We start from the raw sequence: 244995 nt of genomic DNA on the forward strand, positions 1-244995 counted from the left end.
TACCATTCTACTGCTGACAGGTTTTCAGGTTATTCACAGTTCTGACTATTACAGATGCTGCTGAGAACATCGCTGTACCTTCTTCCTGGTGAACATGCTGGGTTTACATGTACGAGTGAGACTCTTCAGTCACAGAGTACAAATACATTTGGTCTCAATTTACATTTCTATTAACTGTGTCTGGTAATTAATTACTCTATGTTTTTATCAACATTCAATTTTTTCTTCTGTCCTTAGTTTTGACAGTTCACACACAAAATAAAATAAATAAAAGGCTGACAGAAAAATTCATTTTCCAGAAACAGAACCAATATCAAAATTAATAAAAATGAGGGACATTCCTGGTGGTCCAGTGGTTAAGACTTCACGCTACCCATGCAGGGGGCACAGGTTTGATCGCTGGTCAGGACACTAAGATCCTGAACACTTCATGGCACAACCAAAAAATAAAATAAAGATGCCTTTTTAAAAATAATCAGAAAAACATTTGATATGATGCCATGAAATAAGGTTGTTCAGAGAAAACTCTACCTTAACAAGCTTTTCTATGAAAAAGCCTAGGGGTTTTCACTAATAACAAGTTCAAACCTGAATGCATTTAAAGTGGCCATACAAAAAATGTCTTAATGACCCAGATAATCATGATGGTGTTGTCACTAACCTAAAACCAGACATCCTGGAGTGGAAGTCAAATGGGCCTTAGGAAGCATCACTATGAAAAAAGATAGTGGAGGTGATAGGATTCCAGCTGTTATTTCAAATCCTAAAAGATGATGTTTGTTAAAGTGCTGCACTTGATACGTTTGCAAATTTGGAAAACTCGGCAGTAGCCACAGAACTAGAAAAGACCAGTTTTCATTTCAATCCCCAAAAAAGGCAATGTCAAAGATGTTCAAACTACTGTATAGTTGCACTCATTTCACTTGCCAGCAAGATTATGCTCAAAATCCTCCAGGTTGGGCTTCAGCAGTACGTGAACCAAGAACTTCCAGATGTATAAGCCGGGTTTCAAACAGGCAGAAGAACCAAAGATCAAATTGCTTACATCGGATGGATCATAGAAAAAGCAAGACAATTCCAGAAAACATTGACTTCTGCTTCACTGATTACTTGAAAGCGTTTGATTGTGTGGATCACAACAAATTATGGAAAATTCTTAAAGAGATGAGAATATCAGACTATCACATCTATCTCCTGAGAAACCTGTATGCAGGTCAAGAAGCAAAAATTAGAACCAGACATGGAATAGTACACTGGTTCAAAACTGGGAAAGGAGTATGACAAGGCTGTATATTGTCACTCTGTATTTAACTTATATGCAGAGTACATCATGAGAAATGTTGGGCTGGATGAAGCACAAACTAGAATCAAGATTGCCGGGAAAAATATGAACAACCTCAGATTTGCAGATGACACCTCTCTAATGGCAGAAAGCGAAGAGCCTCTTGATGATGGTGAAAAAGAAGAATGAAAAAGCTGGCTTGAAACTCAACATTCAGAAAACTAAGATCATGGCATCTGGTCCCATCACTTCATGGTAAATAGAAGGGGAAAAAGTGGAAGCAGTAACAAATTTTACTTTCTTTGGCTCTAAAATCACTGAAGCCATGAAATTAAAAGACGCTTGCTCCTTGGAAGGAAAGCTATGGCAAACCTTGACAGCATATTAAAAAGCAGAGACATCACTTAGCTGACAAAGGTCTGTAAAGTTGAAGCTATGGCTTTTCCAGTAGTCACGTACAGACGTGAGAGTGGTCCATACAGAAGGATGAATGCCGAAGGACTGATGTTTTCGAACTGGGGTGCTGAAGAAGACTCTTGATTCCCTTGGACTGCAAGGAGAGCAAATATATCACTCCTAAAGGAAATCAACCCTGAATATTCATTGCAAGGACTCTTGCTGAAGCTAAAGTTCCAATACTTTGGCCACCTGACGCGAAGAAGTGACTCACTGGAAAAGATACTGATGCTGGGGAAGACTAAAGGCAAAACGAGAAGGTGGTGGCAGAGAATAAGATGGTTAGATAGCATCACCAATTCAATGGACATGAATTTGAGCAAAATCCGGGAAATAGCAGAGCATGGAGGAGCCTGGAGTCCCCGAGGTCGAAAAGAGTTGGACACAACTTAGCAACAGAACAACACCACTTTGAGAAGGCTAATGAGTTTCAGGTCACTAGAAACACTGAGTACAGATAAGAACACAATGGCTCTCCTGCTGCACGTGTGATTATAGGAAGTCCAAATGAGAAGTTCCCTGTTTAGTTACAGGGTTACCACATGTAAGAAAACACAACATCAAACCAGAGTATTCAAAGAACAGCAGAGGGAACCGTTAGCAAATCTGGAAACAGTTTTCCATGAGGAATGACTGAGTACTGAGATGCAACAGACTGGAAAAGAGAAAACTCACAGGAAAACAATTTTTAATTAGGGTAAGTTTCTGAACATTATAGCAAAACAGACTAACTTAATGTAATAAACAACTTTCTAACATTCAGAAATCATGAAAAGGGTGCTTTAAAAAACAGTGAGCTCAACAGAAGGCGGAATATAGGGAAAAATTCCTCTTGACGTTTTGACTAAACAAACCCCAAAGTTCTCTCCATTATGACAACTTAATGCCAAGCAATACTCCTAAAACAACTGCCTGTGAGGCATTGTGGATGCGTTAAAATATAAAACTATCCATATTACCTAACCATAAATAAAGGGATCAACCACTTCTACCACATGATATCAGTAAAACAGTAACATTTAAAATCTCTCTACACAGATGTCTATATTAAAATACAGGACTGAAAAAATATACACAGGACTTAGAAAATCTAAAAAAAGGAATTAAAAAATCAATTCTAATCACTTTAAAAACTGCTTCCATCACTCAATAGTTACTTCATTTCTGTCTTAAGTTAGCTTTATTTCTACTGCCACTCCTCAGTGGAAATGAAGACAGGAGGCAGGAACTAAATTGATTGCTGAAACTTAGGAAAGTGGAGAATTTTCAAGTAAAATAAAAAAACTTTTCTCAAGGTAGCAAACCCTACCTACGGAAGGGAAAGAAACAGGGAGGAGATGCGTCAGCCACTGTAGGCTACTCATGCACAGAAACAATCTCTGGTAATAATCTGCATCTTCCTTTTCTAAGAAGAAAGGAATGCAGCTAACAAAAACAAAGAAAACGCCACCAAAGAGACACAGCGTCTATGGAAGCAAACTGCATCTACAATGTAAGATTCAAATATCAAATATACTTGGAGAAACTTCCAGTGCTTATTTTCCTGGCAGACAATAAGCCAGAGAGAGACAGAGAGGGAGAAGTCTTATATATGTTACATCACCAACAGGGTTTCTAATTGCTAGGGCAGGTAACTTAACAAGTCAGCTAACGTTCACTTGGGTAAAATAGGAAGAAATGCCTTTGAATCTCTTGTCTAAATGTTTCCCTCCCTTATATTCCCCCTGCAGTTCAAAGGTGCTAAATCTCAACCGAGGTAGGCATGCTCTTGCCATCAAAAATATGAGGGTCTGGCACCTTAACTGTAAAACAAATAAGAAGAAAATGTGATGAAGTAGCATGTTACTTCTTTGAACGTTAGGACATTCCAGTATGTACCCAAGATCAAATTTAACCGAATTTTAAGTTTAATTTTCAATTTCAAATCTACTATTTAATTTCGGCTTCAGCTTTAGTAGAAATTTTATTGCTTCATTCAACAATGAGAGTTACTCTGGAAACAAGAAAGGTGGTATAAGTATCTAGGGACATGCTGAAGATCTTAACTACCTGTCCTTCCCAAAGTCTTCTTTAAAAATAAATAACATCATCACAAGAGATCATTTTCACACCTTAACTACCTGTGAACAAAGTCTTCTTTAAAAATAAATATCATCATCACAGAGGTCATTTTCACATCTTAACTGCTAAACAGTATTTCTTCTGAACCATTGGTACGCTTCTGTCTTGTGTTTTAGGAATCTTTCAAACAATAGCATTTCCCTCTTTCATATGGTAACCAGAAATCTCAAAACCAAACCTACAGTTTTCCTCTAGTAACTTAGTGTGATCACACCATCCTATACTTTTTTCACTCTTGATGCCAACTTCATTAGCTACTTTAAAAAACTATTGTCCAATAAAATTCTAAAACCAATCTCAAACCCTCTTTTGAACAAATCAGATAATAAACAAACACCAACAAAAACAACTGGCATCTCTCTTAAAAAGTAAACAGGATTCTAGAGCCAGGCAGAAAAGCAGGGGTTGTCCTGAGTACTTATTAAGTGACCATGGCTAAAACGTGGTGGTGCTACTGAAAAGACAAGTTTAAATATATTCCATCCTTTCCACTTTCCCAACTTAACCTTCGAAAACACTCTCCTTTATGACTCCCTTTTCTTTCTTTGTAATACTAAAAGTGATGAGACATATTCCCTATCACTGGAGAAAAGTTTTAGGGGATATCATCACCTCAAAATTAACCAAGTAAAGCTTGCTTCCTCAACAGATTTGGAGTCCAGTGTTCCTATCACTGCACTGTCAGATTTTCTTCTTTGAAACCTGAGCACCTGGAACAACTGGTAAAGCGGCTGTGCGAACACTGTGTTTTGTGACCAGCAGATGGAGACGCTTCTTACCCCTGTCATCAGAGAGGCCTAAACTCTACTCAGTACTCTGTAACAGCCTACACGGGGAGAGAAGCTCCAAGAGTGGATACATGTATAACAGATTCACCCTGCTGTACACCTAAAACACAACCCTGCACGCCAACTCTAGGAGCCCGCTCTTCCTGTGGAGATGATGCAGAGAGCATCTCACGGGAGGGGGCCTGCTTCAGTGACCTCCGATGCTCTCCCAGTCCTAACGTTCTTTAAGAACCCTGGTTAGATGGGAGGACAGGAGACCTGGGACCTTGGTCTGCATCCGGTCTGCATCCCTGGGGCAATTCATTCATTCCTTCACTCATACAAATCCCTGTTGAATGCCAGGTGATGTGCCAGCCTCTGAGGAAACAGCAATGCACAAGGCAGGTCTGAAATCTGATCCTTATTCTCGTGGAGCTCACTGGAAAGCAGGGAATTCAGACAATTTAACTGGTAACTGGCACAGACTGTCACTGACGTCATGATGGGAAAAGCACAGGATGACGCTCAGGCTCCTAGCTGGTCAATTAGAAGGATACAATGAGGCCTTTCTACTTCACAAGGGGTGATGAGTATCACACGGGACAATGGGTTTGGGGAAGCTGTGCAACACCGTACGAGGTGTAAAGAAACTTAACACACGGATGCTCAACACCTCTAGACTAGTTAGAATAGCACCGTGACTAAAAAGAGTTTATAACTTACTAAAAAACAAGAAAAGAGTTTATAGTTTAGGGCACTCTACCCCCAAATACTGAGAATCAAAGAGACGATATAATGCAATGTATCAATGCATGCTATCAAAACTTTGAAAAAACAACTGCCTTCAAATGTACTTGACAGTATTTAAATCAGCACAAATGTTACTGGGGCACAATCAAGTAAAATGTTTAAAAGAGCCATAAGAATAATAAGCAATCCTATTTTCCTAAGGAAATAATTCAAAGTAAAAGAAAAAAAAAATCTAGAATATAATCAGACAATCCACGGTATGCTGAGTAAATGGAATATTGCCTGACCATAAAAATAATAACAAAGTGAAAACAAAGTATTTAAATGAAAAATGTAGAACATAAAGTTGATCATTAAAAATATGTGTTTACTGATAGAATCAGAAGTAGCCTAGACAGATGCAGTATTTAAAGTGAAGGAATAAGGTATTTCAGACTATTTTTATATTTTATAAAGCTGTCAAGTATTTCATAGAATAGAGTAGTTTCTGCTCTACAGATTACAGTATCCCCTAATTCACTGAAGATCATATTAACATCTTAAAAACAAAAGTAGAAAACTGGCTAAGAAAATTTATTTAAAGTTCTCTGATAAAGGAAACTTAATAACTTACTAAGTTTGACCAGAGCCAGTAAAATTTCTTGAATCAAATGGGCAAAGTGGCAGAAGCAACAGAAGTTATACAATTACAGAAAATAAATTGGGAACCAGAGTCTAATAATAATCTAAGAAAAATATGATGACAATATTAATCCAATCAATGAAAAAAATTAAGAAATATCAACTTTTACAAGTGTGTAACTTACTGTTTCGATTCACTGTGACAAACTTCCAAGGTTGGATCATTATAAATAAAGGCAGCTTCTAAATCATTGATCCTCACTCGGTATATTCTACACTGTTTGCTGTTCAACTTGATTCTATTTAAGTTTGCGACTGTGGGAAATATAGTCAGTTCCACAAATCCCTGTAAAGATAAGGAATAATAATTTCATTATGATTAATACTGGTATACTTTACAACATATTTCTTTGATTTCTACTGCTTGTACACATACTACACTCCAGAGACAGAATCTCAAATAGCTACACACATACAAGTGCTCCCCAGGTAACTTCACCTCAAGTATGGTTGTCCGAGTGACTAAAAGGGTATGAATTCTGTACACTTTATCATTCTGGTGTTTCACATTCACTATCAGTGAAAATTAAACCAGATGCTAGAAAAAAAAGTAAAATGACTCAAATATAAAAATTTCATATACAAAATTCTCAAATATAAGAATTTATAGACAGACTGGAGCCCAAATAGCCAGGAAGGAGAAAAAAATCCAAGAGCAAAAAGAGAATCAAAACCAGTTCAGGGAGTAAAAGAAAACTGCACCTGGGGACCTCCCTGGTGGTGCGGAGGTTGAGAATCCACCTCCCACTGCAGGGGACTCAGGCTCAGGCCCTGGCCGGGGAACTAAGATCCCACACGCCACAGGACAACAAGGTCCGAGAGTGCCAACGACTGACCCCACACACAGCAAGGAGCCCCAGCACCACAAAGACAGATCCCGTGTGCCCTAAGACCAGACGCGCCAAAAATAAATATGTTTCTAAAAAAAGAAAGAAAACTGTCCCTCAAAACAGGGTAAACACTATACCACCAAAGCTAACCAGTATGCACCTCTGCTCATGGGAGGTAAATCAGGACACGTGAAGTAGCAAGAGTTACAAGAAACACTCAGGCAAGGAGGGAAAAATCTACTGCAGCCTCCAAGAACAGCAAACACATCTAAGTGCTGGATGATTTTCTACCAAGCAGTCCCAAAGGCCATGCCTCAGCCTGGTGGTGAGCAAGCTATCTGAAGCATGGACCAAAGACACAAGAGACAGTTACATCCACTGCCCACTACCCTCTTGCTCTGAATCAAATGGGACAGACAGGTCAGTGAAACATGGAACGTATGCCCAGCGAGTTTAATATTCTGGGCCGAAAACACAAAATATGGGAGGGCATGAAACAGTAATATTTCAAGGGTTGAAACAGGAATATCTAAAATAAAACTCAGACAATAACCATAGAGAACAACATTACAACAATTTTAAGGGCTATTATTAAGCACTACTATATGTTACACATTACACTAGATACTTTTGTATATTTTAATCCCATTAACAACTTCAAGAGATAAGTATTACTTTATACAGATTAAGAATTAAGAAAATCAAATCATTACTAAGTGGAGAACTGAGTCAAACCCACATCTACATGATCACAACCGATCCCCACTATGCCACAATGTCTCGCAGTGCAATGCTTTTCAATAATATGCAAGAATTTTTTTTTTAGATAACATTCAGCCCAACCTCTCAAAAGCCCATCTAGAGCCCCCTTCCCCCCAACTGACAAATAACAGAGTCATACATCTTTAAATTAGACCATCTGAACAGATCTATTTGCCTGGAAGCAGGTAAGAACAAAAAAAGCAGAAGCGAAAACACTGATGAAGTCTGAGTTGAAAGGTGTTAAACTGTGAGCAATTGTAGAAAGACCTAAATTCCCTTAACTAGCACATCAGCAATCCAATGACCCATCGACACAGATGATCCTGGATCAGCCGAAAGACTGTAAGCAAAACTAAGATAACATCAAAAGTGAACCAGAAAAGTTTATGGAAACTGCTGTCAAGAAGTAGTTACATGAGCAGAAGAATAAGCTTTGGCTTTCTAAACTAAGGGCAACAGTAATAAAACAGTGAATGCAGTATACCGCATCACGACAGGGAAAGCCCAGCCTCCTTGAACCATCAGGTCTCTGACACCACCGAGAGCCCTAACCTACACCTGCCTGCCAGGCGCAGACCCGACTTGCCTCCAACCACAGGTCCAGCACGTCAGCCACAGCTGGAGCAGGACGCAGCCCCCAGGGCTCCTAACTGCTCCCTCTTCCTGCTCCCGCTCCCGCCCCAGCACCTGAGCCTGACCGTGCTCCTAGAGTCCCTCCTAGAGTCCCTCTGCTAGTCAACCTTTTTTAAAGCTCCTTTACTTCCCAGCCTCAGATGAAACATCTCTTGATTCCTCTTTGAAAAGAAGCTCTACATTCTTTTATTCAGTATAAATTAGAGGAGGGGAAAACAGGAAACCACCCTCTTTCCGCTCTTTCTAGGCCTTTTTCAGGCCTTTGCAGGGCACAGGCTATGAGAGCAAGGGCAGAACAGTGTCCTCGTGTTCTTAAGGTCCCAGCTCCACTTCTCAGTAGGTGTATGAGCTTGCGCTAAGTTACTCTAGTTCTCTATACCTCGGGTTGTGGTGGTGGTGTTGGTGATGTACTTAGTCATGTCCGACTCTGCAACCCCATGGACTATACAGCCTGCCAGGCTCGTCTGTCCATGGAATTTTCCAGGCAAGAATACTGCAGTGGGTCTCCACGTCCTACTACACGGGACCTTCCTGACCCAGGGGCTGAGCCTGTGTCTCAATCCTGCTCTTTTGTCTCCTGCATTGACAGGAGGATTCTGTACTATTGAGCTACCTGGGAAGTCCATACCTCAGTTTCCTCATCTGCAAAGCAAGAACAGCAACACTCCCTACCTTTTGGTATTATTGTAACTGAGCAATTTAAAACATGGAAAGCACTTAAAATCATAGCTGGCATCCAGTAGAAGTTTTTGTTATTATTCTTAGATTCCACTTATTTTCCTATGCGTTCATGCCACACAGAACACCATCCTCTGTTCCTTTCATTAATATCTCCCAAATTCCCCAATATGCGTTGAAAGTTCCTACTTTCCCTTTCTAACCCATCACGCTGGGACATGAACATGGACCCAGCTGATCCAGGCGGTAAGTTCCTGCATTTCAGTTCCTACCATCTTCACAGCTGTTCCAGGACAGCAATCACGATTGCACTCCGAGAGACACTCCATCAGTGCTCAGCGCTGCCCCGACGCGGACGTTTTACACCTAAATGTCCGCAAGCCTGTGCTTCCCTACCAGACCTCCCACTCAACCGCACAGCACTCCCCCGTTCCTGGCCTGCTCCAGTTTCTCTCTACAGTCCTCCCCGCTATTCTCAGGGCTATCTTCCTTGTCCATCTAAGATCCTTACCTTGAACCACTCTTCTGTCAACTATCAGCTCTCTTGCCCTTCTGCTACACACGCCTATCTTCTCCTCCTGTTTTGAAAAGTTCCTTCCATTCCTCTACTAGAGACCATCCTCTGTAGTGCTCTCAGAAATCATGGTCTATTAATCACCTTCTCCTATAACTACAACCTCTCCTCTCACAGGACTTTCCCCCACACTTACAAACATGTTCAACTCTCTCTTCTTTTAAATCTTAACTTCTATGTCACCTCAAATAAATTATTTTTTGCCCTTTTCCTTGAGTTACTATATTTTGGTTCAGAACTGACACTAATCCCTGGAGTCCCAGAACATTACAACAGTCCACTGGGCAGACTGGAAGTCGGGGTGTGTGTGTGTGTGTGTGTGTGTGTGTATGTATCTTAGTTGTGTGTGTGTGTGTGTATCTTAGTTGTGTGTGTGTGTGTGTTTATGTATCTTAGTTCCCTGACCAGGGGTGTGTGTGTGTGTGTGTGTGTGTATGTATCTTAGTTGTGTGTGTGAGTGTGTGTGTATCTTAGTTGTGTGTGTGTGTGTGTTTATGTATCTTAGTTCCCTGACCAGGGGTGTGTGTGTGTGTGTATCTTAGTTGTGTGTGTGAGTGTGTGTGTGTGTGTGTTTATGTATCTTAGTTCCCTGACCAGGGGTGTGTGTGTGTGTGTATCTTAGTTGTGTGTGTGAGTGTGTGTGTGTGTATGTGTGTGTGTGTTTATGTATCTTAGTTCCCTGACCAGGGGTGTGTGTGTGTGTGTGTGTGTGTATGTATCTTAGTTGTGTGTGTGAGTGTGTGTGTATCTTAGTTGTGTGTGTGTGTGTTTATGTATCTTAGTTCCCTGACCAGGGGGGTGTGTGTGTGTGTATCTTAGTTGTGTGTGTGAGTGTGTGTGTGTGTGTTTATGTATCTTAGTTCCCTGACCAGGGGTGTGTGTGTGTGTGTATCTTAGTTGTGTGTGTGAGTGTGCGTGTGTGTGTGTGTTTATGTATCTTAGTTCCCTGACCAGGGGTGTGTGTGTGTGTGTGTGTGTGTATGTATCTTAGTTGTGTGTGTGTATCTTAGTTGTGTGTGTGTGTGTTTATGTATCTTAGTTCCCTGACCAGGGGTGTGTGTGTGTGAGTGTGTGTGTGTGTGTTTATGTATCTTAGTTCCCTGACCAGGGGTGTGTGTGTGTGTGTATCTTAGTTGTGTGTGTGAGTGTGCGTGTGTGTTTATGTATCTTAGTTCCCTGACCAGGGGTGTGTGTGTGTGTGTGTGTGTGTATGTATCTTAGTTGTGTGTGTGTATCTTAGTTGTGTGTGTGTGTGTTTATGTATCTTAGTTCCCTGACCAGGGGTGTGTGTGTGTGAGTGTGTGTGTGTGTGTGTGTTTATGTATCTTAGTTCCCTGACCAGGGGGGTGTGTGTGTGTGTGTATGTATCTTAGTTGTGTGTGTGTATCTTAGTTGTGTGTGTGTGTGTTTATGTATCTTAGTTCCCTGACCAGGGGTGTGTGTGTGTGTGTATCTTAGTTGTGTGTGTGAGTGTGTGTGTGTGTGTGTTTATGTATCTTAGTTCCCTGACCAGGGGTGTGTGTGTGTGTGTGTGTGTGTGTGTGTATGTATCTTAGTTCCCTGACCAGGGTGTGTGTGTGTGTGTGTGTGTGTGTGTGTATGTATCTTAGTTCCCTGACCGGGGGTGTGTGTGTGTGTGTGTGTGTGTGTGTATGTATCTTAGTTCCCTGACCGGGGGTGTGTGTGTGTGTGTGTGTGTGTGTGTGTGTGTGTGTGTGTGTGTGTTTATGTATCTTAGTTCCCTGACCAGGGGTGTGTGTGTGTGTGTGTGTGTGTATGTATCTTAGTTGTGTGTGTGTATCTTAGTTGTGTGTGTGTGTGTTTATGTATCTTAGTTCCCTGACCAGGGGTGTGTGTGTGTGAGTGTGTGTGTGTGTGTGTGTTTATGTATCTTAGTTCCCTGACCAGGGGTGTGTGTGTGTGTGTGTATGTATCTTAGTTGTGTGTGTGTATCTTAGTTGTGTGTGTGTGTGTTTATGTATCTTAGTTCCCTGACCAGGGGTGTGTGTGTGTGTGTATCTTAGTTGTGTGTGTGAGTGTGTGTGTGTGTGTGTTTATGTATCTTAGTTCCCTGACCAGGGGTGTGTGTGTGTGTGTGTGTGTGTGTGTGTATGTATCTTAGTTCCCTGACCAGGGTGTGTGTGTGTGTGTGTGTGTGTGTATGTATCTTAGTTCCCTGACCGGGGGTGTGTGTGTGTGTGTGTGTGTGTATGTATCTTAGTTCCCTGACCGGGGGGGGGGTGTGTGTGTGTGTGTGTGTGTGTGTGTGTGTGTGTGTGTGTGTGTGTGTGTGTGTGTGTGTGTTTATGTATCTTAGTTCCCTGACCGGGTGTGTGTGTGTGTGTGTGTGTGTGTGTGTGTATGTATCTTAGTTGTGTGTGTGTTTATGTATCTTAGTTCCCTGACCAGGGGTGTGTGTGTGTGTGTGTGTGTGTATGTATCTTAGTTCCCTGACCAGGGTGTGTGTGTGTGTGTGTGTGTGTGTATGTATCTTAGTTCCCTGACCGGGGGTGTGTGTGTGTGTGTGTGTGTTTATGTATCTCAGTTCCCTGACCGGGGTGTGTGTGTGTGTGTGTGTGTGTGTGTGTGTGTTTATGTATCTCAGTTCCCTGACCGGGGTGTGTGTGTGTGTGTGTGTGTGTGTGTGTGTGTGTGTGTGTGTGTGTGTGTGTGTGTGTGTGTGTGTGTGTGTGTTTATGTATCTTAGTTCCCGGGGTGTGTGTGTGTGTGTGTGTGTGTGTGTGTGTGTTTATGTATCTTAGTTCCCTGACCGGGTGTGTGTGTGTGTGTGTGTGTGTGTGTGTGTGTGTGTGTGTGTGTGTGTGTGTGTGTGTGTGTTTATGTATCTTAGTTCCCTGACCGGGGGGGTGGGTGGGTGGGTGTGTGTGTGTGTGTGTGTGTGTGTGTGTGTTTATGTATCTTAGTTCCCTGACCGGGTGTGTGTGTGTGTGTGTGTATGTATCTTAGTTGTGTGTGTGTTTATGTATCTTAGTTCCCTGACCAGGGTGTGTGTGTGTGTGTGTGTGTTTATGTATCTCAGTTCCCTGACCGGGGTGTGTGTGTGTGTGTGTGTGTGTGTGTGTGTGTTTATGTATCTCAGTTCCCTGACCGGGGTGTGTGTGTGTGTGTGTGTGTGTGTGTGTGTGTGTGTGTGTGTGTGTGTGTGTGTGTGTGTGTGTGTGTGTGTGTGTGTGTGTATCTTAGTTCCGTGTGTGTGTGTGTGTGTGTGTGTGTGTGTGTTTATGTATCTTAGTTCCCTGACCAGGGGTGTGTGTGTGTGTGTGTGTGTGTATGTATCTTAGTTGTGTGTGTGTGTATATCTTAGTTGTGTGTGTGTGTGTGTGTGTGTGTGTGTGTGTTTATGTATCTTAGTTCCCTGACCAGGGATTGAACCTGGGCCCTTGGCAGCGACAATGCAGTCCTAACCATTGAACTGCTAGGGAATTCCCCAGCCTGGTGACCTCTGGAGGTCAAGTAATAAAGGGGTTTAAGGGGTTTCCACATCTATCTCAGGGTAGGCCTGGTGTTTATTACCCAGTCCAAACATACAGGATACGTTTTAGTAACTGGCAAACCCTCACAGTCATTCTCTGATCTCTCTGAGTGAGGTCTATGGAGGAAGGACTGAGAGGTCACCAACGGGCCACCTTTCCCCCTTCTCCAAGCGTAAATCAACACAACCCGACACCTCTGGGGAATGGCAGAGATCAGCGCCCCCAGAGACGCGGACGACGCCTACTCCACCTTCGTTTAACTCAGCTATTTGGCCAGTGCAAAAGCCAAGTAGGTCTTGCAGAATGATCGTGAACTATCACAAACTTGCCAACCACAACCACAGAAGTGATACTCTGACTGCAGCAAATCAGCACAGCTCCTGGTAGCAAATACTGCCATGAATTATCAAGCAATTTTCCCCCCTCAATTCCCATCAGGAAAAAAAAAACAGAAGCAGGTTGTCTTCTAGACATAAGAACCCCATCACTATCATCTAGTAACTAATAACTCTATCAATTCTCTGTTCAGTCAAAACAAAGTTCAAAAGTCTCCTGACTGCAGGACAGCCCAAACTGAATTACACTCGTATGTTACACTGACAACACTACACCATCTGGACCTGGTGAGGAAGGAAAAGCAAGTTCTCGATAATGCCTTACTAGAAAACACACGGATGGCAGAGGCTGAGTTAAATCTCATGGACATTCAGGGGACTGTCACATCAGTAGAGTTTCTAAGGTACCAGTGGTCTGAGGCATACAAAAATAAACCTAAAGCGAAAGTTCTTGCACTTGGCACTTCCCACCAAGAGGGGAAGAAAAAGAAGGCAGAAAATTGGTAGGCTTCTTTGCATTCAGAAAGTAATCTATCCATTCAGGCATATCGCTTACTAGGCAATCATTAAGACTGTCCTTTTCAGGAAGAGGTCCAGAACAAGAAAGGGCTCTGCAGCGGGTCCGGGTTGTGGTCCAAGCGGGCCCCCCTCGGGCCATGTGACTCAGCAGAGCCGCCAGCACAGGGCCGTGCCCAGCAGACAAGGATGCTGCACTGACTCTGGCTTTCTCCAACAGGATGACACCGCACTGCCATTCTGGGGTTTCAGAGGAAACCCGTGACCTCTTCTGCCAACAACTATTTTCTATGTGCAAAGCAACTACTGCTTTGCTACTAGACCCTGCAGGAGAGAGCGAACACACAACCATGGGACTTCCAACAGTTTCAGGGAGTTTCTGTTAACCTGGAATGGCCATCACAAACTGACTGCGTGCAGCTTCCACCTTTTAACGGAAGCGACACCCCCAGACCAGGCCCAGCAGGCTCCCAAGGCACAAAAAGCAAACAGGTGACCACTGACTCAGCCCAAAGAGACCTGCTCCCATCCAATCTCCACTCCCCCTTCAATCCACACCCAGGACCTCATGGGGAGTTCCCCAAGTTTAACAATAGTACAAAGCACAAGCCTGAATTATGAATAAGTCTGTAAAGCATGCTAGCACAGTTGAACATGGATGGCAGCTGCCATCAGAACTCACTGAAGTGTAGTCCTGAAACACAGTGGAAGAAAACCCCCCTGTGGGCTGGGCGCCGGCACACAGAACAGGTGGTACAGCGTCTACAGACATAGGAATGACCCAAGACACTTCTGCACTGATCCAGGGGCAGTTGCTAGGTTGGCCAGCTGGTTAGGAATGTGTAAAGAACAAGACTAAAAGACTGAAAATAAGAGGGTGATGGGAAAAGTGTACATATGAATTTCTCAGAGTAGGTATAATATGAAAATATTATCATGTAAATGACTAACAGAAGCATCCTCAGAGACTGCAGAGGGGGCCCTCCAAAATCAACTCACAAGATCATCTATCCAGCAGATGTGCCCAGACTCTTTCCCCCACCCTGCTAATACACAAAGTGATCATGGTGGCAAGAATGGAGGCTACACACGAACCCAACACTGTGCTCTGCCTCAGCAAAGCCTGATCTGGCCATCATCAATGCTGAGTGCCCACCTCCCCCAGCAGAGGATCAAAGCTTCTAACAAGGGGTCCTCCCAGGAAGGATGAGTTAGTCACTCAGCAGTAAAATGACTACATTAGACAGCTGGTACCGTAGAGGGGAGATAGGAATTTACCCTTATAAAAACAGACACAGTCTAGATTTTCCTTCCCTATTAATACAACTTACTTACGAAAAGTCATCCGTGTCAATATACTATCCCACACACACTTCCATGTATATAGAAAAGTGTGGCAGAATTTACACACAAATTTTACATGCAAAATTAATTTTGTCCTCTCATCCACAAGTGGCCAACATGATCAACTAATGAAGGCTCAGCTACAGCACCACCGAGACCTCCAAGAAGAGGCCACCCTAAACCAGTGAGCGACATTATAACATCAGGTCACCTCTCCATAGCCAAACAGACCTGGGAGCCAAGGGGCAAAAGCTGGAGTGACTATGTTCACTACTGCTTCAAAAAGCCACTGAAAGAATTTTGCTTCCTGTCTTGAAGCCCTCAGGTTTGGGGCGTTCAGAAGCCTAGTGGCCAAAGGAGGAACACATCCACCAGGGCACAGAGCCACGGCTTTATTAAATTGGAAGCTGAGACTAAACCACTTCGGGCTCCTCATGCCATTGAACCAACAGGCACAGTAAGGGGTCACTGTCCTGGCTGAGAGACTAGCAGCAACTGAGATTCTGTTACACAACAGAAGCAAGAATTCCGTTTGCAGTTCAGGGGGTTCAATGGAAGGCCTCTGAGGTCCTCTTGACAAATAGTCCTAATTAATGGAAAACTGCAACAACCCCAATGAAGTCGAAACCAGCAAGGATGCAAAATGAAGGTCTACGACAGACCAAAAGAAATGCTGTCAAAAAGAAAGAGAAAAATGGAATAGGTAGAAGAATAAGAAAGCTGTGTACATCAACTTTGACCTTGATATCAACCAAAGAAAGCAAAGGCTATAGTAACTAATTTTCACATTCTTTTACCCATATTTCTTCCACTACAGGCAATAGCTAGTATTTCAGGTGGGAAAAATGCTGAAACTGCCATTTCTTCACACAAATGGATTACTTCAGGGATCAGCAAACTTTTTCTTAAAGGGCCAGAGACTAAATAGATATTACAGGCCTCACAGTTTCACAGCTATTCCACTTTGCCATTGTAGCTCCAAAGCAGCTTTAGACAGTTTATAAATAAATGGGTGTAGCTGTGTTCAAATAAAACTTTACTTACAAAAACAAGTAGTTAGCTAATGCCACACGTAACTAATGCTACAATAGCTGATGGGACTTCTTTAAGCTGGGAACACTGTCATCTAAACAGAAGTGTTGAGAGGATGATCTGGAGGCAAAAGGGATTAGACTGTTGTAGATATCTTCCTTTTGCCCTTCCTAATCTGCCCCCTACCCTACTCTGTATCCAAGAAGATGCATTAACTGGGCACTAGCCTTCCAGCTGCTGGTCAGGGTGGTCAAATGAGAGGCACAAAGAGGATACGGAAAATAGAAGAAACGGGAGCTCTGCAGATTCATAACCCTGGGTCTTAGGCTATCAACGGGGTTCCTAGAATGAATATATCCATATGGATATTTAGATAGAGATCATATATGCATATGTATATGCATGTACATCAATCCATGTGGATACAACAATCTATACATCTAAATTGGGGGGAGGGCAATTACTAGGTTTCAAACACCTTTATATAGAACTTTACTACAAAGCAATGCCAGGGAAACAAGGTCAGGCAAAAATCAGAAAACAAAAGCAGCCTCTGAACAGTCAAGTTAGTAAGTTAGTGTGTGTATCAACCTTAATTTTTTCACAGAAAAAAATCTCACTGTGGATTTATTCTTGTTTCATACACAATTCTAAAATGTTTGGTAATGTAGACTTTCATATTCCACAACATATTCAAAGAAATAAATTTTAATCCGAAAACAGGAAAAAGGGAAAGGAAGAATTGAGGTGTTGGCCAGTATAGTAGTAAGGCCATGGCTCTTAAAGTCATACACGTTTGAATTCTAATTCGTATCTATTCTCAAAACCCACGACCTGGAGCGGAAAGTTTCTACCTACTGTGAAGCATGGTGTTGTTATTGCTTATAATTGCTAAGAATATACTTACCACAACAGATTTTCTCTGGAAGTTTATGTTGTTGATGCAGACGACCTGATGGGTTGTACATTAAAGAATAAAGAAAATACTTCAATTATTAAACAATGCATAATTCAATCCCAGTGTAAACAAGAACTGTGTTCTAAGCAGCTCAAAATCATACTTATTTTTCATGTTAAAACCCTAGAAATTAGGGTAACTTGTTCATTTAAAATTCAGCAACAGCCAAGAAAATAAAATTTTTTGGACAAAAATGCAATTTAAGAAAAAGGTACGTTAAACTGCAAGGGGCAGTAAATTTGTTGAAATTACCTTGTCATTCAAAACATTTTCGCCCTACAAAACTGTGGGCAGTTTCGTTTCCCACTAGGCTTTCCAGGCCCACTAAGTCAGTTTCAAGCGATCACTGAAACTAATTAATTTTAACTAATGAAAACCAAACCTAGAAGAAGTGTTAGTCGCTCAGCCGCGTCCATTCTGTGACCCCATGGACTGTAGCCCGCCACGCTCCTCTGTCCATGGGATGCTCCAGATAAGAAAACTGGAGTGGGTAGCCTTCCCCTCCTCCAGGGCATCTTCCCGACCCAGGGATCGAACCCAGGTCTCCCGCATTGCAGGCGTATTCTTAACCGTCTGAGCCACCCGGGAAGCCCCAGAAGGGAGATGCAGAAAAAAATACTTATAATTTATACGGCCTTGGGCTTTCAAAGCCCTTGTCTCCTTTCTTCCTGTTCATTCTGGCGGGGTCAGAGCCAGTCGGCGGCATGAAGGGGCCCCGCGGAGCTCGACTTCCCGGCCTCCGGGCGGCGGTGGGGCATCACCGGCCTTGGGCACCCGACGCTCCCCGTTCCTGCACGCTCCCAACAGTCACGCCCCAGCGGGGGCGCCCTCGGCTCCACCCCCGGCCCTGCCCGATCCGCCGCGGCCGCCCTTCACACTCGCTCGGGGGACGGCTCGTCCGTCGTCTCCGCCGAGCGCCTGTCACGGAGACGCTCCCCACAGCAGCGCCCAACGGCGTCCGCCAGTCGACATCTTTTTCGTCGCCTCTGACCCCCTGACGTCAGCGGAAGTAGGGCAGCGCTAAGGCGGCAGCCGGAAGTCTTGTTGGCCGTGGGCGGGGCTTGGCGAGCCGCGGGCTTTACGTTTGCCTTTTAAAGTGCAGACGGCGCCTGAGAACCGTTGAAGCTGAGGAAACTTGACAGTTATTTTGTGGATGACGCGGGCACAGCAGGACGGAAAGGCGAAACATTAAATTTTAGAAGAATAAAGATGTAGCGCAAAGAATGAAAAGCACGGGGACGAGGTTTTCAAAGTGCCAGGGGCCGGGACGTAGGAAACCAGGAGGCGTCCCTCCTGCTGTGTAAAAAGAACCCTTAACTCACCGGAGCTGTGACGTAGGCTGGAAAAGACGAGATTACACCTCAAGGAGTCTAACTCGAACTCGAGTCCTCACTAGGCATTGCTGCCTCGGTATTTATTGAAAAATTAATTAAATAAGTGGATTATACAGATGTAGAAGAATTACTGAAACACCGGACTGTTTTGAAGTCATCTGCATTTCATGTGCATGAGAATAAAACGGTTGTAAATTCCAGTGATAGTTAAATCTTTGTTAATTGTGGATTATCCATTAACTTTTTTTTTTAACTTTGGACCAGGTTTAACCCTTCAAACTATCCTGATGACAAGTTCATTAGCTAAAATTAGTTTGAACTTTGGTCTAAAGGAAAACACACTAGGAAAATAAAGATGTAAAATAACTTTATCAAGCATTCTAAAACCAGAAATTACTTGTAGTTTTTGAGTATTACCTGTGTCAGTATCCTTCATTATAGGATTATAAACTATTAGTATTCTTCACAGGGGATTAGTATTGAAAGGGTCTTCTTGAATTACATACAACCTTTTTAATACCATTTTGCATGGAAGATGGAGAATATTTAGCAAGATAGATGCAATGGGTTAAAAAGAGGTCACTGGGTTAAGGAAAGAATGGGAGGCAAATAAGCAGTGAAGTAGTACACAGACTTTCATCCCAAAAAGCGTATCTGAGGTAGGAGGTAGACAGGCCCCTGGGCTGGGCAGCTGGTGTCTGTCAAGTGTAGAAAAACTGAAGCTTTGTCTTCCCCACACTCCAAGGACAAAGCTAGTTGCAGAAGCTGAGCTCTGCTGGAACAGAGATAAGACGACCATTTCTGAGGTCAAGGAAACTTCCTGACTGCACAGGTGCAAAGAGCCTCCTTGGAGGTAAACACAGGAGGCAGGGCACTGATACTCCACTAGTCTCGTGGTGCAATCCATCTTTAGCAAAAAGTTGCGCTTGGACCTTAGAGCACCTCATCTCTGGAGAACAGACCGGATGTGGGGAAAGAAGAAGACGGGCCAAAGGAAAACAAAGACCAGGAAGAACTGTCCTATAGAAGTGATTTAAGGCACCTTTACTGTGCTCCTGCCCATTAGGGAGGACAGCCACACCCTTTCTTTCTGTGTGTATTTCTGCCTTCCTCTGTCTTAAACTGTCTCTGTGCTCCCCCACTTGTTATGCTGTATCTCTGAAAGTAAACTTTGTACCTGTATTTAGTTTTTGCTTCCTCAAAACATTTTTGTTCTCAAAGGAGGCCACAGCCAGGGGGCACTTCACTTCTTGCCTCTGGCCCCTGGTGCTTCCCCTGCGGCTCAAACAGTGAAGAATCTGCTTGCAATGCCAGCGACCTGAGTTCAGTCCCTGGGGTGGGAAGATCCCCTAGAGACGGAAATGGCAACCCACTCCAGTGTTCTTGCCTGGAGAGTCCCATGCACTGAGGAGCCTGGAGGGGCTCAAGTCCCGGGGTTCGCAGAGTCAGATACGACTAAATGACTAACACTTTCCATTTCACTTTCTAGCCCCTGGTGGACTAGCAGCTTGGATTCTGGGTTTTTTATTCAGGCTGCCCAGATTTGATTCCGGGGCAGGGAACCAAGATGTCTCAGGACCACTCACTGTTGTCTTTCTGAGATCATATCTACGGCAGCCAGGGGATCAGGAGCCATTGGCATCAACACAAACAACAACCTTAAATAACTGAGAGCATCATGTGATTTCCTGTTTTGGTGGAAGGTCAAAAGTAGAGGGGAACTCACTTGGGAAATGGTATTTAAGTAAATAAATCTCTTCTAGGAAACTATTCATATTTAGTTCTCTGAAAACTTTAAAATTTATTAATGACTAGAATGTCAAATCCTAATTAAAGAAATGCAATTTCCAATATAAAAAACCAAACCTGTTACTCTATAAATGAACTCATATAGACTGCCAAGATATACTAAATGTAGAAAGTAACACTTTTGTCCTTGTTTACACTGTGTACATGAAACAAACATATCCTGAAAGACATAAAATATCCTATCACCTTTAAGAAAAAAGAGCAGTAGTTTTAAAATACTTAAGATGAGGCGAAAAGGCCTCAAAGCATTAGGTTTTCAAAGTCTGCTATCCAAATACTTAAAAAAACACTTTCTTATATCCAGCAACTTTAGTCCCAAAGAAAAAACTTGTTCTTTTTAAGAAATGGGTCTTCTTGAGTTATAAACTTTGACACCATTTTGCATTGAAGATCGAGCATATTTTGTGAGTAGTGCACCAATGGTTAGCTTCTCTCCACACAAATCTCTGTGGGAATGATAAAAAAATTAATGAACAAAATAAAAAAAATGAACATCACAAATAGTCTAGGGAGCATAACATGATATTCACAGCACTAGTTCTTTATATCTTTCTCCCCTAAGTCCACCTTTCCAACAAACATAAGGGTATGTATTTGTGGGAGAGATAGGTGTAAAGAGAGGTTACTAAGCCATAACTGAACTAGATATATTACACATATATACTATCAACAACCTTCATGGTAAGAGTATGAGTCATGTATTACTTAACCCCATGTTAGATATAAGAAAACTGAGGCTGGGTAAAGAGAAGAGAGAGGCCCCAAGAGGCCCAGTGAGGAAGTGGTAGGGTTTGTTAGTGGATTTTGGGTCAGTCTGGCAAGCAGTGACTTCAGGGTGACCTTCTTAGGAATTCTGACTTTTCCCAAAATGTTTTAAACTTAGGCAGCAGGAAAGAAAGAAGGTGGCCATCAGAGAGGAATGCTTGCCTTACAGTCACAGGAGGGATCACAGCACACTGACCCTTTGAGTGCTGCAGTGTGCAAGAAGAGCAGAGAAGTGATTCTAGACACAGCAGAAAGGAAGAGAGATGACACATACCCTGCCAACCAGATCAGTACTCAGGCAGAATGACAAGAGAAAGGGTCAGCCAGAACTTGAGAAAGCTGGGAAGGAAGCAGTCATCAGGGAAGACTCAAAACAAAACAGAACTGAAACCCTAGCTACCTGCTAGAAAAAGAACAATCCTCAAAATCCATCTGTAATAAATTACTTACTGAATATATGGAGCAATATCTTCTTCTGTCCACTTCTCTCTCAAAGAGAACAGACTATTGAAACGTTCCTGATCCCCCTCAGGTAAGTCTTCTGCTTTCAACAGAAATATGACTTCCGGTCTTGACTGTCTATCCACCAAGGCCAAACCCTGTAAGAAATGAGAAAAAGGAGAGTTCAAGTAATGGTCTAATGTTAAAAAAAAAAAAAAAGACTCATTCTTTTACCTTATGTTGAGCTTAACCCGAGGTATTTAAAACCTCAGCATCGTGAAGCTGAGCAGCTTACCTTTTTCATAAAGAGAGCACCTCTGAGCAGTCACTTCCCTTCCCTTCTAGAATCTGCCTTTTACCACCACCAGCCTAGTGAAAAGGCTCTAGTTCTAAAGCTCACTGTGAGCTGTCATTGCCGAGCCCATGGGCCCTTTATTGGATTCCTCTCACTAGCCCCCTTTACTTCATTAGTATTGATCACCTCTTCCTCTTTAAGCCTGCATCACAATTTCATACCTTTTCTCCTGACCTGATGTTTTAATTCCCTGGGACCCTAGACCACCCCTCTAACTGTTTCACTGGCACTACCCTGGGTAACCGCCTCTAAACCTGTGACTCCATCCACCACTCACTTACTTGCTAATGACTGTAATATTTGAACTCCACCTCAAATCCTTCGTCCAAGCACCAGACCTCTTCAGCTGAACTTATATACGAACTCATTGTGCCTGCTGCCCAAACCTGCTCTAAGTTCCACTATCCCAGGAAGCCTAGGAAGTGAAAGTTCCAGTCGTGTCCGACTCTGCGACGCCATGGACTATACAGTCCACGGAATTCTTCAGGCCAGAACCCCGGAGTGTGTAGCCATTCCCTTCTCCAGGGGATCTTCCCAACCCAGGGACTGAACCCAGGTTTCCCGCATTGCAGGTGGATTCTTTACCAGCTGAGCCACAAGGGAAGCCCAAGGGAAACCTAGTCACAAGGGAAACCTAGGCATCAACCTAACTGTAAATGGGCCCAAAAGATCTTACTGAGGTGACAAATGTTCTAAAACTAGACTGTGGTGGCTGGAAACTCATTAAATTTACTACAAATCCTTTACAAACGGGCGGACTGTGATATGTAAATTATACTTCAATTAAGTGGGGTTTGTGGGTTTTTTGCTTTGTTTTTTTAAAGGATTTTTGTGATGGATTGAATGTGGAGTGCACTCCTAAGGTAGGGAAATAAATTGTCTCCATATTCGGTTCCAACACAGGCTTCCTTTCACCTCGTAACCTGCGGAGTCATGGAGGGAGTCACGTCGCCCCCTACCTTCAGCTGATCCAGTCTGGTCGTCATTCCTTCGGGAACACTCTGTTGCCATACTTCGTGAAACTCGGCAAGATTGAATTTCACTGCGTTCTGAAGTAGCATCTGTGCTGTAGCTCTGCATATCTTATCTGCACTCAGTTCAAAATAAACTTCACCTAAGGACAGGGCAGCAGACGGCGTCACACTGTCTTCTGAGCTGTACCACCGTCCCCTTTCCCTCGTTGCAAATTCCCAGAAGGAATCACACACAACTCATCTCCCAGTCCCCCGTGTGATTTGAGTTTTAACAGGAAGACATTTCAAAAGGCATGCCAAGTTTTACACACCAAGTTAAAACACCCATTAAAATACTCTCCCAATCTCACCTTCCTCTGTGTATCTCTTTCCATAACATTTAAGACAGTGTTCAATCATTTCCCTGAAAAATTTTAAACGCTTATTTGAAAAGTTTTCACAATTTTATGCATTAACTTTCAAACACTATTGCTAACTATAAACTAAGATATAAATCTGAAATACTGGGACTTCCCTGGAGCACAGGTTTGATTCCTGGTCAGGAAACTAAGATCCGGCATACTAAGTGGTATAGCCAAGGAACTTTAAAAAATAAAAACTAAAATACACTGGAAAGCTACGATGTGCCAGGCCCCATGTTAAACGTTTTTATACAAATCATGTGAGCATACATTTATTATAAAATAACATATATAATTATTTATTTATATTTTTAATGGCAGGAAAAAAAGTGACACATTTATTCACTCCAGTGACCCAAATTCCCAAGTCCTTTTTAGTTGTATATTTTTTAGATTTCTATGCGATATTAATATATAAAGAGTTTATGCCCTGGGTTTGGTCCTACCCTGGATAATAATTTTCTTTCCCTTTAAGAAAATCTGGAAGGATGGGGAATAAATACTTACTCTGGCTCCAATGGTCCAAGTTCCTGAAGGCATGTATTCAAAGGAACTTTGCTAAAAGACCAAGATTCGGAATCCACAAGCTGAGTTATATGATTCAGAAGTTTCATCTCATAATCAAATTCGAGAATCCTCCAATAACCTATAAATTCCCAAAGTTACATTTACCAAAGAACATTCATTTTAATTTAAACATACTTAATTTAAACAAATGAACTGACTGATAAGACTGATACAGTAGCAGTATACTCTTGCCCACTGCAAAAAAGAGACATGGTAAGCCTTAGCTTTCTTTATAAACAATGCTTCTGTTTCAGCTTTTCTCCCAATCGTGGCAAACTCTGTCAAGGGAGGTCAGGTGGTTTTTAAAGGGTACTTTCCACATGACCAACATTTTGACTTTTTTTTCAAGTGCTTTAATCTTCAATTATCTCATAATAATCTTGTTCTAAATGGAAATGGGGAAACTGGCAGCTGGTACGGCCATTTTCTCAGAAGGTCACACAAATGAGTTGAAGGTCTTGGGCCGGATATTCCACACGGTGACTTCTGCAGCAGGGACTGGCATGGTTACACCCTCCCGCCAGCCACCTTGGAGAGGCGGTCTCGTGCTCATGAAGAAGTCCAGTTCAAGGACTTCCCTGGTGGTCCAGTTGTCAGGAATATGCCGTGCAATGCAGGGGATGTGGGCTGGATCACTGGTCGGGGAACTAAGACCCCGCATGCCGAGAAGCAACTAAGCCTGCACGCCACGAGAGAGCCTGTGTGCGCCGACTGCTGAAGGCCGAGCAGCACAGCTGGAAAATCTGCCCCACAGCGAAGGATCCCGTTAAGAGGCAGTGAAGACCCACACGCCGCAAGCAACTAAGGCGCCAGGCAGCCAAATGGAAGAACAAATATATTTTTAAAAAGGAAGTCTAGTTCATTCACGAGATAACAGACTCAGATACGATGTGGACCAGCAGCAAAACAGAGGCTGGGTGTCCAGATATATTTCCCAATTCCTATGAAAGATGACGAAATGCCACCTTATGACTGAAGGCACTGCCAACACCCCTGGAGAAACGAATCAAGTGCACACCCGTCATTCCCAAGGGAGAATGCTCCTACTCTTATTCTGAATAAACATGGAACATTCCATGCTAAAACACGATATTTTTAACAAAAGCAAAATTCCAAAGTTTTGCTTTGTTTCTTTGAAATGTGCTTGTTCCGAAGCAAAATTGAAAAAGAAAACTAGGAAACAAATCTATGCATCCCCCCACCCCATGCACACACCAAAATACTATCCATTCCCATGCAATAAACAAAAAATGCAGAGGGCTGCATTAAATCCATTTTTCTATTCTTAACCTTAATATTCATGGTATCCCTATACCATAGTAATTAGAAGCAGGCATCCACAATTAAAAACTCAAGGAACCACAACAAAGAACTAAGTGCTTCCAGTTAGTTCTAAAGTTACGTGCAGCTGCTTTACTCAGCCGAATTGACCACAGAAGCTAATCTCGCTTGGAATATTGTGAGTAAATTGAAAAGCGCATCCACCAAACAAAGCCAATTTCCTCCTTCCTAACACATGGGTGCAGAATTAAGCTGCTTCGCTGGGCAAGTTTGAGAGGGGTGAGAAATGCACACAAACATCTCCTCAAGTATTAATGCAGGCCCAGACGTGGGGGGTGGGGAGGGGAGGGGCTGGGGGGGCTCCCGCTCCACCACTCCGGACCAGAAGAAAGTCAGAACGTTGCAGAAGATTCTGCTGGGCTACTCCATCAATCTCTTGCCGCTACTGCTTTTACACAGCTTTATCGTATAAACTACTTCACACTTAGGCAAAAGCATGTTGAGTGATCACAAGAATAAATGTATCTTCCAAGCAGTTTGGAAATACAATGAGTTAATTCTGAACCAGGAGTTCAAGTACCTGGTTTGATGCCTCATCCTGTCACTATCTCGACATGGAGCCCTGGACCAGTCTGTTTCCCTTCCCAGGCCTTGGTTTCCTCACCTAGTAAAGACAATGAAGGGCACAGACGACCTGATATCTAAGACCTTTCCTGATCAAACGTGGCTCTTCCATTACCACTTAGTCCAAAGGAAAAGGCCTGTAAGGAGCGAATAAAGTCACTGGTCAGAGACTGACATCCTTATTAAAGGTGATCACATGGAGTCTCTGCCCCACACCCCAGAACACAAATATCGTCATCTCTAAGACCAGAAGAGGACTAAATATACAGCATGCAACAGCAGTAAACATAGGGAGATATACAAAACCCCTCTCGTATTATACCCAACTCCACCACTGTTGGTAACAGAAAGTAATGCTACCTCCAATTTCACAGGCATTGAGAACTCGTAACTGAGTCATTATTTCTTCCTCACTTGCCTGAATTTGATCAAGCAAATCTTCAGTCGTATACTGAAACAAACAAACAAACAAACAAAAAACGCATTTTAGGACAAGAATTTTTTTCAAACATTGAATTTTGAGGGAATAAATACATAGGACAGGTAAGGCAATATTTATAGCTTAATTTCTTTAGTTAATATGTAATGATAACTAGACAAAATCAGAGAATATCTTAGAAGAAAACAGCAAATCTTTGTGATGTTGAATGTGGCAATTGTTTTAGATATGATGCTGAAAACACAAGGAATAAAATGTAAACACATTATGTGGACTTCATCAAAATGAAAATCTCTGTACATTTACCACGATTTTTTTTATAAAAAATCAAGAAAGTGAAACAATAACTCATAAAATAGAAGAAAATATTTGCAAATTTTATCTGTCAAAAGAGCTTGTGTTTAGATTACATAAAAAGCCCTCCAACAATTTAATAATAAAGTAATCCACCTGAAAATTGGCAAAGGAGTTTCTGTATAAACATTCTATATAAAGCCCATAGAGAGTGACCACAGGACCCATCAATTTCACTCTTTAGTGTATGTGTGTCTATACATATTCAAGAAAAATTAAAACATAGGTTCACTAGACACTTGAACATGAATGTTCACAGCAGTGTTATTCCTAATAAGCAAGTAATCAACAACAACCAAAAAGCAGAAACTACCCAAATGTTCATCAACTGATGAATGGATGCATAAAATATGGTATATCTATAAGATGGGGTATTATTCAGCAATGAAAAGTAATGGATGAACCTTGAAGACAGCATGCTAGGTTAAAGACGCCTGCCAGAAAAGGCCACTTACCTGATTCTATTCATACAAAATACCCAGAAGAAGGAAATCAAGAGACAGAATGTAGATTACTGGCTGCCTAGGGCTGAGGTGGGAGAGAGAGAGGAGAGAAAGGCGGGACTAAGAGGTCAAGACTGAGGGGGGAGAGAGAGAGAGAAAGGCGGGACTGAGGACTGAGGGGTCAGGGCTGAGGAGAGAGAGAGAGAAAGGCGGGACTGAGAGGTCAGGGCTGAGGGGGGAGAGAAAGGCAGAACTGAGGACTGAGGGGTCAGGGCTGAGGAGAGAGAGAGAGAAAGGCGGGACTGAGGACTGAGGGGTCAGGGCTGAGGAGAGAGAGAGAGAAAGGCGGGACTGAGGGGTAAGGCGGGACTGAGGGGTCAGGTCTGAGGAGAGAAAGAGAAAGGCAGGACTGAGAGGTCAGGGCTGAGGGGGGAGAGAAAGGCAGAACTGAGGACTGAGGGGTCAGGGCTGAGGACAGAGAGAAAGAGAGAGAAAGGCAGGACTGAGGGGTCAGGGCTGAGGGGAGACAGAGAGAGAAAGGCGGGACTGAGGGGTCAGGACTGAGAAGAGAGAGAGAAAGGCAGGACTGAGGACTGAGCAGTCAGGGCTGAGGAGAGAGAGAGAGAAAGGCAGAACTGAGGACTGAGGGATCAGGGCTGAGGAGAGAGAAAGAGAGAGAGAGAAAGGCAGGACTGAGGGGTCAGGGCTGAGGACAGAGAGAAAGAGAGAGAGAGAAAGGCAGGACTGAGGGGTCAGGGCTGAGGGGAGACAGAGAGAGAAAGGCGGGACTGAGGGGTCAGGGCTGAGGGGAGACAGAGAGAGAAAGGCGGGACTGAGGGGTCAGGACTGAGAAGAGAGAGAGAGAGAAAGGAGGGACTGAGGGGTCAGGACTGAGAAGAGAGAGAGAAAGGCAGGACTGAAAGGTCAGGGCTGAGGAGAGAGAGAAAGGCCGAACTGAGGACTGAGCAGTCAGGGCTGAGGAGAGAGAGAGAGAAAGGCAGGACTGAGGACTGAGGGGTCAGGGCTGAGGAGAGAGAAAGAGAGAGAGAGAAAGGCAGGACTGAGGGGTCAGGGCTGAGGACAGAGAGAAAGAGAGAGAAAGAAAGGCAGGACTGAGGGGTCAGGGCTGAGGGGAGACAGAGAGAGAAAGGCGGGACTGAAAGGTCAGGGCTGAGGAGAGAGAGAAAGGCCGAACTGAGGACTGAGGGGTCAGGGCTGAGGAGAGAGAGAGAAAGGCAGGACTGAGAGGTCAGGGCTGAGGGGGCGCAGAGAGAGAGAAAGGTGGGACTGAGGGGTCAGGGCTGAGGAGAGAGAGAAAGGCAGAACTGAGGACTGAGGGGTCAGGGCTGAGGAGAGAGAGAGAGAGAAAGAGAAAGGCAGGACTGAGGGGTCAGGGCTGAGGGGAGAGAGAGAGAGAGAGAAAGGCGGGACTGAGGGGTCAGGGCTGAGGGGAGACAGAGAGAGAAAGGCGGGACTGAGGGGTCAGGGCTGAGGGGAGACAGAGAGAGAAAGGCGGGACTGAGGGGTCAGGACTGAGAAGAGAGAGAGAGAGAAAGGAGGGACTGAGGGGTCAGGACTGAGAAGAGAGAGAGAAAGGCAGGACTGAAAGGTCAGGGCTGAGGAGAGAGAGAAAGGCCGAACTGAGGACTGAGCAGTCAGGGCTGAGGAGAGAGAGAGAGAAAGGCAGGACTGAGGACTGAGGGGTCAGGGCTGAGGAGAGAGAAAGAGAGAGAGAGAAAGGCAGGACTGAGGGGTCAGGGCTGAGGACAGAGAGAAAGAGAGAGAAAGAAAGGCAGGACTGAGGGGTCAGGGCTGAGGGGAGACAGAGAGAGAAAGGCGGGACTGAAAGGTCAGGGCTGAGGAGAGAGAGAAAGGCCGAACTGAGGACTGAGGGGTCAGGGCTGAGGGGAGAGAGAGAAAGGCAGGACTGAGAGGTCAGGGCTGAGGGGGCGCAGAGAGAGAGAAAGGTGGGACTGAGGGGTCAGGGCTGAGGAGAGAGAGAAAGGCAGAACTGAGGACTGAGGGGTCAGGGCTGAGGAGAGAGAGAGAGAGAAAGAGAAAGGCAGGACTGAGGGGTCAGGGCTGAGGGGAGAGAGAGAGAGAGAGAAAGGCGGGACTGAGGGGTCAGGACTGAGAAGAGAGAGAGAAAGTCAGGACTGAGAGGTCAAGGCTGAGGGGGGAGAGAGAGAGAGAGAAAGGCGGGACTGAGGACTGAGGGGTCAGGGCTGAGGAGAGAGAGAAAGAGAGAGAAAGAAAGGCAGGACTGAGGGGTCAGGGCTGAGGGGAGACAGAGAGAGAAAGGCGGGACTGAAAGGTCAGGGCTGAGGAGAGAGAGAAAGGCAGAACTGAGGACTGAGGGGTCAGGACTGAGAAGAGAGAGAGAAAGTCAGGACTGAGAGGTCAAGGCTGAGGGGGGGGAGAGAGAGAGAGAAAGGCGGGACTGAGGACTGAGGGGTCAGGGCTGAGGAGAGAGAAAGAGAGAGAGAGAAAGGCGGGACTGAGGGGTCAGGGCTGAGGAGAGAGAGAGAAAGGCAGGACTGAGAGGTCAGGGCTGAGGGGGCGCAGAGAGAGAGAAAGGTGGGACTGAGGGGTCAGGGCTGAGGAGAGAGAGAAAGGCAGAACTGAGGACTGAGGGGTCAGGGCTGAGGAGAGAGAGAGAGAGAAAGAGAAAGGCAGGACTGAGGGGTCAGGGCTGAGGGGAGAGAGAGAGAGAGAGAAAGGCGGGACTGAGGGGTCAGGACTGAGAAGAGAGAGAGAAAGTCAGGACTGAGAGGTCAAGGCTGAGGGGGGAGAGAGAGAGAGAGAAAGGCGGGACTGAGGACTGAGGGGTCAGGGCTGAGGAGAGAGAGAGAGAAAGGCGGGACTGAGAGGTCAGGGCTGAGGGGAGAGAGAAAGGCAGAACTGAGGACTGAGCAGTCAGGGCTGAGGAGAGAGAGAGAGAAAGGCAGAACTGAGGGGTCAGGGCTGAGGAGAGAGAGAGAGAGAGAAAGGTGGGACTGAGAGGTCAGGGCTGAGGGGAGACAGAGAGAGAAAGGCGGGACTGAGGGGTCAGGACTGAGAGGGGGCAGGAGAGAGAGAGAGAGGCGGGACTGAGAGGTCAGGGCTGAGGGGAGACAGAGAGGCAGGACTAAGGGAACAGCTAAGGGGTAGAGTTTCCTTGGAGGGGTGATAAAAATATTCTAAGCTTCATCAAGTTTATGATCGCACAGCTCTGTGAATGCACTAAAAGTGTTGAATTACACACTTTAAAATAAGCAAATTGCTTGGTATATTAATCAGATCTCAATAAGGCGGTGACAAAGAAAAAATGTCAATCAGTTGAACTTCTAGTACAAATATGGTGGAAGGTGGTAGGGGACACAAGAAATGAGACTGACAAAATATTGATAAATGGTCAACAGAGTCAACTTATCAGTCTTTCTGCTTTGGGGTATGTGTGAAATTTTCATAATATGAACATTAAAAAGAATGTCACCATTAAACAATGTCACTATAGCTCTATTATTAAAATTCCAATTAAAAAATGAAAATAACAGTCTTACTTTTAAGTGACTGGAATCCTTTTCTTTTTCACTGTCAGGTCCTTCATAGGTATTTTCCATCAAAAGTTTCTTTAACTTCTTTAGTTTAGGTCTACATCTTCTTAATTCCCAGTAATTGTTAGTAAAACCAAAGATCTAGAGATTACAAATACATCATAATCTTTCAGGGGCCATCCTAAAAGAAAACTTCATACAAAATTTCATCCAACACCTTTATCCTCCATTATAAGCAAGAAAAGGGAGCCAAGTCATTCTGCTTTCTGCCAAGAAGGTGCTCATCCAGCCGTGTGCTTGAGATGGCTACACATCTGCAGGTCACATCTGTTTAAACCTCAATCAAGAAGACACTGCCAACATAATGAGAATGGATAATTAAGTTTCTTCCATTGTCGTTGTTGTTCAGTGGCCAAGTCACGTCCAACTCTTTGCAACCTCATGGGCTGCAGCACACCAGGCTTCCCTGTCCTTCATGATCTCCCAAAGTTTGCTCAAACGCATGTCCATTGAGTCGGTGATGCCATCCAACCATCTATTCCTGTCACCCCCTCCTCCTGTTTTTCCACATCTCAAGTGTATTCTGGAAACTTAAGAGTGTGCCCAGAAATGAATGACCAGGAAGGTGCCAATTCTGCAAACCAGGTGGAAACAACAGAGAAAGAATATATTTAGGCTGAAAAACAGAAAGTAAAGAAGAGACATTATCATAGTCTTCAAATTATGCATAGATATTAAAGTGAAGAGGGGGCACTCTTGCTCTGTATTGCTCATGATGCTAAAATTAAGCAGATGTTAAAAAAGAAAGACTTCTATTCAATGCAAGAGCTTCCACTGGGTAGAACAGCAACTAATTCCTTACTGGACTTGAGAAACAGTGAGAGGCCTGTCACTCAGATCAAGTGATAGCGGCTAAAGGACAGATAAATTGCTGTTATCCTTCTCTTCAATCTCCAGGATTTGCCCAATCAACATCAGCATGTAGTAGGTGCTCAATAATTGTTTCACATGAAAGAAATGGAAAAAGGCTGAAATGGATTCTCTCTGGGATCCACTGTAGCTCTAAGACGGAAGGGCAGGGGATGCATCCACTCTCAAACCAGTAGAAGCCGTGACTGACGAGACAAGGTTCAGAGCCTGGCGGAGATGCCGCCGGGTCTGAGCAAAGCTCAAGGACCAAAACAGAAAGACCACGGAGCTCGCGCACAGTTCACAAAGAGGCACCCTGCCCGCTGGACCCAGCACACAGATGTTGGTGTGTGCCTTCGTGTTGAGGGAGAAAAGGAAGTTTAGTATGGACTTTTAATTAGCTGCCAACATTGAAAAATAAGGAGATTTTGCCCCCTAAAACCTAAATTTTAAGCTTCACTTGGACAAAAGAAATCAGGTCTGGCAATGCTGGGCGGCTTTCCCACAAGGCCAAGAAGCACCAACCTACCTGCCTGAGGCCTGTGCACCCCAATCTGTCACAGACCCCCATTCCCTATCACCCCCGAGCCTGGGTACCCACTGCCATTTATCAATGCCAGTCTGCTCTGCTCAGGTGCATTCCTTACCGAGCCTTTTTAAGCTGAAGTGCAACCCAAAGATTCTGAAACTCTGGCTAGCAGATCTCTGTTAAGTTTTACTTGGTCCCAGAACACAGAACTCCGGTAAGAAGAGCTCAAAGGTACTCACGGATGTTTCTACCCTCTCCAAAACACCCACAAGACAGGTAAAAATAACATCTTTTCCAAAAGGATGAAAGTCAAAATTTATAGCTCATTACAATCAAAGACATAACTCTACAGAAACCAAAGTACGATATTTACTGGCAGTTTCTCTGTTCTAGCAATATCATATGAACCACTCAAGTGTCCCAGTATTTTCCCTTATTTCTATTCCAATTCTGTTTTTAGGAAGTAGTTGGTTTGAAGTTAATCTAATAGAATTAAGGTGCTTTGACTATATATGTGTAACTATCTAGCCAGGATAGAAACTTTCGTTTGGTATTTGCCATCAGTAGTCTCCAAAGTAATTAAGAATTTCTTATACATGGCCATAGACAGTAAAGAACTAAACCAACTTCAAAGGTGAGAAACACACACTTCCCTCAAAAACATATTTTCTCATTTCCCTACGTCACCTAATGCACTAGCTATAGTTTGAGGGAATCACCTTTCAAAACCTATCCACAGCAAAACTCCCTGAAAATAGGTAAAACTTTTAGAATGAGTCACCTAATAGTAAATTTTCTATATTACAGAAAACGGTCAGCTTATCTGGGACTTAAACATCACATTGGGAAAATAAAGACAACTTTACATGACTCCAAACAAAAATAACGCTGAGAAATTTCCAATTTCATCAGAGAAATTTTCAGATTCTCTGTGATTATACATTTCACACCTCCAGTTTTTTTTTCTTTTTTTTTGGCCTCATTGCATGGGAGATCTTAGTTCCTGAAGCAGGAACCGAACCCACGCCACCTGCATGGGGAGCACAGAGTCTTAACCATGGGACCACCAGGGAAGTCCCATACCCTGAGTTTTCAATTAAAAGCATGTTGTCTTTTTCAAATAAGTCAGGAAATAGAAGACAGTACCTCAGTGTGAATAATGTTACAGTGTGTTTCTTCCATCTTCAGCTGCTCTGGAATTTTACAACCAGGAATAAAAAGCAACATATTGGAAGTGTCTGCTACTTTCAAATCGTACGTTTTGTCTTCACTGCACAGAACAGCCTGCTCATCCTTATCACCACGAATCACCAGACTGCAGGAAAATGGGGGAAAAAAATACATGACTTATTGAGACACTAATGGCCAGCCTCATTACACATAGTTCCAAAACCCTCTAGGTTTCCAGAATTTAAAACAGAGTCTTGAGGCTATGTCTGGCCCCTCCTCTCACAGGGCCCCTCACCCCCACCCCCAATGATGGGCTCCATAGCGTAAGGACTGGGCCAATTGACTCACTAAGGAAAAATAACTTCATACAGGCAAAAAAAAAAAGCCAAATCCAAAGAGGCCAAATGTTACCACATGGCTTCTTTGTGTAAACCGCTGGGAAGAGTATCCGTAACCTGCAGTCAAGATGTCACAGCTTTCTAAAATCCCTAAAGCAATACTTTTCAAACTTATGAGTATGCATGTGAGAGAACCCTATTAAAAAGCAGGTCAGGATGCAATTCGTCTGGGATGGGACATAGGATTCTGCATTACTAATAAGCTCCCTGATGAGGACTATGCTGCTGGCCATGATACCCACCCAAGTGGTCCTTCCTGTTTTGGCCTGAGCAACCCCTCACCATCAAATAAGCACATCCTGGCCTAATCATCACCTACGCTGCAAAGAAACTGGGACCTTGAGAAAAGAAGGCCACAGTGCTGAAAGAAAAATATGCAATGGGTATGTTTACAAACTAGAGTAAACGATGTCTCTGACAAGGGATCACAGGTAGAAAAAAGCAAGAAGAAGGAAGAGGGTAAGGTCAAAAGTGAGAAGGGGGAAGGAGAAAAATAAAGGACGAAGATAATGGAGATGACAAAAACAGAGTTGATTCTAGCAGTCTTCCTTGTCTATATTTAATCCTCCTGTACCAAATTCACTTCTTTTAAATAAGTAATAAAAACTGTGAACTAAAAGACTGAATTAAAAAAAAAAAAAACTAATCCTTCATTTAAGTGAAAATAAAGGGTTTTTTTATTTAAAGCTTCCTGGTGCTAACAACATTCAAGAGTCCCAAGTACCTACTCTTAACATATATGTCCACACTGCACCATCTCTTTCAAATATTTTGTTTAAAACAACAACCCCTTCCCTCACCAAAAAATAAAAAAAAAACTTTTTAATACTCCTTTTCATTCTGGTTTTTGCCAGCTAGATTAACTATAACTGGACAAAGCTGGTGCTCACACCTTAAGTCTTTTCTCAAAGTCCTGCCAACTCAGCTGGGATGAAAACCCACAGTGATGTTTCTCCCTCAGTTCCCTGATAGATCCTTTACTGCTAGCATCTGAAGACTAGCCTATAATAATGTTCGATGAGTAAAGTAAGAAAAGTGAAAGACAGCCTAAAGGCGGCATAATTTAAAAAGAAAACATTTATTTATTTAACTGCACCAGGTCTTAGCCGCAGCATGTGGGATCGAGATCCCTGATCAGGGATTGAACCTCGGCCCCCTGCCTTGGGAGCGCAGAGTCTTAGCCACTGGACCACCAGGGAAGTCCCCCAATTTTCAAAAGCCTACAAGATAACAAAGGTGAGTCAGTCTAGTTGTGTCCGACCCTTTTAGAGTCCATGGTCTGTAGCCCACCAGGCTCCTCTGCGCATGGGATTCTCCAGGCAAGAGTACTGGAGTGGGTTGCCAAGCCCTCCTTCAGGAGATCTTCCCAACCCGGGTCTCCTGCATGGCAGGCAGACTCTTCACCACCTGAGCCACAACTACACAATAAAATACAGGTGTGAGAGGAACAGCAGTGCAGAAGAAAGTTAAACAAGAACCCTAACTCCTCATGCTCAGGGGCTGCACAAAGCTGAGACAGAGAATGGACTTCTCCTGCATGTTTTTTAACCCATGGTCTTGCAGCAAATGTGTAGGGGACCTAGAATTAGAAAACAGCTTTAGATTATCAGTAGTGACCCCAAGCAAGTTGGTTTTTCGTTTGTTTTTTTTTTTTTTTTTGAGGGGCTTCCACAATTACCAAATCTGTTTTAAAAACAGTTTTAAACCTCTCCCCGCAAAGTCCTGGGTAAAATAAACCTAAGGAGAAGGCGAGAGGAACTCTGTAATCTACAATGCTGATACCATCACCGGGCGTCACGGTAAAACGCAGGCGCTCGGCGCAGGGCCTGGGAGCGCGGTTCTGGAACAGCCCCCGACTTCCGCGGACGCCGCTTCCGGACTCGCGCCCGCCCGCAGCCGCCGGCGCAGCGCGGGCTCCTCTCTGCGCCCCCCGCCCCCGGGTCTCTTCTCCGGCCCCCTACTCGCTGTGTCCCCGCCCCGGCCCTGTCCCCCGGCCCCCTCTCTGCACCCCCGTGTCCCCCCACCTGCGCCCGGCGCGCAGCTGCGCGCACAGCGCGGGCTCCAGCTCCAGCAGGCACACGTCGCCGGTGGCCGCGGGCCCGAAGCGCAGACAGTGCGCGGCGGGCAGCAGCTCGGCCGCGTCCAGCTTGGCGGTCTGCAGCGTCGCGTCCACCTCGGCGCGGGTCCTCTCCATCGCCGCCGGGGGCCGGGGGGGACCGAGCCGGGCCCCCGAGTCGGGAAACCGCGCGGGAAAAGCGCGCCGCCGGGAGGAGCGCGGCCTCGGTGGGCGGGCCAGGGACGGGGCGGGGCGGGGCGGTGGCACAGGCGCGCCCGGCGGTCGGGCGTGCCCGGGCGGGGCCGAGACCCCGGGGGCGGGGGGAGACCGCGGTCCGGCCCCTCCGCTGCGCCCCGCGCCCGATTTCCGCGGGGACCCCGCTCTCCTGGCCGTCGGCACAGCGGCGGGCGGGCCTTGACTTACGCGTTTTGCCTGCATCATTGCATGAATCTTTCATCACGTGAAGAGCTTCCTTGGTGGCTCGGCTGGTAAAGAATCCTCGTGCGTTGAGAGAGATGTGGGTTCGATCCCTGGGTTGGAAAGATCCCCTGGAGAAGGGAAAGTCTGCCCACTCCAGTATTCTGGCCTGGAGGATCCCGTGGACTGTGCAGTCGGACACGCCTGAGCGACTCTCGCCGACCTAAGCTTCCCCGCGTGCGCGCTGCCGCCCAGCCGGGCCGGACTGAGTGACCGGTGCCGGGCCCCAGGCCCCTCTGCCCACACTGCTGTGCTGGGCTCAGGTGGGCTCCCGATGCGCTCCTTGAGGACAGCAGACGTGACCTTCTCCGGGATGAAGAATGCGAACATCTTCCGTTGCTTGGGGGTTTCCGTTCTGAAAAGCGCCCAGAGATTCGGTGCTCCCTTGCGGGGGAACCTGGACTCTGCTCCAGGGCTGCGCTGTTGCTTCTTGGCTGTTCTCTTGTCTCTTCATCCGCTCCCATCCCCAGTTAGCACCTGTTGGAAAGGCCTCCCCGCCCAGGAGCTCCACGGAGTCCTGCTCCGTTTCGCTTTCCTTCACCATGGCCTGGTGCCAATGGATTGGCTCTTCTACACGTCAGGCGAGCAGTTCGGTTTGGTAACGAGATCACCCAGCGAGAGTGGGATGTGCAACTGAAGATGCCGCTGCTGCTGCTAAGTCGAGTCAGTCATGTCCGACTCTGTGCGACCCCATAGACGGCAGCCCACGAGGCTCCTCCGTCCCTGGGATTCTCCAGGCAAGAACACTGGAGTGGGCTGCCGTTTCCTTCTCCCGACTGAAGATGAAACCTCACCAAATATTTGTGGTGGAAGCCTTTCAAGATATGCCTCCCTGGAGGAAAGAACTGCACATGGTAGGAGAAACAGAATAAAGCAACGTCTTGCAAAGCACATTACCTTGTGTTTCCTTAAAAATCACTTCAGACAAGGAAGTTCTTATTCATAGCAAGATTTATTTCATTCTATGGGAACTACAGTAGCTTAGATGTTTAACATCACGTCTTTTATTAATTAAACTTTTTAGGCTTTGCTTGCAGAACAGTTCAAATTTTCCCCACTAGGGAGGTAGTGTTTCATGTTACACAGAGTAGCCTGATTTGCCATTTTCTTCTCCTTTGCTTTAGAAAAGAGAAAAAAACATCTATTAAATATTTACTGAGTCAAGCACTTCACTGTGTATCCCATACACATTCCCTTCTACTGTCCTGGAGGAGGGAAAGGCTACGCACTCCAATATTCTGGCCTGGAGAAGTCCATGGACGGTAAAGCCCGTGGGGTCGCAAAGAGTTGGACACGATTGAGCAACTTTCACTTCACTTCACCTACTTCATCCTTGCAATAATCTAAGTCAGATTATGGCATTCTGCTGTTCAAAATCCGCCAATGGATTCTGATCACTTTCAGAATGTGCTGTCGTTGTTCAGTGCTAAGTTATATGCCAAAGCGTTTGACTGTGTGGATCACAATAAACTGTGGAAAATTCTGAAGAAGATGGGAATACCAGACAACCTGACCTGCCTCTTGAGAAACCTGTATGCAGGTCAGGAAGCAACAGTTAGAACTGGACATGGAACAACACACTGGTTCCAAATAGGAAAAGGAGTACGTCAAGGCTGTATATTGTCACCCTGCTTATTTAACTTATATGCAGAGTACATCATGAAAAACACTGGGCTGGATGAAGCACAAGCTGGAATCAAGATTGCTGGGAGATATATCAATAACCTCAGATATGCAGATGACACCACCCTTATGGCAGAAAGTGAAGAAAAACTAAAGAGCCACTTGATGAAAGTGAAAGAGGAGAATGAAGCAGTTGGCTTAAAGCTCACCATTCAGAAAACTAAGATCATGGTATCCGGTCCCATCACTTCATGGCAAATAGATGGGGAAACAGTGAAAACAGTGACAGACTTTATTTTGGGGCTCCAAAATCACTGAAGATGGTGACTGCAGCCATGAAATTAAAAGACGCTTACTCCTTGGAAGGAAAGCTATGACCAACCTGGAGAGCATATTAAAAAGCAGAGACATTACTTTGTCCACAAGGCCCGTCCCATCCAGGCTGTGGTTTTCCCAGTGGTCATCGGCACATCAGGCTCCCCTGCCCTTCACTGTCTCCAGCAGTTTGCTCACATTCATGTCCACTGAGTTGATGAAGCTATCTAAATAAAATAAAGTAAATATCTTAAAAATACACAGTGTGAGAGTTGTGAATTTTAGTTTTATCAGGGTCTTTATGAAGACTAGAGCCTGGGAGGTAACCACTCAACATAAAGGAGGTGGGGGAGAAGCCAGTTTATGTATGATTTTAGGAAATATGTACAGTCAAGCATAGTTAACATTAGCGTTAGCCGCTCAGTCGCGTCCGACTCTTTGTGACCCCGTGGAACATAGCTGCCAGGCTCCTCTGTCCATGGAATTCTCCAGGCAAGAATGGTGGAGTGGGTAGCCATTCTCTTCTCCAGGGAGTCTTCCCAACCCAGGAATCAAACCCGTGTCTCCTGCAGTGTCAGCCAGATTCTGATCCCCCAGGGAAGCCTACAGTCTCGAATACATCTTGTTAAAAGATTCCTGCTTGTGCAATGGCTGCAAACAGCCTCCTTGGTAGTGTATGCAACCTGTTGCCTGTACAGGTAGCCCTAAGGGACCTTGGAGACAACTCTTCCTAGTGGGCATTCATGACTGGCCTGCTGTTTCTCAATCTAGACTCCAGACAGGTATGCGCGGTGCCTTTGGAAAGCCCCAGGGCACAGTGGCCAGGGTCCACATTGGCCAGGTCATAATGTCCATCCGCACCAAGCTGCAGAACAAGGAGCATGTGATTGAAGCCCTCCGCCGGGTCAAGTTCAAGTTCCCTGGCCGTCAGAAGATCCACATCTCCAAGAAGTGGGGATTTACCAAGTTCAATGCAGATGAATTTGAGAACATGGTGGCAGAAAAGCGACTCATCCCGGACGGCTGTGGGGTCAAATACATCCCTAATCGTGGTCCCCTGGACAAATGGCAGGCCCTGCACTCATGAGCATCAGCTCTGTTCCCTCCTTAATCACGCTCATCAATAAATGCTATTTCCTGTCAAAAAAAAAAAAAAAAAAAAAAGATTCCTGCTGATCACAAAGAACAGGTGTATCCAGTAGATGATCTCAGGGCTTTTCTATGTCTGGGGTCACCGACATTCTTCCAAGATGCACATCTGACTATCTAAGGGCCTGCTCATCCAAAGCGTGGATTGCCTCCTCGAGTTTTTTATCCTGAATTCCTTTCAGGTTGCCCTGGCCATGGTCAACTGCAGTGGGTTAAGATTTAACCCATATAGAACAGGATGGTCAGCAATGCTCTTTGTCTTCTAGATCCTGTGTCCACAGCGTCAAAGTCCTTATCAAGGCTCATAACACCCTATACAGTCTCCACCCCTCCCCCAGGTGCTATGCTGTTTCCTAAATTTACAGGAAGCACTGCTGCCTCAAGACTCTTGTTTTTAAATCAACTTTTTGTTAGTCGCTCAGTCATGCCCGACTCTTAGCGACGCCATGGACTGCAGCCCACCAGGCTCCTCGGCCCATGGGATTTTCCAGGCAAGGGTACTGGAGTGGTTTGCCATTTCCTTCTCCAGGGAAATTGACTTTATTGAGATATAATTTAAGTAAAATAAATTGCATCCATTTAAAGTGTATAAATTAAGGATTTGACAAATTTACACACTGGTGAAACACCACTACAATCAAAATGCACAGAACATTCTCAGTACCCCCAGAAGTTTCCTTATGCCCATTGGAAAAAGGACAATAAATATTTATTTAGTTTTAACTTCTAATTACTTTGGGTTTGCTTTGCTCTTCTTTTTCTATCTTCTTATAATTGATTTTAGACTACTTTACTAATATACACAGTTAAAACTATAGATTTTTCTCAAAGCTCTGCTTTAGCTTTAGTACTGTACATATTTTGAAAGGTTAACTCATTATCACACAGTTCAAAATATTTTCTAATTTTCTTTGTAATTACTTCATTGACCTATGAATTATTTAGGAGTGCACTGTATTCCAGATTGTATTTGTATTTGTGATTTTCTAGGTATTTATTCATTTTTAGTTTAATGTTGTATGGTATGGCTTATACATGGAGAATATACTCTATGTGATTTCAATCATTTTATCAGACTTATTTTATGATCCAGCTGTGACCACTATTTTTCACCTCTTTCTTTTCTTCCTTTTCTGTCTTCCTATGGATTTCTTGAAATCTTTAAAAAAGAATCTCATTATAATTTACCTACTGATCTTTTAGCCCTTTCTCTTTGCATTTTTAAAGTAATTGTCGTAGGGATTAAAATATGCATTCTTGAAAAGGGAACCTCTTGTGCTGTTGGTGGGAATGTAACTTGGTGCAGCCCCTATGGCAAACAATATGGAGGTTCCTTAAAAAATTAAAAGTAGAATTTCCCTAATGGTGAGGTGTTGTCTCAAGAAAATGGGAATATTTAGCTTCCCTAGTCCATGTTCACTAAAAGCCAGGAACACTCCCAATAAGGAGACAAACCACCCCCCTCCCCACCTCCACCCAAGTTTCCTAAAGGCCTTCTTGAGTGGCCCTTTTCCTCCAGAGACCCAGTATCATTTCAGTTCACTTCAGTTCAGTCGCCTAGTCAAGTCCGACTCTCTGTGACCCCATGGACTGCAGCACGCCAGGCCTCCCTGTCCATCACCAACTCCCGGAGCTTGCTCAAACTCATGTCCATTGAGTCAGTGATGCCATCCAACCATCTCATCCTCTGTTGTCCCCTTCTCCTCCTAACTTCAATCTTTTCCATCATCAGCGTCTTTTCTGATGAATCAGTTCTTTGCGTCAGCTGGCCAAAGGATTGGAGTTTCAGCTTTGGCACCAGTCCTTCTGTTGCAGAACCAAGCACCACACTCAGAGTTGGAGAACTCAGGGTTATTACGCCTGCGGGCCCAGAGGAGTTAACGCTCCAAGCTCTGACCCCTGAACAAAGGGATTACAGAATTTTTATAGACAGATTGGAGTGGGCAACACTAGCTGTTAACAGGCTGGTTTAAACTGAGGGGTTTCGCTCGCCAGGGAACAGTGGTCAAGATGGGGAGGGGGATGCCTGGCCTGGATAGGCACGATTCAGCAGGTTTGCAGGGGCTGGGTGATTGCAAAGAGCAGGACAAGCCTGAGTGAGATAAACTCCAGTTCCTAGTACTGCAAATCCGCACTTTCTGAGACTACGTGACCTACATGATCCAGACTTTGCAAGGGGAAGGTGAGTTACAGAGGCAGAAGGAGGTAAAATTTTAACTTTTCCTCTTCACTTCCAATGAATATGCAGAACTGATTTCCTTTAGGGTGGACTGGTTGGATCTCCTTGCAGTCCACAGGTCTCTCAAGAGTCTTCTCCAACACCACAGTTCAAAAGCATCAATTCTTCAGTGCTCAGCTTTCTTTATAGTCCAACTCTCACATCCATACATGACTACTGGAAAAACCATAGTTTTGACTAGATGGGCGTTTGCTTGCAAAGTAATGTCTCTGCTTTTTAATATGCTGTCTAGGTTGGTCGTAGCTTTTCTTCCAAAGAGTAAGCGCCTTTTAATTTCATGGCTGCAATGACCATCTTCAGTGATTTTGGAGCCCCAAAAAATAAAGTCTGTCACTGTTTTCACTGTTTCCCCATCTATTTGCCGTGAAGTGAAGGGACCGGATACCATGATCTTAGTTTTCTGAATGTTGATCTTTAAGCCAACTTTTTCACTCTCCTCTTTCACTTTCATCAAGAGGCTCTTTAGCTCTTCTTCGCTTTCTGCCATAAGGGTGGTGTCATCTGCATATCTGAGGTTATTGATATTCCTCCCAGCAATCTTGAAAGTGAAAGAGGAGAATGAAGCAGTTGGCTTAAAGCTCACCATTCAGAAAACTAAGATCATGGTATCCGGTCCCTTCACTTCACGGCAAATAGATGGGGAAACAGTGAAAACAGTGACAGACTTTATTTTTTGGGGCTCCAAAATCACTGAAGATGGTCATTGCAGCCATGAAATTAAAGTGTCATTGCAAAAGAAAATCACGCGGTGGCAGCATATACCAAAGTTAAGTATTTCTGACACACAAGGTCAAGAACTTGGGAATGAGCTGGACTGAGACAGGAGGACCTCAAATTTATTGGTAATGTTTTATTTCTATCGGTACAAAATGGTGGCAAAAATATTGAAGCTAGTGTGAATGATGAACACATCAGATTTTAATTTTCTTCTATTTTTACATTTAACTTTTAAAGACAACTTCCCTTCCTTAAAGGATCAACAGAAAGATCTGGACAGGATATTGTTAAGCCATCAATCTACTTCCATTCCCAGAAAGAGAATAAAAATTGTGGCAGCTGGAGACTCTAGACTTATATTAATGGTTAAGAATAATGTACATCTTTGAATACCAAGAGAATGTGTAGACAGAAGACACGAGACACTTGGGGGAGTGCAAGAAAATGGCACAGAGAAGGTGAGATTCCAGTTCATCTTTAAGATCAAGTGGCAATAATACAAGTGTATACAAAGAGGCAGTAACAGTAATATGTGTGTGTGAGTTGCTCAATCGTGTCCGACACTTTCGCAACCCCATGGACTGTAGCCCGCCAGGCTCGTCTGTCCTTGGAATTCTCCAGGCAAGAATAGTGGAGTGGGTTGCCATTTCCTTCTCCAAACAGTAATGATAGCTAACATGTTATTAAGTTTGTAGTCAACAGTATTTTTTCACAGACTTTATTCATCTTCTCACACTGCTGTTCACCCCTTTTCCGGAACTATTCAAAGTGTGGTCTGCCAGCTGATAACCCTTACCTGTATGGAGAGACACTGTGACTCACAGATATTGAGAGAAATCGTTTAGAAATGTTTATAGCAATTTGACAATTTTCTGTCCATTCGCCAAACAGTAAAAAAATTGGGGCTTCTGCTTTGCATGTGTTTTAAAATTCATCTTTATTGTATTTTGCCAAAGCGCCAGTCTTCAATGGATTAAAAATGCACACACTCATATGCCCGTGCAAGCACACATGTAATCCATATCGACCACAAGTCTGAGGAGCACCGGTCCGAGAGCATGAAAACCACAAGGCATGACGCACGTGAATAGGGAGAGTAGGAGCAGAAGGCTCAGGTTTAATAACTTCTGTCTGTGACAGGTGGGCTCATTCAATTTTATTTAACCCTTCCAACAATCCTGTGGGATTGGTGGTATTATCCTGGTTTTGCAAAGTGAGACGAGTTTTAGAAAAGATAATGAACTTGTCTCAGTGGAGCCAGGAATCAAACCACGATCTACAGGAATTTTCCGTCCTTTGGAGCTCCGGGATGGATCGCCGTGTCCTCGCCTTCTTCTCGTTCAGGGGCACCTGCTCTTCACACGCTGCTCTGGGCCAGCTGTGCTCACAGGTCCTCTGGAGTCAGATCACGAACCTTCCCCTTAGTTAGGAGAAAGGGTCTGTTTTTTAGCCAAGTGGAACATGGTGTGTTTCCTACATGAAAAGAAAGATGAAAACAATAATAGCCCACCGGCATCCCAACTCCTGATCACATCTACACACACAAACACACAGAACCTTCTCATTAAGCATGAAAAGTAAATTCTACACTACCTCTCACTACAGTAGTGGTATCAGGTATACTACTGACTTGATTGCCCCCTGCCCCTTTTGTTAAGGTGTTTTTTAAGTAGTTTTTTTAATCATAAACTTTTATGATAAAAGTTTTTATCATGAAGTTTTAATCACAAACTATTAAACAGGAAAATATTTTACATAATTTTTTTTCATTTTCATTTTTCAGATGAAGAAAGCTATCTGAATTCAAATGAAAACATGACTAGATTTAAAGGGAGAAAAGCCAGAAGACAATCATAATAGTGATATGATTTACAATATGTAGTTAGAGCTTTTGGATGAAACAAAATATTGTGTGAACAACAAATAATTAGGAATAGGTAAATTTTTTTTTCATTTTTACACTTTCAAAAAGCTTAAAACTATTAATCAAAGAGAGATTTAGTGGGGCCAGGTCTGCCTTCTCTTTTCTTTATATTGAAGACCTATTAATAATCAAATATTAATTAGAGATAACTTGAGAAAAATGGATTTGTCTGGAAACAAAAACAATGAAAAGTATCTGGCAAGAATTTCTTCACCTTTTTCTCCTTCTTTGTCTTCTTCTTTTTCATATTAAAAGCAATAGTGAGGGACTTCCCTGGTGGTCCAGTGGTTAAGAATCTACCTGCCAATGCAGGAGACACAGGTTCCATCTCTGCCCCAGAAGATTCTTTGTGCTGCGGAGCAACTAAGCCTGAGCTGAAGCCCACGGACGCTGAAGCCTGGGCTCCACAGTGAGAGCAGCCATCCCAGCAGGAGGCCCAGGCCCTGCAATAGAGTAGCCCCCACTCTCCACAGCCAGAGAAGAGTCCAAGCAGCAACGAAGATCCAGCACAGCCAACAATAAAGAATAAATAAAAGTACTTCAAAAAATAATGATGGTAAAGAGGACAGCTATTGAACACATAGCATATACCTGGGAACTTTACATAATGTTGTTTCACTTAAGTCATACAACATCCCTATAAAGTAGGAATTACTCCTGCTATATTGATAGAAAATGGAGTCTCAGAGAAGTTAAGTAACTAGAATAAGGTTGCAAAGTTAGTAAATGACAGGCTCAAGACAGAAACTGCATGTTTGAAGGTGAAATCCATGCAAGCTCTTGATAGTCTTTGTAGCTATTTTAGAATAAAAACAGGAGCAAAAGCAAGCTGTTTATCTAATTAACCCTGGGCACCATACTTATTTTATACGATTCTCATAGTTTTTTGACAATGAGGCTCAAGTTGCCTCATGTTTCTGGGCCTGCTTCCTGAGTAAAATGAGGGCAATACTCATTTTACCATTTGTTGCCATTAAAGGAGTTAACAATTACCTGAAGCATCTTTAATGCAGCAGATGTCAACAACGTGGAAACCACGATTATTTTTATTTTGTAGAGGAAGAAACTGGGAATTAAGCATATTTAGTTAGGAAATTATAGGAATGCCACTGGATCCCAAGTCCGTCTGATCCCAATCCAGCATTCTTCATTGATTACCCCATGGTGCTGAAGAAAATTCTTGAGAGTCCCTTGGACTGCAAGGCGATCCAACCAGTCCATCCTAAAGGAAATCACTTCTGACTATTCATTGGAAGGATTGGTGCTGAAGCTGAAACTCCAATTGTTTGGCCACCTGATGCGAAGAACTGACTCACCGGCAAAGACCCTGATGCTGGAAAGATTGAAGGCAGGAGAAGAAGGGGGCGACAGAGGATGAGATGGTTGGATGACATCACCGACTCGATGGACATGAGTTTGAGCAAACTCTGGGAGTTGGTGATGGACAGGGAGGCCTGGCGTGCTGCAGTCCATGGGGCCGCGAAGAGTCGGACACGCCTGAACGACTGACAAGCAACAGCAAAGGCAGGTAAGCTGTCTCTGGTGAGAAGGTTGGGCGAGAAGCATGGTTAATTTCTTGAAGCCCTTCAATGACGTGTACACCCTTCCCAGTTCACTGCTTAGGGAAATGATGATTTCTATCCTGGCAGTCGGGGACGTGGACGATATAATAAAAATGCCGGCACCCTTGCGTAGTAGCCTCCCCGGCCGTGCCCAGGACCTCGCAGACCAGCTGTGCGCGTCAAGGAGGGGCCCGCGGACCAGACCCACAGGCTCAGCCAGCGCTCAGAGTCGCCCCGCCGAGTGTTGATGTTTCCCTCTCGGCCCCGCCCCCGGCCACGCGGGGATCGGCCACGCCCCAGGTGGGCGGGCTCGCCGGGCACCGCCCACCGCCTCCCCGCGGCAGCCAATGGCGTGTGAGCTCCGCACCGCCCCCAGCAAACATGGCGGGGGCGGCGTCAGTGCGGGCAGGCAGGGGCTCGGAACCGAGCCCACGGCGGACCGCGGAGACTGAGGGCGCGGCGCGGGCCATGGAGGGGGGCGGCGGCGGCGACGGCGGGGCGCGGCAGCGCGAGCTCGAGCGCATGGCGGAGGTCCTGGTCACCGGCGAGCAGCTGCGGTGAGGCGGGGGGCCGTGCCGCGGCTCGCGGAGCGCCGCCAGCCCGCGCGCCCGCGGCTCCACTGGCCCCGGCTTCGCTGCGGCCGGGCAGGCGCGAGCTCGCGGGGCGCGCGGGGCTCGGGCGGGGGGCGCGCGGGAGGCTCCGGGGTCTTGCCAGCCTGGCCCCCGGGCCGGGGCGAGGGGGCATGGGCAGCCCGCAGCCGGCCTCACCGCAGCCCCGTTCCTGCAGCCCTCCGCTACTCGGACGCGCTGGGGGCGCGCGGGGCGGCGGGGGTCTCGGGAGGCGGGGGCGGTGGGCGCGCGGGAGGCTCCGGGGTCTTGCCAGCCTGGCCCCTGGGCTGGGGCGAGGGGCGCGTGGGCAGCCCTCAGCCGGCCTCACCGCCGCCCGGTTCCTGCAGCCCTCCGCCGCTCGGACGCGCGGGGGGCGCGCGGGGCGGTGGGGAGCTCGGGCGGCGGGAGCGGGGGCCTCGGGAGGTGGGCGCGCGGGAGGCTCCGGGGTCTTGCCAGCCTGGCCCCTGGGCTGGGGCGAGGGGCGCGTAGCAGCCCGCAGCCGGCCCCGCCGCGGCCCCGGTCCTCCGCGGGGAAGCCGCCAGCCCGCGACGCCGTCACTTAAAGTGCAGGTTTCGCGTCGCTGCCCTGAGCCCTGGTGTCATCATCCGTGAAGCGGGGCTGATCACGGCTCCCCCCGAAAGGATTTATGGACCCGAACGGAAGGCTGGAAACCCCGCGCCTGTGCCGGCGTCCGCACGCGCCCGTGGGTCGGCGCCCGGGTCCGCAAGGGGCGTGAAGGCTCGTGTCCCGCCCCGTCCCCGGGCCCGCTCCCAGCGCACGCCTCGGGCGGAGCGCACTGGCCCGGGCCGCTGCGCCCAGACTGCGTCCCCGCGCCGGGCAGCGGCGGGGCCTCGGGCTCAGACCCCATCACTCCTATCCCGTCGCGGTCCTTGGATGCGTCTCTGAGGGTTGTGCTGACGGTCTGACCGGTTCCGCAGCTGCTGGGCTTGTGGTCTCAGATCGGTTTGCCAGGGAAAACAGAACTCCTTGGCTTTAGCGTCAGAGCCACTTGCTTGTGGGCCGCTAGTCCCGTCAGACGGCATGCGCGCCTCTGCCTTCTCCTTATTGGCCTGAGTCTCCAGGTTCGTTTTGGTGTGTGAAACGCTGCTTTCAGAACCCGGAGGAGAGAGACCCTTGCAAAGATCCCTAAAGGTTTGGGAACCACTTTGCTTGCTGCTCTTAGATTGAGGAAGCAAATACTGGAGGTCAGAATTAATTGAGTTAAACGTTACGAAAGGCAAATTGCACTTTATATTCCTTGGTGGTTTTTAATATATAGCCAAAATTCAAGAGAATAAAAGCTTCTTTTCCATCAAGAGATTTTCTAATTGAAAAAAAATCAAAGTAAAACTTTTCTGATTCAATTTGAAACACTAACATTTTAATTTATCAGCTCAATTGAGTGCGTTTCACTTCCTTTTAAGAAATGGTTAAAATGGTATGTTCTAGATTATGTGACTTTTACCACAATAAGAGACATTTAAAAAATACATCACATTATGAAAGATTGTTTTCCAAAGGATACTCGAACTATCATCTCAGTGATTAAAAAAAAAAAAGTAATAGTAAAAAAAGTAAAATATTGCATGGTGCCTCTCCCCAGAAAGCACTTTCTCCTTCAATCACAGGCGTGACTGCCCCATCCTTAGGGGGTCCCCGGAACACTTCCCCTCTTTCCCACTGCACCCCTCTGCACTGAGGCCAGGTTTAGTGTAGGAAGACAGAGGGCTTCCTCTCACTCCGGTTACGTAGACCTGGGTTTGAACTTCTGCGCAGCTACTTTGTTGCCAAGAGTCAACATTAAGTTGTTTTGAGGAAAACTTTAAAGCCCCGTGTATCGGGTTTGCTACTTTTACTGGTGCCGGAGGTCTTGGACAAGTTACTGAACTAGGAAGGAGGGCTGATAATGGAACCTGCCTCGTGGTTGTGATGAGGGTTCAGTAGCTGAGCTGGTGCTTGGAGCAGTACCTGTCCCGCACTCAGCACCATGCCAGCCTTAATGTGACGGTTCTGTGACTTTGGACAAGTGAACTCACTTGTCTGGGCTTGTCTGCTCACCTGTAAAAAGGCAAGATAAGCACCCCACAGGGTTGATGACTTTCCTCTGGGCTTCAGGTATTAAGGAGCATTCAGCTGGGGGTTGTCGTAGTTAATGAGGTTATTGGTCGCCTTGCGTCACCCCACGTGCCTTCCAGCTGAGCCAGATCTAGCAGGAAGGCCTGCTTGCTGGCTAAGGACACCGGTTTAGAACCAGTTTGCTGGGGCTTCTGATTCCGGCTCCACCATGTATTAGTCCTGTGACTTGGGGACAGTTTGCTTAACTTCTTGGTGCCTCAGTTTCCCTTCTCTTGCAGGGATTTTGTGAGGATTGAGTGAGGAGATGCTACCTGTAAGAGGCTTAGTAAATATTAGTTGTTGAATTTTGCTTTGGAACCGTGTCATCGTTGCTTTTTAAAAATCTCTACCATCTTAGCACTGTGCCGAGTACCAAGTACACAGCAGTTCCTCAGCTGTTTGAATGGCTAGTGTATGTAATTAAATATACTACTGTAATGTTCAGAATTGAGGGATTTGAGTGGCCGTGCACGCCAGTGGCTTCTTGGTTACCAGAGGAACCTCCCACAGAGGAGTAGGGATGCAAACCTCCTTGCTGTCATGATCCAACATGTTTTCACATACTGCTGTCTTACAGACTGACTGTGGGGACAGACTGACTGTGGGGACTTTGTGATGTCCAGGCTTCCTGCCTCTGGTTGCTTTACAGACACACACACAGAATTGCTCTCTTCCTTCTCTTTCCTTTCCATTGCTTTCTGGGTCATGAAAGATGAGGCAAATAAAAGTGGTGAGGAAAGGAGGCACTATGATTGGTATTGTAAATGCAGAATTTGGCTTCCAGGTCCAGCTCTGTGAATGCTATTTAACATTTGTTTATGAATGTATATATGGATGTTTCATATATGGATGATGTATTTATTTTTAACTATGTTTACAAGTGAGTTACTCGCTTTGGGCCTCAGTGACTGTGCCTGCAGAATGGGAATATTCTTCCAAGTAAGATTTGTGGTTTTGGATCAAATCGGGCATAACGTGGGAAGGAATTTTGTAAAATAAATCAATAAATCAAGAGTAGTGGTTGCTATGATTATTATAAGCTCCAGATGTGAAACTGGGGGCTGGCTCCACAGTCCTGACACTTTGGTAAGGGCAGCTGATTGCATAAGGGTATGAAATTGAGTAACATTTAAAGACATATCCTGCTTTATTTTCTAGCCTGACTGTGGAATCGTTTTCCTAATCTCTTTGTGCTTTCCCTTGTCCTAAAAGATTTACTTCCTTGCCCAGTGTATTTGCATGTTTTAATATCTTTTTTTTTTTTTTTTTGAGTGACAAAACCTTAACAAGAGCAGGGTTTTGTTTTTTTTTTTATTAATAAAAATTTTTTTTGACATATGTATGTATTTTTGGCTTTGCTAAGTCCTCGTTGCTCTGTGGGCTTTTCTCTAGTTGTGGTGAGCAGGCTTCTCGCTGTGGGGGCTTCTCTTGTTACGGTGCATGGGCTTCGTTGCTCTGCGGCATGTGGGCTCTTCCCTGACCAGTGATCGAACCTGCATCTCCTGCATTAGCAGGAGGATTCTTTACCACCGAACCACCAGGGAAGCGCCATATTTTTGTATCTGAAAAATGTATATGGATACCACTTCATATCCCCAGGATGGCTACGATCAGAAAGACAGATAATAACAAGTGTTGGCGAGGTTTTGGGGAAATTGGCACCCTTAGACACTGCTGGTAGAAAGAGAAAATTATGCAGCCACTTTGGAAATCATTCTGGCACTTCCTTAAAGACACAACATAGAATTACCATGTGACCCAGCAATTTTACTCCTAGGTATATATTCAAAAGAAATGAAAACACATGTCTATATAAAAATTTGTACACAGACTTTTGGAGTGGCATTTTTCCTAGTAGCCAAAACCAGGAACAACTCAAATGTGTGAGAGCTGACGAATGGGTTAATTGTGTGTGATATATCTGTGCAAGAAGTGTTATTCGGCAGTAAGAAGGAGCAGAGTACTGATAAAAGCCGCAGCATGGATGGACTTTGACTCATGCTAAGTGAAGGAAGACACAGAAGGACACATGTCTCTGACCCTCTGACGTGACGCGGCCCAAGCCGGCAGATCCGGGGAGGCAGAAGTGGAGCCGGCGGCAGTCGGGGGAGGGAAGGGTGGTTGCTGGTGGGTGCAGAGCTTCTCCGGGTGATGATGAAATGTTTTCAACTTGACTCTGGTAATGGTAACATGACTGTGTATATGCTTAAAAACCACTGAATTGTGGTCATTCAGTGGGTGAAGTAGGTGATGTGTGAATTATATCTCAGTAAAACTGTTAGACAAATGCATTTGGATGACACGTCAGAGTGATGAACGACAAAACATGAAAACCTTTCAAATAAGCTTTTTGCTCTCGTTTTGGATTGGCCAAAGAATGCAGTGATATTTATTATTAACTTGATAACAGCATGACTGTCACACCAGATGCGATGGGACTGATATTTTACAAATATCTTTTTTTATTAAATTTATTTTTTGGCCACATGGCACATGGGGGGGTCATATTTGCCTGACCAGGAATCAGACTTGTGCCCCTGCATTGGATGTGCAACATCGTAGCCACTGGCCTGCCAGGGAAGTTCCTGCATGTATCTTTTTACAGCATTCTTTTTTTTTTTTTACACTATCACTATTATTTTTGATACAGCACAGAGAAAACATGCCATAAATTGTCTCAGCACATTCTTAATTTGAAGATAATTAACTATATGTAAATCACTCATGATAGTGAGGCTTCATACAATAACTTTTAAAATCATTACTTGTTTTTATATGTTTATGTATAAATCTCTTATCTTGACATTTGCCATGCAGCCGTAATTATGACATTCTAATGACAACATCCAAAATCCACCTTGTTTCTTCTACAGGTTAATTCAGATATACTTAGCAAGAAAGTGGTTTGTACAGGAGCATTTAAAGAATCCCATAGCCTATCCCTGTTCTCTCTGTGGTGATGGTAGGTGTGATAGTAGTTACAATAATACTTGTGTGTGCGTGCTAAGTTGCTTCAGTTGTGTCCAACTCTTTGCGACCCCAGGGACTGTAGCCTGCTGGGCTCCTCTGTCTGTGGGATTCTCCAGGCAAGGATACTGGAGTGGGTTGCCATGCCCTCCTCCAGGGGATCTTCCCAACCCAGGGATCGAACCCGCATCTCTAATATATCATGCATTGGCAGGTGAGTTCCTCACCACTGGTGCCACCTATTTGTATGGCATTTATTGTCTGCCAAAAACTCTTCCAAGTGCTTATATGTATTAGGAATGTATATTAACATGGATTTTATATATATATATATATGCCTTTAACTTTATAGCTACTCTGTGTAGAAGATATGCTTGTTATCCTCATTTTACAGATGGGAGAACTGAGGAGCAGAGTGTGTAAGCTGATTGGCCATAGATTATTCAGCAAGAAAGTGCTGGAGCTGAGAGTTCTTGCTCTTAAGCAAAATGCTAGACCTCAATTTAACGGTATCTCCAATGAGTAATTTAGAGGGTTAGGAAGTGTCAGGATGAGACCAATGCAAAACAGAATCATGTATATAAGACTGTCATATTCTGGTGTGATAACTTTTGCAGACAAGCAAGGAGACAGATGATTTCTCCCTTCTGCTGGGAAAAAGCTAATTAATTTCTAGAAGTGTTTATGTTTTGACAAGATAGAATGGTCACTTTCTTCATTAACTTTTAAACCGGGTATTCCTTGCCATGTGAAAACTTAATTTGAACTCCACTCATTCTGAATTTGTAATCATTTTAATGCGAAGATAAATTACAGTGCACTGTTTTGCCAGCTGTGAGGATGGGCGGGTGGGAAGGAGAATTCAGAATGTAATGAGGAATGCTTAATTAAGAAGGAAAGCGCTTTAAGCTTTTCAGTTATACTCATCTACCTAGACTAATATGCTAATTACCAAAATCTCATCCAATCATTAAAAGCTGGGTCCCTAAAAGCAATTTCCTAGGCAGTGAGCTTTAGCTAAGTTATAGGAAATTGCATTTCTTTCAAACTGTTTGATATAGTTGCCTTTTTTCTACAACAGACTGCCTTTCCAGACTCCTACAGGCTTGCTGTTGCCTTGGTCATAAAAACGTATTAAATCAATATTGAGTAGCTTTTCTGAATTTGCTTTGCCAATGTTAATGCAGTATGCAAACTAAAGGTAAAAAGTCAGCTGGTGGAACCAAAGGCCAATCTACAATGAAGTAAATATGAGATACGAAATTTAGAAATGCAGAATAGAACAAGGAGAAATACAGTTGACCCTTGAACAATGTGGGTGTTAGAGCACCCACCCTCTGCGCAGTCGAAAATCCGAGTGTGACTTTACAGTCAGAGTTTCTCTGTATCCCTGGTTCCCCATCCATAGATTCAACTCACTATGACTTGTGTGGTACTGAAGTATTTACACTGAAAAAAATCGAATAAAACTGGACCTGAGCCGTTCAAAAGGGGTCAACTGTAGTTCATTTTATAGCCCTTTGAACTTAAGGAACTTGAAGATTGGCTTAGAGCAGGGGTCCCCAACCCGGCCATAGACCAGGACCGTCTATGGCCTGTTAGGGACGGGGGTGCCCAGCTGGAGGTGAGCAGTAGCAGAGGAGCATGGCTTCACCTGTGTTTACAGCCACCCCGCCCCTCACAGCGCTGGGACCTGCCTACAGCACAGGAGACGGGAAGATCCCCTGGAGGAAGACATGGCAGCCCACTCCAGTATTCTTGCCTGGAGGATCCCTTGGACAGAGGAGCCTGATGGGCTACAGCCCGTATGGTTGCCAAGAGTCGGACACGGGTGAGCGACTGAACACACACACCCATCACCCATCATGATACACACCCCATCACTTGTGATGCACACCCCATCACTGTTATACACACCCCATCACTTGTGATGCACACCCCATCACTTGTGATACACACCCCATCACTGTGATACACACCCCATCACTCGCGATACACACCCCATCACTGTGATACACACCCCATCACTCGCGATACACACCCCATCACTGTTATACACACCCTATCAGTGTGATGCACACCCCATCACTGTGATGCACACCCCATCACTTGTGATACACACCCCATCACTGTTATACACACCCCATCACTGTGATGCACACCCCATCACTCGCGATACACACCCCATCACTCGCGATACACACCCCATCACTGTGATACACACCCCATCACTCGCGATACACACCCCATCACTCGCGATACACACCCCATCACTCGCGATACACACCCCATCACTGTGATGCACACCCCATCACTGTGATGCACACCCCATCACTCGCGATACACACCCCATCACTCGCGATACACACCCCATCACTCGCGATACACACCCCATCACTGTTATACACACCCCATCACTTGTGATGCACACCCCATCACTTGTGATACACACCCCATCACTGTGACACACACCCCATCACTTGTGACACACACCCCATCACTGTGACACACACCCCATCACTGTGACACACACCCCATCACTTGTGACACACACCCCATCACTCGCGATACACACCCCATCACTCGCGATACACACCCCATCACTGTGACGCACACCCCATCACTCGCGATACACACCCCATCACTGTTATACACACCCTATCAGTGTGATGCACACCCCATAACTGTGATGCACACCCCATCACTTGTGATACACACCCCATCACTGTTATACACACCCCATCACTGTGATACACACCCCATCACTTGTGATACACACCCCATCACTCGCGATACACACCCCATCACTGTGATACACACCCCATCACTCGCGATACACACCCCATCACTCGCGATACACACCCCATCACTGTGATGCACACCCCATCACTGTGATGCACACCCCATCACTCGCGATACACACCCCATCACTCGCGATACACACCCCATCACTCGCGATACACACCCCATCACTGTTATACACACCCCATCACTTGTGATGCACACCCCATCACTTGTGATGCACACCCCATCACTGTGACACACACCCCATCACTTGTGACACACACCCCATCACTGTGACACACACCCCATCACTGTGACACACACCCCATCACTTGCGACACACACCCCATCACTTGCGACACACACCCCATCACTCGCGACACACACCCCATCACTGTGACGCACACCCCATCACTGTGACGCACACCCCATCACTGTGACGCACACCCCATCACTTGTGACGCACACCCCATCACTGTGACGCACACCCCATCACTGTGACGCACACCCCATCACTTGTGACGCACACCCCATCACTGTGATGCACACCCCATCACTGTGACGCACACCCCATCACTTGTGACGCACACCCCATCACTGTGACGCACACCCCATCACTTGTGATACACACCCCATCACTCACATCACTGAGCTCTCCCTCCTGTAGATCAGCAGCAGCGCTAGGTTCTCAAAGGAGCACAATGATTGGAAGGTGCTAGAATCATCCCCAAACCAGCCACCCTCCAGTGCCGCCCTCCCCAGGCCCCAGGGAAACTTACCCTCCACGGAGCCGATCCCTGGTACCAGAAAGGTTGGGGTGTTCTGGCTTAGAGGATGTCTGTCTTTGAGAGTGGCCCCTCTCGGCGTCCATCAGTATGGACACTTAGCTCTCCTAGACGTGGTAACCAAGGGAAGAGCAGGAGAGCTGCTGCCTAGATGCACCTACTGAGATGTAGAGATCCAAACGGAAGGAATATGCCTCTATATTCCTAAACAGCACAGAGGATGTCCTGGCGTCTGGGAAATTACCACCTATTCAGATAAGAAAGGGGGGGGTGCTTCAGAAAATGGAGAGTCGCTCTATTTGGGGTCGAGCGGAGGAGCTGCATGTAGAGCTGAGCTGCCTTTGAGCCAGAGGCTTTTCCCGTTTACAGACCCTGTTCCGTGAGCATCTTTTCCGCTTCGCCCCTTGCATGCAGGGGCAGCTCGCACAGACCCGGCACACAGCAAGCTCAGCAGAAGGTCCCTTTCTTTCCCGGAGAGGGAGCCTGGGAAGGTGCTTTGTCATTTGCAGGAACCCGAGTGCACATGGAAGACAGTGTGTGCTCAGTAAATGAATGTGGAATTATTTCACACTTTTCCGCACTTATGTAAGCCTGTTTCTGAAATGACGGCAGTGTTGCTTATGAATAATATGTTTGTGATGACTTTTCTAAAAGGTCAGCGTTGGTATTTAGATCCTGCTTTCTGACAACTTTGGAATCGGTAAACCCGAAAATAAGTCAAATGCCTCCCCCTCAAAAGAAGAGAATAAGAGGTGGTGGATGACTCTTCTCTCCTGTAATTTCTAGTATTTGTTTGGATCAGGGACTCACATCCCTTTATTAGACAGTGGCTCTTCAATGGTTGGTGTCTCTGAGTTTAGTGATGAGGAGGAGACACGGGGAACAGTATCAAGCCTTCTCATTATGTACTGAGGAGAGAGGTGGGTTCCAGGTCTGGGATCCCTGTCCCAGTGTTACGAGCTTTAGCCACACTTGGAGGCTTAGGTCTGTGACTTTTATGGATTGTGAGACTCTGGGAGGCCCCGGTGGGGCTGGGCTGGTAAACGGCCGTGCCCCACGGCGCCGCCAGCGAGGGCGGCAGGGCCGCTCCCTTCCGGGCTGAGATGGTCCACACTGGACGCGGGGACTTACCGGGTCTGCGTGAAGAGTCCCCGTGCTGTAGCTTTTCAGACGTTTTTAAGGGTGACGAGGAGAGGCGAGACGGAGAACGAACACACGCCGGGGCGCGGGGGACAAGATGGCCTTTCATCCGTGCAGTTTTCTGATAACAGCTGTTGCCGGGATGTAGCGCGAGCGGACGAACGCCGAGGCCTGCAGCCGGAGGAAGCCCATGGCAGCGGCTCAGGGGCGTTGGCAGCCAGCGTCGTCAGAGCAGGGCCCGGCTCTCTCCACTCGGAACCTTTAGCTGTCGCTCATGGCTTTGTTCCTGTTGGTGCATGCGTTATTTGCTCTAACCTTGATGACACTGCCTCCCTGCCATACTCGTACCCACAGATCTCTGATTCTGGGCTTTACCCCGCGGTTCCTCTCGTGGAGGCAGACGGTGCCCAGTGCCCACTCAGGTCCTGGGCCTTCCTCTGGTCGCCCAGCTGTGTGAGCTCTCCCTTGGGTGCTGAAGCTGTTCCAGCTCCACCGAGCTGGGCCTTGGGCTCCGTGGCAGAGCAAGTAGGCTTCTGAAGGATGCTCTTTCAAAATGCTCAGAAGCTTCTCCGGTCACGACTTAAAGTACAAGAAACAAAACGTCAGCGTGAACATCCTCTCACTAAGGTAAAGCCGTGCCCCCTGTTATGCTGTTTTCATTACGGTTACTTTACTGCCTGTGCTTTTATTATATGCGAGGTTTCGCTGTTTTCTAACAAGTTGTAAAATTCTGGAGGAATACACTATGAGTGGTGTGGCCCCAAAAAGAAGAAGAAAAAAAACAAGGAGGAACAGGAAGGGGGTAGTGCGGAGATGTATAATGAATTGCTGGTTTAAGAACAACAAGGGTATAAATGGGGGCTTCCGACTCAATTGGTAAAGAATCCGCCTGCAATGCAGGAAACCCAGGTTCGATCCCTGCATCAGGAAGATCCCCTGGAGAAGGAAATGGCAGCTTACTCCAGTATTCTTGCCTGGAGAACCCCATGGACAAAGGAGCCTGGCGGGCTACAGTCCATGGGGTCACGAGTCGGACACGACTTACCGACTAAACCACCAGGGTGTAAATGTGCAAATTTGCAAAGAAGATATAGTAAGAAAGGGCTGTTTTTCCATCTTAAAAGAAGATTGAGCACATTTTCAGTTGAGGATCCTGGGTTAGTTTTCTATCAAAAAGCAGTTCTATTTATAAGGTTGGTACACTGTTTATAAAGAAAGCTGAGTGCTGAAGAATTGATGCTTTTGAACTGTGGTGTTCGAGAAGACTCTTGAGAGTCCCTTGGACTGCAGAGAGATCCAGCCAGTCCATCCTGAAGGAAATCAGTCCTGAATATTCATTGGAAAGACTGATGTTGAAGCTGAAACTCCAGTACTTTGGCCCCCTGATGCGAAGAGCTGACTCATTTGAAAAGACCCTGATGCTGGGAAAGATTGAGGGCAGGAGGAGGAGGGGATGACAGAGGATGAGATGTTTGGATGGCTTCACCGTCTCAATGGACTTGAGTTTGGGTGAACTCCAGGACTTGGTGATGGACAGGGAGGCCTGGCATCCTGCAGTCCATGGGGTCACAAAGAGTCAGACACGACTGACAGAATGAACTGAACTGACACTGTTTTCAGGCACATATACAGAGTCCAGTAAAGTGTGAGTGTTTTGAATTGTAGAAATCCTGTTTTCCTTCCTGATTCCTTTCCTCTCATAGCTCAGCTGGTAAAGAACCACCTGCAATGCAGGAGACCTGGGTTCGATCCCTGGGTTGGGGAGATCCCCTGGAGGAGGGAAAGGCTACCCACTCCAGGATTCTGGCCTGGAGAATTCCGTGGACTGTATAGTCCATGGGGTGGCAAAGAGTCGGACACAACTGAGCGAGTTTCACTTTCACTTTCACTTTCCTTTCCTCTTCTCCAGGAGGAAAGGCGAATGGGGTAAACTTGCATCCTATTTTCATTGAGTGTTTTTATAGAAATTCTACTTACCTTTGCTCTTTAATGTTTCCATAAATGAAAATGACTTTCACCAAATGTATTCACTGCAAAACCCAGAGGTTTATTCTGTGTGGTGACATAAACTGTTTTACATTGAGATGCCAAGTGCCTCTTATATCATCTTAAGTTAAGCTATAATAAGCTTGATAAAATAAGACTTGACCAAAGCTCCTACTTGTACTATTTTCTTCTTAAAAACACAATAAGACTCAATTTAGAGATAAAGTTTTAAGGCAGTTATCTGATGCATAACTATGATTCATTTTCCTTCACATTTGTTGGAATTTACTTTGTTAATGACTGTATTGTAGACTCTGATAGTCACACCTAACAGTGGGTAAGACCTGTCTCTATGAAAGAGGATGAATAAACCTTGGTTGCCACGATAAAAGACACTTACCCGGCTACTGTACTTGGGAGAGTCAAACGTCATCATGGAGTATTTGTGAAGTCGCTCAGTCGTGTCCGACTCTTTGCGACCTCTTGGACTGCAGCCCACCAGGCTCCTCAGTCCATGCGATTTTCCAGGCAAGGATACTGGAGTGGGTTGCCATTTCCTTCTCCAGGGAATCTTCCCGACCCAGGGATCGAACCCAGGTCTCCTGCACTGCAGGCAGATTCCTTACCGACTGAGCTACAAGGGCGAGTATTTTAAGGACATTCAAATATGAGGAACATGAGTGAATCACAGCTTTTCCCTCCAACGCTTTATTGTGAAAACTTTCAGACATGTAAGTGTAGAGAATTCCACAGTGAATATCCTTGTCTCCTCTGCTCAGATTTCACAGTTAACATTCTGCCGTGTTTGCTTTATCACATGACTATCTTTATATCCATCCTGTCTAGTCATCAACTCATCTTATTTTTTTTAGCATTTCAGAATAAGTTACAGACAATAATACACTTTTTCTAAGCCTTCAACATGGAATTTACTAGCTTGTAGTATTTGTTTATGATTCTCTTTTTTTAATTTGAAAAAGAGTAGGACTTTACTGATTCACTAATTCTTTTTTCATTGAAGTTGATTTGCAGTGTTGTGTTAGTTTTCAGGTGTATAGCGAGTGATTCAGTTGTATTTATGTATATATTCTGTTTTCAGATTCTTTTCCATCACAGGTTATTATAAGATATTGAATATAGTTCCCTGTGCTATACAGTAAGTCCTTGTTTATCTGTTTTATATATAGTAGTGTGCATCTGTTAATTCCTAAACTCCTAATTTATTCCTCTCCCCCACCTTCCCCTTTGGTAGCCATGAGTCTATTTGTATCTGAAGGGTTACAGTCCATGGGATGGCAAAGAGTCAGACAGGACTGAGTGACTAACACTTTCACTTTTCACTCACATGTGTCCATTTGTTTAGATTCCGCATATGAAGTGAAAGGGAAAGTCGCTCAGTCATGTCTGACTCTTTGAGATCCCATGGACTGTACAGTCCGTGGAATTCTCCAGGCAGGAATACTGGAGTTTGTAAACTTTTCCTTCTCCAGCAGATCTTCCTGACCCAGGAGTCAAACCGAGTCTCCTGCATTACAGACGGATTTTTTACCAGCTGAGCATGTAGGTGGTATCATATGATATTTATCTTTCTCTGTCTGACTTACTTCACTTAACTCTAATATTCTCTAGTAACATCCATTCTGATGCAAGATTTTTTTTTTTTTTTGAGATAAAACTTATGTGATGAAATGCATCCTTTGATGAGTGTTGACTAAGACAGACATGTGTGAAACCCAAACCCTTATCCTGATATCTTTGAATGCTTTTGGCGGCAAGAAACAGCAAATCAACTCAGACAGTATGTTGGCCCCATAACTGGGAGTCCAGGAGGCGTGAATAACCAGCCGATGCCATGTGAGTGTGTAACTGTGTGCCTTCTGAAACAATACTGTGTCCTTCGAATTAAGCTGCTCAACTCTAGACTTGTCATCTATGGGGTCCTTACCTCCCTTCCCTTTCCAGAAATGTTCAGCAGAAGGGCGAAGCTGAAGGAAAGGTTAGACTTTACTTTTTGAGCCAAAAGTTGTTTCTGCAGCGGCATGACAGGCTCTGTTATCCTGCCATATCCATGCGGGATCCCTCGCAGTATCTTATCACTAATTCCGTAAATAATTCCCAAACCCCGTCTGGATGTCAGACAGTGGGTTAGGTGCTGGGGACGGGAGGAGGATCTTCATTTCTCAGGCCTCCCTCTGTGATCATTTGCATCTCTCAGCGTTTCTAGCACACTTTTGGCCTCCTATGGATCAGAAACTTTATTTTTCACTTTTATGGTTTATGGTTTCCAATTTGTGAAATACACCAAGTGCAAAATAATAAAAACATGACTCTTAAGATAGCATTTCTGGACTTGCTTCAGGCAAGGGTCCTTTGTTCGTTTGTATTTGTCCTGCAGCAGAATTAATTTCAGGAAGGGGTGGATACCCCAAGGGAGTGGAATCTGCAAGGATGCCAGTGCGGGGGGCGGGGCGGGGGGAAGCACAAGTAGCATATATTACATGAATCTAATGTCTCAGGTGTCTTTGGATAGTAAACTTATTTTAAAACCTGAACACACTATAATTTAATACATTCATATATTTACAATAAATGTAAAAATTGAGAGACACTGAAAATAAATTATTGAAAATCGAAGGATGGGAAGTCTTGAAGATGCTGTCGGGCATTTTGGCAGAGAAGGACACTCAGAAGCGGAAGCCACGCTTGTAGTGTAAGGGACAGACACTGCCCTGGAAACTCCTGCAGGGCAAGAGGGGGCAGCGACCGAAGAGAGACGGAGGCCGGGGGCCTGGGACGCCAGGCGCTGAGAGGTGATGACACCAGGCGACAGGAAGCCTGGTCGTCAAGGCCACGGTTTCCCGGTGGTCACGGATGGAGGTGAGAGCTGGACCATAGAGAAGGCTGAGTGCCGAAGACTTGATGCTTCTGAACTGTGGTGTTGGAGGAGACTCTCGAGAGTCCCCTGGACTGCAGGGAGATCCAACCAGTCCATCCTAAAGGAAGTCGGTCCTGGGTGTTCATTGGAAGGTCTGATGCTGAAGCTGAAACGCCAGTACTTTGGCCACCTGATGGGAAGAGCTGACTCATTTGAAAAGACCCTGATGCTGAGAAAGATTGAGGGCAGGAGGAGAAGGGGACGACAGAGGATGAGATGGTTGGATGGCGTCACTGACTCAATGGGCATGAGTTTGGGTAACTCTGGGAGTTGGTGATGGACAGGGAGGCCTGGCGTGCTGTGGTTCATGGGCTCACAAAGAATCAGACAGGACTGAGCGACTGAACTGAATGGGCTCCTCTTCCCTAACAGGCTGGGGTGGAAGAGTGGTTCAGTACAGACATCTTCTCATAGCGTGTAGGGAAGTTTGATACAAAAGAGTTAGAGATGATGATAGTCATTGTTGAGCAGGGTGATCACAGCGTGTGTTTTTACAGTGAAGAGAGGGAGAGTTGGACAGTTTAGGCGTTCACTAAACAATAACAACGGCACAATATCAGGCCTTGTTCTGTGCATTTGCATGTACTTACACTGTGTTATTGAATCCTGATGATAATTCTGTTATCCCAATTTTTAAATGCAAGAAACTAAGGCATGAGCACTTTGACCCAAATCACATAGGCAGTAGATACAGGAGCTTGTTGTTGAATCCAGGCCCCTTGGGGTTGTTGTTAGATGCAAACAAGTATGGAAATAACTCTGTAAACTATAAGAAGTGAGGCCCGTCGTCTTGCCTTCAAGTCACAGACTAAGCCAGGTGGATAGGGGCATTTTAATAATATGTGGGGGCAGTGTAAGAGGAGTAATGTGTTGGAGTGGTTTAAACAGTGACGGGAATTTCTTGGCTTACGTGATGTTGAATTTCAGAGGTGAGGCGACTTCCCGTGAGAACCCCAGGTCTGTTTCTCTTGACCTCTCTTGATTCTGCCTTTCTCGGTGCTTTTACTTTGCCTTCGTGAAGGCTGCTTCTGTAGCCTCTGGGGGCCGCCAGCGCCAATCCAGATCGAGGAGAGAGGCCTTCCTGAGGGCCCAGGGGGGAGGCTCTGTGCTTCCGCTTTAGGGGTTCAGGTCTGCTCCCTGGCCAGGGAAATTCTGCATGCCACAAGGAGTGGCCAGAAAGAAAGAAAGAAGCCTGAAGAGCGGGTTGCCTGCCGTCAACCATCTATGGAAGTCTCGAGGAGCTGTCGTGTTCTCGAATCATCTTGACTCACAAGATTTAAGACAGAGCAACGTCCTTCGCTGGCTTACCCATCTGCAGTGTTGCAGCAGGAAGGATGGTGTTACTCTGACTGCCTTAAGTTGAACAGGACGCCTGCCCCCCACTTGGGGTTACAGGTGGGGTCACAGCTGCCATACTATGGTGAAGGATTCATTGAGTGTTCGGGGGATAAGCCCAGTGTCCTTCATAAAAGATTATTTAGGCTCAGTGATGAGGAAACACTGGAAAAAAATTGTACAGCGTATGATGTCATTAAGGCCAAATTTTAGGGGAAATAAAGTTGGGAGGTAGGGAGCTTACAGAGAAGAAAAATTGCTCACAGAAAAGCCACAGGAAGATACAATTTGGGAAAGGTTAGGAGACACTGGTGAGGCTTCCCTGGTGGCTCAGTGGTAGAGAATCCACCTGCCAATGCAGGAGGTGGATGTTCGATCCCTGGGCCAGGAAGACCTCCTGGGGAAGGAAATGGCAACCGCTCTAGTATTCTTGCCTGGAGAATTCCATGGACAGAGGAGCCTGGTGGGCTGCAGTCCATGGGGTTGCAAAGAGTTGGACACGACTGAGCATGCACACAGGCAGGAGATGTTGGCATGTATCCTGGACACTAGTGCTTCCAAAGTCCTTTTCCCTCTAAACCTCCCAGTCGTGACGGTCACCTCCTCACCACCCATATGCTCCCGCACTCACCTCCCACCCCTCGCCACTGTCTGAATTGGAAGAGATGCCTCTGGTGTTTGGGTTTTGCTTAGTAATAGAAGTAAAATAGAACTCTCAACAGATGACTAAATTGGAGGTGGCTCAGGTTCAAATTGCAGAGAATGATTGTTGCCTCACTTGGGTTTTGATCTCTTTCCAAGTAACACCTCCACCCAGAAGGACTTCCAGCCAAAGCTGTAGAAAAGTCGTCTCTTTGTTTCAGCACGGCTGCTTTAGGAATAATTAAGTTGCAGGCTTTCTGGGGAAGCTGCAGAAATGTTCTTTACTTACATAACTAAGAAAGGTCTTTCAGTTCTTGCATTTCAGTATGTATTGTTAGTGTTTTCCCTGCCTTCTCCAGGAATTGGAAATAGGAGGTACGTTCAATGATCAAGAAGGCAGGCTTTTTGCCACTGTGAGGAAGATTTAAGAGCTTATATCTCATTGCATGATTGCATTGACTTCACAATAGTGACTTTGGCGTCCATTTTGTACCACATCTTACCATAAAGATAACTAACAAAAATAAATCCAAATTTATTCTTCTGGTTTTATTCTTAGGTAATAACTGCATGAGTTTAGCTTTTTAGTCTTCAGAATGGGTGGCGTGTGCAGCGTTGCAGTAAACCTTTCGCCCTCGAGTCCTGACAAGGAACTGTGATCTAAATTGGAACTTTTACGCCTGTGTTGGCTGCAAAAGAGAGACGCTCCAGAGAAGCGTCCTTGGAATCTAGGAAGCTGGGCTCGGAGCCAGTGAGTTTGCTATGTGTTCACCGTTTGCTGACTTGGCAGGAATCAGGGCTTTAAGCCGAGAAGAGCAGAACGTGATTACTCAGGTCTTTATCATAATTTACAGTTATGCCTCTCAAGTGGAGGTGTAGTGGTTAGGGCCAGGAATTCCTTAGAAACCACGATCCCAACGTACCGGCGGACAAAACCTTCTGATTACTTCCAAGCTTAATGAGCCAGAGGGCTTGCTTCAGTTGTCTTTCTGCAGCGCCACTTTGGGTGGTTATTTTGCTGCTAGATAACTTGATTTAGGGAAGGAGAGGAAGTTGGTCTGGCTCTTTGTCAGCAGTTCTGGAAGAATGTTTACTCAGGGCGGAGTTTGAGCACTGTGAGAATTCGGGATTATCGGAACCTTTTCAGTCCTTTGATGTCGTGCCTACCCAGCAAATGCTCCTTAGCTGACCTCCTGCCCTCTGCCAGAGAAGGCTGCTCATGGCCAGGACTCGGTGTGTGCCTCCCAAGTGTCTAAGTGTGCGGGTGGGGAGGGGTGGACCCCATTAGCGTTGCAATCATACTTATGAAATCTGACATACGTTTGGGGAAATCATTGCAGTCCTTAGTGGTGGCTTATGCGAAAAAAAAAAAAAAAAGATTTTTTGATGAAATTTAGCCTAGCATTCCTTAAAAGAACATCCCCCCAATTTTTTTTTTGTTGTTTTACTCTTTAGTCAAAAATGCTCCTCTTGATAAGAGCAGAGCAGTAGATTTTAAATTATGTAGCTTGGGGCTTTCTGGGAGACAGGCCTTTATGGAGATTATAGTACAATATGTAAACAAGAAAGCACACTGATTTAGAGCTGTTTGGTGGTCTATTCAGAGATGTGTTCAGAGGTTAAATCTGAGATACTCAGTGTGTTGCCTAAAACCGCATGGACTGGAAGGCAGATACTCACTGTTTCCCCGCGAGGCCTTGAGAACAGTGTCTTCTCTGTGGGCCGGGACCGCCAGGAGGATTAGTACCAGCAGGAGGATTAGTACCAGCAGGATTAGTCAAGGCAAGTGTGTTTCTCACGGGGCAGACGTGTTCTTCTCCAGGAGCCTCACGTCCAGTTTGATGGGCCTCCTGGAAGAGGGTCGCGGTGATTGCCTCCCTGCCTCCTCTTCCCCTCAGACTTGGGAATGGAAGGTGTCAGCAAAGGGCGACGCCTTCTCATTTTTTTTTGTGGCCATACCACAGGGCGTGTGGGGTATTAGGTCCCCGATCAGGGATCAGACCCCCTGCACTGGAAGCACAGAGATTTCACCGCTGGACCACCGGAAAAGTCCACCAGCTTCGGGAAGGGAGCGTCCAGCTCTCACTGCCAGCCTGTTCTCGTGACTCAGGAGAATGGGTGTCACGTCAGGCTGTTTGCAACCCTTGCGATGTTTGTCCTCCTTGTGTAGTGAGCGGGGAGAAGGTGAGTCCCGTGGTTTCTGGTGTGGATTAGAGAACCTCTCCTGGGGTGACACGTGGCCCTCCACCCCCTGATTGTTCCGGAGTTGGGCGTGAGCGTGAGGCGGCCTGACGCGCCGCGTGGTTCTGCTCCACAGGAAGGCCCCTGACCCCCGCTTCCCAGCCTCCTGTGACGCAAGCAGCAGCATGGCCTTGTCCCTGGGCTACAAGTGATGTGGACTCGGGCGGCAGGGAGCCAGAGCTGGGGAATACCGGATGCCCTGCCCCGAGGCCTGCAGGGCTGGTTTGGAGTTGCAGCCTCTCCTGCTGGGGAGGACCAGGCTCCGGTCCAGGGCAGCCCCCCTGCCGGCAGGGTGAGTGGGCCTCTTCGGGTGCCGTCCACACACACTGCTGCATCCTTCCGAGGACTCTCTGAGTAACACGTGGCACCTTATTCCTTAGACCAGAACTCCTCTGCCTGAAGTGCAGGAAGAGGCGTTTCAGTGCGCCAAGTGCATTTTGATTTACTCTGAAGTTTTGAAACAAGGGCTTTAAACTTTACCTTGTTTTATAAATGAGGGTATTTAGTTAAAAAGTCAAAGTTGGTCAGGTCTTTTAACCTCTGGCCCTGTTTTTAATTGCTTAATACCCAGCTTCCTTTTGCTGGGACCTTTGAAGTTTGACTTGCCTCTGAATATTCTGTGTTGGGCAGAAATTAAACTTAGATACATATTAATACTTATGTCTACACACATGAAAAAGATGAGGAGCAACATTAATGAACTGAAAATTTTATTAGGAAATAGTTGAAAGCTGAAGGGACTTCCCTGGTGGTCCAGTGGGTAAGGCTCGCTGCTCCAGTGAAGGGACCTGGGTTCCGTGCCTGTTGGGAAACCATCCCTCAGGCTTCAACCAAGAGTTCGCGTGCCCCAGCGAGGATCATGTGAGCTGTGACTACGACCCAGTGCGGCCAAAATAATTTTTTTTTTAAAAGAACATGTAAGAGCTATAAAAGCTTGGGTTAGTCGTGTGACTGCGTGGCTGTTTGCACTGCTGTGTGAGGCTCACTGCCCGGAAGCATCTGATGGGTGCATGTACGTGCCCTGCGTCACGTTAGCTTGTGTGTTTTGCGTGAAGATAGTAGTAAATGTGCTTCACCTGTAAATTAACTAAAAATATTAGAAGTTAATTCTGGAATGTGAGTCTAGCGGGTCGTATTTTGGGCCCTGGAAGGATACTTATTACTTCTCAGCGACATAAAAGTTGCATATCCCCAGATTTGTGTTTTGCACGTGAGAACGAGATTAATAGTAGAATCTCATGCGAGAAACATTAAAAGATGTTCCAAATATTATTCTGGAGCTTTTCAAAGGGATTGCTCAACTTCTCTTTAGAGCTGAAATGAAAATTTACTTAGTTAACTGCAGAGCCTTTAAATAGACTAATACAGAGATTTTGACTCGTCCTCAAAGAGCATACATTGAAACAGCCACATGAGCACTGGGCATTTTGTTCAGGATCCTCTGGTTTCCTTTGCAGGAATGCATGAGGCATTAATGATTATAACTGAATTTTCACACCAAGGCTTTAGATTTGTAGGAAGATCGGTCCTGTGGTTTAGGTGTTGATATTAGGATTAGAAGAATGCAAAACTTTCAGGGCTGGGGAATTTTGGATTCAAGACAGAATAAGTATAAAGATTTTCTAAGCTCTCGGGAAATTTGGGCATAATGCTAGAATTTTCAAGTATCCTGAGAGAAAAAAAGTAAAGACTTTACTTAATTAGCCATATAGAATCCTAAACTATTTGTTTTCTAATTATCTTCCCCATCATGTGTGCCTCAGACCTGTGGCATTGTTATAGAAGATGACATGAATAATGTGTGACTACAGACTTATATTCTCCATGCGCTCTTGCCCAAAAGCCTGTATTCCTTTTGGCAAAAACCATGTCAAGACTGTACATGTTACTGTTTTAACCAAATGTGAAATCCTTACTTTATTTTCTCACATATTTTTTTTTCCTTCATCCAACCCTCTGTCAGCCGCTTTAGATACAAAATAGTGTTATAGTTATAAGGTCATGTTATTATTTAATGTCTCCTTTTCCTGTGATACAACACTTGCTTCATTTTTGTCCTTCATTGAACAGTTGCTTGAGTGTATACATATGTTTTCAGGATTCTTCATAGCACTAAACAGGAAATTACACTAGAAATTGGTTATTACTTATCTGGTTTGCACTTCAACCACTTACAACTCTTCTCACCCCTGTTAATTCTTACTCTTGGTCTCAGGACCTAATCTAGGAACTGGATAAAGAAGGAATTACCTGCTTTTTCTCCATTCATCTCCATGTGTCCTGTTAGTGGGAAAAGTTGTATGTCAGATAGGAAAGAAGGCATATCCATTCATTTAGACACACTTACCATAAACTTAATGAAGTTAATGCTCTACATCTATGCAGAAATCTGTACGTATTTAAATTGTTAGTCAAGAACCTCAATTTGATAAAGTATCTATTTTCAGAGACAAGTCTTTTGTCATCAGCAATTGGAATAGCTTTTGCTTTATAAAACCCTTTTTAAAAAAACCTAACAAATCTGTTATGAAACAACCATTGTCTATATTCTTTGAATCTCTGCACAGCTCAAAGAAACTTGCTAGCCTGTGTCAGGATCTTGCAGGGACTTGCCTGCTGGTCCAGAGGCTGAAGCTCTGGGCTCCCAATGCAGGGGACCCAGGTTTGGTCCCTGGTCAGGGAACCGGATCCCACGTGCTACAAAGAGTTTGCATGAAGCAACTAAAGATCCTGCATGCCACAACTCAGAGTTTGCATGCAGCAGCTAAAGATCCTGCGTACCACAGCGAAGATGGAAGATCCCGCATGGTGCAACCGAGACCCGCGCCTCCAAATAAGTAAATACCTTGCAGTGTCTGTCCATCTCGAAGGTCCTAAACGTCACCTGGAATTTCTTACCTATCTGATTGGAAATCCTTCCAGCAGTTGGCCCTGATCCCTTAGTGAGAGTCTTAGGCATATTCTCAGGGTACTGTATACAGTTCCTGTTTTCTAAGCTTCCTTCTGCAGCCTTCTGCCAGATTGGTAAGAGGCTGTATATCCTTTCAGTAAAATCCCTTTTTGCTTAAATTAGCCAGAATTAGTTTTAGGTTCTCATAACCATCACTGACACAGAGATTAGTACCAGGAATGAGGCATCTAACAGAAATCACAGATATCTACTACATGAATGTATTTTTTTAATTTTCCTTTTTTCTTTTTTCTGTGCTGAAAGCAGAGAGTCAGGGATATTTATATAAAATATTGTTGGTTACAAAGTGTCAACAAAGACTAACTCTACTTGGAATAGAATAATCATCTTACAATCCCTCTGATTTGTTTGAGCTTTACTCATACAAAAAGTGTTTGACTTGTAACCACATTTGTTATGTAGAAGGCTGTATGCGATTCTATTTTTGAAACTCGTGGCATCTCCACTGTTTAGGAATAGGGCAGAATATAAATAAATGCTTGTTGACTGATCCCTTATGGAAAGTGAAATTGCTTTTAGTTTTGAAGTCATGAAATTTCATTTTTTTCTTTCCTTCTTAAAAAATAGGGAAACTGAGATTTTAGGAATTGGACTTCTCTCTGCTTTAGATTTGACATTGAGCATAAGAAGCAGGGTGTCTTATTTAATTCATTTGGTCATGTGCAGTTTTAAATCTCTTTATGGACAAGGACATTTATGCAGTTCTATCGTGAACCAGTTAACATTTTTAGTCTGTTTATATTTTTAGCCTCTCACTTCAGTGTGTTGTTTAAATTGCTAGATATTTGGGTACAAACATAAAATCCCACTTTAGAGTCATGCAACTGCATGCAAGATGACACACAAACATATTAGTATTTTTAGCTTTCACGGATGCTATTACATATGATAAATTACAGCCTTGTGGATCCACAGCACCTATTGATGGTTCAGATGCCTTCAGAAAAAATGGGAGGAAGTCATACTGTGAGCCTTTGGTCTGTAAATTCAGGGTACTTGCTGGGTGAGATGAATATATAAAAAAGTTCCATGATAACAATTCTTTCCTTTATCTGTGTTTATGTGATAAGTATTTGTGATACAAATCACAACTAACATGTAAACAGCATTTTTTTTTAATTTTAGAAAGAGATTTTATATGTGTCATTGTATTGATTCTTAACATTTTCTTGATCCTTAACCTGTGAGTTAGGAGAAATCTGAGTGATTATTCTGATTTAGAAGAAATTTAGAAGCTTTACTGAAGTTCTTGTTCATTGTTATGTCCCCAGAAAGATGGGTTGATGGAAAAAAATTTGCCAAGTGATAAAATAAATGCAGCTCAGGGAGATTAAGTGACTTGGGCCAAGGACACACAGTTATTCAGTGATGGAGGCAGAACTGAGATTTAAAGTTCTTGATTCCAAATCCCACGTGCAGCTTTCTAATGCGGATGCCCCAACAAGGGCACCTGAAGTTGTGTTCAGTGGTAAGAGGTAAGGTGAAGAAATACGTTTGAAAGCTTAGAATGCATCTCTCTTAAGTTGAATGAGGGATTATTTTACAGCTAATACTAAGTTCTGATGCATTCAGATGAAATTTTAAAAAGTCAGTTGGAGAGGTGCTCTTGAGGACCATGTCACTTTGGTGTTCACACTAAATCATCACATTTCAGGGTCTTTAGACATAAAAGTACCATTACGTGATGGGTTTCCTTTGTGGCTCAGCTGGTAAAGAATTTGCCTGCAATGTGGGAGACCTGGGTTAGACCCCTGGGTTGGGAAGATTCCCTGGAGTAAAGAAAAGCTGCCCACTCCAGTATTCTGGTTTGGAGAATTCCACGGACTCTATAGTCCATGGGGTCGCAAAGAGTCGGACACAACTGAGCGACTTTCCCTCTCTCACTCACTCACATAGTGGGGACAAGGAAAGTGAAGTTTGTAGAAGCGCGTGCTCCATGAAGGCGGAGTCCGCATACACCTTGTTTCTTGTTATGTACAGTGCCTGATGCATGTTCTGCTAAAGCTTGTTGACTGGACAAGGTCCAGCAAACACACACAGTTGCTCTCAGTCACAGTTTAGTGAAGGTCTTCCCAAAGGATTGCTCGTAACATGGTTGACTGACACGACATGTCCATGTCATCAGCATGATCAACGGGTTGAATTTTAGGCTGGTGGGACCTTAGTGATAACCTGTCTAGTCAAGCCTTTTAAATGATGGCTGCTTAGCCATCTGACATGGTGTCAGAGTGAGGATGGACTGACCTTGGTTCCTCTCTGCCCCCACTTTCCTCATGTCATCCCTAAAGTTTTTAAAAGGAGTCACGATGATTCCCTCTACTGGAGACCAAGTGGCCCCAAGGTTGTTATGCACCCCAATGTGGTGGCCCAGACGTAGTTAGTGTGTGCAGGGCTACACACCCCAGTTAGTGTGTGTAGGGCTGTGTACCCCAGTTAGTGTGTGCGGGGCCGTGTACCACAGTAGTGTGTGCGGGGCCATGTACCCCAGTTAGTGTGTGCGGGGCTGTGTACCTCAGTGTGTGCGGGGCTGTGTACCACAGTAGTGTGTGCGGGGCCGTGTACCACAGTAATGTGTGTGGGGCTGTGTACCCCAGTTAGTGTGTGCGGGGCTGTGTACCCCAGTTAGTGTGTGTGGGGCTGTGTACCACAGTAGTGTGTGCGGGGCCGTGTACCACAGTAATGTGTGTGGGGCCATGTACCCCAGTTAGTGTGTGCGGGGCTGTGTACCCCAGTTAGTGTGTGTGGGGCTGTGTACCACAGTAGTGTGTGCGGGGCTGTGTACCCCAGTTAGTGTGTGTGGGCCTGTGTACCACAGTAGTGTGTGCGGGGCCGTGTACCACAGTAGTGTGTGTGGGGCCATGCACCCCAGTTGGTGTGTGTGGGGCCGTGTACCCCAGTTGGTGTGTGTGGGGCCGTGTACCCCGGTTAGTGTGTGCGGGGCCGTGTACCACAGTAGTGTGTGTGGGGCCATGCACCCCAGTTGGTGTGTGTGGGGCCATGCACCCCAGTTGGTGTGTGTGGGGCCGTGTACCCCGGTTAGTGTGTGCGGGGCCGTGTACCACAGTAGTGTGTGTGGGGCCGTGTACCACAGTAGTGTGTGCGGGGCCGTGTACCCCAGTTGGTGTGTGTGGGGCCGTGCACCCCGGTTAGTGTGTGTGGGGCCGTGTACCACAGTAGTGTGTGTAGGGCCGTGTACCCCGGTTAGTGTGTGTGGGGCCATGTACCCCGGTTAGTGTGTGTGGGGCCGTGTACCCCGGTTAGTGTGTGCAGGGCCGTGTACCACAGTAGTATGTGCAGTGCCGTGTACCACAGTAGTGTGTGTGGGGCCGTGCACCCCGGTTAGTGTGTGTGGGGCCGTGTACCACAGTAGTGTGTGCGGGGCCGTGTACCACAGTAGTGTGTGCGGGGCCGTGTACCCCGGTTAGTGTGTGTGGGGCCGTGTACCACAGTAGTATGTGCGGGGCCGTGCACCCCGGTTAGTGTGTGCGGGGCTGTGTACCCCAGTTAGTGTGTGTGGGGCTGTGTACCACAGTAGTGTGTGTGGGGCCATGCACCCCAGTTGGTGTGTGTGGGGCCATGCACCCCAGTTGGTGTGTGTGGGGCCGTGTACCCCGGTTAGTGTGTGCGGGGCTGTGTACCCCAGTAGTGTGTGTGGGGCCGTGTACCACAGTAGTGTGTGCGGGGCCGTGTACCCCGGTTAGTGTGTGCGGGGCCGTGTACCACAGTAGTGTGTGCGGGGCGTGTACCACAGTAGTGTGTGCAGGGCCGTGTACCCCGGTTAGTGTGTGCAGGGCCGTGTACCACAGTAGTATGTACGGGGCCGTGCACCCTGGTTAGTGTGTGTGGGGCCATGTACCCCGGTTAGTGTGTGCGGGGCTGTGTACCCCAGTTAGTGTGTGTGGGGCTGTGTACCACAGTAGTGTGTGTGGGGCCATGCACCCCAGTTGGTGTGTGTGGGGCCGTGTACCACAGTAGTGTGTGCGGGGCCGTGTACCCCGGTTAGTGTGTGCAGGGCCGTGTACCACAGTAGTGTGTGCGGGGCCGTGCATCCCGGTTAGTGTGTGCAGGGCTGTGTACCCCGGTTAGTGTGTGCGGGGCCGTGTACCACAGTAGTGTGTGCGGGGCCGTGTACCACAGTAGTGTGTGTGGGGCCATGTACCCCGGTTAGTGTGTGCAGGGCTGTGTACCACAGTAGTGTGTGCGGGGCCGTGTACCACAGTAGTGTGTGCGGGGCTACACACCCCGGTTAGTGTGTGCGGGGCTGTGTACCCCAGTTAGTGTGTGTGGGCCTGTGTACCACAGTAGTGTGTGTGGGGCCGTGTACCACAGTAGTGTGTGTGGGGCCATGCACCCCAGTTGGTGTGTGTGGGGCCGTGTACCCCGGTTAGTGTGTGCAGTGCCGTGTACCACAGTAGTGTGTGCGGGGCCGTGTACCACAGTAGTGTGTGCGGGGCCGTGTACCACAGTAGTATGTGCGGGGCCGTGCACCCTGGTTAGTGTGTGTGGGGCCATGTACCCCGGTTAGTGTGTGCGGGGCTGTGTACCCCAGTTAGTGTGTGTGGGGCTGTGTACCACAGTAGTGTGTGTGGGGCTGTGTACCACAGTAGTGTGTGTGGGGCCGTGTACCCCGGTTAGTGTGTGCGGGGCCGTGTACCACAGTAGTGTGTGCGGGGCCATGTACCCCGGTTAGTGTGTGCGGGGCCGTGTACCACAGTAGTGTGTGTGGGGCTGTGTACCACAGTAGTGTGTGTGGGGCCGTGTACCCCGGTTAGTGTGTGCGGGGCCGTGTACCACAGTAGTGTGTGCGGGGCCATGTACCCCGGTTAGTGTGTGCAGGGCCGTGTACCACAGTAGTATGTGTGGGGCCGTGCGCCCCGGTTAGTGTGTGCGGGGCCGTGTACCACAGTAGTGTGTGCGGGGCCGTGTACCACAGTAGTGTGTGTGGGGCCATGTACCCCGGTTAGTGTGTGCGGGGCTGTGTACCACAGTAGTGTGTGCGGGGCCATGTACCCCGGTTAGTGTGTGCAGGGCCGTGTACCACAGTAGTATGTGTGGGGCCGTGCTCCCCGGTTAGTGTGTGCGGGGCCGTGTACCCCGGTTAGTGTGTGTGGGGCCGTGCACCCCAGTTGGTGTGTGCAGGGCTGTGTACCCCAGTTGGTGTGTGCAGGGCTACACACCCCAGTTAGTGTGTGGGAGGCTGTGTACCCCAGTTAGTGTGTGCGGGGCCGTGTACCCCGGTTAGTGTGTGCGGGGCCGTGCTCCCCGGTTAGTGTGTGGGGGGCCGTGTACCACAGTAGTGTGTGCGGGGCCGTGCTCCCCGGTTAGTGTGTGGGGGGCCGTGTACCACAGTAGTGTGTGCGGGGCCGTGCTCCCCGGTTAGTGTGTGGGGGGCCGTGTACCACAGTAGTATGTGCGGGGCCGTGCACCCCGGTTAGTGTGTGCGGGGCTGTGCTCCCCGGTTAGTGTGTGCAGGGCTGTGTACCACAGTAGTGTGTGTGGGGCCGTGTACCCCGGTTAGTGTGTGTGGGGCCGTGTACCCCGGTTAGTGTTTGCGGGGCCGTGTACCCCGGTTAGCGTGTGTGGGGCCGTGCTCCCCGGTTAGTGTGTGTGGGGCCATGCACTCCGGTTAGTGTGTGTGGGGCCATGCACCCCAGTTGGTGTGTGCGGGGCTGTGTACCCCAGTTGGTGTGTGCGGGGCTGTGTACCCCAGTTGGTGTGTGCAGGGCTGTGTACCCCAGTTGGTGTGTGCAGGGCTACACACCCCGGTTAGTGTGTGGGAGGCTGTGTACCCCAGTTAGTGTGTGCAGGGCCGTGCACCCCGGTTAGTGTGTGCGGGGCCGTGCTCCCCGGTTAGTGTGTGCAGGGCTGTGTACCCTGGTTAGTGTGTGCAGGGCCGTGCTCCCCGGTTAGTGTGTGTGGGGCCGTGCACCCCAGTTGGTGTGTGCGGGGCTACACACCCCAGTAGTGTGTGTGGGGCCGTGCACCCCGGTTAGTGTGTGCGGGGCCGTGTACCCTGGTTAGTGTGTGCGGGGCCGTGTACCACAGTAGTGTGTGCAGGGCCGTGCTCCCCGGTTAGTGTGTGTGGGGCCGTGCACCCCAGTTGGTGTGTGCGGGGCTACACACCCCGGTTAGTGTGTGGGAGGCTGTGTACCCCAGTTAGTGTGTGCAGGGCCGTGCACTCCGGTTAGTGTGTGCGGGGCCGTGTACCCTGGTTAGTGTGTGCGGGGCCGTGTACCACAGTAGTGTGTGTGGGGCCGTGCACCCCAGTTGGTGTGTGCAGGGCTGTGTACCCCAGTTGGTGTGTGCAGGGCTACACACCCCAGTTAGTGTGTGGGAGGCTGTGTACCCCAGTTGGTGTGTGCAGGGCTGTGTACCCCAGTTGGTGTGTGCAGGGCTACACACCCCGGTTAGTGTGTGGGAGGCTGTGTACCCCAGTTAGTGTGTGCAGGGCCGTGCACTCCGGTTAGTGTGTGCGGGGCCGTGCTCCCCGGTTAGTGTGTGTGGGGCCATGTACCCCAGTTAGTGTGTGCGGGGCTGTGTACCCCAGTTGGTGTGTGCAGGGCTACACACCCCAGCATGGTGGCCCCAGCGTAGTTAGTGCATGCAGGGCTGAGACAGAATCTGAGCCTGTGACCCGTCCTGAGTTCGTCTCTTCTCAGCCCCGCAGGCATCCCCGCAGGACTGGTATCTGAACTGTCTGAGCTCAGCGTGTCTCTGCATTTCTGATGTGCTCTTCCCAGGTTTTGCAGTGCTGGGTCTCCATCTTGAAGTCAAGATTGAGGCTGGCCAGCCCTCACTGGTAAGGTTTGAATGTGTCTGAATGGGCCTAGTGACTATCATACAGAGTGCAGTAAGTCAGAAAGATCAAAACAGATAGCGTGTTTTAATGCCAATACATGGAATCTAGAAAAATGGTGTAGATGATCTTGTTGGCAAAGCAGAACTAGAGATCCAGACACAGAGAACAAACACATGGATGCCAGGGGAGCGTGGTGGGTGGGATGACAGAGAGCTGAGCACTGATGTTTATTCACTGTTGATACCACATGATGACGAGTGAGAACCTGCTATGCAGCACAGGGAACGCTCCTCAGCCTTCTGTGGTGACCTCAGTGGGGAGGAAACTCAGAAAAGAGGGGACATGTGTGTGCATATGACTGATTCACTTTGCTGTACAGAAGAAGCTAACGTGGCGTGCTAAAGCGTCTGTGGCCCAATAAAAAGAACATTTAGAAGCATTCTGGAAGCACCACTTTCTCACAGCCTGTGTGTAAGCTTTCTCCTGACCTGGGCTCAGGGGTGCGTCTGAGAGCTGGGTGTGGGGGCTCGCCCGCCCTGCCGCCTCTCTGCAGGTGGACAGAAGAGGAAGGAAAAGATTTTGTTTGATTGCCCGCCTGAAGCATCTGTCTTCAAGGTGACTGCAATTAAAGAGAAAAAAGCTGTGAATAAACTTCTCACGTGCATTGTGAGAGGCCCTTACGTGCCAGGCCTCAGTGATGATCCTGCCCCTGAGAACAAACGGTAAACCAGAGAACTCCTGTCTTCAAGGAGCTCACAGACCAGAGAGTCCAGCCAGCTAGTGCCAGGGGTGGAAATGTAGGTGTCACGGCACAGCAGGATGAGGTCTGGGACAGAGGGGCGTCTGGGGTCCCTCTGGGATCGTGGGAGCCTCAGAGAGGTGTGACGGACTCTGCCTCTGAGGGCCCTCTGAGCTGGGCTTGGACGATGTTTACTCAGGAAGCAGGACCGTGAAGGGAGGAGATGCGTTTTAGATAATAGAGCAGGTAGAAAGACCTGAAGCTGGGACATGTCATAGTGTGTTCAGGAAAGCCCGAGTTGTCCTGCAGTCCAGCGGTTTGCACTTCTTCTTTTCCTATCTGGATTCCTTTTATTTCTTTTTCTGCTCTGATTGCTGTGGCCAAATTTCCAAAACTATGTTGAATAGTAGTGGTGAGAGTGGGCACCCTTGTCTTGTTCCTGATTTTAGGGGAAATGCTTTCAATTTTTCACCATTGAGGATAATGTTTGCTGTGGGTTTGTCATATATAGCTTTTATTATGTTGAGGTATGTTCCTTCTATTCCTGCTTTCTGGAGCGTTTTTATCATAAATGGATGTTGAATTTTGTCAAAGGCTTTTCTGCATCTATTGAGATAATCATATGGTTTTTAAAAATATGGAACGCTTCACGAATTTGCGAGTCATCCTTGCGCAGGGGCCATGCTAATCTTCTCTGTATCGTTCCAATTTTAGTATATGTGCTGCCGAAGCGAGCACAGTCCATCGGGTTTCAAATGTCCTGCTTGCCCGTCCATATCTGTGCAGGTATTTTGAGCACAGATTCCCCCCAACATCAGCATGTTGCCTGTGATACCCATGGACTGCTGTATGGATGCATTATGCATACCATAAACACACCTACAAAATAGAAAAGTAAAAGAATCCTTGTAAAGTGGGATAAATACAGGTGTTCTGCTATTGTCCAGCCACACTCCGAAGGATGGCCTCAGGTTCCTCCTGTGGAAGCCGCTGTCTAGACTCTCAGCCCCACGAGGGAAGTCGGGCTTTAGTCCTTCTCACGGCTGTTCCCCCCGTCTGGCGCTGTTTCTTGCGTTACTAGGCACTTGTTGGGTTGTTGATTTCTCAGTGTCCCTGGAGAGTAAGCCTCCCCGATAGCTTCCTCTGTGGCTCAGCTGGTGAAGAGTCCGCCTGCAGTGCAGGAGACCCCGGTTCGATTCCTGGGTTGGGAAGATCTGCTGGAGAAGGGATAGGCGACCCACTCCAGTGTTCTGGCCTGGAGAACTCCATGGACTGTATAGTCTGTGAGGTCACAAAGAGTCGGACACGACTGAGGGGCCTCCACGTTCACTGGAGTGTAAGCTAAAGTGGTGAACTGGTGACAGATGCCCCCCGGCTTTCCTTAAGGATGACCTTGGATTTTCCCAGGACCGAAGCAGAACACCAGAGCTTCGGGTTCAAGCTCTGACTCCCGCCGTTTATCTTAGGGGGAAAGCCCCTCAGAATTTCTCTGTGCCTCCCGAGGGCATCTGCACTGTTCAACAGGGGTGATGCTGTTCCTCCTGCCCCGTGGCGCTGGCGGTGAGTGGCTAATCAGAGTGGCATTGGAAGCGCGTGGCACCCAGGAAAGGCCTGTCAGAGTGGTAAGCAGCCCTTGTCTGAGCCGGCGGGCAGGGGGAGGGCCACTCTTCTCCCACCAAGTCTCTTGTGGGTAATGACAGCAACATCAAAAGCGTATTTTTCTGTTTTGACTTTCAAGAATAAGGGTCTGATCTTCTCGCCACAGAACTGTCTTTTTTCCACACGGCAGCACCCAAAACAGAATGTTTGTCACAGTCCTTGCAGCTAATAAATGAGTTTAAACAAGACTTAAGGCAGCGTATGAACTTTTTTTTTTTTTTTTTTTTTGCGTATGAACTTTTTAAAAAGCACAGTTAACATTTTATTATGGATTAGTTAAAATTATAGGATAGGGGAGGGATAAATTAGAGTTTTGGATTAGCAGAGACTACTATGTATAGATTAAACAAGGTCCTGCTCTATAGCAGAGGGAACTATATTCAATATTTTGTAATAAACCTTAATGGAAAAGAATGTGAAAAAGAACAGGTATATATATGCATAAGTGAATCACTTTGTAATATACCAGAAACTAATGCAGCCCTGTTAAATCAAGTGTGCCTCAATTTAAAAAAAAAAGATTATATACTTGTGTGTGTATATAGAATACAGATTTCTTCTGCATGTTTCAGAAGAACCTAGATATACCCTTTTTTAAATCTTTTCCTCCCAGAAAAATTTCTTATACACATGCCAGCTGATTGTATTTTATCTTTAGTTAATCAGCCTACAAATATTTATTGAGAGCATGTGGGGCCAGCTTTTGCTTGCATTGGAAAAGATATCAAGAAATAAACAGCACGATTCTTGCACCAAGAAGACAGCTTTTTAGGTAGAGAAGTAGAATAGGACTCCATGAATAAATGGAGGATAATTGAACAAAATATTGTGAAGAACCCTGGGAAATTAAAGCAACAGTTTTAAAAAGAAGAACTCCCCATGACTAGAAAAGGAGGCAGTGGCTTCGTGGGACGAGAGGGGAGATGAGCAGGTTTTGTGGAAGTGGGAGGGTGGAAGACGGATTCCGGGCAGCGGGAAACCATGGTTAAAGAAACCGTGTTTCTTAGCCCAGGACGGCTGAAGACACTGCCTGGGTGGCTGGAATAGGCAGGGAGTCAGTCCTAGAGGTCGGGTGTTCGGGAGGAGGAGCTGGTTTGGCAGGGAAGGTGGTGAGAGAGCGTGTGTGCTGAGGGGTGGCGTGTGCAGGGTGGTAGAGAGAAGGGGGCGCCGTGAAGTGGCTTGTGTCCGGCGTGTCCTGCGTATGCTGGGTTGGGTGGACACCCAGCGGGGGCGCTAGGCTCTGACAGTGCAGGTGGGAATGCAGCAGATGGACACCCCTGTCCTCACGGGGCCCCCTGAACTAGAGTCAAGAGGGATCGGAGGGATCGATGCCGATTCTGGAATCAACTATGAAGTTTGGAAGTACCATGGGATATAAAGTAAGACTGTAGAACATGCACGAAACATGCATATCCTCAGTGCAAATGGCGCTTTGTCATCTGGCTTTGAGTCTCTACTCCTTACTTTTAACCCAGGATGTTCACCGTTCCTTTGGTCACCTCCTGACCTTCAACTCATGTTTTCAACAAACGGCAGAATAAGCATCATATTAAATAAAAGTTCAGTGATCTGCTGTAAGGCTCAAGCGTAGTGGTACATTACAAAGACAAGTGGAACTCATTCTCGGTTCTGATAGCCACACTGCCAGTGTGGTGCCTGGACTTTAGTCACTGGGACACGAGTCATCAGGGCTTTCCAGGTGGCTCAGTGGCAAGGCGTCTCTCTGCCAATGCAAGAGACTCGGGTTTGATCCCTGGGCCGGGGAGATCCCCTGGAAAAGGGAGAGGCAACCCGTTCTAGTATTCTTGCCTGGAAAATCTCATGGACGGAGAGGAGCCTCGTGGGCTTCAGTCCATAGGGCTGCAAAAGAGTTGGACACGACTTAGCGACTAAACAACATGACTCCCTGTGGAAAGTTTCACTGGTTGAGTTTGGTTTGGGTAGGGGCTTATCCTTTCTTTGTCTTAAAAGCTCAGAGAAGATTTACGAAACTAGGTAGCGTGGCCATTGCAGCAAATTAAAAAATAAAAAATAGGAGAAAGACTAGAGGAAACAGGATTCTTTGTTGTGGAGAAGAGTTTTGGACACAGTCACGATCGTCCAAGAAAGGCTGTGAAGTATTGTGTGGCTCTGAACTCAGATGTGTTGTTTAATCTTATGTGTTCAGTAGCTTATGTTCACCAACCATTGTATTAATTACATCCAGACGATTCTTTTTCTATTATTAAACTAACACAAACCCCTATTATTTGGTTTATATTAGATCTCTTTATTAAAATGCATATTTAGGGATTTCCCTGGTGAGTCATGGGTAAGACTGTGTGCTCCCAATGCAAGGGGCCCAGCTTCCATCTCTGGGGGGGAATTCAGATACCAGATACTGCTTCTGAGCATACTCACCACCACCAGAGAAGCTTGTGAGCCCGATGAAGACCCAGCACAGCCAAAATAAATCATAAATTAAAAACAAAACAAAACGCATATTTAATTGTTTAGTCGGAACCCCTCTTATTCTGGGCTGGTTCCACTTTCTGCCTGGGACTCCTCCCTGAAAGCAAGGAATCTGAAAACTTGAGTGGCTGTTGAATCAAATAGCAGTCTAATCAAATTGCTTATTTATCCCATCATTATGTAATCAGTGAGAAAGTTACAAGTCTGATGAACGGGGCTTGGTTTGCAGGACATTGTATGTTTTTTCAAGGACCAAATGAAATAATTTAATGTCTTAGACACTCATAGGACAGACACTGTGATGTAAATAAGTCCCTTCAGAACAGACTCTGGGCTTAAACACATGCCTTCAGTTGGGACTGGCTGGTGGTCCAGTGGTTAAGACCCTGTGCTTCCAACGCAGGGAGGCTCAGCTGTGATCCCTGACTCGGGGAACTGAGATCCCACCTTCCCCTTGGCCAAAATAAATAAACATAAAACCCACTAATTCACAGAGCGCAGGTATCATTTGCTTCTTGGTACCTAGAATGAAATTAAAAGATGCTTACTCCTTGGAAGGAAAGTTATGACCAACCTAGACAGCATATTAAAAAGCAGAGACAAAAAAAAAAAAAAGCAGAGACATTACTTTGTCAACAAAGGTCCGTCTCGTCAAGGCTATGGCTTTGCCAGTGGTCATGTATGGATGTGAGAGTTGGACTATAAAGAAAGCTGAGTACCAAAGAATTGATGCTTTTGAACTGCGGTGTTGGAGAAGACTCTTGAGAGTCCCTTGCACTGCAAGGAGATCCAACCAGTCCATCCTAAAGGAAATCAGTCCTGAAGATTCATTGGAAGGACTGATGCTGAAGCTGAAACTCCAATATTTGGGCCACCTGATGTGAAGAACTGACTCATTTGAAAAGACCCTGATGCTGGGAAAGATTGAGGGCAGGAGGAGAAGGGGGCGACAGAGGATGAGATGGTTGGATGGCATCACCGACTCGATGGACATGAGTTTGGGTGGACTCCGGGAGTTGGTGATGGACAGGGAGGCCTGGCGTGCTGCAGTCCATGGGATCGCAAAGAGTCGGACACGACTGAGCGACTGAACTGAAGTGGACCTAGAACAAGAGTTTGTTCTGTTGGCTTCACTTCCTAGCCTCACGCACACAGTAAACGAACGTTGGGATGGAAAGACGCTAGACACAGGCGCAGTAGCAGAGTGAGTTTAAACTAGGAAAGGCCTTTCAAAGACCTTCTGGAATCTTAATGATGTTCAGAGTCCACTCTGAGCTTCGCTCCCTTGCCTCTGGTCGCCTGATTAGCAGTGTGACTTTTTAGCTGTGGAAATGCCACTGCGGTTCAAGTGACAGGTGTCAGGAGAGTGTGGCTGAGAGCTGGCAAGATCTTTAGGCACCCGGCTATCTTTAGAAGACACTGTCTCTGTGTGATGAGTGCTGTAGTTCACGAGCAGCCACAGGTGTTTGGAACCATGTTAGTATTTGGGGCTCTAAATAGAGTTTGGTAAGGTTTCAGATTCTTTATATAGTCATCAACGGAGTTTAAATACCTGCTCATCCACCAGAGCAAAACAAGGAGTTGGAGAGAAGACGGAGTCTTTGGGGGTACTTACAAAGTAATGGAGGACCCTTGAAAAGCATAAATGTGTGTGTGGGGGAGGGTGGGAGAAGGGCTAGTGAGGGGGTTTGGGATCGACCCTGCTGTGTTTCGGGTGGGGAACCAACAGGTCCCCCTGAAGAGGCAGGGACCTCTGCTAAGTGTGGGTGGCAGCCGGGACAGGAGGGGGTTTGGGGGAGAAGGGACACAGGGATGTGTTTGCTGCCCACCAGAAACAGCCACAAGATTGTTAATCAGCTGTACTCCAATATAGAATAGTTTAAAACAAGAACTAATTTGGATACCAATAAAGTTTGATTAAAGTATATACATGTAAGAAATTAGAGGACGAAAGTAGAGGATTGTTATACCTTCCTTCTCTTCTTCCTTACGACAGGTTTCATAATTCGTGTTTTCCTAAAGTCTGGATGTTTAGACCAGCTTCCCTCACTTACTGTGATGTTGTGTGAGGTGTCTTGTTCTCATTTTTATCTCTTTTGTAATGTGTGTAACTTTGTTTTCTCAGTTTTGTTTTAGTTCATGACTTATGTATTTATTGGCATTTCTAATAAATTACTCCTGAGTTTGTCATTTAAAAAAAGAAAATAGAAACATAAGTATGCAATAACACTACAGATACAGCCACAGATATAACCAGCTACAGCCGTGCAGGAATATTCTTACTAACAAGTGAGGTTAGATGCACTCTACAAGTGTGGTGTCTTGGAGGTGAGGTATTGTAAGGTCTAGATGTGATATGTGGCTTTGCCGCTTGGAAACTCTTAGCGGCCAGTTCCAGCCACCAGAGTGAACCTTCGCCTCGTCTACAGATAGGGAGGGATTCATCACCTCTCCCCCAGCCACCTCCCATGGCTATTTGCAAAATCAAATAAGATGAAGAGTATGGAAGTCACTGATAAGCCATGATGTGCTCGGCATATGGCATTATTATTATGCAGAACCATGTTGGGACTCAGACACGTGGAAAACGTGTATGCTCAAGTCAGCGCCAAGAGCCTGTGTCAGGGGCAGTGTGGTCCCTTCTCGACCACTGACGATGGTCTGCTGCACTTCCACCTGCTTCTCTCTGACCTGCCAACAGTCTGAGTGAGCTGAAACCCAGGTAAGTGTGGGTCTAGGTACATGAGGTTGTACACACCGAAGGTAACACTAACACACCAAGTGTGTTCTGCAGCCAGAGTGGTACACTAGTAGCCTGAAAATTCAGCTGTAGGTGTCGAGTACCCGCAAGGGTCCCTGTCGAGCAAGGCAGTCCCGGGCAGGACACTGGAGTGGGGCGCCACCTCCTCCTCCAGGGGATCTTCCCGACCCGGGGGTGAAGCCCAAGTCTCCTGCATCTCCTGCGTCGGCAGGCGGGTTCTCTACCACTGAGCCACTTGGGAAGCCCAGGAACAGTTAACTCCCTTCCATTGAATGTTTCTCAGCAGCTTTCTTCTGACCTTTTTTTGTCTAATTGTGTGTGTGAAAGTGAAAGTCATCGTGTCTGACTCTTTGCGACCCCATGGACTATATACAGTCATGGAATTCTCCAGGCCAGAATAGTGGAGTGTGTGGCCTTTCCCTCCTCCAGGGGATCTTCCCAACCCAGGGATTGAACCCAGGTCTCCGCATTGTGGGCGGATTCTTTACCAACTGAGCTACCAGGGAAGCGCGCGCATGCGCGTGTGTGTGTTTACATCACTGCATGTGGAACTATCAGGATTCTCTCCCTATATAATACAGGTGTTTTAAAGCAGGGCTGTATCACTTATTTGTTGACGGCCGCTTTCCCCTTCTTCGTGTCTGTGCGTTGTCACCTTTTCCGCATGACAGGCAAAGATGAAACCCCAGCTCGTGCTCTGAGCATCGCTTACCGTTAGCCTTGTCCTAGACACTTTGGGAAATGTGACGGAAGGAGACAGTTTTTTCCTCATTCAATTTGTGCTGTAGTTGGAGAGATAGAAGTCATGCAAGTAAGAGTAAAGTAATAGAAAACAGTGTACGGGTAGACCTGAGCATCCTGGAAAAGATGTCAGAGAGGCGTCAAGGAAAGCAGGTCACATCTAGTGGTGGAGAGAAGACATTACAGAGAAAGACTGAGTTGAGCTAGACTTTAACAGATCCTGAAGAAGGAAGACCATAAATCTAGAGACAGAGGCAGAAAGGAAGGGGATGCATTTGCTAAAACAGGAAACAGATGAAAAGGAAAACCCTGTTGGATAGATTCAGTTTTAACTGGATTGGGAGAATTATGGAGACAGTGACTGGTGTGTGTGTGTGTGTCCTAAGCACATAGGATACAACATTTTCATTTGAAGAAGCAACATCTGTTTCAGTTACGGAAACTAGTCCACGCCAAGCCGTTGTTTAAGCTGTGCCTGGTATGCAGTTGGAGCTCCATAAATGTACATTGATTGAGGAATCTTTCACAAGCCCCTCAGCTGAAAGCTGCCTCCACTATAACCACAGATGTGCCTGACAACACTTTGGAGGGCTCTTGGAATATTTCTGAGGAATCCTCTGCTTTATCTGTTCTCTGTTGTAGACCCCCCCACACACAAAATCTGTAACCCTTGCGCAGCTTCTGTGACTGTCCTGGGAGCTGAAAATAGACGCCGGTAACCCTAGTCGGGGTTTGGGCAGCCTGCTTAGCACAGGATTCGCTCTGATATGTTCATCCTCACTTGGAAGCCGGAAGGAAATGAAATTTGCTGTTTTGTGCTCTTCAGCCTTGTGGTTTGTGGCAGATCCTTTCAGTACAAAATGTGCCCCAAACGGCCTGTTCTATTTTGATCTGGTGAGTGGGGATTTACCCTGGAGGCTCTTCAGAATGTCCATTAAAAAAAAACCAGAGAAGTTAAGAGTCAAAAGGAAGTTTAGAGATAAATCTGGTCGGCTTCCTCCTTTTCCGGATTAGGAAACTGAGGTCCTAAGTTGGTTACAGCTTTCCTCTGGGTCACGTTCAGTTCAGTCCAGTGGCTCAGCGGGGTCCGATTCTCTGCGACCCCATGGACTGCAGCACGCCAGGCCTCCATGTCCATCATGGTCTCCAGGAGTTTACTGAGACTCATGTCCATTGCGCCGGTGATGCCATCCAGCCATCTCGTCCTCTGTGGTCCCCCTCTGTCTAGGTCAGGCTACTGGACGGGAACCACACACAGTAGGGTTCTGGTGGCCTCACACACCCCCGGCGCCAACACGGCACCTGACTTCCGCGGATCCACCCCCGGCTGGACAGAGACGCTGGCGTCTGAGCCCCGCTTGTGCCCTGAGCGCCCTTCTCCCTAGCGGACCAGCCCTTTCCTCCTCTTTCCTTAAAGTCACCTGTCTGCGGGGATCCCTGGCGGTGCAGTGGTTAGGACTTCGCCCTTTTTGCGCCGTGGACCTGGGTCTGATCTCTGGTGGGAGACCTGCGATCCCAGAAGCGGTGCAGTGAGACCAAAGAAAAGCACTGCGCGCCTTCCTTCTTAGACGTCCTGCCCATCGACTCAGGGACGGGCTCACAGCTCTCACTTATACTTGCTGTTCAGCTGGTTACATGTAGCCAGCTTGTTGCCTGTTTCTCAGCCAAAGACCTATCTTTAAAGAAAAAAAGAGACCCGCACACCTTCTTACTGGGTGGAAGACCCTGATCCTCCTCAAACAGGAGCGGGCATCGGCGAGCGGGTGGGGAGGCGTTTAAAGGGAGGGGGCCCTGCAGCTCGGCTCAGCATTCAGGTGTTGACAGGTGCGAGCCCACAGGGTCACAGGTTCCCGACTCTCCGGGGAAGGCACCCCGGGCCTGGAGACGCCCCGACAGTGTGTCCCCCTCTGGCCCCACCCCGCCCGCGCCCCCGGGTCTGGGCTCCGCCGGTGGGCCACGCCCCGCCCCGCCCCCATCACCCTTTCCTCTTATGCCCAGCCTGGTGTTGGTTCTGTTCCCCGCCAACCCAGCGGCTCACGGAGGTGCCCCCTAAAGCCGCATCCACGCCAGCGGACCTTCCGCAGAGAGGCCGCCCCCGCGCTGACCCCCGGACCTGCCGCCTTAGAGGCTCGCAGGTGTGGCCCGGCCTCTTGTGATCCCTCGAGGCCTCCAGGTGACCTTCACGGAGGGTGTCCCTGCCCCGCCCTGCGCGCACCTTCTCTCTCCTGAATCTCTGCCTCCGTCTGCACGCCTCCCGGCTTGTATTTTTTATATTCCAGTGAGGAGCGGGAGTTTGTGGGTGTGTGTGCGCGCGTGTGCACTCAGTCGTGTCTGACTCTCTGCAACCCTGTGGACAATAGCCCGCCAGCTCCTCGATCCACGGGATTTTCCAGCGAGAATTCTGGAGCGTGTTTCCATTTCCTACGCCAGGGGATCTTCCTGACCCAGGGATCGAACCTGCATCTCTTGTATCTCCTCCATTAGCAGGTGGATTGTTTCCCACTGTGCAGCCTGGGAAACCCAGGAATCGTATTTTGAACAATATTTTAGTTATTATGTCATGATCTTTTGTACTTAATTTTTATGTGCATTGTTTTTCCTCAGGGAAGATGTTTCGGTTTGCAACGTTATATATCTTGTTGGGATGCAGTGGTCTGGGTGTTGCAGAGATGACTCGCAGGCTCTTGCAGAGAGGGCCCAGGCCAGCTCTCTCGTCAGTGACAGAAGTGCTCCCTGGGCTTCCCTGGTGGCCCAGTGGAGAGTCTGCCTGCCGAAGCAGGAGGCAGGGGTTCGATCCCTGGTCTGGGAGGATCCCGAGTGCCTGAGAGCAAGGCAGCCCGTGCACCCTGACCCCTGAGACCCCGAGTCCATGCGCCCCGACCCCCGAGCCTTAGAGCCCAGGCCCCAACCCCTGAGCCCCGAGCCCACGCGCCCGGAGCCCCGAGCCCAGGTGCCCCGACTGCTGAGCCCCGAATCCTAGAGCCCACGCCCCGACCCCCGAACCCTAGAGCCCACACCCTGACCCCTGAGCCCTGGAGCCCTAGAGCCCACGCCCCGACCCCCGAACCCTAGAGCCCTAGAGCGGGCTCCACAACCAGCGAAGCCGGCAAGTGAGAAGCCTGCACGCGCAGCTGGAGAGCAGCCCCGCCCGCCCCAGCTAGAGAAAGCCGGAACAGCAGAGAGGACCCAGCACAGCCAAAAGTGGACAAAGAAATTAGTTTAAAAAATGAGTAGGAAGTTAGGTTAAAACGAAAAAGCACTCCTTGACACGCTGCTGGGTTAGCGGCAGCCCGTTTGCGGCTGCCCGGCTGTGGAGGTCAGCGGGTGGCCTGGTCGGAGGCAGGACTGCTAGGCTGAACTTGGAGCAGGGAAAACACAGGCGGGTCACCTCATTTCTCCGTCTGTCTTCCCGTCTCTGAAACAGCGATGCTGGGGACAGCTTGAACTAGACGGCTGGAAGTTTTTACCAGTTAAAACAGTTGAGTGATTTTAGTTACCAGTTTGGCTGAGACCTTAGAAGAGGTGGGATGGATTCTCACAAGCCCCACAGAAAGCATGGCCGTGATGTGTGTGCAGGGAGTGACTGCACACTTCCTCACCTTCGGTTATCTCTGCTCCTCCCGGGTGGCCCAGCTGGTGGAGGATCCGCCTGTAGTGCAGGAGACCTGGGTTCAATCCTTGGGTCGGGAAGGTCCCCTGGAGAAACGGCCAACCCCCTCCAGCATCCTTGCTTGGAGAATCCCACGGACAGAGGAGCCTGGCGGGCTACAGTCCGTGGGGTCGCAAAGAGTCGGACCCGACTGAGCGAATACACTTTTAACCAAGAACGGGCTTAACAAAGAGCAGCCGTTGCTGACCTAGCCCGATCGTCCTGAGATCAGTCCCAGAGACATGAACCAACTTCAGTTCAAAGTTCTGCATCCATGCTAGAAAACAGTGGTCGTCAACTGAGGATTGCATTTGTTCTAAAAACCAACTGAGGAGCATATTTAGTGGTATTTTGATGGAGCTTCTGGCACAATCTGGCAAAATGTATTACATGATCATAACATCAGTAGGAGTTGACATTTATTGAGGGCTTACTGTGTGCTCAGCCCTTAACATAGAATCTCTCATCTCATCCTCACAATATGACACGTACATTAATATACCCATTTTATAGATGGGAAAGTTGAGGCGCTGAGAAGTTGAGTGCTCTGCCCACGGTTACACGGCAGGTGATGACTGTGACCTGGACTCGAGCCCTGGTCGGTCTGGTTCCACAGCCCCCTGAGTGATGATGAACACTCGTCATCAGGAAGGCAGGAGTGGGATTTGGGGACTAACGCAACTGAGTCCCTATTCCTGCCTGAAAGGTGTATTTTCTTTCTCTCTTTTTTCTGTCCTTTGGCCATACCACGCGGCACGCAAGACCTTAGTTCTCTGACCAGGGAGCGAACCCATGCTCCCTGCAGTGGAAGTGTGGCGCCTTAGCCGCTGGACCACCAGGCGAGTGCCGCTCGCTGCCACCTGAAGAGCACCGTTTACTGGCCTGTGCCAAGTCTTGGGGACCAGGATGGAGGACAGGATATGATGTTCACCCAGGCTGCAAACTGCTGTTCTGAGGAACGAGCAGAGCTCTGCGTTTCGGGAGGAAAGTGCCGGGATGCGGTGCCCTCTCGTGACAGGGGTGCCACGGGCCAGGTGGCCGGGGTCAGAGCCGCCCCTGAGCAGTCCGAGAGCTGCCTGGCCCTCTAAAGAGAGCAGGACCAGCGCCGCCCTGTCCTCTAAAGAGAGCAGGACCTGTGGACTCGGGGCCCAGCACCGGTCCTGGGAGTCCCTCTGTGTCCTCGGCGAGTTCCATGAACCATTCTGGGCTTGTTTCTTCACCTGTAAAATGGCACTTGGAGGGCTGATTCTGCTAGGTACGGAATGTAAACAAATAATGACATGTTTGGAGAAAACTCTTTGAGCTTCTTGGAAAGGCACTTTGCAAGCCAGAAGGGTACCTTTCTTGTGACTCATCAGAGGAAGAGATCAGAACTTGAGAGGCTGATGTTGTTTCTTATTCCTCGGAACTGGAGACCTCCTAGAAAAATGCTCACATGGAGGAAGAATTCAGTGAGAAATCTCAGATCTAACGAGATGAGGGAGGCTGACTTAGGGACCTTCCTGCCCTGACCTAGTGTTTACATCTTATCCCAAGGATGAGATGAGGGGTTTCAAAAGGCCTCGTGAGTGGTTACGCACACATCATTAAAAGTGTTTAATAGGACCTTGTCTGTCCGTTCTACACACAACTGAGTCATTTTGCTGTAACTACCACAGCATTGTGATTCAGCTACACTTCAATAAAGAATTAAAAAAGCAAAGTGTGTGTTAGGGGAATTCCCTGACAATTCAGGGGTTAAGACTGGGCTTCCACTGCAGGGGGCAGGGGACATGGGTTTGATCCCTGGTCTGGGAACTAAGACCGCGTGCTGTGTGCTTGGAACAGCCAGAAACAGTAGCGGGTTTTGTTATGTATCCTGAATGAGCTGATGCCGACTCTCTGGGTAGCATAACTCACTGTGTCCACTTCTGGCCCTTGGGTAATGTCGTGTTAATTACACAACACTGGCTCAAGGCAGTCATGAAGACAGCGTGATGACTGATTTTGTAGCAGTGATCCCCATCTGTAGTTATAAGGTAGTATTTGTGTGATGTATAAATTGCATGAATTTTCACCTTCCCTGGCATTTTAGCATGACTGGAATGTTTTCTCTTTCTTAGCCTATATGAGCATAAAATAGGCAGAAGCCAGGTGCTTCTGTTTAAAGTTTGATGGCATGGAAAGCTCTCTAAATGTAGAAATTAGATCTGCGTTATTTTTAAACCATCGTCATTGCTTTGCTGTGTGATTTTTTTTTAGCCTCTTATTTATGGGCCGCGCTGGGTCTCCTTGCCGAGCTGAGGCATTCTCCAGCCGCGCTGAGCGGGGCTGCCTGCTCGCTGCACAGATTCTCATCGCGGAGCGCGGGCTCGGTCACCCTGCAGCGTGTGGGATCTTCCTAGACCAGGGATTGAACCCATGTCCCCTGCATTGACAGGCAGATTCTTAACTACTGAATCACTAGGGAAGTCCTGCTCTTTGTTAGAAATCTAGCTTGAGCACATTAGGGCCTCCCTGGTAAGTCAGCTGGTCAAGAATCCACCTGCAAGGCAGGAGACCCCGGTTCGATCCCTGGGTCGGGAAGATCCCTGGAGAAGGGAAAGGCTGCCCACTCCAGTATTCTGGCCTGGAGAATCCCACGGACTGTGTAGTCCACAGGGTCACAAAGAGTCGGACACGACTTTCACGTTCACTGTGAGCACATCAGTGTCACCTTGCCAGCTTGCTTCCTTATCTGTCTCTTGAGTATGACAACGCCTGCCTGATTCACAAGGGGTCTTGCTGGGCTCTTTCTGATGGTGCTCAGTTCTGATCAGATGTAAAGTGTTACTGTTATTATTTCTGCCAACACTCCATCATGATTTTAAGTACTGCCCCTGAGATACGGGGCTCGAATCAGGCATGCTTCCTTCCCAGGCGTTTACCTTCTCAGTTCACTGAGGTGACAGGACACGCAGCGTACGTGGGACTCTGCTCTGGGCTAAACTGGCACGAGCTGTGAAAGGGCTCTGTTCCTGATTCCCAGAGCCCTTGCTCACTACCCTCCCGAAAAGGGGTCTTGCTGATGGAACGTTTGATGTGTCCGCTAGAGAAGATGGCCAGCACGGCTTTCTGTTGTGTGTGTGTGCGCGTGTGCACGCGTGCATGCACGTGTGTGGTCTCAGAGCAATTCCCTCTGGCTCCCCAGATCACACATGCTCTCTTTACGTTAACCGGTTGTTTTTTTAAGTATAGAGTCTTTTTCTATTGCAGTAAAATATACACGACATACAATTTACCATGTTAACTGTTTAAAAATGTGCAGTTCAGTAGTGTGAAGTCCATTACACTGACCAGTTCTCTATTCTTTCTATCACCATCTGTATTATTCCCCTTGTTCTCATCAGGCTGAGAGGATTCAAGCATCTTCTTGAAGCAAAACCACATGAAATGTCTGTTATGACCCTATTTCCCGTAAGAGCATACGTATACAGCTGCACATGTGGACGTCATAGATTTTTTGCAAGAATACGTAAACAACTATTCGTACCGTGTTCCTTTGGGAAGTGGGGGTTGGAACTTCGCTGGCGGCCCAGTGGTTGACTTCACCTCTCAATGCAGCGGGTGAGGGTTGCGTCCCTGGTCTGGTCACTGTGATCCCACATGCCTCGTGACCAAAAAAATTAAAAGCCAAGTCATAAAACAGAGGCAGTAGTGTAACAAATTCACTAAAGAGTTTAAAAATGGTCCACATCAAAAAATATTTATCTTAAAAAAAAATGGGGGTCAAGGAATTTCAAACCCCTCCCAAAGTAAAAACAATAGTCTAGCACACGCCCACACACACAAGTCTCCTGGCTTCAACGAGTTCATCACCAGTTACCCAGCTTGAGGTTATGCACTTTTGAAATTTTTTAATCTACCGAGGGCGTGAATTTGTTTGATTATTTGAATTTTTAATTATAAAATAAATCCAGACACGAAAAGAAAATGCAGTGTGTTAGCTTTCAGTGGTTCCTCTCTTATTTTCTTATCCTTTTAGACTTGGGACCTTTCAAGGGTGGGTGAGTAAGAGTGACTTCCTCTGAATTCTCTGGTCCCCAAGGACAGATAATGGCCATTCCTGGACATCTGGAAGGGACAATAGCTTGGGTTGAAAGCACATCGATGTCAGTGCTGTTGCCCAGATCACAAGGCTCGCGCTGTCAGCCACACTGTTCTGCTGGCTGTGTGTTTTAATTAAACTGTTTACTTCGCCTGAGATTTATGACGCTGTTTTTAAATGAGACTGTGGTTTCTAGCCCTCTTTTGTTCTCTGAGTCCTGCAACCCGCTGCAGTTTTCCACGAGCTGTTTTTTTGGAAAAACAATTTCTGCCTTTCTTATCTGATGGACGGTAATTTCGTAGGGATTATTAGCACCCTGTGCTCCGGAGTGTTTGTTCTCCTGGAGCTGGAAGAGGAAATTGTCAGATGGCTCTTTCAGCAGCTGGTTCGCTGGCCGCGGATAGAATATTACAGAATCACCTTGACTCTAAAGCCTGTGAACCAGCTGTCTGAAATGAATGACGGGAAGGTGGCTTTTGTATTTAAATACTCCAGCCAGTGGCATAGAAAATGCAGTTAAAACAGAGATGATTCTTCTTCCCAGGGGTTCAGTGTGGATTGATTTGGACTCTGTCTTCACAAGACTCTTCTGCCCCATGCATCTCAAGGCCCAGGGTATCAGATGCATCAGCTGATTTTTCCCATCAGTGAGGCTCTGTGCCCTGCTGTGTTCTAGGCGCTGGAATTACAAATCGGCACCTCCCCCCAGCATCCCTCACCCCGTCTGACAGTGACGCAGTGGGGTGAGTGCTTCACTAGTGGGCGAGCAGAGGAGGGAAGCTCGTTTTCTGATTTGGGGTGGCTGGGAAAATGTTCTCAGGGGAGGTGCTTTTAAGCCGAAGAGCAAGTAGAATTTTTTTTAGCTATTACAGGCTGGAGGAGGGGGTGTTTGAAGCCAAGGGGTGTCTGTCTTGAGGGTAGAGTGCAGGATGTCCAGACTGTGAGATGGACATGCCGGTGCACACGGGGCAGAGACGGTGAGGACGCTTGGAGGGGCCGCGCTCACTGCAGGCCTCCTGGGCCGGGCGGGTGCAGGCCTCATGGAATCCGAGCCGAGACTCCTGCAGCCGCCAGAAGGGGCTGACCCTGTTCTGGGTATTCTCGGAGCGCGGCAGCTTGAAGGAAGAACTGAAAGGCTCGAAGGAACCCGACCCGGGCCTGCGCTGGGGGCCTCTGGCCGTCTCTTCCCCTCTGCCCTCCCGGAGCTGGCCTGCGCACCCACCTCTTCCCTGGTTGCCGGGTTTCTCATCCCGAGGATGTTTAACCTGTGTTCTAAACACCTCATGTGTTGGCTTGGCCAGAAAGTTCACTTGGGTTTTTCCATAGCCTCCTATGGAGGAATCTGCACGAACGTTTGGGTCAGCCTGGTGGACAGTCCTGGACGCAGGGGTCTGCGCGGGGGAACCGCCGGGAACCAGGGGCGTCTGGCCGCAAGCCCCCACCCTGCCCCCTGCTCTGAACCGGGACCCTCCCCACTGCTCTGGGCTCCTCACTGGCTCCCGGGTGGGCTCCGCCTCGAAGGAAGGCTCCCCACACAGACAGGGCTGGAAACTGACGGCCCTGTTCCCGTGTTGGACGGAGCCGTCCTGCTGGGCTTGGCCGAGGGCTGTCCCTTGAGTGGGGAGAATCCTCTGGCTCTGGTCCCCTCGCCGAGCAGCCGGTGGGCGCGCGGGGACCACGGTGAGTCAGGGGCTCTCAGCCAGGCTCCGCCCTGGGCGGGGAGAACCAGCTCCGGGGGGTCTGCAGGCTGCCCGGGGTGGCCGAGGTGTGGGAGGTGGTCTGCAGGTGCAGGGGGTGTGGGCCTGGCAGATGGGGTGATGGGTGTGTTTGCAAGGGCGGCTCAGTCCTGCTCAGCATCTCACCGGGTCTTCCTGGAGATGCCATCCCAGGGAGGCTCGAGTGTGCAGAATTTCTCTTTTCCCACAAGACTTTGAAATATTGCCTCCTCTACCTGCTTCTTGGGGATCATGCATATTCGTGTATTAAACACTGTGGAAATTTGTAAGCAGTAAATTGAGTTCAAAGAAATGGAAATGCTTTTTCAAAAAAAAAAGAAAGAAAAGAGACACACATGCAGGGGAATCCCCTGGTGGCCAGTGGTTAAAGTCCGCGCTTTCACTGCCGAGTCCCTGGTCAGGGAGCTAAGCTCCCACAAGCCACACAGAGTGACCAAGAAACAAAACCCACATATACACCCACACAACGGGGATTAAACTTGGGAAGTGGATTGCCCCGGAAGTGAAAGCATATACATGTTTTTTTTTTAAGATAAATTCCTTAATATTAGATGTTCACTAAGTCGTGGGGTGAGAACCCCCACTTTATTTTGTGAGAAGTTTCCCTACTTTTTAGAAAAGGGTGTCATTTCTGTTAGTGTCCCTGTATCCTTATTTGTTCACCAAATATTTATTAAGTACGCACAGTGCCAGGCAAAACACTTGGTTATTTAGCGTATGAAAATTCTTATCTCTTTATTGGGATAGTTTTTCTGGAATTTTTCATGCTCATCTTTAGCATTCTGTGTTTCTATTACAGAGAAACAGATGGTAACAGTTATTGAGCATTTTTAACCCCTGGTAACATGTCTGAAAAGATCAAGTTCTAGGCTGCCTCCCAGATCCGAAGCTTTTTCTCCTCGATATTGCTGCCTGCTTTCCTCAACGTGGAAACGCACCGGTCCTGGTGGGCTGCGAGGGGAGTGACCAGAGCTGCCTTTTACACCAGAGCGGCGTGAGGTTCAGAGGGAGGCAGTCCTGCTCCAGAATTAGCACCAAGCTCAGTGCCGAAGGGATAGTAACGGAAAGGCTCTGTTCTGTAGTGTTCAAAGATAAACATTACCTAATACATTCTTTTTTTAAGTTGGAAAGTTTACAGGAGCCGAAACTTGTCTCTTGGCTCATAACATATTCCTCCTCCACCAAATTATATAGCAGCTTATTCCACATTTCAATTTCTAAATAAATTGGTCCTCATTATTCTTAGATTCTTGACAGACATCTTGTCTAAGAATTAATGTTTTGCATTCTGCCACTTTGAGCATGTTAAACAAATCACTCAGTGTCATTGTCACTGAATTAATTAGAATGATTCATGTGATGACTTTAGCACACCAATGTGAGCGTGCTTTTTTTTTTTTTAAATTAAGGCTCGTTTACTTCTTATTAATACTTACAGCTCTCCTTTTATATCATTTATAACTTTAACATTAGCAGCCTCAGGGAGCTGTCGTGAGGATTAATACCAGTAAAGCAGTCAGCGCTGCATGGCTTTTAGTAAGGGCTCAAATGCTGTCTTTATCCTTACTGACCAGCTTTGCGGCAGTGTGAGGAGATAATCAGGGTGGATGCCGTTATCCTGGTTTTGCCAGAAGGATGCTGATGCTCAGGAGTTTGGTCCTCTGGGATTACTGGCCATCAGGATGAGAGCCAAGTCCTGGGTGCCTGACTGTCCTCATAAGTAACATTTTGGGGTTCAGTATTTCAGCCTGTGAGTTTGTGGAGGATGAAAGCATTCAGGCCACAGCAGTTAAGTCACTCATGTGAAAATGCTTAGTGCAGTGCTGAGCATATGGTAGGAACTCCGTTAAAAGGGTTCTTTTTGGGAACTTGCTGGTGGTCCGGTGGCTGAGTCTGCCTCGAAATGCAGGGGATGTGGGTTTGATCCCTGGTCAGGGGGCGGGGCTCCCGCGAGGCGCTGAGCAGCTCAGCCTGCGTGCCCGGGCGAAGACGGTGCGTTCTGCGGCCAAATCCCGATGCAGCCAGACAGATAGATAAATACTAAATAGAATAAATGGTTCTTCTCTCTACGTGCACTTTGTACCTGTTAGGACTCTCATCTCTCTCTCTCCCTGCCCCCCTGTCGACGCCCCAGCTGAGCACTTCATCCCCAGACTTCTCAGGAGCCTCCATCTTCAGCAGTGGGTGACGGTCTTCACTCAAGCTGCCACAGTCAAGATTCACCGACTGGGTGGCTTAAACATCAGCAATTCCCTGTCCTACAGTTCTCGGGGCTAACGGTCTGCGATCACGGTGCTCCTGGGGCTGTCCTCCTGAGGCCTCTCTCCTTGGTGTGTAGATGGCCGCCTTCTCCCTGTGTCCTCACTGGTCCTCCCTCTTGGCCTGTCTGTGTCCTGACCCCCACTTCTTGTAAGGACACTACTCCTGTAAGTCCAGGGCCTGCCCTACTGACCTCATTTGCTTCTAATTACCTTTTAAAAGAGCCTGCCTCCAAATGCAGTCACATTCTGAAGTACCAGGAATTGCAGCCTCAACGTATGAATTTTAGGGGAACCCAGCTCAGCCTGTGACAGTGGTGAAGCAAGGAAGAGCATCTTGGTCTCAGAGCTCCAGCCCAGAATGTTCCCAACCCAGAGTCACAACCCCTGGGATATCACAACCCGTCACATCCCCTTTAGTGCACTCCGGCAGGCTCAGTGGGTGAAGAATCTGCCTGCAATGCGGGAGACACAGGAGACCTGGGTTCAGTCCCTGGGTTGGGAAGGTCCCCTGCAGGAGGGCACGGCAACCCACCCCAGTGTTCTGGCCTGGAGAATCCCATGGGGAGAGGAGCCTGGTGGGCTGTACAGTCCGTGGGGTCACAGAGTCTGACACAACTGACCCGACCGAGCTCGCTCGCGCATCGGGAACCTCGGGCAGGAGCAGGGCCTGGCCCCTCCTGCAGGAATGGGGGCGGGGCCTGCTCTGTGTCGGTGCTGCGCTGAGCTCCTGGCGGTTAGCAGACCTCGGGCCCCGTCTCAGCGTCACCGAGGACAGGGCGGTGCAGCTGCCTCCGTCTGACGGAGGAAGAAAGAGACGCTCACCCAGTTTCTGTGTGGTTACTCAGTCAACCCCACTTCTCTACAGCATTGAGATAATGAAGTAAGGCGCACGGGAGTCGCGTGGGTGAAGCCGGGGATGTAGCCCGCCAGGCTCCCCCGTCCATGGGACTCTCCGGGTGAGAATACTGGAGTGCGTTGCCATGTCCTTCTCCAGGGGTCTTCCCGACCCAGCGGCTCCTGTGTTTGCACCACTTGCCCCAACCGGGAAGCCCTGGTCTGTGCAAAGAGCCTCACAAGGCGCTTAGCTGTTGCCCCTGGGAAGGTGAGAGCAGCAAGGGCAGGCATCTTTGTGCGTTTTCCGACTTCAGTCTCTACTGCCTGGACGTCCCTGACGGGCCGGTTGGGTAGACGCTCATTCGTGTTTGCTGTGTCACGGAGTGAGTTCAGAGGGCGTGCATTCTCAGTGGTCTGTGATGAAAAGGAAGTACCTGGTTTCCGCAGGTTTCTAGAAGTTTACTAGTTGGTCGGTTGCAACCCGCTGGTGGAGAGCGAGTGAGGGAGGGAGGTGGGGTGGGGTGAGAACGCTCTCCACAGTGACTCGGAGCTCGTGTGTCAGAGCTGGGGCCTGCCTCCCTCCCGTGTCGTTCTGGATCTGCGGGTGGGGTTGCTTTCTGGGGCCTCTGGCTCTGACCTGATGGAAATGGCCCACTGACATAAAGGTATTAGGATGGCGCTCTGATGTGTCTTGGGCTTGAATTTCATTACTTCTCTCTGGGACTGATTCAGTGATGCGTGTTGTCATCAGAATTCCTAAAGTGATTGCCAACTTTTCTTTCCAGGCTCAGGCTGCATGAAGAAAAGGTGATTAAAGACAGGCGACATCATCTTAAAACCTACCCAAACTGTTTTGTCGCAAAAGAACTGATTGACTGGCTGATCGAACACAAGGAGGCGTCTGACAGAGAGACGGCTATTAAACTCATGCAGAAGCTGGCGGACCGGGGCATCATCCACCACGGTGAGCGAGGTGGCCACAGAGTAATGAGACAAAACGAAGGGCTATACTTTCTATTTCATTTTATTTAAAAAGGAATTTTAAAAAAGGAAAAGGGTTTTTTGGCCGCACGCTGTAGTGGGTGGGATCTTGGTTCCCCAACCAGGAGTTGAACCCCTACCTGTGCCCGGGAGTGCAGCGTCTTACCCACGGGACCCCCAGGGAAGCCCTGAATCTTCTGTTTCAGATGTGAGCCCACCCATTTAAGAAACAGAGCATTTACTTGGTCTCTTGTGTATCTCTGCCCAGTTACATTCCCTTCCTTCTTCCAAGAGGCATCTGGGTCTATTTCTGTGGACTTCTTTATGCTTTTTCATTTCTGTGCATGCGTCTCTTAGCAGTGTGACATGCTGTTTTAGGTCACTATGGAGATGCATGTTTCTGCTTCGCATCCTGTTTGTGGGATCCACTCACGCTGGCAGTGTGTCTCGTTTGCTCCTTTTCACGGCAGTGCGTACCACATACCGTTTGGCCATCATACCGTCATCCGTTCCACGGGCGGACGTTTGGGCTGTGTCCGAGTTCTGCCGTTACTCTGTTCCAGTGGCCATTCCTGACCGTATCTCCTGAAACGTCTAACCCTGGCCACGACCTTTCACGTGCTGCTGCTCTCTTGGGCTGAAATGCTGACATCTCCCCTTTCGCTCATTTTCCTCTCCTTCTTCAGGTCTCCACGTGCATTCAGACTCTTCAGAGAGGTGTTCTTCCCCACAGCGGGGGTTCTAGGTGCTCTTTTGATGTCTGCTCAGCTCTTTTTGTAGCCGAATCACGTCATGTTTTAATTACGTGTCGACCTGTCTCTATCTCGCTAGATTTCACATTCTTTAAGGCTGATGCCTGCCCTATTATCATGCTCAAGAAGAGTTTGTGGAAAGAAGGATGAGTTGAGTTTTGTGACTCTCTTAAATAATGATGATGATGATAGCTCATAAAACTGAGCACTTTTCTGTGCCAGGGACTGTGCTAAATACATGTATTAGATTGTAAAGTAGTATGCTTGAGAAATTAGGTAATAAAACAAATCTTGATTAGCATCTTCCTTCATCTGAGTAATTAATAACAGGTTTTTCCCCCCTTATTTGCCTCTCTGTGTATCTTGTCTTTCAGTGTGTGATGAGCATAAGGAATTCAAGGACGTCAAACTCTTCTACCGCTTTAGAAAGGATGACGGCACCTTCCCCCTGGACAATGAAGTGAAGGCCTTCGTGAGGGGACAGAGGCTGTATGAGAAGTAGGTTGAGCGTGGAGCTCTCTGCTCCAACCTTGTGGGGCTCTTTCCTCTTTTATCATTTTGACTTCAGCCCGGCTCTTCCATGACGGATGGTTGCATAACTGTTCCTTTTAATATGAGAAAACTGTCACTCACTTTTTTCTCTTTGCCAGAAATTAAGTCGATTTCATAAGATTCTTCATAAGGAATTTATTTCAATAGCATTTTCTGTATTTAGGTCGATTTAACAAAATCCAAAAGTGGAAGCAGAAGCCCGGCCCTTGGCGTTTGCCACCCAGCGGTGCAGTTGCCTGCTCTCTCTTAAGGGTTGGCGTGTGACTTGGAAGCGTGGGCTTGTAAACGGCTAGAGCAGCATTGTCAAGTACGGGGGAAGTCCAGGTTCAGGTCAAGAGATGAGCAGTGAGAGACCTTGAGAAAGCAGAGTGGGTGAAGAGGAACGATCCCGCAGCTCTCTGGAAGAGGCCCCGAGTGGTTGATGGACCTGGACCCTCCCAGTGCTTCGTCTCTGAGCTGAGCTGCTCTCTCTGTGGTTCTGTTCCCATCCCACCTTCCTTGCTTTTTTCCAGGGCAGCCCTTAGAGAAAGCAGCGAAGGGGCAGTGGCACCGTCTGCTTAACTCTGGCTGCCTTTCTCAGACGCATTCATGACATGAAAGCGCCTCCTCTGTGGGTGGGTGCGTGGGGCAGAGGCGCCTGTCAAGTACCACGATGGTCAGGAGCCAGGCCCGGCTTGAGTTCTGGCCGTGGGGCCTCACCCTCTGAGCCTCAGCGTCCTCCTTTCCGACGTGGAGGTGGTGATGGCGCTGCTCGCTGCTGCCGTGGGAACTCCAGGGACCATCGTGTCAAGCGCTTCAGGGCTTGGCTCGGTCCCTCTCGTGTGCCGTCAGATCCCGCGGGGGACAGCCGTCTCGGACACTGACCTGACGCCGCGCCCACCCGGGGTCCTGTCTGTCCCGCCCTGTGGCGGTCTGTCCCCTCCCCCTGGTGCTGGCTGTGCAGACGCTTCCTGCCCCGTCAGTGCTGGTTCTCCTGGCCCCCCGGTCGCCTGCGCTCTGTCTCCAAGTATATAAGCGCTCCTCTCCCTGACCCGTGTGACCGAACGGGAGGCCCCGTCGGCACCTCCGTCTGTGTCCTGGAGTGTGTGTGTGCGTGCCGTTGCTGCTTTCTTAGTCCCTTTTGGAAAATTCTAGTGGGTGTTAAGCATTTAGGCTACCCTGCTGGTCCGTTTAAACTGTTAAGATTTTATGTTGTCAAAAGCATGCATGGCGGGTGTTCCCTTTCGGCCCAGTGGTTAGGATGCTGGCCCACCCTGCTGTGGCCAGATTCAGGCCCTGACCCGCGGACTGAGATCCTGGAAAAAAACAAAGAAACATATCATTTCCATGGAAGGATGCCAGGGATTCTGTAACCCTCTTTTCTAGCTATAGATTATCTCCTGGGACCTGGGTAGTCACCTTATGGGAGCCGGGGTTAGCAACAATTGAGACGTCTGACAGAGAACTTTTGCCACTAGTGGGACGGGTGTGCTAAGAGAAGTTGAAGGAAGCTGCTTGTGGCGTCCAGAAAAAGCTCACCCAGCCCCACCCCTGCTTCTCCATTCACCCTAAACTCTGTGTCTCTGGCCATCCACGGCTCTCTCCTGCCTCTGGGCGCTTACTATCCATGAATTATTCCGCACATACTTAGTGAGCCCTCCCCACTTGGCAGGCACACTTGCAGCCCCTGGAAATGCGCCTGGATCAGAGGCGGACGAAGCCTCTGCCCCCGCGGAGCTCGCAGGCTAGTTGAAGAGGCAGATGTTGAAGGGATAGCGTGTGAAGATGAGTGTAGTTTAGTACAGGGTTCACAGTGATAGAAAGAGAGCTAGCCTTCCCGAGGCGGGTGAGGTGTGTTGGGGCCTGACGTCCCTAAGAGGCGGCGTTTGAATGAAGTGTGGATGTGCTGGGACAGCTTCCCGGGTGGACGGTGCAGCCAGGGGAAGGCTTGGGTGGGGATGCGCTCAGCATATTTCAGGACAGCAAGGAGGCCAGAGCATCTGGGGAGAGGAGGGGGGTGAGCGGTGGGACAGGGACTGGGCCAGGCTGCCACGGTACTGAAGTGTTCACGTGTGACGGGAGCCCGTTGGAGGGTGGGGTGGCCCCGGTGGTGACCCGATGTGCTTTGCATGTGATGCCCCCTTGTCCAGCAGACTCTCTGTGCCAGGCTCAGCCTCTCCCTCACTCACTCTGACTTCCGGGCTTTGTGTTCAGTATGACCTTTCCTGAGCATCCGTCCGTGTCCCCTTAGGAGGGACTTGGGTGATGTGCCTGTGTGTTTACCCCATGAGGGGGCTGTGTGAGGCATTCACCTTGGTGCGTCTGCAGCGTTAGACTAAGAGGTTTAGGCAGAGGAGTTGCTTTATCCTTCTTTCTATTGCCTGCAGGTTCACCTGTGTCTCGCCAGGCATAGATGGTAAATAACTTGCTAGAAAGGGTGACTAGACTTTTGATCCCTGGACGAACTGACCAGTGTTGCTGGACTTTTTTGTGTGCAGTTGGCTTTTTATCCACTAGTGTTGAGTGTCTCAGTTCCAAGTAAATTTCCTTTCTCAAACTGCTTGTAAAGTTAGCACTAGGAGAAGTCATTTCATCAGCCCTTAACCTGGCATGACCTAACTGTCACCTTGCAAATCTTGGCTCCTACTGTTTTCAATTGCCAGAATGCGTATGGAGCAAACTCTCAGCCCTTTGGAACTGATAGTTCAGTTTACCTTTTTGATCAGTTTAGTTTAGCTGTTTTTAATGCATTTTCTTTGTTTCTCTGGCCATCTGTTTCATGAATCTCAGCATGGATTATTATTTTCTAAGTTGTGAATACTTAAAAAGATAACATTGAGAAATGTTGGTTGTTATTATGATTCTCATTTTCAAGAATTTTTATTATTTGAGAATTGACTCTGGGACTTCTCTGGTGGTCCAGCGGGTAAGGCTGTGTGCTTCCACGGCAGGGGTCGTGGTCAGGGGACTGACATCCCACATGCAAGCCACAACCAACAGCAACTGAAAAATTCACTTATCCGTCTGAATTATTTCACCAGATCCCATGTTTAGGATATTTGTGATACTTGGGAAAGAAGGTCTTGCAAAATATATGTTCCTTTAGTTGTTTCCCTTTTAAGATAATAATAGATAATACTGTTGATTGATAGATGTATATCAAATGTCTTGACTAATCCATTTTATTTAATCATCATAACAACCTCCTACTTAAATGCTTTCATTGTTCCCATTTTATAGATGAGAAAAATGTCACAGGGAGAGGTTAAATCTCTTATCCAAGGTCACATCATTAGTAAAAAACAAAACCAGTTGGGTATGATCCCAAGGGTCCAGAGTCCAAACTTACTGTTACTGCGCTATTAGTGAATCTCTTCTGTTTCCTTCAGTGGAGATTAAATGAATGGAGTCAGTATTTACTTCAAAAATATAACATGGAGTTTGTGAGTATATGAGTATAGCATTTTCTATAAAAATTTACTGAAAATATTCCAGGATTTTAAAGTAGACATAGGAAAGGAGGTAAATCATTCATGGTAAATCTCTGTGGTGTTCTGTAAATATAATAAAAACAACGACTTTTATTTGTACATTAAGCTTCTCAAAGCACTGTGTTTAGGTTATTTTATCTGAACCTCCTGCATAGAGTGATCATAGAATAATAAATCATAATAGTAACCATAGTGATGATAGCATTGTTGTTATTCAGTCACTTAGTCGTGTCCGGCTCTGCAACTCCATGGACTGCAGCATGCCAGGCTTCCCTGTCCTTCACCATCTCCAGGGGTTTGCTAACTTACATCCATTGTGTCGATGATGGTATCCAGTCGTCTCAGCCTCTGTGGTCCCCTTCTCCTCCTGCCCCCAGTCCCTCCCAGCATCAGGGTCTTTTCCAATGAGTCAGCTCTTCCCATCAGGTGGCCAAAGTACTGGAGTTTCAGCTTCAACATCAGTCCTTCCAATGAACACCCAGGACTGGGCTCCTTTAGGATGGACTGGTGGGATCTCCTTGCAGTCCAAGGGACTCTCAAGAGTCTTCAGCACCACAGCTCAGAAGCACCCATTCTTCGCACTCAGCCTTCTCTATATGCTGTGTGTTCTGTGTGCTCAGCCGTGTCCGACTCTGTGTGACCCCGTGGGCTGTAGCCCGCCAGGCCCCTCTGTCCGTGGGATTCTCCAGGCAAGAACACTGGCGTGGGCCGCCGTTCCCCTCCAGGGCTTTACACGCATAGTGAATAGTGACGTGGGAGGGTGGGGCCTCACCTCACTGTCCCAGGAGGAGGGCGTCTGGACCCCGAGTGGTGGCGGCAGCTCCGTGTCACTCCCGCTGCTCCGGGGGCAGGAGACGTCAGCCCGGATGGCAGGTACGTGCAGCCTCCCCGCCTGCCCCAGCCCCGAGGGCCTGGCCCCTTGTCAGGATTTCCTTTGCGCTCTCCTCTGGCCTGTTTGTTCTATGTTATTAATAGGCCTTTGTGTAACTTGGGGGTTTCTGGCTGGTTTTGCTGAAACGTGCTGCTTGGGGGCCCTCTGCCTTTCTAAGCCCTGGTGCTGTCCACCTCATGGATTTGTGGGTCCACGTGGATGGGTTGGTTTCAGTGTGGGCGCAGGGCTACCCGAAGTAGGAGCCATCCCTGCTGCTAGCTCCCGGGGGTCTGAGACGGAGAGCTGTGCCCCGGGCCTGGGCCAGACGAGCCATCGGGAGGACTTCGTCTCAGCCCCGCAGGCCCCGGCGCTTCAGCAGGCTTCCCCCCGCCTTCCCACGCAGCCGTGGACCAAGGATGCAGAGATGGGGCGCACGTCTCCCGTGGGGCCTTCCAGTTCCGCACTCGCCTCTACACAGACACACGGACACATGGTCACAAAGATTCACAGATACACACTCACAGACACACGGACTCATGGACTCACACACTTACACACTCATAGACTCAGTCACACAGACACACAGACTCACAGACACACAGACTCACAGACTCACAGACACATGGACTCATGGACTCATGCACTCACACACTCACACACACATAGACTCAGTCACACAGACACACAGACACACAGACTCATGGACACACGGACTCATGGACTCACAGACTCACGGACTCACAGACTCACAGACACTGAGACGCACATACATACACACTCATAGACTCACGGACTCACAGACACATGGACTCACGGACACACAGACTCACGGACTCACAGACACACAGACACACACTCACAGACACATAGACGCACATACATACACATTCACAGACTCACAGATACACAGACAGATGCAGAGACGCACGCACATGTGCACACACGCATAGACGCACAGACACACAGACTCACAGACGCACAGACAGACGCACAGAAGCACAGCATGTGGACGGATCGCTGGTGTTCCCAAACAGGGCAGTTCTTAGTTTTCTAATAACACCTTTGAAAGGAGGAACAGTGTCAGTAACTTAAAAGAAACAGCACAGAATCTATATGTTGCCTTCAGATGGTAGGTGTTTTGAATGCATGTTCCAGACTACAAAGCTTGATTGTCTTGGAGCACTTGGCACCGTAGATCTATTTCAGAAAAAGGGTGAGCTCAGGGTAACCAAGCGCTCTGTGTCCTAATAAACAGAGTCAGCCACACAGAGCACGTGAGTTGGGGTACAGTTTGGACCATGCTTACTAAGACTAATAGTTGAAATGCACATTTTTAAACTAACCTTGATATCATCTTCAGGTGTAGAGGAGACTTCTCAATTTTATTATTATTTTTTTAACTGAGTTTTTATTTTGGGGTATAGTTGACTTAGAATGTTGTGTTAGTTTCAAGTGTGCAGCTAAGTGAATCAGCTTAGACACATACATGTTCCATTCTTTTGCAGATTCTTTTCTAATATAGGTGATTATAGAATACTGAGTCTAGTTCCCTGGGCTATACACTGTGTCCCTGTTGGTTTTCTATACATATTTTGTATGTAGTACTGCGGATATGTTAATCCCAATCCCCTAATTTCTGAGACTTCTCAATTTTAATTTAACTTAGTCTTAACATGGAGTTTAATCCATTCTAGGTCTGGTTCATAAAGGCATTTGTTTTTCATCCGGAGGGTCCTAGTTTTCTTGTTATCAGTCTCTGTCTCCGGTCTCCAGTAGTCCGTTTATTCGGCGTAAGGGAGCGCGCTGGTTGAAGAATTAAAGTCCCAGTGTGCCCTTAGACGTCTTCCAGTCCCCTCCGCCTCCTTTATATTCTCTGTCCCGTAGACCTGAAGAGAAATATGAAGGAAAAGCCGTGTACAAAGGGGAAAAGCCCTTTTGTGTATTTTATCTTATCAGAGCTTTCTCTACCCTGTGCCCCTGAGAGTTTTTTCCTGTTCCCTCCCAGTGGCTGGCACAATAAATATTTGTTGAGTGAACAAAGAACTCGACATGCAGTGATTGCTATGAGCTGCTGAACTGGTGCCATGAAAATGCTAAAGAGAGCTTGCTTCTCATGCTAAGCGCCGGGAGTCGGAGGTGTACCTTGCCTTGCCTCTTTAAAGCTTACAGAGCATCCTGGCCATTAACATGCCGATGCCTGTGCAGCTCTCTCAGATATACCCAGTAGGCACCGTTCATCCCATTGGAGAGATGGACACACAAGCTGAAAGAGGTTTAGTGGCTAATATGATGTGAAAACATGGAGCCGGAGTGTTTTTTTTTTAAAGAGGCTTCAAGTTTTTTTCTCTGTCTTCCTGCATTTGCTTAATAAAAGTGCTTTCCAAACTGGGATCTTGAGGTCCGCAAATTGATTCAGGTTTTATGTTCAAAATAGGTCTTGATTATGCAGACTGTAACAAAATTACTTCTAGTGTGTTATATACAGCCTTTCACAGCTCACTGGTGCTGCCATATGAATTAGTGGTTTCACAGGTTCTTGGAGTAAATGTTTCCTTCTTGGATTGTTTGAAGGGTATCCTAAAATTTCAGTGTAAGTGGATTAAACATTGTTACCTTCTGTAGCTGTTTGGTCAGGGTGACAAGGCATGGTTTGGACGCTGTGTGACTCTTGTGGAGAAATGTCAAGAGTCTTGCGATCTTATCTCGCACGCTAACGGGTTCACCTGCACCACTTCCTGGATGTGGGCAGGAGACCTCCGGGTCCAGGGACAGAGGACAGGTCATCGTTCTCATAGCGAGAGCGGCGTCACTTTCTCAGTGGTTCTTCCAAGCCTAAGCTCCCGAAGGGCAGCTCGGTGAGGTGCTGGGGATGCCTGCCAGGGTGGGGGCACAGAAGAGGAGCCCCAGGCTCAAGTAACCTTGTAATGTCTTCAAGCAGAGCTGCTTTCTGGCCCAGAAGAAGACATCAGCTTTATCCCCCAGATCTGTTCACTGTGCACGCCTGCTTGAAAAGATGGTAGGGGAGTTGGAGAGGCTGGAGGAGGTCTGAAGACGCTGGAGATGCTGCTGAGGGGCTCACAGGGCATCACTGACGCTCAGTGTAAACCAGGCCTTTACGTGTGCTTTGTCAGTAAAGCCTCCTGCACCAAGGAGAGAAGGACCGTGAGACTCCCTTCAGCAAGTACGGAGGTCGAGGCTAGAGGGCTGAATGAAGTGGCTTACCTTCCTCGAGCCAAAAACCAGGAGGAGCGTTTCAAACCCTGGTTTCCAGCCCCAGGGCCCATGAGCCCACATGGAGCCAGTTTTCAGTTTTCAGCTTTGAGTTTGCACATTTCTGCAGCTTCCATCTGAGGTTACGGCAGGAACGAACACCACTCAACAATGGTAAGCAGAATGCAGCCTGATAGAGTTTTCAGTGGGCCTGCGAGAAGCTTTCATCACCTGGTTCCTACCAAGGCCTTGTGCCTGGATTTGGAAATCGCGTTTCTTCCTGACTGCTTCTTGGCAACGCCGCGCTGTCCCTCTCGTGTGGTAAATACGTGGCAGTGGTTCTGGTGCTTTGTTAACATGCAGACAGGCAGCAGGTCAGCCGCACTTGTCAGGAGTCATCAGCCCTAGATCGTCATCTACAGATTTCCAGCCCTGGTTGATTATTCAGAAATGACTTGATTTAGAGGTAGACACACCTAGCTGCTTCAACAGTAGACTTGATTCACCAACGGAGATTCATTGCCGGTCCATCTTGTGTAATCACACGGCAGCGAACCAAGCTCTGTAACCTTGATTTTGCCAATCAATCTCTGTAGTTATTTTTCAACTTGGTGGAATGGAAAAACCGTCTAAGATTTCTGGGGTTGGAGAAGGGTGTGTCAGAGTTCTTCCTCGGCCACTTAGCGAGACAGTCAGCCTTCCTGAGTGTGTCTCTCATCTGTAGAATTGGAAGAACAGGCGTAACTCGCAAACTTGCCGTGAGGACTAAACGAGGTCACGCTGAGCAGAGTCTCCCCTCGTACTGGCTTTGTCGAGTTTCTGATAAATAAGGGAAAATGCTTGTCGTCCAAGTTATCCTTGCGTGACCCAAGCTGCATAAAGACACACGTGCTTGTATGTACGAGAGCTGGATTCTGCGCCGTGAGAGGAGCCCAGCCTGTGTGCAGGACATTTCATTTGTCTTCCAGACTCTCCTCTACCCTTTACCATGAGGTCGGGGGCCCCGGGGCTGACTCATGGCCGTGTCAACAGGCTGCGTTGCCGGGAGGCCCCGGCAGGAAGTAGGTGGACGGGAGGGCTCTGCTCTCTGCTCCCTCCGCATGTGAGGGGCCCAGCTCCCATCAGTAGCCTTTCCGTAACACCCGACACTCCCGGGCTCTGGACACTGCCCGCCCTCTTAATCCCGGGGCCCGCGGTTGTTCTGGTCGCGGTCCCATGGGCTGGGGCCTTCACCATCTCCTCTAGTTTCCCGTAACCCTGCCCGTAGCTTGAGTGGTTCTTTTATGATATACTACCTCCGTGGTAAAGAATCTGCCTGCAGTGCAGGAGACATGGGCCCAGTCCCTGGGTCGGGAAGGTCCCCTGGAGGAGGAAATGGCAACCCACTCCAGGATTCTTGCCTGGAGAATCCCACTGACAGAGGAGCCTGGCGGGCTACAGTCCATGGGGTTACAAGAGAGTTGGACACGACTGAGGACTGAGCGTATAAGGAAGCTCCCAGGAACCTCCTATTAGCCCATTTGTAACTAAAAAAAAAAATACCATTTATTTGTCTGGCTGCGTCAGGCCTTAGTTGCAGGGTCTTCATTGCAGCGTGCTCGATCTTCCTTGTGGTAGGCAGGATCTAGTTCCCTGACCAGGGATTGAACCTGGGCCGCCTGCATTGGAAGCTCGATGTCTTCGCCATTGGACCACCAGCGAAGTCCAGCCCATATGTACATTTTTGTAGTTTCCTGCTGGGACCCTGATTGGCGGAGCCTGTGAGACCCTACCCAGGATCTGAAACGAGTCCTCTCCTATCTCCTTGAATGGACAGGCGTGCAGAATTGCCCCACTCTGTCGGTGAACATTTCACTGGCTCTTTCTGTTTCGTTCTGAGCACGTACCATGTGACGATGTGATGGTCAGAGCTGACGTGGGGTACTCTCCCTCTCGCATGAGTATGGAGTATGGTTGGGTTATAAGAAGCTTTTTTGGCTTGCTTTCTGCTCCCGTATCAACCTGCATTCTAGCTCAGCCGCCACACCAGCTGTTTCTCCAAGATGGTCGTGCTGAGGTTTCCATCTCTCCCGCTCGACTAGAAGCCATCTGGGGTCGTGCACCTTGCGGTTGCGCACAACGTCGGAGCCTCAGCGTCCAGCATAGCGCGTGTACCAGATAGATGTTTGCTGAAGAGATGAACAGGTCAACGCATGCACGGCCAGCCTTACTCAGGAGCGAAGTCACTGGGCGGCCCCTTTCTGTGCCAACCTTGGCATGTGCAGATTGGACTGAAGCCAGGGGTACATACATGCTCGTCTAAGATCACTATTTGTATTGACTCATTGTAGGTTCTGATCACAAACATTCAAAGGATAAGAAGGATCATTACCACCATCATTTTAAGTCATCGATTATGGCCATACTCACAGCCATCAGGACTCATAGTGAGGCTGAATCCACAGCCACACTCGGGACTTCTGTGCATTAGAAAAAGTACCTCACCGTCTTTAGAACACACCATGCTAAATATTTTAATTCTTCCTGCACTTCCAAGAGGGAGAGATTTCCCCCATCAATTTACAAGGAAGGAAGGAAGGAAGGCTAATTTGAGATGGGCCAAGTTACCTGCTTTAAACCTCCAGTTGCTAAAGAGGGACCCTGGCCGAAACTGCAGCTCTTTCCTTTCCCACGAACAGCATTAAAAGTTAAAAATCTCAGTTCCTTGAGGGAACCTGTAGAAGTGGAATCCTGTGTCCGGCGTGCTCTGAATCCAGTGACTCTAGTTCTCTCCGAGTGTCAGTTGATTCCATCTGGAAGAGATGAAGTATGCGGAGTCTTCTAGCGGAAACGGCTTCGGTCTGTCTCTAAGTGTTAGTCTGGAGTGAATGATCCAGGCGGTGGGGCAGGGCGAGGCGCTGCCAGGCCTTCTGCAGTGAGGCCTGAGAACACCCACGGAGCAGAGGAGGAAGGGCCTCCTGGGAGAAGAGGCTCTGATTCGAGCAGAGTGAAAGCGGACCTCCAGGATGGCAGCAGTGGGAGGCTTCTGGGGGAGTGGGGTTGAGGTTGGAGCTTATCCTTCCATTATTAGAGGCTTTGTGTGGAGGCTCCTTGGGTAGGTGGCGTTGTCTTTAAATGCAGAGATGACTCCAGGGGTGTAGATGCTTTTTTGTTTTCTTTGCTTTGTTTGCTAAATGGAAACATCCCTGCTTAATCACTTCTTCATGCAGAGCTGGGGAGTGTCAGCCATGGCTTTATTCTACCAAGTGGGAAACACCAAATTGTCAGGAAGCATTTACTAATTTCAGAGCCCCTAACAGAAGGCCTTCAGACCAGAAGGAAAGAAAATCCACATAGCATTTTTAACTCTCCTGAAGTCAAATGTGTCGTCCAACTTTAACTAGGAAGTTACACGTATTGAAGTATAGTGTATATACACTTCACGTGAGTGTGCAGCTCCCTGTTCACAAATTGAACACACATACGAACAACTACCCGAACGATATTTTTATAAAATTGTCCTCCGTATTCTACCATGATTCTGTCTCCTAAATAAGACTTTAACTTTTACTTCAGTGTTAGCATTCTCTAGAAATAAAATTTCCTTTGAAGTGGCTAAACATTTGCTTTTCTGCATTTTATATGTCCTCTCCCCAGCGTGCTTGGAGTGGGTCCCTTTGGCTGGTTGGGAGGTGGGCCCACCTGGGAAGGAACGACAGGACTTGCTGAGGGTGAACCTCCAGGGAGGTGGGTGCTGGGGGGTGTGTGTGTGTCTGCGCCCGCGTGCATCCCTTGTTCACTGCGGCTTGGCACCAGGCGCTGTGCCCGATGCCACGGAGATTAGCTCTGACTCTGACCGCACTGTGGAGCTGAGCGTTCTGCCTTCATGGCACACAAGAAGGAACTCGGGGTCCCGGAGCCCGACCCCAGCTCGGAAGTCACAGTCCAGAGGTTCAGACTGGAGGCTGGCCCCCACTGCCGCTGCCGCCCTGGACCCGTGGAGAGAAGGGTGTCGTCCAGCCCAGCTCCAGACTGCTCCTGCTGGACCGGCTATCGCTGTCTGCAGAGACCGCCCACCTGCCCTGGGCCAGAGACGCGGGGGACCGAGCAATCTCTCCTTGCCCGCACGTGGCCCTCCCCAGCGCAGCCTCCCCTCTATCCGTGCCAAGAGGTGGCTGAGTCTCCACGAGCATCCCCGTGAGCACCAGCGGCTCCAGTTCACTGGGCGTTTTCTCTCATCTCTTTTCTCCTGGACTGAGGTTATCGACTGGCCCTTTGCTCATGATGGTCCCCGCTGGTTTCTAGCAGGTGGCTGAAAGCAAAGTGGACAAGAGCAGTTTCAAGCTTTCCAGAAGTTTGGGAACCTTGCTTCGTCATCGTCCTTCCAGAGCAGGAACCTTGACTTGTTCTTTGTGTCCCAGTGACCGATGCAGGGCGGGGTAAATGGTGATCCGTGTGTTGGGAGGGGGTTTGTGATGGCACAACGGAAGACCCTGGTTGAAAGAAGAGAGAAGAGACTGCTTCCCGTTCTTTTCCGTGTAACCGTAGCGAATAGGCGGGACCCAGCAGCCTCTGTCACAGCCTGCTGACCTGCAGAAGGTAGCCCCTGTTTATGGGTCCAGTTTCCTGTCATTCCCCTACCTCTTTAAGGCATACTCATTTGATTTTCCCTAGTTGGTATTATCTTTATTTTTTTCTCAAGTACTTTATCTTACCCTTTCTAACTGTCTTTCTTTGCCTTTTTTCCCCCTTTGTTTTTGGCAGCAAATCCTTCTATTTTCTAATAATTATGGACGCATCCAAAATAAATAATAACCATTCCCTTAAAAGAAGCCTTTATAATCTGTTTGAGAACGCAGTTGCCCTTGACAGTGGTTTGAAAGCCTCACAGAGGTTTGAATCATTTTGAATTCAGTGTAGAAGTGCTTGGTTACTCTCCTTGTGTAATTTTTTGGTTATGAAACCGTAGCTGAATGCAGCCTTTTAGGACAGCCGTGGCCTTGGAATTCACACTCGGCTTCTGCCTGAAGCTGATTCAACTTCAGTAACAACTGAGATGTTTAATGCATCCACACTAAAGGCTGGTGATATTGGGCACAGCAGCACTAAAGACCACAGGGAACGTGAACATTGCAACTCCGGTTCCGAATTATCAGCCTCGTCAGAGCACAAAACCGGCACTGAAAAGTTCTTGCTTTTTTTCCCGAAAATTTAAAATAGCGAGCAGAGAGGAAGGGATTTTACCCTTCAGAGATAATGACGCTCTGTCACTGCTGCTTGTGGCACACCGTGGCGTCAGCCAGCTGATTAACAAATATTTGCCCAGTACCTGGTGTATACTGCCTCCCGGGGCTGGGTTTTCTAAGAAGTAAAAGCTCTGAATGCATGGTGTCTGTCCTTCAGAAGCTTCTAGCTGAGCTGAAGGGGTAAAAATAGTGTGCTAAAAATTGAGAGACTTTATATGAAACTATGGTATTGACTTAAAGTTCAAAAAAAGGAGAGATCTGTGTGAATTACTTCTAAGTTAGGGTATTTTCAGAGAGGGCAGTAGTTTCTCTAGCCCTCAGAGCCCCTTTGTGCAAATGAGAAGCAGATGCCCTCTGCCCTTTCCTTCAGACCCCTACCATCCTGCTTGTCCCCCGGGACGGCTCCTCGCGAGCGGGCCCTGCGTCTCGGGCCTCGCCTGTCACTGGAGCAGGCTCCCTTGTGCACTGAGCTTCCTTTTTGTGAAGAACGGTTTAAATTTTTCCAGGGAAAGGGAGGGAGGAGGATGTGAGGGAACAATACAAGTAAAGAAAAATGATGAGAAAGAGTGTATAGTATGAAGCAAGTGGAGGAAGGTGAAAGGTATTTGTTGGCAAAGGGTGTACAATGCTGTTTTTCTTCCTTTTCCTTCACCTTTTTTTAGTATATACTAGTGTTTTACTGATATATAGTAGCCAAACAGCTTTCGGTTTACTAGTTCCAAACCAAATGATTATGAAAATTTTGTCTGTTTATCCGTATCACATCTATTCAATAGAAAAAAAAGCATAGTATTCAAAAATAATCAATGCTTACATAAACATTTCCCCATAATTCGTACTTTCTTCCTACTCACACAAGTCAGTGTTATTTTTTCAAACTGTATTTTGGAAGCATACATCTAAATATGTGATTTATACATGGGGAGCAACTGTGTTATCCTGAGTATTAATATAAGCATTTTGTCAGGAACAAGTCATCTGGTTAAATATAAACTTAACCTTAGGGACTTCTCTGGTGGTCCAGCACTTAAAGACTCCATTCTCCCAATGCAGGGGCCCAGGCTCAATTCCTGGTCAGGGGAGCTGGACCCACACACCACAACTGAAGACCCTGCACATTGCAGCTAAGACCCCACGGGCTATAACTCAGTCCTGGAGCAGACAAATAAATGAAAAAATAATTAAAACATAAGTAAAGAAACTTAACCTTAATGTAACTTCTTTATTGATAAATCCCCCCCGCCCCCCAGTTATAAGCATAGTATATTCTGTCTGGGGAATAATGTGAGTGATAGAGAATTCTATTAAGAAGAAAGGAAAAAGCATCCAGAAACTGCCCCCAGGGTAAAGTAACTCAATATTTGGATGAATAAATTTTTAGTTTCTAATGATTATCATGTATATAATTTTATGTTTTGCTTTTCAGAGTGGTTTATCATTACATTAACACATGACTTTTTTGGAAGCTTTCTAGACTCTGAAGCGTCCTTTGGGCCTCATGGCCTGTGGGTCACTTTGGCTCCCTGGCTAGCTGTGCCCTGGCGCACGGTTCACATGCGTTCCCACGTTACAGGGGCCTTCTCGGGTCTTTTGAATTTTTTTCAGTGCACAAGATTACTATCAGCTGACTTCTATTCCTGTTCTGGCCCCTAAATGCAGCAGTTCCTTCTATTGTGACGTTGCCTTTCCCCTGGGCTAAAGTGAGCCTGGGAAATATGACTCAGATATATATCCAGGAAAGGGTGAGCGCAGTCACATGCCCAGTAAAATCAGTGGGTACTTTCAGGAGGTGAGTTTTGTTAATGCCTAATACCTCAAGGTGGGCGGCAGTCCGTGGGGTTGCCCAGAGTCAGACGAGACTTAGCGACTGAGCCACCTCCGCCAGCACCTCACAGGGGCTCAGTGGTGAGGGGTCCGCCTGCCGGTGCCGGAGACCCAGCTTTGCTCCCTGGGTCGGGAAGGTCCCGGTGTGGGAAGCGGCAACTCGTTCCAGCGTTCTGGCCTCGGAAGTTGCGTGGACAGAGGAGCCTGGCAGGCTGCAGTCCGTGGGGTCGACTGAGCAGCTCTTTGTGAGGTGTGTGGCTTTACATCACGAGGACAGTCGCACACAGGACCATTTTGACTAAAGATGAATTTGTTCCATAAAAATAAGACTTTCGGAGCACCGTTCCCACTTGTCACCACTAATTAAAATAGAATTGCTGTTCTTGTCTGTAGAAATATACACAGAATATTAATTCATTTTGCCATAAAGAAAGCGGTGAAATCTTAACGGCCCCATCTAGAAAACCTTTATCATCATCAATATGGCTAAAATGCATTCAGAGCTTAAGGTGAATTGGGCCCCGTGAGTGAAGCATTTTGTGTATTGTCACACTTAGGCTGTGTAGCAGCTCCCCGGGGGCACTGTCTTCATCCCCAGCGATGCTCGGGGAAGCAGTCAGGTAGCTGACAGGTGTGCAGAGTTAGGATTTGAAGCTACCTTTGCCTTTAATCTCGTGATTTTAAACCAGTGTAACTCAGGCAGTTGACATTCTGTGACTTCTGAGCCCAAGCAGCTTAAGAAGGCCTGGCATGGCTGCTTGACTTTTAACAAGAGTCAGAAAGATAATTCAATGGAGAATAAATAGTCTTTTTAACAAAATGGTGCTGAGATAACTGGATAACTGCATGCAAATAAGCAGTTTGACCCTCGCCTCATGCCTTCTAGAAAAATTAACTCAAGATGGATTATAGAACTAAATTTAAAAGCTAAAACTATAAAACTCTTAGAGAAGACAGCATAGGAGTAAACTTCCATGGGCTGGTGTCAGGCAGTGTTTCTGACATGTGACCCCCAAAGCACAAGCCACAAAAGAGAAAAATAGATAAATTGGACTACCTCAAAAATTAAAGCCTTTGGGACTGCAAATAGCCTTGAAGAAAGTGACAGAACAACGCATAAAACGGGAGAGTTAGTTCAGTTCAGTCGCTCAGTCATGTCCGACTCTTTGCGACCGCATGAACCACAGCACACCAGCCCTCCCTGTCCATCACCAACCCCCGGAGTTTACTCAAACCCATGTCCATTGAGTCAGTGATGCCATCCAGCCATCTCATCCTCTGTCGTCCCCTTCTCCTCCTGCCCTCAATCCCTCCCAGCATCAGGGTCTTTTCAAACAAGTCAGCTCTTCCCATCAGGTGGCCAAAGAATTGGAGTTTCAGCTTCAACATCAAAACGGGAGAAAATATCTGCAAATCATCATCTGATTAAGAACTTGCATCAAAGAATATATAAAAGATGCTTAAATTCAAGTAACCTCATTTTCCAGTGGACAAAGCATCAGAGTAGATGCTTCTCCAAAGAAGATATATAAATGTACATCAAGCATACAAAACCATGCTTAGTATCAGTAATCATCAGGGGAATGCAGATCGAAACCACTCTGAGACATCTCTTCACACCCACTAGGAGGGTCCTGATGAAGAACAGACGGCAAATGCTGGAGAGGACGTGGGGAAGTTAGAGCTCTCACACTTCACTGGTGGGAGTGCAGAGCGGCACAGCCACTTTGGGAAATGTCTGGCATTTTCGCAAAAGATTAAGAAGAGTTATTATATGACCCAACGATTCTGCTTCTTGGTGTATATCCAAGAGAAAAGAAAACATGTCCACATAAAAACTTGTACATTATGTGTACATAATGAGGGATGGGGATGGAGAAGTGGGGAATGATCGCTAATAGTACAGTGTTTCCTTTGGGGTGATAAGGTATCTTAACATGGATTGTAGGGATGGATGTACACCTCTATGTATATACTGAAAACCATTGCATTTTGCATGTTGAATGGGTTAGTTGTCTGGCAAGTGGATTATATTCTGTAACATCTTGCAAAAAAACCTAAGCAAACTTTTTGGCCAACCCAATGTATTAATAATATTCTCTCATTATTATTAATGTCTTAATATGCTAATGAAAGTGTAAGTAAAATTCTGGCAGCATCTGCTTCCTTCCTCTTGAGCTGTGTGTCTCAGTGTCCAGGGCGTCTCGTGGGAGAGGCTGTGCTGACGGAGGGGCACCCAGCCCAGACGTCCAGCCCGAGCCGCCGTCCGCCTGCGGTGCGTGACGGACCCCGAGCAAGGCTGGCGGAGGAGCTGCCCCGCTGAGCCCCAGGCAGTCTGTGGAGCTCTGAGACACGATTAGTGCTGGCTTCCTAAGAAGATTGTTTTACTGGAGTGTGGTTGATTTACAGTGTTGTGTTACTGTCTGGCATGCAGCAGAGTGACTTGGTTATGCACATATATTAACATGTGTGTATGTATGTATACATGTATATATGTGTGTGTTTACATATAGGTGTATGTGCTACGTATCTATATCTGCTAATCCCAAGCTCCCAGTCGGTTCCTCCACACACCTTCCCCCTTGACAACCACGAGTCTTTTCTCTCTCTCTGAGTGCGTTTCTGTTTCACAAATACGTTCATTCGTGCCATGTTTTAGATTCTACATATAAGGGCTATCACATGGTATTTGTCTTTCTCTTTCTGACTTACCTCACTTAGTCTGATAATCTCCAAGTCCGTCCATGTGCTGCAGATGGTATTTCATTCTTTTTTATGGCTGAGTAGTGTTCCACGGTATACATGTACCATATCTTCTGTATCCATTCATCTGTCAGTGGACATTTAGGTTCTTTCCAAGTGTTGGTTATTGTAAATAGTGCTTCTGTGAACGTGGGATGCAGGTATCTTTTTGAATTAGAATTTTGTCTGGATGTATGCCCAGGAGTGGGATTGCTGAATCTTAATAGCTTCCCTGGTGGCTCAGCTGATAAAGAATCTGCCTGCAATGCGGGACACCTGGGTTCAACCCCTGGATTGGGAAGATCCCCTGGGGAAAGGAAACGCTACCCACTCCAGTATTCTGATCTGGAGAATTCCATGGACTGTATAGTCCATGGGGTCGCAAAGAGTCGGACACGACAGAGCGGCTTTCACTTTCATGGCACCTCTATTTTTAGTTTTTTGAGAAACTTCCATACTGTTTTCCATACTGGCTGCACTAATTTACATTCCCATAAGTGGTGGTGGTTTTAAGTCACCAAGCTTTGAGGCAGCTTGTTGCATAGTAAGAGATCATTGGACCAAGTAGTGAGTCAAATTATTGCTTTAACACCATGACTACATGTTGACACTAAAATCAAATCCCAGCAAGGCTTTGTGGTAAAGAGAAGAATCTGGGCAGGAATAGCCCTTGATTCTAAGGGAAAATGGGGTCAGAAGACCTTCAGGGTTGCGGGGCATGTGTAAATGGTAGGTGAGCCCAGCCAGGCGGGCTTGGCAGCTGGTCTCTGCTGAAGCTCACTTTGGCAGCGGCAGCTCACCAGCCATTTGTCCAGCGGCCACCAGCCCCTCAGCAGGAGCCCTGGAGGGCTGGCCGTTTGTGTCTCTGGTTACACGAAGTGACCCAGCCAAACCTCTGTCCCGCTGTCCTCGCCACCCCCCTCAAAAGGAAGGTTGCTGAGCTGGAAGGGACAGTGTGGTTGGACAGCAGGTGAAGGCTGGGCGTCTGTGTCTGTATCTTAAACGGAGAGTGTCCGTCAGGATGGAACTTCTGACTCACCTTGTCTCCATGCGGGGTCATTCTAAGGGTGGCTCCCCGCCCCCCCTTTTCTGGCTGCCCTGTGGCGTGAGGGATCTTGGTTCCCGAATCAGGGATCAAACCCACGCCCCCTGCAGTGGAAGGATGGAATTTGGTTCCCTGGGCTGTCTGGGAGGTCTAAGAGGGCTGTTTTTCACATACTCCCAGGTGAGTGATCTGTCACAGGGGAATGCAGAGAAATGAGTTTCATGTATTCATCCAGCAAATACTTCTTAGGACCTGTGATACTAGGAAACAGCTGTCCACCCCAGAGACAAGGAGCCTGGTCTCAAAAAAGCTCATAATTAAGTGAGCTGGTCATGCCTGCATGGATCTGAGGAGGCCTTGCAGGGAGCCCTTAAAAGTGGCACATGGTCCAGCTTTGTGGGATGGGAGATTTCCTCGAGGAATAAAGTCTGAAACCAGGAAACCAAGGAAGCTAGTTTCCCTCGTCTTCGCTCTACCTTCTTTGAGGGCCAAAGAAACGGAAGAAATAACGCCATGCCTCGGCATTCTGTTTTCTAGATTCCCATTACCGATGCGGGCTCCCAGGTCTAACTCCATGTGGCTCTACTTTATGCAGTTTATTTCCAGGACCTTCTGGGATTCACTCACTGCCCCTTCAGTACTTTCCAACTGATGTGACAGGTCTCTTTGTGGGTTTCACATGTGTTTTGCCATTACCCCCTGATAGGAGGTGGCTCAGTGGTAAAGAGTCTGCCTGCAATGCCGGAAAACATGGGTTTGATCCGTGGGTAGGCAAAATCCCCTGGAGAAGGAAATGGAAACCCACTCTTGTATGCTTGCCTGGAAAATCCCATGGACAGAGGAGCCTGGCGGGCTACAGTTTGGGTTGCAAAAGACTTGGACACAACTTAGCGTCTAAGCAACAACTAAACAACATTGATATGAATATATTCTAGTTATCTATCCCTACAGAACAAATCACCTTCACACTGAGTAGTTTAAAACAACAGATGGTGTGTTATTTCTTCTGATTCTGTGGGTTTTAGGGCCATTCCTGTGCTGGGTCCCCCGGGCTCATTCGTACTGTTGCTGGGGGTCAGTGGAGCTGGAATACCCAAAGGCCTCCTCCTCACGTCTGAGAGAGATGCTGGCCGCTGCCCTGGCCTTGTGGCCTCTCCACCGCCAGTAGGCTGCACTGGCTTCCTTACCCGGCCGCCTCAGTGTGGCGTTCCGAGGGGGTGAGAGGACATTGCACGGCCTCCAAAAGCCTTGCCTTGGAAGACAGTGATGCTGCTTCTGCTGTGTCTAGTGCTGCTCAGAGAGGTAGCCCGGGGTCAAGGGAAGGGGCAGTAGACTCAGCCTCTTGATGGGAGAAGCAGTGAAGTCACGTTGGGAAGAAGCATGCGAGGAGCTGTTGTGGCCGTCTCCTGTGAAGTGTCTTCAGGATTCTGCCCCTCGTGTTGATTATATGTGGTGGTTGTCCCTTCTTCTAAGAAGGGCCTGGTCGTGATTATGGGCTTCCGTGGTGGCTCAGATGGTAACGAATCTGCCTGTGATGCAGAAGACCCAAGTTGGATCCCTGGGTGAGGAAGATCCCCTGGAGGAAGGACATGGCAACCCATTCCAGTATTGCGTTAAACACGATTCTTACGGCTCACACGTACGCAGCTGCTCTGGCCCTCTGAGAGCACCCTCATCTCTAGGCTGGATCGAAGTACAGAAGAGGGCTGACTTGGGAAGAGATCTAAATAATACTCTTTTCTGCAGATTTAATTTTTTTATTGAAGTGCAACTACAATGTTATATTGTAATTACTGCAAATGAGTATTGTAATTTTTCTTGAAGATAATTTGCAGTGTTATGTTGGTTTCAAGTCGGCAACAAAGTGATTCAGTTATGCATGCATACATATCCTTTCTCAGTTTCTTTTCCGGTGTAGGTTGTTGCACGATATTGGGTGGAGTTCCCTGTGCTACACAGTAGGTCCTTCTCGTTTACTTACTTGTCTGTAGTAGTGTATGTGTTGATCCTAAATTAACCCTGATTAATCTCTGCCAATAAGATCTCTTTTTAAAGAGTTCTAAATAAGGTTTCTAATGAGTTCAGTTGTATGCTAATACACTTCACGTGTGCCTGAGTGCTGCGTTGCTTCAGTCACGTTGCAGCCTTTGTGACCCTGTGGACTGTAGCCCGCCAGCCTCCTCTGTCCTTGGCATTGTCCAGGAAGGAGCACTAGAGTGTCCTGCCACGCCCTCCTCCTGGGGATCTTGCCGCTCCAGAGACTGAAGGCAGCTCTCTTATGTCTCTCGGACTGGCAGGCGGGTTGTTTACCGCTAGGACCACCTGGGTGGCCAGTAGATTTATAAATAAAGACTCTTAATCGCTTCATGGCCTTTTGGCGAAGATCCAGTATGGGATCTATTCTTACAGCATGTTAAAAAGCAGAGACATTGCTTTGCAGACAGAGGCGCGTCTGGTCAACGCTATGGTTTTTCCAGTGGTCATGTATGGATGTGAGAGTTGGACTATAAAGAAAGCTGAGCACCGAACAACTGATGCTTTTGAACTGTGTTGTTTGAGAAGACTCTTGAGAGTCCCTTGGACTGCAAGGAGATCAAACCAGTCCATCCTAAAGGAAATTGGTCCTGAATATTCACTGGAAGGACTGATGCTGAACCTCCAATACTTTGGCCACCTGATGCGAAGAGTTGACTCATTGGAAAAGACCCTGATGCTGGGAGGGATTGAGGGCAGGAGGAGAAGGGGACGACAGAGGATGAGATGGTAGATGACATCACCGACTCAATGGACATGAGTTTGGGTAAACTCCGGGAGTTGGTGATGGACAGGGAGGCCTGGCGTGCTGCAGTCCATGGGGTTGTAAAGAGTTGGACACAACTGAGCAACTGAACTGAACTTTTAAATATAAAAGCATACACTATGTGCTTAGAACTTTTTTTTAACAGAAATTTTTAATGACAGCAATCCAGTGAAGACAATAGCACATGTATTATTTTCCTCATTTATTACGAGTTTGAGGACACTGGTGCAGTAAAAAAAAAAAAAAGAAAGAAAAAAAAGAAAACCAAGTCATTAGTTTGTGGCAGAGCTGTGTCTGAGTCCCAGTTCTCTTACTTCCCAAAGCTGTGGCCCTTTCATGGCTTCCAGTGGAACTCTGAAGGTTCTGGGAAGACAGGAGATGACTCAGAGGAGTCCCCAGAGCTGTTGGTACAAATTCATCCTGCCCTGAGGAAGGCACCATGACTAGTTAAGTATAACACTCTGTATATACATTGTCTTTTGTATCATTAAGTTGTTTTACTCAGACTCACATGTGGTTCTCACAACAGATGGGTGAAGCTATCATTACACTCTCCAGAGAAAGGAAGATTAAAAAAAGAAAACAGTTACTTGCTTTTCATCTCACAGTTACCACGTAACCATTCTGAATAAACTTAAATCTTGAGACTCCTGGTCCCGTGTTCTGGCCACAGGAGAACTGGGCTCCAAGTCTGAAAGCGTTGGCAGTGAGCACCGTGAGCACGCACCCGGGTGCGCGGGGTCGGTGCCCGTGTATGACGCGGTTTGTGAGCATCGGTAAACAGTGCGCGCCGTCATCCAGTGTTCCCATTTGGGTGAGGACTGCATTTTCTCATGGATGGAGGGGAATTGTCTTACAGTGATCCCTAAGATTTCCTCCTGCTCTAGAGTGAAATGATGCATTTTGTGTTGTATATCATTGTTAGTTTGAGAAGATTATACAGTGGAAGTGACAAACAGATTCAAGGGATTAAATCTGATAGAGTGTCTGAAGAACTATGGACAGAGGTTCGTGATATTGTACATGAGACAGGGATCACGACCATCCCCAAGAAAAATGCAAAAAAAGCAAAATGGTTGTCTGAGGAGGCCTTACAAATAGCTGAGAAACAAAGAGAAGCTAAAGGCAAAGGAGAAAAGGAAAGATATTCCCATTTGAATGCAGAGTTCCAAAGAATAGCAAGGAGAGATAAGAAAGCCTTCCTCAGTGATCAATGCAAAGAAATAGAGGAAAACAATAGAATGAGAAAGACTAGAGATCTCGTCAAGAAAATTAGAGATACCAAGGGAACATTTCATGGAAAGGTGGGCATAATAAAGGACAGAAATGGTATGGACTTAATAGAAGCAGAAGATATTAAGAAGAGGTGGCAAGAATACACAGAAGAACTATACAAAAAAGATCTTCATGATCCAGATAACCATGATGGTGTGATCACTCACCTAGAGCCAGACATCCTGGAATGTGAAGTCAGCTGGGCCTTAGGAAGCATCACTACCAACAAAGCTAATGGAGGTGATGGAATTCCAGTTGAGCTCTTTCAAATCCTAAAAGATGATGCTGTGAAAGTGCTGCACTCAATATGCCAGCAAATTTGGAAAACTCAGCAGTGGCCACAGGACTGGAAAAAGGTCCATTTTTATTCCAATTCCAAAGAAAGGCAATGCCAAAGAATGCTCAAACTACTGCACAACTGCACTCATCTCACATGCTAGCAAAGTAATGCTCAAAATTCTCCAAGCCAGGCTTCAACAGTATGTGAACTGTGAACTTCCAGATGTTCAAGCTGGACTTAGAAAAGGCAGAGGAACCAGAGATCAAATTGCCAATATCTGTTGGATTATCGAAAAAGCAAGAGAGTTCCAGAAAAACATCTATTTCTGCTTTATTGACTATGCCAAAACCTTTGACTGTGTGGATCACAACAAACTATGGAGAATTCTTCAAGAGATGGGCATACCAGACCACCTTACCTGCCTCCTGAGAAACCTGTATGCAGGTCAAGAAGCAACAGTTAGAACTGGACATGGAACAATGGACTGTTTCCAAATTGGGAAAGGAGTACATCAAGGCTGTAATTGTCAACCTGCTTACTTAACTTATATACAGAGTACATCATGAGAAATGCTGGGCTGGATGAAGCACAAGCTGGAATCAAGATTGCTGGGAGAAATATCAATAACCTCAGATATGCAGATGACACCACCCTTATAGCAGAAAAAGAAGAGGAACTAAAGAGCTTCTTGATGAAAGTGAAAGAGGAGAGTGAAAAAGCTGACTTAAAGCTCAACATTCAAAGAACGAAGATCATGGCAAGTAGATGGGGAAATAATGGAAATGACAAATTTGTTTTCTTGGGCTCCAAAATCACGGCAGATGGTGACTGCAGCCATGAAATTAAAAGATGCTTTCTCCTTGGAAGAAAAGTTATGACCAACCTAGACAGCGTGTTAAAAAGCAGAGACATTACTTTGCCAACAAAGGTCCGTCTCGTCAAGGCTATGGTTTTTCCACTGATCATGTATGGATGTGAGAGTTGGACTGTAAAGAAAGCTGAGCACCAAAGAATTGATGCTTTTGAACTGTGGTGTTTGAGAAGACTCTTGAGAGTCCCTTGGACTGCAAGGAGATCCAACCAGTCCATCCTAAAGGAGATCAGTCCTGGGTGTTCATTGGAAGGACTGATGCTGAAGCTGAAACTCCAATACTTTGGCCACCAGATGCGAAGAGCTGACTCATTTGAAAAGACCCTGAAGCTGGGAAAGATTGAAGGCAGGAGGAGAAGGGGATGACAGAGGATGAGATGGTTGGATGGCATCACCAACTCAATGGACATAGTCTGAGTAGGCTCTGGGAGATGGTGATGGACAGAGAGGCCTGGCGTGCTGCGATTCATGGGGTCGCAAAGAGTCAGACACAACTTAGTGCCTGAACAACAGCAGAATGTTTGAACTGAAAGAAGGCCAGCCCCTCTGGATGCTGGGGTCAGAGGTGAGACTGTTCCACAGGGGCGGGTCAGGGTCATGTATGCATTATAGGCTGTAGAAAGGGTTTTGGTCTCCAGTCTAAGAGCAATGAAAAGCCATGGCATCGTATCTTCCGCAGGGTCAGACATTATCAGATTTGAATTTTTGCTTTTTTACTTTTTAATTTTTAAAAATATTCACTCCTGTGGCTGCCTCGCATATCATTTGCGGCCTGTGGAGTCTGGTTCCGTGCCGGGGCTCAGACCCTGAGGGGACAGCGCTCACAGCCTCTGACACTGTTAAGAGTCAGCCGGAGCAGGGACTCCTGGGGTGCCCTTGTGCGGATGCGGGTGAAGCCTGTGCCCGGGGGGCTGTCTGCAGGTGGAGCAAAGACAGAATCTGGGAGCAGGGAGGGCTCGGGCAGGCGGTGAGCCGCACTGTCAGGCGAGGGGGCCCTAAAGGAGTCATGCAGGTCACTGCCTCAGTTCAGGCCGCCTTAGCAAAAACGCTCTAGACTGGATGGCTTCAATAACAAACGCCGTTCCTCACTGTCTGGAGCCTGGGAAGTTCAAGTCAAAGTGCTGGGGGAACACATTTTGCCACCCGAAGATATCTCTTTGGTACGTGGATTACTTTGAGCTAAAAAAACAATCAAAGCCCAGAAGGACTCCAGAGGAAAATTTGACCTTTGACCTAAAAAAATGTAGATAGAGGACTTGTTCCAGGAAAGGCGCGCTCAACGTAGATGACTCGAGTCCGAGCTGCGTGCGCAGACAGGGAGGCACCTGAGGAAGTCTGTCTGTCCAGATTCCGCTCTGTGTCCCGTTGGCTCCGCACACCACAGCAAACATTTGTTTACCAAAAGTGCTTTTTTGTCTTCGTCTGAATCTCTTTCTTCTCTTTGAAGTCCTGAACCACGACCCCCAACATCCTCTCTTGACTTCGGTGGTGTTTAAGGTTAGGGTTTTGCCCGTTTTGGTGAGTTAATCAGTTTCCCGTGTCTCTCCCCCTGTACATGTTATTTAACTTTTGTATAACTTTGTCCTGTTAATCCATCTCATGTCTGTTTAATTCACAGACCAGCCAGAAGAACCTACAAGGGTACAGGAAACTTTCTTCCTCCCTAACGGTGCTCCTCACTCATGAAATAATCACTTCCCAAACTCCCTGTCCCTAAATTGTACCACATTTGTCTTTAGTGTTTCAACATATATAAATTTTGGGAAGAGAGAAGCATTAAGTCCATAGCAAGTAATCCAATGATTTGGGAAAAGGAATCATGCCTTTAGGAAAGAAATATGAGATGTTTTTTAGAGAGGGTGCAATTTGGTTAGTAACTCCCTTTCAAGAAGGCTAAACTGAATACCGAGCTTCCCAGGTAGCACAGAGGTAAAGAATTCACCAGCCAATGCTGGAGACTCAAGAGATGTGGGTTCAATCCCTGGGCCAGGAAGTTCCCCTGGAGTAAGAAATGGCAACCCACTCCAGTATTCATGCCTGGAAGATCCCATGGACAGAGGAGACAGGCAGGCTATAGTCTGTGGGGTCACAGAGGCAGACATGGCTGAGCAGCTGACCACACACACACAAACTGATTACAGTTTGCTAAAGCTAGAGTTTTGGATTGCACTTTCAGTGTTCTTACTAATCACCAGGAAAAGATGCCTCTTGTTCACTTCTGAAGCAGCTCCTTGTCTTGACGGTTGCGTTTGGGGCAGCACATGGCAGCCACGTCTGTCTGTCTGAGAGCCTTGCTGTGACACTTCTCGGAGGCCTGGGAGGTGGGATTTCAACTGAGTGATTTTCCTTCTGTGTAGGTTTCTTTTTCTTTTTTTTTAATTGAAGTATAGTTGATTTACAGTATTATATTAGTTTTAGGTGTACACCATAGTGATTCCAAATTTTCATAGACTATTCTCTGCTGGGGCTTCCTTGGTGGCTCAGCCAGTAAAGAATCCACCTGCAATGCAGGAGACCCAGATTCAGTCCCTGGGTCGGGAAGATCCACTGGAGAAGGAAAGGGCAACACACTCCAGTATTCTTGCCTGGAGAATCCATGGATGGAGGAGCCTGGCGGGCTACAGTCCGTGGGGTCGCAAAGAGTCGGACAGGACTGAGCGACTAACACTTTCACTTTTATACTGTATTTAAAGTAGTTATAAAATATCGTCTATATTCCCCGTGCAGGACGACATCTCCCTGTAGCCTGTCGTTTGTGCCTCGTAACCCCCTCCTCCGCACTGGTTCGCGCAGGCTGCCTTATTTCCTTTCCTCTCCTCCGCCAGGTTGATGAGCCCCGAGAACACGCTCCTGCAGCCCCGGGAGGAGGAGGGGGTCAAGTACGAGCGCACCTTCATGGCGTCGGAGTTCCTGGACTGGCTGGTGCAGGAGGGGGAGGCCACGGCGCGGGAGGAGGCGGAGCAGCTCTGCCGGCGGCTCCTGGAGCATGGCATCATCCAGCACGGTGAGCGGCCTTCCCTGAGCCCGGCGCCCGCGGCCGACGCGCCTTCCCTCTCCCGGCGCCCGCGGCCCGGCGCGCCTTCCCTCTCCCGGCGCCCGCGGCCCGACGCGCCTTCCCTCTCCCGGCGCCCGCGGCCCGACGCCCCTTCCCTCTCCCGGCGCCCGCGGCCCGACGCGCCTTCCCTGAGCCCGGCGCCCACGGCCTGACGCGCCTTCCCTCTCCCGGCGCCCGCGGCCGACGCGCCTTCCCTCTCCCGGCGCCCGCGGCCCGGCGCGCTCTCCTGGCGCCCGCGGCCCGGCGCGCCTTCCCTCTCCCGGCGCCCGCGGCCCGACGCCCCTTCCCTGAGCCCGGCGCCCGCGGCCCGACGCCCCTTCCCTGAGCCCGGCGCCCGCGGCCCGACGCCCCTTCCCTGAGCCCGGCGCCCGCGGCCCGACGCGCCTTCCCTCTCCCGGCGCCCGCGGCCCGACCCAGACTCTCTTCCCTGAGCCCGGCGCCCTCTCCCGGCGCCCGCGGCCCGACGCGCCTTCCCTGAGCCCGGCGCCCGCGGCCCGACGCGCCTTCCCTGAGCCCGGCGCCCGCGGCCCGACGCGCCTTCCCTCTCCCGGCGCCCGCGGCCCGACGCGCCTTCCCTCTCCCGGCGCCCGCGGCCCGACGCGCCTTCCCTCTCCCGGCGCCCGCGGCCCGACGCCCCTTCCCTCTCCCGGCGCCCGCGGCCCGACGCGCCTTCCCTCTCCCGGCGCCCGCGGCCCGACGCGCCTTCCCTCTCCCGGCGCCCGCGGCCCGACGCGCCTTCCCTCTCCCGGCGCCCGCGGCCCGACGCCCCTTCCCTCTCCCGGCGCCCGCGGCCCGACGCGCCTTCCCTCTCCCGGCGCCCGCGGCCCGACGCGCCTTCCCTCTCCCGGCGCCCGCGGCCCGCCGCGCCTTCCCTGAGCCCGGCGCCCACGGCCTGACGCGCCTTCCCTGAGCCCGGCGCCCGCGGCCCGACGCGCCTTCCCTCTCCCGGCGCCCGCGGCCCGACGCCCCTTCCCTCTCCCGGCGCCCGCGGCCCGACGCGCCTTCCCTCTCCCGGCGCCCGCGGCCCGACGCGCCTTCCCTCTCCCGGCGCCCGCGGCCCGACGCGCCTTCCCTCTCCCGGCGCCCGCGGCCCGACGCGCCTTCCCTGAGCCCGGCGCCCACGGCCTGACGCGCCTTCCCTGAGCCCGGCGCCCGCGGCCCGACGCCCCTTCCCTGAGCCCGGCGCCCGCGGCCCGACGCGCCTTCCCTCTCCCGGCGCCCGCGGCCCGACGCGCCTTCCCTCTCCCGGCGCCCGCGGCCCGACCCAGACTCTCTTCCCTGAGCCCGGCGCCCTCTCCCGGCGCCCGCGGCCCGACGCGCCTTCCCTGAGCCCGGCGCCCGCGGCCCGACGCGCCTTCCCTGAGCCCGGCGCCCGCGGCCCGACGCGCCTTCCCTCTCCCGGCGCCCGCGGCCCGACGCGCCTTCCCTGAGCCCGGCGCCCGCGGCCCGACGCGCCTTCCCTGAGCCCGGCGCCCGCGGCCCGACGCGCCTTCCCTCTCCCGGCGCCCGCGGCCCGACGCGCCTTCCCTCTCCCGGCGCCCGCGGCCCGACGCGCCTTCCCGCTCCCGGCGCCCGCGGCCCGACGCCCCTTCCCTGAGCCCGGCGCCCGCGGCCCGACGCGCCTTCCCTCTCCCGGCGCCCACGGCCGACGCCCCTTCCCTCTCCCGGCGCCCGCGGCCCGACGCGCCTTCCCTGAGCCCGGCGCCCGCGGCCCGACGCGCCTTCCCTGAGCCCGGCGCCCGCGGCCCGACGCGCCTTCCCTCTCCCGGCGCCCGCGGCCCGACGCGCCTTCCCTCTCCCGGCGCCCGCGGCCCGACGCGCCTTCCCTCTCCCGGCGCCCGCGGCCGACGCGCCTTCCCTGAGCCCGGCGCCCGCGGCCCGACGCCCCTTCCCTGAGCCCGGCGCCCGCGGCCCGACGCGCCTTCCCTCTCCCGGCTCTCTGAGCCAGCTGTGCTTCCGCCTGGGCTCGGCCCAGCTCACCTCCAAGCTGGGGGTCAAGTTCACGTTTCATGCCTTCTCATTCTGGGACTCAGACCAAAGGAGCATCCACTCTCTGGCATATATTGTGGGTGGTGGTTGTTTTTTTTTCTTTTGGAATATATTGTTTTGATGGATGAGGCCCCAAGTGCGGGCAGGCAGGCAGATTCTTGCAGTGTCTCCAAAAATGTCTGCCTGGGTGAAATTGAAGTCGCAGCTTCACATCCGGCTGGCTACAGCTGGCCGTCCGGTCAAGTCTGGGTGGGAGGTAGAGGGCCCTCACACAGCTGGTCGCAGTGGAAGAATGAAGATTTGCTGAACCGTGGTTCAAGCTGCCATGCTGAAGAAGCATCCAGAAGGCCTTCATCAAATTTCCCCCCACCTTTTTTTAAGGGCTGAATCATAATAATGCAATAGATTAGTAGCATATTGTTGAAGAATCGTATTAGTTACCTATTGCAGTGTAAGGAGTTCCTCTAAAACGTAATGCTATAAAATAATAGTGTTTATTACCTGGTACAGTTTCGTGGGTGGGGAGTCTGGAGAGGCATAGCGGGTGGTTTGGCTTGGCGGTCTCTTATGAGGTTCGAGTCGAGACGTTGTCCCGGGTGACAGTCTTCATAAGCCCTGACAGTCCAGAGGGTCTCCTTCACAGCGCTCGCTTGGATGTGCACCAATTCATTGCTGGCTATTTGCAGGAAACTTCTGCCCATTGCTCTGTAGACTTCTTCATAAAGCTGCTTGGGAATCCTCATGACATGGCGACCAGGCTTCTTCCAAAGGCCGTGATCCAAGAGAATGTGAGCAGAAGCCACGGTGGCTTCAGCAGAGCCTTGGGGTCACACAGGGTCATTTCTGCACCTCTACTGGTTGGCTGCTCAGTCCCGTTCAGTATGAGAGAGGACGTGTGAGGGTGTGACTGCTGGAAGCGGGGATCACTGAGCCCCGTCAGTTCTCAGAGGCTGGCTCTCACGGGAACCCCAGCACCACCGGTTACCAGCTACTTATCTTCTCTCGTCTGTCAAGTGGGCGAGCTTGCATAGGGTGCTTGTGGGCGTAAACGAGGCAGACACACAGTGCTTGGTTCAGTGCTCTGCTCTTAGTAAGTGCTCGATCGATTCATTTCCTTTGTGAAATATTTTCACTGATTTGTTCATCTGTTTGGCTCTGTCGGGTCTTAGTCGCGGCCTGTGGGATCCTTCGCTGCGGTGCAGGGACTCTAGTTGTGGCTCCAGAGCACGAGGGCTTCATTGCTCTGCGGCTTGTGGGAGCTTGGTTCCCTTACCAGGGATCGAACCTGTGTCCCCAGCACTGCAAGGCAATCCTTCACCCCGGATCACCAGGGAAGTCCCTCAGTCAATTAATACACCAGCGATCGTAGGCTTAGAACAGTGAATAAACGGTGGGAACTAGATAAGCATTTCGGCCTAGGAGTCAGTAGGAAAGGAAATACCTGAATCATTCTTGCTATAAACTCCCCTCCCCACACTTCTACACAGGCCTAGAATTTCTGTCCCAGGTTAGGGAGAAAACAGTGAAATTATAGAGATGAAAGAAACTTTTGAAATTATTTGGAGCAGTGTTTTACAAACTTCAGATTGTAACCCTTTAGTGGGTTTAAAAGGGCTTCCCTGACAGCTCAGCTGGTAAAGAATCTGCCTGCAATGCAGGAGACCTGAGTTCGATCCCTGGGTTGGGAAGATCCCCTGGAGAAGGGAAAGGCTACCCATTCTATTATTGTGGCCTGAAGAGTTCCATGAACTGTATAGTTCATGGGGTCAAAAACAGTTGGACATGACTCAGTGACTTTCACTTCAGTGGGTTTAAATATTTAAAATATTTAAATTAAAATATTAAGGAAAATTTTAGCATAGGGAACTATATTTAATATCCTGTGATAAACCATAATGGAAAAGAATATGAAAAAGAATATATGTATAACTAAGTCACTTTACTGTATAGCAGAAATTAATAGAAAGTTGCAAATCAACCGTACTTGAATGAAATTTTTTTAAAAAGGAACCACTAAAGAAAAAAAAAATTTTTTTTTCAATAGACTAGATTGGACTGTCATAATACTGCTCAAGGTATGGTCCATGGATCCTCAGGGTCGCCTCGGAATGTGGCAGAAGTTCAGAATCTCTGGTCCTACCCAAGTCCCACTGAATCTGATCTACATCTTAGCATAACCTCACATGATTCAAATGCACTTTAAAAGTCTGAGAGGCAGTGGATTGGATTTCACTAGAATAATCTCAGAGTACATTTTATATAGTAATGTCAAGGATTGCTGTGCAAAATGTTTATCTCAGTTAGAAATACGCTGTATAAGCATTTGGCCATGGTCACGTGTGCCGTGATTGGTAACAGAAAAACTTACTGTGCGCTTGGTTCAGACACTTTGGAAACCACTGATCGGGAAGCATTGGTTCGAAAGGCACTCAAGCCACTCAGTGGTTTGGGGGTGCTTTCTCCTTTCTGATGTTGCCACAATCGCACTCACAACTGTTCACTGATGGTCTAATATGTCTACAACTGGGCTACTGATTGAGGTTTGAAAGGTGAATAGAATTGTAAAATGTCAGTGCAGTCCCTGGCCTTAAACAGTTTGTAGTCTTGTAGGGATTATAAAATGGATATAGAAGCAGTTAGCAATTGAAGATGTATGATATATTTTATTTGTTTATTTAATTTATATCGTGTGCCAGACATTTTTCTAATGATTTTGCACATTAATTTTTTGAAACCTCTTAAACGTTTGGAGGCAGATATATATATATTTTGGATGCAGATACATATTTTTTCCGTGTCAGCTGGCCTGTGGGATCTTAGTTCCCCTACCAGGGATTGAACACATGCCCCCTGAAAGTCTCTCAGTTGTGTCTGACTCTTTGTGACCCCACGGACTACACAGTTCATGGAATTCTCCAGGCCAGAATAGTAGAGTGGGCAGCCTTTCCCTTCTCCAGGGGATCTCCCCGCCGGGGAAGCCCTGCGGCAGATTTTCCATAGAGTTGGCCCAGAAGTTCTTTGGGTTTTCTCGTCACGTCATGTGGACAAACCCGAAGGAACATCTTGGCCAGCCCGGTAGTTGTTCTTGCTTGTGCTCAGCTGTGTCCACTTCTGTGCGACCCCGTGGACCGGGGCCCGCCGGGCTCCTCTGTCCGTGGGCTTCTCCAGGCAAGAGTACTGGGGTGGGTTGTCATTTCCTCCTCCAGGGGATCTTCCTGACCCAGGGATCAAACCCACATCTCCTGCATCTCCTGCATTGAGATTCTTTACCACTGAGCCGCCTGGGTATCTTATTATAGTAAGAGCAACTAACATGAGATCAACCCTCTTAACACATTTTTAAGTGAACAAATTAGTATCATTAACTGTAGGGCAGGTATTTTTATTATCGCCATTTAAACAGATAAGGAAGCCAGAGCATCAATAGGTTAAGTTATTTTTCTGAGGCCACTTAGGTAGTAACATCCAAGTGGGTATTACTGGTAGTATGCGTGAACTCAGAATTGATTGGAGTGACTGGGACTTTCCATTGGTGAAAATGCCGTTTGGGTTGGAGTTCGTACTGTCATTTTTGCTCCAGACAGAAAACTTGGTGATAGCAAGTTCTAGAGAAAACCGGCTTTTTATACTACCATTTGCTGACTGATGCTATACACCTCGACTTCAGAGAGAAGACAGAGGATGCCACAAATTGTTTCCAAATGATTTCCAAAGAGTAAGTAATTACACCTCAATTACAGTGTAATTCTGTAATGCTATAAACATAAATGCTGCAGTGTTGTGACATAAAGGATAAAACAGGGTGTTATTGATTTGCTTTCCATGGTTTTAGGAGGATTGAATATCTCTATATAGAGCAGTCAGAGTTTCCAAGGGAGTTCCCATTTCTCAGCCCAGCAATTCATTGCTAGATCACAGATTCTAACTTTGAATTGTGAAAATTTGGCAACCACATATGTGTATGTTAGAGTTAATGATAAATACCAGTGAGTGTTTTAAGCCAAGTTCTGAGTTGTTCAGCTAATAATTAGTTTCACTGGTTAAACGTTAAAGAAAGCCAACCTTTAGGCTTTGAGCAAAAGATTTCTGGATAAAAGTGGTTCCCTAGCTTAAAACCAGTAGGCGTAAAAATCAGGCCCACTTATGAAATCCTGACCAGCTTCATTTATGAATGGTGCTCTATAATCAAGACAGAATTTGTTAGCTGAGTAACTAGCTTGCATGAAAATGTATATGAATGTGTGTATATATAAATACTCCTACATGTTCACATGTATGTGATTATACACCTGTGTGGATGTTGGTTAGTATGTACATATTTATCTAGATTTTTCATTTATTGAGGTTTACCACGTACCAGGCACTAGACTAAACACTTTACAAATTTTAATGTATAAATGCATTGTGTATTTAATATTTACACGCTTCACATAGGTGACATATATTGTATATATAATCTCATTAAACCCTCACAGCAATTCTATGACATTGGTATTACTATTATTATTATAGTTTTACAGTGAAGAAATCTGGAATTCAAAGCTTTAAGATATTTTTCCAAGGTTGCATAGCTAACCAGTAGCTACTAGTCCTTGTGTCTTAGAAAGGCGTTTCCCTTGGTCCAGGATGTATGGATTGGGGGCAGGAGGAGAAGGGGACGACAGAGGATGAGATGGCTGGGTGGCATCGCTGACTCAATGAACATGGGTTTGAGTGAACTCCGGGAGTTGGTGAAGGACAGGGAGGCCTGGCGTGCTGCAGTCCATGGGGTCGCAATGAGTCGGACACGGCTGAGCGACTGAACAGCAACCTGGGTGTATGGAATTGGGCGTGGCTGGCTGTCTGTGGAATGGACATGGTCTTTGGAGAGGACAGACAGGATTTATATTCCAGCTCCTTCACTTGCTGTGTGACCTTGTCCACATCTCAGCTCTTCCATTCCTCAGGTTGTGAAGTTTATGAGACTGGGGTCACATTATGTACCTTTGAGAGTTTTGGTTGGTTGGTTGGTTGGGTTTTTGGTTTTGTTTTTTGAAATCCTAGGACTACCCACATGTACTAGAAAGACTCAATATACGACTGGACTTCCGGCTCAGATTTTTTATGGTGCAATGACGCAGAGAAGGATCAGCAAGGGGAGAAGAGGTCCTGGTTGTTGTCTGGGGACATCCAGGGGCAGCGTCCTCGGTTCTGCCTCCCAGGGAACTGACTCCTTCCTCCAGCAGGGACCTGCAGTAGCATGTGCAGAGCGTCTCTGCCCAGGGAAGCCCGCTTGAAACTCAGAGAGCAAGGTTTTTCTCAGTGGCTGCTCACAGGGGCGTGGACTTTGCCTGCCTGGGCAGCCGCCTGCCAGCCGTCCAGACTCTCAGCAGGGAAGCATGAGTTCTCCATCCGTCACACTGTTTGTGCAAACAGTCTAGTCAGGCTGGTACGGCAGAATGCGGGGCCCCAGGTAAGCAAAGTCGCCTTATCAGATGGTCACGTAGGGAACCTTCCAAAGTCAGGTTCCCAGAAGCCAGCCGCGGACCCGCCCCACAAGCAGGCTGTTCTGTCTCAGGGCTGCCACGGTAACTTTCCTGCACAGAGCTGCCGGGAGAGTTAAATGATGGTGGCTGAAAGCTTTTAGCAGAGTCTACCTGTTATGGCCCTCAAATGCAAGCTATTATGCTTGATCTGATCATTTCTGAATAACTGTTAAAATGTATGGAGTCCCTCCTATATGCCAGACACTGTTCCAATCACTGTCTTCATTTACTCATCTACCCCTTTAAATAATTCTATGAGTTTGTTATCATAATAATTCTCATTTTTAAAATGAGGTTAAGTAACTTGCTGAAGACAAGAGCTAGGAAAATGGTAGACTCACGATTCACATCAAAGCAATCTGGCTGTTAATCACTAAAGAAGATTGGGTGCTAATTATAAGATTCACTAGAGGAGGAAAAAAATTCTCAACTTTCATTGCATCAGCTCACAGAGGCTGTCAGATAATGCAGCTGTAATTGTTGTTAGCTCATAAAATAGTACATGATTCCCCTTCTGCACACAGTGACCAAGTGCCTTGAGATTTTTGTGTGACCTTTGCAAACACGATGAACACATTTCTTACTCCCATAAATATCTCCCTCAACTGCTTGAGCTGCTCTCCAGCTATCTTGTCCTTACATGGAGGATGGTAGACAGCAGAGAGTCACGTGGGTAAATTGCTCACAGCTGCAGCAGCTGACCCTGGATAATCAGGCTACCGAGACTGTGTCCAGGCGTATAATTTCCTCTTTTAAAGATTTAGTCAGAGCACTTTAACAATTTCAACACTTCATCAAGCCCCCTTTCTTTGTCTGAAAAATTTTATATAACATTGTACAATGCGCAAAGCAGTTTTCCATGTATTATATTTTTAATCCTCCCAGCTGCTCGAGGGTAGTTTTGGTGATCCTGTTCCCCAGTGGAAACAGTAACGGAGACGTTCTCCCTGGGAGCCATGAGGAAAGAACTTGGAGTTTTCTGCAAAGGAAGCTAGCTGCCAGATCCAGACAGGAATTAACCCCATCTTCTCAGTCATTAAGAACGCTGATGAGTTCAGCCCAGCCTAGGATATTCTAGCCAAAAGGAAAGATAGAGGGAGGGAAGGAAGCGTGAAAGACGGAAGAAAGGGGGGAAGGAAAAGGGTGCTGATGACTGAGGAGGCTGAAGACAAGACTGCAGCTTGCCCAAGGCCGTGTGATGTTACAGGAAAAAAACTCATTCTGACGCTTGCTTAAGTTGTAAGGACAGTTTTATTTAAGAGCATTGCAGCGGGGGGAGGGAGATGGCTCCCGTCCAAGGACAGCAAGAACAAGTGGGGATTTACAGCCTCGGAGCAGGGCAGGGGGATGAGCAGATGGAAAATTATGGGAGGCGCCAAGGGTCGAGGCCAGGGACGTGGACATCAAAGGTGGAGGATAAATTCAAGCAAATAATAGGAGTGATCAGGTATCACTGTTTGGGGGGATGGCAGGATTCTGTGCTGAGGCTGGGCTAGGTCGGTCACATGGCCCCCTCTTGATCCTGGGTGATCAGGGCCCTTTGACTGACAGACTCACCATGTAGGGGAGGGCATTCTTCCACAAAAAGGAAGAAAAATTGTTTTGGAAGTTCTGTAGCCGTAGGGATAGGAGCCCAGGTCGAGGGCCGGTTGAAAGGAGGGCGCAGAGGAGCGGGCTGGAGCCTGGATCCTTCGTCAGCGGCCCCGTCCTGCCTTTCCCCCCTGCGTCACGCCTCTCCTACCCACATCCTCTTCGCTTACGGTTTTGGTAACTCCTTGCCACCACCAGAGTGACGATTTTCCCATTACGGTTGGTACCCAGCATCTTCGTCTTTCTTTCCTCTTAGCTAGAATGAAGGAGCTCTGAGGACAGAGGATCAGTTTCCTTGTCTCCGTATCCCTGGGCACGGCTTGGCATTTCTGTATCAGCGACTCAGTAAGACGTGCATTGAGTGAATGAATGCAGTGGTGACCACTCTTTGAGGGTGTTCCACCGGGTGGAGTTCCTTGAATACTGTAGGCAGGCTCCATCGTCATTTGCTTCAGACACATGGCCAAGCTCGCGGATAATCAAACACCGGAAGGCCAGACCGCCTGGAGGAGCAGCAGAGCTGATCTTGGGGGCCTGGTTGCCGGGAGCCCCCGCAGCGGGGGCCGTGTTTTCTGCCTGTGCCCTTGCTCTCGCTGGAGGCTGCTTGTGGAGGACAGCTCTGACTGGCTGAGACCGGTCACGGGCCCACATCCGCACCCTGCGTGGGCAGGGCCCTCTGACGGCCGCACCAACTGGCGAGGGGACATTATTCCACCAAAAAACCAAAAGTTATTTTGGAAGTTCTGTTACCACTAGGAAGTGAGTGCTGGGCAGTTGGAAGCAACAGGCAGGCTGACTTTTACTGCTATTAGTTCATTTAATCCCCCCCAAATCAGTTCACTGGGTCTTATTACCCCTGTTGCTTTAGATGACAATACTGAGTCATTTGCAATGAGTATAATCATCTTTAACTCCTAAATATTAAACTCTGAATAGAAGAAACTAAAGATTGGGTAGAATATTTTCTCAATCTGCTTTCAATAATTAATACTTCATCACTACTTCAGTAATTAAAGCGTTATCTTTAACAGCAGCTGTTATTTACTAGTAAAACTTTTTCCTTTCTCAGTGTACAACTTCTGGGCCTTTTCCTGCTGTGTCCCCTCTGATAGGCGTGGCCCTGCTTTACTTTTCGTTACAGCCGAGTCTAGGGCAGCAGGCTGTTGCCACGCCCACATAAGGGGCAAGGCTCCTTGGTAAAGTCACAAGCCAGTCCTTTGGCACACAGTACAGTGTTGGTTTTGTTAAAGGACAACAGGTCTGTGGCTGCTCTGAGCCTTGACTTTTAGCAGGAATGACAGAAGCGAGAGATGCCTCGTCTCACGTAACCTTCCAGAAGAAGGGCGTTCCGCGCAGAACGGAGTCTTCTGTGGGCAGTGTCGTAACCGAACACGTTTCTCTCTTTCATTGACGTCTGTATAGCTTTTGTCGGGTGTCCACAAACTGATCCTCTACGTACAGACTGTGTTTGGCTCTGGTGCCTGGGCCCCTACTGACTCTTCTTAGCTCCTGACGCCTCGTGGGCCAGTGGCCGCTGCAAGTACGTGGGCCTCAGTTTCCCCAAACGCGATGTTTTTACGGTGGACACTCTCTCTGTGCAGGTGAAGTTGATGAAGGTGTGCAGTCTCCTGTTAAGGGCTCAGCCTGTGTGATCTCAGTCCTTTATATAATTTAAGGACTGAGCTGGGTTTCCATGGTCGTTTTTGGAGGGACGTGGAGGCTGGGGTACCAAGTTCATTAAAGGAGCAGCTTGGCGGGGCCTCCTTGGTGGAATGCATGGCTCAGACGGCTGATGCGGCTCTCTCTTTCCCGCTCCTGGGCGAGGGGCAGTGAGCGGTCAGTGCTGGTCACTGATGGACGTGAGCTTGGCCACAGCCCTTAGGGAGGCCGGGGGTGAAGCAGAAGGTCGAGGTTCTCACCGAGGAGCAGACCACCTGTGCTCTCTGGCCCGTCACAGAGGCCTTGCGTGCTCTGACCCTGTCTCAGGCTCCAGGAAGCTCCCGTCTCAGCGAGAAGCTGGAGAGTAAAGTCAGGCATGTCGCGGGGGACCCAGGCTCTCCCTGACATTCCCCTGAGAGTCCCTGCAGACGCTTCTCTTTGCCACACGGCGGCATCTCGTGGTTCTTCTCTCAGAAGTCTCCCACCTGCCGCGTAAGGCTCTAGATTCTCAGCTGCTCGCTTTGATTCAGTTTTTCTTAGCTGATACACCCTCTCAGACTGCGTCTGGGTCGTCTTGTGTTCTGGGCTGCAGTTCTTTGGAAATGCTCCTCCTTTCTGTCTGCCTCCTCCTTCTCTCCTCTTCCACCAGGAATGGAAGAACAAGCTCCAGTCTGTTGATGCCATGCAGTGATTACTAGGTGTAAAGCGGACAGTATATTAAACTACAGTGAAGTGTCAACTCGCGCTGGTCAGAACGGCCATCACCAAAGGTCCACAAACAATAAATGCTGGAGAGGGTGTGGAGAAAAGGGGCCTCCGGCACTGCTGGGGCAGATGTGAGTTGGTGCAGCCACTGTGGAGAGCAATGTGCGGTTCCTGAAAAGCTAAAGCTGGCAGCTCCTCGGTGGCCGAGAGGTTAGGACGCTGTGCTTCCACTGCTGTGGCCCAGGTTCAGTCCCACGAGGTGCGGAGAGCTGCCCAAAAAGGAAAAAGTTGGCCTGTGATCCAGTGATCCCACTCCTGAGCAAAAATCCAGAGAAGATGAAAACTCTCACTTGAAGAGATACAAGTTTGCAGATGTTCATAGCAGCAGTATTTATAATAGCCAAGAGATGGAAGCAACCTAAATGCCTATTAACAGATGTGTAGATAAAGACAATGTGGTATATGTATAGTGGAATGTTACTCAGCCATAGAAAGATTGACATATTGCTACTTAGAGGAGGATGGATAGACCCAGAGATTATCATACTAGGTGAAATAAGTCAAAGACCAATATTATGTGACATCACTTATATGTATAATCCAAAAAATAGTACAAATGAAATTATTTACAAAACAGAAACAGAGTCACAGATATAGAGAACAGGCTTGTGGTTACCAAAAGCAGAAGAGGTGGGGGAGGGTGGAAGATAAATTGGGAGTACAGGATTAATAGATGCCCAGCACTGTAGGTAAAATGGAGCAGGAAATGGCAGCCCATCAGAGTATTCAGTAGATGCCCAGCACTGTAGGTAAAATGGAGCCGGAAATGGCAGCCCACTCCAGTACTCTTACCTGGGAAATCCCGAGAGCAGGGGCCTGGGCCCATGCGAAGAGTCAGACCTGACTAGTGACTGGGCATGCATGCATGCATGCATATGTAAAATAGATGAACTATTAAAGTTATCTGTGTAGCACAGGAAACCATGTTCACTATCTTAATAATAACCTATAATGGAAACAAATCTGAAAAAAATATGTATCACTGAATCACTTTGCTATATACCTGAAACTAACACAATATTATAAATCAGCTATATAATTCAATTAAAAAGAAAAACTGGCCATATGTAAACTCTGATCATTGTGACTGGGAGAGTGTTAAATTAAAATTTAAGAAGGATTACACACACACATCCTTATTACAGTTGGGAAAATATGTTTATTAATATCCATAACCAATGTTAGTCTAATTTAGAGAATGATTTTTTGTAAAAATGTTTGTATGTTGTTTTAACATTGACATAACATTTTGAAGTCTTTAGCATCCTGTCTAGCTTTGTCCTGAAAGTTCCCCTTCACTTTCTTTCTTCTCTGTCCCAGGAACAGCCTTTCACACGAGGAGCCCACCCCCTCCTCTGTCCTCCGCCCGAGGGAGCGCTGCCCATCGGGGTCCCTAGTCTCCCCGTTTTACTGGAGCCACTGCCTCAGCTGGCGCCCGCGTTTCAGTCCGACCAGAAACCACCAACGCCAGCAGGCCCGGGAGCGGGGCTGAGTGAGTTGGTTTTGGCTGTTGGCAAAACCACTCCTGTCACTTGAAGCCCTTTTCCATGGTTGCTGAGCACATAGCCTCAAGCAGGGATTCCTATCAAGTGGAAACAAAATGTACTTCCTCATCCAAAGGAATAAAACAGTACTGGGGCAGGTAGTGTGAGGGGTCAAAGAACCTCAGCAGACAGCAATAACAACTCTGGACCGCGTGACTGTCAGGAGCTCAGGATAGGAGTTATCTTCTAGGACAGTGGTTCTCCACGTGCTACACCTAAGGGATGAGCTCCTTTGCTGGTTAGCTGATCTGCGCCTGTGGGATGCCAGCCTCTAGACTAGATTGCCACAAATGCAGTCCATGTTTGTGTGATTTGAACTTTTCAAATCACCCCAGCAAAAAAACTAGAAACAGGTAAAATTACCCTTAGTAATATATCTTAACACACGATCTCCAGAAGTTCTTTCAAAATACAATCAGTATGAAAAACAGCAGTCAGCTGTCTTACCTTCTTTTTTTAAATACTTGATCTTTAAGATCCAGGGTGTATGTTACGTGTACAGCTCATCTCAGTTCAGATTCGCTGCACTTCAAGTGCTTGTCAGCTCTGGAGAACACAGATCTGAACCCCCCCTTTTTTTTTTTAAATAATTTTCTTTGTTTCTTTCTGGCTGTGTGGGTCTCTGAAGCTTCATGGGCTTTCCTCTGGCTGGGGTCAGCAGAAGCTTTGGTGCTGCGCTTAGTCACGTCTCCTCCTGCAGAGAGCAAGCTCCGGGTCACTTGGGCTCAGGAGTTGCGTCTCCCAGGCTTTAGCGCTGAGCCTGTCACTCGGCCGTGTCCCGGTCTTTGTGACCCATGGACTGTAGCCCACCAGGCTCCTCTGTCTATGGGACCCTCCAGGCAAGAGTACGGAGCGGGTAGCCCTGACCTCCTCCAGGGGGTCTTCCTGACCCAGGTCTCCCGCCCTGCAGGTGGGTTCTTTCCCGTCTGAGTCACCGGAGGAGCCCCTGGCTTTAGAGCCTAGGCTTAACAGTTGTGCAGGGGCTTACTTTTCGGCACATGAAGTCTTCCCAGGTCGTTCAAACCTGTGTCTCCTGCACTGGCAGGCAATTCTTGACCACTGACCTACCAGGGAAGCCCTAGACCTTTCTGAATCCAGCACAGGGGTTGGTGGTGTCTTGGTGAGAGTGTATTTCATTTTTCAGCTCCTCAGCTCAGAGAACTTCGTTCCTCAGTGGTTGAAATGCCTGAGAATTTGTGTTGAGGACGCACCTCGGTGTCTCTCCTTTGCCGTGCCAGTTTGGACACCCTAATAAATCGGGGCGCCAACCACGCGGGTTTCTGGAACGGAAACCACAGTTCTCTATTTAGCACAGTGGTTTCATGGTCGTGTTTTCTTTCTCCTCTGATTTTTTAATATTTCCTTTGATTAAATATTTCCACAGGTCAGAGATTGTTGGCTGTAGTCATCTGGACTGAGTCTGATCTCAGTAGTTCTCTTTAGGCTCAGAACAGGCTTATCCAGGATACGATCCGAAACTCAGGAGCATTGTCTTAAATTCTCGGTCTTTTGTTGTGTTCTTTGGGTTTTTGTTGACAACAGAACAATGTTATCTATTCATGCATGGGCATCATTTGCAATCCTGTCTTCAAGAGCGCTATGGCTTCCCATATGCGTATTAATTGCACTTGCTTTGGATTAAAGAAGTTACTGTGACTTCTCTTCCACAGATGGAAACAGTGAGACCCAGGACTGTCCATAAGCAGCCGTGTCACCAGGGAATCAGCCGAGCAGGAAGGCGTATCTTCTCCCTCTCAGACGTGCTGTCTAATCGCCCTTGGCTCCTGAGTCCAGCACAGTTTGTTATAAGGCATGGGCTGTAGATAAACAGAAAGTGTTGGTTTTTTAAGCCTTTGATTTCAGTCTCCAGAATAACAGAACTGTGTTTTACTACCTATAGGAGAAAGCATAGCAATGCCTGCTTGAACAGAACCGGGCAGGGCGGGGAGCGGAGGGAGGGCTTCCTTTTTGTTTAGGGAGAGTCACCTTTCCCGGAGATTTCTACCTGCATCACCAGGGCCGGATCTCTGTCACATGGCCTCTTTTCCTGGAAGGCAATCAGTGGGTCCTCTGCTGTGGCCGGCACTCACGCCCTGTGCAAATAATGGAGGGGAAGAGAGGGAGATTGGATTTGGACAGGCAGCCAGCCGTGTCAGCCGCAAGGACAAATGTCTTTTTCATTAAGTAACTAAGTGACCTTCCCTCTGAAACATGGGCTTGCAAAGAACAGCGTGCCTCCTGCATCCACACAGGGAGGTCCTGGGAGCTCTAAGTTAGATTTGAAGCAGGTGGGCGTCCTGATGTTAAGGCTGTTTTACCAGTGTACCATGTTTATGCTAACGTCGAGGGGTACTGGGGGAAACGTGGAGGAGAACTGTCTGTACTAGCATTACAGCCTTTTCTGTATAAAACTAGAGTCATTCTAGTACATAAAGTTTACTGGTTAAAAAGAAGTACGTGAAGTTATTCCTATATTTTCTATCTTCCTTATTTTTAAGAAAAAGTGAGTACAAATATAAATAATATAGAAAATATATGAATAGGATGGTAAATTTCTAATTTAAAAATGAAATAGATATGAAACAAGCAACAGATATTCCTGGGAACTATCGCACATGGAACCATAGTCAACATCTTGTAATAACCTGTAATGGAAAAAGTCTGAAAAATAATACATGTGTATATGTATAACTGGATCACCTTGTTGTGTGCCTGAAATGCTGTAAGTCGACTGTCCTTCAGTAAAATGTATATATTAAGGAAAAAAAGAAAATGTATGGAGACAGGTTTTTTGTGGGTTTTTTTAGCTACTAAATCTCACCACTGACACCCTCCTTTGCTGAACATCTGTTTCCTCCTCCTTCAAGGGTCCTAGTCTCTCCAGTCTCAAAAGGAACACCTCATAAATTATACAGTAAAGCACCCAGAGGTTACACGGTAGCCTTCCCTGGCATGGTGAGGCGACATCATCTGGGAATGGTTGTGGTGGGCTTTCGCACGCAGTGGTTCCGGGGTGGCATTTGTTGTAATGCCTCCAGCATCGCACTGGATGTCCTTGTCCGTGGTGTTGGCCATGCTGAATTTACTTGGTGTGGGTAGGATGCCTCCTGTTCCCCCAGACCGCTCAGAGTTCCTTCCAGACACACACAGAGGTGAAGTCTGAAAGGGATCACACCTGGGAAAGGTGTCCTTGGGACCCTGACCCCGGGGGGCCCTCACGGGGAAGCGTGCATGTGGCCGACTGCACGCCTCTGGGGACCGAGACGCTGACGAGCCGTTTCCCTACGCTGTTTCACTGCTCCCGCAGCTCGTCTTTATGGATGAGCAAAACTGAAGCTCAGGGAAGTTAAGTCACTCAGTACAGAGTGAAGCCAGCGTTCAACCCGGGGCCATCTGTAGGAAGAAGCGTGTTTACCGGGCCCCCGCTTGGCCCTTTTGATAAGCAGTTGCAAGGTGATCAGCGTTTTACCCTGGCGAAGCATTTTGTAGGAAACATGTTCGGCCAAACTTTCCTCTGTTACCTGGCGACAGAAGTGAGGAGGGCAAGCAGGCTGTGTTTCTGGGTTTGTGAGCCCGTCTCACACTCAGCTGGCATTGTGATGGGATGGGGGACCGACTAGAGAGGGGAATAATGGACGGGGTCCTTAGACTTGGTGTTTGTTTCTCGGATCTTCTGGTTAATGACTGTGGGACCTTGGGCAGGTTGACCTCGTGTAATCTCATCTGTAAACTATGAGTAATGGTGATAGCTCTCTCTGCTGCTTTGAGAACTGAATGATAGTCATGCCATGTGCTTAGCACAAGGCCTGGCATGGCAGGTCACTTTATAAATGTTGGCTGATGGTTACTCTTATCATCGATATATCCTCATCATCAGATGCCTTGATGGGCAGAGATTAATAGGTTTAATGGCCTCATCCATTGCTGGTCTTAAACAATATCTTATATGTACTCTATGATGAGTATATACTTTAAAAAATAAATAAACACTAAAGGCCCTTGGATTTATGTCAGTAATTCCAAAAGATCTGGAATAGACTTGCAGATATCTTTCTTTGAATTTTGTATGTGAAGTGTTCCATTTGCCAAAGTAAATTGGTCTTCAGACCTCTCTGCACTTGTGATATGAATTAGTCTTTGAAAAACAACCTCATCTTTGAAAAACATGTGCTTTGTTCTGAATTTTATTACTAGCAGTGCAAGGTTCTGGTCTTTGGAAGGTACCCAGCTATTATTTAAAGGTGCACAGAGAAGAACGAAATGTAACTTGACCTTCCATCTGCTGACTACCTTTGCTTGTCTGGCAGTCAGAGCGGCAGCAGAAACCTGCACGATCTCAGCGTGATGCTTTCATCTGCTCCTTCCCTGCTGTCTTACTAAAGATGCCTCGGTCCTTGCTTCCTCTTTTCCATCTCCTGTCCTCCCTTCAGCAATTAAACGAGTGTAACTGGGTTCTAACTCGGTGTATGTGAAGTGTTTTGTTTTAGCAATGTCAGTTCATAGAACGTTATGCCCTAAAATCGATTTCCTGCTTTCATATCCTCTTCTAAACGTTGTCAGGACTCAGGAAGTAATTATTTTAGTTCTCTGATGCACTGTTGTTACTGCCTTCTGAAGAGTTCTGTATCCCAGGCACCTAGCCGTCCCTGTGTGGCGTGAAACACTTGAACACAATTGCTCAACCTTCTTGAATCAAGGACTGGGCTGCTTGGAAAAGCAGAGCTTCCAACTCCTGCGTCCCTTTAGGAGGCTTGCGGTGGGTGGTTACGGCTTGAAGTGCAGTCTAGAGTTTCTTTAATGAATAGATTTCATCTTCTGTTGTCATTAATGCTCAACTCATATTTTCCAGCAGACACATGATTTAAACAGCATAATATTCCTATTTGTTAGTCTTGACAGTGTTTTGTTTTTTTTTAATGTGCAGCATACTGAGTGACGTGACATGCTTGGCCTCTGTAGGACTGTGACCCAGCAGGAGCAGATCCGTCCCAGGACTTGGGAGACAACTGAAAGCTTTTGTTGGAAGGGAAGATGCAGCGTCTTCGTAGGCAGAATTGATTTGCCTTCTAGAAACTCTAAGTCTAGGGACTAGATCTACCACATCTTACTCCTTGGGGTTTGTCGGTACTCTTAAACAATGCCTGTGAATGCTAAGTGGTCCTTCCAGAAGGAAGTACAGGGTTCAGCAGGCTCGGAAAAAGAAAGCAGGAGGAATGGAGCCAGTGCTAAGGTGGCGTGACATCCCTGATGCCCAGAAAGACCTCCAGCCACGACTGGGTACCTGTGAGGTGGCAGGCCACGCCCGCCTCTGCCGCTGTGGGATGCCCTTAAAAGTGGTTTTATTTCTTTACCTTTGTCGGTGCTGGGTCTTCGTTCTGTGTGGTCTGTTCTCTGGTTCTGCTGGGTGGGCTTTTCATGGGCTCTGGGGTGCGTGGGCTTCGGTGGTTGCACTTCCTGGGCTCGAAAGCACAGGCTCAGTAGTTGGGGCACAGGGGCTTAGTCGCCCCGAGGCGTGTGGGATCTCCCCAGACCAGGGATCAAACCCGTGTCTCCTGCACTGGCAGGCGGATTCTTTACCGCTGACCACCAGGGAAGCCCCGGCGTGTCCTGATGGTAAGGATGTTGATCACAGCTTGTGAGGGGCTTCTGTCTGGAAGGTGACCTTGGGGACCTTTTCGTTGGACACTGCTTGCACTTACAGTCCTGGCCCCTCAGCCTCATCCTTTGCTGGCCTTTGTTCTCTGCCATTATAGTAGTCAGCATCCTTACTCCCCTGTCTGTGTGAGCACCCCACACCACTGTGGGCTGTAATACAAGGCCTGTGGGATCCTACTTTCCCCACGAGGCATTGAACCTGTGCGTCCTGCCGTGGGAGTGTGGGACCCTAACCACTGGTGGTGCTGCTTCAGTTGCTGAGTCCTGTCCGACTCTTGAAACCCTGTGGACTGTAGCCCGCCAGGCTCCTCTGTCCATGGGATTTCCCAGGCAAGAACGCTGGAGTGGGTTGCCATTTCCTTCTGCAGGGGATCTTCTGGATCCAGGGATCGAACCCAGGTCTCCTGCACTGCAGGCAGATTCTTTATCAACTGAGCGACAAGGGAAGCCTTATTCCTGGACCACCAGGCAACTCCCAAGCCTTCTTGACTCTTCTGAATTCTAAAACTTGTGAAAATTCCTGATGAGTTGCTATCTAGGGTGCAGTTGATATCCCCACGTTCTTTCCCCTCTCCCCTCCTTAACCCCACCTTCTTACTTTCTTACCACACTGCTGGGTTCAGTGTGAATTGCTGTTTCGTGATGCCTGTTGTGTTATGTCATCTGTCAGCAGATATTTCAAGGCTGGGTGAAAGTAGGTGATCTTCCTCCCTCCAACTAGATAAGTAACCTAAAACGTCTTTTATATTCAACAGAACTTATGGGGCTTAAGATGAGAAGTTTTTAGATTCATCCTTAGAATATATGTGTGAGTGGAAGAGAGGCCAATTCTCCTTCCTTCAGATAATCAGCTTTAAAATTTTCCTTCCTTTGATAAAATCATCGTAATAATTTATAATGGGGAAAATGTAGCTATATCATCCTCCATAAGAATGTCTCTGAACTATGTCGCTTTATCCGTTTGGTAGATGTACTGCGTGATACCCCCTCCTGCTTTCTGAAAGTGGAAGCATACAGTGAGCAGGGGTCTGTTTTCTTTTCCCAAATGTCAGCGTTGTGAGTTCAGTGCTGCTGACGCCCGCGCTTCCCGAGGACAGGACTCTCTTGTGCTTACGTTGCTGCAGCTTTCTGCCTGTTTCTCCTTTTCCTCCTGTTTTATGTCTCACTTGAAGCTAAGCCAAGTCAGGCCCCTGGAGAATTCGACCAGTGCAAAAGGGAATGCTTGGACAGGCCCAGAAAGCATGCATAGGATGAATTAGAAATCGTTGGTTTTCAATTATCGCTGGGATGAAAGCATGACCAGCACATAGGCTCTGCGTGTACGCTGTGAACCTCATCTCTTACCTCGTCCTGATTAGATGTTAATCTCCAGGAGCAATTCAGTCAGCTAGTCCTCAGTTACTAGACATTAATTTTAGTTCCAAATTTGTGTAGTTGCAAACAGTGGTGATGTGTACATCTTAAGAAATATGTGTTCTCAAGGAGCAAAGGAGAAAATTATTACATTATATGTGTACAACATTTAGCATAATGAAAAGGTGTGGTGTGGATTGGAGATTGGAGATTAGGATTGGAGAAATGAAAAATTGGAGTGACCTCAAGATTAGACATACCAATCACTGTTCTCCTTGGTTTTCTTTCCTTGTCTTTAATATCTTTTTCCTAGACCTTAGGAGTTTTCTTTTTTGTTGTTGTTTTTTGTGTTTAACAAAGAGCAATTTGCATATGTAGCAAGTGAATTTTGCATTTTATATGGAGATTGTCCTGTTAAAGTATAGAAAAGAATCAATTCATTCCTCTCTCTGGAATATAAACTATATGTCATTTAGCCATTTTTATTTCTTGAGACTTTACATATGTAATTTGTGTGTGTATGCGGTCAGTCACTCAGTCGTGTCTGACTCTTTCTGACCCCCTGTTCTGAGAGGAGGATTTTGACTCCGTCTGTGCTAACCACACAGCTGAAGGAGGAACGCGTGGAGAACTTGGTTTCACAGCGTGTGGCTGCTCCCGAGGCCCTGAAAACCAAATCAGTCCTTGAAAATGGAAGTGGGGCCTTGAATGCAGTGTCGCATAAAATTGAGTTCCCGTAAGTTAATGACGATATAGCATCAGCAAATGATGGTCACAGTGGAAACAACAATGGGCTGAGTCGCTTCAGTCGCGTCCAGCTCTTTGCCGGACTATGGACTGTGGCCTTGCGGGCTCCTCCGTCCATGGGATTCTCGAGGCAAGAACACTGGAGTGGGCTGCCACGCCCTTCTCCAGGGGACCTTCCTGACCCAGGGATCAAACCAGCATCTCTTATGTCTCCTGCATCGGCAGGCGGGTTCTTTACCACTAGTGGTTGTAAAATAACAAATGTACAATTCATTGAGTTCTTTCAATCTTGGCATTATGTTTAACATGGATAGTCCACTATCTTATACAGTCCTGGTTTGCCCTGATTTGGTCATGTTTAAGCACGTAGATTATTGGAGTCACAGTGTGATGACAAAGGGCTATTTAAACTTACTCCTTGTATCTTATCTTAGGGGATATGTTTACCATTTTAGATATAGGTGGTATAGAACTTGGGAGGTAGAGAATGGGAGTGAATTAATCCTTGGCTCAGTAGGTAAAGCCTGCAGATAACTTCAAATTTCCATTTCAATTAAAAATGTTTTTAAAGTATTTTTATCTGTCATGGAATTGGTTTAGGTTTAGAATGCTGTTCTGGATTTATTTATACCAAAGCCAGTGTTCCTGTCATTCACTGTGCAAAGACAAAACAGTAGGTGTTAATAAAGGTATATACAGTACTATGTGTTTTCAGGTTATAATTTAAGATACTGTTGCCAAAGTCACCTTGAGGATTTTAAAAATCACAGTAAACTCAGAAAAGGTTGCAAGAAAAAAATAAGTTATCTATAAAATTAGTATTATAGTATAACTGTGTTATAGTATTGTTGAATGTAGTGATAAGTTTATATAAAAACTTAACTATCATGGGAGCCACTATTTATAGATACCAAATCAAAATGTAATTGACTTATCTTTTGGTGTAGGATGTATTTATAATCTCCTGAATACAAGAATGTATTGTTTACTGAGAGCATGCAGCACCATCTCTGAATTAGATGTGTTTGCCTTCGTGGCCAACATCATTCATTTACCTGAAGTGAATAGTTTTTTGTTGTTATTGTGTAGTTGCTAAATCATGTCTGACTCTTTGACTCTTTATGATCCCATGGACTGCAGCACACCAGGCTCCTCTGTCCTCCACTGTTTCCTGGAGTTTGCTCAAATTCACGTCCATTGAGTCGGTGATGCATCTAAACATCTCATCCTCTGCCACCCTCTTCTCAAATTGTCTTCAATCTTTCCCAGCTTCAGGGTCTTTTCCAATGAGTCAGATCTTCCCATCAGCTGGCCAAAGTATTGGAGCTTCAGCTTCAGCATCAGTCCTTCCAATGAATATTCAGGACTGATTTCCTTTAGGATGGACTGGTTTGATCTCCTTGCTGTCCAAGGGACTCATAAGAGTCTTCTCCAACACCACAGTTCAACCATCAATTCTTCTGCGCTCAGCCTTCTTTATAGTCCAACTCTCAGATCTGTACATGACTATAGGAAATTATTTGGCAACAAAAAGGAGTGAGGTTAAAAAAAAAAAGGAGGGAAGTGCCAGTACACGGCGTTACATGGATAAACCTTGTAAATATTATGCCAAGTGGAAGAAGCGAGTCACAGTGGACCATAGCTTATGTGACTATAATCGTACGAAATGCTGAAGACAGGCACCGCTGTGGGGACGGCATGTTGATGAGTGCTTGCCTGTGAATGAGGGTTACGGGCAGATTGAAGGTGACAGCTCAGGAGCTGGGGTTTTTGGGGGTGATGGGGATATTTTAAAATTGATTGTGATGCTGGGATGCACACCTCTGTGAGCACATTCTAGAGTCGAATAGATAAAGAACCGTGCACATTAAGTGGGTGAATTATCTTGTATGTAAATTACGTTTCAGTGATGCTGTTACAGAACACATGTAGAATCTCTAAAATAAAACCAGATTTTGACCTGTCTTGCTGAAATTAAAAGGAAGAAAAAAAATCCTCTCAATTTTTTTCTTTTTTTCAAAACTGCAGGAGTTTTGACTGCCTTTAATTATGAAGCAGTCGGAGAGAAATTTCTGTTAGAGTAGAAATAACAGTTTAGTTGAAAAGAACAGAGAGAAAAACTGGATTAAAACCCCACATTTCAACCTCAGGTAAGCAGAACAGAATGCCTGCCCCACATTTTAAACCTCAGATAAGCGGAGCAGGACGAGCGCATTCTGAAGCTGACCCCACGCGCGGGGAGCAGCGTCCAGCGGCCCTTTGGGCGTCAGCGCCCTGCAGCGCCTGGTCCTGGCGGGGGCTGCGCTGCCTTGCCTGCTGGGTTTACGGCGTGAAGACCCTGTTCCTGGTCTCCCAGCCCACTGGAAAAGCGCGTTGTTGCTGTTTGTTTCTTAAAAACTGACTGTGTTTGTTCGTGACTTTTGTCTCTGCTGGGCCTTCGCTGCTGTGCCGGCTCCTCTCCGGTGGCCCTACATGGATTCTCGTGGCTGCTTCTCTTGCGGAGCGCGGGCGGGGGGCCTTGAGGGCCTCTGTGGCCGCGGGCCCTGTGGCCGTGGGGTGCGGGCTTAGTCGCGCTGAGGCGTGTGGGGTCTCCCTGGACCAGGGATGGAGCCCGTGTCTCCTGCACTGGCACTGAGACACTCGGGAAGCCCTGATTATTTCTTTTATTCACAGACGCACACTTCACTTACAAGAAAATGCACATGTCTTAAACGTGTAGTTTGATTTCACCTGGGAAGCCCCCTGATAATATATATATGTATATATATGTTCCTGATAATATATATGTGTGTATATAGATATTCATGTAAAAATAAGATGCAGAACATCCTCATCGCCCCAGAAAGTCTCCTCCTGCTCTTTCCCAGTCAGTCCCTCACCCCTCCCCCTTTCTAATTTCTATCATTATATGTGAATTTTGTCTCTTCTTGAGCCTCATATAAATTGCACTCAGTATGTATGTATCTTGTGTCTGGCCTTTCTAACTCGGCTTAATGCTTTTGGTATTAATCCACGCTGTCTTCTGTGTCAGTAGCTCATTGCTCTTTATCACCGAGCAGTGTTCCATGGCACGAGTATAACAGGTCACCTGCCTGTTCTGCTGATGGAAACACTGTCCCAGTCTTCAGCTCCTGTGAGTAGGGCTGCAGTGAGCATTTGTCTTCATTTGCTGTGAGTAGAGTCTGGTAGTGGTGGGGATATGGGCTAGATGAGATGGTTAGATAGCATCACTGACTCAGTGAACTCCGGGAGACAGTGAAGGACGGGGAAGCCTGGCGTGTTGCGGTCCAGGGGTCGCAAAGAGTCAGACACAACTTAGTGACTGAACAACACAGGGGGTATATGCGTATAAATATTTAAGATCTTTCTGACTCTTCTCCAACTTGGTTTTACCATTTTCTATGCCCACTAGCAAAGTGAGACCCCCAGTTCCTCCACATCCTCAGCAACACTCGAAGCTGTCACTGTTATCACAGGAGGCTCAGTCAGTTCAGTTCAGGCACCCAGTCGTGTCTGACTCTTTGTGACCCCACGAACCGAAGCACACCAGGCCTCCCTGTCCATCACCAACTCCCGGAGCTTACTCAAACCCATGTCCATCGAGTCGGTGATGCCATCCAACCATCTCATCTTCTGTCGTCCCCTTCTCCTCCTGCCCTAATCCCTCCCAGCATCAGGGTCTTTTCCAATGAGTCAGTTCTTCCCATCAGTTGGCCAAAGTATTGGAGCTTCAGCATCAGTCCTTCCGATGAACACCCAGGACTGATCTCCTTTGGGATGGACTGGTTGGATCTCCCTGCAGTCCAAGGGACTCTCAAGAGTCTCCTCCAACACCAGTTCAAAAGCATCAATTCTTCAGCTCAGATTTCTTTAGAGTCCAATTCTCACATCCATACATGACCATGGGAAAAACCATAATTTGACTAGACAGACCTTTGTCAGCAAAGTAATGTCTCTGCTTTTTAATATGCTGTCTGGGTTGGTCAGAGTTTTTCTTCCAAGGACTAAGTGTCTTTTAATTTCATGGCTGCAGTCACCATCTGCTGTGATTTGGGAACACAAAAAGTCTGTCACTGTTTCCATTGTTTCCCCATCTATTTGCCTTGAAGTGGTGGGACCAAATGCCATGATTTTAGTTTTCTGAATGTTGAGTTTTAAGCCAACATTTTCACTCTCCTCTTTCACTGTCATCAAGAGGTTTATTAGCTCTTCTTCACTTTCTGTCATAAGGGTGGTATCATCTGCATATCTGAGGTTATTGATATTTCTCCTGGCAATCTTGATTCCAGCTTGTGCTTCCTCCAGCCCAGTGTTTCTCATGATGTACTCTGCATAGAAGTTAAATAAGCAGGGTGACAATATACAGCCTTGACGTGCTCCTTTTCCTATTTGGAACCAGTCTATTGTTCCTTGTCCAGTTTTAACTGTTGCTTCCTGACCTGCATACAGGTTTCTCAACAGGCAGGCCAGGTGGTCTGGTATTTCTATCTCTTTAAGAATTTTCCACAGTTTGTTGTGATCCACACAGTCAAAGGCTTCCCTGGTGACTCAGCGGTTAAAGCGTCTGCCTGCAATGTGGGAGACCTGGGTTTGATCCCTGGGTTGGGAAGATACCCTGGAGAAGGAAATGGCAACCCACTCCAGTATTCTTGGGTAGAGAATCCCATGGATGGAGGAGCCTGGTAGGCTACAGTCCATGGGGTCACAAAGAGTTGGACATGACTGAGCGACTTCACTTTCACTTTACTTTCTTTCACACAGTCAAAGGCTTTGGCATGGTCAATAAAGCAGAAGTAGATGTTTTTCTGGAACTCTCTTGTTTTTTTGATGATCCAACGGAAGTTGGCAATTTGATCTCTGTTTCCTCTTCCTTTTCTAAATCCAGTTTGAATATCTAGAAGTTCACAGTTCATGTACTGTTGAAGCTTGGCTTAGAGAATTTTGAGCATTACTTTACTAGCGTGTGAGATGAGTGCAATTGTGCGGTAGTTTGAACATTCTTTGGCGTTGCCTTTCTTTTGGATTAGAGTGAAAACTGACATTTTCCAGTCCTGGGGACACCGCTGAGTTTTCCAAATTTGCTGGCATATTGAATGCAGCACTTTCACAGCATCATCTTTTAGGATTTGAAAAAGCTCAACTGGAATTCCATCACCTCCACTAGCTTTGTTCATAGTGATGCTTTCTAAGGCCCACTTGACTTTGCATTCCAGGATGTCTGGCTCTAGGTGAGTGATCACACCATTGTGGTTATCTGTGTCATGAAGATCTTTTTTGTACAGTTCTTCTGTGAATTTTTGCCATTTCTTCTTAATTATCTTCTACTTCTGTTAGGTCCACACGATTTCTGTCCTTTATTGAGCCCATCTTTGCATGAAGTGTTCCCTTGGTATCTCTAATTTTCTTGAAGAGATCTCTAGTCTTTGCCATCCTATTGTTTTCCTCTATTTCTTTGCGTTGATCACTAAGGAAGGCTTTCTTATCTCTCCTTGCTATTCTTTGGAACTCTGCATTCAAATGGGAATATCTTTCCTTTTCTCCTTTGCTTTTCATTTCTCTCCTTTTCTCAGCTATTTGCAATGCTTCCTCAGACAACCATTTTGCTTTTTTGCATTTCTTTTTCTTGGGAATGGTCTTGACCCCTGTCTCCTGTACAATGTCACTAACGTCTGTTTATAGTTCTTCAGGCACTCTGTCTATCAGATCTAATCCCTTGAATCTATTTGTCACTTCCACTGTATAATCATAAGGGACTTGATTTAGGTCATACCTGAATGGTCTAGTGGTTTTCCCTAGTTTCTTCAATTTAAGTCTGGATTTGGCAATAAGGAGTTCATGATCTGAGCCACAGTCAGCTCTCGGTCTTGTTTTTGCTGACCGTATAGAGCTTCTCCATCTCTGGCTGCAAAGAATATAAACAGATTTCGGTGTCGACCATCTGGTGATGCCCATGTGTAGAGTCTTCTCTTGCGTTGTGAGTCTAATGAGTGTGAAATAGCATCTCATTGTGATTTTAATTTGCATTTCCATATTAACTAATGAGGGTGAGTTTCTTGTCATATGCTAATTGGATTTTTGGAGATAGAGTGTATTCAAGTGTTTTGAATTTTTGAGGAGTTGTTTGAGACTTCAGCATGTTGCTGGGCAGTTTGCAGCATTCTTGGTTACTTCCCAGAGACTGTAATGGCCTTGGCACGTGGCTTTTGAAGCCTGATGTCGCCTGTTCTGCATCTCCACGATTCATGAACTCAGAGTATAAAATTGAAGTTGCATATGGACCACAATAAATCCCTGAGGTATAAAGGGTATTGTAGCATTGGGTGTAAGGTCTTTGTCAAGGCTTTTGCTCCTGTCTCTTGGCTGGAGTTTCCCGGCCACAGTGCCCAGCGTCTGCAGGACACAGATGGTCTCACCTGCCGTTTCTTCTCCCCAGTGTCCAACAAGCACCCATTTGTGGACAGCAACCTTCTCTACCAGTTCAGAATGAACTTCCGGCGGAGGCGAAGGCTGATGGAGCTGCTCAGTGAGAAGTCCCCGTCCTCCCAGGAGACGCACGACAGCCCCTTCTGCCTGCGGAAGCAGAGCCATGACAACCGCAAGTCTACCAGCTTCATGTCAGGTGTGTGCGGCCGCTCTGAAGGAGCACGTGCGTGTCTGTTGGGGAATAACAGTCGCAGCTCACCTCTGTGAATTCTGTCCTCAAGAAACATCTTATTTATAACCAAAAAATTATATATTTATTTACTTTGCCTCCCAAAAGAAAACATACACACACACCACCAAATTGTTCCTGGGAAATCAACTTCCATGCTGTGAAGTCTGTTTTATAATTTTATGTATTTAAATTACAAAAGACCACTCAAGTTCTCACTCATACCTTATTTACTTTTCATTTACAAACAATTCTGGGTCTCTGGTGTTTCAGGCAGATTCTTTACTGCCTGAGAAACAATCCGTACATATCATTAATTATCCAATTTTCTAAGTCCAGCATTGAAAATCTATATAAGGATGAATAAGACTTTTGAGGGCATATACAACTAAAAGGCAACTGATTATCAGTCTGTCACACAGAGCAAGTTAAAGCTACGGAAGGCGGACATCGGAGCTCAGAAAGCACAGTATCCTGGGGCATTATGTGCAAGGTCAGACAGTCTCCTGTTGACAGGTAACCTGGATGGAAATGATGACTGATGTTCACAATGATAACCCCATTTAAACAAGCTGAACTGAACAGAATAACCTCATTCACTCAGAGAAGGCTAATGACGTGTCATTCTGTATAAGAGGGTGGAGTGCTTACTGGGCTCTCTTCCACTCCTCTGAAAACTTGACACTGACTGAGGAAGCTGGTTACCCTAAGGCTTGGAGCCTAAGGCCTCAGGCTTTACCTGAAGCCCAGAACAAAAGGAAAACGTGTGTTGGTTATACACAGGAGGCGACAGTGAGAACACAGAACTAGAAGTCCTGGGAGCCCTCTGCACCTGGCAGGGAGCCGAGCTTGCCTGCATACATTTTCGCATTGAACCCTCACTGTTACTCTGCGAGGAAAGACTTTTCTTATACCCACTTTACAGGTGAAGAAATGCAGTCAGGGAGCGGTGGAGTCGGTTAGGCACGCTCCCACAGCTAGAAAGTGGTGGGCGGAGCTGGCTGTCCCAGGAATTCTGTCCTAACCCGGTGCTCCTGTCCAGCCTTCTGCATCCCAGGCTCCTCAGACACGGCTGGGATGGGGCAGAGAAGGAAGCAGGGGCCGCGCCCTGCTAGGAGAGGAAGTGCTAGCTGAGGGTCAGCGCCTAAGCCTGTGCTTAGATGCCCTCCAGCTGTGTGCCCCTAAGGCGGCAGCCTCCTGCAAACACAGAGGAACCGTCCACAGCCTCCCTGTTCTTCACTGAGTCCCAGAGACCTGAACAGGTGACCGTGATAAGGATACAGTAACCATGGTGACTGTGAGGACCAGCCTGGCTTCTGGCGTCCGGGGGCCAGGCCCTCCCCGCGGCTCTCCGCGGCTCCTTTCCCCGCGTCCCGCACCGTGCCCTCCTCCCGCTGGTGAGAGCCAGCCAGCTCCGCAGAGGGAAAAGCGAGGTGGGATCACTGAAGCCGCTGCTTCAGTACTGCACGCCTTCAAAGCCCGAGGTCATGCTCTGTGTTTTAATCTCCTTCTGGGTGATTAATGGTATAATCTTCAATCAGGAGGCACTTATTGTCACCGTTAGTTCATTAAGTGTCTTGCCAGCACTTAATTTACATCCTCTCAGGGATGCTTGGCAGGAGCTCCCTGGTTCTTAAAATAGTATTTCATGTAGCTGAGTGCTTTCCCCTGTATAACCACGCCTGCACCAATCCCCACGGGAGAGCATTATTCCCACTTTACAGTTGGGGAAACTGAGGCTTACAAAACCCAAGGGACTAGGCCCAGCTTGTGCTATTCATAAGTGGCGGAGCGGCCACTCAGACCCTTGCTTTTCCGATGACAAGACCAGAGGGCTTGATTCTGGCACGCGGAGGTTGCCCCACGACCCCGGCAGCTGCAGCCGCGCCTGTACTCAAGAAACGAGCGCACTGCCATGCGTCACCGCGCGTGTCCTCGGGGACCCAGCCCACGGCTGTGACCTGCTCGTGTCCTTGGGGACCCGGCCCACTGCCGTGGGTGACCGCCCATGTCCTCGAGAACCAAGCTCACCGCCACGTGTGACCGTGTGTGTCCTCGGGAACCCAGCCCATCACCGCGCATGTCCTAGAGAACTGAGCCCACTGCTGCGCGTGACTGTGCGTGTCCTCGGGGACCTGGCCTGTCACCGCACGTGACCTCGGGAATCCAGCCCATCACCGCCCATGTCCTAGAGAGCTGAGCCCACTGCTGCGAGTCACCGCACGTGTCCCTGGAGACCCGGCCCACCACCGTGGGTGACCGTGCGTGACCTCAGGAGCCCAGCCCACCGCCGCGTGTGATCATGAGTGTCCTCGAGGCCCCAGCCCATCACCATGCGTGACCGCGCGTATCCCTGGAGACCCGGCCCACCCCTCGAGTGACTGCGCGTGTCCCAGGGACCCAGCCCACCCCTCGGGTGACTGCACGTGTCCCGGGGCCCGGCCCACCCCTCGAGTGACCGCGCGCCGTCCCGGGGCCCGGCCCACCCCTCGAGTGACCGCGCGCCGTCCCGGGGCCCGGCCCACCCCTCGAGTGACCGCGTGTGTCCGGGGGCCCGGCCCACCCCTCGGGTGACCGCGCGCCGTCCCGGGGCCCGGCCCACCCCTCGGGTGACCGTGCGCCTCCTGGGGCCCGGCCCACCCCTCGGGTGACCGCGCGCGTCCCGGGCCCGGCCCACGGCCGTGACCGCGTGTCCTCGCCCGCAGTCAGCCCCAGCAAGGAGATCAGGATCGCGCCGGCCGCACGGAGGAGCAGCATGAGCAGCGGCAGCAGCGGCTACTTCAGCAGCAGCCCCACGCTCTCCAACAGCCCGCCGGTGCTCTGCAACCCCAAGTCTGGTGAGTGGCGGCGCGGCCTGTCTGCCCGAGGCTCTGGGGACGCGGGCGCGCGGTTAGGCGGATTCCCGCATTAAGCGGAGGGGGACGAACGGGGGGATCTCCATGCGCAGTGCGGTTTGGGGGCGCCTCCTCTTGGATGGGGGTACAGAACCCCCAGCCAGTGCAGGAGAGGTAAGGGATACGAGCTCGCTCCCTGGGTGGGGAAGACCCCGGCCCAGGGCGGTTGCCTGGAGAATCCTCGGGCAGAGGGGCCCGGCGGCTGCCGTCCGGGGGTCTCAGACTTGGACACGATGGGCAGGCAGGCAGGCAGGCAGGCGCGCCTGGGGGAAGGAAGGGAGGACGCCGGTTTGCAGACGGAGACCTGGGCTGCAGTGTGCGCCCCGTGAAGGCAGTGGCTGACCCCAGGTGGAGCTCTGGAGTCGGGGGGTGGGGGGGTGGCTTGGAGAGGGGTCCCCTCTTGGGCGAGGTGGCCAGGCCGTTAGGCCCTCACGCTGACCGGCCGTTGGATGCTGGCCGCCCCTTGGAGCGGGGCACGGCCTGGGGAGGTCGGCTCTTTGCAGACAGGGTTCCCAGGAAAGCTGCGAATCCCGGCCGTCTGAGGGCCTCTGCACCAGCAGCCCCAGCTCCGGGAGCAGCCGCGGGCTTCCGCTGCCCGGATCTCACTGCTGCTTGGATCTGCCAGGTCTCTGCACCCGCAAGGGAGAAGCGCGGAGCTCTGCAACCCAGCCACCCCTGCAGACGACTCTCCGTGCCTTGCGGTTTCAAACTACTCTTCAACCTCCATAGACTTTATGTTCCAGGAGAAAAAAACAACAGCCCAGCAACCTAGGCACACAGATTGGTAATGAACTTGCACTCAGATGGAATCACTTCCTCAGCCCACAGGCGCCTGGACCTAGGGATACCACCGCCTTCTCTCTGCTCCTGACCCCCTCCCTCCCAGGAGTGGACTGTGGTCCACTGGGGTCAGCGGGGCCTTGAGGACACCTCCCACCCCGCTTGTGTAGTGCCCGGCCCCCCGCATTCAGAGTCACCTTCAGGGAGCAGGCTCTTTGCGCTGAGTCCTCACCAGCAGATGAAGATGCGAGCTGAGAGGCCACGGCCCCCCTTCAGTGAGCAGAGCCTCTCTGAGAAAAAAGTGAAAAGCTTCCATTAGAATAAGGACAAATAGATGTTCAAAGGCTTTAAGAGAAAACAGTCGTCTAATGCTGTGCTTTAGGCAAGTGAGTATTTTTCTTAATCTAACTTTTTTTTTCTGCCTTCTGTAGTGGAGGTCTAGCTCTCAGGATAAAGTTTTAACCTGCAAGGAAATGGAGGAACTTGCTTCCACACCTGCTGGGAAATCTTTGCGCACCCATATATGACCAAGTTTTTCAGTTACTAGAGCACTGCTTATAAGGTAGTATGAGAAGAACCTTGAAGTTAGAAATATCATGTTTGAAGTCCTAATGGAAACTGAGCACCTCCAAGTTAAAAGAGTTCAACTTCAGGAAAGTGTCAGTTGTGCTAAAGCCGTTATACGCGTTTCTGATTGGGGGAGTAGAAGGTTGCATTGTTTCCTCTTTCTCCTTACCCCCTTGGCCCAAAGGGGGAATTTCACTGACGTGCAGGCAGAAATGGAAGGTTGGGTCTCTAAGGACCAGAAGTGTCAGGACTTCGTTGTGGTTGGTAAATCCTACCTCTGTGTTCTGACAAGCTCCTGTTTCATCTCTTTAGTGGACTCCCAAGATGGAAGGAGCTCACCTGCGATTTTTTTTTCCCTCAAGTAGGTAAGCAGGCTTCATGGTAAGGCATTTAAAGTTAATCATTAGTTATCCATCAGCATGTATTTTTAATACTATATGTAAATGCCCTAATCCAGATTAAGTGCTGTAAAAAGTAATATAATCAGTATCATTGTGATGAGTAAATAAGTTCTCAAGGGTATGAGAAGAGAAAGCTAGAAATGACTCCCTAGGTTTCAAAGTTTCTGCACATGTGAACATAGGAAAGAGCGACAGTGTAGTAAATGGTCAGCATTGTTGCCAAGCATTACAATATAGTGTGATTCAAAGTCACAATGAGACGCCACCTGACCCCTGTCAGAATGGCTGACATTAAAAAAGTCACATGACAAAGGTTGGTGAGCGTGTAGGGGAGGGGGCCGTCATGCACGACTCTGGTGGGAATGTAGACAGGTACGGCCACTGTGGGAAGCAGTGTGGTGATCCCTGAAAGCAGCAGAAGCACCTTGTGACCCCGCAGTCTCACTTCTGAGTGTTTTCTGTAGGAGAGGAGAACGCTCATTTGAGATTTCATTTGCACCCCCATGTTTATAATAGCCAAGACATGGAAGCAACCTCAATGCCCATCAAGGGATGCATGGATAAAGGAAATGTGATAGATCACACGGACACACGCATATACAGTGGAATGTTATTCAGCGATGAAAGTGAAGGAAACTCTGCTCTTTGCAACAAAATGGGTGAACCTTGCGGTCAATATTCTAAGTGAAATGTCAGACAAAGAGTGACAGACACCACCTGATCTCACATGTATGTGGAACGTAACAGAAACTTCATACGTTCAGAGAGCAAGCTGGTGATGGCCAGAGGGGCCTGGTCGGGGGGCCGGAATGTCAAGTGGGCAAAATGGGTGGAGGGGGTCAAAGGGCACACGTTTCCAGTTTCTAAGCATGTCCTGGGGAATGCGGTGTACCGCGTGGTGACCGCAGTTAGTAACACTGCGCTGTATGTTTGAACGTTGCTAGGAGGGCAGACCTTTTTTTTAGTATTTTTATCTATTTGGGTGCACTGGGTCTCAGTCAGCATGAGGGACCCTTAGCGACAGCAGGTGGGATCTGGCTGCTGACCAGGGGTTGAACCTGGACCCCCTGCTTTGGGAGCTGAGGGTTCCAGCCACTGAACCACCAGGGAAGTCCCCAGGGTAGATCTGAAAAGCTCTCATTTCAAGAAGAAAAAGCTTGTAGCTACATGAGGAGATGACCTTAACTGGATTAGGTGATCATTTCATAATACATACATCATAATGTTGTAACCTGAAATGAATCTAGTGTGTCGATTATATCTCAATAAAAGAAGACGGTGTAATGATAAATGGTGGCTGTTGTCAGATATCACAGTGCAGTGTGATTCCGACATCCACCCCCATAAACCCCAGAAGGGATCCGAGGGCTGAGAGTGTGGCGGGGTTGACTGACGGGGAGTAAAAAGGCTGCAGTCCTCAACCACGGGCCCCTTCCCCCACCTCCTGACCCTCTGCTGAGAGCTGCTGTTCTTGATCTCACTCTTCTCGCTCTCTAGGGGAGACCGTAAACCCATGTCCTCCTTTATGAGCTTTCTGAAAGGAGAAGCACGCATCCCAGTGACCAGTCAGGTCAGCAGGAAGCTCCCCGTCGCCCTCGGCTGAGAAAGTGCGGGGGGGGCCCTGCCCGACGGCCTGGCTCTCGCCGCCTCTCTCCTCCGCTGCCCGTTGACCCTGGACGGGCCTCCGGCCCCCGAAGGCCCCCGCAGAGGGGACGGAGGCTGCGCTTCACGTGTTGAGCTCCCGGCCCCGCCGCTCCAGTTTCTGGGCGCTCAAGCTCATGGTGTCTCTAACTGAGACCAGACGGCCTCCACCCCCCAGGCCACAGGCTGCCCTGGGCCGCCGCGGCACTCTCTGTTCCAGTTCTGCGTGAGCACCGCGTGGACGGGGTTCATCTTTGCTGGGTTTTTAGGCTGCAAGTCAGGAAGGGACCGCAGTCTTTGCTGTCTGCTGGAGCCCAGCAGTGATCTGATGGTTCAGGTGTCTTGGGGGGCCACACGCAGCCATACTGGGGCTTCTGCACCCTGTCTTCTGAGGGTGGGCAGTGGCATCAACGCTTGGGTTTAAATCTTGGTTCCATTTGACTCTGAGGCCTTGGACACAAGCTCCTTAACTTTACTCAGCTTCTGTTTCCTCCCTAGCAGAATAGGGACAAGGATGAAATGACCCATTAGTTCTTGTGATGGTGAAACAGAGTATCAAGTGCTGAGCAGAGTAGCCAGCACGTGTTAGGGATGCAGAAAAGCTCCCGGGTGTTAGGGTTCAGGGCCAAAGGCAGTGTATGTACACAATCTGGGACATTAACGAATTCCACGAAGCTCTCTGGTGAACGGGATGTGTACAGTGGGGGGGCTGGGGGGGTGGGGGCGGTTGTTGTATGGCATTAGCTCTGGAAACATGGTTGGCAGTCTGCCAAAGCCGGAATTCCTCTTAATTTTGACAATTTGAATGCCTTGCTGTTGTTGTTTAGTCACTAAGTTGTGTCCGACTCGTTTGTGACCCCATGGACTATAACCCACCAGGCTCTTCTGACCTTGGGATTCTCCAGGCAAGAATACTGGAGTGGGGTTGCCATTTCCTTCTCCAGGAGATCTTCCAGACCCAGGGATTGAACCCGAGTCTCCTGCATTGCAGGAGGATTCTGTGCCCCCCCCCCCCCCCCCCCCGCCCCGGGAAGCATTGAATGCCTTAGTTCAGTTCAGTTCAGTAGCTCAGTCGTGTCCAACTCTGCGACCCCATGAACCGCAGCACACCAGGCCTCCCTGTCCATCACTAACTCCCAGAGTTTACTCAAACTCATGTCCATTGAGTCAGTGATGCCATCCAACCGTCTCATCCTCTGTTGTCCCCTTCTCTGTTTCCCTTCTCCAGCCTATCTTCCCAACCCAGGGATTGAACCCAGGTTTCCCACAATGCAGGCAGATTCCTTACCAGCTGAGCCACAAGGGAAGCCCGCTGAATGCCTATCCGAGCTTGAAAGAAAGAAATTCAAGAAGTCCCTTGGCACTCTTGTTTCCCCTCCCGCTGCCCCATCTCTGCTTTCTGTAAGTTAGGTTTAGGGTTGTTTGCAGTCATCTCACACGCTAGTAAAGTAGTGTTCAAAATTCTCCAAGCCAGGCTTCAGCAATATGTGAACCGAGAACTTCCAGATGTTCAAGCTGGTTTTAGAAAAGGCAGAGGAACCAAAGATCAAATTGCCCACATCCACTGGATCATCAAAAAAGCAAGAGAGTTCCAGAAAAACATCTATTTCTGCTTTATTGACTATGCCAAAGCCTTTGACAGTGTGGATCACAATAAACTGTGGAAAATTGTGAAAGAGATGGGAATACCAGACCACCTGACCTGCCTCTTGAGAAATCTGTATGCAGGTCAGGAAGCAACAGTTAGAAGTGGACATGGAACAACAGACTGGTTTCAAATAGGAAAAGAGTACGTCAAAGCTGTATATTGTCACCCTGCTTATTTAACTTCTATGCAGAGTACATCATGAGAAATGCTGGGCTGGAAGAAGCACAAGCTGGAATCAAGATTGCTGGGAGAAATATCAATAACCTCAGATATGCAGATGACACCACCCTTATGGCAGAGAGTGAAGAGGAACTAAAAAGCCTGTTGATGAAAGTGAAAGGAGAGTAAAAAAGTTGGCTTAAAGCTCAACATTCGGAAAACTAAGATCATGGCATCTGGTCCCATCACCTCATGGGAAATAGATGGGGAGACAGTGGAAACAGTGTCAGACTTTATTTTTTGGGGATCCAAAATCACTGCAGATGGTGACTGCAGCCATGAAATTAAAAGACGCTTTCTCCTTGGAAGGAAAGTTATGACCAACCTAGATAGCATATTAAAAAACAGAGACATTACTTTGCCAACAAAGGTCCATCTGGTCAAGGCTATGGTTTTTCCAGTGGTCATGTATGGATGTGAGAGTTGGACTGTGAGGAAAGCTGAGCACTGAAAAATTGATGCTTTTGAACTGTGGTTTTGGAGAAGACTCTTGGGAGTCCCTTGGACTGCAAGGAGATCCAACCAGTCCATCCAAAAGGAGATCAGTCCCGGGTGTTCATTGGAAGGACTGATGCTGAAGCTGAAACTCCAGTACTTTGGGCACCTCATGCGAAGAGTTGACTCATTGGAAAAGACCCTGATGCTGGGAGGGATTGGGGGCAGGAGGAGAAGGGGACGACAGAGGATGAGATGGCTGGATGGCATCACCGACTTGATGGGCATGAGTGTGAGTAAACGCCAGGAGTTGGTGATGGACAGGGAGGCCTGGCGTGCTGCAATTCATGGGGTCACAGAGTCAGACACAACTGAGCAACTGAACTGAACTGAACTGATGTTTGCTAATTGTTGTTAACTGGGAGGCAGGGATCTTTGCCACTTTGGGTCACTGATGTCACAGATTGAGGCATTCAGGAAGTTTGTGCTGAAAGGCTGAACAGAGGGCTGAGAGGGTTTGTGCCTTGACCCTGTGTCTGTCTTACAGTGTTGAAGAGGCCTGTCACTTCTGAGGAACTCTTGACTCCTGGGGCCCCGTATGCGAGGAAGACATTCACGGTAGGCTCATCCTTTGGTTTTTCTCCTAGACTGCTTGTCTGATTGGAGCACGTCAGCGTGGCAGCCTGTCCATGTCAAGTTTAGGGATGGACTTTGAAAGGTTCTCCCAGTTCCCCTTTGGTTTTGAGCATCATTATGACAGTGTGACTTTCTTGACCCTTTGGCAATAAAATTCATTAGGACTTGACACAATTTATTATTATTAATCCAGCATTTCAAATTCCTTTTGATGTTTCCCTAAAAAAAATTCATTATGTAACTATTCTTATATAATGACAGATTTAAAGGCAGGTGGTAGAACAAATAATGCCAACAATCCCTTTCTACATTATAGTTAATTATAAAAATTATTTAAACCACGTGGTTGTTTAGTTGCTAAGTCATGTCCAAGTCGGCAAAAGAGTCTTTTGTGACCCCGTGGACTGTAGCCCACCAGGCTCCTCTCTCCATGGGATTCTCCAGGCAAGAATACTGGAGTGGGTAGTCTTTCCTTCTCCAGGGGATCTTCTGGACCCAGGGATCAAACCCGTATCTCCTGCACTGCAGGCAGATTCTTTACCACTGAGCCACCAAGGAAGCCTTATTTAAGGCATGAGGGAGTCTTTAGAGAAGGGAGGTTGTTCTGTGATGACCAGTGGAGCTTTTTTTTTTTTTTTTTCCAGTGGAGCTTTTGACAATGTTTTAGTGCCTTGAATTACAGAAGGAGCTCATTTGGATGTCCTGTTACCTGTGAGCACCTTCTGACCACCTGCCCTGTCCTGGAGGGGCTTCAGCCTTCCTCCTCCTTCTGAGGCCCCTGGTTTTCTTCAGACAGAACCCAAGTGCTCTGTTTCGCGTGTTTGTTTTTTTTTAGGAATTTTGAAATGTGAACCATTTTTAAAGTCTTTATTGAATTTGTTCCAGTATTGCTTCTGTTGTATGTTTTGCTTGTTTGGCCGTGAGTCATGTGGGGTCTTAGCTCCCCAACCGGGGATCAAGCCCACAGCCCCGCATTGGAAGGTGGGGTCTTAGTCTCTGGACCCCCAGGGATTGATCCCACACCCCCGCACTGGAACGTGGCGTCTTAGCTGCTGGACCCCCAGGGGCGCCCCCAAGCTCCCTGCTTGACCTCACCCCCCTCACTTCCATCCGCCTGCCTCTGTCTCTTGTCTCCTCACATCTACATCAACGGCTCCTTTAAAACACTTCTCCTCACCCTTTCTTTAGTCTTCTAATGTTTGTTTTAATACCTCAAGGTGGGAGAAAAGCTTTGCACTCGCATCCGTGCTGCAAACGTTTGTCAAGGACTAGAGCACATTCTGAGCACCAAGGAATTCAAGCCGGTTGGGTCCATTCATAGCCAGTCAATATGAAAAAAGTGCCGGTAACACATCTATATCAGAGGAGAAGGTAAACCGTACGTTTGGAAGTGAAATCACGTATGAAGAACTAAGAGTGCCAAACCCTAAAGCCAGCAAAGTACCTGATAAAGAGCGTCTCAGCTCTGCCCTGGTGGTCCAGTGGCTGAGAACCCACCTTCCAATGCTGGGGATACGGGTTTGATCCCTGGTCTGGGAAGATGCCACATGCCATGCGGCAACTAAGCCTGTGCACCACAGTTACTGAATCCTGAGCACCCTGGGGCCCACGCTCCACAACGTAGGAAGCCGGCGAAATGAGAAGCCCACGCTCCGCAACTGGAGAGCAGCCCCTGCACGCAGTGGCTGGCACAGCCCAAAATACATAAGTCAAAAAAGAACTTCTCAGGCAAGCAAAAACAGAGTTTATGAGTACTGAACCTGCCCTGAAAGTCTTCAGGAATGGTCACAAACATGTCATTTGCTTCTCTGCTTTTCCTCCATCTCCAGCATTCAAGAGACAGTGGAGTGTATTTTTTAGGTTTATTTCTCTTTGGTTTTAAGTATCAATGCCAGCATTGCTAGTAATTGATTGTGAACGGCTGTCGTCTGTATTTCAGCTGGGGTATGTGCTGGAGACGTGTCTGGGAGCTGCCCAGCACATGTAACTGCCAATTCTAATCACAATTCTGTTGGGAAGAAGCACTCTCCAATTTCAAACAACTTTTGGACCAGAGTTAGCTTGAGAATTAAGAACTTTGTGTCCTTTTTCACTGTCTTTTCTTGGTACACTAAATTGTGTTTCAAGAAAGCCAAGACTCTTGATGTTTCTCCTCCTCAGTAATTGAAATGGTTACTTTAGAGTTCAGTGAGGTAGCAAGATCATGAGGAAAGTATCCTTTGGATGCAGGAGAAGAGAACTGGACCCAGAGGGAAATTTCAACCATATTTTTCAGATCATCTAAACTTTCCGTTAGAGTCTGATGGTAAACAGCCTAAGAAAGAAGCCGTCTGCTGATTGTTTATGGAGCAGTGGCTTCACAGAAGCACCTTCTTTCCGCCGACAGGTGTTTCTCGGCCACAGCTTCTGCATAAACATGTGGGCCTGTGTTGCGTGCGATGGAAGCAGGCCAGCTCCTTCCCGACAGCGCGCAGACGAGCCGGAGGAGGCTGCCTCCAGCCGGGGCGTTCAGTCTCGGGTCTCCTCTCTCCTGGAGGCTGGGCACCAGGGCCTTCTGTGGGTTGCTGACTGTGGTTTTCCTCCCTAGATCGTCGGGGACGCGGTCGGCTGGGGCTTCGTGGTGCGCGGGAGCAAGCCGTGCCACATCCAGGCCGTGGACCCCAGCGGCCCGGCGGCGGCGGCGGGGATGAAGGTACGATGCGCCGAGCCTCCGCGCGTCCCACCTGCCTCGCCCTGCGCGCTTGCTCCCTTCTGTCCTCCCCTCTGCCCTTCTTGCGTGCGGCCGGGTTGAAGCCAAGAGCTTGGAAGTGAGGTCCAAAGGAAGAGGGCGAGTCTTCCTGTCCCTCGGACTCCACCTCCTTGTTTTCTAAATCTCCCGCGGGTTTTTGTTGTTTACATTTCTCTCCTTAACCAATACTTAATTTGAAAAAAGAAAGTTTCCTTTTGCATAAGTCTTTTTTTTTTCTTTGAGTTACAGAAACATTTTTATTTTATTTTATTTTTTAAATTTATTTTAATTGGAGGCTAATTACTTTACAGTATTGTGGTGGGTTTTGCCATACATTGACATGAATCAGCCATGGGTGTACATGTGTTCCCATCCTGAGCCCCTCCCACCTCCCTCCCCATCCCACCCCTCAGGGTCATTCCAGTGCACCAGCCCCAAGCACCCTGTCTCATGCATCAAACCTGGACTGGTGATCTATTTCACATATGATAATATACATGTTTCAATGCTATTCTCTCACATCATCCCACCCTTGCCTTCTCCCACAGAGTACAAAAGACTGTTCTATACATCTGTGTCTCTTTTGCTGTCTCACATATAGGGTCATTGTTACCATCTTTCTAAATTCCATATATATGCGTTAGTATACTGTATTGGTGTTTTTCTTTCTGACTTACTTCACTCTATATAAGAGGCTTCAGTTTCATCCACCTCATTAGAACTGATTCAGATGTATTCTTTTTAACGGCTGAGTAATATTCCATTGTGTATATGTACCACAGCTTCCTTATCCATTCGTCTGCTGATGGGCATCTAGGTTTCTTCCATGTCCTGGCTATTATAAACAGTGCTGCGATGAACATTGGGGTGCACATGTCTCTTTCAGATCTGGTTTCCTCGGTGTGTATGCCCAGCAGCAGGATTGCTGGGTGGTATGGCAGTTATGTTTCCAGTTTTTTAAGGAGTCTCCACACTGTTCTCCATAGTGGCTGTACTAGTTTGCATTCCCACCAACAGTGTAAGAGGGTTCCCTTTTCTCCACACCCTCTCCAGCATTTCTTGTTTGTAGACTTTTGGATAGCAGCCATTCTGACCAGCGTGTAATGGTACTTCATTGAGGTTTTGATTTGCATTTCTCTGATAATGAGTGATGTTGAGCATCTTTTCATGTGTTTGTTAGACATCTGTATGTCTTCTTTGAAGAAATGTCTGTTTAGATCTTGGCCCATTGTTTGATTGGGTCGTTTATTTTTCTGGAGTTGAGCTGCAGGAGCTGCTTGCATCTTTTTGCTCAAGTCTTACCTGAGAACACTGGCTCTGTTCTACACAGAGTACGTACTTGGGGTGTTTATGCCGCCAGTAGAGCGTGTTAAGACCATAAGGAACAGCAAATAGTGAGAACAGGAGTCATGGAGTCATGGAGTCATGGAGTTTGGAAGAAAAGTCACAGCGTTTTTTTTTTTTTTACCAGCTCTTTGAATAAGTTTCATAACATCTCATTGCCTGTTTCCTCCTCTCTGAAATGATCATCGTATTTCATTCTGCTATTTTATGGATTACGTATGTTGGAACACTTGAAAAAGTGCAAAGACCTATACACACATCAGACAATTGAGTGAACTGTGTAAGATTTTTGAAAATAATTTTTTCCTATTTTTTTGTATTCAAGTAATGAATATAGAGTTAAGAAAATTTGGAAAACACACACAAGCAGGAAAAAAAATTATAATTGCTTATCATCTTTACTAAGGGAGAGATATGTACATTTTTAAGCAGTGCTTTGGAAGTATAATTGACATAAAGTATATAGCTGTTAACATCTTTGTTTATAGCCTTCCAGATTTTTTGTATGTATATGTACATATATTATATATACATTGTTTTTATTTATAAAGAAATATGGTATAAGAGGATATTGAGATCATTGGTTTTCTGCTTCAAGACACCTTTATCTCTCAGTTTTGTCCTGCCTCACAGAGGATGTTATCTCTTGCTTATCTGGGATCATGGGCAGATGCAGAAGATGTGGAAGCCACAGGTTGTGGCTTTATGTCTTCAAGACTCATCCACGCCCATCAGTCCCTCTTCTAGAGCAGGAGACCAGTGGAGCTGCAGGTGTGGTTTGGGCCTGCACTGCCCTGGTTCCCAGCGCTCACCCCCTGGCAGCGATTCACCTTCTGGACGAGAGTGGGCCGCCTGGACCACACCGGTGAACCAGATCAGGGACTGCGGCCGGTCTGGGCAACTGACGCCGGGTTCGGAACTGACTGCCCCCTGGTTTGAGCACCTGCTTCATACAGGGGTCTCTCTGGTGACTCAGAAGGTAAAGAATCTGCCTGCAGTGCAGGAGACCTGGGTTCGATTGCTGGGATGGGAAGCTCCCCTGGAGAAGGGCATGGCAACCCACTCCAGTGTTCTTGCCTGGGAAATCCCATGGATGGGGGAGCCTGCTGGGTTATAGTCCATGGGGTCCCAAAGAGTGGGACACAACTGAGCGACTGAGCGGAAGCAGTTTCCTTTCACAGGCTTGTGCTCTGGGCACGTTCCATGAGCCTTGTTGGCCGAGTCCGTCTGTATGCAGTGGGCACGGTCCCAAGGAACCCAGAGCAGGAAAGTTGGCAGAGAGCATCTGTCTCTGTGCTGAGGCTGAACGTTTTCATTTTCTAATGGGACTCTTGGCTGTGGGAAGTTTCATATTTTGTTTCCACAGTAAAGTACCTCTGTATAAATTATTTTTGGCAGAGTGCTTCACTTCTGAGCGCACACTCACTTGCGTGGAGCTTTGACTCAAAGCACATTTCCTTTGGGGAAAGCGATGGATTTACATTGCAGCTAAAGACCTTGGTTTGCTTAGCTAGGTGTATTTCATTGATTTTAGTTCATCATTATCAATTAATATGCATAACTGTTCTAGATGTTGTCGGTTGATAATTAGCTGCTTGATATATCTACACTGATTGATGGGTACCTGGGATATTTTTGTCAGTTTCAGAAGCAAACACTCTAGGTTTATATTCTTAGTTTCTCAGGGGAGGTGTACAATGGTTTTTGTGTGTTGTAGGGCAGTACAGAATTCAGCAGAGCTACATTTCCAAACTTACATTATACAGCTCTCTAGTCCAGCAAAGTGAAGAGCTGACTCATTTGAAAAGACCCTGATTCTGGGAAAGACTGAAAGCAGGAGGAGAAGGGGACGACAGAGGATGAGATGGTTGTATGGCACCACTGACTCAATGGACATGAGTTTGGGTAAACTGTGGGAGTTGGTGATGGACAGGGAGGCGTGGCATGCTGCGGTTCTTGGGGTCACAAAGAGTTGGACATGACTGAGCGACTGAACTGAACTGAACTGAGTCCAGCAAAATATCCTGTCCTGAGGTTCTGTGATCAAAACAGTTTTCAACTGCTGCACACTTTATTCCTGTCTCGGAAATTTACAGAAAAGCACATTAGCATACTAAAAATGCTGGGAAATTGAGCCAAAGAAAAAAAGTCTGTTTAAATTATCTAACACAACATGTATCATTTAATAGAAGGTCTGAAATGGAATCTTAAGACTAAGATTTAAAAAAAAAAAGACTAAGATATAGCCCTATTTTAAAAAACTGCTTTTGATCAAACTCTGTATTGGGGTGAATATACTGAGATGTATTTTTGAGTTGTACTGTTGGCTAAATGAAAATGACAGATACAGAGTATAAGAAGTCAGAAAGAGAAAAACAGATGTCATATATTAAAGCATTTATATGGAATCTAGAAAAATGGTACAGATGAACCTATTTGCAAGGCAGCAGTAGAAACACAGATGGAGAGAATGGACCTGTGAACACAGAGGAGTGAGGGGGTGGGGAGGTTGAAGGTGAGACGACTTGGGAGAGTAGCACTGACATATATACACCAGTGAAAGTGACATATACACCGGTGACATATACACCAGTGACATATACACGAGTGAGAGTGACATATACACCAGTGACATATACACCGGTGACATATACACGAGTGACATATACACCGGTGACATATACACGAGTGAGAGTGACATATACACCGGTGACATATACACTGGTGACATATACACGAGTGAGAGTGACATATACACCGGTGACATATACACGAGTGAGAGTGACATATACACTGGTGACATATACACAAGTGAGAGTGACATATACACCGGTGACATATACACTGGTGACATATACACCAGTGAGAGTGACATATACACCAGTGACATATACACCGGTGACATATACACGAGTGAGAGTGACATATACACCAGTGACATATACACCAGTGAAAGTGACATATACACCAGTGACATATACACCGGTGACATATACACGAGTGAGAGTGACATATACACCAGTGACATATACACCGGTGACATATACACGAGTGAGAGTGACACATACACCGGTGACATATACACGAGTGAGAGTGACTTATACACCGGTGACATATACACCGGTGACATATACACGAGTGAGAGTGACATATACACCAGTGACATATACACCGGTGACATATACACGAGTGAGAGTGACATATACACCAGTGACATATACACTGGTGACATATACACGAGTGAGAGTGACATATACACCGGTGACATATACACCGGTGACATATACACGAGTGAGAGTGACATATACACCAGTGACATATACACCGGTGACATATACACGAGTGAGAGTGACATATACACCAGTGACATATACACCGGTGACATATACACGAGTGAGAGTGACATATACACCAGTGACATATACACTGGTGACATATACACGAGTGAGAGTGACATATACACCAGTGACATATACACCAGTGACATATACACCAGTGAAAGTGACATATACACCAGTGAATTATACACGAGTGAGAGTGACATATACACTGGTGACATATACACGAGTGAGAGTGACATATACACCGGTGACATATACACGAGTGAGAGTGACATATACACCAGTGACATATACACTGGTGACATATACACCAGTGAAAGTGACATATACACCGGTGACATATACACCAGTGACATATACACGAGTGAGAGTGACATGTACACCAGTGACATATACACTGGTGACATATACACGAGTGAGAGTGACATATACACCAGTGACATATACACTGGTGACATATACACCAGTGAAAGTGATATACACCGGTGACATATACACCAGTGACATATACACGAGTGAGAGTGACATATACACCAGTGACATATACACTGGTGACATATACACGAGTGAGAGTGACATATACACCGGTGACATATACACTGGTGACATATACACCAGTGAAAGTGACATATACACCGGTGACATATACACCGGTGACATATACACGAGTGAGAGTGACATATACACCGGTGACATATACACGAGTGAGAGTGACATATACACCGGTGACATATACACGAGTGAGAGTGACATATACACCAGTGACATATACACGAGTGAGAGTGACATATACACTGGTGACATATACACGAGTGAGAGTGACATATACACCGGTGACATATACACCAGTGACATATACACGAGTGAGAGTGACATATACACCAGTGACATATACACTGGTGACATATACACGAGTGAGAGTGACATATACACCAGTGACATATACACCAGTGACATATACACGAGTGAGAGTGACATATACACTGGTGACATATACACCGGTGACATATACACCAGTGAGAGTGACATATACACCAGTGACATATACACCGGTGACATATACACGAGTGAGAGTGACATATACACCGGTGACATATACACGAGTGAGAGTGACATATACACCGGTGACATATACACTGGTGACATATACACCAGTGAAAGTGACATATACACCAGTGACATATACACCGGTGACATATACACGAGTGAGAGTGACATATACACCAGTGACATATACACCGGTGACATATACACGAGTGAGAGTGACATATACACCAGTGACATATACACCGGTGACATATACACGAGTGAGAGTGACATATACACCAGTGACATATACACGAGTGAGAGTGACATATACACCAGTGACATATACACCAGTGAAAGTGACATATACACCAGTGACATATACACGAGTGAGAGTGACATATACACCGGTGACATATACACCGGTGACATATACACCAGTGAAAGTGACATATACACCAGTGACATATACACGAGTGAGAGTGACATATACACCGGTGACATATACACCGGTGACATATACACGAGTGAGAGTGACATATACACCGGTGACATATACACTGTTGACATATACACCAGTGAAAGTGACATATACACCAGTGACATATACACCGGTGACATATACACCAGTGAGAGTGACATATACACCAGTGACATATACACCGGTGACATATACACCAGTGAAAGTGACATATACACCAGTGACATATACACGAGTGAGAGTGACATATACACCGGTGACATATACACCGGTGACATATACACGAGTGAGAGTGACATATACACCAGTGAAAGTGACATATACACCAGTGACATATACACCGGTGACATATACACGAGTGAGAGTGACATATACACCAGTGACATATACACTGGTGACATATACACGAGTGAGAGTGACATATACACCAGTGACATATACACCAGTAACATATACCCTAGTGAAAGTGAAAGTCACCCAGTCATGTCCGACTCTTTGCAACCCCATGGACTATGCAGTCCATGGAATTTTCCAGGCCAGGATACTGGAGTGGGCAGCCTTTCCCTTCTCCAGGGGATCTTCCCAACCCAGGGATCAAACCCAGGTCTCCCTCGTCACAGGCGGATCCTTCACCAGCTGAGCCACCAGGGGAGCTACGATGTGTAAAATAACAGTGAGTAGAGGGAGCCCAGCTCGGTGCTCTGTGATGACGGCAGGGCTGGGAGCCCAGCTCGGTGCTCTGTGATGACGGCAGGGCTGGGAGCCCAGCTCGGTGCTCTGTGATGACGGCAGGGCTGGGAGCCCAGCTCGGTGCTCTGTGATGATGGCAGGGCTGGGAGGCCCACGAGGACGGGGATGTATGTGTGTGTATAGTGATTTGTACTGTTGTACAGCAGAAGTAAACACAACATTGTAAAGCAGTTATACTCCAATTAAAAAAAAATACTTTTAATGAAAATGAGGGAATGCCATGCTCTTCCATATAATTTGCTTGTGTGTATTTATTTGCTTAGTCTGTTACTTTGTTACAGAAAATGATGAATAGATGATTTCCTATTTTTGCCATATGCATTTGTTATAAAATAAGTTCTATGAAAAGCACTTGTGTAATCCAGTCCTGAGGCTTGTTCCCACTGACCTGTCACGTCACACTGCTCTTCACTTCAGGGCAGTGTGTGCGGGTGTGTAGCCTCTGTCTATGTGGGCGGCAGCACTGACCCTACAAGAACCTGTCCTGGGGAAGGAGCCAGTGACCTGGGCAGTGACCTATCCACTTGGTCTGGGTGGTAAAAGTTGCTCCAAACTCCGGCCAGACGCCTTTAGCCCCGCCGACCAGCACGAGCTAACCTAAGGCAGTGCAAAGCGCCCACCTTTGCCTCCCGCGTCACGTTCTCCCAGGAGACCAGGCTCGCCCCTGAGGTCAGCGCCCGTGTTCTCCTACTCTCCAGTGTAGACGGCGCTTTGCTTCTGGCCCTCTGTGACCTTCCCGTTCAGCGGAATTTTCCTGCTTTTACCGTGGCTGCTTAATTTCACTCCTTTCCTTGCCAAAACAGAAACCCTGTTGTAACCAAGTTTTTGTTTTTTCATTTCTCGCTTTTAGTTTGCCTTGGGGCTGGGAAACTTGTCAGCAGCGGGGCACCTTTGTGTGAACTGGAGAGCCTGGGTGCTGTGTTCCCCTCTTGATGCTTCTTGATCTTTCTGGATCCAGAGAGGAGCTCTTTGCCTGGCTTAAAGGGAACCCTTAGTCCATGAAGGTTTCCCAGGTAGCTCAGTGGTAAAGAATCTGCCTGCAGTGCAGGAGATGTGGGTTCCATCCCTGGGTCGGGAAGATGCCCTGGAGAAGGGCGTGGCAACCCCCTCCAGTGTTCCTGGAGAATCCCATGGACAGAGGAGCCTGGCGGGCTGCAGTCCATTGGGTCTCAGAGTCAAACATGACTGAGCGACTGGGCAAACCCACATGCTTAATCCATGATGAGGCGACACCATCGTGCCTGTGTTAGAATTTCCTTCTCTGGAAGTTCTGGAGGAGCTCCAGAGCACATGCCTCCTTAGGGAGAGTGAGGAGGCTCACCTGCCTTCTCCTCTGGATGGGATTGGCAGGTCTGTGACCTGCCCCCGCACCCAGCACCTCCGTGCTGCTGACCCTGCAGCTGGGGGGTGGCTCAGGCAGCTGAGCTGCGGCGGGGGCATCGCGGAGACAAGGCCAGGGAAGCTTCCAACGTCAGTTCCGTTGGAAATGGAATTGACTCTTAGGCATTTCAGTCAAAAGCCTTTTACAGCATCTCCCGCTTGTTTGGAATTTTGTTTTCACTTGTCTGTTTTTGTTCTTCTCTCCAATTACCTCCTCCTCCTCCTCACGCAGCCGTAGCACATTCGTCCTGAGACACCAGAAAGGGAACAGGTGTCACCAGAGGCGCCAAATAGAACCTTGTTTTTGGTTTTGTCTGAATCAAGACCCAGGGAACAAAGAGGGCAATTCATTACACCTTTTCCGATAAAGTTTTTATACTTATTTCATACTACTTTCCTCCCCTCTCCAGCCTAGAGAATAATGGTGATAGGATCATCGGAATTCTCACTTGATCCACCATCTTTGAATTCAAAGTTACTTTTTAGATAATTTTGTTTTCTGGTGGCACTGTCTTTAATATTTATTTACTCATCTTGCCGAGTCAGGCCCTAGTTGCCGCGCTTGGCCTCTCTGTTTGTGGCGCACAGACCTTGTTGCCCTGCAGCACGAGGGAGCGTGGTTCCCCGACCAGGGATTGAACCTACGTCCCCTGCATTGGAAGGTGGATTCTTAGTGAAAGTGCAGTTAGTCACTCAGTCGTGTCTGATGCTTTGCGATCCCCTCAACTGCAGCCCGCCAGACTCCTCTGTCCACGGGATTCTCCAGGCAAGAACACTGGAGTGGGTTGCCATTTCCTCCTCCAGGGGATCTTCCCGACCCAGGGATCGAACCTGGGTCTCCAGCAATAACCACTGGACCACCAGGGAAATCCCAGAGTTGTTCTTATTTTGAAAGTTCTTTTACCTAAACAATGGAATCTGCAAACCTCTGGTGTGGAGGACCTTTGCTTGGCATGGCACTTCTAGAGTGGAGCATGAAACACAGGGACGATCAGGAGCTGAGTCACCCCATGCAATGCGTTTTCCTCTGAAAGAGTTTGGTCCCCACACTTTCCCCTCCGTGACTCCTCTCATCCTTTAGGGATGCCACTCCAGTCGCGTCTGGCTGATTTCAGCTCGATGGGGAACGGAGGAAGGAGAGAGAACAGTGACTTCCCGAGTGTCTTCTGTGTCCCTGACCTTCGTGTGCTGAGTCCGCTTCACATCCGCAGCTAAAGAGTAAAATCCTGAAGGAAGAAACGGTCCCAGGAGGAATAATTATATTTCTTTAGTCTCTTTTCCTCTGCATTGAAAAGGGATAAAATTCCTTCCCCAAGATATTCTACAGGCTACAGTCTAATAATGTCACTTAAACTTGGTTTCATATCACAACCTTTAATGACATCTTCTCTCTTTTTTTTTTGATCACAAAAGTCTGTCAAGTCTAAAGCCAAGTGTGGGTCCCATTCTCTATCATAACTTGATTTTCTTGATCCTCTAGTAGCTATCTTCCATTCGAGTCAGAGAAGACTGAAAAATACATCATGATTGTGCCTAGATACATGCCTAGATTGTGCCAAGTAAATCTAATTACATGACTTTGGCTCTTTCTTGTTTAATCACCAAGTTGTGGACCCCATGGACTGTAGCCCACCAGGCTTCTCTGTCCGTGGGATTCTCCAGGCAAGAATCCTAGAGCGGGTTGCCATTTCCTTCTCCAGGGGCTCTTCCTGACCCAGGGATCAAACCCGGGTCTCCTGCATTGCAAGTGGATTCTTTACCACTGAGCCACCTGGGAAGTTTGGCTTCCCTTACAGCGAGAGTGAATGCCAGTCACCTTCCATGACCTGCAGAGCCCATTACCTGGGCTGTTTGGGTCACAGCGTTGTCTCCAGTGTGCTTTGCCCGAAGCTCCTCTGGCCTCGGGCTGAGTGACTGCTCCCACAGTTGTCATTCAAGTTGCAGATTCAACCTCAATTTTTCAGAGAAGCCTTCTTTAAACAGCTTGTCTTCCTCCAGTTACTCGTTATCATATTACCCTGTCTTCTCTTTTCAAGATATAACACTCATTGGAATCAGATAATAGTACTTAATAGTTTATCATTTGTCTCCAGTAGCTCCACAAACGTACGGACCTTGTGTGCCTTCAATATCCCCGGTCCTTTAGTGAGCGCTAGAAGCACACGGGCTGCCTGACCCGGCGAGTTGGTGCTTCTGGAGAAAGACTAAGGAGCTTATTCGTTGAACCCCTGCGTTGTATTCCCACACCTTTCATACCCACTATCTCTTTTATTGCTCTTACAAGTCTTGAAAGAGGGGTGGGAAATGTCCTACCCACCTTGCACATGAGGAAACCAAGGCCCACTGAGTCCCTTTCTCAAGGTCACCAAGCTTGTGAATGCCAGAGCTAGTTTCAAATCTGGTCTCTTTGCCCCAAACTCCTAATAATATTTCCTTTTGTATTCAGTTCAAGATGAGTTGTTGAGGTGGTCACATGTTCACCTGCCTTTGCTTGGAGAAGATATAATAAATAATTCTTATTCTTGGCACCAGCCCCTCACCTAGGTCAGGACTAGATCTGGCGGGGTCATCCAAGTGAAAGACATAAAAGAAAAAATGCATGTCTGCTAGTTTAATCAAACACTTATCTGAGCAAACCATTAAGCCTTCAGACTGTGAAGGAATGTGAGCCATATTTACAAATAAGAAACAAAAGATATCCTTGCTCTTTTCTGGAAAGTTTTTTTCTTTTTTCCTGGTGGGAATAATTAAATCCTGTGAGAAATGGTATTCAAGTTTTCATGCAGCCTCGTGCCAGCCCTCAAAGGGATTCCGAGACTCCTGGCTTCTCCTCTTGCTTCCTGCTGTTATGAATTGATGGATGTGGATGCACGGGGCCTCTTTTCACTGTTTGTTTGTTTCTCTGTGTGTTTATATGGAGACAGAGCCATCTGAGTCACAGTAAGGAATTAGTGGTCATTGTGTTCTTTTTTTTCCTCCTTTCAAAAATTCCTATTTCTCATATAGAAGAGAAATGGCAAAATCCTGCTTTTTTGATCTTTCCTCCCTGTGGCCACAAAGCTGGTATGTTTCATGGAATTTTCCTCCTAACCAAGAGAGGCCAAGTTGGCCTCCCAAATTCCTAATTAATTTGCCAAGACCGTTTGGTCACTGGTGTAGCAAATGGTGGGACGACAGTCAACATGTGTGAAGAAAGCTGCACGCCGCGATGTTTACAAGCGGCTCCTTTCCAGTGGAGCAGGAAGGCCATCCGTGCGGCCGTGCTGGGCCGTGCTCTCCTCTCGGGAACGTGTCTGTTCTCACCCGACGGGGAGCGGAAGGGCCAGTCCTTGCTCACCCGGGCACGGTGGGCGGGGGAGTCGGCGGCTCTGGCTGTGGGGCCTGCTTCTCGGGGCTCAGCTCTGACCTCCTTTCTGCTCGCTGTCCTCCCTGCCTGCCCTGGAGGGGACAGGCAGCTCGGCAGTTCTGTGTTCAATGCGTCTTTCTTGCCCACCTGCCGTCAGGTCAGGCCTCCCTGGGATTTATGGTCTGGAGAGGGAGATCACCCCAGAGCTCCACTCCGGAGTGTAGAGTTATAAACAGGTGTGGGGGGACACACAGGGCCAGTCTTCTCCCCTGCGTGGGCCCGTGGGGCATGACAAGGGGCACGTCCCCAGGGGAGGATGCTTGAGCTGAGACCTAAAGGATGGATAGAAACTGGGACTCTGTGGAGGTCCAGCAGTTTTAAGGCCGCTTCCAATGAAGGGGGCACAGGTTCGATCCCTGCTTGGGGAACTAAGAGCCCACACGCACTGTGGCATGACCAAAAAAACCACACACACACACACACACACAATGGGTAGACATCAAGTAGACCTAAGTATATCTGTGTGTTGTGTGCACACATGTGTACATGCTCATGCCCACGGATGCAGTGTGTTCACATGTTCAGGTGTGTGTACAGACACACACACGGAGAGTTTATTCCATAAAGAAAGAACTAGGGTGGAGCTGTTGCCGGGGGCAAGAACAGGGGGAAGGACAGCTTGGGAGTTTGCGGTGGATGTGTACATGCTGTGTACACATCGACCACCTACAGGACCTACTGTACACACAGGGACCGCTGCCCAGTGTCCGTGGCAGCCGGGACTGGGGGGCTTTGGGGGAGAAGGGATACATGGATGTGCATGGCTGAGGCCCTGTGCTGTCTGCCTGAAACTGCCAACGTTGTTAGTCAGCTCTACTCCAGTGTGCTGTAAAAACGTTAAAGGATGGAGCATAGTTCTTGGAAGGAAAGGGTGACAGCTGAGACTTGACTGCACTGTGAAGGGAGTTTGGGGAGGAAGGCTGGCAGTGAGTGAGAGCAGTGTCTCTCAGCCTACTTTTTATTCTCTTTCTCTTAAGGAGCATTTTACAGACATTTTTCCCCTTAGTCATCTCTTTCCATAAAATGTAGATACCACAGATAACTGTAGACCTGTTTAGTCCTATCTGTATGTACGAATATGTAAGCATGTGCTTCATACATAAAAAGAGGAAGCTTGTTTTTTTACACTCCCAAGAGGTAGTTTTTCTCCCCTTTGGGAACTAGGTCACCCCCAGTGAAAATGCGTGAGTTGGAGGAGGGAAGGTTAAGAGATTTATAAAGCTGGGTTTTGAATTGAGTCATAACTTTCATGTGACAGAAGACAGCCTTTAGTATAGGGTTTGGTGAGCTGTGGAACGTCCACACGGAGCGTTTCCCGCTCCGGGGGTCCCTGTGGCCTCTTCGCGGTCAGCCCCCTCCCGCCAGAGGCAGTCACCGTTCCCATTTCTGTCTCCAGAGACTGGTGCAGGCGTTTAGCGGCGGGCAGACTCCAGGACTGCCCAGGCCTCTGCTCTGACTGGGCCCGTGTGGAGCCTCCTTAGGGTCCGTTAGCGTCGGGCAGCATCCAGGCTCCCCCGCCTAGGCCTCTGCTCTCCTGACGGGTCCGTGTGGAGCCTCCTCAGGGTCCGTTAGCGTCGGGCAGCATCCAGGCTCCCCCGCCTAGGCCTCTGCTCTCCTCAGGGTCCGTTAGCGTCGGGCAGCATCCAGGCTCCCCCGCCTAGGCCTCTGCTCTCCTCAGGGTCCGTTAGCGTCGGGCAGCATCCAGGCTCCCCCGCCCAGGCCTCTGCTCTGACTGGGCCCATGTGGAGCCTCCTCAGGGTCCGTTAGCGTCGGGCAGCATCCAGGCTCCCCCGCCTAGGCCTCTGCTCTCCTGACTGGGGCCCGTGTGGAGCCTCCTCAGGGTCTGTCAGAGGTGGGCACCCGCCCGAGGCCTGACTGTGCCCGGCTCTGAGCGGCTCCCCAGCTCGTGGGGCGGGTCCGAGGCTATCTCCAGTCCGGGGTCCTTCCCGCCTTCCCAGGGCTCCAGCCTTCTGCTCTGAGTTGCCATTTTCCTTGTGACCCTAGAATTCTGCCGGTTCCTTCCACGCCTCCCGTGTTTCTGCCCTGAGCTCGTCTAGAAACCCATGTGAACACGCTAAGGCACTCAGTCATGTCCGACTCTGGACTCTGTGGACTGCAGCCGCCAGGCCCCTCTGCCCATGGGCTTCTCTGGGGAGGACACTGCAAGGGGTTGGGGACACCACAGGGGAGGGTGGGGACACCACAGGGGGCGGGGACACTGCAGGTGGGCGGGGACACCACAGGGCGGGGTGGGCGGGGTGGGGGGGGTGGGGGCGGGGACACCGCTGGTGGTCAGGGACACTGCAGGGGGCGGGGACACCACAGGGGAGGGCGGGGACACTGCAGGGGGCGGGGACACCACAGGGGAGGGTGGGGACACTGCAGGGGGCGGGGACACCACAGGGGAGGGTGGGGACACTGCAGGGGGCGGGGACACCGCTGGTGGTCAGGGACACTGCAGGGGGCGGGGACACCACAGGGGAGGGCGGGGACACTGCAGGGGGCGGGGACACCACAGGGGGGGCGGGGACACCACAGGGGGGCGGGGACACTGCAGGAGGCGGGGACACCGCAGGGGGGTGGGTGGGGACACCGCAGGGGGTCAGGGACACTGCAGGGGGCGGGGACACCACGGGGGGGGGGGGGGCGGGGACACCGCGGGGGGGCGGGGACACTGCAGGGGGCGGGGACACTGCAGGGGGGCGGGGACACTGCAGGTGGGCGGGGACACCGTGGGGGGGGGACACCGCAGGGGTCAGGGACACTGCAGGGGGCGGGGACACCGCAGGGGGGCGGGGACACTGCGGGGGGCGGGGACACTGCAGGGGGGGCGGGGACACTGCAGGGGGCGGGGGGGGGTGGGGACACCGCAGGGGTCAGGGACACTGCGGGGGGGGGGGGGGTGGGGACACCGCAGGGGTCAGGGACACTGCAGGGGGCGGGGACACCGCGGGGGGGGGGGCAGGGACACTGCAGGGGGCGGGGACACCGCAGGGGGGGGCGGGGACACCACAGGGGTCAGGGACACTGCAGGGGGCGGGGACACCACAGGGGAAGGCGGGGACACCACAGGGGAAGGCGGGGACACCACAGGGGTCAGGGACACTGCAGGGGGCGGGGACACCACAGGGGAAGGCGGGGGACACCACAGGGGAAGGCGGGGACACCATAGGGGAGGGCGGGGACACTGCAGGTGGGCGGGGACACCGCAGGGCGGGGGGGGGGCGGGGACACTGCAGGGGGCGGGGACACTGCAGGGGGCGGGGACACCGCAGGGCAGGGGGGGCGGGGACACCACAGGGGGTGGGGACACTGCAGGGGGCGGGGACACTGCAGGGGGTTGGAGACACCTCAGGGGGTCGCCGCACCCTCCCGCAGGGCGTCTTCAGACCCACGGACAGAACCCACATCTCCCGTCTCCTCCGTCAGCAGGCCGCTCCTTCACCTGGTAAGTCCCCAGAAGGGCGGCCTCTGCTGCCTCCTGAGGCCACGGGGTCCTTTCTGAACCCACATCACCCAGCGAGCCTGTCGCAGCCCTTTCAGAAACCTCCCAAGCACTGACACGTGTACATACTGTGTATAAATAGATTCTAAGGAGAGCCTCCCTATGGCACAGGGAACTCAGTGCCCCGTGGTGACTGATGGGAAGGAAATCTAAAAAAGCGGGGATTCATGCAGGCTCCGGGGAGGGAACGTATGTCTCCCTGTGGCTGATTCATGTTAATGTATGGCAGAAACCCACACAGTGTTGTAATTATCCTTCAGTTAAAAGTAAATAAATTTTTTAAAAGAGGTGGTATACATATACCTATGACTGACTCACTTTGCCGTACAGCCAGCAGCTAATATAATAACATCATAAGACAACTATCCTCCAATAGAAATTAATTAAAGAAAAATCTCCGAGAAGATTCCCAGAAGTCATTTCTGACTTCTTCCTTTCATCCGATCCATCCTGTGTTCACCGAGGCCTCAGAGTTCTTGCTTGTGTCTGGCGCTGGGTCCTGGGAGTGCGCAGCTTGGGTGTCAGACGCCAGGTGTTTGACTCCCAACTTCACCGCTTCCATAGGACCCAGGATAACCACGTAAACTCTAAGCCCGAACACCTTTTTTCTTTTCATTGAGGTATCGTTGATGGGCAGTACTATTTAAGTTTCAGATGCACAGCACAGTGGTTAACAATTTTTAGGGCTTTCCTGGTGACTCAGTGGATAAGAATCCGCCTGCCGGTGCAGGGGACTCAGGTTCGACCCCTGGTCCGGGAAGCTTCCACGTGCCAGAGCAGGTGCTGCAACTCCTGAAGCCCATGCTTTGCCTCCACGAGGAGAGGCCCTCATCCCTCAAGGAAGAGTAGCTCCTGCTTGCTGAAACGAGAGAAAGAAATGAAGACCCAGTGCCGTTAAAAGTTAATTCACTTAAAAAAAATTGTTGAAGGTTATGCTCCCTTTATAGTTATTACAAAACATTGGCTGTTTTCCCTGTGTAGTACTATAGGTCCTTGTAGCTTGTTTATTTTTAATCTTTATTTATTTGGCTGTACCGAGTCTTAACTGCTGCCTGCAGGATTGTCAGTCTTCATTATGGCATGCAGGGGCCTGCAAGATCTCTAGTTGTGGAGTTTGGACACCTAGTTGCAGCATGTGGGATCTAGTTCCCTGACCGGGGATCGAACCCAGGCCCTGGAATTGGCAGCCTGGAGTCTTAGTCACTGCACCACCGGGGAGGTCCTGGTTTACTTATTTTATACATAGTAGTTTGTACTTTTTAATCTCCTACCCCAATCTTGCCCCCCCCCCCCCTTAAATTCTTCACCTGCAACATGACACTTACAATAGTTGCAATTAAATGAAATGTGACCCAGCATGGTAGCTGGCTCACAGTAAACAGTAAGTGTTTGCAGGTGTCATTTATTATATTGCTTGTTAGAATCTTTATGTTATTCTGTGTCTTCTGGCTGACTCTTGCTTAAGTAAGTTTATGTTTACAAACACAGAACACAAAGTAACAAAACAGTAGCCAAAATAAGATATCATGGGAAACAGAATCTATGTGATCATGTGTTTCTGCCATATTGCAGCATACCATTACAATTCTGTCACTTTCTTAGAAACTCTAAACCTCCATTCTCATCTTAAAATGGCAGTGTTGATTGCTTGATGGTGTGGCTGTGAGGATGAATAAGGAATGTGTATGAAGTGTCAAACCCCTTGCCTGTCACATGGTAGTCATTTTGTGAGCATCAGCTAACATATTTTTCATCATAAGATGCATAGAACATGAGATGTGACCCAATTTTAGAGTTTATTAAAGGTGCATCCAAAAATAAACAATTACTGGCATCACATCAAAGTCCAGTCCCACCGATGGCTATGCTTGTATCAGTGGGTTTGTTTTTGTTACTTGTTAATCAGGGTCGGGAAGATCCCCTGGAGAAGGGAATGGTAACCCACTGCAGTATTCCTGCCTGCAGAATCCCATGGACAGAGGAGCCTGGTGGGCCACAGTCCATGGGGTCGCAAAAGAGTTGGACACGACTGAGCGGCTAACACACACACACAAGCTTGTTTTACGTTGAGGTGAAACTAAGCACTTTTATTCGAAACTGTGGAAAAAGGAGTCTTTTACAAACCAAAGAATGGCAAAGTTTAGAAGTATCTCGGTATAGTCCTGAGCTGTTCCCAAGTCGATCTGCTGTGGGGTCCAGTGCTGGCTTCTTCTTTATTTTGCTTTTTTATTTACTTTTGGTTATGCTGGGTCTTCGTGGCTGTATGCAAGCTTTTTCTAGTTGCAGCGAGTGGGGTTACTCTGTGGCAGTGTGAAGCCTTCTCCTTGCAGGGTTTCTCTTGTTTGGAGAACAGGCTCAAGGTGCACGGGCTTCAGTAGCTGTGACGCTCCATGGTGTGTGGAGTCTTCCCAGACCAGAGATCAAACCCACGTCCTCTGCGTTGGCAGATGGATTAGCTACTGCACCACCTGGGCAGCCCTCACACTGGCTTTCTTTGCACTCTGTCCCAGGAAACAGAAGGGCAGCTGCTGAGACATGGACAGCCTGGAACCCCTCAGTCCTTTGCAGACAGATGGGAACTCGATCCTTCCGTGTGTGTGTGTTGTGCTCAGGCGCTCGGTCCTATCCCACTCTTTGTGACCCCGTGGACCGCAGCCCGCCAGGCTCCTCTGTCCATGGGGATTCTCCAGGCAAGGATAGTGAAGTGGGTTGCCCTGCCTTTCTCAGGGGATCCTCCCAACTCAGGGATCAAACCCAGATCTGCTGTATTGCAGGCGGATTCTTTACCAGCTGAGCCACCAGGGAAGCCAGTTTTTCTGGGTCCCAACTGCATAGTATGAGGCCAGCTCTGCAGGTCTCTTCAAAATCAGGGTACCCCAGCCTGCCTCCAGGTGTAAAGTCAGGGACCTCCCCAGACTGACCTCTGTCTGCTAGAAATTCAAAGCTGTCCCAACCAAAGCTGGACATCCTTTTACAAATACTCCTGGATTTACCCATGACCAATCCAGGTGTCATGGGAAGTAAAGATAAATATAGTAGTGTCTTTCCTGTCTCTGCAAGTGCGTGACCTACAGAAGATCCCACAGTTTAAGGTGGTATATCAGGGACAGTTAGCTTCCTTTATGAACTACGAGAAATCTTGGGAAACAGTGGTTAAGTTAGTATTTCTTTGCCACATAAACGTTGAAAGAAAGTTAGTTCAAGACTGAGATATGTCGCTGAGGTCTGTGTTTTCGCTTTGATCACTTTCCATTCCCAGCCCCATCTCAGGATCTAGGATGGCTGCTGTCACTCCAGCCATTAGGTTTACATCCCAGGTATCCACAAAGTAAGAAGGGAAGCAGAGGGCACTATCCCTCCCTTTAAGACGCCCCCGAGAAGTTGCACACACTGCTCCTGTTGTCGACTAGAACACAGCCACATACGGCCGCACTTAGCTGCAAGGGAATCTGGGAAATGTTGAGTTTATTCTGGGTGACTCCGATGGATTCAAGTGTGTCCTGGTCCCGAAAGAGATGTTATGTTGAAGTCCTAACTCCCAGTACCTAAGAATGGGACTTTGTTTGGACATAGGTTCTTGAAAGAGGTAATCAAGTTAAGATGAGTTCATTAGGCCTTCATCTAGTTTGACTGGTTTAACTTATTCAAAGGGGCTATTTGGACATAGATCCACACAGAAGAAAGATAATGTGAAGACATGTGTGGAGAAGATGGCCACGTGATGGCGAGGGATGTATCTACACACCAAGGATTGCCAGCAAGCATCGGATGCTGGAGGGTGCAAGGAGGGGTCTCCTACAGAGCAGGAGAAAGATCATGGTCCAGCAGGCACCATGATCCCACACTCCCAGCCTCCAGAAGGAGGGGTCTCCTATAGAGCAGGAGAAAGATCGTGGCCCAGCAGGCACCATGATCCCACACTCAGCCTCCAGAAGGAGGGGTCTCCTATAGAGCAGGAGAAAGATCGTGGCCCAGCAGGCACCATGATCCCACACTCCCAGCCTCCAGAAGGACGGGTCTCCTATAGAGCAGGAGAAAGATCGTGGCCCAGCAGGCACCATGATCCCACACTCCCAGCCTCCAGAAGGAGGGGTCTCCTATAGCCCAGGAGACAGTGCGTGGCCCTGCAGGCACTGTGGTCCCATACTCCCAGCCTCCAGAAGGACGGGTCTCCTCTAGCACCGTGACCCCACACTCTCAGCCTCCAGAAGGAGGGGTCTCCTCTAGCACCGTGACCCCACACTCTCAGCCTCCAGAAGGAGGGGTCTCCTCTAGCACCGTGACCCCACACTCCCAGCCTCCAGAGCTACGAGACGGTGAATCTGTGTGCCTAACGCACGCGGTGCACTGTGGGCCCACTGGAAGCAGAACAAGCGAAGCCCCTGTCCTCATGGAGCTTCAGGTCCAGAGATGAGGCAGATGGTAATTATTCCTCAGATGTTTAATTACGAACTGTGGTGTGTCTGTTTGGTGGGAGCATGGCTGGGAGGCAAGGCTTGAGGCCTCACATACGCGTTTGTGAGGGTGCTCGTGTCTCTGTTCTCAGAATTCCGTGCTCAAGGTTGCAAAGTCGTGTGCTGAGCCCGCCATTTGCCTTTAATTTTTGAGTCTCTTGCTTCTGCCCAGCAGTGTTTTCTGCCAGATAAAGCCAACTATTGTTGGTGTGACAGTTCCCGCTTGCAGGTCTCCCAGGAGAGCCTGTGAGGGGGAGGGAGATGACGGGAGCCAAGTCGGGAGGACATTCGTTTGGCAGAGGGTCGGCCCCTGGGACGGAATTGATTGAGTTGACTGAGTGCTTTGTTTCCCAGATTCCTGTCCCTGCCCGAGTCTCTTCCATCTCAGTGAACATCATTACCGTCCACCCCGTTGCTGAGGCCAGAAACCTAGAAGTCATGCTTGCCTTTTTCTTTTCCCTCCAATTCCGGATGCTTCCAAAATATATCTCAGATGCCTCTGTTTTTCTTTATTTTCCCAAATCCAAACCACTGTCCCCTCTTACCAGGACTACTGTGGCTCTAACGGGTCTCCTTACACCTACTCTTTTTTTCTTTACACATAAAAATTTTTTTTCCGAATTTTTGGCTGCGCTGGGTTGCTGCATACAGACTCTCTAGCTGTGGCGAGCCGGGGCTTCTCTGTATCTGCAGTGAGCGAGCTTTGCGTCGCAGCGGCCCCTCTGGCCTCACAGCAGGGCCCCGGGCGTGGAGCCGCGGGAGTTGTGGCCAGCGGGCTCCGTGGGTGAGGCTCATGGGACCAGGGGTCACACCTGTGTCCCCTGCACAGGCAGCCTCCCAAGCCCTGGGCCAGCAGGGAGGCCCGCCTAAACCTACTCCTGCAGCCTCGTTCATTCTCCGCCCGGCAACCGAGGCAGCCAGGCACTGCCGCTCCCCTGCTTGACAGCCTTCGTTGGTTCCACGTTGCGATCAGGGTGAACTCTCAGAGGGTTACCTCGGCCTCCCAGGCCCAGGTGATCTGACCTCTGCTTGCCTTTCAGACCTCCTCTCCTGGCCTCCTTCCTCTTTGCTCATCTCCATCACCACATATTAGTTCCTAAAGCCAGTGCTTGCTCTCTCTCCGTAAAGTGAAAGTGAAAGTCGCTCAGTGTCCAACTCTTTGTGATCCCATGGACTGTCCATGGAATTCTTCAGGCCAGAACACTGGAGTGGGCAGCCTTTCCCTTCTCCAGGGGATCTTCCCAACCCAGAGATCGAAAGCAGGTCTCCTGCATTGCAGGAAGATTCTTTATCAGCTGAACCACCAGACAAGCTTGCATTTGCTGTTTCTTCCACCTGGAATTCTCTTTTCTTGGCTCCTTGTCTCTGACACCTCACTTTTCACGCTTCCTCCTCTTTGGTTTCGCTGGGAAGCCTTTGTTTGTTTGTTTGTCTCTCTACGCGGCACGTGGGGTCTAGGTTCCCCAGTCAGGGATCAGGCCTGCACCCTCTGCAGGGGACGTGTGGTCTCAACCACCGGGCACCAGAAGTCCCAGGAAGGGAAGTTTTCGTAGCTTTTCTGCCCACGTCTCATTGGCTGAGATTGTACAGTTCGGTCACTGCAGAGGGGGCTGGGAATTGAGTGTTTCATCTTCCGCCTTTCCTCCGGCGAGAGAAAGAGTGGACGGAATGAGGTGAGTTGAACCAGACCGACGGTGTGTGCCAGAGCCCTCGGCGCTCTCAGCTCCCTGCTTGTTTCCTTCACGGACACGCATGTGTTTCCTTCTATCCCTTCCAGGACATACGCTCTATGAGGGCGGGGATAATAGCTTACCCCCCCCCCTTTTTTTTTTTTGCTACATGCTCATTGAATGTTTGTTGAATCAATAAATTAACTTCTGTGGGTAGAGACAGTGCAGACTCTACTTCAAGCAGCATCACCGCTTTACTAGAGTGAAAAAGCTTCTTAGCACGGCAGGTAGACAGTGGAATTTCATTCTAACACCTACCGCACCACATGACACTTAACAGGTGCTCACCGTTATTTTTAAAATCTCAATTAATTGATTCCATTTATTCAAGTGTCAAATAAATAGTTGGGAGTCAGTTCCCGAAGCTCTGTAATTATATTCTAAGACAGAGAGACAAATATAAGGTGTCCCGCAGAGCAACGGCAGCCATATCATTCATACGAAAATCGCTGGCATCTGGCCTGGTGCAGAGTTGGTCTTCTAAATGAATTTGAAAATGGATGTCCAGACAACGTATTAGTTATTTCAGGTAAAGAGGCAGATGGCATTGAATGTAGTCGTATAAGAAGGTAGTCTTTCCGTTTAACGTTTTGGGGCACCCGTCCCATCCTTTCAGTAGATATGATGGAGAACTAGTGAGAACAGACCTAAGATCAATTAAAGCCACGTTTGTTGAGTGACATCACGTGATGAGGACCGTGCTAGGTGCATTATCTCTGCTTTATCACTGTTAGCAGCAATTCTGGACAGAGGCATCGTCTCCGTTTTTACAGACAGGAAAAAAAATGTGGTTCAGAGGGTTAAGAACTTTGCCTGAGGTTAAGATTTGTGTATGAATTCAGACATGCCTGGCTCTGGACCCTGTGCTTTGGAACCGTTATCGTAAGTGTGTGGAACTGATTATATTACGAGGAAAAATAAGCCCAAAATGCCCTTACTGTGTCTTAGGGATTTAGCTGATCCTGTGGACAGAGGATAATACTGTGTTTGGGTTGGCGCTCCCGTGCTCGTTGCGAAACTGTGTCCTCCAAGATCATGACAGTGATGGACGGCATTCTTGTGAGTTAAGAAATTCAGATCAATAAAAGGCTTGACAGTAAAGGCTTGAGCTTTGAAAACCAGAAAGAATGTGTCCATGTCTCCGAGCTTTCTGGATCCCAAGGATTCGAGTGGCCCAAAGCAGTTCATCTTTAAGCTATAATCTGACAATATAAGCTGGGCTCCTGAACGGGTATGTTCTGCTGGTTGGAAGGCTGAAAGCATGAACCTTAGTGTCCCGTGATAGCAAGCGCAGATCCTGACGATGCAATCTTGGGAGCCTCACGCAGCATGCGAACTGAGCGCTGTCAGAAGCCGTGCTCCGCCCAGCCCTCCGCACCTGGGGCCCCCACTCTGCCTGGCACTGGTCCGCGTCCTCATCGCGGCTGCGCCCAGTCTTTAGACCTGTCTGCCTCAGCCCTGAGGATCCGTTTCCTGCTCCCTTTCAGCCCCTTGCACACACATCCTCCCCATAAACCGGAGAGCGGATATTCAGAAGGCCTCTGATTGGCAGGGACCCGGGCGGCTGTGGTCCCTGCAGGCCTCTCTGGGCCAGAGTAGACCTTGCTGGTCTTGCGACATCGCTTTCAAATTAGTTTGACTTCTGGGAGGGGAAAGAAGTCGTTGACAGCATTCAATGGTCATTGGCTCTCATCCAGGGTAGATTTATAAATGTGTTGGAAGTTCACCCATATAAAAATGTCTTTTGAATTTCCAACACCAACAGAAGTGTTATTTCCACTACCAGTAATCAGAAACTTAGAGCTGAAAAGATTCCACTGGTTCTTAACGTTATGTAGGGGTCATATGCCTCTTTGAGAAGGTAGTGACAGCTGTGAGCATTTTTCCTAGAAGAAAAGGGGGGTGTGTGTACAAGAGAGACGGAGAGAAAGTGAGAGAATTACGGTTTCACATGGTTTAACGCTGTTTGTGGATCGTCTACCTTTGGACCCCAGGATCTGAGTCTCCTGGTCTAACCTCCTCATTTTACAGGTAAGGAAAGTAAAGTCCACAGAACTGAAGTGACTTATTCGGGCTTAAGGAAGATAACCAGAACTAGGATCTGAGCACTCCTGACTGTGCTGTGAAATTCTGTGTGTGTGTGTGTGTGTGTGTGTGTGAGAGAGAGAGAGAGAGATATCAGTTTTAATGCCTGGCCTGCCCTGGGGAAACCCAGTTTGTATTATTTCCATCCCTTCTCTGCTCCACCCCTGCCATCATAGTCATTTCAGTAATTAATATGATCTGGCCTCTCTTGAGTTTATATTATGTTCAACTGTTTTTAAGAGTAATAATGAAAATGCTTTGCTTTGGTTAAACATGGGTCAAAGAATATTTTACATTTCTCACAACTTCCTGAAACAGAGCTGAGCAAGTACTATTAACTCCATTTTACACGTTAGAAAATCAGAGACCCAAGTTAAGTTGTTCGGGGTCAAGTGCAGAGTGAGTTCCCGCTCTTCTCGTGCCGTGCATTCCAGCTGGGGGGCTGGAGTTCTGTCTAAGCCTCTGGTTTAAAATGAGCATGAGCAGGAACACGCAGGTCCTTCAGTGATCGCCCTGACCACTGCTCCTCAGCCTTCAGCGTCCCTCAGAATCACCTGGAAACCCTGACGACAATATCCAGAGGTCGGGACTGCCGGGTCTGGGGCGAGGCTGGGACGTCAGCGCTTTTCAGAAGCTCACAGGTGGTTTCCTCGTGCAGCCGCCGAGTGAGGCGCCACCCAGACCTCTGAAAGGATGTGCTCAGCGCTGCCTCGTCCTTCCATGCTTGGAAGAGGGGCTATGCTGGTTCCATGCCTCAGGTTCAGACAGAAGGCGGGGTTCCGTGGCTTCTCTCTGAAAGATCCTGCAAAGGCGTGTGGATGGTGTGCGTTCCCCATGGAGGTGTTTCCTTGCCGCGTTTCAGTTCCGAGCATATCTGACTCATGCCGTCACACTTCTCACGAAGCCCGACGGCAGCCCCCGGCCCCCTGACCGTGTGCCCGAGCCCTCGTGACGTCTGCCTTCATCTCGGCAGCTTTGAGTCGTTGCAGCGGGGCCTGGTGGTGTTCCGGAAGCCCGGCTCCCCGAGAGCCAGCCTCAGACACAGCTCTGCCGCACGGCCCGAGGAGGGACGGGCTTCCAGGACGGGCTTCCAGCCCCTTTGGATGACGAGGCTGCCGCAGCACTGCCAGGGCATAGCTGCGGCCCCGCAGCCTGGGCAGATCCCACTGTGTCCTGTTCTCTTTGAACGGCAGAGGTTTTTTTAAAAGAGAAGGAAAATGTACCATATACTGTCCTGAGGCAAGTTTAAGGTTGGTTTAAGGAGTCTGATTTCTTATGAATTCAAATATGTTTCGGGTATTTTGGTTTAAAACATGGATTTTTCCCTGCCGAGGAGAAAGTGTTTCCTTTCCCCCTCCTCCTTCCTGCTAGACCTGCAGCCACCCAGATTTGGCTACAGCTTGTGCTGAGTGGGGAAAAGCTCCCTGGGCAGGCGTTGAGATGGGGCTGTCTTGCTGGGGGTCAGGGAAGGCCAGCCATCTGCCCAGGAGGCCCCCAGAGCCCCCCGCTCTCAGACGAGAGAGAAAGCTGCCTTTGTCTGGGGCTGCGTGTGACCAGCTGCTGGACCTCGGTGGGGCCACAGTGGCCTGCATGTACCCACAGCTGGGCCGATGAGGTCGAGTTCCAGAATAATCAGGGCCAGGCACAGAGCATGTCTTTGTGGGCCCAGAGGTGGCCTGACCGCCTGCTGCCTTGAGAGGTGGGGGGCGGGGTACCAAGTGTTCTTATGCTAAGTCGCTCAGTGGTGTCCGACTCTGCGACCCCATGGACTGTAACCCGCCAGGCCCCTCTGTCCATGGGATTCTCCAGCAAGAACACTGGAGTGGGTGGCTGTGTCCTCCTCCAGGGGGTCTTCCCAACCCAGGGGTCGAACCCAATCTCTTATGTCTCCTGCATTGGCAGGCGGGCTCTTTACCACGAGCACCACTGGGGAAGCCCCAAGGTGCCGTGGGCCACCCCTTCCGTGTCAGCTGGAATCCAGAGCTGCGGGTACGTATGTGGGGCCCGACATGATGTCTCTCAGACTCTGGAAAGTCTGAGGTCACCCTCTCTTGGAGCTTCTGATAGTGTGGAGATGGGATATATAGAGAGAGAGCTGGAAAAAATATGTGTCTATAATTAGGTGTTCCGTTTGGGGCTTTTTGTTTGTTTGTTTATGTGTCTGCACCAGCTCTTATTTCAGCTTGCAGCATCTTCTTTGCAGACGTGGGATCTCTGGTTGCCGCATCCGAGCCCTTAGTTCCCCGACCAGGGACGGAACGCAGCCCCACAGTGGAGCACGGAGCCTTAACCTTGGACCGTCAGGGAGGTCCCGGGCATTCCGTTCTGCGGTCCCGAGTCCATGCCCGCCCCCACTGCACCATTCACCGGCTCTGTGTCCGGACCCCCAGTGTGAGTCCTCACCCCACACGCTCAGCGCTCTGGGACATGTTCCGTCTCATCTGGAGGCCAGCGTGTCTCATCCGCACAGCAGTGCCTCCGAGTCCTTGCTCACCTTTGCCGTCCACCTGCTTCTGTCCGTCCTCAGCCTCCCTTCTCAGATCTTCCAGGCCTGTCTGTGCAGTCAGCTTCCATCTCTCAGATTTCCACTGCCGGAGCCGGAGCTCTGAGTCTCTCACCCTCTGTCTCAAGCCTGTGTGACTGGTCCTTTTTGATGCTTCTTTTAGAGGGTCTGCTGGTGGGTGAGGGAGTCCTTGTTGGACTGGCAGGGGGAGGAGCAGGTAGATACAGGCTGGTGGTTGGGGCGCCAGGGCAAGCTGGAAGCTGCCCGCCCTTCTGCGTTCATCTCTCACCTCAAGGGCGATGGAGAACCAGCTGTGAGCCCAACAGCGTCGCCGCGTGCGTGTTAATAACTTCTTCCTACTACTCATTCCCCTCTCCCTGGGCTCTCAGTGAGTCCCTCGGTTGTTTATGGTTCCCAAACCTTTATTTCTGGTTGGGTGGCTCCAGCTTTCTTTCCTGAAGGTTCTGGAATGGGATTACTGGGGAGGCTGGTGGAGAAACCTCTGGAGGACTATGCGGGAGCCCTGGGTTCGATCCCTGGGTGGGGAAGGTCCCCTGGAGAAGGGAGCGGCTCCCCACTCCAGTGTTCTGGCCTGGAGAACTCTGTGGACTGTACGGTCCATGGGGTTGCGGAGCTGGACACGCCGGGGCGTCCTTGCGTGCTGAGCTCATGGCCAGTGGGGTTGAAGCCGCTTCCTCGGCCGGGGGCAGGACCCGGGTCCCGAGTCTCACAGGGTGGGGCGGGCCGCGCCCCACAGCGTCTCTGCCCCATGGCGTCTCTGCCCCACGGCGTCTCTGTCGGCCTCTGTCACCAGGGCAGCCACGCTGCCTGCACACCCACTTTCCAGATGCTACGTGGACTTCTCCTGAGCCCACGCAACTCCGAGGCGGCCTTGGAGAGGGACTCTGGGAAGTGGGCTTCTCGCTTGGCTGAGTTTACACCGCGTAGCTCCGTTCCCTTGCTTATATGTTTGTCCGTCCTAATAACCGGCCCTCAGAATGTTCCTGGTACAAGGACGAGGAGGGGACAGGGAGGGTGAACGGATCCGTCCAGTGAAGGATAACGCGGTGCCCACACAAGGGGTAGCTCCTTCTCTGCGCACGGTCCTGGTGCAGCTGTTGCATGTGGAACTGTGTTGCACGGTCTGGAATGAGGTTGCTTCCACCACTGTCTCTGTGAGAGCAACCCGCTCTGTCTTGCTCCCTCTAGCTGCTTGAGGCCGGGGCCCAAAGTGGATGAAGTGTTTAAGGCAGGAGTCCTGGGTTTGGTCTTCTCTCTCCAAACTTCTAAGAGAACTGGTTCTGGCAAACCCGAGTTGTATACACGACCTGGCTTATTTTGGCTACTTCGTGAGAGAAGCAATATGACCAGCCTGAATGTGGCCATCTGGAAAATGTTCCTGGAAGCATTGTTGAATACCCAGATTGGAAGTCAGCTTTTCAGGGTCAGCCTATAATCACTTTCTTACATACAGGCTTAGCAAGAGGAGTTTGGTCCTGGCTGAGAATCAGTGGATTAGCCTTATAAGTAAACATTCATGCAGGCTGACCGGGAGGGTAGACTGCCTAATGCAGCTATGTCTGGTATGTCCTCTGGGCATGGTGGGAAGGGGGAGCCGGTCTCTGTCGGGCTCAGACATGCTACACCTAACAGGTGTCGTCTCCCGTCCTCTTCGTCACACAGCCCTATGAGCTGCAGATTAGCTCTGTCTGATAGCCGAGGCTGAAAGGGTGACTCAGAGCCTCTGGTTGTGCAACTGAATGGCAGAACCAAGAGCCAGGTTAGCCCAGGTCTGTCTGGCTGCAGGGCCCTGAATCCTTCCATCATATCACGGTGCTCTTCGCATCAGTGGACATTGCTTTCCTTTCTGCTCTTCAGCTCGTCCATGTGGCTAACCTTGGCAAAATGTGTTCTCGGCTCTGCCAGGGCTTAGGCATTTCCCTGGGAATGGAGATATCCACACATTCTCTGTGTCTGTGTGCGAGGCTTCCGAAGTGGACGTGACCCGGAGTGTAACACGCTGGGCGGTGCGGCGGGAGCCGGGAGGTGGCCGGCGTTGCTGCCCCAGCCCAGCACCGCGTCGGTGTGGAGCTCTCCTGACCCTTCGGCGCAAGCCCCTGAGCTGAGACGGTCTAGGGAGGCTGGTCAGCAGCTTCTTCTCTGGGTGCATGGATCGCTTGGTCCTCAGTACGGCCGCGGCCACCGATCGAGTCAGGAAGGGGCTCCAGAGCAGAAAGGTGGGTGTCGCTCCCCTCCCTGGGAGTTCTGTTTCCACTATCCTTCTCCGAGACTGTCTCAGGGTCTGGGTCCCGGCTATTCTGAGACTGTCTCAGGGTCTGGGTTCCGGCTATTCTGAGACTGTCTCAGGGTCTGGGTCCCGGATGTTCCGAGACTGTCTCAGGGTCTGTGTCCCGGATGTTCCGAGACTGTCTCAGGGTCTGGGTCCCAGATATCCTGCCCCACAGGAGGTTGCTCCATGCCTAGTCCTGTTTATAATCCTTTTACTTTTCCCGTCAGAACCCTACCAACTAGACAGGGGTGTGTGTGTCTGTACAGAGCGCACATGCATGCGCGTGCACACATGCATTTTGTTCTCAGCCCACATCAGAGCAGAGGAACAAGACTGCCCTCACTCCGGAACCCCTGGTCGTCCAGCGGTGAGGACTCCACGCTCCAGTGCAGGGGCCTGAGCTCCATCCCTGGTGGGGGACTGGGAGCCCGCAAGCTGTGCGGCACGGCCAAGTAAAAATATTAAAAACAGACAGAAGATCAGACTCACACTTACCTGCTAGAAAATACCATCAATGCACAACAGACCCCCCCCCTTGTGATTAAAATAATATATGAAAAACACCTGGGGGGTGGGGAGTGGGAGGGAGGCTCAAGACAGAGGGGACACGTGCACACCTGTGGCTGACACCTGCTGGTGGATGGCAGAGACCAACACGGCCCTGTGAAGCAATGATCTTCCAATCAAAAACAAAACACATGGCATTTGTGAAAACAAAGTTGTAATGCATGTTTTTGCATTATAAAAACATGAATAACCTTATGAATAATGTTAGTGTGTTCCATATCTCATTGAATTTGAACATCTTGGGTATATTAATTTTACGTTTTATAATTCAGAAAAAAATTCAGAAAAAAAGCATAATTCAGAAAAAAAGCATAATAATTTCTGGGTGTCAAATGGCTAACAAGAAACACTCTAAGGGTAAACTACTAATTGAGTAAAGGTTTCTTGTGGAGGAAAGAATTCGGGGTCAGTGAGGAAGCGTGACCTGGAGCCTCTTTGCTTTGGCCGTCGGCTCCAGTGGGAGTGAATGCTTGTGGTCGGAGCGTGTCTCCAGCTGGTGGAAGACCCAGTCTGCAAAGAGGGGAATTCTAGGGGGCTTCCTGCATCCACGGGGCACCAGCTGTGTGTGGGAGGAGCGGGGGGCATGATCACAGCGTATCTCCTGCCGTGTGAAGCCTCCCGGGTGTCGGGTTCCTCCAGCAGAGCAGGACATCCAGGGAGTCCCGGGATTATCGGCGCCCGCGTTGCTTCTCTTCGGTTACCTGAACCCTTCTTACAACGCGGGCAAAGCACCAGGCCAAAAGCGTGCAGTCTTCAGCTCACGCAGACCCTGGACGCGGTCCCCGTGCAGTCATGAGTTGCCCGTAGAGGTGACAGAACTGTCAGCCTGGCCCGCGTCTTGGAGCATGCCCAGGAAGGCGCACCTTCATCCTGACTCTGGGAGCCCAGGCTCTCTGGACTGACCCCGAGCTCCTCACGGCCAAATCCCCAGCAGGGCGTCACGACCACCGCCGCCCCCTGCAACCGGGCAGAGTGGACCAAGGCTGGGCCTGGGTCTGAAACACATCTTTGACCGGTTTGGGCTGGAAGGGAGCAGACTCTTTTTGAATCCAGCAAGCACTTCGCATTTTTCAGTTGGCTACAAAAGCTCTTTAGCTGCTTTTTTGTTGTTGTCCTTGTTGTATTGTGAAAGAAAGTTGTTCTTGCACACATTGGCTTTCCTTCAGGGCTAATTGTGGAGTCTGCTCTCCGGGGACACCGCAGAGCCCTATAGCCTCTGAAAAGGCATCAAATGCGGGGAAGGCTGTAATTCTCCGGAGAGCGGCTCCTGTGTTTGTCTGAGAACCGGATCTCTGCCTCCTCCCACGCCAGCCACTCTCTAGCCAGCTGCATACTTGGTGGAGAGATTTATGGAACTGAACCTACAGCTGCAAGTTTTCTTTTTCTTTTTTTCCGGGAACAGTGTTCTGCTGTCAGAGCTGTTATGCAATAAGCACAGACACACAACTTATTTCCTCCAGGAATGTTCAGAACTCCTGAGTAGCACCTTGTTGAATCTGTGTGTTTATAAACATGCAGCATTTTGTGGATGGAAGGAACTCGTTCAATAGATGTAACTGACATCTTGACTCAGCTTATGTCTCTAGTATTTTGTTCAGGGACTATCTGTGAGTCTAGTTAAACACTGTATGACTACTTCAGTTCTGGAACAACTTTGTTAAAGTGAATATCTTAGGAACAGGAGCAGAGATTCTTCTAACTGAATCCCACTGTTCTGTTTACTTTAAAATTATGCTGATTATTTACTGTGGCTTATGGAAGACTCTTGAGAGTCCCTTGGACTGCAAGGAGATCCAACCAGTCCATCCTAAAGGAGATCAGTCCTGGGTGTTCATTGGAAGCACTGATGTTGAAGCTGAAACTCCAATACTTTGGCCACCTGATGCGAAGAGCTGACTCATTGGAAAAGACCCTGAGGCTGGGAGGGATTGGGGGCAGGAGGAGAAGGGGACGACAGAGGATGAGATGGGGGATGGCATCACCGACTTGATGGACATGAGTTTGGGTGGACTCCGGGAGTTGGTGATGGACAGGGAGGCTTGGTGCTGCGGTTCATGGGGTCACAAAGAGTCGGACATGACTGAACTGAACTGATGGATTCTTTATACCAATGGAGTTCTGTTCGATTGGGAAACTTTTTCTCCTATCACCCCGTGGGTTTTTTTTTATGTTTTCTTTTTAAATTTTTCTTTCTTTTACTGAAGTGTAGTTGGTTCACAATTGCACGTTACGTTCAGGTATTCAGCACAGCACATCTCTATCATCACTGAGTCAGCGACTCAGCATAAATAAATATATATAATTTTCTTCTTCAGAGTCTCTCCCCTTACAGATTATTACAAAATATCGAGTCTAGTTACACGTGTTATACGGTTTGTCCTTTTTGGTTGTCTGTTTTATAGACAGTGGTGTTATACACGCTATCTATTAATCACAGCCTCCTAATTTATCCTTCCTACTTAAATTTACCCATTTAAAGTAAATATGTTTAAATTTCTGATCTGAATGAATAACTGCAACTTGACGTCTATTTCTGTTTCCCAAACCAGAGCCCAGCTGGCTTCCCACCTGTGGACCTTTGCGATGGGCTGACTCTGTTCCAAAAATCTGCATCCACGGGGCTCTTTTGGAGGAAAGATTGTATGGGAAGAGGGACAGAAGAGAAAAATATATTTATTTAGCTTCACTGATATTAAACACTGGGCTTAGTACCTCATCAGGTTTGATCCCCATAATAAATACAATCCCCATTTTACAGTTGAGTAAACTATAACTCAGAGAATTTGTAGCTTGGCTGAACTTGTAAATTATAAAAAGTAAGAGTTTAAAAAATTGATTGTACTGTATAGAAAATGTACAAATTACTCATGTACATCTCAAACTATATTACAAAGCAAATCACTAGAAACTACTACCCAGGAATTCTAAGATCATGGAATAGTTGCCTCCTTCTGAAATTTGTATAACTTTATCGTATTGCAGTCTTCATACTGGGGACATGTTTAGAAGTGGACTGCTGGGCCATAGGTTATGCACATGTGTTACACTTACTGAGAGCAACTGTTCTGCCCTTTGCTGAAAGTGAAGAGGGTACTCTGCACCATCCCTGTAACGCGTCTTGCTGCTGTTGGCGTCGCGCATGTCGGATCTCAGCTCCCTGACCAGAGATCGAACCCACGCCCCTGCTGGAAGGCAGTCTTAACCCTGGACCGCAAGGGACGTCCCTGTCGTGTGTCTTTCAGACCTCCGCCCTTGCTGTTATTTACCTGTTGAGAACACTTACGTGCGTGAGAACGCCTCCCCCTACACTCCTTCATTTGTACCCTTCTCCACTTCATGTCTAGAAATCGTGTCTCCCTTGCAAATGTAATGGGAGCAAACTCCTGGCCTAGTTCTTAGCATCTAAGCAACCAGGAAACCAGTCGTTATAATAGTAAATAGTTGTTCGATCACTGAGTAAGAGGAGTGATTGTTTTTTCCTCTTTAATTTTTTTGACTGGGCCACGTGGCTTGCAGGATCTTAGTTCCCCAACTAGGGATCGAAGCTGAGCAACAGCGGTGAAAGCCTGGAATCCTAACCATTAGGCAACCAGGGAACTCCCAAGTCGGTATTTTTTCTTATTTTAGAGCTGAAAGGTGCCGTGAAGTCTCTAAGAAATATACATTTTTTTTTCCTAGCCAGCCCAATTGATTGAATGAAGAACTAATGCTTGGAGAGTGAAGTAGCACATTCAGAATGATTCAGCTCTCTGGGTGCACAGCCGAGATGAGAGTTTATCTCCTGACTCCTAACCCAGGGCTTTCTCCACGGCCCCATGCTTCATTTGCGTGTGGGTTAGTCTCTCAGTCGTGTCTGACTCTTCGCGACCCCATGGACTGTAGCCCTCCAGGCTCCTCTGTCCGTGGAGTGAGTTGCCCGTTCCTGGTCCCAGGGATCTTCCCAACCCAGGGATCAAACCCGGGTCTCCTGCGCTGCAGGCGGACTCTTTACCACTGTGCCACCTGGGAGCCCCCGGGGGAATCCTGGCCGGGGAGGCAGGAAGGAAGGAGAGAAGCAGCAGATGCCAGAGACACACGTTTTAGGAGTGTTTCTTTTATGTGAATAAGCTGAACTTTACAGACAACTGAAGAGTGCCTCACACTGAACGTGGCAACGTCCGTGCCTGTTGATGCCTGACGCCCACACTCTCACCCACCGCCAGGACACGGGCGGCCCCTGGGTCTGCCTGGCCCATTTCCACTGGGGAGCAACGGTCACGGTAACAGAAAGGGAACGCCAGTTAAAGGCACAGATTAGCTGATGTAACCGCCATGGCAAATGGTGTGGCTTGGGGGAGGTCTCTGGCTGAGTTACATGCAGCATTGTTACCAAGGGTAATTATACAATCCTTTATTCACCTTGTGCCCTTCCTCTGGGAATCTTTAAAATCTGAATCCAGGAATCGTTACTGTTCACCTCACTCTAGCCGAAGACTTAAATAAATGTGGTTATTTAAATTTGGTTGAGGATCATAAGACCTGATAGGTCTAGCCCAGTTGTAAAGATTAGTCTGAGTTACGTTTTTTTATTTCAGTATTTATTTTATTTATTTATTTGGCTTTGCCAGGTCTTAGTTGTGGCACATGGGTTTTCAGTTTTCATTGCGGCGTGTGGGGTCTGCAGTTGCGGCGTGTGGGGTCTGCATTTGCAGCGTGCGGGCTCTTAGCTGTGCCGAGTAGGATCCGTTCTTTGACCAGGACCCCGACGCCCTGCACCGGGAGTGTAGCGTCTTAGCCGCTGGACCACCGTGCAGGACCTGAGTGACACTAAAAGAGTCAAACTGCCCCCTTACCCGGAGAAGGCAGCGGCAACCGGCTCCAGTGTTCCTGCCTGGAGAGTCCCAGGGACGGCGGAGCCTGGTGGGCTGCCGTCTATGGGGTCGCACAGAGTCGGACACAACTGCGGCGACTTAGCAGCAGCAGCAGCCCCTTACATTGTCCATCAGTTTCTCCCCTGATGATGATGAAGTGAGCATTATTCCATTTTTCAAAGATGCTGGAGGGAAAAATCGAATCATTGTTCCTAAGAGACTTGTGCGTGAGAGGTGCTTAGACGCTGTATTGAGGTGTGTATCCATGTGGTATCAGTGGCCATTTGGGGGGAACTGATTATCTGTCACTCAGGGGACAAGGTAGCCCCGGGCTTCAATATACAAGCATGTAAAGAACTTTGGAAATGTTAGGTGGTCCTGTTAGCCATTAGGACACTGCCCTTGCGGACTGGCAAGCTGCACACGGAGAAGTGACCCTGGTGAACGGATCAAGTGGCTAGACTTTCACAGGTATGGATAACAAAGGAAAGAAACTTAAAATCATCCATAAAAATACAGCGCTCTGTTTAAATATTTATGCTGTTGCTTTCACAGTCTTGAATGTTAGATTATGGAAGCCATGGTGTAATAATTTGGAGCAGAGTTTAAACAGCTTTGTGGCGCTAGTGGTAAAGAACCTGCCTGCTAATGCAGGGGACGTTAGAGACCTGAGTTTGGTCTCTGGGTCAGAAGGATCCCTGGAGAAGGAAATGGCAGCCCCCTCCAGTGTTCTTGCCTGGAGAATCCCAGGGACGGGGGGGCAGGTGTACCAGTCAACAGTGTCACAGAAAGTCGGATGCTGCTGAGCATGCATCATTAAAGAAATAGGAACAATAAAATACACCTTCTTTTCTTTCTAAACTTTCAACAGCTTTCAGGTGTTTCTTACTCTATTCATGACTCCCGTAATCTGGCTCGCCCTCAGCCTTCTTTCGGGGTGGATACTTTGGCTGTGGAAGAGCCGCAGGCTTCATCCTCAGCAGGGCTGGCCATGGTGTGTGTCTGCCACGGTAACGCTGGCTCCGGTGACTCACAGTGGCTGTGGAAGTGTGTGTGTGGCGGGTTTGGCTGCTTGGGGTGTTGCACTTTGAGCAACTTGGATATTATCTCTGACAATAGATCTCAGCTAAAGCATCTTATACTTGGTTATTATTCATTTTAAAGTCTAAGAAAGAAAGAAAGTGAGGTCACTCAGTCATGTCCAACTCTCTGCAACCCCATGGACTGCAGCACGCCAGGCCTCCCTGTCCATCACCAACTCCTGGAGCTTGCTCAAACTCATGTCCGTTGAGTTGCTGATAAGATCTGACAATTCACTTTTTCAACAAGCCCTCAGAAGGTGACTTATATTTGCAGTACAGCTTGAGAGCCGCTGTTTTATACTTGGATGGGATTTTCACTTAGGCAACTGAACAGCAAACACGTCTTGGACAGGGGCTTCCCTGGCGGTCCAGCGGTCGAGCATCGCTCGCCAATGCAGGGAGCGTGGATTCGCTGCCCCTCCGGGGAGGACCCCATGATGCCCCATGTCAGGGCAGCTAAGCCTGCACGCTGAGGCTGCTGAGGCCCGAGCTCTGGAGCGGCCGGTGAGAACCCCGGGCCCAGGACCAAAGAGAAGCGCGCACAGACCCAGACCCAGCACAGCCGGAGACAGACAAATAACAGTTTTCTACACGTTGGCTTAAATAATGTAGACCGAATTTGTAGCTGAAACTTCTAACATGGAACTGGCTCAAAATAAGCTTCTTCACTGATCAGTGTATTTCCTGTCACAGGGAACGTTCTAGTAGGATAGCGTGGATGCCTTGTGGGATTTGTAGGGAGGAATTCTACTTTTCGTGGGAGCTGGATTAGGGTGGTCTCTAGACACATCTGACGATTCTCCCTGATTGGGAATTTCAGCGTTAGCTTGCCCGTCACATCTTGGTTCTGCTTTCTGCCTCCTTTGATTGGACAAGCGTCCGTTTCCTGCTCTCCGGGACTCGGCTCTCCCTGATTATTTTCTGTATCTGTCTGGGTCTGTCTTTTTTCCTTGTGACTGTTTCTGTCTCTGAAATGTTATCTGTCTTGGTCTCTGTCTTGCTCAGTGTTTTATTATTTTCAGGGAAAGCCTGGAGCAGCCTTCCCTTCTAACCCTTCTTTCTCTTTCAAGATCAGAAAGAAAAAAACAGCTGAGAGTAGCTTCCGTAGGAAATTTCCGTGGCAGGGATCCGAGTGCCTAGTGGAGACAAGATCTCCGGGCGGAGAGAAGGCCCCGAGGCAGTCCCGGTGCAGTGGGCGTCCTACACCTCACCCCACCTTGGCTGAAACCCTCAGGTGACTGTGATGGGCCCCAGCCATACAAGGGCTCCTGTGCAATGCACAACCCCAAGGGCACTGCGTCTGCTCGGAGGGTGAGCGGTGAGCGTCCGACGGCCAGCACGGGCGCAGGGGGCAGTTAGCAGCGAGGTTATTTCGTTGGTTTGGCTCCTTCTCAGGAGGAAGCCTGGGGTGCAGCCTCGGTGTTTATCCAGCCTGATTGCAGCCCGCCTTGTCCGAGTCCTGCCCCCTCTTGTTACCTCCTACCTGACCGACTGCGGTTTCCAGAACCTTTCTGCACTGCCCTGCTGCTCAGACATCACATACCCAAGACTTGGGAAGGCTTTGTTCTTCCTCTTCTTTAAGGATGGTGTAGTTCGGTCGCTCAGGCGTGTCCGACTCTCTGCGACCCCATGGACTACAGCACGCCAGGCCTCCCTGTCCTTCACCTTCTCTCGCAGTTTGCTCATTAAGGATAATGTCTTCCATATCCTTTCTTTATAAAGTGAAGGTAAAAGATATATTATGGGAAGACAAGAACTTGAAGGTAATATGCAAAAATATTAAGTAGTTCTATTCACTTGAATTATGAGTAGTTTCTCCATTTCTGCAAACTTCTCTAACACAGCTGGTACACTGCTTTGTTTTTTAATTAGTAAACTGCTTTTTTTTTTTTAAGAGAAAGAAAACCAAAGCACTGTTGAGATGGAAACAGGGACATGTGAACCAGGGGAAGAGGATTAAGAGGCACACACTTCTAGCTGGAAATTAGGACTGAGTGTACAGTACAGGGAACGTAGTGAAAAATACTGTAATGACTGCACGGCAACAGATGGTAACTAGAGAGGATCATTTTGTTATGTATAAAATTATCGAATCACCATGGCAGCACACCTGAAACTAATATAAGTCAATTATACTTGAATTTTAAAGTAAAAAAAAAAGGTAAAAAAAAAAAAGTGAAGGTGTCCTCCGTGTAGGAGATGAGTTCAGAGCAGCTACAGGTCGCTTAGGAATGAGCTCTTTTCAGTGAACTGTGGAAATGAGGGCATTGCAATCAAATCTTTGAAAACCGATCTGATAAAGGTAATTGTAAGCAGAAGAAAAACACCACCGCCTCACTTGAATGTTCATAACCACCTGGGGAGGCATCTGAAGCGCTCTGACCCCAGGCGGGAGCCGGAACAGACCCACGGTCGGTCTGTTCAGGGTCATCACATGTCTGTGTGTCCGTGCTTTTTCATGTTAGTGGGGAAATCATTTCTCCCGGCTGTGTGCTCTCTGTTGTCACTTGTAATGTGTGTTGATTTTCAGAACATCGTGTACCAGAGATGCTGGTTCGAAGTTCATTAAAACCAAATGCATTGCATAGCAGTACCTGCCTTTCCAGATCATTGTGCACATTTTTAGTAACAGGACCTTGGAACTGCTAGAACCACAGCACTTGTTGGGACCACTTAGGGAGAGATGATGTCTTTCCAACAGCCTGACTCTAAAAATACTACCTTGAAGATAAGCAGGATACATGTTTGAAAGGCTTTTTTTTTTTCCCACTCATTCAAGGGGAAAAAATGAAATAAATGTCTAAATTTCTGTATCGTTGAGGATTTTAAGTGACACAAGAAGCAAGTCAACCTTAGCTGAGTAAAAACCTTCTTACGGAGTTGGAAGAGGCTAAAGATCAACATCACAAGATATTTGAGGGAACCCAGACTGTTTAATTAGGGCTTCCTTGGTGGCTCAGGTGGTGAAAGAGTCCACCTGTCTGCCTGCAATGCAGGAGACCTGGTCTGATTCCTGGGTGGGGAAGATCCCCTGGAGGAGGGCACAGCTACCCACCCAGTATTCTTGCCTGGAAGATCCCGTGGACAGGGAGCCTGGTGGGCTACAGTCCATGCAGTTACAGCAAGTCAGACAGAACTGAGTGACTAACACTTTCATATTAGTTTTGAAGCACCAAGCCCTCCTCTCCTTATCTTTCTCTCTGGTGGCCCCAGATCAGGGATCACAGATCTAAAACACCTCTCAGCTAGGTGTAAGAAAAACAGGAAGTGCTGAGGACCACAGCAAAGGAGAGAACATGGACCGTTAAAAGGGGCAGCTATGGAGCCGTGGCCCAGCGGCCATCCACATTTGATATGGTTAGATCTTCAGACTCTTCCAAAGAGGCCAGCATCTGGAATTTTTTTTTAATTGTTTTTATTTGTTTAGTTATTTGGCTGCAGTCCCAGCGATGGCACGCAGGATCTTCAGCCTTTGTTACTGCGTGCAGAGTCTTTAGTTGCTGAATGTGGCGTCTAGTTCCCTGACCAGGGGTCGAATCTGGGCCCCCTGCATTGGAAGCCTGGAGTCTTAGCCACTGGACCACTAGCGAAGTGCCCTAGAAACCTAGATTTTTGTGTGAAAATTCCCTAATTTTTAAATGTTGGTCAACGGAAACAAACACTCCGTAGGGGACAGAGAATACAGTTCTGGCCAAGACTAAACGCTGTGGGGACTCCCTGAGCGACAGGGAGATGCGTCTCACCCTCGAGAGTCTGAGAAGGGTTCTCCAGGGTAGGCTCACCCGGGAGCTTCTGCCCTCTCCTTGGACGACACAGAAAGAGTCTTCATCCATTTGCAGGAAAGAAGCGCCTTGCTCTGAAGTCAGCACTCTGGATCGGGAGGGGATGGAGTTCTCATTCTTGACTCCTGAGTATGCTGGAGCAGAAAACACACAGCTCTAGCAAGTGTCTACATTGTTGTTGCTCAGTCGTGGAGTCGTGTCCGACTCTGTGACCCCATGAACTGCAGCCCGAAAGGCTCCCCCGTCCTTCACTGTCTCCCGGAGCTTGCTCAAACTCACATCCATTGAGTGGGTGATGCCATCCAACCATCTCATCCTCTGTCGTCCCCTTCTCCTCCTGCCCTCAATCCCTCCCAGCATCAGGGTCTTTTCCAATGAGTCGGCTCTTTGAATCACGTGACCAAAGTATCAGAAATTCAGCTTCAACATCAGTCCTTCCAATGAACACCCATTAATGATTTCCTTTAGGATGCACTGGTTGGATCTCCTTGCAGTCCAAGGGACTCTCAAGAGTCTTCTCCAACACCACAGTTCCAAAGCATCAATTCTTCGGTGCTCAGCTTTCTTTATAGTCCAACCCTCACATCCATACATGACTACTGGAAAAACCATAGCTTTGACCAGATGGACCTTGGTCAGCAAAGTGATGTCTCTGCTTTTTAATATGCTGTCTAGATTTGTCATAGCTTTTCTTCCAAGAAGCAAGCATCTACATTACAATAGCACTAAATTGTCCTGCAAATTAGTCGTAGTTTGCTTCGGGTTGCACTCTGACCTGCTCACGTGACTGTGATTCTGACTTCAACCATGGTTGAGAACTGCTGATTCTGTACAAGATGTGCTTTGGGGGGAAAAAAAAGTGCCCTGAATTCACGAGACAGGTTTGTGGAAATGGGAATGGAGAAACAGCAATTATTCTTGTTTAGAACAACACTGTAGTTTGTAAATTGAGTGGAGGATACAGAGGTTTATGACAACAGCCCGTGTCTATTGAGTAAATAAACACTGTTCTTGCCACTCTGTACATTCCATTTGGTTTTACATATGACCTTGAAAAAAAGATATTTTTAAAGGAAAAGAAGTTAATTGGAGCCACTATTGGTATAGGGGCTTGATATTTGCAAAGCAATTTTAAATTCATTCATTTGAACCTGTGAAGATAAAAGTGTTTTTGCCCAACTCTGTCTTATAAATGATGTCTCTGAGGCCTAGAGGAGGACAGATGACTTTATTAAGATCATCCAGAAAAGGAAGCTAGGACTTAAATCCATATTGCTGGATTCCAGATCCTGTGTCTTTTCCGCAGATTCACAGCTGCTCTTTTAATATGTCCCAAGTTGACTTATCTAAGTAATAGGTATAGGTATCTTTAGACTTACCAATACAGTATTTTACATGTTGTATTTCATATTTACATTTAAGATATGAATAGAACTTATATTATTTATTTATATTTCATATTTGTTAGCTTTGTTAATACAGTGTTTGAGTTTCTGTTGATCCTACCCACTCAGAAAACAATAAAAGGAAATTGTGATTTTCAGGTGTTTTAGTATTTTCACACTCTTCGTGTCATCAACACTAACATAATTTATTAATAAATAATTGAGAGCAGGTGTGCACTGGAATGAAGCTCACCTGCAGGAGATATGAGTTCAGTCCCCGGGTTGGGAAGACCCCCTGGAGGAGGGCATGGCAACCCACTCCAGTGTTCTTGCCTGGAGACTCCCATGGGCAGAGGGGCCTGGCGGGCTGCAGCCCATGGGGTCACAGAGAGGTGGAAATAACTGTCCGACTTTCACTTTCAGCTTCCGCTTAACCAGTTCTGACGAATCCTCGTTTTTCGCTTCTGGCGAAAATTAGGCGTGATTGCTGCTGCTGCTAAGTCGCTCAGTCGTGTCCGACTCTGTGTGACCCCGTGGACTGCGCCCACCAGGCTCCTCCGTCCATGGGACTCTCCAGGCAAGGACACTGGAGTGGTTGCCGTTTCCTCCTGCAGGGGTCTTGCCGACGCAGGGATGGAAGCCCAGTCTCCTGTGGTTCCCGCCTGGCGGGCAGGTTCTTTACCACTAGCGGCGCTTGGGAGGCCCCGTGCGCGGTCGTGTGTGTCTGTTCGTCCAGTCTCCAGTGTAGCCCCCACCCCCTGCCCCTGGGAACCGTGTCTGTCTTCTGCGTCTGTGACTCTGCCTCTGCGTTGGAGATGCGTTCCTCTGCACCCTTTTAGGTCTCACGCGCGGGCGCCCCGGACCCTGCCTGCCTCTCCCGCCTGGCCTGCTTCTCGCCGTGTGAGTCTCCGGGCGTCCGCGCTGCGGGAAGGGAAGCGCAGCGCGCTCGCCGGGGCCACCACGCACTCAGGCGGTGCTCTGTCTGTCCTGCAGGTCTGTCAGTTCGTCGTCTCCGTGAACGGGCTGAACGTGCTGCACGTCGACTACCGCACGGTGAGCAACCTGATTCTGACGGGGCCGCGGACCATCGTCATGGAGGTCATGGAGGAACTGGAGTGCTGAGCGCGCCCGGGCCGGGCGGGCAGGGGCCCCGGGCGCGCGACGGCCGGCGCGGGCTGGCGGCGGAGCGCGGACCTTCGCCTAACCCTGACCCTAACCGCGCACCTTCGCTCCGCCCGCCGGCACACGTCTTCATTCGCGTTCCCTGCAGACTCCCTGCTGAATGTGGGAGGACCAGGCAGTACGTCTCTAAACAAGAAAAAAGTTAAAGACAACTTCTGTCGCTGCAGAAAAAGTTTGAGACGTAGAATTTTTTTTTTCCCGCATAGTTGCATTGCCTTCTCAGCTTCCATCTATAGTTCTCATCCATTGATTTTGGTCTTGGTTCACAAAAAGTTGTTGAGATGCTTCTCTCGCCAAAACAGCAACGTGCTAAAATCGCCCTCGTGGGAATCAGTACGGTAGTTTTTCTAGACTTTAAGTAGTACTCTCACCAAAACGAGCATGGATCTGTTGATTAGAGGATCTCAATTTCACTGAATTTCAAATTAAAGCAACATCCAAAGGAATAGTACTTGTTAGCTGGCATTTTGAAGGTTCTGAAGCATTTTTTTTACTTTTTCTTAATTCCTGCCTTTAGTATCAACTTCTAACTTAATGTGTGTTTTCAATTATGGCAGTGGTCAAAGAGCAAAAATATTGTGATGACGTGGGTGGGATAGAAAGAGAGATAATTACTTAAAACTGTATGTGCTGTTTTCTCTTTCTGAGCCTGAATCGTTCTGTCAATCAGCAACAGCAGCTTTCTAGAAATAATTCTGAATATGTTGAATATCAAAACAGACAAGTTTGTATGTACATATATAATTCAAAATCATGCCTCTGGCAAGATTTCACTCTGAAGCTGTCCCTTGTGAAGTGCAGTATCCTAGAACTTGGCCCATATGTGATAAAACTTGAAACTGCATTGCCTGATTGGCCTGAATTTTCACTAGCCTTCTAGTGTGACACATTCTAAGGACATGACATGCTGCTCATTTGATGGGATTGCTTTTCACCAAAAGCACCTTCTTGTGTTGTAACTTTCTCGCCCACTTGTACATATGCATGTTTCTTTTTTTTTTTTTTTTTGGTCTTGAAGACAATGCATTTTGGAGCTTGGTGTATAGAGGAAGTTTTTCAGAGTGCCAAATTAAGGAGTCAGGGAGTGCTCAATTCCTTTTATTTTCATATAACACTTTCTAAATGACAAGGCTACTTTCTTATCACGTAGTAACAAAATATGAATGTTGTGCCTCAGCCTTTGTTAGTGATGGGTTGTAACGTGGTGGTGCTGGTGGAGTGGACACGCCGTGCTGAAGGTGTCAGACGTCTGTGTTTCTGGTAGCCCAGCTCTTCTCGTCTGTAGCCTTAGGCCGAGAGCAGGGTTTTGCAGTAATGTAGGATGCTGGCGTGAGTCCTGTTGGCCGGCCTTGGGAAGCCCTGCCGTGCGTTTATACATGTGCCAGGCACTGTGCTCTCTCTTCATCCTCATCATGACCCGCGAGGCAGCTGGAATCGCCCTCATGTTTCGGATTGGAAGCTCAGTCTGAGCGAGTTTAGGAGTGGTCTCTAAGCCCCCACAGTGGCAGGAACTCCTGGTTACAGACGCTGGATTCAGACACGCTCGGTCTTGTGGGGACGCCCTGTCCCCCCAGCCCGTCCCCCCTGGAGACCGTCCGTGACGCCTTCTTCTGGCCCCTTGCCGCACTCACACTGTGCCCGGGCGGCCAGCGGCGGCGTCATCTCCGTGTTACCGCTGAGGAGACGGGCTCATCAAGGCCGGACTCTTAACAGTAAGTGGGAGGCATTAACCATCAGGCTTTCTTTAAAAGGTCGTCCTAAATGCCTTCTGGGCCTGGGTGTTCACGGGTGCCTCGAGAAGAAGGCAGGCCTCCGGGAATGGCATCCTCTCGCCTGCTGCTGCTCCTTGTCTCCCATCCTGATGACTGTTGGGACGCTGGCACATCTCCACGTCCCTTCAGCCAGCCTAAGCAGCAGAGAAGAGTTTTCCTTGATTCAGAGGGTGGCGTTGATGTCTTTGCTCAGATGAAGACCTGGGTGAAGGAAGGGGTACTAAGGTGAAGGGAGGGAAGCCTTTGGCTCCCACCACCCTGAGCTTAAAGCCCAGACGCCAGCGAGTTCTGCTTCAGGAGCGCGTCCCCTGAGCTGTGGTCCCAGCCCACACTGTATCCTCACCCTGTGAACGCTCCTCGCCCAGAGGACCCTGTTGCGCTTTCTCCAGCTTTTGCACACATGGCTTTTCCTCCCTGGAATGTTCTTTCTCTGTCTTTGCCTGGAACAGTCTGTCTTATGAACTCCCCTGAGGTGTTGTCTTAGACATTCCCTCTGAGAAATCTTTGCCAGCAGCCTGGTTCTGGGATGGATGCCCTTCTTGAATTCCCAGGGACCCCTATACACCAGCCTCCTGTGATCCCAGCACTGCTGACATTTCCTAGGAAATGGTCCCGTTCCTCGTCTGTCTCCCTGAGTTCTTTCTAAGCGTCTGCAGGCCGGGACTGAGTCCTGCTCCCCAGGTGTTGCCTTCGCCTAACACGTTTCCTGACACAGAGCAGGCTGTCAGCTCTCCCCTGCTGTCTGAGCAGGCAACCCACAGCGTAGCTTCTGACGCTGCTGATTCGCTTGGGAGCCTGTGGTTGGTGTTTTGGGCAGAGCTGTGCTCGGGGACCGACCGCAGCCTGACGTCCTGGCTGAGTTCACACGCGCATCTGAGGTCAGAGAGGCCGATGCTCAGGGCTGGCTGACTCTGTCTGGCTGTGGCCTGGGGCTGTGGCTGAGACTCCTCCGATGGATTCACTAGGTCTTTCCCCATAGCTGACCCAGTCTTCCTCGTTGGGTCTCATGAGATCAAAGAGAGGAAGCATAGAAACTGCAGACCCTTCTGTGGACATGCTCGGAGGTCACACAGTGTCCCTTCCATAGCCTTTTCTTGGCCAGTGCAAGTCACAAAGCTGGCCCAGAACCAAGAGGTCAGAAAGCAGACTCCCCCTTGTGATGGGAGGAGCTGCCAAGAGTCTGGCTGTTTTTAATCCACCCAGAGACAATAACTACTTTTTGAATAAAGGCCTAAGGAGTTACCTAGTTGTTGAAAGACTTCAGCACTCAGATGTCAATAACTGACCACCCGCTGGGTAGAAGTGCAACAGTTGTGAACAAAGGCCCACGCCCAGTGAACACTGAAGAGTCAGGAAATCCTAAGACCATAGTGCGGCGTGGAGCTACATGGAGCTACGCAGAGCTCGGGTTCACCCTTCGTGTTTCGCTGAGGCGTGGAGCCGTCTTGTTGGGCGGGCCTGGGTCCAGCACCTCCCTCCCCACAGTCCCTCAGTGTGGCCCCCCGCCGTGGAGGGCGGGGTGGGGATGACATGCGGTTGCGCCCTGTACCCCTGAAGGTGAAGGATACGTACTTTTAACTCAGGCCTTGAGTTGTTAAATCATAGCATATTAAAAAGTAAATATTTTGTATGGTATTTTGACAGTTGAACTGCTTTAAAATTTAGGAACTCCATTCCTAAACAGAACACCAAGAATTATTCTGAATTAGCAGGAAGCAGGATTTCAAAGAACTTTTGTGTCCTATGTGTGTGTGTGTCTGCGTTTTGGGGAATTGTGTGTGAGAATTGAGATCGCTCATGGAGAATCTCTGCAATGACGTAGTTTGTCCCCAGAGAAGACACGCGTGGTTTTCCAGCTGGCTGCGTGTTAGTGATGGAGACAGAACCCGCTTTACGTCAAGTCATTAGCATAAGATGTGCAGTCAGCGCTGATTCGAAAGCCATGTTGGTTGATTCTGCTGTAGAGAGAAAATTCAGCCTCCCTTTGGGTTGGTTCTGCTATCTGCTGTTCTCTTATTAATCTCTGTCAGATAATGATATGAACTGATACATTTCTGGTTGAGAAATGGTGGGTAACATGAAGAAGAGATCCATGTTTGAGTAGATTAGGTACGACCAGCTTCACACTACCTTATAAAAGGTGAATGCGTTGGAGCAGTAACAATTAACAGTCTAGAAATCACTGCTCTCAGTCCAGAATGGAGCCTCACTTTTCCAAATACTCATTCCTTTCAGATATGTCATGAAAATAATCTGCTTTCAAGATCTGTTTGGATAATGTTAAGTATTCTCTCCTGTTGAATATTAATCGTGTTTCATTTTGATGTTCCATGATCAGAATAGCCCAAGATCATTTCAGTTTTGCAAATTGGTTGGAGTCTATTGGTGTCATTGACCATGGTTTTACTCATTCAAAGAAGAATTTCAGGTATAATATGTTTTTCCTCAGCTCAATACCAAGAGGACAAATCTACCATGTACCAAAAGGAAGTTCATAATCAAAGTCACTATATGGTATTGTCAAATGCATTAATATATGTACTTAATATATGTTTATTTTTAAATTAGGTTGAAATTTATTTTCTGTTTCTTAAAAGTTATAGCAAAATAATTAAAATTATAACAATAGACAGTATAGCATGAAATAAATGTTAAATTTTTAAAACAATGCCTTTAGGATTTCAGCTTTTCTTTTCTTTAGAACAAATTAACCATTTTTTTATCCTAAGAAAGAGTTGCATTGTAAAGCTGATCTACAGCTAATTTATCAGAGAAAACATGTGGGGCTGGTATCTAATTCTCTAATGTAACCAAAAGTGCCATTTGTAGAACTACTTAATGATGGATGTTTTCTGAAGCTCTTTTGCCTGGGGAAAAAAGAAAAGTGCATTAAAAAGTTTTTTTCTCTACTGTATTTGATTTGAAATCATTTTCTCCCTACACAGTTATTGATGAGTGTTGCAAAGAGCTGAGTCATTTGAAAAGACCTTGATGCTGGGAAAGATTGAGGGCAGGAGGAGAAGGGGACGACAGAGGATGAGATAGTTGGATGGCATCACCAACTCAATGGACATGGGTTTGGGTGGACTCCGGGAGTTGGTGATGGACAGGGAGGCCTGGCGTGCTGCGGTTCATGGGGTCGCAAAGAGTTGGACACGACTGAGCGACTGAACTGACTGATGGAATAGTCTATATGGGAAAATGCTATGTGGTTGCCATTTTGAAATAATGTTATTTTTTTATTTTCAACTAATTAGGAAATCAATTCCTAATGCATGTAGGGTATAAGTAAGGAAGTGAGTGATTATCCAGACTACACTCAATATTAACCAAAAGAACGTTACCTCTTTCTCTCATTTATTCATTTATTCCCTTGTTCGTTCATTCACAAGCCTCATGAAGGCTTGTGTTCCGCTGGGCAGTATGTATAAGGCTGCCTGGTGGTTCAGTGGTAAGGAATCTGCCCGCCAGTGCAGGACACATAAGAGACAGGGGTTCGATCCCTGGGTCAGGAAGATCCCCTGGAGAAGGCAATCACTACCAACTCCAGAGTCCTTGCCTGGAAAATACCATGGACAGAGGAGCCTGGGGGCTACAGTCCACGGGGTCGCAAAAGAGTCGGACACGACTTAGTGACTAGACAACATTACATCGGCCCTAGGAATACAAAACTGAGCAGACAGGGCCCTGCATTCAGCTTCACGAGTCACGTCTAGGCCGTCTCTAGAAAGCTGCTCTCTATAGAGAGGGGGGAATATGCAGTCCTGGGGTTGATGCACAAACCACCATCCAACCCCAGAACCAGAGCAACAGTGACAAAACCTTATATTTACGTGCTGTCCCGTCCCGATCCTGCCCCACTTTCCCTTACCCAAGGTGAGCGTAATGGTGAATGTTGTTTACCATTCTCTTGTTCTTTTTTTCTTGGCCAGGCAATAGTTAGAGCGCTAAGTCCTAACCACTGGACCATCAGGGAACTCCCCCCGTTGTTCATTTTTTTGGGGGTGGGGGCGGGGAGCATGCCATGTGTCCTGTGGATCTTAGTTCCCCAGGCAGGGATTGAACCTGTGCCCCCTGTGATGGAAGCATGGTGTCTTAACCACTGACACTGGGGAGGTCCCTGTTCTTTTTGTTCTTAATCATTGTTTGGGTGGTTGTGTTGCTTTTTTTTTTTTTTATTTAATGAACTGTAATAAAAGAACATCCAGCTTTATATAGACTTCTGGGACTTGCTTGTTTTTGTTCAGGATTATATTACTAAGATTCATCTAGATGTTTGTGTATAATTATAATTCACTGTTTACGGCTTCCTGAATTTTCTGTTTATTTGTCTATTTTCTTGTCATTGGGTATTTGGGTTGCTCCCCTTGTTGCTGCTGTGGTTGTCGTAAGTAGGATTACTATGAACAGCCTGGTGCCATCTCCTGGGGACAAGTGTAGGAGTTTTTCTTAGGAATCCACTTAGGAGAGTCAGAGGGCATGTGAATACTGACTTTACGAGGTCACATTTAACTCCCTTTCAAAGTGGTTGAACCAAAGTAGTTGCCCATCTGAAATATAAAAGTGATAGATGTCGAGCAGTATCTTCTCCAAATTCTGAAACTTCTTAATTTTTGTCAAATGTTTATTTGGTCAATGATATTGAGAATTCTAATTTGCTGCAAAGCTCATAAAGTTTAAAGTAAGGAAAATGTGAGCAGTAGTTTGTCATCCCAACATATTACATCCGTGTCTTCACAATGCCCAGGATGTTTCTGAAACATTTACCATGCTACGTTTACAGCTCTGATTATTATGAGGCAAGAATTATTGGTGGTGTCAAAATCTTGACTCTGTGCACCAATGCCAAACAGGAATACTGAGACAGAGTTACAGAGGAGAAAGAAAGAGTGACTTTTTTACTGTGCCAGGCAAAGGAACACAGTAGGCTATCGCTTCAAGAACTCTGCCCCCCTCACTGGAGAACAGACAGGCTGTATAGTCAGGCAGGCTCCCCAGGAGGCTCTAGGGGTAAAGAACCCATCTGCAAATGCAGGCGTGAGAGGCGCGGTTGGATCCCTGGGTCGGGAAGATCCCCCAGAGGAGGGCAGGGCAGCCCACTGCAGTATTCTTGCCCGGAAAATCCCATGGACACTGGAGCCTGGGGGGCCGCGTCCATGGGGTCGCAAGGGCGGGACCCTGACAGCACACACACAGGCAGGGTGTGTGATGAGGATCAGCAGTCTGGCTTTCTTCTTTCTTCTGCAAAGTTTCAAAGGGTGGAGCTGCTGATAAGATTAGGGTCTCGGTGACCTGTTCCTAATCCAGCTTCTCCTGTCCCTGTAATCTTGCCTAGGGTGGTTTCCTGACTGCTCCTCCCTTGATTAGCAACCGTTCTGCCCTTTGGAACTCAGGGAAGGTCATGGAGGTTGGAGTCTTGCCTAAAAGAAATGGAGGACAGAAAGCCCTCCCTGACCAGGAGCCCACAGGGCCCTGCTGGCATCGCTGGAAGTCACATAGAATATGTTCAAAACTGAGAGAAGTTCAATCGTGTCTGACTCTTTGCGACCCCAGGGACTATACAGTCCATGGAATTCTCCAGACAAGAACACTGGAGTGGGTAGCCTTTCCCTCCTCCAGGGGATCTTCCCAACCCAGGGATGGAACCCAGGCCTCCCGCATTGCAGGCGGATTCGGCGGATTCTTTACCAGCTGGGCCACGAGGGGAAAAGGCCTTAGATGTGGCATGGTTATAGGCTAATGAATGGGTGGATTATTCTATTTCAAGCAAGGGGTGGGGATTTCCAGGGTTTGGACCACCGTGCACCCTTTGGCCTTTTAGGTTGGCTGCAAACTGGTGGCTGTGTCATTCCGTATGCCAATACATTACAGTGAGCTTATAAAGAGGCTCGGGGTCTACTGGAAGTCGAATCTTCTTCCATCTTGGATCTAGTTAGTTCTAACCAGCTTTTGTTGTATCCTACGCCTATGTCATTCTTTTAAAGGTTGTGCCCTGCCCCCTTCCCTCATGTTTCACTACCAGTTCAGTCGCTCACTCATGTCTGACTCTTTGCGACCCCATGGACTGCAGCACGCCAGGCCTCCCTGTCCATCACCAACTCCCAGAGCTTGCTCAAACTCATGTCCATTGAGTCGGTGATGCCATCCAACCATCTCATCCTCTGTCGCCCCCTTCTCCCATCTTCAATCTTCCCCAGCATCAGGGTCTTTTCAAATGAGTCAGTTCTTCGCATCAGGTGGCCAAAGTATTGGAGTTTCAGCTTCAACATCAGTCCTTCTGATAATTAATGTTTGTTAAATAAAAGTGTGTGTTTGTAAAAATCTCAAACTTACAGTGTACTGTCCTGAGATGGAAGTGGGTTTCGAAGTCTCAATACTGCCTCCTCTTTCCTTCCTGTTTCTTAGATGGCCCGTGGAGAGCACCCCTCACCCCTGGAAGCAGGCGTGTGTGTGTCTTAGTTTTCCCTGGGTCCTCCTGTAAGGTCAGACTGACATCTACTGGGGCACAGGAGGCCTTCAATATGGCATCTCTCTGGGAGAAAGTAAATTTACAGCAAGGACAGGGAGAGATAAAGGGAACTTCTTCTTGTTGTAATCCCCTACCCCAGCCTTCCTGGAGGAGGACATGGCAGCCACGCCAGTGCTCTTGCCTGGAGAATCCCGTGGACAGAGGAGCCTGGCGGGCTGCGGTCCCCGGGGGCACCGGGAGTGGGCATGCCTGGGCACGCCCACCGCCCGTCTTGCCCCTCCCGCCTCCCTGGCCCCCGGTCGCCTCTAGTTTGCTCTCTCTGTCTGTACGTCGGCTTCTGTCTTGTGCTCGTCCCTGGTTTCTTGGGTCTTTTGGACTCCACACGAAAGTGACATCACACAGTATTTGTCTTTCTCTATCTGACTTATTTCCAAGTCCATTCATGTTGCTGCAAATGGCAAAACTCCATTCCTTTTGAGGGTTGCGTAGGAGTCCATCGTGTATATATGTATATAGTGCCTTCTCTTATAGGGGTGTTCAGGTCACAGGCCCGCCATAAAAGGAATCAAGGCAAATCTCCGAACTCCAGGCTTCTAGGAAAAGCTTCTCCCTGACAGCAGTGGGAGCTCTTGAATGTCCACTGTGTGCCGTGCCCACGTTAAGCGCCGTATGCATGTCACTGTTTTATTTCCTGTCTGCACCTTGTCCCAGGTAACCGCTTTCTAATGCATCTCACGGTGTCTCATCACCTGCACCTTTCCTTCTGATCCTCTTCCTCCCCTACAGCCTCCATCGAGAACACAAGGCCAGAGCTTGGTGATACTGCTGGACTTTGCACTCACGCACCAGTGTGTGTACACACGTGTGAATGAAATTTGCATCTTGATGCAGGTTGTGAGAGTTGCCGCTGTCTCTTCATCCCTGACAAACTCTTCCTTCTTGGATCTGTTGTGCTTTTCGTACATGAATTAGAAGTCAAGAAGACTGTGTCAGACTTCCCTGGTGATCCAGAGGTTAAGAATCTGTCTGCCAGTGCAGGAGATGCAGGTTTGATCCCTGGTCTGGGAAGATCCCGCATGCCTTGGAGCAGCTAAGTCCGAGCACCCTCGAGCCTGTGCTCGGCAACAAGAGACGCCCCCGGGATGGAAGCTGGGCCTGCAGCTGGAGAGGGGCCAGCCTGCTCGTCCCAGCCAGAAAAAAGCCCAAGGAGCAACGAAAACCTGAAAAATAATAAATAGTTTTAAAAAAGAGTGTGTTGAAGTTTTCACTGAGAAATGGGAACATGTCATCTGATTCTGGAAGGCTCCCCCAACATCCTAGCTAAGTTACTCTGATAGATTTTCTTAGGAGAGAAAGGGGCTGTGAATAATGCAAGGTTGTTGGTCCCCAGGAGGAGAAAGCCCAGTGGCGACGCTGGGCTGTTTAACTCACGCACGGGATTGTCAGGGGGCTGCTTGGCTGCAGCTCCCAGGCTGTGAAGCAGCAGAACTGCCCCAGCCATGCTCGCCCGAGGGGCTGGGGTGCCCTGTCCTCACTCCTCGGGAACGCCTTCTGTCCGCCTCAGCTCTGTGGTGGCGCCTCTGGGTGATGTCAGCCTCTGTCTATGAAAAGCAGCAAGTCCAGAAACAAAGCACGCATTGGTGCGCCAGGCGAGACTGGTGGGGCCAGACAATCGTGGGTCTCTGGGGGCCGAGGCCCCCCTGGAGGGACACAGACTCCTCTCATGTGCCGGCGGGAGTCTCCCCCACCCCTGACCCCTGCCAGCCTGGAGGGAATTCTACTGCAGAAGATAAGAGTGCTTGCACAGCTTCTCATCCAGTGCCCTTTTGTGGTGAAGAGTTTCTTCATGGTTAGTGTCCAGACTCGGAGGAGGCAATGGCACCCCACTCCAGTACTCTTGCCTGGAGAATCCCATGGATGGAGGAGCCTGGTGGGCTGCAGTCCATGGGGTCACTAAGAGTCAGACACGACTGAGTGTCTTCACTTTCACTTTTCACTTTCGTGCATTGGAGAAGGAAATGGCAACCCACTCCAGTGTTCTTGCCTGGAGAATCCCAGGGACGGGGGAGCCTGGTGGGCTGCCGTCTATGGGGTCGCACAGAGTCGGACACGACTGAAGCGACTTAGCAGCAGCAGTGTCCAGACTAGGTTCAAGGAAAGCTTCCTTTTTAACGAATTTACGCTGACCGTGAGCTGGAGTACAAGGCTGTTTCCTTTTGATCCACCTTGCCTTTTGTTTCCTTGACACCAACTGACTTTCTCACTCTTTTCCTTCCCCATTTTGATTTGAAATCTGTTATTTCTCCTTATCAGCCTCCAGCAGGCTCTTCCAGCAGTTACTGAGTGCTGAAGTCTGTCTCTGGGATGCTGGCTGGGAGGGGGAAAGCGTCAACACGAGTGTGGAGGTAAAACCTCGCCACAGAAGTCGCCCCGGAGAAGCCGTGGGGAGAGGCTGCGTCTGCTGTGGATGCGTGCTGGACCACAAACAACAGAACCAAGGCCGTGGCTCTGCGCGTCAGCCCCAGTTAAACCACAGACTCAGGGAGGCTTGTTCTCACACCCTGAATTGTCGGCTTCATGTTCGCTCCATACTGTTGTGTCTTGTCACCGAAGATCTGAGCAGACTCCTTTTGGTAAATCTCCCATCCCTATCATACAACTCCAGAACAAAATGCTTCATTTCCAAACATAGACGGCAAAGACGTTACGAGGTGCTGTCTTAGTGCCCTCACTCAGACAGCTGTCCTGGGGAATGTGAAATGCACCAGCACACGAAATGAATAACTGTTGGCCATCTCCACAGCACTTCTCTTAAATCCTCAAAACACTCATGAGGTTGTTGTGAAAATCAAATTAAATGAGATAATCCAGGTAAAGAGCTGACTATATGTCTGGCTTAATATCATTCTAGTTACCATAATAAAAATAGAGTAACCTCACACTTCCGCACGTACCGGCAGGGAAGTGAGTGTGGTGGACTCACTAGACGCTTGATCACCAAACCGGAGTCCTCCTCCTGGGCACAATGAAAGTCTATTATCCAGCCGGCCTTGCATCTGGGAGGGACGGTGGGACTCAGTTCTGGCCAAAGCCACGTGGGAAGAAGTTATACATGCCTCTTCCAAGGCTACCTAGAGAATATTCTGTGAAGCAGTCCTTCTCCCCCTTCTGTGGAGCGGGACGTGAAGGATGTGGCACTAGATGGGTCACGTGACAGAGAGAGCCTGGACCCGAGTCATCCATGGAGGAGGGCGTCCCGAGTCACATATGAGCAGAAAACAGGCTTCGGTGTTTGAGCCACTGAGACTCGAGGGCTTATTATTGTAGCATAGATCATCTTACTCTAATACTAATCCAATGATACAAAGGGAAGGGAAACAAATATTATCTAAATTAGTTATCTGAAATCAATTTATTACCAAATAAGGCAAAAGTAAATATTCACACATGAAACAAATCTGCAAAACCGTGTGGAATTGTAGGAAAGCTACAGAGCAGCGGTCCCAACTTTTTGGCCCCAGAGACGGGTTTCATGGATGACAATTTTTCCATGGATGGGGCGGAGGTGGGGATGGTTTCAGGGTGATTCAAGTGTGCCCCATGTATTGTGCACTTTATTTCTGTTATTGTTACATCAGAGTCACCTCAGATCATCTGGCATTAGATCCCAGGGGGTGGGGGCCCCCAAATACAAGGCATCAGGCTACGGGAGGTTCAGTCCCCGGTTTGCATGATGACGGCAATGGCAGACCTGGGCTGTGAATCAGCTGAGCTGGGCTCCAAGGCCAGCGTTCTTCTCTCCTGCATCCCACATCAGTCTGGGACCCACAAGTCAGGGTGCCTCCTGCATGAGTCAGTGATGAACTGCAAGGTCTCAGGGGTTAACCTGGACTGAACGAGGTTAGCCCAGGGCGTTACTAGGTCACGCACGGTGCGGAGAGAGGACCAAAGGACAGAGCTAGAGAGGCCGCGCTGACCGTTCAGAACGAGGGGACCTGCCTCATGGAGGGCAGTGCACCACAAGCCTGGAAGCCCGCAGGGGACGGGGTGCTGCAGAGACGGGGTCGGGAGCGCGCCTCAGTCTGGAGACTGCGCATCCTGTGATGCTGGCCGAGGGGACGCCTCACGGACAGGACAGTGAGGTGGACACGAGACACGAGAGTGAGAACAGAGAGGAGCCCCCCCAGAATCCCTGCAGATGCCAGCCAAGACTGCGTGTCATGATCACCGGTTACAGAAATGCACAACATGTAGAGGACTTCCGGTGGTCCAGTGGCTGAGACTCCGCACTCCCACTTCAGGGAGCCCGGGTGCAATCCCTGATCAGGGAACTAGTAATAGATCCCACATGCTGCAACTAAGACCCAGTGCAGTCAAAAATAAATATATATTTTGAAAAATGAAGGAAATGCACAATACATAAAGATTGGCTACATTATCACTTAGGGTAGTCAGATCTGGAATTCACAGTTTCTCAAGAAAGATCAACTGCTTCATCTCCAATGTTTCTGAGTACTAGACACCTGCATTTTAAGAGCTCAGTCAGCTCTCATTGGGATAGACATACTAAGAGCTGGCAAAACTTCCCAACAGCCTTATCATATACACAATGTTGAACATGCTTTTGGTTTCCTGGCCCTCTTTTTCCCGAACAATGCCTGTACTCTGGAGGTGAACAGCCTCTCCCTCATCCCGTGTGGTTACGATAAGACGTCTCTTACGGTGCTCTAGTTTCCCCTAATGAAAGAAATCCAGGTTAAACAACACTCTCTACCAGGACTTTGAGCTTTGAGCAGAATAAACATGCATGGGAAACAGAGTTGACACTCATGAACCCAGGGGTCCCTCAAACCTACCCTGGATCTTTTCTTCTCTAAGCCTGGCCCCAGAGCCTTCTGACGCAATCTGTGGGCTCTGATGACCTGTGGCGAAGTGTGGGGTAAAGGCATGCAGGTTCAAGACGAGGTGGTTGGCGGAGCTTGGAAGAACCAGGTTCCAATTCCACAAAACAGGTGGAGGCCAAGGACCAGATGGAGGATCAGGTATCTGCCAAAGAGTTCAAGCCAGTTAAGTTGAGGAAATTAGATTTCCTGATTACTTAGAAAAGAGTGGTAGGTCAGCTAGGATGTTTCTGGTTGCAAATGACAGAAAACCAGTTTGAACTAACTAAAGAGGGGAAAGGACTTTATTGCTTTATTTAACCACACTGCAATAGGAGCAGTGATTATGTAAATTGTCTCCCACCTGGAACCCTTCAAGAATGACAGGGAGACGTCAATGGCTAAGCCGGAGCAACGACGTAAACTGGGCTGCCTTGGGCGGACTGGGTGTCTGCTCATCTCTGTGCAAGGGAAGAGCCTTGAAGGCCACGGGGGTCTCTCCCTGTGTGTAGCTGATGCATTTCTCTACTTTCTGTTTCTCTTCCGAGGGCTTTATCTGCACAAGCATACGTAGTAGCGGCTTCCCAGGCGGCTCAGTGGTAGAGAATCTGCCTGCACTGCAGGAGACCCGAGTTTGATCCCTGGGTTGGGAAGATCCCCTGGAGAAGGAAATGGTGACCAACTCCAGTAGTCTTGCCTGGGAAATCCCACGGACAGAGGAGCCCGCCAGGCAGCAGTCCATGGGGTGTCAAGAGTCGTCAGACCTTACAGATTGCAAGACAGAAAAAGATGTTTCCAGCTGCTCCAGGATGAAATATCCTGCCCCAGAATTTCAAGGTGTCACCTGACCACCCCTGGACCAACCTTCCTGAACAAATGGATACACTGCCATCACCGGTTCCTTGGGCCATGAGGCCCTTCTTGTGCTGCAGATACAGGAGCGCCATTAATCAAGAGTCCCAGAAGTTTGAGGCAGCATTTCCCCAAAGAGAAGAGTCATTCTGGGAGACAAAACCCCATATATCCATTATGACAGCACCTCATAGATGGCCTGCAGTCAAGCCCACTGAACGTATGGACACATAAAACAGCGTTGTTGGATAAAATGCATGTTATATTAAGCTGTCCAGATGCCAGAGCTAGCTGGTAATGGGTTAAACCATGAACTCCGCAAACCAGGAAACTTGACAATCCATTTTCACAAAGTTCATTGTTCTATCCCTTTAGAGTCTAGTATGTAATAGTCCATTAGAGACCTGGAAAGCCCCCCAAGGCTTGGAGTTCCTAAGCCTCTAGAACCGCTCAAATGAAGTGAACTTACCCCAAAAAACCATTGGCAGAAGCATAAGGGCTCTGGGCACCTTGGGTTTAAATGGGAAATTGGGGAACAGGAAGCAAAGTGAGGACTTCTGTGAAAGGACCGGGAAAGAGGATGCTGGAGACAGACTCCCCTCGCTCCCAGCCTGGCCAAGCTCCGGATTCTGCCCCCGCTGGCTCCCGTTTCAGCCCTCTTGTTGAAAAGTACCTTCCTTTCTCTCTCTCTTTTGCCCTTCTTTTCCCATGCCCCCTGCATTGGGAGCGTGGAGTCTCAAGTCGTGGACCGCCAGGGAAGTCCCAGCACCACGATTTATGATAAAACTTGGAATCTTCCGCCACCCTGGGCTGGTCCTCTCCACTTGACGGAGGAGCGCGTGGTGCCTAAAAGTCAGCCGACGTCTCTTTGCCTCCTGAGAGCCCTTCCCTGGGAGAAAAAGGAACGCATAAATGTGTGGGAGGCTGCCTGGGTGACTGTGGGCTTCCCCCCAAAGAAGGCGCAGGGCGGAGCGCGGGACTCCTCAGAATACGACTTCACAACGGGTCCCTGGCCACCCTGGAGAGACAGCGCTTACCGCCTACCGGAGAGGGCTCTTCAGCCCCAGGCCCTCGGCGCCTCCCGAGGACGTCAGCCAGAGGGTTCCCTGTGGAGCCGGGGCCTGAGCCGCGGGAACCGTTGCCTCCAAGCGCCGCCGTCGGAAGCGCCCGGGGCCGAGAAAGCGGAAGCACGGCCCCTTGGTGGAGCCGCACGTTCTGATTGCGAGATCCCACACGGCTGTTAATAAGGGCATCCTCTCCTGCTGGGCTCAAGAACCTGGGCCCGCATGTGAATGCACACCAAGCCTGGACACCCGGGGAGGGAGCTCCTGACACGCCCCGTAGCTCACCCTGTTCAGAGTCCAGGGTCCTGAAACAGTTGAAATCACCACTGCAGTGCAGTCCGCGGTCTCTGTACATACTGGCTGTCCCATTTCGTTCGTTTGTTTTTTCCCCGAATCTTTCCTCTGACTTAGCTCACGGTTCAAGGCAATCTCTTTTTCAGTTTTTAATGCAAACTTGGAGAGGTTGCTGTGGACGCCTTCCAGACTGAGCCGCTGGGGGCCTGGGGGGCAGGAGCTCTGAGCTGGTCCCTTTCTGGGCCGAGCCCTCTGCTACCAGGCGCTGCCCAGCATCATTCACAACAGTCAGGGTATGGGAAGAGCCTCAGTGTCTGTCAAGAGGTAAATGGATCAAACAATGTGATGTATGTATGTGACGATGGAGTATCACTCCACCTTAAAAGAGGAGGCAGTCCTACCGCTTTGTGACAGACAGCTGAACCTGGAGGGCATGATGCCCCCTGAAATAGGCCAGAGACAATACTTCATGGTGTGACTTATATGCGGAATCTAACAAAAGGAAAGTTGACTATACAGAAACGGAGTGTGGAGAAGTGATTCCCGGCCTGGTGAATGCAGTTGGTAACACTGCATTGTATAGTTGAAATTTGCTAAGACAGCACATTTAAATACGCTCGCCAAAGAAAACAATTTAAAAGGGAAAAGGAGAGAGAGAGCATTAAAGAAAAGACTAAGCTACTGAAGAGAAAATTCACAGACACTTGAAGAGACTCTAGTCGAAAGGGAATATGTGGTTGAGTGTATGAAGCCTGCTTCCCCAGCGCCGCTGGGGTGTCTCTGAAGGACCGTCTGTCGTTCATCTTGGCGCTCCCCGCATCCTTTCCCAGGATGGCTCCAGTCACCTGCATCCTCTGCTAAGTCAGCTTGACTCTCATAGGTGCTGTTCCTGGGAGCTCCTGCAATAAACTTGTTGCAATAAGCCTCCATCTTGGAATTTGCTTCCAGATAACCTGACCTGGTAAGGTAGAATGCAGACACAGACAAGTGCCTTGACCATAACTGTGCATTCAATGAATTTTTACAAAATGATCATACCTATCACTCATGGAAGCCCGTGTGTGTGTGTGCGCAGTCGTGTCTGACTCTTTGCAGACCCATGGACTCTAGCCCGCCAGGCTCTTCTGTCCATGGAATTTTACAGGCACGAATCCTGGAGTGGGTTGCCATTTCCTCTTCAGGGGATCGTCCTGAGGCAGGGATCGAACCTGTGTCTCTTGCGTCTCCTGCATTGCAGGTGGATTCTTTACCATTGAGCCACCTGGGAAACCCCATTCCTGGATGAACAGCACCCAAATCAAGGGATATCCAGCCAGGGTGGACAACAATGTCCTACTGCATAGCACAGGGAGCTATTCAATATCCTGGGATAAACCAAAATGGAAAAGAACATAAAAAAGAGAGAGAGTGTGTGTGTGTGTGTGTATGAAAGTGAAAGTGAAGTTGCTCAGTCCTGTCCAACTCTTTGCGACCCCATAGACTGTAGCCTACCAGGCTCCTCCGTGCATGGGATTTTCCAGGCAAGAGTACTGGATTTCTATATTATATATAATACACACACATATATATACATATATATATATGTGACTCACTTTGCTGTCCAGCAGAAATTAACATAACATTGTAAATCAACTATAATTCAATTAAAAGAAATTTGTTTTTTTAGAAAAGTCACCCCACATGCTGTCTTCCCATCACTAAGAGCCACCACAGGTTTTTAAACAGTTGATTGTTGATTGTTTATGGACTTCGCTGCTCGGCCGCGCGGCTCCTCGCGGCTTCCGCTCGGCTGCAGGGAGCAGGCGCGACCCCTCGTCGCGGGGCGCGGCTTCCCTCGCTGAGGCGCGCGGGCGCCGGGCGCGGGCTCAGTGTGTGGCCGGCAGCCGCGGCGGCCCCGAGGCAGGCGGGATCTTCGCTTGTCCTCTGCAGCGCCTCACACCACCGCTGGACCGCCAGGGAGGCCCTGCTACTGCTTCCCGTAGCGTGCGTGTGTCTGTTACAGGCTTTACTGACAGGGTGTCATATAACCGTTCTCTTTTTGTGTCAGGGTTCTCTCGCTCAACACGTTGTGAGATTCATTCATTCACCGCTGTATGAGGTCATACTTGATTCATTCCTAGAGCTATGTAGTATTCCACTATGAGAATATGCCATTTACTTCTCTGTGCTGTGGTTGATGAACATCTGGGTAGTCTCAGTTTGAGGCAGCTGTGAACCGCATTGCAAATTCTGAGTGGGCATGAGCGCTCATGGGGCTTCCCAAGTGGTGCTAGTGGTAAGGGAATCCACCCGTCAACGTAGGAGACACAAGAGACACTGATCTGACCCTGGGTCAGGAAGATCCCCTGGAGAAGGAGACGGCACCCCGCTCCAGTGTTCTTGCCTGGAGAATCCCATGGGCAGAGGAGTTTGGCAGGCTTCAGGCCGTGGGTTCACAGAGTCGGGCACGACTGAGCGAGCGCAGAGCACTCACTGCTGTAGGGAATCTGATGCTTTGTTAATTAGTAGATATTGCTGAACAGTTTCCCAAAGTGCCTGTACTAAATTCTATTGCCAGTTGCAGACCATGAACATTAAGACCAATTCTTGTGTCTTCCATCCTGAGCTATGGTGATGGTGAGTATATTGTGGTTTTAATTTGCATTTTTCTGGAGGCCAGTGAAAGGGAAAGTCACTCAGTCATGTCCAACTCTCTGCAACCCTATGGGCTATACAGTCCATGGGGTTCTCCAGGCCAGACTACTGGAGTGGGTAGCCTTTCCCTTCTCCAGGGGATCTTCCCAACCCAGGGATCGAACCCAGGTCTCCTGCATTGCAGGCAGATTCTTCACCAGCTGAGCCATAAGGGAAGTCCAGAGGCCAGTGAAACAGCCCATTTTCATGTTTCTTGGCCATTTGGATATTCTCCTTTGAGAACGTTCAAGCCTTCGCCCATTTTCTGTTGGGTTATCAAGACAATTCTTTCTTCACTGTTAGCTGTTGGGAAAGCCTACAGAGGTCATCTTCAGTGTAGGGGGAAAGAAGAGTGGTAATGTCCAAGGACAAAGACTGCAGGGAGGAATGTAGGCGGTGACAAACATGAGCATCAGAGTTTCTGGGCAAGGGAAGTAGAAATGAGATTCACCCTCAGCAGCAAAGCCATAGACTCATTTGGGGAGCGTGAACCGAGGTGAGGTCCAGGGAGCCACGGACACAGATGGGCTCCAGCTGCGGGGTGCAGGGAAGCCAGAGTGTGGCTCTGAGGGGTGCCAGCGAGGATCGAGGGAACCGATTCCACTGCTAAGACTCCACACACACGAGAAATGCTCTTCACGATTGCCAGAATGGTGAGAAAAGACTGTGGATCTTGGGTGGCATCCAAGAAGAGGCTGGGGTGAGACAGAATGGTTGTTGTTGGTCCTGTGTATGCAGGCAGAGTCACGAGATCATCAGTGGAGAGCATGGTCCTGGAGCACAGGAGAGGGTGCACCCTTCTTTCAGGTTCACTCAACCCCTGTGTGTGAGAAATAACAAGGACAGAGGGACCCGGACACAAAAACAGCGCCACCCCCCGCTGTGGTCCTGGGGGCCGCCACAGCCTCAGACAGAGTCGGGTCTGTTAGGGCTTTGGTCCTCTTTCTGCCCGTCTGCACGGCCTCGGACCAGTCCTCACCTGCCCGGGGAGTTCTCAAGCTACTCTGGATCTTGCTTTTCTTTCTTTCTTTTTTAAATAAAACAATTCCTTATTTGGCTGTGCCAGGCCTTAGCTGTGGCATGCGGGATCTTTCTGGTTGTGCCACGTGGGAACTTCAGTCGAAGCGTAGAGGACCCGGTTCCCCGACCTGGGATGGAACCAGCCTCTGCATTGACAGTGAGGAGTCTTAGCCCCTGGACCCCCAGGGGAGTCCCTGGGTCTTGCTTTTCCATCAGCTTGATGTGATTTGTCTCCTCATGATGATTTGTTGATGCCTGTGGCTGAGCCTAAACACTGGGGCCCCATTCAGTCTTTTCCATACCCCTACCCGAGGACTGACGCTGTGGTGAAGACCTTGTTGTTTAGTCCTAAGTCGTGTCCGACTCTTTGTGGCCCCATGGACTGTAGCCCACCAGGCTCCTCTGTCCATGGGATTCTCCAGGCAAGGATACTAGAGTGGGTTGCCATTTCTTCCTCCAGGGGATCTTCCTCACCCAGGAATCAAATCCATGTCTCCTGCAGTGGCAGGAGGATTCTTTACCACTGAGCTACCTGCAAAGCCCAGTTTTGGCCTTGTTGGTTGGCTAAGAATAGATTCTCTTCAGGGAATCTTTTTATTTTAGAGTTGGAGCAAAGATAGAAAAAAAGAGATACTTTCCATAAGCCCAGTCCACCCTATTGATCCTGCAGGAACCTGTGCCTGTTAGTTATTAGATAAGGACACAGGAAAAAAATAACTATCATTTATTGATTCAATGATACTTTTATTGTGCGTCTATTATGTTCCAGGTGATGTGTGCCCTGGAGACACAGCAGGACACAAGACACACACAGTGACTTCATGGAGCATTTATTCCAGCAGGTCACACAGACACTAAGTAGGTAACATCAATAAAATATAAGAATAGGGAAGCTCAGAGTCCATTCTCTCAAAGTGGTTAACCTTCTTTTATGTTTATGTTTTTTAATACGAAGAATTCATTGAAAAACTCTGAACACAGTTATGAGGACATGGGTTCTCAATGGGGGTTGATTTTGCCCCCCAGGGACATTTGAAAATGTCTGGAAACACATTTGAGCATCTTAGGGGTAGCAGCCCTAGATGCTGCTAAACATCCTGTCGTGAGGAATTCCTTAACAGTCCAGAATTAGGACTCTGTGCTTTCCCTGCTGAGGGCTTGGTTTCAATCCCTGGTCAGGGAACTAAGATCCCACAAGCTGGGCAACACAGTAAAATAAAGTAAAATACATCCTACAGTGCACAGAATAGCTTTCCATAATAAAGAACCATCCTTCCTCAAATACCAATAATGCCAAGGGTTAGAACCCTGATTATTCAGCTGATGCTGAAGCTCAAGCTCAAGCTCCATTACTTTGGCCACTTGGTGCAGAGAGCTGACTCATTACAAAAAACCCCTGATGCTGGAAAAGATTGAAGGCAGGAAGAGAAGGGGACAACAGAGGGTGAGATGGTTGGATGGCATCACCGACTTGATGGACATGAGTCTGAGCAGACTCTGGGAGATAGCGAAGGACAGGCAAGCCTGGCGTGCTGCCATCCTTGGGTCACAAAGAGTCGGATGTGATGGGGGGGCTGAACAACAAAAGAGCCCGGATGCTGCAGCCATATGACAAGACTTCAGCGTCTCTCCTAAACATTCTGCCATGTGCAGGACAGCCCCTTCCCCCACAGTAAGAAGTCAGCTGACTCCAAAGCTTAAAAGTGCTGCAGTGGAGAAACCTTGCTCTGCACTCAACCCTGGCCCTGTCCTGGCCCAGGAGTAGCTTTTTTATTGTTATTTCAAACCAAATTCTTTGGCATTATATTCCCTCCAAATAACTTAGCAGCACTTACTATGAGACTGGCATCATGCTAAGACCTTTCCATTTATTATCTCATTTACTCATCAGGAAAATAGAATATGCATAATATTATCTTCATTACAACTAAGGAAACAGAGGTTCAAAGAGATTAAAGAATGTCTCCAAAGTTACACAGCTCGTAAGTGGCAGAGCTGGCATTTGAAACCAGGTTTGACAAAGCCGAGGCCTTTAACCAACTTCCTTGGCTGGTCGTCGTGCTGACTTCATCACTTGACGTTCTTATGAGGTTTTGTAGTCTTCAAAGCACTTTCACAAGGTCAGCCCCAAAGGAGGGTTTTGCGGTATAGCACTGGCTTCAGATCTAACCTGTGTTTAAGTCCTCGCTCACCTTGTGAGGTCAGATAAATGACCTCTTTTTTCTCTTCTTTTTCGAATTCTTTCCCCATTTAGGTTATTGCAGAGTACTGAGCAGAATTCCCTGTGCTATACAGTAGGTCCTTGTCGGTTATCTACTTAAACATAATTTCATTTATTCATCTATTTGTTTTTGGCTATGCTGGGTCTCTGCTGCTGCATGGGCCTTTCTCCAGTGCCCGCGAGCGGAGGCCCCTCTCGGGTGTGGGAGGACGTCTCATCGCAGCGTCTCATCTTGTCGGGAAGCCTGGGCTCCAGGGCGTGTGGGCTCAGTGGCTGTGATGTGTGGGCTCAGAGCACAGGCTCAGGAGCTGTGGTGCTCGGGCTTAGCTGCTTCTTGGCATGTGGGACCTCTCCCGACCAGGGATCGAACCCGCGTCTCCTGCACTGGCAGGCAGATTCTTTACCACTGAGCCTCCAGGGAAGCCCTGGGTATCTAGGTTAAATATGGCAGCACATACACGTCAGCCCCAAGCTCGCAGTCTGTCCCTTCATGTCCTGCCCACCAACCCTTCCCCTTTGGTTACCATGAGTTTGTTTTCTTTGAGTCTGTTTCTGTCTTGTAAATAGGCCACCAGTCTTAATGGCAGAGGGAAAGAGACCATGGTGCCTCCCACACTGGCACTTAAAACTTCCACTTAGCCTGGCATGCATCACTTCTGCTCACAGTTCTTTGACCAAATCCCTTGGTCACACCTACCCCCAGTGAAATTCCAATATGCTCTTGGGGAAAGAACTAAAAATATCTGGTGTGCAGTGTCAATGACTCCTGCAAATATGTTCTGTGTTGGTTAATTTTAAGTGTTGGCGTGCCTGGGTCTCGACGGTGCCCAGATGTTTGGTCAAGCATTATTCTGGCTGCTTTTACAAAGGGGTTTTTGGATGCTATTTGCATTTAAGTCAGTGAACTTAAGTAAAGCAGATTGCCCTCCATCGTATGGCCTCATCCAATCAGTCAAGGGTCTGAATAGAATAAAAAACTGACCATTCCCTGAGCAATAAGGAATTCTGTCATCAGTTTTTGGACTTAAAATATAACATCAGCTCTTCTTGAGTCTCCAGCCTGTGCACTCATTCTGCAGATTTTGGACTTGCTAGCCTCCTTAATCATGGGAGCTAATTCCTTTAAGGAATTATTTTGTACATGAATCCTCTTGGTTCTGTCACTCTGGAGAACCCTGACTAATAAATGAATCCACACTATGTAGGATGCATGCTGATGTTTGTTTATTTTTTCAATTTAATTGCATTTTATCCTCTGCTATTCTATTTTTAAAAATGCTAGTCACAACTAATAAGTAGATTTCAAACTCTCCTGTGGATTGCAGTTATAAACTTCAAAAAGACTGACTTACATTCAAGTGGAAGTGAAACAGTTAAGCGTAAATTCTGATTTTAGCCAATCAGAGATTATTTTACTAGTTTTACACAAGAAGTGTCATCGTGTCCATGTGTCTGCTTAAAGGGAAACAGAACAGAACCTTGCTTTATTCTAACACAACTAGCCAGGCTCTCTTCTCATTACAGGAAGCAGCTCTGACCACATTCACTGATACAGCGGGAGCAGGTTATTGACCGGGCAGAACATGTGCAAACCGCCAGTGACTGAACTGAGCAGGTGTCCAGAGTCAGGCTGCAGTATTTAGCAAACAAAGAAAGGCTACCTCTTGAACGCTGGATGTTATGGGTTCCATGGTTAGGAAACTTCCAGTACCTCAGGCATTATGAAACAACAGCTGAATTTGTAGGGACTCAACTCACACTCTAGAGTGATAATTATTTACACTTTACAATTAACGTTCTATAATTATATGGGTTGAATTCTAGTTACTGTGTAACGGTATTCTGCCAGAGAATACCAATTACTCTTCACCAAGGAACTGCTGAAAATCATTAGTTTGTGTAAGTAAATCTGTCCCAACAAATTCTATTGTTGTTTCATAAAGCCCTGAGTTAAAGAAACCCTTTTGTTGTTTAGTCACTAAGTCGTGTCCAATTCTTTTTTTTTGTGTGTGTGTGTCCAATTCTTTTGCAACCCCATGAACTGCAGTCCACCAGGCTCCTCTGTCCATGGGATTTCTGAGGCAAGAACACTGGAGTGGGTTGCCATTTCCTTCTCCAGGGATCTTCCCCACCCAGGGATGGAACCCACGTCTCCTGTGTTGGCAGGCGGATTGTTTGCTGCTGAGTCACCAGGGAAGCCCTGAAGAAACCCTCTAGGAATGATCATAAATAGATATATAAAATGGACAGGACTTACTGATTTAAAATAGAGGCATTCAGATACAAAATAGGTCAAACCACATTTTCACAGGGCCACTGCATAAAGACCAGGCTGGTTGCACAGTGGACAACTGCAGAGGGCTCATTCACACAGACTTTGAGCAATGCTGTCCCTCAGAGTTGTGCAACATGGTGGCCTTGGGCAGAGAAGCAGTCTGCCTTATTGAATGTGCCTCATAGGGCTTTTTCCCTCTGGCTGTACCAAGTTACCAAAGCTCTTAGGAATCAGTGATAGGTTAAAAAGACATTCCTCGACTCTATTTCCATATGAAGGAAAAGAGGCTTCGTGAAGCCATGATGGGGACATCACCAAAGTGTTGATGAGAGACAGTCATGGGACCTCCCCCCGCAGTTCAGTGGTTGAGACTTCAGCTTCCAATGCACGGGGTGTGCTTGAACCACACACATCCTTGGTCAGGCGGGCTAAGATCACACATACCCCATAGCCAGAAAAACAAAACATAAAACAGAAGCAATATTGTAACAAATTCAGTAAAAGACTTCAAAAATGGTCCACATCAAAACAAACAAAAAATACACACACAATAAAGCCATTATGGTATTTAGACCAGTGCTCTTGTCTGCTCCTCTATTTCTCTTTAAGACAGTTCATGCCTTCTGGTTGAAGGGCCAAAACAAAAGTCAAACAACCCAACAAAACAAAACACAATCTTTGAGACAATGCGTTAAGTGGAATACTTAAACTGGAAAAATACAGTTGAATATACGTGTGTAAAGACAGAAAGAAAAAGGTCTAAATTTTCTGTGACTATAACAGTTTGGTTTGACCTGATTTACAGGAATTTAAAAATGGTGTCACTTAGAGCTCCAGCCCTGTATGAAAAAAACATGAAGGGAGGAACTTGAGTTCAGTTCAGTTGCTCAGTCATGTCCAACTCCTTGCGACCCCATGAACCGAGCACGCCAGGCCTCCCTGTCCATCACCAACTCCCAGAGTCCACCCAAACCCATGTCCATCGAGTAGGTGATGCCATCCAACCATCTCATCCTCTGTCGACCCCTTCTCCTCCTGCCCTCAATCCCTCCCAGCATCAGGGTCTTTTCCAATGAGTCAGCTCTTCACATGAGGTGGTCAAAGTATTGGAGTTCCAGCTTCAGCATCAGTCCTTCCAATGAACACCCAGGACTGATTTCCTTTAGGATGGACTGGTTGGATCTTCTTGCAGTCAAAGGGACTCTCAAGAGTCTTCTCCAATACCAGAGTTCAAAAGCATCAATTCTTCGGTGCTCAGCTTTCCTTAAAGTAACCCTAAAATCCAGAAGCTTCTCCCACTCAGCCCATAGTTCAGGGTTATCTTTGGGCTCACAGCTTTCCCAGTGAGAGGATACCTGAATGCTGGGATCTGCCTGACATTTTGCTGTTTATTTAAGGATAAGACCGAGCCAAGAGTCAGTTCATTTAAAACATGTGAAAAGAGGCAAGTAGCTTGTCTCACCTACTAAAAAGGCCAGACACATTGGAAAAATTAACAGGTCTCAGCCTCCTGCTGAATCCAGCCTCTCAAACTGGGTGGAGAGCTGTGAAGAGAGCAAAGGGCGGCCCTGGGGGCTGGTGGAATCCAGTTGGGCGTGGGTTCTGTGTTCGAGAGAAGATGCACCAAGCTCTCTTTGCAAAGAGAAGCCCTGTGACAGAAGTCGGCGGAGCCCTGGTCCAGAGACTTCTGTTGCTGCTGTTGAAGAAACGCTCACCTCGAGTGCCTGACCGACAGGTGGGTGATGGGGCAGTGTGGAGAGGCGCTGCCCACTGGGGCGGGCGGTGGGGCTCCCATGGCGTAGAGGGCACGTGCCCCGGAAGCTTCCACTCACCTCACAGGCTGTTTCAGAGCGACGCACCACGAAATGGCGGCCGCTCCAGTGTTCTCGCCTGGAGAGTCTACGGATGGAGGGCCTGGGGGGCTACAGCCCATGGGGTCACAGGGTCAGACATGGCTGAGCGACTGAATAACAGCAAAATGGCGGCCGCTCCAGTGTTCTCGCCTGAAGAGTCCACGGATGGAGGGCCTGGCGGGCTGCAGTCCATGGGGTCACAGGGTCAGACATGGCTGAGCGACTGAATAACAGCAAAATGGCGGCCCCTCCAGTGTTCTCGCCTGGAGAGTCCACGGATGGAGGGCCTGGCGGGCTGCAGCCCATGGGGTCACAGGGTCAGACATGACTGAGTGACTGAACAACAACAAAATCACCGCCTAACAAAACCAAACAAAATGAAACACCTCTGTGGGCCCATGCTTGTCTCAACCTCTCACATTATTAATCCACGCCTGTGTCTTCTGAAGAAGCTCACAAATTTGCCACTGGCTGGTCTTTTAAAAGTTGTTCTGTTTTTTTTTTTTTGACATGGACCATTTTAAGTCTTTATTGAATTTGTTACAATATTGCTTCTCTTTTGGTTTTTTGGCTGGGAGGCATGTGGGGTTTTAACTTCCCCACCAGGGACCAAGCCCACAGACTGGGGACCAAACCCACAGACCAGGATCAAACTCACAGACCAGGGATCAGACCCGTAGACCAGGAATTAGACCCACAGACCAGGATCAAACCACAGACCGGGGATCAAACCCACAGACCAGGACCAAACTCACAGACCAGGGATCAGACCCGTAGACCAGGGATCAGACCCACAGACTAGGATCAAACTCACAGACAGGGATCAGACCCACAGACTAGGGATCAGACCTGCAGACCACGACCAAACCCACAGACCAGGACCAAACCACAGACCGGGAATCAAACCCACAGGCCAGGGACCAAACCCACAGACCAGGATCAAACTCACAGACAGGGATCAGACCCACAGACCAGGGATCAGACCTGCAGACCACGACCAAACCCACAGACCAGGACCAAACCCACAGACCAGGATCAAACCCACAGTCACTGCACTGGAAGCGAAGCCTTAACCACTGCAGCACCAGGAAATCCCACAGTGTTCTTCTTACTGGCCGCTCATAGGGACAGTCTTGCTCCGATGATTTACCCGAGAACATGATGATAATTCTTTCTGGAGACAAGGATAGAATTCATTATATTAATTTTATCCAGGTGTCGCAATTTACTAAGTTAGTGTGTAGATTCTACACCAGGAAACAAGATCGTATTACTGACCACTACTATCTGCGTATGGAAATGTGTTGGTTTCCTGAGTTACGCAAACTTTATCAAAGTCATTAAGCCAATAAAAATATGTAACATTTATCATCCTTCTATATACTATATACTTTGCATGGAATATCTCATCATGTCACTTAATGCTTGCATTGATAGGTATTGCTGTTAATTTCATTTTACGGGTAAGAATGCTTCTGAGGACAGAGGGGTTGTGCAACTTTCCAAAGCCACACAGTAAGGGGCAGAAATGGGATTTGAACCCGGGGGTGTGGCCAACTAACAATCCATGAATCTAACTCCTTAACAAACATTAACTCTCTTGTCCATCCATGGACTCCACCACTTAATTTTGAGTCCTGCCCCATCCAGTAGAGGGGACACTACAGAGCTTTACACTTGCGGCCATCTCTACTTCTGCGGCCTGGCAGAAGAGATTTTCATGAGGGGTATTCCTTGCAGCCCCTTGAACCCTATCTCTTCTTTTTTTAAATATTAATTAATGTATTTATTTTGGCTGGGTCGGGTCTTAGTTGTGGCATGTGGGCTCAGCTGCACATGGGATCTTAGTTCCCTGACCGGGTATCAAACCTGCACCCCCTGCGTTGGATCAGCAAGGAAACCCCCCTTCCCTCTTCTTGGAGCATTGTTATCTCTGCTGAAGTTCCTCAGAGCAATGGTGAAAGTCTTAGAGTAAGGACCTAACGGCATGCTTCCTGCCAACTGGAGCAAGTGAGGGAACATCCCGGTTACGCAAGGCCGGGTAGATGAAAGTTCTGTCAACAGGAAAGCCTGCTGCGTCATCCTCGGTGAGTGAGTTAGGACTGGATGGCTGTCCCCGGGGCTACAACGTCCAACACTGGGGACACAGATGGCTTCCTTTTGACCTCCCAGGTAGCATGCCAGGTACAGAAGGCGTGCCCCTTGAAGAGTGGGCATGTTTGGGGGTACAGGAGCTTGGGGAAATGTTTGGGGTGCGCCTGCTGGGAATTAACAGAGAAGATCTTTTTAGTTCAATGCCCAGGGACTCGGCTTCAGGTCCCTAGAGAAATAAGGATGTAAAGGGATTACTAGTGAATCGACAGTAAAGCAGAGCTGGGCAGCCTAGGAAAGGGAGGGGGCGAAGCTGTCGCGCTTGTGCTGTTAGAGAGGACTGTGGCCCAGGTGGGGGACCATTTCAGTATCTTCCCCTTTAGCAGGCTGTGGCTATTGGACTCGGTGACCTGCCTTGTCCCAGCCTGGCACAGGCCCGAGTCCTCCCCAGGCTGGCTCAGCCTGACTGGCCCCGTCTGGCCCACCCGCAGCTCCCCTCTAAGCCCTTGGCCTGCCCAGAGCCTGCGGGCTCCGCCCCATGCAGCCTCGTCCTTTGCAGAGGGCCTGGGCCAGGCTGCAGGTTCCCCTCTCTGATGCCCTCCACGGTCTCCTGGAGCTGCAGGAACTCCTGGGCCCCTGGAGGGAGAGCTGCCCGGAGAACCGCGAAGTCCCGGCCTCCCCCTCGGCTGACCGCATGGGCCACTGGGTCACCAGCAGTGGGCGTCACTGTCCATGGTCTGGACTGAGAAGGTGGGGAGAAGTCTCTCTTCCTGCTGGCTTTCTGCTCCAGGCTTAGCCTTTCTCCTAGAGAGGGGAGATCAGGACTCTCTGAGCCCTGCATTCTCTACCTTCCTTGTCTGACATCTGTGATCTAAGTGACTCACAAATAGCCTCTGGATTTTAGTTGCCTCATTTGGTCCATTCTCACTTTCTTCTTCCTACAATCCCATCAGTTAAAAGAGTTGAGCTTTTCTTTTTTTTTTTGGTTGCACTTTGTGGGTCTGCAAGACCTTAGTTCCCTGACAGGGGATCGAACTTAGGCCGCTTGCAGAGGAAATGCAGAGTCTTAACCACTGGACTGCCAGGGTGGACTCTCTCATTTCCTTGAAGCATGGACCCTCAGAGCGAGAGGTCTTGTGTACTGGCCGTCATGGGCAGAAAGGGTGGCTTTCACAGAAAGAACCTGTGAATCAGTCCCCCAGGCTTAACCTTCATGTAGTTTAAAAAGAATTCCACAGTTAACAGCTACAACAAACTCTCATTCTCTCTCCCCATAAAGCCTGATTTTACTGTCTTTCTAAGAGGGCAAATACACTCTATCTCTTGCCCTGAGGCTTAGCAATGGCTCCTCCTCAGAAATGAGAGATGCAATAAAACATGACTCAAGGGCAAAATGTGCCTGCTAACACTTGCAAACCACGTTTTAAAAACTGTCGCCCTGTAACCGTTCCCTGAAGGCCCCCTCTGTAGTGAAGGGCAGCAGGTACTTCAATTGGGAGCATGTTTCTGCTGAAAGTTGATTCACGATTTACTCAGACGAAACCGTTCCTCTTCAGTACCAGGTGCCCCTAATCTGAGTCCAGTCAATGCAGGTCTTACCCGCCGGCCTTTGGAGAGCAGTTAACCCTTTCCAGCACACAGCAAGAGCTTTCATCCAGGAGACCGTTTGAGACACACGCAGTGGAAAAGCTGTTCATTCTGCAGTTGGGAAACAAGCCACGGTCTTCCTTGTGCCAGTCGTAACCTCTGTGTTTTTGTTTTGTTTTTTCAGTTTTTGCCTTCTGTGTTTTAAGGGAACTTAAAAGGACTCCCTTAATAACCTCTCTGACCTTCCATTTCCTCCTTCAATAAGACGCCCTTGTAAAGGATCACTGTCAGTATTTATATTGTTACTTAAAAAACAAAACCCAAAAACAAAGCAACAAAGAAGCCGCCCCCCCCCCCCCCCCCCCCCCGCTCCTTCGGCATTCTCCATCCATAATGTTGTGCAATGCCGCCCCCTTGTGTTTCCTTGGGGTTCATCTAGTTTTAAAAACTTGAAATTCTTCATTTAAAATTGATTAAAATTCTTAATTTAAAAATTAACTTATTATGCTCAACTCCCACCTGGCCAACTGATATCTGGTTTAAAAAATAAATAAAAGACACTCCCTTGTACCTGCCAACCCCACTCCATTTAACCAGTGACCCTCCATTTGGAGAGCTGAGGACACTCAGATGGACAGTCCTGTTATAGCCCATCTGTCATTTGGGCACATGCTATCCTTGTTTTGGGGAAATTGTGGAAAACATGGTCTAAACCCAAATTCCAGTGGCCTAAGAGCACTTAAGGACCTTAAAATGATTTCCACTGTGAGCTTCCCTCAGTGAGATTCAGTAAAAATCATATTTTTGAAAATCAGTGTTTTAATAGAAGTATAACACATGTACAGAGAACACACAAACTGGAAGTGTGGGGCTCAGTGAATTATCAAGACCTGCACCCACGCTGTCCCCGGCCGAGGTAGGAGTCATCTGCCACATCACCAGGGCCCCGGGCTCCCGAGGTCCCCAGTCCCCGCGCCCCTCTCCCTTCACAAAGGTGCCCGCTGGGCTGGTGTCTGATGCCACAGGTGCCCGAGGCGGGGGCAAGGGAGCAGTGTGTGTCTTCATCTGGGGCGAATGTGGGTGGTGATGCCACATTTTATGTGTTGCATATATAACATACAGTACATATCACACATAATGTATGTTACACATCACATATCAGAGCAGGGGATTGTGGGCCTCCCAGTGGTGCTAGTGGGAAGAATCCACTTGCAATACAGGAGATCCAAGGACCCGGGTTGGATTCCCGGGTCGGGAAGATGCCCTGGAGGAGGAAATGGCAACCCTCTCCAGTGTTCTTGTCTGGAGAATCCCAGGGACAGAGGAGCCTGGGGGCTACAGTCCATGGGGTCGCAAAGAGTCGGACACAACTGAGCAAGGATGGATGAATGGATGGATGGGGGGTGATGTCACATCTTACATATTACATATATAAAAATACACTGAAACATCATACACAAGAATAAACTCAAAACAACTTAAAGACTTAAATATAAGATATGACACCATTAAACTCTTAGAAGAGGATATAGGCAAGACATTCTCTGACATGAATCGAAACAGTACTTTCTTAGCTCAGTCAGACTCCCAAGGTAAAATAAACAAAAGCGAAAATAAGCAAATGGGACCTAATCAAACTTAGATATTTTTGCACAGAAGGAAACCATAAATAAGACAAAATGACAACCCATGGACTGGGAGAAAATATTTGTAAATGATGTGACCAACAAGGGCTTAATTTCCAAAATATATAAACAGCTCGTGCAGCTCCATATCAGATAAACAAGCAACCCAACCAAAAAGGGTGGGCAGAAGACCTAAACAGACATTTCTCCAGAGAAGACATACAGATGGCCCAGAGCATTTCATAGTAACTTACATGGGAAAGAATCTGGAAAAGAATACGTATGTGTGTATACACGTGTACGGGTACATACATGCACATACTTATGTATAAAACAGAATCACTCCGCTGTACAGCTGAAGCCAGCATGACATTGTAAATCAATCATACCCCAATTTTTAAAAAAGGGAAGAAAACAATACATTGAGCTCTGTGCTTGTTTGTGCATTTTGCTGCATGCAAATTGCACCTCAATAATTAATTCCAACTTTTCTAGTTGGTTCTCAATGGTAGACCTGACTCAGAATAACCATGTTATGTGAACACCTTCCGTAACCATAGTATGATCATCAAAAGCAGGAAATTAAAATCATTACCATGCTGTTAACTAAAATGCGTTCTAATTTCATCAGCTATTCAATTTCTGTCCCTTTTTTGTCCCGGGTCCTCTCCAGGACCCCGAAGGACACTGAGAAGTGATGTTTCCTTCGTCCACTCCAGTCCGGGTCAGTTCTGGCCGGCAGCTTCGGCTTCAGGCCCGCAAATCCAATCACGCCTGGAGTTTCAAGGTATCTACCGGCTTCCTTGGACAGTGGTTCCTAGACGCCCTCATTTCAGCAGGCCGTCTCTTCAAACCGCACGTCATCCTGATGCAGCCACCCGCTGTCCCCGAGGACACCTTTCCCCTCGCCTCTCCCAAGGACTCGCCGCCAGGGCAGGCCGACTCCACTCACCCGGACTCTTAGGGAGTGAGGTGGCCTCTGTCGCGCGAGCCTAGCAATGCCGGCGATGCCTGCCTTGTCACCTTGACGGGCTCAGCAGCGGCGCCCACCGACAGCTAGCGGCATCGTCACTTTTCTCTGTCAGTTTCCTCGACGGGAGCCAGGGCGGGACGAGCTGGGGATGGCTGAGACTGCGTCGCCGTGGCCGGAGCCATCCGCTGTGTCTGGAGAGGTTAAACAGGATGGAGGTCGGAACACACAGGTGTGTGTGAGAGAAAGCGGGTGCGGGGCAGGGAGCAGGGCTTGCACCCCGCTAAGGTCAGACTCTCTCTGCAGCGCATCGTTCATTCGTTGGCTGCTCTGGGCCTGTGTTGCTGCGTGTGGGCCCGCTCTCGTGGTGAGCAGGGCCCTGTCCTTTGCCAGGAGCTGCCTGCCTGCAGCGATGGTTTCTCTGCTGTGGAGCACGTGCTCGGGGCGGGAGGGCTCAGTGGGTGCGGCTCACGGGCTTGGCTGCTCCACTGCACGCGGCGTGTTTCCGGACCAGGGATCGAACCTGTGTTCCCTGCATTGGCAGGTGGATTCTTAACCACTGGACCAACCGGGGAAGTCCCCGTGAGGATCTTAGTACTTGCTTCAGGCTCTGTTTCCTAGGGAATGTCATCCTAGACAAAGGATTTATTTAAAATCATGATGGCTCATGTCTCAAAATGAACCTATGTCATGCCAGGCACTGAATCAAGCACTTTCTCCAGATTATTTTATACAAACCTCCCAGTGGTCCAGAAGAGTGACCTTATCTTGCAGCTGAGGCAATCAACCCGCAGAGGAGTTTGATAACTTCTAGGATGCTCTGTTTTAGGAACATGCTGTTCTTCTGTCCCACTGTATATAGGATTTCTTGGAGAACTTGCTTCCCACGGCACCACAGTATTAAGGACTTGGACATTCAGTGTCTATATGATTCATGCAAAAAGGATTCTATCCAAGAAATTAAAGACATAATACTTAATTGTAAAAAGTTGAGAAAGTTTGTCTGAACGAGGAGCTTATTAAAATGTAGACGAGCATAGAACAAACTCGCTTGTCTTTTTGTAGTGATGGTGTAGTATTGGGAAAAAGACAATTTTGTGTGAAAAATAAACCCATGAAAATTTAAGAGTTAATTTTGGGGAAAAAAATTGTTCGAATCAGTTTATGTAAATGATGTAGGTAGGTTTTGATCCATTATTGGGTTATGGAATAATTTGAGTAGGTTGAAACCAGCTTCAAAAAATAAACAAAAGAAGAAACAAAATCTTAAGAAATAGGATACTAGAAATGATCTATTTATACATAGCAAAAGTGTGTATTTTTTGTGAAGCTTTTCTTTGTAAATGTGTGTTAGAGTATATGTGTGTGTGGTGGTGGAGTGGTCACTAAGCTGTGTCCAACTCTGTGTGACCCCATGGACTGGAGCCCGCCGGGTTCCTCTGTCTCTGGGATTTCTCCAGGCATGAACACTGGAGGGGGCTGCCATTCCCTTCTCCAGGGGATCTTCCCGACCCTGGGATCGAACCCGGGTCCCTTGAGCCTCCTGCATCGCAGGTGGATTCTTTACCACCCAGTCAGTGATATAAGTTTGTTTTCATTGTGATGAAAAAGGCTTTTAAAACACTGACAAACTTGGGGACAGCATCACATGGCTTTTAAAAACAAAATGTTTTTGAAATCAAAGATGTGTGCGTTCAAATATTTACCCAGTGATAAGTTTTGTAAGAATTTTAGTCTCATCCATTTGCTCACTTGCTGCTCTCCAAAGGGAGAGTCTTGTGGAAGACATTTAGAGAATCTTTTGAAGTTTCTTTTTGTGAGGAAGACTCTGTCTCTTAATGCTTGCGAAACATCACTAACATTTCTTGGAGGCTCTGCTCCAAGTATGCTTTTACACATGATGGATGGGGCCCCACAGACCTCTGCACCTGGTTCTCACACACCATCCATCATAGCATCTTTCTCATCCTCTCCACACCTATGAGGATCTAAGGTTGCTCAGGGACTTGGTCTAGTACTTGACTCAGACTCTGACTTATTTTTGGTCCAGAAGATGTTTATTCTCAGAATCATTTCTTTCCAGATGATTCATACCTGAGGCCAACAAAGCATCCAAATTTTAGGGAAATTCTTGCAAAGGAGAAGACCGGGAGGTCATCTAGTGAAATGGAAAACAATTGAACTTTGAAGGAATCTGAACTCCCTTTTGGCAAGCACCCTCCCTTTTTCCAGGCTCGCTGCCCAAGCAGAGATGAACTCGGCCTCTTGCAGGTGTCAACATGACGCAGTAGGAACCATTTCATGGCAGAAGTGGGGGCTGGAGAAGGCCTGGCTTACAATCAAAACAGACAGTCTGAGGATGGAGGGAGATCCAACTTCTTAATGTTGCCCCAACACTTGTGTTTACAACTAGATTCCTCTTCCCTGGAATTTTAATTTTTACTCCTGGAGCAGAGAACATTTTAAAATGCTTTCAGACTCAGAAAAGACCCACCCACAAATTAAAAAAAAAACTTCTGTAGAAATTAGAAAAGACAAGCACAATAATTATAGAGAGAATTAGCAACAGAGAGAAGCAAAAAGAAGAAAATGTACCTTATCTCACCACCCATGGGAAGCTGTGGTTTACACCTTGGCATATATTTTTCCAGAGCTTTTTCTCATGTGGGTAAGACACAAGTTGTTTGTTTTGCTCTTGTGATTATCCTTGTCATTTAAAATTCATGTGTAGGAGACTCCCTGACAGTCCAGTGGTAGAGACTCCATGCTTCCACTGCAGGGGGCACAGGTTCAATCCTTGGTCAGGTAACTAAGATCCTGCAAGCCGGTAGTGTGGCCAACAAAGAAAATTAAATAAAATCATTAAAGAAATAAAGTTCACATGTAGTGATGATCATTCCTTAGGATAATTTCTAGAAGCATCATTTCTGCATTTCCTGAGTCAGAGATCACACACATTTTGAGTCTTCTCCCTTAGAGTCAGTTTTCCTATACACTCCCACCAAACTCTGAGAGATGGTGAAGGACAGGGAGGCCTGGCGTGCTGCAGTCCATGAGGTCACCAAGAGTCGGACATGACTGGGCAACTGAACAACAACCTAGCCATAGGTTAGGTTTCCCCTCTAACTTTTACATGCAACCTGGATGAATGTTGAGCTTCACGGTACTGCTGTTGTTCCACTATAGTCTATAACATCCCCTTTTGTTGAATTATTTTATGAAAGACAATATCTGATCATTTTTCTGCAGGGTAGCAGAATATTCCATCCCCAAATATGACACTTTGGTATAAAGATTCTTTTGAACTGAAGGCAAATGAGAAGAAGCAGGTACAAGAAAAACTCTCCACCCTCCCTTTGTTTAAAAGCAGAATACAAACTTACAAAAGTGTCCCTCCCCGCTCTTCTGTTCCATAAAGGGCAGAAGTTATTCACCAGAGACAGCTCTAGTCCCTTATGAGTTTATGAGATGGCATCAGAGGAATCTACATAACAAACCTCACTAGACCTTTTCTTTTATTTTTTTTAACCAGTTTAGTCTTTGCAGAAGAACACAAGAGTGAACCACCCATATTAGTATCCAAGTAGTAGCTAATCTGTTCTGAACAGGGTTTAATCTTCAGTTCCTATATATAGGCTCCGGTCTCTGAGAGCTTCAGTTCAAAGCACGGGAACTGGTAACACAAGCTTGAATATTGAGGGACGGGTTTGCACCCCTGGAGCGTCAATATGTAACATGTGATTTGTCCTTAAGCTGTCGGATCACCTTGATTCCTCTTCTGAAGGTGTTTCCTACCCATCGAGGCAGAGCAGGCTTTCCAAGGTGGGAGAGGAAGACAAAAGGTACCCCTTTCTGCTGTGATGCCAGGGTTCCTGAAGCCCCCAGAGCCTCCGCTCCTCCTCTGTAAAACACCGTCAGTGAGGGTGACTCCCCTAGGGCAGCTGTGAGGAGGAAGCTGCCCAACACACCCTGAGAGCTCATCATCAAAGGTTACACCGATGGCAGGGATGATGGGGGTGGTGATGGGGGTGGTGATGGGGGTGGTGGGGATGATGGGGATGATGGGGATGATGGCAGGGATGATGGGGATGGTGATGGTGATGATGGAGATGATGATGGTGGTGATGGGGATGATGATGGTGATGATGGGGATGGTGATGGTGATGATGGGGATGATGGCAGGGATGATGATGGTGATGATGGTGATGATGGCAGGGATGATGGGGATGGTGATGGGGGTGGTGGGGATGATGATGGGGATGTTGGGGGTAAGGGGGATGATGGTGGGGATGATGGAGATGATGATGGGGATGATGGCGGGGATGATGGGGATGGTGATGGTGATGATGGGGATGATGATGGTGGTGATGGGGATGATGATGGTGATGATGGGGATGGTGATGGTGATGATGGGGATGATGGCGGGGATGATGGGGATGGTGATGGTGATGATGGGGATGGTGATGGTGATGATGGGGATGATGGCAGGGATGATGGGGATGATGATGGTGATGATGGGGATGATGGCGGGGATGATGGGGGTGGTGATGGGAGTGGTGGGGATGATGATGGGGATGTTGGGGGTGATGGGGATGATGGTGGGGATGATGGAGATGATGATGGGGATGATGACAGGGATGATGGGGATGGTGACGGTGATGATGGGGATGATGATGGTGGTGATGGGGATGATGATGGTGATGATGGGGATGGGGATGGTGATGATGGGGATGATGGTGGGGATGATGGAGATGATGATGGGGATGATGACAGGGATGATGGGATGGTGATGGGGGTGGTGGGGATGATGGGGATGATGATGGTGATGATGGGGATGATGGCGGGGATGATGGGGGTGGTGATGGGGGTGGTGGGGATGATGGGGATGATGGGGATGATGGCAGGGATGATGGTGATGATGGTGATGATGGGGATGCTGATGGTGATGATGGGGATGATGACAGGGATGATGGGGGTGGTGATGGGGGTGGTGGGGATGATGGGGATGATGATGGTGATGATGGGGATGGTGATGGTGATGATGGGGATGATGGTCGGGATGATAGTGATGGGGATGATGGTGATGATGGTGGGGATGATGGGGATGGGGATGATGGTGATAATGATGGTGATGATGGGGGGGATGGGGATGGGGATGATGGTGGTCATGATGATGATGCTCACTAAACCTTTTATGTACTATAAAGTTGCCCCATGTATTTGTAGTCCCACAGTTTGCCATCCCTAGAAACTCAATCTTTTTTGTTTTGTCACTTCTCTAAAAATGTATTGCTCTTTTGTTAAGATGTTCTACAAGCCCAGGTTCTAACCACTTTGAATTACTCATCACTGGATACTCCCATATGTATGCACAATGCACATGTTAGTAAACTGGCTTGTTTTTCTCTTGTTAATCAGATTTTATTGGAGCCCTAGATGGAGAACCTACAATAGACAACAGAAAAAAATTTCATCCTCTAGACCCCCAAATGTAAATATTTTTTATTTGTATGCCATATAATTAAAATGAACTGAGGAGATAATTCTGACACATCTCAGATACTGTGAACTGATATTGACGAGTACAGCAGTTTAGATGTGTGAGTATAACCAGAAAGCACAGAGACTCAGCTCTTTCAGACAAAGTATAACCAATGGCAGGACATGCCTGGTGGCCCAGTGGTTCAGAATCCGCCTTCCAATGTAGGGGACACGGGTTTGATCCCTGGTCAGGGAACTAAGATCCCACATGATGCTGGGAAACCACAGAGCTCATGCACAACTAGAGAAGCCTGCATGTCATGTGCCACAATGAAGACCCAGCACAACTGAAAAAAAGAAAAGAAAAATGATCAACGGATGGGGAGCTTGTCTTCTAACAGGTATCTCTGAAAGGCAACATTGCAGGGGGAAAAAAGTTACAAGATAGGAGAGGCAATTTACATTTTCGTACTTAACCGAATTTCACATGAGAAATCCAACACATTCTACTTTTAGCTCAAATTTTACTTTCTTAGTGGAGCCTTCTGTATCAGTCAGGGTGCAGAGAAGCAGAACCATTAGCAGATAAACACAGTGGCAAGAACTAATCAGTCTTTGTAACACCATGTCTGGACAGAGTGTTTATCTTGACGTTTAAGAGTTCTTTACACATTGGTGGTATTAGTTCTTATCTGCAATATATGCCACAAATATTTTCTTCCACTTTTTAATTTGCCTTTTGACTTTGCTCATAGAGTTTTGTGCCCTGTAAAGCTTCTCTTAAAAATATTTTAATTTTTATCTAGTTGAATTCATGAATGTTTTATTTTACTGGACTTTTTAGATGTCTTTAGAGTTTCCTTCCAGATTTCAAACGAACGCACCTCTTTTCTTCCAATATTTGCATGGCTTCATCTTTATCATTGGAGTTCTTACCTGTTTGCTGTTTTTTTCCTTTTGTACAGGGTGAGTTGGGGATACGATTTTATCTTTCTTAAAGGCTTTCCAGTTATTTTGGTCCAATGATTGGAGGTGTCAACTTTATCATACATTATATTTCCATATATATATATGTATATTTGTACTTTGTAGCCTAATCTGATCCATGTCCTACTCATGAGTTAGGCCCATGTTCTTGGCCTTAACTGGCTTTCTGATGTATTTGACTCTCAGTGATTTCTGCCAATCCCTGCCCCTCAGTGTTTCCTTGGGTATTCTCACTTATTTATTTTTCATGTGATTTTTAATATTAATTTATCTCATTTTAAGATAAAAGCTTTTCGGTATCTTTATGGAAGCTTTATAAAACATTTTTAAGGTCAACTTATGAAAATTTACATCTTTATGGTACTGAGTAGTTTTATTGAAGAACAAGGGATGCCTGTCCGTTTAAGTTTATGTCTTCCAGGAATGTTTTAGCCTTGTTTCATGTAGCTTTTCCAAAATTCATGTTGAGCTTATTTCTAAGTAATTTTTCTTTCTTTTTTGCTATTGTAAATGGGATTCACTGTTACATTATTGTGTGTGTGTGTGTGAAGTATATTAATTTTGTTTGTTAATTTTATATTTTGCTATTTTTCTGATTTTTAAAATTGTATGTGTTCTAGTATTGATTCTCTAGAGCCACTGAGTTTTTAACTTTTAAATATTAGTTTTTTCTTTTCTCAAAAATGCCTTTTTTCTTCCCAATCTCCCTAGTCATTTTTATAATCTCTTGTTCATACTTATATTCTTAATTACATCTTTTGTTTTATAAGCATTTAAAAATAGCTTATTAGTTGCACTACCTAAAGTTTTTGCAGATCTAACTTAATTCTATCATATTTGTATTATTTCTGCTGGCGTTGCTCATGGTCCATTGTTTCCCATGTGTTTTGTGACTTTTTTTGACCATGTATTCATATTCCTTGGAACTCTGTCTGTGGAATTATTTGAGACCTCCAGTTAGAGTGGGGCTTTCCTAGTGGCTCAGATGGTAAAGAATCCGCCTGCAGTGTGGGAGACCTGGTTTGGGAAGATCCCTGGAGGAGGACATGGCAACCCCCTCCAGGGTTCTTGCCTGCAGAATCCCATGGACAGAGGAGCCTGGCGGGCTGCAGTCCACGGGGTTGCACAGAGTCGGACATTGCTGAGTGGCCAAGCACAGCACCGTTGGTCAGAGTGAGTTCCTCCAGGGAGGACCCCGTTTGCTTCTGCTGGATGTTGCGGGACAGTATCAGCATGGGACTCATTCAGAGCAGTTCTTAGCCTTGAGGCTTTAACATTCACACACAGTATGAACGCAGACCACAAGCATGAGTGAGGACGGTCTTAGAGCTACACCGTCTGGCGCAGTATCACGTCCCACTCATTCACCCAGTTCCAGGATTAGAATAATAAGCCAAAGCAACACTGTCTGTTTCCGAGAGTGGGTTTATCTCTGGATCTCCTTTCCTTTGACGACATGTCTGTCTAGGTTCCCAGCTTTATGTGAGGGTCTCCTGGAAGCGTGCCCTCTTGGGGGCCCTGCTGGTGAGCTTGAGAGGCTGTCTAAGC

The 244995-nt window shown here is 48.2% G+C and overlaps 3 protein-coding genes, 1 non-coding gene and 1 pseudogene across 10 annotated transcripts in view; 2 read left to right on the forward strand and 3 right to left on the reverse strand.

The window, feature by feature from the left end:
• The window catches only part of TAF2 (TATA-box binding protein associated factor 2), an 85401-nt gene extending 67180 nt beyond the window's left edge, over positions 1-18221 (reverse strand). For 3 of the 4 annotated variants that reach the window (XM_043879113.1, XM_043879114.1, XM_043879112.1), the window contains exons 1-3: positions 17837-18221; positions 17163-17217; positions 6183-6343 (exon numbers count right to left, since the gene is read on the reverse strand). In XM_043879113.1, the coding sequence (XP_043735048.1) occupies positions 6183-6343; positions 17163-17217; positions 17837-17919 (299 nt within the window). In that variant the 5' untranslated portion in view covers positions 17920-18221. The remainder of the gene's footprint in view (positions 1-6182; positions 6344-17162; positions 17218-17836) is intronic. The other variant, XM_043879115.1, reaches the window with a different exon arrangement.
• Positions 18222-20321: 2100 nt separating this feature from the next.
• On the reverse strand, positions 20322-36021 carry DSCC1 (DNA replication and sister chromatid cohesion 1). Its single transcript, XM_043879116.1, has 9 exons — positions 35567-36021; positions 33121-33289; positions 30543-30677; positions 26125-26215; positions 23800-23938; positions 23242-23294; positions 22877-23031; positions 21572-21720; positions 20322-20802 (listed from the first exon to the last, which is right to left on the reverse strand). The coding sequence occupies exons 1-9, from the start codon at positions 35734-35736 to the stop codon at positions 20694-20696; spliced, it is 1170 nt and encodes a 389-aa protein (XP_043735051.1). The 5' UTR covers positions 35737-36021; the 3' UTR covers positions 20322-20693.
• Positions 36022-38628: 2607 nt separating this feature from the next.
• LOC122679702 lies at positions 38629-38739 on the forward strand (annotated as a pseudogene).
• A 6689-nt stretch (positions 38740-45428) lies between these two features.
• Positions 45429-210019, forward strand: DEPTOR (DEP domain containing MTOR interacting protein). 4 transcript variants are annotated; one of them, XM_043879309.1, is made up of 9 exons: positions 45431-46161; positions 96595-96773; positions 97917-98040; positions 124533-124711; positions 152023-152208; positions 154947-155078; positions 161374-161444; positions 164050-164154; positions 173594-176522. In XM_043879309.1, the coding sequence occupies exons 1-9, from the start codon at positions 45986-45988 to the stop codon at positions 173702-173704; spliced, it is 1263 nt and encodes a 420-aa protein (XP_043735244.1). In that variant the 5' UTR covers positions 45431-45985; the 3' UTR covers positions 173705-176522. The 4 variants fall into 4 exon arrangements, with proteins under 4 accessions (XP_043735246.1, XP_043735244.1, XP_043735243.1 ...); XM_043879308.1 differs by lacking the exon at positions 173594-176522 and adding an exon at positions 205145-210019 and having other exon boundaries at positions 45432-46161; XM_043879310.1 differs by lacking the exon at positions 173594-176522 and adding an exon at positions 204575-205023 and having other exon boundaries at positions 45432-46161.
• Positions 76283-76389, reverse strand: LOC122679730. The gene has a single exon (XR_006336516.1). It is a non-coding gene; the product is annotated as a U6 spliceosomal RNA (small nuclear RNA).
• Positions 210020-244995: the final 34976 nt, after the last annotated feature.

The sequence above is a fragment of the Cervus elaphus genome, chromosome 21, assembly GCF_910594005.1.
Source record: "Cervus elaphus chromosome 21, mCerEla1.1, whole genome shotgun sequence".
NCBI lineage: Eukaryota > Metazoa > Chordata > Mammalia > Artiodactyla > Cervidae > Cervus > Cervus elaphus.

Coding starts and splice junctions, on each gene's coding strand:
- DSCC1 (XM_043879116.1), bottom strand. CDS start 35,736: ATGGAGAGGACCCGCGCCGAGGTGGACGCGACGCTGCAGACCGCCAAG. Junction 30,678..33,120: donor GTAACATTATTCACACTGAG/GTACTGTCTTCT, acceptor TGTAATCTCTAG/ATCTTTGGTTTTACTAACAA. Junction 23,032..23,241: donor AAAGAGATACACAGAGGAAG/GTGAGATTGGGA, acceptor CCCTGTCCTTAG/GTGAAGTTTATTTTGAACTG.
- DEPTOR (XM_043879308.1), top strand. CDS start 45,986: ATGGCGGGGGCGGCGTCAGTGCGGGCAGGCAGGGGCTCGGAACCGAGC. Junction 152,209..154,946: donor GTCTACCAGCTTCATGTCAG/GTGTGTGCGGCC, acceptor CCTCGCCCGCAG/TCAGCCCCAGCAAGGAGATC. Junction 161,445..164,049: donor ATGCGAGGAAGACATTCACG/GTAGGCTCATCC, acceptor TTTCCTCCCTAG/ATCGTCGGGGACGCGGTCGG.